Consider the following 288,358-nt stretch of genomic DNA (forward strand, 5'->3'; position numbering starts at 1 on the left):
TAAATGTGCTTTAAATGTAAAAGAGATAAGAATATACTATTTAGCCACATTGCTATTAGGGAGTTCTCAGAATGTATTGTGGGTAAATTTGTATGAATGGCAACATGGTTTAAAGTTTTTTGTTCTAAATCTGTGTTTAATGCTAATGAAAGGCACACATGAATTAATCATAAAAATTAGGGCATTTGCATGGGGAAAAGTGAAATACATTTATGAGCCTGATTCTTTTCTTGAAGGCTATCTGCATTACTTTGTTGTAGATCTGAGCTCATACAGAAATGCATGAATAGCTTTTACTTTGATAAGTTTTTACCACTTCTTGGCCTGAAATGTATTTAGCTGTGTCTCAACATTCATTTACAATATGTAGAAATGTCGTAATAGCGTTTTAAATGAATTACTTAGGAACATAAGTAATTTCACAGCTAGAAATATTTTCTAACTGTGAAATACCCTTTTGAGGCATCTGAATGTTCCAGCACTAGGAGAAGCAGAGAGGTCCTACAGAAGCGTATACAGCACAGTCTAGTGCACAGCATAGCAAGTGGAAGAGTTCCTCTTCATACTCCTTAGGAACTATAGATGTCAAATAACATAACAGGGAAATGCTGAATTTAAGGTAGATGGGAAGTTTACAGCTATTTTTTTTTTTCATATCATAAGGCCAGAGTCCTCATAGGAAATGTCAAAACATAAAGTAATTGGTTTCTGTCTAACACCTATAATCTTTAATGAGAAAATAATCAAGTAGGAAGGATGGTATTTGTGAATAATGTAAACATTCCCAGTTGTCATCCTTGGGCACTGTACAATATTGCTGCTCTGCTTTCTTTTATTATTAATGCAACTACAAGTCTTTTGTCTTTGGAATACAGTATGCTGAAAACTACATAGTTTATGTAGTTAGCTAAGCATAAGCCACCAAATGCAGCATCTTTATCTCCAAATTCCAGAATTGGGTTATTTGAAAATTTACCTTTCTTTGGTTCTACTCTTCATTCTTCTTGCCAAATGTGAAGGCTGAAATTAGAGATGGAAATGAAAACAGCGATCCTGGGTTCAAGAAGAGCCAAGACTCAGTGAAGCACATAAAGCTGTTCATTCTGGACATTAAAATAAGTAAATAAATGAGACCTAACTTTGACATGATCTGGTTGTCCCCTGGGGCAGAGCTGACAGGGTGCTGCTTTCTCTTTACGTTTGGGAGTACGGTTTTCAGGTCAATGGTGTCTTTGTTCACAGAAAACTTGCTTAATCCAAATCAAGTTAGACTTAAGGCGTTGAAGGTATAGGTGAATACTCTCCTAGTATATGTAACTAATTTGATTCACTTTTAACATTTTAAAACACATATTTATATTCCAGTAACTGTTTCTGAAACACAGAGGAGTCCTTTTATCTACTTCTAACTTTCAGTAAGATTGCCAGTAGCTGCTTTATCTTCCTTTTGCATAGGCTTTTCTGCTGTTGTACCAGACACACTCTAACCCTTATCAAATTAGTCATTCATCTCTGTATTTTCTACAACTGAGGGCTTAGGGTTTTTTGGTGTGGTTTTTGTTTTTTTTTTTTCTGTTTGTTTTGTTGTGTTTGTTTGTTTTTTCTTTTTTTGGTTTTTGTTGGTTTTTTTTTTTTTTTTTTTTTTTTCTCCCCATTATTGCTCATTTAAAGATTGAAACACGTTATGTTTAGGTCAGATGGTTTAGATTTGGCCTAAAATAAAATACTGTTAAATAAAACCCTATGCTAAATCCATGAGATTGTTAAAGTATACATTAGGGACATTAGTATATATTAGGGACAACAGAATCACAGAAGGAGGATGACCTCTGATGCTGGAATTTTTCATTGCCAGCCACCTCATAATGAATATTTTCTTTTACTTTTAAATACTTTTATTGTTTTCTTTCTAATTTTAATAAATGCAAGCAATTCATGCAGTACTTGTGAGTCTGCCTGTCTGCATACCTTGTATGTTGTAGGAGGACGGGGTAGCAGAGTGAGAAGGTGGAGTAAAAAATCAAGATTTTAGTGATAGATATATTTTCTTCACAGAAGTTTGAGGAAAAAGTATACTCTGCAAGTGCAGAAGTTTTCCAAAGTCCAGCAGTTCTCACCTGCTAGAAGGTATTATGAAATCACTGTGAGGAGAGCATGAACAAGCAGCTGTAAAATCCATGCACATTCTATGTACTTGTTTTTAAAAAACATCCTTCTTTTTTGGTAATTTAATTTGTGAAGTGCATGAAAAGAGCTAGACCAGCATGACTGCAGTCTTCCTTTGTAAATACATAAAAGTCAAGAAGGAATTTGAACGTCATACACTTCCCACTGCACTTTGCATTAATTTCATATGAGAAGGATCTTTATTAGTAATAAGAAGTAAATTCATTATGCACGCTGAGTCCAATCTCTCCTGCTAGAGCAGGTGCCCTACAATAGTAGGGTATCAGGGTCCACCTGGATCTTGATTATTTCCATATAAGGAGGCTCCACAACCACTTTATCAACCTGTCCCAGTGCTCGGCCACCCTTGTAAAACAGTGCTTCTGCATGTTTGTATGGAACTTCCTATGTCTAAGTTTTAGGCCATTACTCCTTGTCCTGTCACTACATACCAATAAGAGTTCCTCCAAAGCATTCAAAAATGCCAGGCAGATAACAGTAGGAATGACATTTGTGTGGAAGAGATCCTTTCATGGGCAAAATTGTTCAGAAACCAATTTTTAAATATTTATTGAAATTTATTATGAACAGGTCCAAATGTAGGCTAAGATTAGATCAGACAGAGAAGACAAGCCAGCAAATGATCATCTGATTGATCATCTGATTAACTGTCTGATTAATAAGTATCTTAAGCGTGGGAGTCAAGGAGGCATGATCGACCTCTTCTCACAAGTCTGTGGGGAGAGGACAAGAGGAAATGGCCATATGGAAATGGAGCATACATTCCCCAACAATATGCAAGGGAACTTCTTGTGAGGGTGACGGGGTGATGCAGCACTGGAGCAGGCTACCAGGGAGGTTGTGGATTCTCCTTCTTTGGAGATATTCAAGACCCACCTGGACACCAACCTGAGCAGCCTTCTGCAGGGGGCATGCTCTGCGTGATCTCTGGAGGTCCCTTCCAAACCTACAATTCTGTGAAATGAGGTGCAGGCTGACCTTTAGATTTCTGCAATAGATTCCCACTGTCTCAGAAATATATGTACACTACTCATAGCAAATGACTAACAGGAATTTGTACTGGGCTTTGTACATGTTTCCAAGATTTTTGAGCTGTGGAACAGACATGTTTGCAAACATGACTTGCTGTTGGCTCTCTGAAAGGGAAATAATTATATTTAACTTTGTTTTTTGGGACTCCAGTAACTACAAGCTACCTGCATTTCAGCACAAGTGTTCCTTTACACTAAGACTTGTGTCTGGCATCCAGAACCATATGAAAGGGCAAGACCTTACTGCCTTACTGTCCTAGCACTCAACTCACATGCTAGAAAAACTAGGAAGTAAAAGTATGTTAAATACCATTTTATTAGAGGAGTAATAAATTGTCCCCCAAAGAAAGATGAATTACCTTGCTGTGTTAAAGTAACATTGTTTTTGTCTCCACAGTGTGAAAAGAGTGCATTCGCTAACATGCAGTGACAGTAAACAAAGGGTTAAGTACAGGAAAATATTCTGCTGCTGCTCCAGTGACTCTGCAGAATAACTCATTATGTGATATATCTTACATGTTTCTACTCCAGTACATATGTAATTATAAAATTATTGATTATTGAAGACATTTGCTCTTTACCACTCTTCAGAAATTGCATAAATAGAATGTGAGGACTCTGTTCACCCACACACCATTTGAAGATTTACCTTAATGAAGATATAATGAAGTAGAACCCTTTTTTGATAGAAGGTAATGATAGCAAATGACAAAATTATTTTAATGCTTAGGTCTCTTGACACATTGAAATGGCTGAGTGGGCGCAGACTAATTTGGAGAATGTTGAGCAAGTGTGGAGAAATAGGTTAATTTACAGATCAAAAGATCTGGAAGGTGAAGTGAAGAAAGGCATTCAGAATTATTGGCTATGCAGCTCTCCAAAATGAGTTACAGACACATGATCTGACCTTCTGATTTTTTCAAGAAATTGGAAATGCTCAGTGCCCTTGAAATCTGTTCTGGAGAGAGCTAAATAATAATTGCATTGCCAGGTTGTCTCCAGGACTCAGTATGTTAGTGATCTGTGTCTAAACCTCATTTTTTTAGTTGCCTGAACATAAGAATCACAGAAGCACATAAGTGTAGGGGCCTCCAGAGATCATCTAGTCCAAGCCACCTGCCAAATTAGGTTTTCTAGACTAGGTTACACAGGAAAGTATTCAGGCAGGTTTGGAATATCTCCAAAGGAGGACTCTCCACAACTTCTCTGAGCAGACTTTTCCAGTGCTACATCACCCTCAAAGTAATGAATATTTTTCTCCATGTTCATGCAGAACCTCCTGTGTCCCTGTTTGTGCCCATCACCCCTTGTTCTGTCACAGGACACCACCAAAAAGAGCCTGGTTCCATCCATTTGACACTTACCCAGTAGATATTAATAAGCATTAAGGAGGTTCCCTCTCACCTTTCTCTTCTCCAGGACAACAAACCCAGGTCTCCCAGGCTTTTGTCACAGAATAATAATAGAATCATCATGGAATGGCTTCAGTTGGAAGAGACTATTAAGATTACCTAGTTCCAATTCCCTCTTGACCAGGATTCTCAAAGATCCATCCATTCTGGCCTTGAATACTTCCAGGGAGGGGGCATCCACAACCTCACTGGGCAACCTGTCCCAGTGCCTCATCATCCTCACAGTGAAGAATTACTTCCTGATTTCTAGCCTAAATCAACCCTCTTCCAGTTAAAACCATTTTGCCTTGTCCTGTCACTACCTGCCCTTATAAAAAGTCCCTTCATCCCCAACTTTCCTGTAGGCCCCCTTCCAGTACTGTAAGGAACCTAGAAGGTCTCCTCACAGCATCCTCTCCTTCATGCTAAAAAGCCCCATCTCTCTCAGCCTGTCCTGGTAGGGCAGGTGATCCAGACTTCTCATCATCTTTGTGACTCTCCTCTGGAACTGCTCCAACGGCTCCATGGCCTTCTTGTGCTGGGGGCTCCATAACTGGATGCAGTATTCCAGGTGGGGTCTCTCAAGAGCAGAGCAGAGGGGCAGAATCACCTCCATTGACCTGCTTGTCACACTTCTCCGGATGCAACCCAGGATACACTTGGCTTTCTGGGATGTAAGCACACATTGCCAGCTGATGTTGAATGTTTCATCAATCAACACTCCCCAACCTTTCTCCTTAGGGCTACTCTCAACCCATTATCCACCCAACTTGTATCGGTGCTTTTGACTGCACCGACCCAGGTGAAAAGGTGTTAAATAGCACAGGTCACAGCATCAATCCTTGAAGAATGCCACTGTCCAAGGGGAAACCATTATGTCTCCACATGGGCACTGAGCCGTAGGCCTCAACACTCTTGAGTGCAACCATCCAGACAATTCCTTACCTAGCAAGTGGTCCATCCATCAAATTCATTTTGCTCCAATTTGGCAACCACAGTGTCATGTGGAACAGTGTCAGACACTTTGCACAAGCTCAGGTAGATGATGTCAGTTGCTCTTCCTTTATCCACGGATGCTGGAACTCCATCCTGGAAGGCCACCATGTTTGTCAGACATGACTTGCCCTTCACCAATGTATTATTGCCAAACCAATTATCTCATCTTCATTTTGTAGTGAGGTCTTCAGGAGGATCTGCTCCATGATCTTGCCAGGCACAGAGGTGAGACTGGCTGACCTGCAGTTCCCTGGATCTTTTTACCCTTCTTGAAAACAGGGGTATATTTCTCCTTTTCCAGCCAGTGGGAACTTCACCTGCCATGACCTTTCTAATATGATGGATAGCAGCTTGGCAACTTCATCTGCCAGTTCCCTCAGAACTTGTGGGTGGATCTTGTTGGATCCCATGGACTTGCGCACCTTCAGGTTCTTAAGGTGGTCTCAAACCTGATCTTCATTTGCAGCAGGCAGATTTACCTTCTCCAAGTTCTTACCATTGCTTTCTGCAGCTTGAGAGATGCAGCTAGAGCCCTTGCCAATGAAGACTGAGGCAAAGTCATTGAGCACCTCAGCTTTTTCTGTATCTTGTGTATCCTGGTCTTTCCCTAATCATCTCTGTGGCCCTCTGCAGGACTCATCCTCAAATCTCTCTGTCTTTCTTGAACCAAGGAACCCAGAAAATGATACAGTTTTCCTGATGTGGCCTCACCTTAGCAGAGCAGAAAAGAAGAATCACCTCCTTTAGTCTGTAGGATAGACACTTTTTTAATGCACTCCAGGATAACCACTGACCTTCTTGGCTACAAGGGCACACTCTTGACTCATGCCAGTCTGCTGTCCACTGGACACACTGGTCCTTATCCACAGAGCTCCTTTCCATGAGGTCAGCCCATAACTTGTATTGATGTATGCATTTACTCCTTCCCAGCTGTAGAACCCTCCACTTGCCCTTGCAGAACTTCATAAAGTTCCTCTGTACCCAAAATGTTAGCCTGTCCAGACTGATGACAGGGCTGGGGGTATCAGAATCTGAAGGTGGATCCACAGTATAAGAAGGTTGCTGAGGTTCTTGAAAGCATTGAGTGGAGGGCAACAGAGATAGCAAAAGGGCCAGTGAACATCTCTTCTGTGAGAGAGGTTGAGGACTGTACAACTCGGGTTGTCCACTCTGAAAAAAAAAAGGAGGCTGGAGAGGTGATCTCATTTGTCTCTGCAGTTTCTGAGGAGAGTTAATGCAGAGGGAGGTTCCAGGCTTTGCTCCTGGTCTCTGATGACAGAATGAATGGGAACAGCAAAAAGCTGTGCCAGAGAAGGTTCAGACTAAGCATCAGGAAAAATTTCTTCACTGTGAGGGTGGTCAAACACTGGAACAGGCAAACACCTCCAGAGAGGTGGCTGATGCCCCATTCCTGTCAGTGCTCAGGAGCCCTCATTACACACATAAATATAGCATACACACACACACATACACACACACACAATATTAATGCCATCATTAATATGTTCTTTTTGGCTAGTCCTTAAGAGGACAATCACAGAATCCTACCAGCTGAATGATATTATTCTATTCTATTCTATTCTATTCTATTCTATTCTATTCTATTCTATTCTATTCTATTCTATTCTATTCTATTCCATTCCATTCCATTCCCTTCCCTTCCCTTCCCTTCCCTTCCCTTCTCTTCTCTTCTCTTCTCTTCTCTTCTCTTCTCTTCTCTTCTCTTCTCTTCTCTTCTCTTCTCTTCTCTTCTCTTCTCTTCTCTTCTCTTCTCTTCTCTTCTCTTCTCTTCTCTTCTCTTCTCTTCTCTTCTCTTCCGTTCCATTCTACTCCATTCCATTCCGTTCCATTCAACTCCATTCCACTCCAGTCCATTTTGGAAAAAAACAGGAAGTGGCAGAAGAGGAATGATATTCATTTCCTCCAGGAGTACTGGCATTCTAACTTGCACTACAATATCATATTTCAGTTCAATGTATAGATTCACTTTTGTTGTCTTGTAGTATATATATTTTTTCAATGGCTCAAGTGTAACTAACAAAAAAGTTGGAGATTTGGGGAAAATTATGTAATTATGTTCTGACAGCTTTTGCTAATTCAATATACTGGATACTATTCTTGATTCTGGCATTGGTATGGATCTTCAAAATTAAAGGTAAACATAGGTGATGAGTCATCTACCTTTCTCAGGTATACTGGGAAGCAAAGTATATCTACAAGGATTAGTAAAATAGTGCAAAAGATTAAAGAACTATCTGGCAGTTCAGGTCAAACAGGAATTAATAATAACATCCTTATGTAATAGGTCTGTGTGATTGTGAAACACAGAAGTTGGTTACAGTGGGAAATCTGAGGTAGATTTATCTTTGATTTATCTTTGGCATTTCCTCTTTCTTTCTTTTTTTTTTTTTTTGACCACATGTTATCTGATGACTGATATAGTTGTATCAGAGACCATGTTTGGCCAAAAAAAACAAACAGAAAACTGATGAGAAGAAGCATCAGATTAGCTTTTATGTCTTAGGAAAAGCTAAGAGGGCTTAAGATAAGAGTAGAAGAACCTCTTAGGTCATCTGAAGTATAAAAGCAGTATTTTTATCCATGATCCCAAAATTTGGAAGCATTTCTGATGGATGATAAACCTGACCCTTACAGTTTTCATTCTGTATATCTTTTCTCCATGCTTTAAAATGCCTTCTGAGAAAGGCAGAATTTCTTCAAGAGGTGGGAGACAAAAACAGGAGAAATAGGGTGAGCACTGTGTGCCATCATGTCTATCCGTAAGGAATTAGATATTTAATATTCTTCTGTTGTTTGAAGGCAGTATTACTTTGAGACTTGAAGTTTAGTCATTAGGACTTCATTCAGTTGCAACTGAAGCACGGGGCCAAATTTCTGTGGGAACAGCTAAGCCTGAGATGGCCAATCATCTGCCTCATTGTCTCAGCTGCAGGAAAAAAAAAAAACCTGAAAGAAACAAGGAGAAATGAATACAGTGCAGTGCAGAAGAGCCAGTCAATTTGATAAGTAAATCTGTACACACCTTCAAGTAAGTAGGAGGCTGTATTTAAGTGCAAATTTTGCAAGCAGTTTGTGCAGTCATATGTGCACTGTTTCAGTGTAACATAAATATTATTGCTGATGGTGGGTCACAAGATATGTAAGATTTACCATCATTCTTATGATCTTCTTTTCTACCATTTAAATATTTCAGACCTGTTTATTTCTGGTTCTGTTTTCAGACCTGTGAAACGAGGATGATGATGCCTGTTCCTCACTAGAGGTAACTCAGATAATGGGATAGTACTGCACAGGAGTTGAGTATTTCTAGTTTATTTATTAGTTACACTGGCCAAAAGAGAAGCCTTGAGACTTTGTCTTGGTCCTTAAGTCTACCTGGCAATTAGCATGTTAGAAATTCTTTAGCAAGAGATAACTAAAATATAAATTAGGAAATAGAAAGAAGAACATAACAAATTACCTTTTTATTTGTTAGAGAGTTAAAATACAACTTTTATAACACATTGTTGTCATGGAAAAGCTGCTGGATTTGAAGCAACAGACTCTTCCAAACAAATGGAAACTTGTAGTTTGACAGGAAGTAGGACTTCAACCTATGCTTTATAATCAAGTGTATTCTCTGCAGGCTAAGCACATTTTCACAGTTCTGACAGAAATGTCCAGTGAGAAAAGACAGATCTTTCTGAAAATGCCTTTATAGAGGCAAAGCAGTGGAAGTCTTTGTCATCCAAGACTACAAAGTTCCTCCATGTATCAGGACTTATGACAGTACAGCAAATTTGCATGGTCAGGTTTTCAACTGACTGAATTACATTTTAACAAGGGAGGAGTTGATTTTTTCCTGCGCTAGCAAAGAAACGGCATGAAAGTGACTCCACGCTACTGCTTGAGGTCAGAGCATTCAGTTCAAAAGCTGGCAGGAGGCTGCCCAATCCCATGGCAGCAGAAATGAAATGTTCAAGAGGGCCTTTGCTGCTGGGCTTTCAGCTTTCTCCTTGTTTTCCTTTTCATTTACATAAATACATACATATATATAGGCCCCAGTGAACACCTGGATCTGCACTCCAACCCAGTTTGTGAGAAAACCTCTATGCCAGCACTTTCCTACTTTGTCCTCTTTTCTCTTGCTAAGGAGCAGAAAGGAACCTGTGACCAAGTGTCTAGCAGAATACTGTATTTCAAGGTTAGAGAGTAAACTGTAGGTTCATTTCAGAATTTTTACAGGGATATCTCCAGCTCTCAGACCTTGACTCCCTGAATCCTGTGACTACATGAAGATATAACCATGGCAGTAGTCTCTGATATTCCCACACAATCCAGCATGAAGGGTTAAAACATGCTCTTTGTCAAATCAGGTGTCACATCACAATAAACACAGTGCTGTATATTCTTCACAAATAAGCTAATGTGGGGAAAGTCTTTTCATCTATGTCTGCAAGATAGTTCAGCTGCATCAATCTAAATAAATTGTGATTAACTTTGAAGATTGTTATTTCCACACTAGGACCATGTGGTTTACTGAAAATAAAATACAGTTTGTGTTGTAAATGAAAATCTAGTACTGGGGAAGTGACAGTTGTATAGTCACGGGACTGTCTAGTCTGAGATTTTGTGAATGTGAAGGTCAGCAGTAGGACACTGAAATAGAGCTCTACTGTCAGATTATACAAAGCAGAAGCCAACTGAGTTTGTTTTGAAGAAGTTCCGTGTTGAAGATAGTCATCAAACAATTCCTTATTTTGTTATGAATGAGTATGTGTATAACTTGGGGTTCATAAACCCTTTTATTGGCTTATAATGTCATCTTTTACAGTAAAGTTAGAGAGGAAATTCTGATACGCAGTGGAAGATGTTTCTTTTATTGATGCATTGGTCAATTAGTTTTTAGAAGCAGTCATACTGTGAGTGATCACAAACTGCAACAAACAGCAAAGAATTCAACCTCGACAAAACAAAGCAGAAAACGTCAGAACATGGAATTTCTGAATGTATTTTGTGGGAGAAAAATTAGAAATGGTGGGCTAAAAGAATATATTAAGTTCTGAAGATCTGTATGCCAACTTTGTTTTGTACCGTTTTGTTTCTCATTGCATCTTCTTTTCTTGCTTTGGGGGGGAAAAGAAAGAAAGAAAGAAAGAAAGAAAGAAAGAAAGAAAGAAAGAAAGAAAGAAAGAAAGAAAGAAAGAAAGAAAGAAAGAAAGAAAGAAAGAAAGAAAGAAAGAAAGAAAGAAAGAAAGAAAGAAAGAAAGAAAGAAAGAAAGAAAGAAAGAAAGAAAGAAAGAAAGAAAGAAAGAAAGAAAGAAAGAAAGAAAGAAAGAAAGAAAGAAAGAAAGAAAGAAAGAAAGAAAGAAAGAAAGAAAGAAAGAAAGAAAGAAAAAGAAAAAACAAAAAAGTAAATATTCAGAAGATGCCACTTGTTTGGCAAGAAGGCTTGTAATTTAAAGTATTCTTCTGATTATTACTATGGGCCACTTTAGCTGTAATTATGATGCTTAAAGTTTATTATTGCACTTTTTCTGATTTCTGGAAGAGAAAGGGCCTGGATATACACAGAGAGTTGGGGCAAACCAGTGCATTCCTGTGAATCAAATAACCGTTCAAGAGTCCTGGTCTTGAGAGCACACAGCATGCATGTAGCATTCTAGACACAAGATGACTACTGCATAGCAGCCTTCCAACTATGTAGGACCTTCTTCTCAGCTACAGTGTTCATTCAGTACATCTAGAAAGTAAGATAAAAATTTTGTCTGAGAATAAGTCAACAGAAAAAGACAAGCAATTGGATCTTCTCTGGTATTAGATAATAAACTCTGTCTACAGCCAAAGACACGCTGCAGGTTTCTACAAATGCTTGCCAAACCTTTCACCTAGAAGTTGGTGAAACAGTCAATTTCAGTTCTAGTGAACTCAGTTTGGAATTAGTCTTGGTCCTGATTTCCTCAAAATCACATGAGAATGACTGCGGAATCATTTTGGCATACACTTAACACTTCCAGAAGGCTTACAGTGAAGATATCTTCAGTAGACTGGCTTGTTACAATCCCACAGGACATCCTCCTGTAAATTATTTACTAAAACTAGAGCCTTCTTCAGCCTGACCCGTTCATCAGTTACATATTGGAAAACATTCACAAATGACATAGATTTTTCATGGCATCTACATGTAAAGAATGATTTTTCTCTTCCTTGAAATTAAGTATTATCTACTAGTAGAATTAGGGAATGCTTTGAATCACCCATTGTAGCAAATCTGAAAATGAAAAATATGCCAGTGTCATTCTTTTCCTTGTGAAACTGTTGTGTGTAATAAAATAAAAAATGTTTGCTTTAAAGATGCCTTCCAGGAAATATTCCAGACTATTGTACTGTCATTATGAAGATTCCTTAGCTTGCCTGACTGCATGATATCAGCAAGTGCCTTATAAGCTTTGCAGGTCTGCTGCAGACTGACAAGTCAGTTTCAGAATGAAGATATCAGTACGGTGCCCATGAGATGTAAGCCTTTCTATTCCTCTAGACTTTTGGTTCAGCTGGCTTTCTGTTACTGCATATGTCAAGACCTCCATGCCTTTTCCACATTTGCCCCTTTTCACACAACCAAGAGGTTTCAGAAGAGCAATGCCACAGTCCCTAACAAAGTAGCATTAAAAGCTTACAAAGAGTAAATTTAAGGAACATAAAGCCTAAATAAGATTAAAAGATAGTAAAATAAGACCCCTTAGTTCCTTCACTGCAGGATATGAAGGAACTGCAACTTGTATTACTTCTTTCTTTGTTGTTAAAGACTTACATATGCATATGCACTCTTACTAAGATCAACTACCTTTGCATTGTTATAATGTGTTATTACAATATGCATACTGATATATAATAATGTGTATTTTGTTATAGTTTAATTTTATTTTCCTAGATTTTATCTCTTGGTACTGAAGGACCAATCCTATTCATTTGATTTTCGCTGTTTAATCTCATTGCTCTCAGTACGATTACTGGAATTGTGCTAGAAGAACTTTTACATGTTGTATATTAGTCTCAGTACATTTTTATTCAGGTCTAAATCTGAACAGCAGAAGACTCCAATAACAACAGGGAAAAATCTCAAACAGTAGCTTTTTATTTGCTAATTCCTTTTGCATTATTGATAGAGCATTGTTTCAGCATTGCTGAAATAATAGTATAACTGTAACCATCATCATAATAATAACTAGTAAAATTATTCAAATGCTTTTCTGCAGGAATGATATTTGTATTAACATTTTACTTAAAATCTTTTATACTAAAATAAGGTGACTGCTTCTGGTTCTTAAAGCTACTCCATAGAATTTAACATTTCTTATTCTTGAATACGGCTTCAATTCCTTCAATATCTAAATAGATGGAAAATAGAGATTCAACATGAAATAGTAAAAAGTTGCTTCAGCTGGTTTTCTTCTCAGCTGCAAATAATTTGGTTCTTTATGTTTGTTTGTTTTTTGTTTTTTTGGTCATGCTGTGCCTGCCTTAGACTTGATTACCTTAAATGCTTAGAAATCTGGACTTCAGATATCTTCAGATGGATGTTCAGTATCACATCTTCATTTCAAAGAGCTAGTCTGATCATTATGTCTTAATTTCTTCCTAAGAACAATAAGGATAATCTTTAACACTGTGTGTAATTCTCCTGTTTTATCCCACCATCTATGTCAATGTTCATTCTATTTGTTGCTTCTATTTGTAGGTAGCAAGGGGAGATGGTTACTTGGTTGGTTTGTTTTGCATGAATTTTCAAAATCCTTTGCTTTGTGCACTTGGATCTGCAAGCTAAGCATGACGGATTTTTCTGTCGCACTCTATCTTTGTGCCAAGTGAAGGTGTCCTTGTACTGTTAAGCACTTGTTTCATCTCACTACATCACAATAGAGCTCACATAAGCAATAAAAATATGAATGACCTAAGAAATAATTGCAGAAGCATTTTCCTCCCAAACAAAATAATAAGAACCAAAGAGTAAGAAAGAGATAATTTCTTCCGAGTGTCTCTGTGGCAAGGTTGTTCTGCTCTTTGTTATTCACCCTTCAAAGACTCTAGCTTCAGCAAGCTGGATTATGCTTGAATATTATTATTGTTCTGATACCCTTATATATCTCACTAAGAGATTTATTTTCCTAAAAAGTCTTCAGTGCTTAAATTGTTATTATGATATGTGCTCTTCCCACTCCAACATCCTCCTTTGACCTGGCTTTTGCACATAAGGCCTTGCTTAGCACAGTAGTGATTATATTCAAGGCAGTAAGAAATGAAGTCTACCTTGCTATCTCAAATCTTGTTGTCTTATTTACAACTAAGCTTTGTTAAAACACCATATTAGATCAGTAAATATATTGATGTTTTTCTTTTATAAATAGTTTCAATCCACAACAAGTATAAAATTCTTCCGCTTTTTGAGGAGACTCAAGAAGGACCTCCTCTGTATTATAAGCCATGTCTAATCTTCGTTAAAGTGATATGGGGCAATTTGCATTTGGCAAGGTAGAAACCTTATAGCGAGAAAGAGTTATGTAGGAATTTATTTTCACAGAGGGAGGCTTTCTTGCCTCTTTTTGTTCATTTTAGTTTCCCAGTTGTTTTGGAAGGAGAGAGGAGAATCTGGTTGTGAATTATGTGTCAATTCAGCTATAAAGCAATTGAAAATGGCCACTGAATTTGGTAGAAGTATACTTTAAACTTACTAAAGACTTGAAGAAGGAGGAACAATGGGAAGAAATAATACTGTCACTAGTGAATAAGCCATGCTGCTGTTGTCAGATACACAAACTGCTATTCTTCTTAAAAGATGTTGGCAATCAGACTGATTTTAACTGTGAAGTCATTACTTTATCTGTAATCTGTATATAATACAGTTATGCTCGCTGCATAACCTTCCATACCCCATCGATAAGAAACATATTTAATATTTTCCACATATAGGAATGTTGAAAGATTTCAGAAATTGGTCTGTGTAGAAATACACAGTGCAAAAAAAAAAAAACAAAAAAAAAACCAACAAAAAAAAAAGCTGTTCTTTGCCTCATCTCCATTTTCCACATTACCTTTGTCCACTGAGTAAGGAAGCATCAGATTCAGTCCAAGATTTCCAATAAGTCCCAGTTACCCTGCTCTGTCTCCAAAGTCCTCTTCAGCTTTTTACTTCCAAAGGTCTGCTTAGAGAGATTGGTGTACGCTCAGAGTTAGGCAGAGATGCAGAGATTGTGAGCTGGTAGACAATCACTGTCAGCTTCCCATGAAGTCCTAGGCAGTTTCTTTTTTTCAAAAAAGAAGAGTAATTGTTTTGTTCACGTGTGAACACCACGTACAACAGCAGTGCAAAAGTAGTGCGAAGGCTTTTTTGTTCGGATTACTCACCAGCCCCCTCTTGTGGAATAGCTTAATCACTCCACTAGCCGTACTTTCCTACCGCCCTTTCTTTGTTGAGATCCAGGTAGACAGGAAAAAAAAAAAAAGAGAGAGAGAGAGAGAAAAGTGTTTTTTTGTTTGTTTCTTTATTTTTCACTAGCTGGTTACATTTATTTATATAAATACCGAATACTTGCTAACTAATGCTTACTAAAATCAACAGATGCTCTCAAAACTAAATAAATGAGGTATAATTATGATTGAGAGAGTTGTCTTTGTTCAGTGTGTATTGTTTTCTCCTAGTCACTGTACAGCGAACCACACTGACATATGTTAAAGTAACTGGATAGGGATAGTGGGAGAGGAAAGAGAGCAGGACAGTCATTAAAGAAGCTTTTGGCAGTTTTCTTCATACTCTCTGACATAAACAAATTGTAATCTAAATCAGTTTCTGACAACATGAAATGCCTATTGGGGAGAACAAGGAACTGTTTGCTTGAAAACATTAATATAAGTGCTTTAAAGACTTCTTTGTGCTGAAAGCAAGTACTAATGATTTTTTATTTTATTTTTTTTTCTATCATCATAGCAAAGTGATGTTTCAAAAAGGAAAAAAATGAAGGTTTTAATTTGCAAAGAATACTGTAAATTGTTAATTAAATAACATCAAAATCTACTGTTAGGCAGATGTAACTGGAGGATCTGTTCCTTCTACTTTTCAAGTGTTGAGTGAGCTAATAAAAAAGTAAGTTTGTATTTGTCACTAACAGGAAAAAAACATTGTTACTACAGAGTTAATTAGTAAAACAGAGTGGTGTATATTTTTCTGTGTATGCGCACATAGTATATGTATTATATACACATAAAAATGTATCTTCAAATGTAGTGAAAATTGTCACTTGTCAACTATAGCTATGTAATCACACAAAACCTGCAAAACTTTTATAAGGGTTGTATAATGAATCTTCAGGAGCCAGCAGCTTCCCAGATTAGTTTCCAGTGGACTTTGATTCGTTTCTTTTTTTCATACACAGTGTTCAGTGGTTTCTAATTAAAGTGTTACACAGTATTTCTTATACAGAATATTGATTTCACAGAAATAAACAGTCCCAAAAAGGCACAGGTGACAAAGTGGTGCTTTCTCAGCACAGCATGAGCAGTAAAGCATTGAGGCTTGCATTACAAGAACTGCTCTGCTCCAAACCAACCTTTTGCTTTTTTTCACAATTTGCATTTATGATTCATAAAAACCATGGAAGCACTGATCTAAGAATGGCCTGAAGTGTATTAGTTGTCATTAAGATCAAGGGGAATTATCAGTCTCGGAAGACACCTGGTATATAGAAAGGGATAGATACATACAGATAGATACATATACGTATACAAATAGATATGAGTTTCAGCTCAGATGGTGTTTTGCCAGTGGACAGTGTTACTGCAAAGGTCACAGACATCAAGTTAAATAATTGTGTTTATCTTTATTTAAGTTTAAAACAATGAGATAATGATAAAGCAAGAATAATATAAAACGAGGCAATACACCTAGCCATTACTACAAGAGGATAGTGACAGTGGTTACAGAATCACAAAATCACAGAACGGCCCAAGTTGGAAGGGACCAGGCCAGGCCACCAACCCACCCATTTGATACTAGACCAGGCTGCCCATGGCCCCATCCAACCTGGACTAGAACACCTCCAGGGACGGGGCATCCACAGCCTCTCTGGGCAAAGATTAAGGGTGCATCACCAATTGACCTCAGCCTTTATCATCATTCAGATCTGCAATTGCTGGGGAGCCTTGTTTGCAGTGAGGATTTAGAATGCCTTTCTCAGCAATTGGGAGGCCCTACACAGTACGTCCACTTGTAGGTGAAGTCTCAGCTACAAGAGGGTCCAGCTTTTATACTGTTGAATAAATAAGGGAAGCTGATATATCAAGTGTCTCCATCATATAGTTTGGGGTAGGGAGTTTCTCTTAATGCCTCTACAGTGTATTTAAGCTATTTTATGGAATAAGCTCATAGTAAGAATGAGCTTACTAGCTTAGCTGTGAAGTGCTATTAAGTGCAAGGAGTAGCACATGAGACCTGTTTAAGCTAGCTGGTGATTTGAGGCAGAAAGTAAAACTAGGTAAAAGCTTCTGCAGAGGTGTCTTGGAGACAGATGTGTTGGACTTTAGGTCATTTTTTGAAGGTTGCAGAATGCCCATCCATTTTTTTTCCCTTGCATGGCAGTTACTTGTGCTCACATCGGTATTCAAATTACTCTTAATCTAGTAAGAAAACATTGTACCAGAGACTGGTGTGCTTGACTGACCTTGGCTCAAGCTCAGATATAAATTAATACTGCTTTTGCAGCCACAGAGGCAGTTATTTCAGGTAAATTTTCTTCGTATTTATAGACACCAATAAAAATTCCATGGATGAAAAAGCAGAAGATAATGTACAGCTTTTCAGAGACAGACCAGTGCAAAAAAGAAGTAATTACTGGTAAATTTCTGTCGAAGCATTTCTAATCAGTTTGCTTAGGTAGGCACGTAGTGTGGGAGTAAAAGAGGGTCCACAGAATCCTTTTTGCAACTCCAGCCATCTTTGCGTGATTCTCGAAAGGTTAAGGCAGAACTGCAATTCACTTACTTGTAGGATAATAGTGGACAATATTGCAAGGATATTCAGGTGTCACCTGCTGTTTGTACTGGCTTAGAATGGACAGACAGGCTTGCAGTGTGTGCTGGAGCTTTTAGAATTTTATGAAACCTTGCAACATGCTGTTTTGTCTGAGGGCTATCACTTAATTTTTGTGAGGAAAGAGGTAATAATGCTGTCTGTGTTTCTGATTTGCTGAATGATAACTTATGGAGAAGGAAGGATTTTCTGTCTCTTATTTGTACATAGAATCTCTTCAAGATGATGTAGAAGAGGAAAGAGCAAGAGGTTGGAATGGTTTTATATTTTTTGTGTTGTTTTAGTTAATGCTCATTTTCTATGGACTGCCAATTTTCTGGCTATGTGGTTCTTAGAACCAAAAAACTACATACCCCCAGAGGACTTTTTTTTTTTTTTTTCCTGTTCAGAGGGAACAATAAAATGGTTTGCAGGTCACAAGATGTTCCCTGTTCCTTTTCTGCTTGTTTACAGGTCACAAGATGTCCCCTGTTCCTTTTCTGCTTATCTCTGCAGTGTGTGCTCCTTAGACATCTTACCTTCAACATTAGAGTAAGGCCTTTGATTTTTGGACACTCTCATTTTATTTGATTTATTAGCTTCAATTCTATTATAGAATCATAGAATCACCAAGGTTGGAAAAGACCTAAAAGATCATCTAGTCCAACCATTCACCTATTACTAATAGCTCCCACTAAACCATGTCCCTCAACACAACATCCAGTCTGTCCTTGAACACCCCCAGGGTCAGTGACTCCACCACCTCCCTGGGCAGTCCATTCCAGTGCCTGACCACCCTTTCTGAGAAGTAATACCTCCTGATGTCCAGCCTGAATCTCCTCTGCCATAGCTTGAAACCATTCCCTCTGGTTCTTTCACTAATGACACAAGAGAAGAGGCCGACCCCCAGCTCACTACAACCTCCCTTCAGGAAGTTAGAGAGCAATGAGGTCTCCCTTGAGCCTTCTCTTCTCCAGGCTGAACATTCCCAGCTCCTTCAACCTCTCCTCATAAGGCCTGTGCTCCAGACCCCTCACCTGCTTTGTTGCCCTCCTCTGAACACGTTCCAGGGCCTCAATGTTTTTCTTGCAGTGAGGGGCCCAAAGCTGGACACAGTACTCAAGGTGCGGCCTCACCAGTGCTGAGTACAGGGGAACAATTATATTTTGTTATATTTTGCTATCTTGCATTCTGATATCTTGTTTAGTAAATTTGTTGCCACTGTTTTGTTTTTAGGCCCATCTCCCCACCCTTCCCCACTTTTCCCCTTTTCCTGGGGTGTGGGTCTGTGGGTCCTCCTGCCCCATTAGTCACAGAACCAGGGCAAAACAGCCCATAAACTGTTGGCGTTATAGTACATAAATCATGTGACTTCTGCTAAATGCTTGAATGTCCTGCCATTCATTGCTTTCAGCCAATTTACAATTGTAAATTCACCCTTAAAGTGATGATCTCCCTAGGTTTAGAAATTATTCTTACCATGTTCTTTCTTTCTTTGGGTAGAAATAAATACTAAATAATAGAAATACTTATCCATGTTTCCACAGCCTATGCATCTTCTTTCTCAGACCAGCAGGTCCAAGTTCAGCCACATTGGTCTATTGCCTTCCTTTCTAGACATTCTACACCTGGAAACAGAAAAGCACTTCTGCTCTAAGGAAAGTTTCCTTAAAGATCTGCCAGCTCTGCTCCACTTCCATTCTTGATGACAGCTTTCCAGGGGGTTTTGCTGACTAACTCCCTTGAGGGATGGAATTTGACTTTCTTAAAATTTAGCATCATGATTTTACCCTTTGCCTGTCCCATTTCCCTCATGAGTGTGAACTCCATCTCTGCACGATCACTACAGCTCAGGTAATTTCCATTAATGTCATCAAGCAGTTCCCTTGTATTGGTGAGCAGCAGACTTCTTATTGTATCTCATTCATGGATGTCTAAGTTATCCTCAGTGTATTCCAGGATCCTCTGGGACTGCCTACAGCTCCCTTCTGGGGTGTGCAGGGCTTGAAAGAGGTCTGTTGCCAGGGAATAAAGGCTTGGTATGTTTATGCTTTTAATCACATTGAACATGTGCTGCTGTTCCTTATTCTGTGGACGCTCCCAGCAAATGGAATCAGGCCACTCATGTAACTGCAATTAGGGCATTTCCTGACAAGGGAGTGCTTGAATTGTACATCTTACAATCCTTTTTATGCATGTTTTTTTGTGTTTCAGTGGCAGAACTAGTCTGTTTTGCCATATGGGTTGAACAAAGAGACACACTGACACTGTCTTTAGAAAAGAAAAAAAAGAACAGAACAGTGACATACTTTGCTATGTCACAACTAACATTGTTTTTAGGCATTTGTATCAGTACCTTTGAAGTTTAATCTTTGTAATGAGACTGTCTCTCTGTTTGCTGCTGGAAAAACTGAGATACTTCCCAACTGCTTGTTTGCAGAGAATAAGAGACTAGACAAACATGGTACTGGATCATCAGGCAATGGTCTCAGGCTGTGGCCTACCATGCCATTCAGCCTATGTTTGTATTCAGACAGATGCAATTCCATATTACTTGTCATGGCAGGTGACAATGTTATTCAAGGTTTTCTGTAAACTCATTTTCCTTATATTTGCTTTTTACAACATGGCTCTATACTTCTTTTTGTCCTATGCTGAATAACCTGATGCACTCTGAATGATCATAATTGGAGCATCTGAAACAATGTGATATAAAGGTATAAAAGGCTTTTTTACATCCTTTGTTCTGATATAACATTTGGGAAGACAGGATTCAGTTTCAGACTGAGCAGTTACATTTTGCGGAAAATCTCTGGGCGCTGTACAATCTGGTTTAGCTGTTTGAGGCAGAGGTTCGCTGCTCTAAATGAGAGCTTTTAAATGCAGTTGCCATAAACGTCAGAAAGCAGTGTTGTTAAACCACTACCTGAATACAAAAACAGAAGAAATGGAGAAAATAACACATTTATTTTCTGGGGAAAAGTCAGGATAATGCACAGTTTTAAAAACTACAGGAAGACAACTCTGATAAATATACATTTTTAAAAGAACAGTGAATTGTGAAGGAGGAAGAGCCCTGTTATGCTGTGGGCCTACCAGAGAACGGTAGGGCTAGGGAGGCTCTGTGCAAGTAGGCCACTCTCTCAAACTCACTTTACCCACAGCAGAGGTTGACTTGTGATCTCTTCATCATATTCTTTTTCATTTTTGAGTGAGAAGAAATACTCAGTGATCATTTATGGTAATGACCATCTTTCATTCTGCTGCCTACATCTGCCCCTACAGGCTGTGTTTCTTGGTGCTTTCTGAGAAAAATGTTGGAACTAGGAATTAATAGACTGCTGTGAGCAGCTGCTTCTGGAAAGGGTGACAGCAGGCAGCTGATGGGGGTGACCTCCCATTTCTGCCATATTTATTTATCTGAATGGAACATTAGCTTCAGCCATTCCTTCACTAGTGGGAGGAAGCAGCAGCATCTAACTTAGAAAGGCTACGTGCCATGTTTTGCAAACCCTTTGTACTTCAAATACACAATATTCCTTTTGCTACCCCTCATTTCAGATGTCATACAGTGCTGTTGAATCAAATCCCTGAAAAGCCCCAGTGAGTCTATTATGAATTATCTGATATTCCAGCTCTGTGAAGCAATGCTATAGAAATCAGTGAAGTGGTAATGTTTGAGTTTGTGCAGGCTGCAAGTCTAAAAGGATGTGGTCAGATCTTTGCATTAGTAGTTTCAAAAAAGTGGTGAGTACTGATGAAAGCATTGTGCCTTAGATGAAATAGTGAGTTCTTGTCTGGACTGGACTGTCCTGTAACTGCTGACTTATGCTGGTGGTACTGGATCTTGAGCAGGCAGTGTGGAGGTCCTCAAGTGACAGGCCTAGAAGTGGCTGCAGCCCATAGACCCAATGAAACATCCTGGGGTACTGAGTCACCTGTTCCAGTCCCCTGGCTACTTTCAGGTGCTGTGAAACACAGATGCCCTCCTGATTCCCAGCCATGACAGCTGCCCCCAACCCATCATCACACTGCACCTTGAGCAAAAGCTTTCTGAGTGTGTGCCTTTGTATTAATTCCCTGTGGCCTGCACCATAACATCTGGGTTTATGAGGAAAGAGTTAACCACTCTTCCATGCACTCTGTTGCCTGCTCTGCATCAAAAGAAGTAACTGTTGTCCTGGAAGTGAGGATCTGATGGCTTAGTCCCTGGCTGAGGTGTAAACACTGCACTGAGCACTTCTGCAGGATGTGAGGGGAGCAACAGTCTGCCTAAGTCACAAAAGCACCAAAAATTGTTGTGAGGGACAAGGGGAGTCCATCTGTTGGAGCACAAGGTGCAAGGAAACTACTGGGCAGATTGTCTGCTGGCACAGTGGATAATGTGTTTGCTGAGCACTCAGAAAGTTTGCAAATGACACCGTGCGGGAAGGAAGTGCCAATCTGCCTAGCTGTGGGAAGGCTTTACTGAGGGATCTGGACAGGCTGAATTAGTGGGCTGAAGTCAATAGTATGAAATTCAACTAGACCAAGTGCTGGGTCTTGCACTTTGGTCACAGCCCCAGGCAATGCTACAGATATAAGGTGGAGTGGTGAGAAGACTGTGTGGAAGAAACAGATCTAGGGCTGTGGGCTGATACCCAGCTAAACATAAGCCAGTTGTAAGCCTAGATAGTCAAGAATGCCAGTGGCATCCTGGCTTGCATCAGAAATAATGTTGCCAGAAGAAGCAAGAAAGTGATCGGCCCTTTGTACTCATTTCTGGTGAGCCTGCACCTTGAGTATTGCGTTCAGTCTCATGCTCCTCACTGCAAGAAAGACAACAAGGCCCTGGAACATTTCCAGCAAAGGGAAATGAAGCTGGTGAGGGGTCTGGAGCACAAGCCTTATGAGAAGCACCTGAGGGAACTGAATTGCATAGCTGGAAGAAGTGGAGTCTCAGGGGAGACCTTATGGCTCTCCACAACTATCTGAAAGGAGGTTATGGCGAGGTGAAGATATGCCTCTTCTCCCGTATAACTGGAAATAGGACTAGAGGGAATGGCCTGAAGTTGTGCCAGGGGAGGTTCAGGTTGGATATTAGGTTGGATATTTCAGGATCAGGTTGGATATTTCTGATGTGAAAGAGTGGTCAGATGCTGGAATGCGCTGCCCAGGGAGGTGGGGATGTCAGCATTTCTGGAAGTGTAAAAGGAACATTCACATGTTGTACTAAGGGACATGGTTTAGTGGTGTTATATTGGTGGTAGGTGGACAGTTGCACTAGATGATCTTGGAGGTTGTTCCCACATTACTTATTTTACGATCATATAATTATATTACTGCTCAAGCCCATAGAACTGTATAGGCATCCAACACTCAAGAGGCTTCTGCACATGCATCTCGTCTTAAGCAGAAACTTCTATTTGTACTGTGGTGCCCAAAACTGCACACAGTACTTAAAATGTACAGTAGGACAATCACTTCCCTTAAGCAACTGGCAACCCCATGCTTGATGCACTACCGGAAATGGTTGGCCTCCCTGGCTGCATGGGCACACTGCTGCCTCATGTTCAACTTGCTTTTGAACAAGATCCACAGCTCCCTTTCAGCAGAGCTTCACTCTAGTGTCTCATCCTCCAGTTTACATGTATAGGCAGTGTCACTCCTCTCCAGATGCAGAATCCAGCACTCACCATTAGAATTCATGCAGTTGGTGATTGCCTAGTTCTCTGCTTTGTCGAGATCTTTCTTCAAGGCCTCTCCACATTCAATGGAATCAGCAGCTCCTCCCAGTTTAGTATTGTCTGCAAACTTACTCAAAATACCTTCTAGTCCTACACCCAAGTCATTTATGAAAACACTAAAAAGAACTGGCCCTATAATGGCATGGGAATACAAGAAAGACTATTCAGATCAGAAGCTGTGGAGCACAATAAACAGCATGAGAAAGCAAAGCTCAGAACCAAGGACACCTGCAGAAGAAGAGAAAAACAAAATCAAGTAAGCTGTATGATGGCCCTGATAATGACCTGACTGGAGGAATAACATGTGGCAAGGTACAACTCATGACTCAGAATAAGCACCTACAGTTATGGTTAAGGAGTGCTTGTGGAATGTTTTGTTGGCCTGTAAAGGTGGGTGGGAAAGTTAAAGGAGAAAACTTGTGAATGTGTATAAGGGATGTTAGAAGCAACTTGGATCATTCCCATCTGAGTCCATGCCTCAGATGCTACACAATAGAGCCCTGTTACCATTTACTGTAATACTTTGTGCCTGACCCATGTGTCAACTGCTCACCAACCACATTATATTTTTACCTAGCTGCTTGCTAAACATTTTGTCCAGAAGGGCATTGTGAGAAAAAGGATCAAAATTTTACTGGAATCCAAAAAGGTAACATCAACTTTAGTCAACTACATGGGTAACCTTGTCATAAAAGGAAACTAACTTAGTTAAACAGAACCCTTTTTCTCATGAAACCATGTTGGCTGTGGCTAACAACTGCACTATCTTTCAGTTGTTTTTCAGTATCTCCTGGCACAATTTGTTCCATAATTTTATCAGGCACTGAAGCGAGACTCACCGGCCTGCAATTACATGGGTCTTCATTCTTGTCCTTCTTGAAAACTGAAATGATGTTAGCCAGCTTCCAGACAACTGGGACCTTTACAAATTTCCAAGATCACTGGACAATAACTGAGGGATGTCTCACAGCGACATTAGGGAGTACTCAGAAAAGTGATCAGTATTCAGGCTGTACTGCAACACAGATTAATAAGTATTTACTGCAGTTTTTCCAGATCAATTAGGATCACAAATTCTGAACTTGCCAACATTTTCCTAATAATATACATATATTCTTTAATTATTTTCTCTTCTGTTTAGAAACTGGGCCTGTAAGTTGGTGGAGATCTAACAAAATACTTCCATCTTTGCATTCATACCATTGACTTTAATGTGAAAGAATAGGTATCATTGTCACTCCAATAACACCTCTCAAGAGTACAGAGTTCAAAATGTTCTTCATCCTGCACAAAATGATTTGCAGCACAGCTGCTAATGATGTACTCCCAATAGACATACTGAATTGAATGTTGTGTGGTACCCGTATCACTCAGTAACAACTGTTCCCTTGGGACCAATCCTTTTTCCATTCTCTCCAAACTGCTAGCTCTTCCAGAACCTGGTTACCAGGGCATCTCTGCATCCTGTGAAACTTGAAACCTAGCAAAAATAGAAACAAAACAAACATTTCATAGAAAATATTCTTCAGAATATTGAGTGAAGACAAGGCTGGCACTTAACATTTCCAAAGGCTTCAGGAGTCAGGGGGAGGTCTGCCGCAATGCTACTGTGCATTGTACTCCAATGCACTTGGAGCATCAGAGACTGAAGGTCAGAAGTTTCTTACCCTGGTGTGGGTAGGTGGAGGATCTGCACCATGATTAAGCGGGAGAATCTACATTTGAGTTCAGTATAATTATGAATTCCCGAAAAAGTCTGGAATGTGAATAGACCCTGTCTCAAGTCCGTCCTCCAGAGGTCACTGCAAACCCGTTTCTGAGACAACCACAAAGCTGTTAAGGAACAGCACCACACGAATGCTGAACACAGGCTGAAGGTTCTTTGTAAGTAGAATATACTGCATTCCTTCTTGCTCATTGATAAATAATGTTATTTTTCATAGACAGACTCTATGTAACTGTTAGGGCATGACATTAGCAAAGATTGTTTTTTGACTTAGTTTCTCCGAGTTAGGAAACAAAAACAAGAAACTAACAACAACCAGGTCATTCTTTTTAAAAAAATAGATCCTGCTCTGTAAGTTAGAATAAAACTCACAGAATCCTGAATATTTGATTCTCTCCTACTCTCCTTCTCTACTACTCTCCTTAAACTGTTCAGCAGTTTCAAAGATGTCTGACAGTTTCTATGAACCTAGCAATAGGGTTATTTTGTTTTGGTTTTGGAGTTTTCTTTTTTTTGAAAAAAATATTTTTTGTTGTTCAGTAGTAAAGAGGTTGGAAAACTGTAAATACTACCTTTGAATAAACAGTTCCAACATCTAGATTGAACATAAGCCTGAATTTTCACAAATGGTTCTATGAAGAACTAGCCTTCACTTAACAGGAATGTGATAATATCTAATATCTTATTTTTCAGGTGGTTGTTGAAGTCTTTATCTGCAGTGTTGGAGTGCGAGAGATGAAGGGAATTCTGGTGCTTCTTTTCATGTGCCAATATTTTTTGAATAGTGTTTCTAAACTACTGAAATAAGATTCAGGAAAACGGTGCTGTTCTGGCTTCTTTCTGCATTCTGTATAAAGTTCTTTTTAAAATTTGTGCTAAATGATGAAAAACAAGGTCAAAGCATGGCTAAGGACTCATGGTATTTCATTTAGCACCTTCTCAGTTGATGAACTGATGATGCCTGTGCTCTGGCTCCTGGGTTTGGTGAGGCTCTGCACCCAGTGCTCAGAGAGAGGCTGTGGGCACTCAGTTTTCTCTTTTGTGGGTCCTGAGATTGCAGCTTCGCCACTTCTCAAACTGAACTTAGTATCCTAAACATGGCCAGACTCCAGAAAGTGGTAACTTGTATGCCTGCCTTAGAGAGACCCTGGTTTAGATTCCTGTGTGCACATAAATTTCAGAAGTCTGCTCAAAAATAGTTAGAAAGTGTATGGCTGACCTCAAGGGCAAGATGGACTTCTGAGGGTTCTGAGGATTCTGCCACTCTAAAACTGCCACGTACCTTAATGGAGATTCTAGGATAAGGTAAAATAGTGCTAAGTAACTAATAAACACCCCATGACTGCTGATTTTTTTTTTAGAGTAAATATATATATATATAAAACTGTAAAAAAAAAAAAAACACAAAAAACCAACAACAAAAAAACCCAACAAACAAAAAACCCCTACTTTATAATAGCGGAAAGTCACTTTCATACTATTTGAGCTATCACAGCCAGCACTGGCCTTTTTTTTGTGTGTGTGGGCCGCATTCTGTAGGGGCCGCATTCCAAGCTGAAGCAGGGAATTCTCTCGGCTGGTTGAGGAGTAGCACTGTCAGACAGCTGTGCTGGATGCTATTGTCCTCCACATGGAAGCGCCGCTCTGATGTTGCATGGATGGAGCCAGGAGCAGTGGCAGAATTACCTCCTGTGTGTTTAAATCCTGCTGCTAGAGAGTTGGATGACCCAGAACTGGATGGGCAAATGGTGCAGTGTGTCAGAAGGAGTGGTGTGGCAAGATAACACACTGGTGTTGTGTTTCCCTCACCTTGTGGATGAGGGAAAGGCTGCTGAAGTAGTCTATCTAGACTTCAGCAACCCATTACTCTGCTAGGTAAACAATTTAATATCTTTATTAATGACCTGGATGAGGGCATTGAGTGCACCCTCAGTAAGTTTGCAGATGACACCAAGTTGGGAGGAAGAATCAGTCTGCCTGGGGATAGGAAGGTCCTACAGAGAGATCTAGGCAGGCTGGATAGCTGTGCTGAAGGCAGTGTGATGAAGTTCAACAAGACCAACTGTCAGGTCCTGTGCTTTGGCCAAAACCACCTCCTGGAAATGCTACAGCCTTGATGCAGAGTGTGCAAGAAATGTGTGGAAGAAATGGACCTGAGGCGATTGGCACTCACCTGAACATAACCCATCAATGTGCCCTGGTGGCCAAGAAGGCCAGTGGTGTCCTGGTTTATATCAGAAAGTGTGTCCAGCATGAGCAGGGAAGTGCTGATCCCTTTGTAGTCAGCACTGGTGAGGTCACACTTTGAGTACTGTGTTCAGTTTTGGGCTCCTAACTACAAGAAAGACAGTGAGGCTCTGAAACATGTCTACAGGAGGGCAACAAAGCTGATGAGGGGTCTGAAGCACAAGCCTTATGAGGAGCAGCTGAGAAAGCTGGGATTGTTTAGTCTGGAGAAGAGGAGGCTGAGGGGTGACAACTTGGAGGTTTTTTCCAACCTTGGTGATTCTGATTCCACTGTCCACAAAGGGTGTATAGAAGCAGGTTAATCTCAGAGTCAATCTATGTTACAAGACCTGTTCTGTCCCAGGCTGGCTAATCATAGAAACCTAAGAAGACACCTAGTGTTATGTCAGGTGACTAAAATGGTTTTTTGGATATGTGATTTCAATACAAAAACTGAAGATGGAGATGGCTGTTTCTTTCCACATTAATTTATTAGTTTAATCTGTAATTTTATGAGATTTCCCACTGAACTTTAATAGTTGATCAACTTCCAAAATATCTCATCTAAATCTGAGTAAAATTTCATTCTGTTAAGCCCTGAGGTGGTGTGGCCTTTGAAGGCTTTCAGAAGCTCCAGTAAGACGCATCACCATACCTACAGTGAGTTGGACCTGTGTAGGCAAATATCAATGCTGCCTGCAAGGTGGAGGAGGCTTAGGCTCCTCCTCTCTATCCTGGCCACTTTTTATCTCTTTGTAATCTATTCCCCAGATACTCAGTTTTAGGAAGTGATTCACAGTTGTTCCATGAGAGGATGCACCTCAAATTCTCTCTCTTTTTTTTTTTTTTTTTAAACTTCCCTTCCTTCTCAACAATACCCGTGCCTGTAGGACAGTAATAAATCGGCAAACATATGCTCTGGAGCCAGAACTAGTATATCTCAAATCTAATAAACCTGACAAAACTGGGAGTTAACTGAGGAGAGACATTGCAGCTTTCCCTCTCCAAGCTGCTATAACTTTGACAAACACCTATGAATGTAATCATGGAAAAGAAACCAAAGTTAATGAGGTCAGATTTCAACTTGTGCACATGCACACATGCATGTTCTCTGAAAAAAAAATGTAAATTTAAGGAAGGCCCTTCAATTCACCATGTTTTCCAGCTAGGTTGCCTCTCTCTTTGTATTTGCATTATTTCCTAACATCTCTACTTTGTGAGACACAGATAATCATAGGTCCAATTCAGCTAAGCATTTAACATTTCCTTAGTTTTAAATATTTTAAAATATTTCTACTGAAATCCAACCTACTTCACTTACTTCTGCAAGCCTCAGAAATGTTTTCTTGTAACAGCAACTGTTACAAGACGCTGTACAATGAATATTCTTGGGGGGAAAAAAAAAAAAGAAAGCCTAAGAGCAATGCAACAGAGATGTTTGTAAGTATTGGCAGTTGTTGCTGACATGCAGTATTGTTTTACTTTAATGGATTTAGGCCCATGTTACATTGGTGTGATTACTTTTGATTAGATTCTTGTGTGTATGTATGGGTATATATGAGAAGAAATATGGCAGCTCTCTTTGAAATTAAAATAGTTTGTTCCAATCTCTTGAATGCTAATGGGTGAGAAGCAGATGATACTTACTGATTGTTAAAAAGTATTAGCATTTAATTTCACTGTTTCCCCATGAATAAGTTTTTTCACAAAATAAATAAATAAATAAATAAATAAATGCATCTCTATGCTGTGTAACATAATGTATTATCAGAGCTGTCTGAAAAAAAAACAACTGTTCTTGCACATATTGCACTTTGCGCCTAATCTTATCTAGATTCAGCTATACAAGAAAGAACTTTGAATGAGTTTGTGAAATGTAGGAAATCCCCCTAAATATCACAGCACTTTCCTGGAAACCATTGGAAGGTTTCTTTTTTTCCTAAAGCTCAAGTTTGCAGAACTTGTTTTTCTAATGCTTATATCATACAGTGTTTCTGACAGTGTCATTTTTCCATGTTAAGTTTCACCTTAAACTGTGAATGCCAGGTTTATGTAGAAATGCAGACTCCTTCAGTTAAGAGAACACTGCAAATTAGTAACTTGTGCTTTTAATGAAAGCATTTTTAAAGGGAGCTCTAAGAGCCCTTGAGAGAATAAACTAAGGACAGAAAAAAATCAGTGTAGTGCAAAAATGATCATTTATGCTTAGCCAACTTAGAGAAAATGCACAGAAATTTGTCTAAACCAATAATGCTTCTTGGTTGGTATTACCAGTATTACAGAAGTATGTGAAGTGCTTATCAGAGAGCAGGATTTGGTGCAGTATAAGAAATAACAAGTAAAACGAAGCAGGGAACATTCAAAAGCTGAAGTGACAGATACATTTTCATATACACTGCATGAACTTTTGGTTTGTTGCTGTTACCTGCAGTTCTATGAATTACTTCCAACCATTGCCTTTTAAGCCTATAGTCAAAACAGATGTAGAAATCTAAAATTAATGCAGTATGATTATATCTGCATTAACTGATGTATTGCAAGTGTGCTGGACCATGGTCAAACCACAGGTGTCCGAGACTGGAAAAAAATCAGAATTCTTGAGATAATGGGTTGTGATCAATGGTTGTCTCAAAGTGGAAGTCAGTCACAAGTGGTGTCCCTCGGGGGTCAGTCTTGGGACTGATGATCTTGAACATCTTCATCAATGACATAAATGATGGAATCAAGTGCGCCATCAGCAAGTCTGCAGATGACACCAAGCTGAACAGTGCAGTCAATACACTGTAGGCAAGGGAAACCATCCAGAGGGACCTGGACAGGCTGGAGAAGTAGGTCAATGAGAACCTGATGAGGTTCAAAAAGGCCAAGTGCAGGGTGCTGCACCTGGGCCAGGCAATCCCAGGTATTCATACGAACTGTGAGAAGAACTCCTTGAGAGCAGCCCTATGGAGAAGCACTTGGGGGTTCTGGTGGATAAAAAGCTGGACATGAGACAGCAGTGTGTGCTTGTAGCCCAGAAGGCCAACTGTGCTCTGGGCTGCATTTAAAGAGGAGTGGTCAGCAGGGAAAGGGAGGTGATTGTCCTCCTCCACTTGGCTCTTGTGAGGCCCCATCTGCAGTACTGTGTCCAGGCCTGGGGCCCCACAAGAAGGATGTAGAGCTCTTGGAATGGCCACAAAGATGATCAGAGGGCTGGAGCACCTCTGCTATGAAGAAAGGTTGAGGGAACTGGACTTGTTTAGTTCAGAAAATAGAAGGCTCCAGGGAGACCTCATTGTGACCTTCCAGTATTTGAAAGGAGCATATAAACAGGAGAGGGTGCTTCTATTTACAGGGGTGGATAGTGACAGGACAAGGGGGAGTGGTTTTAAACTAAGGGGAGGTTTAGGTTAGATATTAGGAGGAGATTTTTCACACAGAGGGTGGTGATGCACTGGAACAGATTGCACAAATAGGTTGTGGATGCCCCATCCCTGGAGGCATTCAAGGCCAGGCTGGATGTGGTTCTAGGCAGCCTGGTCTAGTGGCTGGCAACCCTGCACATAGCGGGGGGGTTGAAACTAGATAATCATAATGGCTCTTCTTTTCAACCCAGGCTATTCTATAATTCTAAATCTCCCACCAGCTTTGTTACTCTTATCTGGACATGCACTAGGTCCTTGATGCCTTTCTTGTAGTAAGGGGTCTGAGACTGAATGCAGTACTCAAGGTGCCGGCTCATCAGTGGTGAGTGCAGAGGATTGATCACAGTATTTTCTCAACTACATCAGTTCTTGGGTGGAAATCCTAAGGCTGTATGATGATGAAAGCTAACTACTATGTTGTAAAATAACTGTAGCAATGTAGGTTTCTGTTCTGATCTAGGAAATACAATTTAACATTAAAAATCAGTGCTGAAGTGAGTAAGCACAGAAACAAGTAGAATAAACACTGCACAGCCATGTATGTGCCACAGAAGTGGTTAATAAAATGCTTACTTTCACAAACAAGAAAAGCGAGTTTCAATGTTGCATTTATCATCTCTTCAATCTGAAATTGCTGAGGCCTACGGAAGAAATCATAATTAATATCAGAAGATCTTACTGTAGGACAAACAGTAGTTCCATTTTATCACAGGATTTTCTTCTAAGGTTTCTGGGTGAACTGTGGGAAATTTCCACCATTGCATCTTACTTCAACCCCAATTAATGTCCTACCTGTAATGCTATTTATACCTGTGTCAGTCATCAACAGACAGTAGGGAAAGGAATGGACATCATGCCAACTCCTAATACTCAGATATCTTATAGTCTATGAATGGAAATTAAGAATGCTTGGTTTCCTATAATTGCCTGCATATTTCATTGTTCTACATCAAATTCACTTTGATTTCAGATTCTATTTTGGCAGAGACTGAGTTTCCCAGGCAAAAGTGTTCTCTTCAGCTTTGTCTAATGAAAAGCATCAGTTAACAGCTGATAGCAAACTGTATTAGCTGAACTGCAGTGCTCATGCCACGTCTTCTCCTTGACCAAATTTTTATGTGTTTGGAAATGTATTCCAATCACAGTCTCATTTCCAGCTTCCTGAGGTGCACTGTAGAATGGAGTTCCCCTGCAATTAATTTTTATTTCTGACCTTAAACAGTTATACTGTACCACCACATGCTATTATACAAAGTGGCTGCATTCTTCTGAAATGATTCTGTGTAGGTTCATATCAAATATTATTGATCTATATTTTACTTAAATGGATTCTATTTACCAACTCAAGTTTAGTTTGTATCAGAGTCCTGCAGAATTTGCCAAACTCTGATTCGCCAAGGATGTAAACAGAATGCAATTATTTTCCAATACCTATTCTTTTTTACTCCATTTACACATTCTACATGAAGGAATTTTTAAATGCCAGTCTGATGATGGACTTTGTACATCAATTCACATTGCAGGGTAGTGTCAGTTGCTGGAGTTGCAATGGAGGAAGTGAATGTAAGAATCTCTAGATGCTGCAAGTGACTTTTTAAATGTTAGCAACGTGCTCTGCACAGTGTTAAATGTACTGCCAAGAGAAGGAGAAATAAGTTGCCTTGTCTCCTCTATAACAGATAGAGCCCATCACAGAAGTATAAATGAAATCAGGATATAGAAACTGGAATCAGAATTACAAAGGTAAAAAAAGCTTAGTGGCTCTCTTTTGTCATGGTAGCATTAAACAGCCCTCCTCTCTGAAGGGTTGGGTAAATGTTACCTGTCTTGCTAATTCATGATTAGCAAGGTGAAGAAAAAGGACCCAGGGCTCACTCCCACAAACCCTGATCCATTCCTCCTGAACTCAGATCTCTAGGTCTACTAAGCATCTCCACACGACACAGCCCCAAAGATGCTGAAGCAGAAAAGGTGGGAGATAGACCTCTCTGGAAGAGTTCATTCTCTCCAGGGAGCCACTGTAAGCTGAGGTGGAGAACATACAATACTTGCTTTTACAGATAAACCAGGAAAACACAATTGCGTGATACTGGAATATATTTAATGTCCATCCCAGATGTATGTGACACACATATAATTCAAGAAACAATTAGATGTATGTGACACACATATAATTCAAGAAACAATTAGATGATGACTTGTCAGTTGCTGCAAAATATCTTGAAAAAGCTTCTCCATATTTGCTTGTGTCTGAGAAGTTGTATGCTCAACCTTGTGTCCACTCTAGTCAGTACATCTGAGGCATGAAGAGGAAGCAAGCCCTTCTCATTCTTCATTCTTCTAAATCTCTTACCACCTGTAAACATATTCTACCTATTCTCTCAAATTCTTTTGCTTTATTTTCAAAGGTGATCTCATCCTCCACTTAAACTGACTACCACTCTGTATTGGTATTGGGTTTTAAAACAGTTTTTCAGTCTCGCTACAGCAATGCAAAAAAAATAGATCTAGTTTTCTCTTTTAAGGACTCAGCTCCTCTGGTGCTCATATACAGAAGACTGTGATGTGTAAAATGAAAATCAGATTGTTATATTCTCTGCTTTCCACTTCCTTTGAGAAAATGGCTTTCCTTTAGCCCCCCAAAGGAATAACTGAACTTCCCATAAATTCTTCATTGCCCTGAGTCACTCCTTTTTAAAGAAGCACTCCAAAACACCAGTAAACTTTGTGCAGTTTCTTTCCTGCATCGAATGAGATCTTTTCAAATATCTTTAGCCGCTCACCATCGTCTCAGGGCTCACCCAGAAGGATGGTCTTTTCTGAGGACAAAGGAGAGAAGAATTTATATGAGCAGTTGTCCTTTCCATTATGTCTGATGGTAACACCCATTTTGGACAACAAACCCAATGGCATTATGCAACCAGAATCAGGATCTAAAGCAACTGTATTGGAGCAGCTGGTGACTGTGTCCGCCAGCCTATGGGACCGGAGCAGGAAGCAGACAAAAACTAGAAGAGAGCACATCCTTTTCTCAAAGAAGTCTTTTTAAAAATGCTTCTGCATTTGGCAGTTTGTAAACTGGAGGCTTAAGTTATAGGTTCAGTACAATTTTATATAGATGTAACTATACATTTCCGCAAGGAGTAACTCAAAGATTTTTCTGAACTAAGAAAATTTCACTTGGGACTAAAGTGGCAAAAGAACAGTTTTCATTACCTCAGGAAATACCAGTTTGGTCTTGGCTGGGTGATAGCACGAGTTTGCAGGGAATTCCAATGTGAACTTTCACGTATCTGAATTCACTTTTTCAATTCATTATCTCCATTGGATACAGGGATTAAGCTAGAGTGGAGAAAAACTGCAATGGAAACAAGTTAGTTTGATGTAATAAAATGCACAAGTTTTCTGACAGAGTAATGAATTAACCTTTTAATCTTCAAGAAAGACATTTCCTGTATGGAATGAGTATGGGTGCATATGAAAACATCTTCAACTCTGTAAAAACTAAGGAAGATTTGAACTGCAGTGCCTAATGTTAGTTTTGGTATTGTGAGATCTACACTGCCACTTTTCTTCCCTGCTCAACATAATTCTCAGTGGTCTTCAATGACAACAGTAAAAACTCCCTCTTCCTGCATGTAATGGATGCAGACCCCTTTTGTTTTAGAACATGTGCTTCACAAAGTAGTATGCAGCTAGGATCCATCAATTTATTTCACTGAAGAATTGACAATTTACCTCCTACAGATAGAAATAACTCAATAATGGATAAAGATTTTTTTATGGATGTTGGATTTGTTTTCCGACAACACCCTCCGTGGTTACTTAAGGAAATTTAAAAAAAAAACAAACAATTTAGCTGTCTGGGTACTTCTGAACTAGAGTACACATTTTGCAGATGTCTTTCAATTTATTTATTTATTTATTGGGTTGGATAAACCCATACTGCTCATTTGCAATGTGAGTATCATTACAGTATCATTACAAGTATCATTACAGTTAGTTCAATACCATTTCAGGGCTAACCCCTGAGATATTCAGTGATGAGATCCTGCTAAAATGTAATTGCATGAGAAGTTCTGGGCTACACAGTACTGAGAGACAGTAAACAAAATGGGATGTTTTAATTTACTTAGCTCACAAATAAATCATCCATTTCATTTGATAAAGACCCCTTCTTCATTTGTTAATGCTTTTAATATGCTCTTTAAAGTCAGGCACTACTTACAAATACTTGCATTTTATTATAGTCTGTATATGCTACATGTATTTATGTCATGGTTTTGTAATTTTTGCTATTGGTATTCCACAGCTTAACATCATGTGGAGCACAGAGAAGAACCACACATCCTGGAAGACCTCATGGTCAAGAAGGAAAATACGTCACAGAAGAGATGCTGGCTCTCTCTCTCACTGCCTGGCAGCAGGTGTGGGTGTGCTCCCAAGCTGTGGCACCTTCAGTTTCAAAGTAGGATTCTCAGTCTTTGGAAACCTCTCTCTCTCTCTTATTTTACTTGATTTATTAGCCTCAATTTTCAATTAGATTGTATTATATTGTGTTATCTTGCATTCCAATACCAAAGTTAATAAAATAAGTTTTCCTCCTTAAATTGTTGCCGCTGCTCCATTTGTTTCCTTGAATCCAGCTCCCATCTCCCTACCCCTTTTATCTTCCCATTTTTGGGGTCAGGGGTCCCATGGGGCTACTGCCCCCTATCACAGGCATAGATTGATCTAGGTAACTTTGTGACAATTTATTTTATCTAAACATAACTCAATCACTGCCTAAGCATCCATGCACTTAGAAGTAAAGAGACTGCAAAACAGTATCACTGTATGAAATGAGTAAATGGCAAGATCTTTATCTCAGAAGATCTCAAGGCTGGACTTGGGCAGCTTGATGACATGGGTACACCCTGACAAACCTGCCCCATGCCTGCAGCCTACAGCTCTTGCAGACAAGGTGGCAGGAGCACTGACTCCCCTTCTCCTTGCAAGATGCGATCAGGGCAGCCACAGTGCCACTTGCCAGGACTTGGAGAAGTTGGGTTAACATCTAACCTAGGTTCTGAACTGATTCTGCTTTGCTTGGAAGGCCTAGGGCTGCTGCACTCTCCTGGTGCCATGCACACAGGTAGGTATCCTGCTCTGGGACACCTCTGCTGTCAGGCATCCCACCACAAGGCCTGGTCATCAGGTAACCTCTGAGCTCTCCAGCTGCTTATCTCCACCCCAGTTATGCTTCCAAGTACCCAGTTACAGCAGTTAAGAAAACTGATCCATGACAACACCAAAAGTTCTGACTCGTGGCCACCTCTCTCCATCTGCGAAAGATGCTTCCTGGGGCCAGCACAAGGGTCTGTGTAACCCTGGGAGCCTTCCTGAGTGAGCAGACCAAGGCAGCAGAACTGCCTCAGTATCCTCCTATTAGTTTTTCTTTATCCCACTGCTAGTCTGACCTCTGGTAAACCTGTGGTTCACAAGAAGAACCCCACTTATGGGAGAGAACAACCTCTGCCTTCACACCACACTTCTAAAAATCGCCCAGGAAAGCATCACCAAGCATCTAACCCCCTGACCATCTTCCCCACCCCAGAGGCACTGTCCCCTTTCCTCACCTCCTTCACATCGCTACACTGGCCACTTCTGCACCTCGCAGCAGGTTCCCAGCACTCTCCCCCCCTCCCCTTACAGGTCCATACAGTTCCGCGTAGTCCCTTTAAATCCCCACGCAGCCCCACGGACCCGCCCGTGCCACCCCCAAATGCTCTCATCCTCCGCAGTGCCCCTCCAGCCCTAGAAGAGCCACCCCCGCGCAGCCACGGCAAGGGTTAACATCGGGACCGGCGGGCACATGACGGCACGGCCCGGCCGGGTTCCGCGCTGCCTGCGGGGAGGCGGGAGGTGAGCGCGGCGAGGCGTGCGCGACCGCTCCGCTCCCCGTTCCGTCCGGTCCCGCCTGCCTTCAGCCCCCGGGGAAGGGGAAAGGGAGTTCGGCCCCTCTGCCGACGGGAGAGGGTGAGTCGGCAGCTCCCGTCCCCCGCGTCACACCAAGGGAGGGGGGTGGAGGCGGAAGGGTTGGGAGGGGAGAGCGGAGAGTTGCGGGGGAGAAAAAGCCAAACAAACGCGGCTGCGGTGAGGTTAGCTGGCCGTTACTCACCGCGCTGGCCAGCTCGCTGCCTCGAGAGGAGGGCGCAGCGCCGTCTGGCAGAACGGGACACACACACCCTCCCAGCAGACGGGTCGCGCCGCGAGTGAATAAGCGGAGATAAGTAACCGCCGGAGCACGGCGCGACTGACACCGGCGGCAGCAGCGTGAGCGGCTCGGCGGGGCGGGGCGGGGCGGGGGGCGAGGCGTGGCCCCGGTGCCCGGTCCCTGCTGGGGCTGCCCCTGGGCTGTCCTTCAGCCGGGCACGGTGCTACGAGGGGCAGCGCTGCGGCCGGGCAGCTCGGCGTGCCTGGCATCACAGCCGCGACGTTCACGGCTTTCAGCTGCGCCTTTCTCCCCCGAGACCGCGGGCAGCTTTTGGCCCGGGCTGAAGCTGCTGAAGTTTCAGCTGCGAGGTGTGTGGGCGATGTGCGGGTGGTGGTGGCCATCTCCTAGGACATCTGCCTGCAGAAGAGCGTGGTGGTGGCAGCAGGACACCGGGGCAGGTGCCTCTGGCCCCGTGTCTGTGCCTCCCACGGGGACGCCGCCGGTGCCGTGCCGGGTCCTGCTTGCACTCGTACCCTCTCCGCTGCTGATGCTGCAGTGTCAGCAATTGCGGCCGCGCTCCTGGAGGGTCCAAAGTCATGATGGGCAGCGCGAGCGGGGCAGCGGCGTGAGTACAAGGCGCAAGAGTCGGGTTTCGCAGAAGCCGCAACGTGTGAGGGTGCTGCAGCTGTCAGCAGCACATCGCAAAGCATGCCTTGCGTGGGAGCGCACTGCCGCCAGGTTGTGCTGAGTTTCTCCAACAGCTTCCCGAAGTTTGTAGCGCAGCCTAATGAGAGTAACGCCGCTCCTGGAAAGCTCGTGCTGTTGTGCTGCAGCAGCCACTTGCAATAGTTCTGCCTTGCTGCCCTCAGCCCTAGAGGAGAAAAGGTTGAGGAGATTCTAATTACTATCGTAAAGACCTGAGAAAGTTTTCGTAGTGGAGTGGTGATAGTGCTGGGTCCCAATTGCACGGGGACATACATCATCCTGTCCCCCTGATAACGGCTGCCCTTCTGGTGATAGTCGCAGCACTAGCAGTGGCTGTGTTCTGTGTTGTGTTTGTACAGCTCCTTGCACAAAGGCATTCCTTACTGTGACTAATCTTCCCAGGAATTACAGTGATGCAAGCAATAAGTAATTAGTATATTTTATTATGCTAGCTCTGAAAAACTCAGTTATGTTTGGAGGGTGGTCATCTTACAGTGCTGCAGAGAACTTCCCTGGCTTTTTTATTCCTGGCTTATTGATGCTTTATCCAGAAGGCTTTCTGCTACTCTTGGAGAACCAGAAAACCCTCAGGCTGCACATCCATCCCCTTGCTTTCCTTGGATGACCGTCTGCATTTAACAGAAGTGAGGTATCATCAGGGTGCTGCGGTTTGGAAATCAGCCCCCGGTGGTAGTCCAAAAGTACAGGTGTTGTGAAAAGGACATGAGCTGCCAAAACAATGGATGCTCTGTGGGATACCTGCTATTCTCAGCAGTGTGTGGCTTCTGAGATGGCAGATAGCATGGAAGGTCAGAAAGATTCTGTCTAATTTCTGTGAATGGGAGGCTTAAGTTTTGAAGCCATATTTTCATCTTTTACTGCCGCTGTCATTCCTAATCTGCATGCTGCCCCAACCTTAATTTCCAGCACTCTGTTCATTTTATTTTTTTTTTTTTAAGTTGAAGCTCCTTCCCTTGGGAAGGATCAGGAAAACTGCAGTTATTTTGATTGTGAGCCATAGCCAGGTGCCTGTGCAGCACCTGTACAGCTATCATCATACCAGTGCTTCATTTGGTGTGCATGTGCTTTTCAGAAAATGAGTTATTAAGTCAGGGGCTGGCACATCTGCCTGGGCACATGCTTGTCGCACACAGCTGCAGGGCACAGCAACAACAGGAGCTTCCAGGGTCCTGTTTCTGTAGGCACAGGACTATAGTGAGGCTGAGATGAGACAGCCTGTCATTGATGCTTTCCCCTGGAGTGGTTCTGAGATGGGGCAGGTGTCTGCAGGGAGGCTGATCCTGTTCATGTTACAGTCCTGCAGCACACAGTCCAGGAGCACTAAGGGAGGTGACCATATCAGTTCCCCACGGTGCATGGCAGCTGCTATGGAACTGAAGTAAGGATTCTTCAGCCTTCTTTGTTTTGGGATGGTGCTTGCTACCTGATGCACAAAGTGCCCGTGTCTGATAAATGTCACGTGACTGCATGTCTCCTGAGCTAGATTCATTGCCATCTCCTTAAACTACCCTGTGGAGCAGTCTGACTCAGGTCTTACTGGAGTTGAAGAGTTTTTACATCTTACTTCAGTGGGTGAAGTGGTAAGCCAGCTCTTTCTAAACTGCACTGAACAGCAGACAGAGTGACATACTGTGCAGCTAGCATGGGTTTGTAAATTCTTTGCTTTTCTTTTTGAAGGGTTACTAATCACATTTTCCAGGGATTCAGCCTGACTTAAAGTTTTACTACATGGTTTTCTGAAAGTGGATTTATAAATCATTGTTGTGGATTTTGAGCAACTTTGCTGTCATGTTGTTATTGATATAGGTACAGTCATGAAGCTTTGAGTAATGTCAGCTTAAAAAAAGGAGATTCAGAAGCAATCAATCTAATTATGTATGTTTCCTTTGACATCAGCATGAGTAAGACAGAGCACTGCAGTGTCTCATTGATGGAGAGAAATATGTCACTGAAAGGTGGCAAGTGGTTGTGTTTCTTCGGTACAGCAAAAGAATTCGTCTAGCACAACTGTAATATTCTTTTCTTTGGTATTCTTGTATCATTAATTTATATATGTTTCAGTCTTATTCAGCATTTCAAAGTGTCATGTAAGTCACTATAATTAGGAGCTATTTATAAGGTGAAGGTCAGATAGACTGTTAGAATCTAATTAGCATCCTACTGGTTTTTAGTTTGTTGCTTTTGCTTTAATGCACCTCTAGGTATATCCGATATTTTGGTTTGAATCAGTTTGGCCCTGCCGGCTTTGATATGAAAATGGCATTTTAATGGAAGCGAATACTGAACAAATGAAATCAATGAAAGGGCATTTGTGACCAAATAAATAATACTAAGATTACTGCAAAGCAATCATTTTAAAAGATGGGGAAAGTAACTCTCTCCAAGATGTCTTAATATTTTGTTTGCACATTAAAGGAATGTTATACTTATTCATTACAGAATCAGGAAAATGAAAGTTAATTCTAGAGAAATAACTTGTTTCTGCTTTCATCAAAATGAACAGGAGTTGTATTGAGGGCACTTGCTGACCATTTAGTTCAAAATATATCTTACTGGCTTGAGGGAAGAAATTACAGGCCCAGAGGCCTTTTCTCCAAAGGCGGAAAAACAGCAGTTGACAATGACAGAAGTGAGTCAAAGACAGAACAGAACTGTCTGCATCATTGTGAAATAAAGTCCAGAGGAGAACAGCAGGGAGACCAACCAGCTTTGACCTGGATTTTACCTGAGCTGGCAGGTCTGTGTAAACTGTGCGTAGTTTTGTTGATAAAACTAAAGGCACTTCTACTAAGTAAAGCTGATGCATTTGCCATGTATTTCTTTGATTATATTAGTACTTTTTGCAGACAAGGATTATTGACAAGAATGCTCTTTGTTTGTAGCCAATATATAGGGCCATGCTATATTGCCTTGCCAGTGAAACAGCTGCCTTTATGTGTCCTTTTCTAGGGAGCTAATCACCTGTGTTATGGCAAGGTACATTCTGCTTTTAAAACAAACTGAGAATTTCAGAACATTCAGATCTGCCTGTCCTTAGTTGAATTGAAAAGAGTGATTTGCGCTTCAGCTAGGCATGACAGTTAATAATACTGCATTTAATTTGTGTATGTGAGTTTTATTGCTGTGATACACAAATATAACAAGGAAAGATAATATCTAGAATACATATTTTGTAACCATTTCAGTGTCAATAGGGTATCTCTTCTTGAAAATGTCAGTCAGAGTGTTGCTTTTGCCTTTGAATGTAATATGCATACATCTTTCATTGTCAATGAGTTTAACCTGTAGTGTATTTTGTGTGAGTATCTGTGCGTGTTTATCTACCTCTACAATCATTTAGATGACTTTTACTCTATTCTGGAGATGTGCTATGAATGGCGTTTTGGAAAAGGCATGTTTGGCGTTACGGGTTTTTTTTTTTTTTGGTTGGTTGGTTGGTTTTTTTGGTTGTGTTTTTTGTTTGTTTGTTTTGTTTTGACAGTTCATAGAGAAAACTGGAACATTGTAGAAAGTCAAGAGTTTAACATAAATACACTGATCATAACTTTACTGGCTTCATTGCTGGTAACCGTGAGCTGAAGAGAAAAATTACAGTTCAGTGATTTGCTGAAAAGAAGTTGTAATGTTTGGTTCAAACCATAATATATACATGAATGAAAAGCATTATTGAAGCTGAACCTCAGTTTTATTCCTTTCAACTTAATTTGTGTATCTAAACAAGTTAACCAGGTACTGAATCAATGATTCAATGGACTACTTAAACATGTACTTAATGTTAAACATAGGAACCTAGTGGATAAATTTGGGCATGTACTATTCAGTTGAGTTAGGGCTGATATTACCCAATCTGTGCGACATCTTAGCCTAGTGATTTGCACTGAGGGCAACTTTTTTCTACAAATCTTTTTAGGCCAGGAAACTTTTAGATCTAGTTGAGGTGTTCCGGAAATGTTCAGATGTTTTACAAAGGGACACGAATCATAGGGAAATGTTGATGGTAGGTGGATGGTTGGACTAGATCTTGGAGATCTTTTCCAACCTTGCTGATTATATGATTCCACAATTCTATGATTCTTTGATGATGTCATTTGTTAAGTCATGGCTGAGGAGATCACTCAAACCCTTTACTGGTTTTCTCTTCTAAGAATGAAGCAACAGGAAAACTAAATAAAAGTGTCTTAGTAGAAAGAGTTGCAAAATTATTGGCATAAATTGGAAGATCATCTTGAAAATCTGCAACTGAATGATGATGTCTAAGTTAGAGCACATCCGCAGATTTATGATAGCAGTCTGGTTTTGCAGGGACTACAGTTATGTTTTTGAATACTGCCATGCTGTGCTTTCTGGTTAATCCCCACCAGAGTTGGGAGGGCCAGGGGCGTTTCTATGGTTTTGCTTTTCCCTCTCCATTTTCTTGTGTGTACGTTCTTTAGAATGTGAATTGGCATCTCTTTCCTTTTTTTGTCAACATCTGCATAGTGCTGCCCTGCTGTGTTTGCTTTGCAACGCCATTTTAATTAACAGACCAAAGAGGTGACAGGAAAAGGAAAGATAGCCAGTTCATCAGAGTGACCACAGTCTATAAGGGAGTCTTTTCAGTTCTGGCTGCATTCTTTCACTTGCTTAGCATTCACTTCATTTCATGGCTGGTTTAGCTAATGTGAAGGTATCTGACCTTATTGCAGACTTCAGCTTTTGAAGGGGCAGGTTCTCTTTGTGTTAAAGCTGTGAAGCTGCAAGTCTTTGCTTAGCTTTGTTCTTTTTCCCTGACCATCCCTGAAACACTTGTACTTTGTTGCTTGGTGCCAGAGTTGTCATAGAGCTTTGAGCTCTGGGCAGACCTCACTTTTATTTGGTGATATTTACTACAACATCTGTTTGTTTGTTTGTTTGTTTTGCATTCTTTTTTAAACAGACATATTTACTTACTGCATTACTTACTGACTTTGGATTGATGTCAGTCATAGCTTTTGTTCTGTACAAATACTCTTGGATTACATCAACAGCTCATAAATGAACAGGAGGTCATTTGGTATGAGCCACCAGACTATGGGTACTCCTCATGTACCTGTGGTGTTCAGTGGACTGGAGATTACACTTAATCAGAGTTCATATAGAAATGCCCTACCCATCTTCAGGTAGCAGCAGCCCAAGCCCAGGTATTGGAAACATGTTCACCAGTGTACACTCAAAGATAGCTCTTGCAGGAGATGTAGGTCCTCAGAGCTGCATCATTAACAGCACAATTCACCCTCTTGCTCTAAGTCCCAGGATACAAGCAGTTACAAATGGGAAGCCTTTATTACAAGGTCCAGGCCCACAGTCTTTGATGACAAAACATCAGGAATTTGGAAACATATTTTCTCTATGCGCAGGTAATCACAATCCTTCTCCAGTATTTTATACCTAGATGATAATGGTTTTAGTTGATGAAATCCTGTCTCTCTTCTAGCATTCTTTTACTGCAACTGAAGAGATATGGAAACAGAATATTTTACTATTTTTCACTAAAGTAATTCATTTCTTATTATGGTTAGGAACATTGTAATTTACAGCAGTTGCTCATATACCCTAAGCTGCCCTATGTTTCCTTATAAACAGCATAGTCTTACTTTGCTTTTCTAACATAACTCAACTGATCCAAATAGTCACTTTGTGCTCTGTAGAGACAGAATTTTGTGAGTCCTGTCAGAAATATTCTGTCTTGGATACATGAACACAGCTTTCCATCCATGACTAACAACTGCTTATTCATGAAAGCAGCAGTGTAGTCATAGTTTGTTAGTGTACTTAGATGAGGCAAGCTGTAGAGCACCTTGGAGCAGGTCTTAACCATAGGTTTGCAGTCCAGTTTATGGAACCACTGTGTATACTGTAGAAGATAATGAAATGTAGCTCTCACAAGATTTGTAGGCTGGTCCTCAGTGGGTAAGTTCTTTTACATCAGAGTTTTACATGTTTATCTGGAATTACTTTCTTGTCTGCTCTTGGGTTTATAAAGATTAAAGAGAACTTTAAGATTTCAGGGACTACTGATTCTGACCATGCTGGAAATTGAGATGCTGCTTTTGAGGCATTAGGATACCTTACTTTGAGCACTTAATGTAGACAATGTGTGGATTTCATTGATGGAAAAGAATTAAATATTTTAAAATATCAATAAAAGTTATTTTTTTTCTACAAGTGCAGAAGACAGGTTTCTTTTTTTATTCCAAGTGTATTGCATTAAAAATCATTAAGTCTATCCATTTAGCATGGCACACAAAATTGAAACCAGCAGTGTTTCAGAATGAGTTGAAAGTTAACTGCCTGCTTGAGTGTTCATCTGAGTCAGACCTATAGTAATGCATATACATACTCATTAGGGGACCTCTGACTGGTGCTTGCTGTGGTGTTGGTGGTGGGTACTCCTCAGAGTATCTGGCTTCAAGTTTCTGCTGTTGGCAGAGAGAAGAAGTGGACTTTTCACACTGTGAGCTCTGGAGGGACTTCTCTCACTTTGTCTGCAGGTAGAGCTTAGTTCAGGCTTGGTTCCAAGTGATTTGTTTAAACTTATCACAGCATGGATCTCTGTTTTACATTTCTGAAACAGCCTGAATTAACAGTTGCTCTACCAGCTGTATACCTTGCAGAGATCATCACATGGCAAGGAAAGTATCACCTAGTGTATTGTCTTTGGTATTTGGGAGTTTGGATCTACTCTGTGTAACCACGGTGTTTCTGACTGTTGTCACTTCCATCCTTCTTCCTTGGCCCACTCTCCTGACACACGTTTAAAGCAGTCCACTGTTTTGTGGGGTAGAGAATAGAGATTCCAGCAGAAGGGCTGACACTGGGGAAGTCTGTAATTAACACTGCCATATGAACATTGTTTGCTTGTAATAAATACATGATTGAAAAGACAAGAGGCAGTGACAATTGTAAAACAAATGAGGAAAACTGGGAAAGAGATAAGGAGACAGAGGATGAGTGATGACAACGGATACACATACTTGTCTTCTGAAAGCGTATTTTGTATTTTTCTTCTGTAGTCATATAATACAGGAGATCTTTATAGATCTTAACTGTACCCTGTTCCCCTTCATCAAGTGGGTGTTAAAGTATTACAATTGTATATGAGCGAATATGTTGTGATTTTGTTTTTGAGAATTTATAGAATAGCATAAATTCTACAGAATGCATAGAAGATACTATGAGCTTCAGATACCATGGGCTTCAGGTTCTGTGTTTCCATTGATTGGCATTAATCATAATTATTAACAATACTGCTTACAAAGTTAAAAAAGTATATCCACTATGGAAGAACTGAGATTCCACCTAGCCACTTCTAGTTAATTTACTAAGACTTTGATCCCTGATATGCTGTATAAACCTTGTAAATAAGACTATAAACCTTGTAAAACTGTTTGTATAACAAGTGCCTGCACAGTTTTTTTGTATTTTCTCCTTTTCTAGTGGCTGTTACATGGAAGGAATGTCTTCTGATAGGCATTTAATCTAAATAAAAAGTAAAGCTTTTTCTCAAGAAGTCAATAGCTTTACAGTTATCTCAAGATGATTTATAGAAGTTTGCACAATTCAGAAGTGTGGGTTCTTTTTTAGTTGTTTTTATTTCTTCTTTTTTTTCTTTTTTTCTTTTTTTTTTTTAAACTTTAAAACATACAGGATAGTAAAAGCAGCAATATACACAACAGTCTGACTTATTAGTGGAAAATAGCTCCCTATTCTCTTTCAGTAATGAATAAACAGCACCACAGTAGGGAAGAAGGAAATAACAGAATATTTTAGGAAGGATGTCACCTCAAGTCACATTAAGAGAAACTGTTACACTTTTGTGCATGGTGAGAATCTAAAGCCTACTCTTCATTTATACTATACAGAGACAAAAAGCAAGTCTTAGCAGATACTGATGTATGTTTCCAAAGAAAGTATCTTCACAAAGAAATTTGGTGCAAAATGCAGGCATAACAGTAAACATAATTGACTCAGAATCTACAGTCTCTAATTTCATTTGATATGTGTATTTGACCACTTTCTGTCAATATTCAGTTTCACACTTAACAGATTTGCTCAGACTTTGAAAGCAGATCTTTATTGACAGTAGTTGCTCAGGTGGCAGAGTTGGAAAGACATCAGGGAAAAATAAGCAGAAGGAAGCAAGAACAGCAGAGGAAGATTGAAGTCCATAATGTGGTATCACTGGTCATCAGCTTCTTCTTCTTCTCTTTTCAGTGCAGATGTTTTGACAGATGTCTTATACTGAAAAATAATGTAATTTTAAAAATTCAACTTTCCACTGAATGTTCTATTACTATGGTACATTTTGAAGGGAGTTCTAGTCTTTGAATGGTTCAGATTACAACTGTAGTGATATCCAGACTATGTTATGTACTTGAAGATGTATTACTTATCTTCTCTAAATAAACATATCTGAGCAGCATTTCACCTTAAAAACCTAGTAGCTGTTCTTACTGCTTGCTTTATTCACTCTTCTGTACAGACAGTATTTTTTTGAATTTGAGCTGGATGATGTCCAGGCACATCCTGAGGGCTACTGTGACTAACATGGTAATAAAAATCCCTAATATTTCAGAAGACACCATGTTTTTTCCAGACAGCCAACATATTCCACACCTGTACCTGTTCTCTTACTCTATGAATGAGAACATATTTTTCTGAAGTCCGTCAAGAGGTATTAAAAACAAACAATCTGACAGTTTAGGTAGTGGAGGACACTGGGGCTGTTTCCCTCATCACTGTCTAGTTGGGGACAGTGGAGGGTTCTGTCTTCTGGGGGAGCTGGATCCTTGGTTTGAATCACTGCAATCATACTTATGTTTTTATGGAAATTCATTTGAAGCTTAAAGCAGATTTTCCTGTAACGTTAGATAATAAACTGTAGTCTTCAAGCAGTTCAAATTTCTCTAGTGGAGAATTTCTGCAGTGATTGCTGTTATCCCATGAGGTGCTATTTGAGGAGGTGGCGTAGCTGCTGCACTTCCAGCTTATAACACAGCAGAGAGGCACCAGGTGGGCATGAGAAGGCTTTTGGTTTTCTTTACTTATGTGTTTGAAGTTTGAGCTAGTATGTTTTGCAGGACTTTCTCAAAATTGTGAGCAGCTATCAGTCAAGAGAGCTGTAGCCATCTTCTTACTTCCCCTGTTGCCTCTAGCAGCAGATCACACTGCATATGTAGGGAGTCCAAGCCTTGGAAACTGAGCTCACCTTTTGTTCCCTCCTGGTTGCCCTACTAAAACTGCTCTACTCAACATGTGAGTATGTGTCTGAGGCTGTATTATAACTAGAAAGATTTTTTGAGGGGAGGAGGGTGGTGAGTGAGAGGGTCTTTTTGCTTTTTTAATAGGCTTTGGAAGGAACAGCACCTCCAATACTGTTAAGCTGTGTGAGAATTGTTAAACCTGACTAGGAGGGATCGTTTGTCTCTATTGTCCAAGAGAGCCTTGTTTCACTTCTGGACAGTAACTATGCAGGTCTGTGAAGTCTGTTATGTGAGAAAGTGTTAATCAGTAAGCAGCTTGAGCCTCATTTGAAATCTTTTTACACACTTATTTTGCTCTGTAGTACTGTTGTTTTTATGTGTCATTTGGCACAGCCTGAAAACAAGTTGTTCATCAGTATTCTGTGCAGTTCCTCACAAAGAAAGCTTGACTAAGGTCTTACTTTCTTTTTAAGCTGTTTTTGTTGTTGTTGTTGTTTTTAAATCAATTTTCTGCAGTTTTTAAGCTGGCTTATTGACAATGTCTAGGTACAGCAAAGTGATTAAGTGATAATGATCTTAATTGTGTCAAGTGTGACAGATGTTTCCAGCCTTGTATATGCTTCAGTGGACTTGACATGTTTGAAAAGGAGTGTATGACCCATCAAGGCAAGGAAGTAATTAATTATAGCTCTGACAATTGTTGGTAACATCCATTCTTGATCAAACAGGGAAGGGTCTTGATGGATGGGAATGTGGGACTTCCTGAACTTAATTCTACTATTAGTTCTAGGCATTGGATGAAGAGGTTGTAGTCTAGGACTGCAATCCTAGTTATTTGACGAAGTTCTCTTTGGGTTTTGTCATACCTTTTATAGCATATACAAAAGGTCTACTTAACGTAAAATTGGTGGATTCCTGTTGCAAGTTATTCCTCTGGTGTAGTTGTTTCAGGTTAATTTATTTTATTTTTCCATCTGCCATGTTTCAGTCATGTGTCAACACCTGGAAATAAATGATGTTCAGGAAACTCCTGAAGATTAGCAGTAGAAGTCAGTAATTTACAGTGACCTTTACTGTGTTTTTAGTATGGAGTTTTTAGTATAAGTAAGTGTTCAAAACTTTGTTTAAAAACAAAATATGCAAAAAAATGTAAATAACTAGTGATACCAACATGTATATTGGACGATGTGTTATAAAAGCCCAAGGCAACTTACAAAAATTCCCTGGAGAGTATTAGGCTTGATGCCAGAAAGGATCTAATATACACAAAACTGTAAAATCCTTCAAGAGTATTAGGCATTTTGCCAATACTTAACAATTTTGCATTAAGAAGTTACTTTAACTTCTCTTATACTCAGCCATTTATTTTTATTCTGTGCCTTGTGGGCTTGGACATTATGTTTTCAAATTGATACTAGATATCTAAAATACACTCAAGTGTATCTCATGCATTATAATTTCCATAGACAAAATATTACTCTTGCAGACTGGGGAAAGCCAGCTGAAGGTGATAACATGTATTTATTAACAACTATATGACACCTGTTTTCGCCATGACGTCTTACTCATGTCAGCAGTGTCCAAAAGTTTTGCCAGATGAAAAGCAGCAAGGAAAGCATGGGCAAGTTTTATAAATGATTTAATATATGATTTTTTCATTTTTTTTCTTATAACCAGGAGATGGCACTAAAAATATCTGTCTAGAGAGTTAAGTATTTCAGCCATGTTTTATAGGGAAAATTTTTAATCAAAATCCATTTGAAATACAGATGTCCTAGAAGTTTTATAACTGAAAATTCTTGAAAGCTTCATTAAGCCCACTTCTCCCTTGGTATGAAGTCAGGTCTGAAATTTTCACGTGGTTGTAAGTATAGCTATGCCTCTGTTTTTTCCAGTAGCAAATATTTTATAAGTTGCTCTTAAATCTACCCAGTGCTTTGAGATTTGCATCTGAGGTGTCAAATGCAAAATTCATTTCAGAGCTGCATGTGTAACTACAGAGAGGGAAAACAGGATGTTTGTGTCTTTATGTGGAAAAGCAGGGGTTCAGATGGTAGTTCACTGTATAGTTAACCATAAATGTGTGCAAATACTGACTTTTTCAGATGGATTTGGTGGGGCTTTTGTGTGTTTGTCTTTTTTTTTTTTTTTTTTTTTTCCCCACATTACCATAATATTCTTGATCAAGATGCTTTTTTTAGCAGTGATATTGTGATCTTCACCATGATAATATGTTCCTTCATTTGGTTCCTATTGCTGCAGGCCTGTTTGATGCTGGTAAACAGGAAGCATATATACAAGCTACTTCTCTCCTACCCCCTGCTCCCAGAAAACAATTAGAAGAGAGGATGCTCTTCTGATCTATTCTGTACATGATAGACAAGGATTCTCACACAGATGTAAAAATTGTAATGATGTAATTTTTCTAAGAGTGTCTGTGAGATGTGGGGTTTCTACAACTGACTTTGATAATTACTTTTGCTTTCAGGTTCAGTGGGGAAAGTAGTATGATTTTTTTTAAAGGTGCATGCTTAAATGTTTGAACTTAGCTTGCATAATAGACTAGCATAAGATGTATCTGATTTGTTTCTACCCGGATTATAAATGACATTTGCATGTTATTTCTTTGTCTGCATTTCTGTGCCACTTACGTTTCCAGGGCAAATTTCATTTTTGGCCTCTGAGATACCTACAAGCATTGTGTATAACCTTGTACTTGAATTAATGCAGCATGCCCTGCATTGTAAATGGTAAGAGAGTAGATCATCTTTTCACAAAATCACAAAACCATTAAGGTTAGACTACTAAATCATGTAGTCCAACTATTGACCCATCACAACTATACTACTAAACCATATCCCTCAGAGCTACATCGGCCCTCTTCTTGAAAACTGCCAGGGATGGTTACTCCACCATAGAATTATAGAATCATAGAATACCTCAGGTTGGAAAAGACCTTAAAGATCATCAAGTCCAACCAGAACCTAACCATACTACTGCAACTAACAACCCTCTGCTAAATCATGTCCCTGAACACCACAACCAAATGTTTTTTTAAACACATTCAGGGATGGTGACTCAGCCACCTCCCTGGGAAGCCTATTCCAGTGCTTGGCAATTCTTTCTGTAAAGAACTTTTTTGTGATATCCAACCTAAACCTCCCCTGGTACAACTTGAGGCCATTTCCCATCTCTCTGGGTAGTCCATTCATAAATATCAACATCCTTTCTGAGAATAATTTTTTTCCTAATAGCCAACCTGAACTTGCCTGGTGCAAAGTAAGGCCATTGCCTCTCATCACTAGTTACTTGGGAGAAGCCAGTGCCCACATTGCTATGACCTCCTTTCAGATAGATCCTTCCTTCAGGTAGTTGTAAAGAGCTGAAAGATTTGACATGAGCCTCCTCTTCTCCAGACTAAATAATTCCGGTTCTCTCAGGTACTCCTTGTAAGACTTTTAAGTGTTCCCCAGGTATCACTACAAAGGCCAGCCCTATTTAATTCCTTCATTGAAGAACTAAGCAAATCTAAATGTAACTTCACCAAGCCAGGAGGAAGTGTTGATCTGCCTCAGGATAGGAAGGCCCATTACAGGGATCTGGACAGGCTGGATAGCTAAGCTATCCAATCAGTAGGATGAAGTTCAACAGGACGAAGTGCCAGGTCCTGCTCTTTGGCCACAACAACTCCAGGCAGCACTACAGCCTTGGAGCAGAGTGTGATTTTTTAGTCTGGAGAAGATGAAGCTTGTGGGAGACCTTATCTGAAAGGAGGCTGTAATGAGGTGAGTATTGGCCTCTTCTCTCGTACCTAGCAATAGGGCTAGAGGGAGTGGCCTCAAGTTGCACCAGGGAACATTCAAGTTGGATATTAGGAAAGAATTTCTTCTCTGAAAGAGTGGTTGTGTGCTGAAATAGGCTACCAAGAGAGCTGGTAGAGTCACTGTGGAGGAGTTCAAGAAACATGTAGCTATGATAATAATGGAAATAATTTAGTGGGGAAATATTGGCAGTAGGTGGACAGTTGGACTGGATGATCTTTGAAGTCTTTTCCAACTTTTACAATTCTGTGATCCTGTGATTGAGAACTTCACATTCTCTTCAGAATGCCAAAATTTTATTCTGGTCTCTGCTGCTGAACCTTCTTCGTCTATTATATGTCATTTTAGCTCCACATCCCACCTGTTTTCTGTTTTCCCCCTTGTCATTCTCTTCTGGATTCATCGTGGATGGTGTAGGTGGTCAGTGACAGACAGGATCCAACTGAGACATGTATTCAAACAGCATTCTCCATTTGCAGCCCTAAGCGGTTGAAATAGAACTTGCTCTAGTGATAAAAATCTCAGTTTGATGGTGTTGTTTATGGTCAGTTCTTCAGATCCAGCGCAGTTGATAAAGTCAGTGTTTTAAGCTGCTTTTCCCAGAAACTGGAATAAAAGTGATTACGTTGGTCCATAATGTCAGAGGCACGTATTGGTGCTATGGCAGTAGAAGCTGAACCTTCCCACCAACATTTGGTTACATTTTGCTGCCTTGTGACAAATGGCAACAGAGGTAGAACCAGTAATTGAACAGTTAAAGCGTTAGTGACTGCTTTTCTTATTTCACAAATAATCACACAGAATTGCAGGGGTTGGAATGGACCTAAAGAGATAGAGCTAGCACCCCTCCTAAAGCATGTTTCCCCACAAGAGGTCACTCAGGTAGGCGTCCTGACAGGTCTTGATTATCTCCATAGAATGAGACTGAATATCTCCATAGAAAGAGACTCCAGAGCCTCTTCCAGTGCTTTGTCACCCTTACCATAAGGAAGTTCTTCCACATCTTAGTTATGGAACTTCCTTTGTACAAGTTTTAGGACATTCTTCCTTGTCCTATTGCTACACACTGCCACGAAGAGCCAGAACTCATCCATTTGCTTCTCACCTCCCATTAGATATTTGTAAGCATTAATTAGATACCTCCTCAGTCTTATCCAAACTGAACAACCCTCTGAGCTCTGCCAGTCAACCAGCTCTCAGTCTATTTATCTATGCCACACTTTCTAAGTTTCATGGCAAGGATGCTGTGGGAGATTGTATCAAATGCTTCTCTGAAGTTAAGGTAGACAACATCCCCTGCTCCCCTCCCCCCTCGTCTACACAGCTGGTGGTGACATCATAGAAGGCTACCATGATGGTCAAGCATGATTTCCCCTTGATGAATCCATGCTGACTGTTCCAGATAGATTTTTTCTCTTTCAATTGCTTGGAGAGAGTACTCAGAACAAGTCATTCCGTCACCTTTCCATGGACTGTAGTTTTTTGGATCCTCCTTCTTGCTCTCTTTGAAGACTATATTGTCATTGGCTATTCTCCAGCCTTCAGGCACCTCTCCTGTTCTCCAAGACCTTTTGAAGATGACAGAGCGTGGTTCACCAGTCACCTCTGCCAGTTCTCTCAGCACACGTGGGTGTATTCCACTGGGGCCCATGGAATTGTGTGCATTGATTTTGGCCAGGTCTTCCTTGATGAATGGGAAGACCTCCTTTCTCCATACTCTCTTTCTTGCCTGCAGGGTCTGTGATTCCTGAGGGCTAATGTTAGCATTAAAGAACAAAGAAGGCATTTAGAATCTCCACTTTCTCAGAATCCCCTGTTAACAAGGCACTCATGTCATTTAGTAGGGGACCCATATTTTCCCCATTTTTCCTTTTACTGTTGACATACTTAAAAAAGACTTTTTTTGTTATCCTTTACCTCCTTGGCCCAAGAGGGCCTTAATCTTCCTTGTTGCATCCATACAGACCCTGACAATATTCCTGTATTCTTCCCAGATGGACAGGCCCCTTTTTCACATTTTGTAGACCTCCTTCTTTCCTTTTAGTTTATCCACAGGTTTCTTGCTCATCCATACAAGGCCTCTAATCCGGTCTAATTTCGTAACTATTTTTACATTGTGGATGTGCATCGTTCAGATTTAAAGGAATGAATGACAACACTGCTATAGGTTCCTTCCAACAGGATATTTTAAGTGTCATATTGTTGCAGTTGATTATCTTACTTGCAGTTTAACAAGGCTGCACACCCTGGATGTCCAGCCTTTTGACTTGTCTGGTCTGCATCAAGTGAAGAGGAATTGTGTCAGGCTGTGTATGAAATATATGATACTGTTAATATATATAAGTAACAAATCTAATTTTTTAAAATATATTTTTAGTAGAATATAAGAAAAGAGCAACAACAAAAAAAATAAAACGTGATATTTCACCTTGTTTTTGTGCAACATGTGTATCAGTCTTGTTCAATAGAAGGAATTGCATTTCTTAGTGAGTTCTCAAGGTTTTCCTCAGAAATTTTTGATGAAATTTTACTCTTCCTGTACTTCATACTTGTTCATGTACATCACGTATTGCCAAAAAAGCAGTGACACGAATAAGGCATGATGGTGAAGTGAGGGATATTTTTCTCTGTGAGATAGGCTTTATAAAAGTCTAGTAAAGAGACATGATATGATTGCAGTTCTGTACATTCTGTTTGAAAATTTGCAGGTTATGTATTTATGTTAACTAAAATTAGAGTTGCAAATATGCCCCCAAAATGATGATTTTTTTTTAATCTTGAAGGCTGTTGTCAGATTTATCAAATTGGAAAGAGGGGCTGCATATCTTTGCTGTTCTCAGGACTGTATTTGAACAGTGTATCAAGATGAATAAAATTATTTGTCATAACTTGAGCTTGTCATGGATTAAGTTTGATTTTGAACACTGTTATGGTTTGAAACATAGCACACATGAGTTGATTTTCATCTTGAAGACACTTGTTTAACTCTTAAATGAGCAGTCAAAGTGCTAAATATGTGAGAAGTTTTTCGTCTTTATGTTCTGACACAGATTTTCCTCTTGATTCCATAAATGACTTTATTTCATTTATGAAATTGTTTTAGGATTTTACCCTAACTTAGCCACCTTACTTCAGAAATGTAAATTATGTGCCCATAATCAACATCTATACTTTTAAGGAATTGGTAAAGGTTCTGTTCATTTTACCTTATGAAATTCACAGCTTTGGTGGCAATTTGCATGACATTATCTATTTTTTAAAGCTTTTGCACATAAATTTCATGATGTGCAATGTGGTGGTATTTCATGAAATGTGAGCTGCTGAGTCCTTTTGAATCACAAAGTTAAAAAAATAAAAAATAAAAAAAATGAGGTGACAGACTTTTTCTGGTTCCATCATTTTGTCTTTACAAAACATTTCCTGAAATGCATCAAGTTTGGCAGCATGTTTTGGCATATGATGGCTTTTCAAGTTATGGTCTTTGAAAACTGACACCGTTTCCTTACAAATTAAGCATAGAGCCATATTATTTAACACAACAAGAAAGTGCTCATCTGTTCATCTTTTACTGAACACTCATCCTTCATCCAAGATTTTTCTTGAGTTCTCTTTTCTTGTGAGACAGCACAGACTGGCTGAAATAGTATTATCACCAATCATTGCACTTTACTCTTGGCATAATTGCACATAATGTATGGTACTTCGTACTAGCAGGTTCTGATGCAATTGAGCATGTGTGGCAGTTGCAAGGGTTGGGGTTAGCAGTGCACTGCACACTCCCCATCTCCTGTTTTCAGCTGAAGCAATCTTAATAGCCCAGCGATGCTGCATTGTTGCAGTGTCGAGTATGTGCCTGGGTTGGGCTGAGCCACTCAGTGGTACGGAGCAGCCACCATGATGATTCAGGGCAGAGGGCAGCCACAGGATGGTCTCTGCTGTGCTGCAGGTTGGACACACCTGCTGTGCATTGTTATACATGACATTTCTAGAGGTTGGCCTTCAGGAGAAATTAGACTGATTAATCAGTTACCGAAACACTTCTGAAATAATCTAATTGGTTTACTTCTTCAATTGGTCACTTGGACTTGCCATGGGGTTCATTGATATAGTCCTGTAATTTTGATCATTTTGTCTTCCTCTCTGTCCAGAAGTATCCCTAAACCACTGCAAAGAGATTTTCTGAAGTGAGGTAGGTTTCAGATAAAAAACATTGCTGTGCAAATGTACTGCTGTTTGCATGCAAATGACATTCAAACTGTGTCTGTACCAGCACGACTGCTAAAAATTTCTCACACTGGCAAAATTTGAGCAATGGCATGTGTGTTCTTTTATAATATAGTTTCCCAACACAACACACTGCTTATGTACATGAGTCATTTTTGTTCTTCAATTTTAGAATCATGGAATCGGAGTTGGAAATAGATGGTCTTTGAGATCCCTTCCATCCCAAGTTATTCGATAGTTCTGTGATTCCATTGACTTAGATGCATAAAGAGAAACCAAATCTTACTCTAGGCAGATGAAACTGTCTTAGAGTCTAGTTGGAGGAGTTCCATCTGCAGAAAAATTTAGTCTTTTCTGCTTTTAGGAAAAAAAAAATAAAAATAGTGTGATTCCTGTGTTGTGTTTGTAACAATCCTATGCAGAATCTAGTTGAACAGAATTAATTGGCAGTATTAAAACTTCCTCACTGACATATTTAACAGTAGGTTAAAACCTGCAGTGTGACAGAACAACACTGACAAGCTACAAACTGTAAATGTCAGGCTTTAAATTCACTTCTCTTCCCAAATGTTCTTCAGTATTTTTTAACTAGTCCAAGATAATTGTAACAAGGTAAATGATTAAATTTGACTGATAGAATTTTCTGAGTCTGTTGTACCTTTGTTATTTTTGTTTTGTTTTGTTTTACTGAGTTGTTCTGAGTAGTCCCAACAAGGTTTCAGGACTTCATCTCCACGTGATGTCTGATTCACTTCCCTGGTTGTTAACAACTGTTAATATCAATTGACAGACAACATTGGCTGGCCATTATAACATAGATTATGAATGACTTAAAAAAAAATTTATCATGAATGGAAATGTTAAAAACCAAGTGGTTTGAACATAGAAAGTTTAAAAAATAATAAAAATTAAAAAGGAGATATCTGTGTATCATTTAGTAATTTTTACTTAAACACAGGAAGAAAATATTCTTACTATCAGGCACTTGAGGAAACCCAGAATAATTTTTAATATTTGCCTGGCTTAATGACTAATGCTTTATTCAAACACCAGTATAGCATGACAGATGGTCATCAACGTTGCAGACATTATCAATGTTAAGTTTACTTTGGCAACTAAGTATAGCTTAATCATATAAAACGCATTGTAATATTCTCATTCAATCCTACTCAAGTGTTTTCAATGGTTTGTTTCAAAGGATAAGTCCAGAGTTCAGCAGCAGCATATTTGATTTAGATTGAACTTACATTTATTACATGCTACTGTTTGAACGTCTGTTTATAAATCTGCATTTGGCTTTCAAAATCCAGCTAACTGTATTATGTAGTTGGTCTGTCATTAATCAGTACTTTCAAATTAAATGTTTGGGTTTGTTTTTTCTTTTAATCTACTAACCCAGCATTGCTGTCATTTATTCAGTGAATTGTATCTTCTAAGCAGTCCATACTGCTTATTTCTGACTGTTGTGATGCTTTTGACGATAAAAGAGGACTGCTTATACAGCTGTTTAGGCATTTAACTGTAAGTTGAGTTGGCTTTTGAAGAAAGAGAGATGTTTAAAATATCTTATGTAATTTAAAAGAATTGTTTTAATGTTGGGACCTCAAGGCCTGCTGGAAGATTACTTTTGTTATCCTGTGCATACCTACACTCTGACTCTTGAGTAGGGGAAAGATTAGTGCTGCAGCCTACTTCTTCTTCACCTATCCTGGCGCTGTGAGGTGTTCTTTGTCTAACAATCTATACCAAGACTTGCTAGCTGTCCTTCATCATCTAAAATACATTTCAGTTTTGGCTTCTTAATGTCAATGGGAGCCTTTGCATCTTGCAGATATTTTCTCATCTGATTTCGTCACTGCTGCCAAATCTGGTTACTCTTCCAATTTCCATATGAAAACCATTTGCTTTTGAACATACCATTTGTGCTTATAAGGGAATATGAGAATTTCCACCCTGAGCCATGAGTGTATCTCATAGAAAATAATGGGATTCATGTGATAGGAATATTGTTTCTTGCATCTTGATTGGTTCCAGTGAAATTAGTTGCTATTTAACCACATTTGTTTGGATCTGAATGTGAGATAAGGAGCAAACCAGCTGATATTAAAGACTTTTATATGGCAGAATATATTTTAGAAATGCAGGAGAGGTAATGAGTGTAAAGAAACCACTTTTACACAAATGTGCCCACTCATATCTTTTCTTTCATCTGTGATCAGTATTCTCAGCTCTGTGAAATGCTCAATTTTTGAACTGTTTGTCTGTTATCTTGAATGGTGATGAGCACCATTTGGTTCATAAAATTGTTCTGTGTAGCTAATAGTCAAACTGCTAACTTTGCCTGGAATTCTGTGTAGGACCAATACCATTAATTCTTTACATTATTTTATTTTTTTTCCTATGGTTGTTTTTAATTCTTTACTCACAAAAATAATTTTCTATCTAAATATAGAAGTGGGCGAGGGCATTGAAACTTTAAGTGATCACATGGCATGTTCTGTGCAGAAATTAAGTAGGGTATCTTACTGGAATGCTAAGCTTACCAGTAGTTCGAAAGGTGGAACAGTTTTTCATCTGCTCCAGTAAATACATAAAAAACAAATTAGATAAAACAGGTGATGGGTTTCATTAGCGAATGGAAAACATTTTACACATCCCCATATCACACAGCTCTCTCACTAATGATGAACAAGGTCTACCTTTCCCCACCAGTTAGGAGGGTGGAGAAGTCCTGTTGTCCCTAGCATGACAGTTCTGCCTACTTTCTATTCATGTCTACTCTGCCGCAAAGCCATTCTAGCAACCAGCACACTTGTGCCCACCATGCTTTGGATCTTCATCCTGTGCCTCAGATAACCTTGTCCTCTCCTCTTAAATCTCTGCAATTGTCATGCCTTCCTGCCACTCAGCAGGAAATTGCATTTTATTTCATAGTGTTGATTTATAAATAGAAATGAGAGATCTGTGGTAGTACAAGAAAAAGAACATTCGAATACTTGATTAGAAATACTCTCTGAATTACCCTGCTTTTGTAACGTTGTACATGAAATGTTGGATGTGGATTCGCTGAAAATGGACAAAAAATCACTTGAAAAATTTCCTTATACAGTTCTTTTTTTATCTGTTTCGGGTGGTTCTATTCTGAGAAAAACATGAATTTTTGATTTCTGGGGAGATAAGAAAATGTGTAACTGTTAAACCAGCAAGAATCAATAGGCTTTTGGATTTAGAAAAAAACAAGAAAAAATAATCATGAGCAGATTCTTTTCACATGATTGCTTTTGTCATGAATTCCTTCATCTTATACTAATCTACAAGTTCATTAGTTGTCAATATGAACAATTTGAATAGTTCTTTGCCCTCAGATCATTAAAACAAGTCTTTTAAATTGGATGTCTGAGTCCTATGTGAGGAGTTCATTAAAATCTGAGAATAATGATAATAATCGCCTTTTTTCCATTGCAACTACCCAACAAGTTATAGCTAAACTAAGGTTTCTTTCTTTTAAAATATTGACAGAGAAATAATTTCATAAGAATTGCAAGGGAAAAAAAAAAAAAAAAAAAAAAAAGGGATGCTAAGTTACAAACCTCACATCAGTACCTCTGGTAAAGCTTGTCATTCAGTAAGAAAAGTAGAAAACATAGAGAAGTTCAAAAGACAGTAATGACAACTTCAGACTTTATCACTGCTTGATTATCAATTGTTAATTTAAGAACTGACAGAGTTAAAGATATATGGGTTGCTGGGTATTTTGCTCTGTATGCATGGAACATAGTTACCAGTCATAAAAAGCAGTATGGTTTAGTTTCCCATACATTCTTAGGTATGGATGTCTAGTATATTCTATTCTTAGTTGGTACTCATGTAAAATCACAGACTGGTTTGACCTCAAAGAGATTTTTAAGATCATTGAGTTCCAACCCCCTTGCTGTAGGCAGAAATACCTCCCACTGGACCAGGTTACTCATAGCCCCATCCAAGCTGGCCTTGAATGCTTCCACGGGGAGGGCATCCTCAGCCTCGCTGGACAACCTGCTGTTGGTTTATCTAAAATTAAACAAATTGTGAGCGTAGCAGATATTTGTTCTGCTATGCTAGGATCCTGTTGTACTTATTTTTGTGTAATGAAAATAAAACAAAGACCTGATAACTTTTTTCCCAGAAATCTTGATAAAAGATTTTTTCTTGTTAACATAAGGCAAAGAATAGGCTAAAACTGTCTGGTACTTATTTTGGATCAAATGCCATAGGGACTGTGGAACAACTAACTGGCTACACGCAGAAACAAAAACTTACAGCCTGACAGTTTCTTTAAAAAGATATTGTTATTTGGCAGTGCAGAAAGTGCTGAGGATTTCTATATTTCAGCATCTAACTTTTGTAAGGAGAATTTACAAAAGGATCTAACAACGTTGTGTTTGTTGACCAATTTGGAATATCCCTAACTGTTGTTAAGCCATTTGAAGCTACTACATACAGCCTCAGGAGAGATGCTTCCTGCCTGTTCACTTGGGAGACTAAGAAGGAATTACCTTGGACGCTGGATAGGTCAGTCTCAATGTTTAGGTTTCTTCTCTAATCCCAAGGACAGTCACGAGGAGCTACCAAAAGGAAGAATATCTAGTTGGCTTACATATCTGGCAAAATTCTGCTGCATCGTGAATGGAGTAACCATTTTTATGCATGCTTACTTTGGGAAAGCATAAAGGAACAACACCAAAAGGACTTAAACTTGCATATAGTTTTAGGAGACTTGTGATGCCCTTAGATGAATAATAGTAAGCCTAAGATATTGCTGCATCATTTTGGCCAGCATAAAAAGACTAAAAGCAAGGACTACAATACTGATATTTAGGCACTCTCCACAGGAAAGATAGAGGTCCTCGAGCATGTACAGAGAAGGGCAGTGAAGGTGAATAGGATCTGAAACACAAGTCTTATGGGGAACAGCTGAGGAAACAGGGATTGTTTAGTCTGATGAAGAGAAGGCTCAGGGGACACCTCACTGCTCTCAACAATGACCTGAGAAAGGAGGTTGTGACAAGGTGGGGTTTGGCCTGTTCTGCCAGATAACATTGACAGGACATTAGGTAATGGCCTTGAGTTGCGCCATGGGAGATTTAAGTTGGATGTTAGGATAAACTTCCACTCAGAGTGATGAGGCTCTGGAACAGGCTGCTCAAGAGAGGTGAGAGAGTCACCATTCCTGGAGGTTTTCAAAAACAGTAAAGGTGTGGCACTGAGAGACATGGTTAGTGGGTATGGTGGTGATGGGCTGATGGTTGAATTTAGTGACCTCAGAGGTTTTTTCCAACCTTAATGATTCCTTGATTCATTGCAGGGTCTTTGAGCAGTTATTCTAAGTTTTTTACTTGCTGGCTTACACTTCTCTTGGAACATCCATGGACCTGTGAGATGGTTATTGTCCTAGCTTTTGGCTCTCTGGAAATTGTATGGGACAGGTTGTCACCTAACAGCCTATCTCCATATCCTTGGTGTGGAGGTAAAGTGCTCCTGGAATTGCCCAGAGAACAGGTTGTGGTTGAGATCCTCCTTAGTCCTGGGGAATGAGCTATTTATTTCACACATTTTCATCCCACTCTATGTTTGGCTTTCTGAAGAGAGACACTACTGTCACTCTGTCTGTTTCAGAGCATATTGGGCAAGAAACTCTTCCTTACACACCCACCTGATGAAGGAATGGGAAGAAGTAGTGATTTACTCCAGATAATTTCTAGAAAGGAAGTGCATCAAGAAATAGCATTTCTCATATGCTGCCTGCAACCCTTAGCTCAGTTTGTAGTGTGGATTGAGTCTAAGAATTCCAACTTGCTGGGATTTATCAGGATGAAATATCCTTTTGAAAGCATCTGCTGGTTAAAAATAAATAAATAAATAAATAAAATTAAAAAAAAAACAAGCATTGAGAAATGATGCTTTAAAAGACATTGACTTTTTAAGTATTATTCAGAGAAAAAGAAAAATATAGAATCATGGAACCAGAGAATGTCTTGGATTGGATGGGATATTGTAGACCGTTTAGTTCCAACCCCTGCCATGGGAAGGGTTGCCATCCAACATGGCCTTTAGTGCCTTCAGGAACAGGGCATCTAAAGCTTATTTGGGCAACTTGTTCCGGTTCCTCACCACCCTTTGAGTAAGGAATTCATTCCCAACATCAAATCTAACTCTTCCCTCTTTCAGTTTAAAACCACTACACTTGTCCTATCACTGTTCTCAAGTATTTCCATTTGTAGTTCTTGCTATTTCAGAAAGCAGTTCAGTATCCCTAGTGACTAAACTAATGACTTGCACTTCTAAAAATGAAATGTGAAAAACTCTAAGAAATGTTGTGACTGTATTATTTGATTAGATAATAGTTTTAATACCTGTCCAATGTTTAATATTCCTTTTTTTTTTTTTTTTTTTTTTCTCTCTTCTTTTCCCCTCACACATTTTAAAATAAAACCACAATGGGAAAGAATTCCTTTTTTGAACATTGACTCAAATATTTTATTCACAAGTAAATTTGAAGTCTGGAGTGATATCTGAGCTCCAGACACTCTCTTGGCGGTGCTTTGTCTCCTCACCCTGTTCCTCTGATACCCCATGTTTGCCCCTCCCACAGCAGTCTTCTGACATCTCTTTGATTTATTCAAGTGTACAGAACCTGGCTAGGATAGAGTTAATTTTCCTCATATCATTCCCATATAATGCTGAGTTTTATATGTGTGGCTAGACAGTGTTGATAACACACCGATGTTTTGACTCTTACTGATCAGTGCTTGCAGTTTCAAGGCTGCCTTTCCAATTTGTTGCCCCCCTGAAATGCCAGTAGCCTGATATGGGTGTGGACAAGAAATTGGGAGGAGACATAGCCAGGACAAGCAGCCCAAACTGACTAGATGGGTATTCCATGCCATTTGGTGATATTCTCAACTATAAAAGCTGAGAAAATGAGGGAGGATGCAGGCATGTTCATGGTGATGGCATTTGTCTTCCTGAGTGACTGCTATGGGTACTGAGGTGTTCTTTCCCAGGAATTGGCTGGACATCTGTCTTCTGATGGTGATGGAAAGTATTGGATAAATCTCCTTTTTTTTTTTTTTCTTTTTTCTTTCTTTCTTTCTTTCTTTCTTTCTTTCTTTCTTTCTTTCTTTCTTTCTTTCTTTCTTTCTTTCTTTCTTTCTTTCTTTCTTTCTTTCTTTCTTTCTTTCTTTCTTTCTTTCTTTCTTTCTTTCTTTCTTTCTTTCTTTCTTTCTTTCTTTTTTTTCCTTTGTTTCTGTGCTCAGCTTTTTGCTCAGCTTTTTCTTTCTTTTTCTTTTTCTTTTTCTTTTTCTTTTTCTTTTTCTTTTTCTTTTTCTTTTTCTTTTTCTTTTTCTTTTTCTTTTTCTTTTTCTTTTTCTTTTACTTTTTCTTTTTCTTTTTCTTTTTCTTTTTTAAACTGTTGTTATCTCTTCTCCATGCTGCTTTCTGGCCCTGTGCTGTTAAGGGAGGGGAATAAGAGAATAGCTGGGGTGGACATCTGGCCATCCACATTTAGGGACTGAAAACTGTGCCAATCACTGACTGCCAATATTCATTCATATCTGCTTGCAGGCTTGGTTATTTAATGTTGCTTGAGGAGCATTTGCATATTTTTCTACCCTTTAACAAAGGTGCTTCAGCTCAGAGTGAAAAGCACATACATTTTTTCTTTTTATATCTCTTTGTCCATGAACAATTCTTTCCAACACTTATAGGCACATGTACTCTCCAGTGTGTTGGCACGACACTATGGTTTCTGATGTCTTCACATCAGACCTTATTTAGTGTCCAACTTGGGATGCCTAACCGTCCTAACACAGGAGCATCCTCTTAACAAATTCTCTGGAAATCAGTTTTGACAAAAATGGCAGCTCAAGGCATGGAGTGGAGTTTTCTTTGTGGAACCTGAGCCATTAAAGTGACCTTAATCCTCCCTTTTACTACCCTGGCTTTGCAAAAGATAGATGGACTCACTTTGACTAAAAAGAATTAGGTTTTTTTTTTTTTTTTTTTTTTTTTTTTTTTTTTTTGTTTTAAATCTTTTATTTTTGGTCACAACAACTAAGGACCTGGGAAATTTCAATTAACAACCACTCCTTGGGTTAATTAAATAATAAATTTAGAAGAAGAATATTGAAGGCTTTGAGAAGAGTGGAAGCATGTAGTGACAACACGAGTTTTAAATATTTGTGGCTGTTGGTATAATTTTCCCAGGACTTGCCTCTCATTGACTTGCAGTGTGGAAGGACAAGTGGAAGGCTTTAATTGAGTCATAATGTAATAACATTTCAGCTTTTAAGAAATCTAAAATGTCATGACTTTTCACTTTGTTATTACTGTATGCCTATATTGACCATACATTTCATAGAACAAGTCTAACTGAGAACACAGTAGAAGAAGTTTCTAGAGAATTCATGGAATTTACACAATTGGACTCTGAATAAGTAATTTAGTATAATTTCATATATTCTAAATTGATAAAATGCATATTTTACATATGTGGGTACACCTTCATAATAGAGAATAATCTCTTTATGCTTTATTGACATACCTTTCTGAATTTTTAACTTACAGTCTTTAAAAAATAAAGAAATCAAAACAACCATGTTAATTTTGAATTGATTGTCATGAAGGTGGAACAAACAGAGATCAGTGTAGCAAGTTTTAAAATGATTAAAATAGTATACATCAAAAACAATGTATTTTTTCTTTCAAAGTGCTTTTTTTTCAGCCAGAAGTTTCCTGCTGTGTATGAAAAGAGATTTGCATACTGCTTTGCAATTGCAGAAGTTCAGATTTTGATGATGTCTGATAGACATGCTTGAAATGTATATATCAGTTAACAAGATTACTGCTTAAAAAGACAATTGTATTTTTACTGACAAGTTTTTCTGAGGTGGTGAAATGCATTGGTATTTAATGAAGCATGAAACTTTTAAATGAACCGTGAAAGCAATGGTTAAACTAATTAGCTGAGTACAAAGCTTCTTAGAATACATACGTTATGTTGGCTCGTTATTTCTGCCTAGTTAAACTGACAACTAGGATAAAGTTGTCACATTATCAGTTAAAAGAAACAACATTAAACGGTATCTTGTTTTTAATACAAGAAAAGATAGAAAATTGCTTCTTTGTACTGCTCAGAAACTCAGGGACAAGGCAATTTTTAAAAGTATGGTTTAGTTATCCTTGAACAATTGACTTAATCTAGGAAGGAAAAGCAAACTGAATACTATTGCAAGTCACTTGCACTCCTACTTGAGTACTCCAAGAACTTGTTTCTGCAGTTCTTTCTACGTGAACATTTGCCTCCTGTTCTTATTTATTATCACTATTCAGCTAGTTGGCATTTATTCTTTTTTCCTCCTGCTTGTGTGTTTCATTCTCTTGAAGAGAATTCTCTCCTGGCTTTCCTGAGAAGTAGTGGTTAAATAACTCAGGCCATCTGTAAAGAGTTCTTTACATGGGATTGCACTTTAATGTTTGACAGAGCCTTTACTACATGGTTTTTGTCGGTGGAAGTTGGTTGGGGTTTGTTTTTGTTGGTTTTTTTTTTGTTGTTTGTTTGTTTGTTTTTTGTTTTGTTTTGTTCTATTTTGTTGTTGTTGTTTTATTTTTTTCTTAAATTGTGCTTTGTATTGGATCATGGGATGAAATGGCACTTATGTTCCAAGAGTGAGACCTGGCCTGTGAGAGAGTTAGAGCCATCCTCTGCTAAGGACATCTGTGCATCTGGTAGCAGGCTTTCCTTACAGCTAACCTGTGATAATTCATTGGTGTTAAGGAAGTCTAAACCAGCTGAGTATATCCACTTGCCATTTTCTAAAACACTAAGCATGTGGAGACAACAGAAAATATCTCATTTGATCATCATTTAATTAAAATTAGGGGAAGAATTTCAGGAATGTAATGAAAAAAAAATGGTAAGGATGTATTTCTGATAGAAAGAAATAATGCATATTTTACTAAAGGTTGAAGAAGTATAAGAAGGAAGTTTCTGTGGGAAATGAACTGTTACAGGATCTGAATAATTGTTTTTCTAAGGTGTTTTCTTAGCTGGCTGGTCTTCAGTAAGGTGACATATTTCTCTTCTAATTTAGTGCAGATTTTACAGAAGTTGAAAGTAAATTAATTCTTTCCAAAAGTGTTTCATCCAGGTAATGATTGCCTAATCCTGCTTTGTAGTGTCTTTGTGGTGATTCATTAGTACGTGATAATTCTTCATTGTAGTCAGGTGATATCAGTGAAGAAGTATTCCAAAACCACTGCTGAAATCAGCCAGCTTTATTTTTTCAGTTAAGTGCAACACTGCCTAATGGGCAAAGTATTTCTCTATAGATTTTATCTGGAGTTGTATCATACATAATGTATCAGGAAGTTTTAACAATACTGTATTTTTTGTTGTTGTTTGCCACTTCAATAGTGCCACTCACAATTCATCTGAAAAAGAAGCCAACAGTCTGTGCTCTCATGCATATACAGACACAGACATATGATCTGTGTTCTTTTAGGTTAGATGCAAGGACTATTTTCCCAGTGGGACTGAAAATAGGTGGTGCTATCTCTGATTCCATTGCAGTTCTCTTGTATGTATTTGTTTTTTCAGAAAGGCAGACTAAATTATCAGACTAAGTTTAGCAGGTAGAAACTTACTAAAGCTATATGAGTAATGCACATGACACAGAAGTAGTATCATAGACCAAAGACATAGAGCAGTGTGTTTTCTTTTGTAGAAGAGCACATACAGTATGTAAAACCTAGTCTTAAAACTGACAAAAGCAGAAGCGTATAAATACAGTTAATCCTTTAAGGAAAAGAGATAGAACAGAATAATCTACTTATAACAAGTAAGGAGTTACCCATTACAACTAGAACATTTATATTTTAATCCAGTTAAACATTTACTCGTTTGTGCAGTAGTTAAATGATAACTTCCTACATTTTATGCAAAAGAGGAAAACAAAACAGCTTTCAAGATAACTTTTTAATAAATGGGAGGCTTTCCTCTTTTAAACAAAACTGATTCTACTTATCATGCGATATTATAGAAGTCGTTAATTGAAAAATCTTTGTTTTACAGTATGTGTTTTCAGATGGAACTTTCCTGAACCTAACTGTTTCATAATATATTCTTAGTTTAGCCATTAAGAGACCACTGTTTTCATTCGATTAAATTCCATGGTTAAATTGTTCCATAGGTGATCTCATTGCTGTCTGCTTTAAACCAGCTGAGTTAATTACCTGCAAGGTATTGTTTTCACTGGTCAGTTCTGGATAATTTTTTACCCTGGTTCCACTTGAAGGGAGACATTGTTTTTAATTGTGCTTTGTCAGTCTCTTTTGTCTCACAATAGTCTGAAAGTACACGCTTGATTACTTCATACAATGAATGACAAATAACATTGGAAATTGGTACAAGTCAATTTACAAAGCGTACCCTGATAATAAAGAAACTACAAGTTTCAAGGCATGGAGAGCTTCCACAGTGCACACATAATATTTTCTCATAAGACAATGTGGCATACATGTAATTCTGTTGAGTGTATTTCCTCCAGATTATTTTTCTTGATTGTGAAGATTAAGCATCTGCAAACAGTTGCACACCTGGGAATTGCCAATACCAGTCAAAGTAATGGTCTTTCTACCTCACTGTTCAGCGTGTCCACTGCCTGAGGTTTTAGAGGAAATTTCTTATTAACAAAGCATTACTAGTCCTAAGTGAGTTGTGAGCTAAGATCAAATCCAGGAGATTGGGTTAAAACCATAGAGGTGTTTTTCTTGTTTATTTGTTTGTTTTAAGAAGGGTAATGGTTTAGTAATTTCATTGTACTGTGATGATTTGCAGATTGTTTTCTGCATAAAAGTTGTTCAAGCTTAGCATAGCTCTGACAGAATTTTATGTGGCTCACCTACAGGGCTCAAGGGGCCTTTAAAGATCATCCTGTTCCAGCTTCCCAGCAATGGACAGGGACATCTTTCACTAGATCAGGCTGTTCAAAGCCTCCTCCAACCCAAGTTTGAACACATCCAGGTATGGGATGTCTGCAACATCTCCAGGCAGTTCCTTCATTTCTTATATTCAGTCTAAATGTACTCTCTCTCAAATAAAAACTATTGCTCCTTGTCCTGTCACTACAGGTCCTGGAAAAAATCTTTTCCATCTTTCCTGTAAGATTTGTTTATGAAAGGAGTATATAAAAGGCTACAATAGCGTCTCCCTAGATCATTCTCTTCTCCATGTGCTCCCCAACTCTCTCAGCATCTCCTGGCAGGAGAGGTACCTCAGCCCTATAATGATCCTTGTGGCCTCCTCTGGACTCACTCTATCAGATTCTTCTTTTTTTTGTGCTGGGAATGCAAAACAGTATGCTGTACTCCATATCGACTCTGATGAGAGCATAGGAGAGAAGGACAGTTTTTGACTGCTGGCTGTGCTTCTTTTTCTACTGGTGAATGTTTTTATTGTATTGTCATTTATACACAGGAAGCATAGTTTAAAATTACAAAGTATAGATGAAGCAGTTTCATTGTATAACATGAATTACTTGACACAATTAGTGAGTTACTACTGTTGGTTTGGTGAATTAGGTAAAGAAAACGTTTATCAATCAGTATTATCATGTGTTTACATAGAAACTTCATCTTGGTCTCTGTCTCCAAAAAGTATGACAGCGATATGAATTAGGATGAAAATCAGTATGCCCAAAATTAAACTAATCATATTTTTATGTGTTCTTTGAACATTCTTCAGAAGTTTTGTGGTGAAATATTTTTGCATGTCAAGGATGAGTGAAGCTTACCTATTAACCAACTATAGAGAATAAATAAGGAAAACAGGCAAACCAAGGAATGAGGAAGTGAAATATTTCCATAAAATATTTTTACTGTTTATACTTGTTATCTTTTACTGTTAGTCATTGATAAATATTGTGTGTGGTTGTTTTTTTTTTTGTATTTTATTTTATTTTATTTTATTTTATTTTATTTTATTTTATTTTATTTTATTTTATTTTATTTTATTTTATTTTATTTTATTTTATTTTTTAGTTTATGTGTAATATGTTTCTTTGGAATAAATGATGTTCTAATTATTTGCAGCTCTTCCTGTCATGCCACTTGGGCTCGATTCCTTCTCCTATTCTGTTTTACAATACTGTTGCAGTTATTAAGCTATCTCCTGATATAAATCTTAGTGTATAAGAAAAGTTATTTCGCTCATCATAAATACACCTTCCATGTATTTTTCTCAGAATCCCTAGTGTCAGTCAAAACCTTCTGATGTCCTCCAGAGAGCTTCCCATTCATCTCCACTTATGTGCATTCAAGACTTTAGGGAGTTCCTAATTGTTCTTCCACTGAACCAGACTTTTCAGGCTTCAGGACTGAGGGCATTGTGTGTATGAAATGCCAAATGTTTGTCCAGGACCTAGTTATTCTGCCTGTTTAAGTTTATTCAAAGTTTTTGAGCACATTTTATGACAGCTTACCTTATTCCAGCCATCTCAAGTGTCCACACTGCTCCCGTTAAACTTTGTGCTGATTCAGATGTGGTCTGTACTCCTGCAGCTGGATCAAAGCCAGCATAAGCTTCATATCTTCTAAGCTCTGGCTTAGCTCAACACACCTATGGTTGTCTGCTTGTGTCTCATCAAATTAATACTGCTTGGTGACCCACAGGGCACAGATGAAATACTGATGGTGCTCTTGTAGCACATATTCACCTCTGTGAAACTTGATAAAATGTTATGACTTTGTTAGCATTAGTCATTTACATTACAGTCTCTGAATGGTGGGAGTTGATTATAGGATCTTTCTTGATTCTCTCTCTCTTTTCCTTTTAACTGAAGAATGCTCATTTTTTACTTATAAAAACAAATGCTTATTGATGACATAAAGAATAAAAAAAAAATCATTGTGTTTCTGAATCAGAGAAATGCTTTGACAAATGTTTATTAGGGTCAGAGTTCTATTCTAGGTTTTGTCTGTCGTCCCAGAAATAAAATCTTTCTAAAATACTGTTTCTCATTTTTCTGTTTCAATGACAGGTATACAAAGTATCTTTGGCTTTCATCCTGAGCGTCACTGAGTGGGCAGTTTATACACTGATAATAAGAGCAAAAATGCAAGGGAAACTGGGATGTATTGGGAATAGAATTACAACAGAACTGCATTGTCATTACTGCCTTTTCTGATTTTTTTTGTTGTTTGTGGTGGTTTTTTTGTTTGTTTGTTTTGTTTTGTTTTGTTTTCCCGCTGATATCGACATTCCAAGAAGCTCATGTTTAATCATGGATAGTTAGTGATCTAGTTTTGTGGTTGCAGACTGTCATTTGAATGGACTATGCTAGCCTGCCCCCAAATGAGGATCAGACAAGTACATAGATTTTTAATTTCCTAAATATAATAAACCAGGTATGGTAGTTATTATAAAAACTTGTAGAAAGTGACTTGTGTGAAGGGCATTAGGTTATTATCTAGGAAAGAATCAGAACATCTTTACTCAAGTTAAATAGCATTTTGCTGTCTTATCTAAGCAATAAACCCTACAAGCTTCCCAGCTGTATTTTAGTGTCAAAAACAGTTAGATGTTCATACAGTCTTAGAATCATAGAACAGTTTGCATTGGAAGAGACCTTTAAGATCATCTAATTCTGATCCCTCTGCTACAGGCAGGGATTCCTTTCACTAGACCAGGTTGCTCAAAGCCTTGTCTAGCCTGGCCTTGAATGCTTCCAGGGAGGGGGCATCCACAACCTCACTGGGTAACGTGTCCCAGTGTTTCAACACATTCATAGTAATTTCTTCCTAGCATCTGGTCTAAATCTACTTTCTTTCAGTTTAAAGTCATTTCCCCTCATCCTAGTGCTACATGCTCTTATGAAAAGTCCCCCCCATCTTTCCTGAAGTCCCCATTTCAAGTACTGGAAGGTTGCAATAAAGTTCCCCCTGGATCCTTCTCTCTTCTAGTCTGAAGAGCCCCAGCTCTCTCAGCCTGTCCTTGTAGGGGAGATGCTCCAGCCCTCCATTCATCTTTGCAGCCCTCCTCTGGACCTTCTCCAACAGCTCCATGTCTTTCTTGTGTTGGAGGCCCCAGAAGTGGACACAGTACTCCAGCTGGGGTCTCATGAGACCAGAGGAGCAGAATCACCTCTCCCAACCTGTAGGTCATGCTTCTTTTGATGCAACTCAGGATACAGTTGGCCTTTTGAGCTGCAGGTGCAGTTTCCTATATTTTTCTTGCATTTTCACTGCCTTACATATGCTATATCATAGAATGTTTTTGTTTCCAGATAATGACAATACCTTCCTTAAAAAAGCTGACATACATAATATGCACACATATAGCATTGTATATTTTATGTGATGTGAATGTGTCATGCTAAAATAATATGAGGAAGCATTCATATTATTACTTAGGTCAGCTTATCCTTTTTTCTTAATAATTTTGCTGTCTGGTTTCCTTCTAGCACCCTCTACTACTGATTCAGCTGTAAGAAGTTCAAAATGCAAAATTACTGCACAAGAAAGAAAATAAATTGCCTTTTCTTATTCTTTTGATTTAATTTAACATCTTTGTCAAAAACACAGAGTAATCCCACAAAGATTAAAAGCTGCTTTTCTGGTACCCTAAATGAAGTTAAACGCAGCACAAGCAATTCTGCATACACATTTTCCCTTGGAAGTGTCCAGTCCTTCGAGTTAAATTTCTGTTTAGGTTCCAAAATGTTGCTGTCGTTCCTTATGCTTAATTTTTCAACTAGTTGAAACATTCTTAACATTTCTGAATAGTAGCAATGAGAAAGTTGTGTTTGTTAAAAAGAGCTGACATACTTCATCCCAAGAAGTACATTTTGGCAGTATATAATGCCATCAAATTCTAACATCTTTGAAGGACAGACTGGTTTGAGGATCATATATGTACTCCTTATATACATGTGAGAAATCAGTGGTTTGTCAAAGAGAAGAAGAAAATGAGAAAGTACAGACCTCTGAAACAGGTCTTGTTTTCTTTTTTAAAAATAGAAACTATCATCTGAAATTGCTATGGTGAATAATGGAATTTTAAGATAAACCCAGCTCCTTCTTGTGACTATGAGGGTTGTGAGTGCCTTTATGTACTTCTTTATGGAGTTCTCAAGCCATTTGAAAACACTTGTGAAATATGAGTGAATTGTACAACAAAGAAAAAAAAAACTGCTTAAATTCTTTAAGTACTTTTCAGTGTTTGTCCTGATACTGCTATCCTGCTCTGGGTAGTAGTCTGAACACAGAGAAGCTTCTAGAAATGAGAATTACCTAATTATAACTTCCCCATTTTTATGTGTTTTAACTAAGGGGAATAAAACTGCCTAAGTCAGATCACAAAGTACATGGAGTGTTCTGCAGTTGTATTCCACTTGCCAGCTACTCCTATGTAATCGTCCCATGCTACTGTATAGCAGCCATCAATTTTGAGTCATGGCAGCAGTGACTGACAGCAGATTGTGGCCTTCTAATGGAAGCCCAGGATGCTTTTCTGATCCAGCTCCAAGTCCTCTCTCTAGGCCTGTGAGGAATGTGGGGTTGCAGCTGTAGCTCTCTACTGCCAGGAAAACTATGCAGTATCTATGCAGACCTATCACAGTGGTCTCAATTTGCATGCATGCCTGTAGTCCTCTTCCTTTTGATAAGACAGTGGTAGGAGTGATGGAATGACTTTCGGCTTCTTAGAGCTGTGAGATTCTGCACAATACAAAGTGGTTTTCCTGCAACCTCCTTTTCTTCTCTCTCTTATTCCACGGGGCAAGGTCTGTTATAATTTGCCAGTCCTTCACTTGAGAGCCGACTGTGCTCCCAGAGTGTTTCAGTGGTGTTTTTTTTCTAGTGTTTATCAATGATATCTGGTTTTTAGTTCATGTGCTTCAACATGGTTTAAATGTGCATCATTCATCAAATGGAGCATTGCTTTTTGTGTTAGGAGAAGTTTGCAGAATCCTTGTGTTGAACCTCTGTTTCATTCTCCTCTGAAGAAACTCACTTCCAGTCACTATTCCTGTTGTACAAACGCTGTGAATTCTGTGATCTCATTATGTGCTCATGGGAGATGAATACTAACCTGCCTTTTTTTTTGCTTTTAGGGGGTCTTGGTTATGGATCCCAGTGCAAGTCCATTGGAAAAAGCAGCCGCAGCAATCTAGTAATCACCAGCAGTCCCATGACAGTTCAGCAGCTGGGACCTGTTTTGTCTCCTGCTAGTCAAGTTTCAAGAGCATGCAACCAGATCAGCCCTCACTTGCAGAGGTCTATGGATGTTTCCAGCATAAGTATTCCTCCATCAAATACAAGGTCCTGAGTTAACATTTTTTCTTTTCAGTATTTAAAGAAGAGCTGTTTTTGTTTTTATTATTATTATTAATAATAATTTTCCTATCATTTAAATGTAGCCTTTCTGATATAATGACCTAAATGTTGCTCTGTTATGCCATGACAAATTTAATTCAAACTAATTTATATATGTAATCAAAGTATTTTGGATAATTCATATCAAGGAGGAAATGTGGCTAGAACTTTTCTGTGTTTGATAGGGTTTTTTTTCTTAGATGAAGACCTTATAATCACTGAAGCATATTTTGGGGGAAAAAAAAAAAAAGCCAGAGACTGAAAATATTGAGGGAAAAGTAGAAATATTTTAAATGTTACATCTTCTTGGGAAGTTATGTATTTTAAGCTTGCCATAATATTAAGACTGTTATGCTGATGCTGACCAAGTGACAATGATGTCTGATAAAATAACTGTTACCCCACTAATATTTTTCTCCTCACCAGCTATGTTTGCTTTCAAATCGTTTGAATCATTAAGTTAATTGTATCAGTTGTTCCCTATATGCACTGAATGAGCAGTTAACAGAATATGTTCCATATGCTCCATTAAATTTTGAGGTCATCGCTATGAGTAGAACAAACATGAGTGAAGGGAAAACAGTTGTTTAGATAGCCTCCATACAGGTACAGTAAGCACATCCCTGTGCTTTAGTTAAAAATACAGTGAAAAAAATAATTTTAAGAGTTATATCAGAAACCACATGGTGAATTCTGTAGATGTGACTTGAGCAGTAGTTGCCTTTTGAGCCTAAAATATAAGTAATCTTGTTCACAAATGATACCTTATTCTCTAAACTATTAACATTTTACTATATCACTTTATTGAAAGCTAAGGAATGGTCTTGAAATAATCAAAGCTGTTATTATGTAACTGGAAGAAAACCTTGCTACAATCTGTAATATTCTGGGATGTGTTGGATTGGATGATCCTTGTGGGTCTCTTCTAGATTGAGATATTCTGATCTGTTCTATTTCTGTCTCTTCAGTAGTGAAATCTGAGTCCTCTGGGACAACTTGGAAAATGAATTTTGCCTTCTTTATAAACATGCCAGGGAAAACCATCCACTGCTAAGCTAGTAAAAAATGACAGCTCCAGAAACATGCCTTTATGGCAGAATAGAAATGATAGAATGTAAATATCATTAGGGTATTATTACCTACTTAGTACTCAGAAGTTTTAAGTGTGCCTGTAGTGTTTCTTCTATTTATGTGAATGTATGGCTATGTCAACACTGAGTTATACGTTTTTATTTTAAAGAAACATTTACTAAGGGTGACCTGAAGTTGAAACTCTGGCAGATTTCAGGTTCTAGTGTTTCTAGAGTGTCTTTTAATGATTTATCAATGAAGACTATAAAATCAGTTTGTCATACAAAGAATGTCTATTTCAGCAATTTTCCTCTCAATTTAGGGCAAAACAAGTTTCAAGTTAGATTTTAATTCAAAGATTGTGTAAACACTTTTAAAAATTGTTTTAGCATTAAACTGTGTTTGCCTAAGCTGGCTGCTTAAACTAACTTCATAATCTGTTACAGGCTAAGAACCTTCTCTACATTGTGCTTTTCAGGATGCATCATGACCTGTGCTGTAGTAGTTCAGTCTAAAACAGACTGTGGGTTGAATTGACTCAAAACAAAATTACTTGTCTTTATTTTTACTGACAGGCATGAGAAGGCAAAGTTTACTAAACTGTAGTTTACTACAATTAATATCATACTTTTGTATATACACCAAAAGAGAAAAAATCTTCATCTTTTTTTGACTTTCCCACACCCCTTTTCAGAGGAGTCAGTTATGTTGGATGTCATCAGATCGCTATGGATGTGATCTGTAAGACAGCAGATTTGTTTCTCCCAGCTAGAAAAATAAAATGAAGCACAACCTTTCTTAGGCATTATGGATTTTTGGAGAATTCATATTCCAGATTACATTCTGACTATAAGCTCTTTCTATTAAGTGGCCTGGAAGAAGAATAATTTCACATGAATGCCTGAGCAACAACAAGCTTTTAAACAAATTAAACAACAGAAGATAGTTCATTCAGTACCCTGTGCGTCAGTCTGGGCAGCCGAGATGTTAAAAAAAAATAAATTGTGATCTACCCTGCAGGTGGACAGGATGCCGCACTTGTACCCTCTTGTAAAAAGCAGAAGTGGAGGCTCAGGGTCATCCTCTAGTGTTTTGGGGTCAGGTATATATAGCTCGTTCTTCTACATTATTAATGCATTTTGTTTGCTTCCTAAAGTTAGATATAATCTATATAATCATTATTTATTTCTGTATATATTAATATTTATATAAATTACAATTGGCAAAGTCATAAAGGTTAGGCAGTTATTCTTTATTAAGTTTTCTTCCCCTTCCTTGCTAGCAAAAAATAATAGACATCTCAAATCAGCAAGCTTCATACAAGGCAAGAGCATAGTGCTTTGTCTTCAGAAGCTAAAACCCATTTACACTTACATGAACTTTTCAAAAAAATTTAAGTTTTAAAGTTAAGTTTTACATGTACACTAACTGTGTATACCTCCTTTTACATTAATGGAGAATGCAAAAATGCAAGCACTTGAAGTTAGGAAGAACTTATACGTTACTTTTTTTTTAGTTTTAAGTGTGTATGAAGATGGAAGAACTACTCTACAGCAGTACACACACATTAAATTTGTACTATTCAAGAGTATAATTGCTTACTTTTTTTTATTATGCCTTTGTTTCAGGTCACTGTTTTCACACAAGACTCTGGACTCTACAACATCAGGCTTGTCAGAAAGTCAGTTCACTTTGACTGTTAAGCAAGAGTGGTCACATGAGTATGGGATACTTCACTCTCCTCCACCTGATCAAGGTTTACGAAATGGCAGTGTGCTGGGGGACTTATTAAATTTTCCACCTGCAACATCTGTGTCCAGTAACTGTGTATCTAGCCCATTACCATCCTACATACTTGGCATGGAAAATAGCCACTCCCCTAATCCTAGTGCTTGTAATTCATCTTCCCAGTCTCAATCTACCCGCTCCAAAAAGAAAGCACTCTCTCTGTCTCCTCTGTCCGATGGCATTGGGATTGACTTCAATACAATCATTCGTACGTCCCCTACTTCTTTAGTGGCTTACATCAACAGCTCCAGGACTTCACCATGTAATGTTTCCCCACAGCCTGAGGTCTATGGGCATTTTCTGGGAGTGAGAGGCAGCTGTATACCCCAAAACTGCCCTGTCCCAGCTTACCAGAAAGGCCTTCTCATGGCTAATTGCAACATTACCATCCCAGAGTTTATTGAGAATGGGGCTGGTGAGTACCAGCGAATGCAGCAGCTGGAGCAAATCAGCCTGCAGACAGATATGATGACTAACATGGTGATCCAGCAGGGCATGTTTCCCATGGACAGCCAAGCAGTGGGTGTCCTGAAAAATGAACAACTGGATGACTTCTCAGGTCACACTATTGATATGCCTCCTCCAACCCCACTGCTGCCACCTACTCCACAAGGGCCACCACCACCATACCATGCTCACCAGCACCAGCTTCCTCACAGCCTCCCTCATATGCACTCTCTGCCCGTGCCTCCTTCTGCTCCAGACCCACAGCCTGAAGAAGATGGAGACCTGGATGACTTTAATGGCAAGCACGGCTGTCGTTGGATTGATTGTAACATGCTATATGACCAGCAAGAGGAACTTGTGCGACACATTGAGAAGATTCATATAGACCAGAGGAAGGGAGAAGACTTCACGTGCTTCTGGGCGGGCTGTCCAAGAAGGCTCAAGCCATTCAATGCAAGGTATAAACTGCTGATTCACATGAGAGTTCACTCAGGAGAGAAGCCGAACAAATGCACAGTAAGTCTGAATTCTTCCTCTCTTACCCTTAAAAGACAATTACTTACAAGAATGCTCAGAAGGTTTAATTCTGCTTCTTCTAGGTAATGCTGTGGGGATTTTTAGGTAATCTGTATGAATAAGGGTCTGTTCCATATTTCCATTTAGGTAGAAAAGGAAAGTATTCTTTAAATTGATGTGTGCTGACAGATAATGTTTGACAATTATTATTATTTTTTTTTCCTAAGGAAAAAATGAATTTATATATTTTTTGAGGAATAACTACTGATTGTTACTTACTTGAGAAAAAATAAAAAAAGAAAAAAATTGCTATGAAATGTAAAGTTCTGAAATGTAAATTTCTGTTTGTCTCTTTGACTGTTTCATTTTTGTGATTTCTGACTTATTCTAGAGGTTTGCTTATAAATTAAGTAGAGGATTTTTTAAATATAATTTTTCTAATTTTAAAGTGCCTGTCTTTAGAGAGGAGCTATCATCTCAGTCTTCACTCTTAAATTTAAAGGATGAGGCAGTGTTGTAGACCAGAGCTTGAATTCGGGTTCTCTACTCTCAAATCTCTTTTTAAAAATATCTAAAATATGGTTTTTTTCTTTTCTTGGGACATATTTGATCAGAATTTACCACTAATTTCAATTCTTCCTCAGGTGTTCTTTGTCAGATTTATGAGAAGAGAGAAAGGGAGAAAAAGTACTTATTAGGAGTTGATAAAATAGTTTTTCAAGGCAGTAGCACATAAAAAAAAAACATCAGAGAAAGACATTTACAGATGAGTGAGAAGAGACAGCAGTATGAAAAATGAGGGCAGGAATGGTGAAAGAACACTGAAGAAAGGGAAAATTATCTGAAATCAAAACTGAGTGACAGCACCAAGGATGTGGTTTTAGAGAAAGTTTGTGTGAAGTACTGAAGAAATTGGGTTACTTGCAAAGCTGTAACATTCCTTTGTGTAACTTCTGTTCTGCATTTTCAGACATCTCTGGTTGGTTAGTAGCTGAATTTATCAGGAACAGTAAATAAATTATGAAGTTTTCAATTTGCTGATACAAAAGCCTGATGGTATCTGATGGGAAAACAGGAAACACAGGTTGAGATATAGTCACAGCAGTAACAAACAGAAGCCATTCATGGAAAACATGATTCTGTTAGAAAATTTATATAGAGGAATGAAAGTGAGAAGGACAGACAGACAGTTATAATGACTATATTGTGCATTGCTATGTTTCTTCTTTAGAAAGAAAGTGTGGTTTTAAAGCAGTGGTAGACACACTGACAGTTTTTATTCAGGTGCTTGACACTGATTTCCCGAGGATTAGAGGTTTAATTAATGCTTCTAACACGCTATGGAGAACTTTGCAGACACCCAAGTCTGATGGGTTATGTGACAGTATGGGCTTTAGAATGCTGAGAAATGTTTGTTATAGAATAGTCATTGGGTTACTTATAGTGAATAAATAAGAGATGGAAAAATGCCGCAAACTTGTTTGTGCATCTGTTTGCAATTATTAAAAGCCTAGAGAGAGAAAAAGCAGATATATTCTGAAGTGTTTAGAGATATTAAGGTATTCTATGATTTATGTTTTTCAACACTCAAGTTTTGTTTAGTGTTTTTACTCCTACATAGGAGGATGTCAGTAGCAATATGTAAAGGGATCAAGCAGAGGGTTTGGTCCTGTGAGTTTTTACAGAGCGAACCGCACAGAATTACAGAATCACAGAATTGTAGGGTTTGGAAGGGACTTCCAGAGACCACTGAGTCCAGCCCCCCTGCAAAGCAGGTCCCCCTAAGGCAGGCTGCACAGGTAGGCATCCAGGTGGGTCTTGAATATCTCCAGAGAAGGAGAATCCATAACCTCCCTGGGCATCCTGTTCCAGTGCTCCATCACCTTCACTGTGAAATAGTTCCTTCACATATTGCTGTGGAACTTCCTGTCCTCTGGTTTATGGCCATTTCCCCTTGTCCTGTCCCCACAGACCACTGAAAAGAGGTTGGCCATGTCCCCTTCACTCCTATGCTTAAGATATTTATAAACATTAATCAGATCCCCTCTGAGTCTTCTCTTCTCTTGGCTGAACAGTCCCAGGTCATCCAGCCTTTCAGTTGCATAGCAATTGTGTCCCAGATTTCAGGGAGGGTTTTTCAAGCAGAATCCTGCAGCCAGGAATGATTCCTCAGCAATTCCACTGATTTCACTGACACATCTTGAATGCATTTTTTATACATAAATCTAAATCTTCAGCCACAATAGTCTGAAGAATACAAGGAATACAAGAATCGTCTTGAATTGCTTTGATCTCTGAAGCAGTTCTGTTTCATTGCATTTGTCTTGATTACCTGAGGTGGCTTTGTGGAGATATTTGAAGCTTGTGCATTTTTAAAGGTACAGATAAATTGCATGGTAGGTTTCCAAAGGACTTGGATTAAGCACTGTCCAGAACGTAGTCATAGTAGTCTCTCCATACAGAGAGGCTTCTTGGTCCAGGGTGTTACCAGTTCAGCCAGTGCAGTGGAGTCCTTTTTTACAGTTCTGGAATTGCTGTTGATCTTGTGTTAACAGTGCTTAAATAGCTGCTGAAGATACTATTCTGAGCATGCCTGCTTTGAAACAGAGAAGTCTTTCTGCAGGTGGTTATTGTAGGAGAACTATCTTAGTTTGCAGGTTAATGAGCTAAATGAGAGGGAAGTTTGGGAAGAGGAGCTGTTGAAGATCCATGACTATTTTGTCTAGAGCTGCCGAGGGACTCAGTCAGCACTGCTAAGTACCTCTGAGCTTGTTAAACACTGGAACAGCCATATGGCAGTTGCTTTTTGATATCGTCTTTATATTCTCTGAATTATTGTTTCTCTTGTCTCTTGAAGACAGTTTTGAGTTTCATTTGGTGCTTTCCAACCACTTTTTAAGGATATATAGCAACCTTATTCCATGAGCATTCATCTGTGGAGACCTAACATGCATCATTACAAAGTTCAACATCACAAGTAAATCATTTCAAGAGACGTAACTGTAATAAAAATTCCTTTTCAAGTGCTGTTTCTGCAAGAAATGATAAAATGTTATGTGTGCCTGATACAAGGAGATGTTATAAATAATTACTTTCCCTCTTTTTCCTCTCTTTGAATGCTTTCTATTGGTCATGAACTGACACGAGCTCAAGGAAGAGATGACAGTGTGCCTTAATGGCTGCTCTTTGATTCTTTCTATAAATATGTTAAAACTAAATTTCCTTCACTCTTTTATATATTGTTTACTATTTAATATTTGCAGAGTTGCCTCCAAGAATGATCAGAGGTAAGCATCATGCAATGCCAGTATTTTTCTTCAAGGTCTATGGTACCAGTGGATGTATTTTCCTACTAACATTCAGATTTCTGTTTTAAGAAGTTACAGTTATGTAAACAAGCATATCTGGGCCAACAGTAAAAAATCATTGATTCTAATTAGGATTCATCACATAATGGAAAAAGACAAGGCTCCTTTTGTTCTGTGAAAAGCCTGCTTTGCCTGCTTGCAAAAATGCATGGATTTCTTTTCAATGGCTTTACATAATTGGTATGACAGAGTTTCACTTCTGTGATCTTACAGTTTTCAAGTGATCAGACACACTTGTCAAACCTTGTTTTAAGTATTTGATGGTAATCTGTTAGATAAGTTGGTAGGAGAAGTCTGCTTTGTTTAGAGGAGTGGGATGTATGTAAACTGAATTAAGAAATATATTTGTTGAAACTGCTGAGATTACTGAGAGTACTTCTTTTGAAACAAGCTGCTGCTGTGAAACAAGGCTGCTGAGCTCTGACTGACTGGCTAGGACTCCTGTTTTTTGACTGTCTGGGCAAACATGATCTGAATCCATGGTGCTTGTTAAGGATATAAGCTGCTAAGCTGTGGTGCTGGTTTTCCTTTTTCACCAGTGGAACACATCCATTTTGGAATAATTTATCAAGGAAAGAGACATGTAGATTAAGCATGAGATAGCTGTCTAAGCAATGATTGAAAATGTACAAGCATGTTACCATTTAAACTCAGAATGTTAAACTCAGTTATATCAATATCTGTGGAGCATGTGCTGGGGACATGGCATTTCAGTGAGTTAGTAGAGAGTTTTGTTCCAATCAAGAGTGCAATCTGCAAGATTGTCAGTGTATTATAATTGCAGTTAGGTTCTCAAAATTTCATCTGTTGTGCTTTTTTTGTGAGAGGTGATGTTTCCTCTGATGACAGAATTCTGCTGTCTGCAGAAGGGCCAATGAATGCAACAGTGATCTCAAGTCCTGAACCTACATAATCTCACATCTTGAAAAATTGATTCTTGATTAAGACCTCTTTGGAAATACATCTTCATACCTGAACAAGTGGAAAGCTTCAGAGTTCATTTTTTCATTTGTTTGATGTTCATGCATGCCATATGCATAGTGGTCATATACTGAAGGTAGTTTCTGCAAGATTTAGAGGCTAGCAGAAAGGGACAGCTTGACAGATTCTTAGACTTCTTTCATCTGGGTAGGTCTTGGGGGATTCTTTTTATGCATGAAGTAAGGTGAAATGGGTACCTGAATCTGTCACCATAGGTTCTTGCAGACAAGATAATGCTCAGTGTTACTGTAGTTATTGTTTACATTGTATTGTGCTGGTGACAGATCCTTCACTACTTCTGGCTGAAATGGCATCTGGTCAATAAGGAAACGATATACCTCATTAGTTTGTGAAGCAGAGGGAGATATAGGCTGAAGTGAATTGAATAAAGAGAATCCTTCATTGTTTCTAGGAAGGAGAACAGTGTTCTTCCAACCCTTGGAGATGTCCATGTTTGTAAAGTTCTGACACAGTTTCAGCTCAAGATGTGGGGATCTTTTGAAGAGGAACTAAAGATGAAAGCAAACTGCCTTGAAAAGGATGAATGGCTATGAGAGGTTGCTGCAGGAAAAAACGTCTTTATGAGGGAAGGAGTGTGAGCCTAAACTGTACTCTATTTATACTTCCAGAAAATGAGAAGACCTAGTAGGTGATGTTTCTCTCCATCCTGATCTTGATCTTGATCTATATCAATACTGCTTCTTCATTCAAGATACTGCAATATAACAGAGAAGGTGCAACTTATAATGGCTTACAGCATACAGAGAAGGGTTGCAGTAGGGTGAAGCAGATGCATGTTCTCTTTTTTTTTAGATGTAGTGGGGGAATTAAGGCTTAGATGTGACTATAGAGAAGGTGTCTGGCAGAGTACAGTCAGAGAATATTTCTATTACAGACAGTGCTGGTCGCAGAGACTGGAAACAGATGCTGTGATGTATCTTAGCCAACCACCTGCATGAGGAGTTTCTTGCTGCTGCTGTGTTTTGCTGGGGAAGGGGAGAAAGGAAATGGGTATAGAAGAAAATCAAGCTGGCAGGCATTACATCATTCTTGATAATCACAAAATCATAGAATCACAGAATTGTAGGGGTTGGAAGAAACCTCCAGAGATCATTGAGTCCAACCCCCCTGCCAAAGCAGTTTCCCTACACCAGGTCGCACAGGTAGGTGTCCAATTGGGTCTTGAATATCTCCAGAGAAGGAGACTCCACAACCCACCTGGGCAGCCTGTTCCAGTGCTCTGTCACCCTCACCACAAAGGAATTCTTGTTCACATTTGCATGGAACTTCCTATGCTCCAGTTTCTGTCTGATTCCCCTTTCAGCAGTGTGTGTTCTCCACACACTGCTGAAAAGAGTCTGGCCTTGTCACTTTGCCCCCAACAGCTTAGATATTTATAGAGCTGGATCAGCTTTGGCAATTTTGCTGTATGCTTACCTTCAAATTTGGAATTGCTTTCCAATTACTTCTCAATTTTCAATCTTTATAACTAGGATTAAGTCAGTTAGCATTATTTGCATGCACTGAAGGTTTCTCATCATGATCCTTGCAAAATTCTGTGAGGTGGAAGCAGTCCATAGCACCAACTATGGATCTGTGGCACTTGGATCTATCCTAGATTGCATCAGCAATGTCAAATTTAAGGCAGATTAAGCTTACCTGTGTGAGACTATACAGATAAATAAGTGATCCTGAGAGCTTAAGTGAACTAGTGAAGTAAGCCATATCAACAGCAAGGGCCATCTATACTAAGTTCTCAAAAATAAAAACAAACAAACAAACAAAAACAACCCATACATTTAATTATTCTGTTTCATATGTAGAGTAACTACTGGGAAAGGCACAATAAATGTTTACAGTCTGACTAATGTGGGTATATATTTAAGATACGATATTATGTATTCCAGGAGTTTTCATTATTATTGAAAAACTTTTTTTCTAAAAAGAAAGAGAAATTTCTTTCTAAAAAACTCCCTGGATGGTAAGAGTGCATTGAAGTAAACAGCTTGATCTCTTCCAGCTTTTAGCGAGATGCTTATGTTAATCCTTGTATCAATTCACTCAGGATTTTGGCTTGCCTCTTGAATGGGCTTTCCAGAAACTGAATGTTTTCCTTTTAAAGTTAAAAGCTGAAACCAAATGTAATTTCTTTTAATGAATTGTTGGTCTAATTTATTAACAGAAAGGCCTTTCTTTTTAAGTTGATTAAAATCTTTACAAAGAACAGTGTTTTGAGTCGACTCCCAGAAAATTTGTTGTCTATTTTATAAATGTGTAGTAAATTAAGTTTTTCAAGGCCATAGCCTGACAAAACATTGAGTCACTGCCATGACACCCTCATCCCCAGTCTTGACTTAAAAAGCAAATGTTTATGAAGAGCATTATTTAAAAGTGTTACTTAAAGTTGCACATAAAGTTTTCAACCTTTGTAGAAAAGATGTACAAGTTTTGGGAAAGCTATAACACATCTGTCCCTGGTAAGGACTGGACACAGTGTGTAGTATTTATTGTATTTATTTATATATTTGCTTTGAATATTTTGAGTTCACAAGGAAATACTTGACCATCCTTGTAATATGACTTCCTGAGGTCAAAGGACATTAGCATTGGAACAACTTAACAACAGTATTCAAGTGGTCAGGTGTATTTTATTCCAAAAAAAAGTTAATGAGATGCATGCATACACCTATATCACGGTGGATCCCTCCCAGGAAATGTGAAGCTTGTCTTCCTTGTCTTTCCATACAAATGTATATATCAGAGTCATAAGAAAATTTCAAATCACATTCTTAGTTAAAAAGCTGCTTAAAATCTGTTCTGTTTTTATTTGCTTCACAAGGTGTATATAAATGGGCATGCTGAAATTTGAGAACTAACTTTTAGGAAAGCTCAAATTTCTTTGCTATGAAATATCTACTGTGTAAAACATGCTCGTTACATCTTCCTAAGACTCAGCTGCTGGACAAATATATGGCCTTCTTTGTTTGTGGTAATAAAAATACACCAACCTTAGTGTGGATGCCCTTTGGTTTATATGGTGATATTTCAGAGTACCAGTATTTAAAGAAAAGCACAGACTCTTCTGTGTTTGAATAATTGCATCATCTTGCATATGGATGACAGAACATTAATTAGATTGCTAGAGGTGTATTGAAAAGTAATACAGTTTTCAGGCACTAGAAATAGACAAGATTCAAGACACAAATTGTTCCACAGAAATAACAGATTTCTTTTGGGAAACTTGGATAATTAATAAATATTAGAACAGAAACCAAATCTCAAGTATTTCCATATCCTGTAAGAATAACCAAAGCTGACTGTACAAGAACTTTAAACAAGAATCTCACCTCACTAAGCTTGCATTGAAATTCCAGTTGACAACTGGAGCTGTACATTTTAAATAATGCCAAAATGACAGAAGAGAAAATGCTTTCCTCTAGTTTGGCTTTTCTAATAGAAATGATTGTTATTGCTTGACCAAATATTGATTTTTTCATAATAAATACTTCTTAATAGTTTATTAAGATTTTCTCTCTCTCTCTTTTTTTTTTTAATTTTAGTTTTTCTTAAACATGCTATCAGCGATACAAAAACATTATTTCTTAACTGTGAAAGCTTTCAAAGTGTTGCTGTACAAATCCATTATATGTTAATCTTTTAAAATGCACTTATAAATAGAAAAGATACCTCTGTGTTTCAAAGACCAATGACCTCTCAAACAGAAAACAAAACTGATTTCTTACACTGGGCAGGAGACCATTACTATGAATGACAGCAGAACAAGTTCAGTGGCTTTTCCTCACTAATAGTAACTGTGAAACACAGGTGATGCTGAGGCAGTAGTGATTTCTGACATTATCCAAAGGTATGCCTGAATTGTATTATGTCTGTTGAAAGAAATGTAAAGGCAGGTATTTGCAATCAGTTTACTGACTTAATTGCTCTCTCTGAAAGCAATTTGTTTGCCTGATTCTTTTGCCAGATGTTCTGTCCAGGTACAAACTACTTTTTGTTGTGATTAAAGAGACATAGCTGATAAAACAATTTATTACATTACTCTGCTTTAAAGTGCACTTATCTTGCTCATGGAAAACATTCATACTTCTTCATTTGTTTGAATCATATTTCTGTTTTCCAGTAATTGTTATCTGTGAATAAGATCACTGAATGGCATGTCAGCTTAATTATGGTGGCTCTCAAGCTGAACTGTTCTGACTCACAAACAGGAATCTAGTTAGGTAAGTCAGCAATCTGAAGTCTTTGAGATGCACATTGTGAACTGCTCAGCTCTTTGCAGCAAGATGATTTGGGAAGATGGTACTCAGCTCCAGACAGTTGCTGCCTGTGACCTGCAACAGGATGGAGCAGCCTGAAAGATGGGCCATAAGGAATAATAAGGGTTTTTAGCTGGGGCAGGACATAGCAATTTAAGCATTTGGAGTTTTTAAGCTGTTTCAAACAGCTTAGAAATGAAAATGAATATTTAATTGTGTCTAATAGGACAAAAGGAAATGGCTTCAAGTTGCTCCAGGGGAAGTTCGGATATTTAGAAAACATTCTGCACAGAGAGAATGGTCAAGCATTGGACATGGCTGCCCGGGGAAGTGGTGAAGTTCTCATATGTTCAGATGTTTAAGCAATGTGTGGATGTGGCACTAAGGGTCATCATTTAGTGATGGGTCTTGGTATGTCAAGTTGATGACTGGGCTTAGCTCGAAGGCTGTTTTCCAGTCTCAATGACTCTGTGTTTCTGTCCCTCCTGAAAAGCTGTGTAAGATGTGTGATCTGTCTGGTACCCTAAAGGAAAGGCACTTGTTAGCAACAGTCACTTGCCCATTAAAAACACTGAAGTATCAGAAATAGTTCCAAGCACTATACAGAATGGTAAGAATGTCTATCCATCAGGTTAAAGTCTGGTTCTTATTGAAAGAACCAAGGAACATCAGCAGCTGATGTTCTTCCCCTTAAGTATACCATTAGTTGAAAACAACCTTACAACTATGTCAGGACACATATCATTCAATGCATCATTTCTTCAAAGTCAAAGATCTTTTGCAGCTGGATGATGTGCTCCACATACGAATTCTGTTTCCAGTGAGAGGCAGTTCCCAGTTCTAGTGATCTCTGTTTCTTTTTAAACTCTGTGTTTTACCAAACTGACATCCACATATCTCATAGATCAGACTGCCATGTGCTTCTATAATATAATTGACTTTATTTTGCACTTCAAAGACTTTTTGCAGTAGTATTTATCTACACAAACATCAGGTGGCTCTAATAAAAAATGTCAGAATACAGAGGAAAGTAGAATTCAGCAAGAAACAATATTTTTTCATGCACTGCTGTGTAGATACATCAACAAACTTTATTGTTTATTCTTGTTGTCTTACAGATTTAGATTTATGCAGAATTAACTCAGGTGCTTTTGAGTTCAGGGGAGCTGATAGAAAACTGCAGGTTTTTTTTCCAGTAAAAAATAAGGTTCGATTACAATATTGTCACTAAAATTAAAATACTTTAAATATCTGGAAAGACCCCAGAGGCAGTAGGCAGTCAGTTTAGTGGCAAAAGTCTTTTTAGGCAAAAGTCAGACAGATGGTCAGGATGAATCACTGCCAAGATCAAAAGGGCCAAGAAGAGCAGTGTTTCAAAATTTGTATCAAGAACATCCAGTGCCTTGTGGCTGAGACCACCAATCAGAGATACCTGTGCTATACATTTGGATCTGAGCTGGAGTGAGTACCTCTACAGACCCTAAGCAAACATTCAAAAAGCAATAACTTGAGCAGAACATTCTGGGCTAGTGATTGCTGTCCAAGGGAGGATAAATACTGATGCTAGCAGGAAAGGACTGAGTGGTGAACAAGAAGCTGTATTCTAGGTGCTGTATTCTAGGGTCTGTATCCTGTTGTTCCAGGCTACTCTTTTGGCTACATAGTCTTACTTTTCTTCTCCTGGAAAATTAATTCATCACAGCACAGCTGTGGCTAGTTACATCTTGATCATGTCATTGCGACTGATCTGTTCTTAATTTAAAAAGGGACATTGCCATATAGCATTTTGTAATTGATTCTCTCTCTGGGATAGATAAAAGATCTTCTTAATACATTCTAAGTTTTCAATCTAACTTTCGTATTGGCCTCAAATTGTTCGGATGTTTGAAAATCATGCTTTACTACAGTGTTCTGCAATCTCCTAAGTGCCTAGTCAAAGGGGAGAGATGGAACTTCAATGAACATCTGCCTCATCCATTCTCTCAGACTGTTTGCATAGGTTTGTGCATTCGCAGTGTGCTATATACATAAACGTGTTGCGGGTAGAAGACCAAATACAATAAAAATACTTAACTGTTTAATGGAGGAAGAAGAGGAAGGGTGAATTCAGGTTCCTTCAAAGAATGGCAACAAAAATTTGTAAAATAGATCTACTGCATCATTTAATTCATAATTTGTGTAGCTGTAGACTTAGGTTTTTAAATGAAAAAAATAAAATAAAATCACAGCTACTTTCAGATAGTATTTCTGAGCTTATGATGAGAAACACTAGTAACAAAGTAAACAACTAGTTTGAGACTTATTCTAGTCTCTTTTTAAGGTATTATAACTGTAATCTCTGTTGTTCCATCCTGACTTGATTTCATCTTCTGTGGAATTAGAATGATAGATGAAAAGTCTCACAGTTACTTCAATTCTAATTAAGTAGCTAAATTTCTAATTATTGCATCAGATACAAATGGGTTTTACTGAGTGTGTTTTGCTACAGCTGACTCCTCAATTGACAACAGCACTACTTAAATGTAGATCACTGGTGATCAATGTTAATCAGCTAAGCATTGTGACCTGATGTATCCTAGGGGCACTTATCGCTGTCCTGTGAGTATTTCTAATGCGAAGAGTTATTCCTTATACTCCAGGGCACAGTCTTTAAGAGGACTGTCAGAAGATTTAGAATTTTTGTAATAAATCTGAAGCATGTAGAATAACCTTCCATCAGAGGGAATAAGATAGTGCTTTTATGTGATGTTTTTCAGGAGACTAGTGGTTGAAGGCTTGTCTTTATAGAGGCCATATTTATCAGAAGTTTCAATTTTCTATTTGTTAGGTATCTCATTTTTTAATCTTCTTGTTCTTTTTATTTCAAGAACAAACTTAGTGGCATCTTAATTTAATTTATTACATAATGTGTTGTGGAAAATACTGGAAAATCTGTGTAGTAGGTTAATCAGTTGGTGCTGGCAACCAATTCCATTTTTAAATTGCAGTTTGATCCTGGCAACCAACTACGCAAGAAAATAATTACTTTGCTGCATCTTCGCAAGGTGTCTATTGTGATACTTGCTGACCAAACAAGAGCATATCATCTTTGCAGGACTAGCCAAGCCCAGCCAATCTTATTACTAGTTCAGGCGTTTTTCTCTTTTCTTCTGCATGCAGGGAAATCATTTTCATTACTGCATATATTTGCTTGGATTTAAAAAAACAGTTTTCCAAATGTGATCTGCTAGGAGTCTCTGAGCAGTCCACTATGCAAAGATGTTGAAATGCAAGGTGCAAGTAGCTGACTGTACTTGGGTAGGATTTCACTGATATTTTTCTCTCCAGTGCTTCTGATTCACGGTTATGAGATGTTAAAACAGGAATGAACGTTGCTTAACAAAAATTCTGAATTTTCTGAAATATTGTCATTGTACCATCTGATTGAACATATTTAGCGTGGAATTTTCTGTCTGTATAAACAGAATAATTTAGGACATAGTCTGCAAATGATGCAAGGAACTGGATACAGTATTTTCAGAATCCATTTTATAAAGTACATTATTGCTTGTGCATTGAATGGCAGCACAACTTTGAGACTACAGTAAGTTTTATTGTATACCTTCATACATTTAATAAAATTAAATGAATTTCCAGCACATAACTTCCCTGTCACTTAGCATTTTGTATTCATAATGAAAGGAATACTGTTGTTTCTCTTGAGAGACAGCTGGAAGGATAGGCTGTGTGTACTTATTTTGAAGTTTCATTCATATAGATAAGATGCATTGATATTAAAGTTGCATTGGTATGTTATCTCAACTTGTTGTCAAGATTGTGTCCCTGGAAAACAGCAGTATTCCCTCTGGAAAGACTCAGGAATAGGTTTATGGTCCTCAGTAAGCTCAGAGAATTCTCATAACCACAGCTACATTGAATAATCTGTAAGCAGAAGAAAGTTTGCGCTCCAGAGTCATGCAGTCTCTCTCTGCTGTTGCTTAATTCTCTGATTCTAATTCTCTTAATTCTCTGAGAGAGACTTTGTTCCCCAGACAGTAACAAGGCTACTGTCTGCAATACCTTCCTCTGTGCACCGTCTCATAATTAAAAGAACAATAAAAATTGGTTATGCATTCTTTAAGGCTAAAACATTATCAATAAACATAAAAGAAAAAAATTGAAGACTAGGTTACAGTGCCATCTGGTGACACTTCATGTAACCTATTTCCCATGTTATACTGTATTTCAAAATTATTTTTTCAGTTAGGTTTGTGAAAACATTTACTGTCATGATAATAAAAAAACTAACTGACTAACTAACTTCACAAGCACCTCTTTAATTTCATGGAGTACATGAAAAGGTTGACCTGTTGCCCTAGCCGAAAATTCCCCACTCTAAGAGGGATCTTGAACAGTGTCAAACTGACAACTGTTATAAAACAAACAAATAAACAAAAAAACCGTGTAGTGTTTGGCTACAGTATTCTTCGCTGCTATCAAGGCCTGGTTAAATAAGTGACAAGGAAGCCCAGGTGTTGTTGACTAATGGGAGATTTCCATAGAGGTGCCTATGCAGTCATACATGCACAAGAGTAGACAGCACATGAAAATTTGCAATGCAAATTAGCCTACTAGGTCAAATTAGAAACATACACTAAAAACATAATAAAAATTTGGGTGTTCTTAGCAAATGCGTCTTCACAGAATGATAGGATCACCAATGCTGGTAATCACCTCCAAGATCCAACTGTCAACCTAACATCAGTATTTCTCCACTAAACCACACACCTACATACAGCATCTAAACATTTATTGAACACCTCCAGGGACAGTGCCTCTACCAGTTCCCTGGACAACCTGTTCTAGCACCCGATAACTCTTTTGGAGGAGAAGTTTTTCCTGGCATCCAACCTGAAGCTCCCTTGTGACAACTTGAGTCTGTTCCCTCTAGTCCTATAGCTAGTTACATGGGAGAAGAGACCAACTCCCACCTCACTTCCTTTCAGGCAGTTGTGAAGAGCTTTAAGATCTCCCCTGAGCTTTGTCCTCTCCAGACTAAATAATCTCAGTTTCCTCAGCTGCTTGTGATAAAGTTTGTGCTCCAGACCCTTCACCAGCTTTACTGCTCTTCTCTCAACATGCTCCAGGGCCTCGTTGTTTTTCTTATATTGAGGGGCCCAAAACAAAACACAGTGCTCAAGGTGTGACCTCAACAGGACTAAGTACAGAGGGGTGACTACTTCCCTGCTTTTGCTGGACACACTATTTCTGATATGAGCCAGGATGCCATTGGCACTCTTGGCTACCTGGGCATGCTGCTGGCTTATGTTATCTGAGTATAAATCAACGCCCCACAGTTCCACACAGTCTTCCAGCCACTCTGCCCCAAGTCTGTAGTGTTGTTTGGGGTTGTTGTGGCCAGAGTGTAGGACCCAGCACTTGGGTCTTTCTTGAACTTCATCCCACTCGCCTCAGCCCAGTGATTCAGCCTGACCAGATCCCTCAGTAGGGCCTTCCTGTCCACAGGCAGATCGACACATCCTCCCAGCTTGGCATCATGTGCAAACTTAATGAGGACACTCAATGCCCTGAAACAGGTCATCAGTAAAGATACTGAACAAGACAGACGACGGTATCAACACTTGGGAAACACCACTTGTGAATGGTCAGCCTTGTGCCTTTATGTACTAGCTTATAAAGATCTCAGTGTGTGGTATGCTCCAATGGTCTAGAAAAATATATTTTTAGCATCTGAAAGTGCTGGAATTAAGCTTTGTATTTTTACATCCACAATATTTAAAAATCTCACTCTTCTTAAGTAGTACAAATCTTTAATACAATATGAATTGATCCATTCCTGTTAGCATTTGGGTAAACATGGAAATGCTCCATCAACAAAGATTTTTAGTAAAATTGAGAGTTGAGCTGTTGAGCAGAAACTGTTGTAGTTTTGTGTCAGTGCTTTCTGTATAATGTTGTGATTCATAGCAATACAGCAGCCTCTCAAGTGAATAAATATTACGTCAAGATAAGAAGACAAAGCCTTTTTGATGATAGGAATTTTTTAAGGAGAAATTATTAGAGTAATGGCAGTCTGTTGCATAATCTGGTTCAGCCAGAGGCTCATTGGAATTCAAAACATTGAATAAATAACTTATTGATAATTGAAAATATCCTTTCCAGAATGACATAAAATCCTGAAAACCGCTGGAAGGAGGAGTCACTGTTGATTTGTATGTGTAGTTCACTAAACTCACTGGTAAAAAGTAACCTTTTTCTAATTCTGATTTGTATGGTTTCAGATCTTGAATGTAAGTTTAATGCTTTTCTAAGTGAAGTGAAAAATGTGCCTTAATCAGATGTACTTCAAAGAACTTAACCATAACCATAACGTTGTGCTACTAGTTCTACATAATGCAACTGAAAGGAAAATATTTTTCAGTCTTACTCAAACGCAGATATAAAATAAATTTTCCTGAAAAAAATAAAATCTCAAGCAGTTAAGAAGCTTAAATCACATACATACGTGTATTTGTTACTTAAAGGTGCTTTAACTGCTCAGTTGCCTATAGTCTGTCAGTACAGGTATTCATGTCTGATTCTCCTTTATTCTTCCAAAAATATTGTAATGTTTGCATAAATACATTCTTTTTAAACAGACTTTAATATACTTTAGTATTACTAAAGGGGTGAAACTGCACTCTGGTAATTCAAAAGTGACTTTGACCTGTAAAATAGTGTTTAAAAATTGCTCAATGAGAAAGTGATCGTGAGGTATACTCGTTAAATTGTGTTGAAGATACCATGGAGCTTGTTGCTAAGGGCTACTCAGGGCTTTTTCTTTAGGTCATGTAATTGACTGTTTAGATTTTTGATGCTGTGAAAGTCTAAATGCTTCCAAAAACCCACTGACTTCTCTTATGGTTAGACAATCTTGGACTGATACATAGCTCTGATATGATGTTGTTGGGTTCAGTAGTTAAATTTACATTAAGGGTACCATGCTATTTAAACCATTTAATGTAAACAGCATTTCCAAATGGAATAAAATTGGCTCAGTGCCTACTATGCAAATTAATTCAAGTTATGAGCAGCGTAACATCAGGTATTTTTTCCATGTGTTTTCTTGCTTCCTTTGTAATAGATAACACTCAGTTCATTTAATCACATGATTTGGGTTTAGTATGTATGATGGCAATGCAGAGAGGTATACTCATCTTTAAATCATGTATACTGTGTTGTCACCTGATAGAACTCCATGTATACACAGTGGCCTTCTTCATTTACCCATGTACTGTACAAAATACTTGCATGTCAAGCCTTTTTTTAGGTGTAATCATTCTTTCTATTTCCAACTAAAACTGCAATACATAATTATGTATTATCCTTCTCTGCATTTTAACTGCCTGCGTTGCAAAGTCACATATATTGAGTAAATATAATTCACTGATGGATGTATTGCCTATTTATTCTGCTTGTTGGTATTAAATGGAAAATCACATATTGTTTTTGTATTTGCTGGAAAAGATTCCTCTCAAAACAGTTACATGGGACATACGGCTTAGTAAGACTTGCCGCTAAGAGAATTCTGTTAATTCAGAAGTAAGCAACTACCCTGTCCCAGGAGGCATTTAAGGCCAGGTTGGATGGGCACGGGACAGCCTGATCTAGTGAGCTGAAACCTGCACGTGTTGGGGGTTGGAACTCGTGAGCTTTAAGGTCCCTTCCAACCAAAGCCATTCTATGATGCTATGATTACAAATTCCTGAAATTAAGGGCTAAAAATGTTGATTCTCATAGTCATAACTCCACTTTGATGTTAATTTGAGGTCTTGCCAATGTGAGCTTTCTATAGGATTGTTGAATCAGTGCAGTTGTTAATTTTCCTTACCTAGCTTTATGGTTTCTCAGCACTGTTCACTGTTTCAGTCCACTTCTGTTCCCAGAGATGTATATAATTTGTATTAAGCACCTTCCCTGAAATGTGTTTAAGTATTCAGCCTGTATTCTCCCTCACTACTGTTTCTTGCCAAGTAATTTATACAGAGCTTCTATAATGTTTACATCTGCAATTGCCAGGAACACATTCGTCCCAGTAAGTTGATTTGTACTGGTGCATTTCAGACTTACTCTGTACAGTGGGTATCACTGAGCAGAGTGTAGGCATACAGATCTCTTCCTTTTTATGTTCTCCTTGATTCTAAAAGCAGAACCCCAAACCACTTTCTCTGTGTACCGTATGCAAGGTCAGCTATGTTTTTCAGTGCCAACCTTTAGTAATGGCAGAAGTAATATTAATAAGCCCTGCTGTGAGAAAGTGAGCTTTGACACTTTCACATCTTTGTTGTGGCACATATCCAGTGCTGTAAGTCAATATTAGATAGCAAATACATTACAGAAAATATGTCATGAGAAATTCTACTTTTCATTTTGTTTTAAGTCAAATTTATCATTTCTTTTCTAAAACAAATTAATTTGGAAATGTTTTAGATAAATGATTAATTATATTAACTTTCTTCTTTTATTCCCAATATCAACAATTAAGTATGATGCCTTTTTAAAACTACCTTATTAGTTAAATCATAAGCTAATGGATTACATTAAATTTATATGGAAAGCATAGAAATCTTAATTTCCTGCACCCAAGAAATTACTGGATGTAGACTGAGTTTTTCAGGATGTCAGACAAGAGGCAGGTGATGATCACATTACTCTTTAAAATCTAGGAATTGCCTTTTATTCTGTGTAAATCTTACAGTAGTCTTCATTTCTGTCTATTCAGACATGCCTAGAAGAAGTTAATGTTCAGATACCTAATATTTGCAAGTCTATTTATATATGCATTCTTAAAGCATTTGTATGTAATATATAAGTCTTAGCAATATTTTGGATACTTGAAAGTACTTACACTGAATGCCAAAGTGTTTTGTAATTGCTTATCTTCAGTTTCTTTGTATGAATGTGATAGCAAGTACTTGCAGTGTAAGAAAGGAGAGTATTAACATTATTACATCCTAAAGTATTCATTAAATACAAAAAAATTGTAAGAATACAACCATCTGACAAAATATCAGCAGAAGTACAGAAGTTAGCTGACAATTTTGCAGAGGAGCTCAGCCACTGTAAATCAGTATTTAACCACTCATTCCGTGGAGGTGAGATTCTGGCTTGGGCTGCTGCTACAGATTTCTGCCCAGTAAAGTGAGGAGCAGCAAACTGCCACTCACCTGGCCAGTTCTGCCACATCAATCCAGCAAAAAGATAATACCAACATATATTCCAGAGACAGTGATTTTTCATCCTTGTGACACTAACCCTGCACTGATGATGAACTTGCTTTGCAGTCTTTGGACTTGGCTGAAACTTCCAGTCTTCCCAGACTTTTCTCAACTGAAATCACTATTTTGTTTGTGTGAAAGTACCTTGCTGCTAAAAGCATTACATCATTGAATGAGAAAGTCACGTTAATAACTAATCAATATATGTCAAAGGCCTGCTTGCAGTTGGACAAATATGCATATATATACTTTTTAATTAAATATTATTAATACTGTCATCCTGAGAAAGGCATCCAGGCTAGTTTGCCCCTGACCTCTGTGTACTGTGTGCTTTTGTATGGGAAGAGCATAACCTTCCTCTCTTAGTGTGAGCCTTGTTTAAAGGGCCAGCACAACTGCAATCTCAGAAGAAAGGAAAAAAAAGAAATAGGCATAGTGAATGCAGAACAAATTTTTAAAGATAAGAGCAATAGTTCTATCTCCGTTCTACTTTAGAACTTGGTAAGAAGACAAGATGCTCTGAAAGCTGGGTCTCCCCTTAAAGTCTTACAAGCTACATCTCCCATCCAGAGCTGTTTATAGCCTGCACAACAGTTCCCAGTTCCTTCTGGCTGGTACAGGTTAGCTAATCCACACACAGGAAGAGAGCAGGATTCAGATAGTGTTATTTGTAGATCTGAGGACATTTAGACTAAATATTATAATTTCTGAACTACAAATAGATATTCAAAACCACTTCTGTTCATTTATTTATCTGGAATATCTTCCAAGAACAAGAAAGTAGTAAAGGCTGATGCTTAAAATTAACTTTTCATTTATAGAATTCTAGAATCAAAGAATCAGAATCATGAAATAATAGAATCCTTAGAGTTGGAAGGGACCTCTGAAGGCCATCTAGTTCAGTTCCCCCGCAATGAACAGGGCCATCCACAGCTCGATCAGATTGCTCGGGGCCTTATCCAGCCTCTCCTTGAAAATCTCCAGGGATGGGGCGGGACTGGTCTCTTCTCACAGGTGACAGGACGAGGGGAAATGGCATCAAATTGCACTAGGGGAGGTTTAGGTTGAATATCAGGAAAAAATTCTTTACAGAAAGGGCTCCCCAGGGAGGTGTGAGTCGCCATCACTGAATGTGTTTAAAAATTGTTTGGATGTGGTGTTCAGGGACATAATTTAGATGTTTGGGTATTATTAGAGTTAGGGTAGTGTGGTTAGGTCACGGTTAGACTCAATGGTCTTTACAGTCTTTTCCAACCTGAGAAATTCTATGATTCTATCTATACAAAAATGATTTGCAGTGTATCTTGCAAATCATATATTTGCTGTGCACAACCACAGAATTAGAAAACTGTTTCTCTATTGGATAATTCCCAAATTTATCTGATAACACATTAGACACTAGTAATAAAAATACTTCTACTTCTTTTGTGCAACTCATACATTTTGCCAAGTTAATAGTATTGCACAAATCATTGATACTCTACTTAGGTGTAGGCTTAAATTATAACCTTCACTGTTATTTGCTCAAGGAACATTTTGATTAAAAAAAAGAAAATATTCATAATATTCACATTGCTGCACATGTGCATTTCAGCTATTGGTAAGTACTGAAACATAGCCGTTGATGTCAGTTGCTGAGCAAGTAGATTATCTCCTGACTCCGTCACCCCAGGCCCCCTGTTAGAACTTTGTCTTACCAAATTTACTATTTAAAAAATATTGTGCAGCACAAAAAAATAGATGCTTGTATATATTTTTTAATTTTGCAAAGAAGAAATTAAAGTAACTCTCAGGGCAACAAAGGCTTTTCTCTTTAAAGTATGCATCCCAATCTCTTACTATCATTTAACATTTAAGACTTTTTCCAAGCTTATTTTAGCGGAGAACTGAATGCTTTCTTGTGAACTGTTGGGTCTTGACCGATGTTTGAGAGGGTAAAACAAAACAATGTTCGTTGCTCGAGATGTTAAAAACTGTGAGAAGACAGAGATTAAAAATACTTTTATACTTGAACCCAAAAGAATAATTAAAAAATTAAATAAAATAAATAGCAGGGTGATCTCTGTAATTAATCTATTTAATATTCTACACTGCAGAGTAGGCTCTTGCTTGATACTTCCTCTCCATCCCCCCATTAAAAAGATGATAAATTAATGCGAGTTTGGAGAAGGGGTAGACTGGAGACTAAACTAGAAAGAAACACTGCCACTAATGGTTTACATTTCTCAGAACTGATTTGTCTATAAGGACATTCTAATTACTGATAGTGTATCTTACTTAATGCAGTGTCACATTTTTATCCAGAAACCTAGTTTTTCTGTTTAACAAGCTAGTGAATTGGTCCTTATTATTCTTTTTTCACTTTTCTATATAATTATGCATATTCAAACACCCGAATTTACCTTATATCTTCTCTTCCCTAAAGAAATGGAAACTTCTCTGCTGTATTTCATAAATATATCTTAGGAAATATCTGTCCTGTGTATAGCATAGAGACTAAGCATAACCACTGCATATCAGGAGATTCCATAAAGGAATTAAGGTGTTTCCATTGCACCGTTGGCTTTTTGCTGGACTTCTACTGAAATTCAGAAAGAAACCCACATAAATAATTATGTGCTTGCTCCTGTGCGAGTTAAGCATAAACATAGTTAAGAATGTTCCAGTGCTTCGGATTCAGGGAGACAGCCCTGAATGAGGCACATGAGTTAAGCACCTGCTGAAGTGTTTGTTGAGTCAGTGTCAACAAGTTGTGAAGGAAAAGCAATTGTATTCAAGTTATTTGTACATCTGCCGCCCTATGGCATTGAATAATTTGTTCAGGCTCGAGAAAAGCAGTCTGTTCTAGCCTAATGTCTTCTTTTCTACTTGGTCTGTGTTGTTTTCTCTGCTTTGTTTTCCATTCTGCTGTGGAGATAGAATGACATTAGTCCTGTTCTTCTGGGAGCCAGAAGTACAGCTATATCCCTGCATCTTGGTGCGTTCATCCTTAACACCCAGCATAGTTACATTTGTCTTCCAGAAGTTTTACTTTAGATAACAGCTATTGGAGCAGACACCAGTACTACTGATAACTGTTTAGCCATACAACCACATTTTATCTTACCTTTCTACTGCTGTACTACTGCCCTCGCTTGGTACTGGCCCTGAATGCTCACAGACTTGGAAACCACTGTAGGAAATGCTGATGCAAATGACCCTGTCTTCAGCTGTGCTTGGGTGCAGGAGTACAGACACAGCGTGGTGTCCATCTTTGTTAGATTGATTTCTCAGTTATTCCAGTGGCTATTATGCTATTATGCTTAGCTACTATGGAAATGAAGAATAACCTAAAAGGTTGTTATTGCTGTGCTGTTTTAAAACTGTTTTTGCCTTATTCTTACTTTGGAACAATTTTGTTCCAAGACATAAGATGGATTCTGGGCAGATGTCATTCCCAGACTCCGATTCTTCACTTACAGGAGTAAGTCTGGACTTTTTAGGTAAGAAGACAGAAAACTCTAACAGTATAAAAGAGTCTTCCATGCTGCCTTCTTAAAAAGTTGAATATTATTCTGTCATTGCTGCCAGTTCATAGTGAGAGAGAAGGAAGATAATTAATTGAGAAATTGAAACTTTCAGCTAAAGCTTAAAATCGCATTACCATTACCAAAAGTCACCGTAAACCTGGAGTCACTTCATCCGAGAAGATGGGGTGTACACAGTGACATCAGGAAGGGAAATCCTTAAAATTTAAAGTGGTTACAAGTGGTAAATTCAGTCTTATCTCCTTGGCAGTGCCCAGGAAGGAAGAAAGGAGGACCAACATAAAGCCCTGGGGGAAATCAATGTAGTCTTACACTTGATCAGATGGAGTTTCACAAACTGATAGAAACGTCAGGGAAGTGATGGCCCTCTTGGCATTTAACGAAGGTTAATTCAAGCATGAGTAGTAAGTATAAGAAAAATAATAAAAGTAACCAGTGATCAAAATATGCACAGTCTTCTAAAAAAGATAGTATTTTAGACTCTCAGTTTCTGCCTTTTTGTGTATAATGGGATTTCTGCTTTCCATAAGGATTTTTTTTTTTCCATAAAATAAATGGTTAATTTTTTCACTTAGTGAGGAAAAAGATCCTAATACTTCACAACATAACATGAGATGCATAGTAGTAGTATTCAGTGTTTCAGTAGTATTATTCAGTATTTCAGTGTAGACTGAAAGATGGATTTGTTACCCACTGTGCAGTAAGACAAGCTGGCACGTCTTGATGAGATATTAATTTATGTGAAATTGCACAATTTGGGGTGCTAGGTGGTCTTTCACAATGCTAGCACACCCTTGGATTTTCATGACATCTTACACATACTTTTTTATCACTTGGCCATTGCCCTGATGCAGTCTCCAGCCTGCAATCGATCAGGCTCATCTCTCTACCTGCAGGCTCACTAGGCATGCTTACTGATGACATGTTTTTTCCAGATGCTCCTATCTTCAAAGACAACTTTAATTGTCACATTGTGATTAAGATTTCCTCTTGTTAAACACTTCAGCAGTTTCAAGAATGGTCATTCTAACCTAGATAAAAGTACACATTTGCTGCATCTAAGGATACACATACAAAAGTTAATTCTTACTGTCAACAATAGTTGTCAGGAAATTTCTCTGAGTTATACCTACCATTAAAATGAATCTTTTTTTTTTTTTTTTTTTTTTTTTTTTTTTTCCCCTGAAGCTAAATGTGGTATCTAGTCTTCAAGGCCAAGACTGAAGATACGGAAAAATAGTGTTTCATCATAACTGTGCAAGTATTAGCCTACAGAGTAGCAAAATGCACTATTTCAAACAAAAGAAGGCTTGCTTTCAATTAAGAACATGCCCTCTAATTTTGTGCAAAGGATGGATTTATATATATATATATTTTATTTTTTTTAAGATGTATATGTATATATATATACACACACACATATATATACACACACACATAAAGGGCATGTTCTTAATATATATATAAAATAATATAAATATTATAAATATATATATATATAATAATGTAAATAATATATATATACATACTTCTTTTTTTAATGACTATTCAGTACCAAGCTCTCTTAACTGATGGAAGTCCCCAAAAGTGCATTCTAATATGGTCTCATTGATATTACATTCTGTCATTTCCTCTGTAAATACATGGTTCATACGAGACATGAATGACTGGACATTGCATTTTTCATCAGAGGTTATCTCTTCTGCAACACTTTTTTTTTTCTTCCAGTTTTATTAACTGTTTACTCAGTTACAAACTTCCACTGACTCATTACGTTAAGGGTTTCTGTGGCTGTCAATGAAAGTAGTTGTTACTACTTGGTAATGAGCTGTGCAATTCCCTTTTGAACTTCAAGAGACCCAGTCAGTCAGGGAATAATATTTTTGGAATGTCAAAACTGGAAGATGACTGTCTGTTAATCACCTCTAAAGAAAATACTCTCAGCCATAATTACATTAAGATATATGGTTTTATTTCCTGGACTTAATAAGCCTCACTTTTGAATTTAGAAAGCCTAGAGCACTTCTTGAAATTCTTGAGTACCACAGCCCCTCCAGTTGATGTGCTGCTGCAGCCAGGGCACTGAACATCACCAATGAAGACTTAAATGCCATCAGGCTCAGCACAGCATGGTCAGCATCACTGGAATGCGGACCAGGATTCACAGACAACCAGTAAGCTGTGAGGCTCAGTGGTTTGGTGCTATTCTCTCAAAGATCCTGATCAGATAACCTTGAAAGAAAGACAAGTATATCACTGTAAGGTGGGGGAAAACTTACTTTCTTCCCAAGCACATGTAGAAATGCACCAGCCTGTCAGTAACTGAAACGATGATGTTTGTGAACAATGGGTGGGGTTGTAAAATCCTGGAAGCCTGATTTCTATTCCATTTTCTTGGAAGTGAGCTGTATCTGTACTAGCTTCATGTTCTCAAAGGGGCCACACAGTTGTTATAAAAGGAATATTTATCTGTGTATCTTCATCTGCTTACAATGCATTTGAACCAACTGAAAAAGTAAAAGTGAACATGGTCATGTTTCTCTCTCTTTTTTTTTAGATTAGCAAAATCATGTTACTCAGCAGGTGCTAAACATCAGTGCACTGTAATATTCTTTTCTCATTGTGATTTGAAATTAATATGCAGGTTCTTCTACAACATTAGACTTTTCTATTACTTTATTTAATATCATAGACAGTTTCAAATTGGAATGTATTTGTATTATATCAGGCAAACTTCAAATACACTTCCAGTAATGCTCCTCAGAAGCTGTTCTAAATAGGAACTGCATAACTTGAAGTCTGTAGCTCTTAGCACCCAGGGCTCTTGTTTTATAGGAAAGCTGAAGAAAGATACAGTGAAGGTATAAACTGTGTCATAAAGGTCTTTGCATTTGTTCTTGCACTGTTGTAATTCTGGCACCACAAGGTAATATTTATCTGTCTTGAGTGAGTTGTCCAGGCTCTCCAAATTTGCTGGAGAGAGACAGAGACAGACTTTTCCAAGGGGACGATTCATCTGATCCTAAAACAGTCATTGGTCAAGACACTCTGAGCTTTCTGCAATGCCTTGCTAACATTTTCCAGCAAATATGTGGGTTGAGGGGGATGCTGGCAGCCACAAACTTGCAGCTTTTCAAGGTCACTTATTGATGTATCTTTCTGTGAGCCCAGTACAAAAATAACAGTCTGTGAGATGCTACTTTTACATTGCCCATAGAGGTATTCAGACTTTTGTGACTGTTTAATCTTACTACTGAATTTTCAGTATTTGCAAAAAGAACCCGAACAACTAAGACGAAAGGAGCCCTTTACGTGTACTTTTGAATTCTAGACCCTTCTTCCAACAAAGTTCCAATCCAAACTGGAATAAAAATACACAGGCACAGATTTTCTCTGTATCTTTTCTTGTTTCTTGTTTACAACCAGTGTGATGTAACCATGGCTAATTTGCTGCTGCTGCCAACATATAAAAGTTGTTTCATACTAATTAGAACAAAAGATTTAAAGCACTGGGAGGCTTGGGCTGGCATTTGTGTTTTTCTGAGGGCTACAAGAAGGGCCAATGTGGGGAATTCAGTAATATTATGTTAGTCTTTACAGCTTGTCACAAAGCTCGGTTCTTTAATTCAGAATCACAGTGTGGAGTGGAACACAATGGGAACATGCAACCCATACTGACCAGTTGTTTTTTACATCCTAGTGACAACTGAATGGGGACTTGCCTCATTAAAAGGCACGAGCTCCTACAGAACTAGGTAAACAACTACCTCCTCAAAGGACAGGCTTGACAGTCCCATATCCTTTCAAGTACACAAAAGGGATCAATAACTGCAGTGAGTCACAAAGGACGTATTTTGGCATGTTGTACAAGAACGTTTCCAACTTAAATTGTCTTTCCTGTCTGAGATGTAGGGGAAAAGAAAATCTGTCTTTAAGTACTCATTAACTTAATGTAGATATAAATTTGGAAGTGAGATTAGGTGAAACATTTGTTTGAAAAGGGAAATAAGCCTACAGTATTAAAGCTGAAATGTGAAAGCTTGGGCTAAAAATTTTGAAGTGAAGAATACTGTTTTTCCACCCTACACTGTTGTTTTTTTGTTTGTTTGTTTTTTGTTTTTTTCTTTGATTGATTGTTTCTTGTTTTGGGGAAATTATTTTTATTTTATTTTATTTTTTTAGCTAAATAGGTGCTACAACCAACTACTGCTTCCTTTCTGCATTGAGAGTGATGATTACAGTTTTGAACAGCTTTAGAAGACTTTCATCTTCATGTAGTTTTTAGTGTCAGCTGACATTTTTGATAGCTGTGTTTCAATCATAATGCACTGATAATACTGCCCTCACCTAATTGGATTTATCTTCAACTTGTTACAATGGTATTAAATACTTGGGGAGTTAACTCCTAAAGTCAACTTTAGGCACTAAAATTGGAGGAAAAGGAGGAAAACTGCTTCACCTTGTGGGTCGGAAATAACATGTCACTCATCAATGCAGTCATGAAGCATTTATTTAGTGACACAGATCATTATTAGAAAGCAAATAATTGACTTTTACAGAGCAAAGTTCAGATGCAAGTGGCCTAGGCCTATTAAAAGAAAGCCTATCGCCACCCAGAATCAAAATCTTGAAAACCTTTGGTAAACCACTATTTTGCTTTGAACCAGTTCATACGCATATGACTGTTACCTTGAAACTGCATTTCTGTTTACATACTTGTCAACTTACAACTACCTGAGAAGAGACTGCAGCAGTGATGATGTAAGGCTCTCTATGCAGGTGACAAGTGATAGGATGTGAGGAAACAGCCTCAAGGTGCACCAAGGGAGATTTAAATTGGACACAAGGAAGAATTTTTTCACAGAAAGGGTAGTTAGACATTGGAAGGGCTGGAACTAAGTAGTGGGAGTCACTGTCCATAGCAGTATTTAAGAGATGTCATACAGGGACATAGTCTGGTGCTGGACTTGGTAGAGCTGGGTTGTTGTTTGGACATGACTGTAAGCAACTTTTCCAACCTAAACGATTCTATGATTCTGTGAGGAATCTGACAGAAATGTAGTGGCAGCTGCTGCTGCTTTGACTCTCTTCTCACTGCTCATTGTACTTAGCATGAAAGATCCAAAACTAACTGCTGAAACTCTTTTTATTGAGGTGTTTATTTCCTTGGTTGGAATTAGTTCTAAGTGATTTGCTCAGTATCAAATAATATTTAATTTAGAATTAAAGAGATCTTGACTTTGTTGCCTTTAACAAACTGTTCAGATTCAACTAATGGCTATTTCTTCTAAGGAAAAGAACTGCTACAAATCTGAAACTGTTTTTTTGATGGATTAAATACAATTATATATCATACAATCTTTATGGCACATACTCATTGCAAGTAAAACAATTTAAAGATAAAAATTATTCTAAGAATGCATAATTCTTTATTGCCAAGACTAATTCATTTTTTTCAGGTGTTCATATTCTTAGTAATTGTATGTGACTTTGAAACACTTGAAGAAATAGTCTTTTAATGGCATAGTATTTCATGGAGAGAAAGCTCTGATCTATATCCCCAGTTGCACACAAGAATAGCTAACATGACCATAAGAGCAATTTCTTCAACAATGGAAGTATTGCTTGCTGCAAATCTTAGCTGCAGATGATGTATCAGAAATTTTCATGAGCTTTGTCGTCTACCAACAAGACCTCAATCAATTCATCCAGTGTTTTCTTGTCTCCGTGTGGTGGTGTTAATATGCGACCATCTGCCATCTGGTGATGGGATTGTAATTACTTTGAACAATAGGGTAGTCATCAAAAACCTCAAGAGACATGATAAATTATGAATGACAGTATTCTCAGAGTTTTGAAGTATGGACAGAACCTCTTAATTGTAAGTAAAGAGAGTCAGTGCTTAAAATGAGGGCTGCACCATAATGCTGCAAGCCCACACTGTAATTTTCTGACCGTATTTTTCTGTTTATTTGAAGAACACTGAAGTGCTGATTTCTTTCAGAAAGCTTAACTTGGTCATCTCTTTGCTTTGAGCCTGGAAAATGTCATCTCATCCAGCAGCTACTCTCCTGGTTTTAACCCCCTAATCATAGAAAACAAAGTACTAATAAAGATCTTATTCCATGTATTTTTTATTAAAAAAGGCAAATAACAAGCTAATCAGACAGATCCACAGAGTAGTTACCATGTGAGAATGTAACCTACAGACAAGAGCAAAGAAGCACAGACATGCTTACTGACTCTTCTTAGTTGTATTTTGGCTGCATCAAAGTAAATGTAAACAGCAATGAAATTTGCAGGTTCGAGCTTATTTGACAGATTGAAAAGAGCTCTGATACAGTGGTGACATTCTGCAGTGCATTCCTTTGTTATGTGGAATTAGTTTCCTCATCAGGATGGCACTTCTGAAAGTATATTTCTAAGTATACTTTCAGGTAGAATACAGAAGTGTCTTGAAAACATTCTGCACACTTGCATTTTCAGTTTGTTATTTTGATTTGTATAGCATCTGTTATTTATTATGTTTTGCAGTCCATTGAGTCTTTACAATATAGCCAAGCTAGCAGAATCTTGCATTTGCTTTTCCTTAGCAAAATTTTTACAAGCAGAAAAAGTACTTCAAGTCTGGGCAGCATAAGAGCAGCAGAGCCAGGAAACTGGACATGAGGATAGAGATCTGGCTGAAGTGTGTTTCTGACATCTGTGTCTTCGCCAAATATAGTCTGTGGTTAAGTTGGTGTTTTGGTCCACACCTATATTGGTGCAAGGGCCTGTACTTAAGGATGGAGGCTGGCTGTCTACTGTTTGATCCCTCCTATTGACATTCCAGGTCAGAGCTGGCTTCTTAGTCATGTCTGACAGCCACGGCCTACAGCAGCACAGCAGCTATGATTAGTCTGCTCACTTTGTGGCTCAAATGGCAGAGTTTGCACGGTTTAATCATTATGATGTATTATTCAGGAATGTTGCTTAGAAGTCAAAAGTATATAAACACAAGCAATTCAGATAAAAAACCATAATGATCCGTTAACTTCATAATATTTTTGAGGTTCTACTGCTTAATATATGAGTCTCTCAATCATTGTGTATGTAAAAGTAACCATTTATTTGAAGCACACAGACAGATACTCTCATGCTAACATAGAAGGTGAGTTGTCTTCAGAATTATATGTGTGTGGATGCAGAAAATGCTGTTTCGGTTTGCTGAGTACATGGACCTTTATCTCAATGAACTGTGATATGCTCTTTTCAACGGTAATCTGTTTGCCATAAATGATAGGTGCAGCACATCAGCAGTCAACCACAAGTTCAGTGTTACTTTGCTTCTCATGGCTTGAATCACAAAATATATGAAATGTGCCAGGATTGACTTTGTAATACCAGAATTTTAGTTGTACTTATAAAGTAGTTAGTGACAAGAGTTTACTTTACACAAGGATTGCAGTCTACAGTCTGGGGATTAAGACCTTGCAGTCAATTCTCAGTGTCAGAACTGGACAGAGGTGCAGACAGTCTTTGTGCAAGGCAGAGATTGCTTGTGGCACCTGTACTTGACCAGCAAGAACCAAAACTGGGAAAGATGAAAAACTATTTTAATATTTACAGTCAATGTGCTTTTGAAGCTTTAGCTTAAATTAAAACACAAACAAAAGAAAAACAAACAAAGAAACAAACAAAACCCCACACAAACCCATACATCCATAAAGCAGGTTTAAAACTGTACTTCATCATATTCACTTATGCTTAAGACATGGCTAGGAATATCCATTCCAGTTTTGCATACCACTACCACTGTAAGGCACTGTCAGAGGAAATAAATATGGACAGATTTAACATGCAAATCCTAATTGGCCAATCAAGTTACCTTTCACTGTCTTCTAGTGATGTCAGTACATAGTGTTGATATTTCCAGTGGATATTAAGCTTTCTTAAACTGAAAAGACATTCCCAGAAAGTTTCTCCAGTTCAAAAATAGGTTAGTAATCTGGCACTGGATAAGTATACTTTGACACCAAGTGGAAATAGGTTTAGAGAACTTGACTCAGATACTTGGTTACACTTTATTTACTCAGGTGTTAGATGTTAAGGTAGGAAAAATTCCTTTTGGCATGAATAATGTGTGCAGACTAGACAGACAAGGGGGCAGTAGAGGTTATCACTACAAACATGTAAATACAACTGAGCTGAGACTTCAGGAAAATACAGTGAGTAGTAGCTGTTTGTATGGTGCCGAGTTAAGCTGCATGATTCAAATGATTCCTCCCTCTGAACATTCCTTAATCTGTGAGTCAGTGTGTGTAAATATGGATTGCAGTCAGACAACTGAAGAAATTGTTTTTTCTCAGATGAGCAAAGACATACACATGACATCATCCTTGTTCCAATATGCCTGTTCTATTATTAAAGGCACAGTTTCGTGGTAAAGAGCAATTGTTTTTTTTTCCAAGCTCATTGCCACTTTTGAGAGAGCATGTATGAGGTCATAGATGCTATGACTGTTCTTTATGAAAGCTTTTGATGCTTGCATGTGATGCATACTACAAGCATCGGAGAAATGTAATCATAGAACTAATGAAGTCTGACTGGCAAACAAGATGAGTAATCCTGCCAGTTACCATGTCAGCAAACCGAAGTGATTCATGTCAGACACAGGGATCTATCTTGAGTAGAGTTTCACAGACAGATCATGTCTATTCAGGCAGATAGCTAGCTGTCTGACACATATTATTAAGTTTGCTGATGAAACTGTGAATCTGTGTATCAGAATACAAAGTTACCTTGCAAATCTGTTAAACTGTAAGACAGAATATGTGGGGCTGTATTTGGGCCTCTTGTAAGGGGCTGCTATCATTTGGCCATGTAACGTTTTCAGGAAAAAAATTAAAAGAGTACAATAATGATCTTCAATCTGAATATCGTTAAAGAGTGTTGATCTGATGCACAAGAGACTTACAGGGGTGAACAAATAGAAGTACTGTCTGTAAGAAAGAAGTTGCCATACTTGTTCTTGGACTAGAGATTATGTTTCCAGTTTGGCACTGCTATTCAATTAAATATGGACTAATTGAAAAAGCTCACGTCCGGCGTCCAGGAAGACCAGCATAAATGATCAGAAGTTTAGAAAATTTGACCCAGACCGTGTTAAAAGCTGTGCTAGTTTTAGCTAAGGAACAAATACACTGGAGAAGAGAAGTGAGAAACATGGTCTTTGAATACATCAAATATTGTTGAAAAGGGTCAATAATGTTCTTCTTCTCTCTCTCATGAATACTGAGCCTTGTTTTCAGGAAGGGAGATTATTAGAAAAACCTGGTGTCAGTAAGAACTGTATTGCAGTGAATTCCTGGATTAGATTGCCAGCATTTACTACAGCAACAGAGGCCTTTGAGAAAATATTCCTTGTAGGTAAGAGCATGATAGTTCTTCATAGTGAGGATTTTAATTCTAGGTAAGTAAATGGTAGATGATATTTAACACAAAGATGGACTATGTAAATTTGTTGTATTGCTCTGTTCCTTTATATTGAATCTTTTAATTAAAATACTTCTTTTCAGCAAAATCTGACTTATTTATAAATCTTAAAATTTCAAAACAACTTAATATTTTTAACCAAGAGACTAGGCCTTCCAGTGTCCTTTTAGAATTTTTCTCTTACTTTTTCTCTTGTCTTTTTTTATTATGAGCAAAATACTGTTTTATGAATTTGTAGAATGAACAAAATTAAGCTGAATTATGCTTTTTTTTTTTTTTTAATTTTATGTACAACAAAAACACAAAACAAAGGAAAAAAGGGCATCCTCAGCATAGGAGCAAGAATGAAAAGCCGTTTGTTTCAACTAATGTCACTGAGGCACACTAGTACTCAGATTTTGGCTTTCCTAACTTTGCTTTAGATGGCAAAATTCTTGGTTTCTTAAAGGTATTATAAATCCAAACCTCATGCATACAGTACTTCAAACTTAGCATGTAGTATCTACCAGAGTCTTTCCAGAAATGCAGTGATTGCTGATTATTATTTTCTGAACCAGTTTTATGTCATCAATAGAAGGTCCACAGAGACATAAGAGAAGAATGCATCTGACCCAGTGGTGTTGAAGAACATGTGAACTTACAAGAGTATGAACATGTCACTGCAAGAACAAATAGCAAATCAAGGAACTCCTGAATGTGGACTGTAAATCATATGGTAGTCCTTCCTTTTTTAAATTTTTTAAATTTTTTAAATTTTTTATTTTTTTAAATCCATTCAGATACTATAGTAGACATTTCTATTACTTACACAACTGTGTTAAAATGCAGGGTAGTCTTACCACATGCTGTTAGAGTCAGAATAAATCATGGGAAAGAGTGCAATTTGGAATGTTATGGTCTTTTTATTCTCTGCATTAACAACTAAATACAATAGCTCTGCAACAACAAAATATAATAATAATAGTGTGCTATTCTTTAAAGTAGTATGAACTTGCAGAGGACAGTTCAGAATAACTTTTTTTTACTTTTTTTTACTTTTTTTTTTTTTTTTTAGTAAGTCAGTTGTATTGCAGTTAAAATAAAGATTCACATTTTTATTTTTTTTTTCCCTAATGAGGCCACTATCACTGATTTAGAACAGCAGGACACTGGAACAAACTTCCTGAAATGTTTTAAAAGCTGAACCTTGGTGGATACCAAATGGAAAGCTGTTCTCACAGATGGTATTGTGAGAATGATTAAATACAGAGTCTGTTCTTGTAAGTATTCCAGGGCTGATTCTGCTAAATCACAAAGCCCAAACGTAGGATGTTTGTACAAAACCTGGACCTGCATTGCTGATTTTTTTTTCCATCCATTCAGCTGGACTGTATGCACCCTAAGTTGGGTTTATATTGATCCTCTCTTTTTCTGCTAGTGTTCCATAAATATGCCAAAGGTAAAAATACTGACTTTCATTTTCTCTTGGTTTTACTCTGACAATTGTTAAATGAAGTAGCATCCATGATGGATGAGCACCTTGTACTATTATACTGATGACACTGGAAATACACTGCAAGTTTCTCCCTTGTTGTTGTTGTTGAGAATGCTGCAGAAGCTGGATATATTTAGCCTTTCAAGGAGTCTATGTATCCCAACTAAAATGAAGCAGAACTCATCTCTTTTTCATCAAGGAACTCAGAACTGACATGTGACAATAACACTCGCCTTTATATCAGGTTTATCCCTGATATATACATCTTAAAAAACAATTTTGGAGGAAACATTACTGTGAATTATGAAAGCATGTGTGATTTCTCCTACTTTAGCACTTGTATACTTTGGACAACACACTATTAATAAACTTTCCACTTTCATATGCAAAATTATAGAGGAAAAAAACCTGCAACTTAGCAAGCTGGCTTTAAAATGAGGAGTATTACAATAAAGAAGAATGTATGTTTCATGTAAGGAATGTTATTAAGAACACTAATTTGGTCTGTTCTCGAACATGGGAACTCTCTTTAAATGGTAATTGCAGCTGTGAAATAAAATCTGAATGACAAAATGCCCATAAACATGTAACAAAATTCATCCGGTAATTCCTGTTTAGAGAAACTGTTCAAAGTTCAATTTCCATTCCAAGAAAAAAAAATAATCAAGGTTTAGTTGTGTTGCAAATAAAGAAATTTAATCATTAAGATATCGTTTGTTCAGCTCCAAATTACCTGTACGTAGTTCTTAGGCAGAAATGTTAAAATTTGACCTCATGAAAGGTCTATGCATACTTTTTGACCAAAAGAGGATTCTTGTTCATAAATTTTATAGTCATGGTTATTGCTTAGTCATACATATTCCAATGCTAATGCTATATAGAATCTATAGGTAGCGTGCTTTTATATTGTAACATAAACAGAAATTTAGCACTGATTCTTTGGAAAACTATCCATTTTTAGAAACTTGATTTTCCTTAGTTGTTAGCTTTTGTTTTGGGCTTTGTTTTTCTTTTGTTTTTCTTTGTTTTTCTTCTAGCTTCATGAATATGCACAGGAGTGATGGTTCTTGGGGCATAAAATATTTGGACTAGAATGTTTTTCTTCTTCTACCCCCTTTCTGTCTTAAGAAACTACTAAAAAGAGAAACCTTTCACAGGGAATTTTTTTGTGCCCCTGTACAAATCAAGTGTTTGTGTTTTTTGTGTATGTGTTTTTGTTTTTGTTTTTTTAATTTTCCATTCCCTACCTCCTTTGTTGCTCCCATACAGTTTTCACCCGATTCCTTCATTTTTATTTCTCATCAGCTTCTTGCCTCACCGAAGCTTTTTCATTAAATGAAAATCATGAGATTTTACAATGGTGGCATTTTTTGTTTAATAAATCATACTCTTGCTTTTTTTATTTGTTTGCTTTTTGCAAGTACTTGCAGGGGCAGTTAGCTACCCTGTTTGTACAGCACCAAGTATGATACTTACTCATTTTTTGCTGGGTCATAAGCAACTTATGCAAAAACACCATGAACTTGCTTCAGCTAAACATTACAGAACTTGTCTGTTGGCTGAGCTGGGAAACTGGCAAGACTCCATAGAATAGTCACTTAGAACTCATTGAAATTCACTGTCACCACTGTGGTATTTAATTAGCTGATTTGCTGGAAGGTGGTTACAGAGAAGTGAGAATAAAATTCTGAAGGAAAGTAAGCAAGAAACAGAAGAACAACAGAGCTAGACAGTCTGTGCTGATTCAGAGAGAAGATAGGGTCAATGGTACTTTCCATGGGGCTATTTTCAATAGATTCGATTAAACAATATGAATTAAGTGAGATTTTTTTCTTTAGCTGAGAAGTACAAACAGAAGTCTTTTACAGAGCCCTTCTACCTTTTTTATATCAAATACAAGTCCTGTTATGATCACAGATCAAAATAACGCATATGTGCACGCTGTTAAAATAATTTATCCTAATTTTAACTAATGGCTGAGATGAGAATTAAACCATTATTTGAATGAGATTTTTGTATATGTATCCCAATGTATATCTGCATAATGTATGGTAGAGGTCAAAAATGTATTGTGTTGTAAGCTGCAAAGTTATGACTTTTGCATCCTCTGCACGTTTGTGTATGACATCAAGTTGTGTGGTGCAGTTGACACACTCAAGGGATAGAATAGTATTCAGAGGGAACTAGACAGGCTTGAGCCATGGGCCCAGGTGAACCTCATAAAGTTCAAAAAATTCAAATACAAGATCTTGCACTTGGGTCGAGGCAACCCAATAAAAGTTGGGGGATGGAAGGATTAAGTGCAGTCCCGCCGAAAAAGATCTGGGGGTACTGGTGGATGGGAAGTTGGACATGAGCCAGCAGTATGTCCTCACAGCCTTTTTGGCTGCACCAAGAGAAGCATGACCAGCAGGTTGAGGGAGGTGATCCTGCATCTCTGTTCTGCACTGGTGAAGCCTCACCTGGAGTACTGCATCCAGATGTCAAGTTCTCCGTACAGGAAAGAAATAAGCCTGTTGAAGTGCACCCAGAGAAGGCTGACAAAGATGATCAGAGGGACAGAACACCTATTCTATGAGAACAGGCTGTAAGAGCTGTTCAGCCTGGAGGAGAGAAGTCTCCAAGTTGACCTGATGGCAGCCTTTCAGTAAAGGGGAACCTACAAGAAAGATGAGGATAGACTCGTTAGCAGGTTCTGTTTTGATGGAACAAGGGGAAATAGTACCAAGCATAAAGAGGGGATACTGAGGTTGGATATAATATTTTTTGTGTGTGTTAGGGGTCGTGAAATATTGGATCAGATTGCCCAGAGAAGTGGTAGGTGTCAAGATAAGGCTGGATGCAGCTCTGAGCACTGTGGTTGAGCTGTGGATGTCCTTTTTCATTGCAGAGGAGCTAGATTGGTTGACTTTCAGCAGTCCCTTAAGGATTCTATGATTCTGTGTTCTTGAGGAGTAGGATAACCTCACTTCATACCAGCTCCATGCACTGAAAAATCATGGAGTTTTATTTTGCATGCCGTTAGATTTACTAAGTTCCTAGGAGATGCCAGAAAAGAAAAAATGATCTGGAGAAGTCTGAGACATCCTACAGATTTCCTAAAAATTTATTTTCCATTTGATTGGAATGTATGCCTCTCACTCAGCATGCTCTAGTACTAATTTCTTCACAGATTCTGGTTTTGGAAAACATTTTGCCCATCCCATACTTTGTGAGAAAGGAAATACCGCCAAGCAGTAAAACAGCTAAATAACTGAATATAGGGCTTACAGCAAAGAGCAGGAGTATTAGTACTTCCATTCTGTTTGTGTTAGGGTCTTCAGAAGTGGAACTAGTAACAAGGGTGTCTTCAGCTGCCAGTGTATATTTAGCAGCATCACCACATAGGCAAACAAATAGGGGTTAATCATGGGCATCTTGATGTTGTGCCTCATTTTTCTCTGTTAAACTTTGTGATGATGTTGGTGAAACTGTTTCAGATCTCCATTTCCCTAATGCAAAAAAAGGAGGCCTAAAACGTATGGAGTGATGGATGGATGGATGGATGGATGGATGGATGGATGGATGGATGGATGGATTTGTTTCCCATGGTGGCTTAGCTTTTATGGATCCTGTAAACAGTCATGTGAGAGACTCGCTGCATAATGTTTTCAGCAATGTGAAGATTGTACACACTGATGTGGAAAATGCAAAGCATCGGGATCATAAAACTTTTTTTTTTTCCTTTTTTTTTTTTTTTTCCCCTCCACTTCAAATATTGTTAATATGGCTGCAAGCACCATATGTTGCCTAGGAAGAGATTTCCTTCCTTAACGATGGTCTCTGTCTGTCCGTGAATGTAAGAAGATTCTCATGTTATCAGCCAGCTGCTGTTCCAGATTATAGTCATGGTCTTCCTCTTTATCAGCTTATGAGTACTTGTCCTCTCTTATTTCTGGGCATCTGCTCTTCTCTCTTTGAAGGCTCACAGCATTCATCCCAATTGTTTCTATCATGAGAAAGTATATGATATGCTTATAGCAAAGTAAGAAATAATAAGTCAAACATTCCTCCATTTTCTTTTAAAAGAAGTTTAAACAATATTTTAAATAGGTTTTAGTATCAGAAATAAACTTTTGATTGTTCCTTTTATTATATCCAATCTTAGGATTAACAATTGTTGTATTTTACCAGAATATGAAGCATATGTTCATACATCTAATATGCCAAGAGAGTTTTTAAAATCAAGACTGGTTTGAACCAGTGGGTGATGGCCTTGGAACTAACTGTATCTTGTTCTTTGACAAGGTATTTTCCTTAGCATTAATTGGAGAAGCAGTTTCTTTAGCGTTTGCTTTACCTTTCTCAAAAATACAGCAACTCTCTTAAGAATTGGTAGTAGTAGCAGAAGTCCAGCTCTGCTTAGAAAAAACAGCAACTCAGTTTAATAAATCAAGTGAAATCCTAATGTAAGCTATGCCAGCAGGGGAGTTTGGGGAGATGAGGAGGGGTGGAGAATAAAAAACAAAAAGAACAAGTTGCTTCTAAGCAAATTTAGGAGGGTAACTAAATCTTGTTTTAATATAAAGTATATCAGTAAACATCACTGTTCATATTGAAATGGGCTTCTGAATGGGCTCAGAAGAGGATAATTTTTTCTGTGCCCTCGTCTGCAAGTAGTAGTGTTACATTTAGTCAAACAGGTTAGCAGGACATCACAGCATCTTTCCTACTACCTGATTGGTTATATTTTTCAGGTGAAGTATAAACCATACATTGTTGTTAGCATTTATTTTTTTATATGTATCTTTATTCAAAAGAGATATTTTGCAGCAACCAACAGAAAACCTGTTTGTTCTGTTCCTCCCAGAAGTGCCATATCAATTGAGAAAAATGCCAATTCACTTTTAAAGAAAAGTGTTATTTTCTTGGGAATTTGTCCAGCCAAATCAGGCTCAAAAAAGAGGCAGATTAAAACAAAAACAAACAAACAAAAAAGAAACAGCAATATATTTATAACCTGAGTACTAATGGAAATAAAACTTGGAAACAGCATTCTTTGTTAGCAGACTCTTATGGATGATCAGCGAGATAGTAGTGAGCAAAATAAACCCAGAATGTTACTCAGAGAGAAAGACTACATAGACTGCTCTGAAAGTAATGCCTTCTATTTGTTTTCATGGAAACTACAACAGATATGAAGAGCAAAATAGCACTGTTTAATAGAGCAAATCATCAGCTATGAAACACTGTTTTTCATCATTGTCACCATCATTAGCTATGCATTTTCACCAATGATGAATAAGAGTCTGCATGGGGCACTCATAAAAATATGCATGGATGTCCAGAATGTGACTTCTTTGTCACACTGCCGTTTTTACTGCTGAAACACTCCACCCATTTCCCTGGTCCCACATCCACTGTTTGGCCTCCATAAACAGACAGCAAGCATCGATGAATGTCAATGGGTGCCATTTTTTCTGTGTGGAAGAATTCAGTGATACACCTTTCCTTCATCTACATTTCCATGTCAGATGCCATTGTATCAGACTGCCCCTCTGCTGCCATCTGTCACACAGCAACAACGTGCAGAGGAATATTGGTGAGAAGGCTTGACCACTGTTGCCATACTCCCAACATCCACCTTGATGTTGTAGGACAACATAAGAAAAGAGAAGGCTCTACTTTCAGAGCAGCCTTTGTAAATGTCTTCTAGCATCAAGTACAGCCCAGTTCTGTATACTTGTGATAAACTTCTAACGTATGGATTCATCATTAGGGTAATGATTTTACTAGCTAAAATATATTTGTCAACAGGACACAACACTTACCTGTTAGTGAGAGCCTGACTTCAAGGAGATGTGTTATTGCCCTCTCACTAGAGAGAAAATGGTGATTAGCAAGCTACCTTTTTGGTCTGATTATCCATAATAAGGAAATTATTCAGAGTCTCTATTCTCTCACTAATGAGAGCAAAGAGTTCTGCAGATAATTTATCCCAGGAAAGGTGAAATTTTCCACAGATTATATTCTTTTACTGTTCTCTATTCTTTTACTTCAGATGTACTGGAATCTTGCAAACTGAATTTACAACATTGAAAACATAGTTTGCAAATCTTGTAAACTGTGTTTACAAGAGTTCTAGATCATCTGTACTCGAGCTTTGCATAGCAAAAAAAAAAAATCTGACTTATTCTTTTGAACCTCATAACAATTCTGTTCTAAATTCTCTGTGAACTCTCTGACCTTCCCACTGCTGGGGGGGGGGAGGGGGAAAGAAAAGTTTTCTTTTATTACCAAAAGAAATTTGGGTAATGCTCATTGACTTTGAGAGAGTAGTATAAATCCAAACAGTGGGATTATTAATGTAAGAAATACCATTTTCCACTAAGAGCATCAGCTACATTAACACTAGCTAGTAAATAGAAGTTTTCAGTACAATGACATTCATTTGAAATTCACTGTGTCAAAGGAAGACCTTGTTAATGGTAAAAGATGAATGAAAGACAACCTTGAAAGACAACAATGTCTTTAGAGTATTCTAGTGGCTTTTGTAATGTTTTATAATGAGAAGAACTGAATTTCCAAAATAAATAATGACTAATAAGCAAACAAGAAGAAAGAAGAGCTAGTATGATTTTAGGCTATGTAAGCACTAGTTATCTATTTCATTTTTTCCAGATCTGTTTTTGACTTCTAATTAAACTCAATATTTTTATGCTTTCTGACTAGGGCATTTATTTTCAAATGAGATGACAATCGCAGTTATGAATAAGTCCTTCAATATTTTTTTTTTTTTTTTTTAATTTTGTGATCTTGGTAGAAGGCATGGCATTCTTTTACTGAAAAATATTTTAAAATTTCATGTGGAAAACAACCTTTACAGAGAATGAATTGATCAAGCTGACTAAAATCACGATTTCAATTCAAGTTGCTTGTTGAAGAACAACTTGGTGATATCAAAAATATGAAAATATAATTTTTCATTATAAACTTGCAGCATATCCCACTTGTAAAGAAAATGAAATGACAAAAATGGGGTTTAGAGTGGCATGTACCTTATTTGCATTGTATGAAATCATATGATTTAGTCTATCATCCAAGTCTTAGGCTATGAATGACAGCAAAAACACAAAATTGTGCTTCAGTCTACAGATTTGATATTTAAAGCATGATTATCAGTTAATATTTAATGTCACCTCTTTAAGTCACTACAGGATATTTTAAATTTTTAAAAATTGAGTAAGAAAATAAAATGGTGTTTTTCTGATATATGTCCCAAGAGCTTTTTCATTAAAAGCTCTCATTTGGTCTTCAGTAACTGATAGGTAAAACAGATGCCAGGAAGCCCTAACTCTGATTCAAACTGCTGTTGCAGATCTGCTTCTTTGTCATCCCTTATTCCAATGAACCACCTGGGGATAATATTTTCTTGTTTATTTCTACTATGAACTTAAGTGCCAGAGCAGTGGTTGTGTGTAACCTCTTTTTGGAAGCCAAAATTAGAAAGGTTCTCAAGTTACCTTAATGGCCTTTTCTTTGAGTTTAAAATTATAGAAAACCACATTTGAAGTAAGTCACTCACTGATATACAGCGAGAGAAGGAATGGCTAAAACTATCCAAAATAAAGCATGTGGTAAAAATTACATAGTTTCCATGGGCAATAGTGGCCTGATAAATCTTAATCACTATCAAGAGAATTTTTAAATGTCCTGCAATCGAAGTGGAAAAGAATAATGAGATATGGATACTCTTAGGCACAACTGGAAAGACAGCAGAAGTATTGGTACAACAGTGTTGAAACAGCAAAGGTCAGTGGGTGCTGTGGTTATTGGGCCTCAGATTGAACTTGAACACTACAGACAGTGCTGTTTTGTTATGGTCTGGTTATCAAATATGTCACTTCTTCCACTGCCATGTAGATCTATGACTGTGAAACTAGTATCTCCTGTCAGCAGACCGATCTGCTAAACTGTAGTACATCACTCTTGTTGGTGTTCAACTTAATTGCTTAACACCTGCTTTCCAAAACTCCAGGATGCTTGTGTCTAAGGGGAAACTGGCACTAAGTATCTCCGAGAAACTAACTGGGAGTTTTCAAGTCGTTTATATATAGCAACTGATATATATGTTTATATATAGCAACTGATAAATATGCTATGCAATACCTCATTTTGTTATGTACTAAATTGGCATTTAAACATTTGCTGTCAAGTCTTCAAAATTTACAGCTGTAAAGCACAATCCATTGGCTTTACTTTGACCAGAGAGAGGTTAGAACTAGATGGACTTTTAGATTGCTTCCAACCCAAACCATTCAATGAACATCTGAATATCTCTGCTGACTAAGTTGTTTGCTTGAGACAACTCCACTGAGATTGTTCTCAACTGACAAATTATACAAAGATATTGCTACAGAATACTGGAGAAGGAATTTGTATTCCTTGGTGCATGGTATAAGGACTAACAAATTAGGAAAGACCAGTGAGATAATCCACACTCTGCAACATACCATGTTGGAGGAGCAATTAGACAACCATTAGATACTGCTGAACAGTTAAAGTTGGAGATACCATTGGCTGGCAGCTGTACACATCAGCATCAGCAGCCTTGTGCTGCTGAATTCATCTACATATCAAACCAGAATATTTGAATACTGAAATCACAAGACTAATTTAGCTGTAAGAGTAAATGTTTGATTCAAGTTATAAATGAATTGTTTGTGCTTGTACTTTTGAAAGTGCAAGCTGTCTTTTTAATGGCACACCTTTAACCCTTATTCAGTGCAGGTCACTATTAAATCATTTTAGAAAATATAGATCTGGATGCATTATTTTTAATATACCTAGGCTAGGTATGGTATAGTTTCTTAGTGTATCTGTTTTGTTCTACTCATAGAACAGCACCATGCAATAGCCCATTTAACATCTCAGAGGTATTATGTAAAACAGAATACTACATAGTGTTTCTTACATGTTTTTAAGGTTTTATTCTCAGTGTTTCTACAGTTGTGTAGATATTTACACTTTGATGCAATGATTATGAAATGCTGTTTCCTTTAAAAATCATTTTTAATATCTTAATTATCCACTGGGAAGATTATCTGCATGAAAGAGAGCAGCAGTAACTCAAAACTCAGCTGATATGAACACACTGATTCTAAGCTTTTTATTTGAGTCTTTTTCTCTATTTTTTAAAATATGGTTCTCACTGGGAACACAAACTGTACTTTACCACATAGCGATATTTATACTCTCATATGTACAACATGAATATTCAGGACTATCAAGATAAAAGTTTGCTTTTGCTGAGTACTCATGCATTGCTGAGAACCCGTGTCCCTTTGAAATAAGTGTTTTTATAAATAAGTGTTTTATAAATAAGTTTTGATTTTAAAATATGTTGAACACCATGTACAAAAGTGATGTCAAGTTGACCAGAAATAATACTTTAACACCAAACTACTATTCATTATGCTTAACTGTATTTCACTGCTTCTCATAACTCCTGAGTGTTAGTCAACTTCTGTCCATTTTGGCACTTAGAGAGCATGTATTTCCTGTGGTAGCCAGATGAATATACCAATTAATGACAGTGATTTGTAAGAGTCTGTACGTTTAAAACTATGAAATGATCTCTATGCTCACACCAACAGAAAACAGGAGTGTTTCCACATTATAGGATGTTAGATAATGACAGCTTGACCTTGAGTCTTTGTCTAGTTATTAAGAAAAATAACTGCTTTAAAAAGCAAGTATCAACATACAGTATTTTCCTTCCTGTTATCCTTCTCTGTGTCCAGGCGTTCTTGGTCCTTCACTTCTATGTAAAATTGCTACAGTAATCTGAAGGACTCTATTTCCTTCCTGTTGGATCCCAGAGCAATTAAATGTACAGAACACATTAGGGAAGTTAAGATGTTAAGATTTCCAAGAATTATTGGCATAAGCATGGTCTATTGTGTGCATGTAATCAGTGCTTAATTGAAACTAAGTGCATTTTTTATCTGTTTGTTTTGTTGTTGGTTTTTTGTTTTGTTGGTTGGTTTTTTTTGTTTGTTTGTTTTTTTCATGATTTCATTTAAAACCTTAACATCGGTTGTTGAAGTAAAGTAAGCCAAGATTAGTATGGTAAGAATATGGGAATTGTTCTTTATTTTACAAAAAATAAGAACAATACATATTACTCTCTTTTTGTTTTTGTTGTACTTTGCAAGAGCAACAGTTTTTCTGTCTGCTTACAGTTGCTAACCATCAAACAGAACAAAGGAAAAAAATATATATATTTCTCCCCCTTCTCTGTATATAACATCTCTCATTGTCAGTTCTGCTCCCTGAAAAAACTGGATGAATAACAACAAATAGTTGAGTCTGTTCTAAATGATGAGTGGCTGTCTACATCTGAAGTCAATAATATTAGGGAATATGAAGACTGTCTCACCAATTTCTTTCTTTCCTCTAACTATCCATCTACCTGATCAATGTTGACCATGTTCATCATGCCTATTTTTAATAGCAAAAGGTGCTACTCAGAGAATGTAAATAGTTTTAAAATCTTTGATTTTAAAAGTGATTTTAAAGTTTGAGATGCTTGGCAAATTACAGTATTTGGCCATTCCCCATTTATTCACACCACAATGAACAATGTAATTATTTATTTTTTTTTACTGCAAGTGAATGGAATAGTCATTTTGTAAGTCCCTTTCCCAAATGTAAATTACAAGCAAGCTCAAAGTAATGATGTGGCTTTCTAGGCATTTTTTTTCCCTTAATTCTGGATGCTTCCTCATGTACCAAGAGAAGGAACGATGAAGGCTAGAAAACAAGATTCACATGCAACTCTTAGCTTAAAATAAAGGATTTCATTAATTTTGAATTTACCAAGATTTTAGCAGTACATCTTGCTGAAAGGAGGCAAAAGAATGTCATTGTCACCAGACACTGGATACTGAGTGACATCATTAGAACTCCACAAAATCCTGAGATTCTCTGCATCACTACCTTCCATTTCTTTCTTCTTCACTTCTTTTCCTCTTCATTCTTTAGTTTAAATTCCTTAAATTTAACTCCAGTGCTCAAAGTCATTGTATTGATGATGAAACATAAGTCTTGCTTAAACAAATGTAATTCACGTAGACAATAAATAAATAAATAAATAAATAAATAAATAAATAAATGATGCTTTAGTGCAGCTTTCCATGAAATGCAGTCTAGATCTGCTGATATATATGTTTGTTGGTGTTTGGTTTTTTTGTTTTGTTTTTTTTTGTTTGTTTTTTGTAGAATTTAATTTCATAAAAAGTGACTTTCATTATTTCTTTTTAATTGAAAACAAAACAAAACAAAACAATTCTAAATTTTATTTCCATCACTGCAGGTCACATACATTCTTTAAGTCTTCATTCACTTTACTTATTTAAAGTTTTTTTAATTTATTTTACGAAATGATTAGTAGTATCATTTTGTGACCCCATGTCATTTAGTTAGTATTGCTTTCACCTTTCTTGGGGCCAGAAGGCCTAGCTGAGGCATACTGTTAGGATGCTTGGTGGGCTCTGATCAGTCATTTGCTTTCTTGTAATGCAAGGGCCTGTTTAGTTTGACACTTGTGCTGCTGTCAGATGCAATGAGGGTCAGCAGTTGTGGTGACAAATGGGTTTTGACAAGCTTAATGACCCTGATGAAGAGAAGTCTGCGGCCTTGATAGCAACTGCAGAATAATTGGTTAGCTCAGCCAAACAGGGAATGTGTTAAAATCCTAAATCCTCTCTGGAAGGCCAATTATACCATTCAGCAAAATGGGTGGAACATTGCCATCAGCTTCTGTAGTGATACAAAAGCATCAATGGGCTGTATTTCAGTCAATTCAGTTTGGTTTGGTGGGACACTAGGACACCGAAGAAAACAATTGAGCCTTTCATGCAATGTTCATGCTATAAATTGAAGCAGAAATTAAAGAGGAATCTTCGTAAGAGCCCTTTAGTCCTCTCTGGACAATAGTGGCTTGTAATGTTTCAGGTAACTCTGTGTATGGATGTATACTAAATTAGCTAAATGCAGTAGACTTATTCAGGTTTTCCACAGATTTTCAGACCACAGAAAAAAGAAGTAAAAGTCATGTAATAAAGATCATGTGAGTAACAGAGTAACAGTTGTCATACACCTAATGGAGAGTGGTTAATCTGTGGTAGTGTTCATAAAAGAGTATAATCACTATACAAGCACCCTCATCCTCAGTTCCTCATAATACATGATGGTTTTGGAAGCACAGTATGTGCTACTAAGAAGCAACAAAAGGTCACTACAAGCAGAGATAGCAAGGGTGATTAGTTGTGGGCTTTCTTCTGAGCAAATACTGACAAAACAAAATCCATAGCACAGTCTTCTCAACAAGCAATATTATCATTAATGTCATACTTACTCTTTCTGGGTTCTCGTTGTTCCTGTTATGTTCCTCCGCCTAAGGAGGTGGTGGAGTCCCTGGCAGTGTTCAGGAGGCATCCGGATGAGGAGCTACGAGATATGGTTTAGTGGCTTGCGGTAGTGGTGATGGGAGGATGGTTGGACTAGATGATCTTGTAGGTCCTTTCCAACTTTGTGATTCTATGACTCAATGAAAACAATGTAAACAAAAGTTATTTTGAAGCAGAAACTCCAGATAGATACAGTATGGCAGACTGCCATTCTTCTATATTTTCAACTATTTGTGTGGTGCACATCAACATTAACTTTAAGCGTTGCACTTGATTAGAAGGTGGACATAAATCCAGGCTCAGATTTAGTCTTCTGTTTCTATTAGCTCACTTAAGCTTCACCTAATGTTCAGCTGTGTTATATGATTTTTTCTATATTATAATGTCTTTGTTTCAATGGCACAGACCATTACAATAGAAAATAAAGCATGATGTTTTTAGCGAGCTGTGCAAAAATAGCTCTAATATTTGTTGTACCTTCTTCAAGAAATTATTTCACTGTGGGAAAGAGTTCATTTCAAGGGCTACTGAATGTTTTAACAATTTTAAATGGATTACTGGATATACTTCTTTAATTTTAGTCATATGCCATACCTAGTAATCTTCTGTTCTGACTTTATGCATCGCTTTCTTCCACCCTGCCTCATGCTCTGTACTGGCTTCTCTCATCTCAGTCTTATATTTCATTTCCAAAGTGTACTGCTTCTGTAAATTCTGTAGACCCTTCCAAGGCTTTCCTCCAAAATTGCAGTCTAATTCTTGACAAGTTAAAAATTTGTATATGCACCAAGTCTTGTGACAACTCCACTAACAGTCAGTGTCTATTACTTTATTTCACTATTTAGTCTTTCTTGCCCTTGATCATTTGATTTAACCTAGTTTAAACTCTGCTTGCATAGTGAGAACTGCTCATGTAAGATGTGTAAGAGATTTCTCTACTTACATATTCAAAGGAAGAAATGCATTGCTAGACACACTGATGAATGTTTATACCCAAATGACTTAATAATTCTATTTCTGCATCACTGCCATGCCTCTTCTCTAGAGCCTAAGGGGAAGAACAGCGTTCAGCACACCTCTAAACCATTTGTGTTACCACAGTCATCAACTTTTCCTCTATTAATTTTTTGCAGAGATTTTTTGCCTCACCACAAGGGAGCTTTTCAGCGCTCATCTCTCAGGGTCCTACCATAGGCCTTTTGTAACAAAGATTACTTGCTTAAATGGGATTAAATGTTCCTATCTGTGACTTAAAGGAGTGCAGCTTTTCAGGAAGATCCACTTGGATTCTACATTGTATTATCTTTTTTGGTTGGGGGAAATGTGAATCTTTTAGCACAGTCCTTGTGGCAGGAAGAATAACAATCCTGGTGGTGAGTCAGAGCATATGTCGGTGGCCATTGTCTTTTGCTGCTGAGCTCTGTAGTAAAAAAAGGGTGTGATCCAAACATAGGTTTACAGCCAGTTGTGCCAGCAGCTCTGCTGGGTGTTGTCCTGCTGTATGCTATCCATAGTCCTTCAGTTTCAGAACTGCATTGTCACCCTTTTCTATCAACTCCTTTTCCTGATATCCAGACACATTTGTAGATTTGAACAGTCCTGTTTCTGTCTGATCTAATGTTCAGCTGTAATATTTATACTACCAGATTTTTGATGGCATTATTAACCCAGGCACTGGTCCCAAATGACTGGTGACACTCTGAATGCAGCTACTACCATTTGGCCTGGCTGCAGCCCTAGCCTACCCTAGCCTCACAGCCCTTTTCTGAGCAGTCCTAGCCTAAAATAGAGCCCTGTATGTCTTTGCAGTGTGATTTCTGGTGACACCAAATTTTTTTGTCAGCTGCAAGGAATGACTTAAGAGATGAGTCTTGAGCACATAAGCTGAGTTGCTTAAGATGTAGTAGTAACAAACTGAATTCTTAAGTTGGGAGGTGAGTTTTGTCACCATTGAATGGAAGGCCATCATGCTTCCCTCATATGTCTTTTTTGATGTTAGAGGGAAGGATAGGAGGAACTGCACCCCTCCTTTTCTTTCCATTTGTACTTGCTTGTGCTTTGCACTTACATGAATAGAGGATAGTAGCTCCTATAATTTTCCTTTTCACACATGTGGGTTCACTACAAAATTTGTCACAAACTGATTTGGCACTTAGAAGCAAGGTGATTTTTTTAATCCTAAAAGGAATGTGCTTAGTTCTGCTTTTAGTATTCTCCTTTTACTTCTTTCTATCACAAAGATTTTGTAACTTTTAATTCAAGGCACAATCATTAGACCTCATCTCATTCTACTGCATTTGTTTCCTCATTGATTGCTAACTCATACCCATTAATCAGATTTATTGGTCATTTTAAAAGTTGTTTTCCTTCTGAGGCCACAGTACTGAACTGCACTGCCACCACCTCAATTACTGTCACCATCTTCTTGTAGTCTTGGCTGACTTACTGACATCTGTATAGCCCTGTATCTTGCCCTCATGGATCTGGAGAGCTTGCTCACCAGGTGGGTTTCTCTAAGCTTTCCCAGCTCTGTTTTTAACTCTCAGGCTTATAACATGTGAGAGTATTGTCTGAGTTGTCATGAATTTTGGGATTTAGTTCCAGATAGTCAAAAGCATGTTTTCAACTGAACAAATCAAATGAAGCAAAAAAGCTTCTTTCTGTCCTTATTCTTATTACACTTCCCAGCAGGGTAGAAGATTAAAGAACGCACACTCCAGATCCAGAAAGAATTTCTAATTTATGTTCTTTCTCTTTTATAAGATACAGCGCTTAATCCTTTCTTTAGAACTTCTTTCTTTTTTTTTTTTCTTTTTCTTTTTTTAACTAAACAAACAGGGCCTAATTGGAAAAAGCTGAGGGTGCTAAGCAGCCAAGAATAGAAAACATTTACTGAGCTGGGAGTGCATTTTTAATGTTGTTGGAAATTTGCATATGGATTACTTGTTGAGTAGAAAAGAAACATCCTCTGCCTGTTTGTAATTGTGATGGACTCCCACTGATTACAATGCAGGCAGTTTTGCCTTGTTTTCCATCAGTCTTTTCTTGCATCACTCTCTCTCAAAACACGAGGTGAATATTCTCCATTGCTTTGCCATGAAGAGGGAGCTGAATAGGTGCTCTTTTTCACCTCTTCTCAGGAAAGGGGAAAGCTATGATTTTACATGATACTTAGAATAAATCTGCACAATCCTGCTGTTAATGCCCTGCAAGGTGCTGCAAAGCTGTTCAGCTAGCAATACTTTGTTGAAGCACTATAATTATCATGGATTGTGGCCTAAGGATTAGAAAACTAATTCTTCATTCTTTTCATATCCCAAATACCCACTGGCTTGAGTGGAAACGATGCATATTCAAAGAATGCAGATTTGGGGCCTGGTTATTATGACTGTACTCTGGGCTGACAGTAACGTGCTCGTATTTAAGGTTAAGACCTTGCATTTACTTTATTATCAGTTGCTTGCATTTTTGCTGAATAGCAACTTTCACTGAGTTTTCTGTTTTGTTATTTTCAGTAGCTACACATATATTAATCTAAACACTTTTCAATTGAACATCAATCTGCTTTAAAAATTTGACAAAAGATATCTCATTTCATTGTCAGTGAGAAATACTGATACTGTTTCTGAACTAGTATTTTTGGAGAATACTTTATTTATTTATTAGGAAATGCCATTAAGAGTCTCTGGCAGCAATAAGAAGATTCCTATTACGGGTAGCAAATTATCTCATCTGAATTCAGAAGAAAACAATGGGAAAAATAAAATAACTTTTTTGGAGGGCTTTGTTGATAGCATAACATTTCAAATGTTATTATGAGGAAAATGCTAAGCAATTTCTTAAAAAAAAAGCAAACTGTACCTTTCACTTGATTAAACCTAAATCTGAGGTTACTCTGCTGTATTTTGGATGTATTCTCAATCTAAAGGGAGCAGTTTTGAGAATACAGGTATAATGTCTTCTGCTTTGTTCAGCCATCTGATTCTGATATCTGAAAAGAAGTTCAAAAAATATTGCCTCCCTAGAAAAGTGTTGAATGGATTTCAACATATGAAAATTGTGAAAAGCTGTTCTTTGTTTGTTTGTTTGTTTCATAATAATTTCTCTTAGTTCTTGAAATGAAAAATTAAGTTGCCATACATCTCTGTAAGACAGAGTTTTGTCCTTTTCAAGGTGTTGTTTGGTGTATTTTTCAAGATAACCTTGAACTTCTAAATTCAAGTCAAGGCTTGGCCAAGTATATTTCTTTCTCTTTGTGGTATCTCATTATGCACACATTATGCTTCTCTATCTCAGGCATTTTAAGTGGAACAGCACTTTACATAAACAAGCAACCAATTAAATTATGCCTTCTGCTTTTGCTTTAATAAAAGCTATCTGACCAGGACCTTGAATTAACACGAGTGTCAGTTTGTCAAAACCAGAGTCATTCAAGCATTTTTCTTTCCAGGTCAACTTCTCTTAAGTAAATAATTTCTTAGTGTTTATAGGCATGTTCTACTATATTTCTGTTATGTTTTCTTTAGGCAAATGCTGTGCCTGTGAAAGGTCAAATGGACCTCTCGGTGCTTATTTTGCTTCTGGCACTGATCGACATGGCTTTTTCAAATTAAAAAAAAAAAAAAAAAAAAGGAAAATAAATTTATAAATAATAAATAGAATTTACTAATAGATTATATGCCAACCAGCATCTGGCCTTTTACTCATGTGGTTTGGGCTAGAAAGAGCCCTTCACACAGGTATGTAAACAGCTGTTCTAAGAGCTTTTACACTGTTGGCTTTTTTTAAAGCATTTACTTGTTTACCAATAGTCTCATGTGTCTCAGAGATATTCTTACTGCTTTCTTGTCTTTTACATTTTCCTGTCTGTGAAAAATAGCAATTGAGCTTTATAATTTTGAACAACTGTAAAAATAATATTTGATGGTATTTGGGGATCAGTTTGTACGAATGTTTGTTTGAGGTCTTAATTCCCAATTTGTGCATTTATGGATGCAGTGGAATGGGATACAGTGGGATAGGATAGAGCTGAAAGGAGTTCCTATGCATAGCTGTTTTTGTTATTATTATTATATATATATTTTTAATTTTAATTTTTAATTAAAATTGAATGAGTCTGATTTTAATTTGGACAAAGAACTAGATGAAACATATCACCCAGACTCTTGTTTCTTTTCCACTTGAGGTAGGGCTTCAAAGGATCCCTGATCTTTTGCTCCTTTCTTCTTTTACTTCTAGTGATAAAGAAACCAAAATTTTGTTCTTTGCGAGATTCACAACAGCAAAATGCTCCTATATGTGTCTTCTCAGAGAGAATGTGATTTGTCGTCACTCAGCTCTGTGTCTGAAAATCTACTATTTAGGCATGTATTTTTAAAATACCTGCAATGCTATTTATTTGGTTTTTTGTTTGTGGCTTGATGAAGGGATATTTGGTTTTTCGAGTTAATCAGCAGAAAGAAGCATTTAGCTCTAGATGAATTCTAGGTTTAGCAAGAGGAACAACTACAGCTTAGTTGCCACTTTAATAGTGAAAAGTTTTCACATAAGGTCAACCTTGCATTGAGAAAGCCTTGAGTATATATGGTGTCCTCAGTTCTTAGAAGATCAAAGAAAATATTTTAGAAAAAATAGAGAAGAAGAGAAAGTAAGTTTAAAGACCAGAAAAGATCAGGATCACTGTCTTCCAAAAGGAAGCAGTGGAGAATTTTCCAAATTTTTTGTTCTTCCTCTAATGGTTTCTGTTCCATATGGATTTTGAATCTGTACCAACTGACGTGTTTAGTAATAGTTTATTTTAAAGGGACATATCAAAATATTTACCTACGCCGCAGTAACAGACATGGGTTCTAAGGCTGGAATGTCCATGCTCACTAAAACTATTGAAAATATTAGAGTCACATTTCCCTGGTGAATGAGTCTCTGATACCTTTATTTCAGATGATAAATAATATTCAATGTTCTGTGTTTCATTTAAGTTGAAGTGTGAAGATCTCTGGAATATTTGGCATGCTACATTGATCAAGAACACAAAAAGAGCAATCTGTAATGAGAGTACTCATGGGAAGAAAGCATTGTCAGTGGGCTACGTTTACCTCTTCCACCTTTACTGAAGTTTGGTGACATCATTAATTCGTTAGTTCTGTACCATCAGAACTAACATACTAGTGTTCTCTGTGAATAGTGACCTCCCTGAGAAGCATGTTTAAATTTTTTTTTTATTGTTACTCCTTTTTGTTTACTCATTTTTTTTGTATTTATTTACTTTCTTTTTTCATTTATAACAGCAGTATGCAGCTCTTCTTAAAGTATATCCAAGTCAAAAAAATATATACCCAAGTATGATATAACAGAAATCAGATGAAGATACGGTTTATTTCTTGCCTATTCACACACACTCAAAAAATATCTGTTCTTTAGACACAATCTCTTTAAATATGAGCAATATACAGAATACACACCTTCTTGTAAATCTGTTAAATATAGTAAGCCTCTTAGCTTAAGGCAAGCTCAAAGAAGATAAAAAACAATACACTTCAGGCTTATTTGTGGTCTGTAATTATTTTTTTGTTTACAAAAAAGGCTTACAGTACACAAGACTTGAAAATGTAGTGGAATTTACCTGAAATACCTAAAGAGAAGATACTGCAGTGGAGGGAACCAACTGACTTCAGCAAGCCTTGGACTGAATACTAATTGACTAGCTGGGCAAACAAACATCAACTAACAATGCAATAAGCGATAATAATGTTAATAATCTGAGCAATACATATAAGCATAGTCTGTTGTTATTTTCTGAAACAAAAGTTTCCAAGACACTGTATCATTTCCTAATGGTCCCTGAGGATGTTCAAGGCCAGGTTGGATGGGGCCCTGGGCAACCTGATCTAGTAAACGTGGAAGTTTGGTGGCCCTGCCAGTTAGGGGGTTGGAGCTTCATGATCCTTGAGGTCCCTTTCATTAATGTGATTTCTGTGGCCATTTCTGGCCATTCTGTGATTTGGTGATTCTGTGTGTAAAGTAGAAAGTAATCCCAGCCTTCGCATGTCTTAGGGAAAATACAGACTTAGAAATCCAGCTAAGCATTTAATCACCATGTCACAAAATGCACTCCATTCGTATAGAAATGGCCGCATTATAATGTAGCACTTCTCTGGATGCTGTGTTCTTCCCCATTTAACAACTGTAAGGGTTAAAAGCATAGCACTCATTTCAAATGAAATGAACCTGAGCTTTTAAATCTCAGCTGCAGCCTGCAGTGTCCTTGTTGGTGAGCACCTGATGTCATCATTTTGAATGAAGTCTGACACTAATTATGTGTCATTCACAAGATTGCCAGTCAGGAGAGTCTTGGTGAATAAAAAGCTATTTAAAAGGTTTTTATATGAGGTCTTACTCTCAATTTTTTAAAAACCCTCACATCTCTTGCAGAGTAGCACCCTGTTAATGCTGCTGAGGAAGGGAAATGCTTTTCAAAAGACTGTTATTAATGTTTGAAATGCATCACTCTTGTTTGGAAGCTGTATAAAGAACAGCTTCTACATTTTGTCTTGTAATAAACGCAAAACTGGGGAAAGATACTTTGTCCTTGTCAGACCATCTGCCTTGGTGCTGACACAGAACCTACTTCATCACCATATCAAAATATTCAAAATTAATTGAAAAATATACATAAAACATTAGTTATTCATTTTGTCATTTTACTGCTAAGAAATCATTTAAAAAATCTGCAAGATTATGGAGCAATTCAAAGATTTGTTTTCTGGTCTTGTGTTCTTGTAGATTACTTTTCCTGTAGTTTTCGGGGATGTGATTCTCTCCATTTGCATGTATGCATTCTCATATGATAGCATTCAGAAATTAATTATATTTTCATTCAGATCACTTTCTCCAAGGATCGGGATTTAAAATTTTATTTCCCACTAGGATTTTCAGTTAATTAATATTACTCTAGAGAGTAAGTCAAACACTTGCTGTTGCAAATGGGATCCAAAGTGCAACAAGCATACCCTCGTAAGGCCAAGGCAACATTCTGTCCTGTCTTCAAGCAAGTACTCTCATGCCATTTGCATCTTTCAGAACTTGATATCAGATTTTCTCAGTCTGTTCCCAAAGACTCAGTGAACCACAAGAAGCAGACTGTAGTTCTTCACATTTACAGGGTCGCATTTGTGTTACGAGGTTGCTTTCTATTTTTTCTCCATCACTTGGAGGGAGCAAGCATTATCAAGCTGCTGCTTCTACAGTCAGGAATGGAAGAAGAACAATGCAGAAGACTAGTGTGATGACCTGGTGGAGTCTGCTGAATGATTGCATTGTGAAAAGCTGCACTGTAAAGCAGACAAATGAAAAGCAATACAAGCAGGAACAAAACACGCAGCTTATATTTACACAGTATAAAATTCAGCCTAGCTAAGATTGTGTCTGATTGAGAATTTAATATTACCAACTGGAATATTACCAACTATAATGAAATCCTTCTCCACAATCTAAAGACTTGAAAATGGGTGAAAATTAGGGTTAGGCATAGAAAAATGATCTTACCTGAATATCTAGCACTGGAAAAAGTACCATTACTGAAATACTGATCTCTACTTCATATCCAGCATTAATGCAGAGGTAGTTGAAAGGGGACCAGAGAAATTATCAATGCAAAAAGGGAAAACCCCAAAACTGCTGTTTTGAAAGAAAATACATTTATATGGCTATGTGCAATTAGTCATGGTTGTCTTTACTCATCTCATTAGTCATCTCATGTAGGTTAGCCGTGGATTAGCTGGCAGTTATAAGATATAGCTAAGTAATTTCTTTTGTGTTCATTTTGCAATATTTTCTAATAGTATTTTTCCTAAAATAGAAGTATTAATTTACTATCTTGTTTTTTAGGTGTTTTTTTTTAGGGTCTTACAAACTAGTAACAGTAATTAACAGTAATGGCAATTGTGATCAGAATTATGGCAGTATTTTTCTACCTGTGCTTTAAAAACATATGTGCACTGAAAAAAAGTATAATGAAACGTATATTTATATTATTCTAAGAAAAGTGAAAAATCACCTGTTTCTTTTCAAATGAGGAAAGGGAATAGGAGAAATTTTGCATTAGAACTTTGATAGTGTTTGATATATCTGTTAATGTGTTCCTATAAGCTTTCAAGAACTGCAAACTAGCTTTAGATGTTGCTCAGTAGAATGTGCACCAGTTGAAACTCATGAAATTAATCAATCTTATCTAGTAGAATTATAAAAGCTCACATTTTTAACAATCATAACTATCTAAGTCTAATTGAAATGAAGTCTACATGAAACTAGTGATTTCAAACAGAACAGATGGTTTTTAATTTTTTTGAGGATGAAGTTTACTATGTGAGCATGGCAGATGAAGAACTGTGTGTTTTTTGTTTTTTTTTTTGTTGTTGTTCACATAAGCTTAGGTTTCTCTGCAGATGCAGAACTTGATTAAGTGTAGAAATACTGCCACATGATTATTGGTGGGTTAGGTTCTATTTTGATGGGCTCTAGTGATGAACTCATTATTTTTAGTACCTCATGCAAACACTCACAGCAGAAAGATAAAGAAATGTTCCAGAAGTCATTGAAATACCACTGAGGTTGATGATCTGTGTTCAAGCAAATAGGTAGGTGTAAGTTGATTACACAGATATTTGTGAGTTCTTTCTTCACTTATCTCAGTGGCATCAACAAGGCAGAACAGGCTGACATTTTCCTTTCTGGGTTTTGTTGTTGATGCATATGTTGGGTTGATACTGAGAGATGCCTCTGTTCTGCCAAAGCCAGAGCTGAGATAATGGTGGCTAGCTCAGGGCCTGGTGATGATCCTCCCCAGAGAGAATGGGGGTGCTGAGCTCTGAGCTGACTGGTGACTTTGGGCCTCATTGTGCCCTTTGTAAATTAGCAATAGTATTTTGTTTCCCAACTCAGCCACGTGCTGGGGAGACAAATGCACTCCTATGTTCTAAGCAGATCCAACCCTGCTGCAGTGCCAGGCTTTCCTCACTTCCACAGAAGTGTCCAGCCATAGCAGGCTAGAGATCCCTGAAAAGGTGATCCTTTCTGTTCAGTGTTTGCTGTTGCAGTTTGCTGTATTTGGCTTTCCTTCCAACAATTTCTTTCTCTTTTCCAGTTTGAAGGCTGCAAGAAGGCCTTTTCCAGGCTAGAAAATCTCAAGATTCACTTAAGGAGCCATACGGGTGAAAAGCCATATATTTGTCAGCACCCCGGCTGCCAGAAAGCCTTCAGCAACTCCAGTGACCGTGCCAAGCACCAGAGGACACACCTGGACACTGTAAGGGATCAAAAATAGCATTGTATTTGCCTGTGCATTAAACTGTGTGCTCTTTTCTGATAGCTTGGTGGCAACAGGTAGCCCATAACAGTAGAAATAGGAGGGAGAAGGTTATACTAGGGCTTTTCAAATTGATAAAAAAGCCATAGCTCCATGGGCTTTACTAAAGGCAGAGAGAATGGCTTCCTCCATCGTGAGATGTAGGAAACCTGAAGTTGATATTGAAAGACACAAATGTGATAACAGCTGATATTCTCTGACACTCAGTTGAACATTAAGTCTGGAGCATGTACCAGAAAGTCAACAGAGGAAGAATTTTCTGTATCTAAAACTTTTCATACTATAAATTGTTGCTTGTGAATCTGACGCACAGCCAAGATTTGTTTAATAAATCTTTCACAACAAAAAAAAAGATCAGGTTTCATCAATGACAAGCAGTTTCCAGTGTGCAGAAGTCCAGAAGAATGAGAACACTGCCATTTCAAATAAAAAGGCTTTCACAAAACTTAAATGATGATTTTTGGATAGTTGAAAGCGTTGCTGATGTGTTGACCAGTTGCACAAGTGTGCTCTTAGAAATGCTTTGCAGAATGGCTAAATTATGAAATAGCTAGTTTTAGCAAACAATTGGACCTTCTGATCATTCAGTACTCTTTATTGTGGTTCTGCAGTTCATTGGAGGAGACAGGCTAGAACAGTCGGTTAAAATTTTCATTTATTTACTGATTTAGATAATTTAGGTTTTATATCTTTTTAGAAAACTGAAAAGATGTTACAGGACCAGACTCTCTCTGAACTGGTGTTATTAGGAAAAAAAAAAACAAAACAAGAGAGAGCCTAAGGTGCTTGTCTTATACTTCACAATAAAACATGTATTTTTGATACTTTATTATTCAGTGTTTGCGCTGGTTTTTGCTTGCTCTCTTTGTAATACAGTAAACTAACACTTTTTCTTGTTCTTTTTTTCTGAAGCGGATTCTTCTATAATCCTAAACAGTCTATCTGGGCCTTTACTGAAATTTCTTTACCTGATACACTAAAGAATGCTTATTACTGATTAAGTCAAAGATTACTCTGAGGGTGGAAGAATTGTGAGTATACCTAACAATATTCACTGCACTGATGTTAAATTTAAAAACAAAAACAAAAACAACAAAAAAAAAACCAACAGTGAAAGATACCATAGTGAAACATTTTCCTTTGCTTTTTCTTCTGAACAAACTTACTTTCCTCCTTTCGCTTTCTAATAAATTTCTGAGCCTTAAGCTTCTAATGATGTGCAACATTTTGATTTGTATTAATGTGATTTTCAGACTCAAAAGGGGTTCTCATGAGTTAAAATAATCCACAATTTAACGCCTGCTTGTTTATCCCTTTTTTGTTTGTTTGTTTGTTTTTTGTTTTGGCTTAGAAACCTTATGCATGTCAGGTTCCAGGATGTACAAAACGATACACAGATCCAAGCTCACTCAGAAAACACGTGAAAGCACATTCTTCCAAAGACCAGCAAGTTAGGAAAAAGGTAAATTTTCTACTGTGTTAGCAGGTACAAGTAGTGTATGGAGAAGTCAGTGTTCTAATATTAGATTTGTGATTCATACTAAGTGCCTGCATTGATTTCAGACTGCTGATGAGAAAAACCATTAATGGAAGGTAATAAAATTACCATTCTTACACAGATCATAATTTTATCTTTGACTTTATGAGGCTGTCTGCTTTAATACTTTTTATTTGCTGATGTGATGATTTATTAGTAAACATACATAATGAGCAAAAACAAAACTGCTTTTTGAAATTTTTTTTTGTTGTTTTGACATCTGATTGATATATAATTTTATAAAATGCAAGTTTACACTGCCTGTCTCAAATGGAAGGATGGGCTTTAAGGATAGATGGGCAGTGTGTGATTCAAGCTGTAAATTATGTTTTTATTTGCCAAACACCTCCAAATATCAAGATATTTCACAGTACAAGGTCCCTTTGTATATCAGCTCTGAGTCGACAGTTATTTGTATGCAGAAGTGTATCTTTGAAGAGCTGAGCTCTGACCTAAGGGAATGATGTGGATTTTTTCTGAGCTTTTTTTTAAGTTATTATTATTATTATTATTATTAACTTACAGTAATCACTGTCACTATTTCATTACTTTAGATCACTGCAGAAAAGAAACATAAGCTTTCATTTTAAAGGGAAGTGATTGGATACAGGGAATAATTTCTTCTCAGAACGAGAGGTTAGAAGCCACTGTCCCTGGAAGTGTTCAGGGAAAGGGTAAATGTAGTATTTAGAGATATGGCTTAGTGAACAATATTGGTGATAGGTGAACAGTTGGGTTGGACTAGATGATCACAGAATAACAAAATTGCAGGGGTTGGAAGGAATCTCAAGAGGTCATAGAGTCCAACCACGCTGTTAAAACATTTAATCTATAATAGGTTGCACAGGTAGGTGTCCAGACACGACTTGAATATCTTCATAGAAGGAGACTCCATAACCAATCTATGCAACCGGTTTCAGTACTATGTCACCCTTACTATAAGGTGAGTGGCAGTGACCCTCATCTTAGGGATATTTTCAAACCTTAACAATTCTGTAATTCTATGATCCTATAACTCTGTCACCTGATAACAGGGTGACTTGTGTGAATTGGTATAGGAACAGATAAACCTTTGAGACAGTACCCCATATTAAATGAGTTTTCGTTTAAAATTTTTAAACTTAATGTACAGCTTATTCATGGTGAGTAGTAAAATGTGTTATGTTGTACAGCATAGTAAAAGTTAAACAGATCTAAGTACTAATTTTTTATTCAATTGTTTGTTTTGCCTAAGAAGCAAGACCTGACAGCAGAGAACTGAATTTCAGCTTGTGGGAAACTGTCCTGTAGTATTAAAAAGGAGAGGCCTCTGAATTTAGGAGTGCCCACTCTTGAATTAGAGAATTATTAGAGAATTTTGAAGGCTGCAGTGAGGTCTCTCTGATGCCTTCTTTTCTTCAGACTGGACAAGTCTGTCTCCCTCATCCTTCCTTTCTAGGAGAGCAGTTCCAGCCCTCTATCTCTGTGGACCTTTGCAGGCCCTTTCCAACAAGTCCACATCTTTCTTGGGCTGAGGGCGCCAGACCTGGACATAGTACTCCAGATGGGGTCTCACAAGGGCAGAATAAAGAGAGATAATCTCTTCCCTCACCTTGCTGGCCACTCCTCTTGTGAGGCATCCCAGGATATATTTGGCTGCTTTGGGCTGCAGACACACACTGCTGGTTCACATCAACATTTTCATCCACCAGAATCCCCACGTCCTCATTATGCTGTTTCTTTAACTGAAAGTGAAGTAATATGTTATCTCCTGTCTTTAAAGATGTCAGTTTTTAACAGTTTGTGGAATTTTGTCTTTAATGTTTTATTCACTAGGTGTTTTTGTTTATTTACCTTTCTCTATTTGTGCTGAACAGCTTAAATCTGGACTTTTCTACTACTTGATTTGATCTCTGTGGTCACATTTTAGCCTTAAAATTGCTTATTTTTACAGCCCTCTTTAATAAGGATTTATCTCTGCAAATGGTTGCCTGAGATACATTAATATATGGAAAGGCAAATAAGTCAAACCTACAAAAAATAAAAACTGCCCCAAAGAATAAACTGTGTGGCATCAATCAAGCCAGATACTTGAATTGTGGGTAAAGTTTGCCACATACAATGTTTACAAGACACGGTATATTTACTGGACTGTTGAGAACTTATAATTGCTAACTCATATCATACTTCAGTATTTAAAATATTTTCTGGCAGTAATAATAATAAAAAAGTAAGAAACAATACACTTTTTTAGGCAGAATTAAGATTATTTATGACTTTAATTAAAAGTGAAAATTGGCTTAGCGTCAGAAAAGTCTCTAAAACATGTGAATTCATCAAAAATAACCATAAAAATTCCAACATGATAAAGGCACTGTGAAATAATAGTTCCAACCCTGGGATCTACTCTGTTGAAAAGAAGGAAACCCTTTGCTGTCACACCTCGTTAGTCATGGACTCATTTAATATATTGTTCCTCACTGCTTTTTAATCCTCCTTATAACCTCCCCCTACACGCTAGGTGACATTATTTTGGTGTTCTAAGTTGCTGGCTCTCCAAGACTCTGTGCAAATGTGTCTTTGATGTTGTATAATCTTAAAATAGCAGGATAAAATATGTTCACAACAGAAGAGACAGCTGCTTGCTGTATTAAGCTCTAGTTACATAGTTTTTAGCCCAGATTTTTGAAGTCTGTCTTCAAAGCTCCAAACGTTTCCTTGGCCTTTTAAGACCTGACCAAAAGATGCATGTGATACAGACATATATATATATTTGCACTATTTTAAGCAGTACATGTTTATGACTTACCATGTAAGGCAAAAGTGCCTTTTCTGCAACTCTTGTAAGGCAGCTGCTGTTTCCCTTCTTTTCCCAAACTGTGATTTCTAGCCATCCACCAAGTTTATTCATCAGTGAGTTTCTCCAGCTAATGGTATAGAATTGTATACTCTGAGGACATTCTGGCACAAATACATTTAACTTGTGTGTTTTAGTAGACAGTACAATAAAATTCCATTTACTAAAGGACATCAGTTAAGTGAAAGGAGATGTCATCTCTACTTTAAAAAAAAAAAAAAAAAAAAAGTATAATTTGTAAAATTATTTATAAACCTGAGGATAAGCATATTTATAAATACTGGGAACAGATGCTTAAAATGTCTGGTAAAGCACATTAGGTATGATCACAGAATCACAGAACAGTAGTCAAGATCAAGTCGAAACCTGCTGCTAAAGCAGATTCCAAGAGAAGGTTGAACAGGTAGGCAATCCAGCAGGCTTTGAATACCTCTGGAGAAGGTGACTTTACAACCTCTCTGGACAGCTAATCCCAGTACTCTGTCACCCTCAAAGGAATGACATCTTCATCTTTTCCATTTTGGGTTTGTTACCCTTTGTCCTCTCAGCATCACTGAAAAGACTACAGCCCCATCTACTTCATTCTCATCCTTTAGATACTTACAATCACTGATGAGATCTCCTTTAAGTTTTCCCTGGACTAAACAGATTGTTCTCTCAGCCTTTCCCCGTAAGGGAGGTGCTCAAGGCCCCTAATCATCTTTGTATCCCTTCACTGAACTCCTTCTACGTGATCGCTGTCTTTCTTGAACTGAGGTGCCCAGAACCAAATGCAGTACTCTAGATGTGGCCTCACCAGGGCAGAGTAGAGTGAGAGGATCACCTCCCTCAACCAACATCATCTCCTAACCTGTACTGATGCATATGATTATTCCTCCCCAGGTGTTGGACCCTACACTTGCTCTTGTAGAACCTGATCAGATTCCTCTCCACCTGACTCTACAGCCATCCAGGTCTTGTTGAAGGGCAGAACAGCCTTTCAGTGTGTCAGCCACTCCTCCCGGCTTTGTGTCATCAGCATCATTCAGGTCACTGATCAAGATGTTGAAAAAGAATGTTCTCAGCACCAACCCTCAGAGAACATCACTAGTTAAAGAGGTTCAGCTAGACTATGTGCTACTGATCACAACTTTCTGAACTCTGCTTGTCAGCCATTTCTCAGTCCACCCCAGTAACCTCTATGTACAATAATACTCAGTCCCTACTCTTAAAATATTTTGTTGATTTAAAAAGCAGCACTTATTATTTTTAAAATTAAAAATTGCTGACATTATCTGGAGTTCATATTCTCTTGTAGAAGACTGAGGAAAAATTTTCAACAGGGAGCAGTCAGTGACAGAAAACTAGACAGCACTCAAAGTGAGAGCTAAAGGGATACCGATCAGAACATGAATGTACAGCACGAACCTGGGCTACAATCAATTTAAAAAACTGTTCTCTTAGTCATTTTCTGCTTTCAACTCTGGAAGAACAGCAAACTTAAAAGATTTTAGTTTTTTAATTGGACAGTTACCATGTAGGTCCATATATTGGAAGCCAAAGGCCATGTGAGTTTCAAAAGGATTAAGGTATTTCTGTGAATAATGAGAATACCCGTGGTTCTAAAGATAGAGTTAAAAAAATGAAAACAAGGTTTGCAAGGGATCTTTGCTCTGCTATCACAACAAGTTTTGAATAATTTTGTTTCTAGAGTCACCCAGTGACATCTTTAAGTAATTAGAAAAATATGTCACAAGTAAACCTACTTTCAGTTGATTTCACTTTGTGTTTTCAGCTAACAGCAAGTAATCTGTCAGCGACTATGCTGAATTTGAACAAAATGAATCCACTGATTTTTTAGTTGGTATGAATTTTTACTGAAATTAGTGAAATTATAAAGCATGACCATTAACAAGATTCAGAGCCTGTACTACTAGTTATGCAGTGATTTAAAACCAATATGAAAGGCTGGATTGTGCTGGATGTGGTATAGCTACCACATCACTAAGGAACAAAGAGGACTCAGGAAACAGAGATCTATGCAGAGAAGACTTGCACTTCAAGCTTGATTCATTTCTATCAAATAAAGTCCTTTTTTGGTACAGATTGATCAGTTATGTAATGCTTGTGGAGAGCTGTCACAACATTCTCCCAGCAAAGAAGGTTTTCTACAAGATTATCTCCCGGGACATCTGATTGGAAGAAAATCTTTTCAGCTGTTACTGCACTGGGGAAGGGAAAAGGCAATCAGGATTTCTTTAATCCTGCTGTTTTTCATGCATGATTTCTTGCATTTTTCATTTGTTACTCTTTGAAAAACAGATCAGCAAGCAATGGCTGGAAAATTTCAGAATACTTTTCCTAATTACAATAAAGAAAAAAAATTACATGGTGTACTGCTTGGATGAGGATGCAGACTATTACACCTCAGCTGTGTGTGCTCCAGCTTTGGTCTATGTTAGAGGCTAATGGAGTAGAGCAGTCTACATTTCTTGTGGAACATATTAGAAGTAAGGAAATAAGTGCCTAGATCATCTGGCCAAAGCATTTGCCAGAATTGCCTTGCAAAATGGCCTGACCAGTGGTGCCATCCAAATAGGGCATGCTTTACAGATGGGATCTTGCACAGCTAGTAATGGTCTTGCAGATTTTGCTCTTCTGCCACCGTGTAATATCCTTATTTCTAAAAGAGAATGTTAAGTCAGTGGGCTCAGGTGAACCTCATGAAATAGCACCATATGGTCAGATAGTATGTTAGCAAATAAATACATTAATCTCCAAGCACAATAATACAGAGTTGTTGATTCTTACAGTTCTGTATACTTCATGATTGTTCATTATTTGCATTGTTTTAGAGTAGAATCCATCTTTTTTCACTGTGCGTATGTGTTGGTTTTATGGTACTTTACTACACTTCATTGAAGCTACTAGTTTGTTGTAAGTTATTGGAATAAACAACATTTTATGACAGAATTTAAATGTAATGGTAAACAAAAATAGAAAACAAAACTGATGTTTTGTGGTTCTCTTTTGCTAATATTTTTTATTTAATTTTGCAATATATTTCCTTTCATTCAATTTCCTTCATTTTTCAGTGTTTAAGCTTGTTTTATTTCTAAACCAAGTAAGTCCTTTTCTCTTTCTAAATAATTGATGAGGAAAGGAGACTTAGAACATTATATGACTGGAATGTCAGCAGGGTGTTAGAGCATTAAGGTAGTTACTTGCAACATTGCTCATTCTGTGACTGTATTAATGTGGAGAAACTTCTCTGTCTATGAACACCTGCCTTCTGGAGAGCAAAAAGCATCTGGTCCTACAGCTTGAGTCAAGTAACCTTCTTCATCTTTCAGATTTCAGTTGCTCTTTTTGAATCTTTTTGAATTTCACTGCTAAAAGTGCACAAGGGAGAGAATGGAGAGAAGGGGAGGTAAATCTATTTTCTTGCTTTTAATAAGAATAAGAATAGTTTCCCTTATTTGCTCTCTATGAAGGCAATTTAAAAGATGTCATTAATTCAAAAAGAAGAGCATTCAAGGCTAAGGTTGAGTGAGCAGCACCTGTGGCAACTAGGAGACCATTCTACAGAAAAATAAATAAATAAATAAATATCAGAAAAGAGTGTTTTAATCCTCATCTTTAATCCCTTTACTTCCTGCTTTCAAAATGGAATTTAAATCAGGTGCCGCAGAGTGCAGCAGTTTCTTCTGAACGGGATGCTGGCAAAAAAAAAAAAAAAAAGGATTAGGAATGAGCAGTGGTGTTTAAGGAATTTATCCACACAGTTGATTGAAAAACTTTGGAAACCAAAAGTGACCAATTCTTTTTAGCACAGTCACTGCAAAACACAGACCTTGAAAGCAGTGGAGAACTTTCTGTGGCTGTGGCTGTTTCCCTAGGTGCTGTAGCTGGTTAAGCAAGTTATACTTTGCAAGTAGGTTCTGTCCTACTAGCCAGTAGTTACCTTTGTCCTCCTAGTACTTCTTGAAAATTGGAGTCACAGTTGTTTTCCTGCAGTCCTCAAGTACTTCTCCCAGTTACCACAATCAAGTAAAACTACAGAATCACCTGGCAATCATATCTGTTGGCTCTTCCAGAACTCCTGGGGGTATTCTATCAGGGCCTGTCAACTTGTGTATGTCAAGAGTTGGTTCAGCCTGATGTTAACATATGTTATTTAACATCACAGTGCTTCCCCGCAACTGATTTCTACCATGAATTTATAGTCCCATGAGCTCTGGTAGTACATACTGGAAACTGTACCGGAAAGAAGTACTCAATACATTTATGACATACCAAACACTTGCAATGGCTATCAGTGCATACCAAGAGCATTTGTTGTTCTTTAGGTTGTAGTTATTTGCCCCAGTGGTGACCCAAATCCCCATCAAGTCTTTAAGAGAATCCTTATTGTCTTTCTTCCAGGCTGAATGTCTATCCTTGCAATGCAGATTTTACATTAATGAAAGTGGGTCCTGGATTGCTGTCCTGTATTAGGATCCATCTGGGGATCCATACTACTACTCCTGAAGCAATAGTTGAGTTATATACTAGCTTCATTGGCATTCCCTACATGAAGAGAGCCTGCATCTGCACATTTGTTTCCTCCTTATGGTTCAGAGTTCTGCCCCATCTGCTGACAGTTATTTGTGAGGCTGCACAGTTAAAAACAAACAAACAAACAGACAAAACAGTCAAATAAAAAACACAGCAGTCCCCAACAATAAATGGGAAACTATAAAGATTTTGTAATTTAAGATTGCCAATCCAGCCAGTGCAATATGTTAACATCTAGCAAAAAAAAAAAAACAAACAGAAGACTGCGTGTGTACTCAGAAGCTCATTGGAAGGGGATGAAACTGTACAGAGAAGTTTGTAAGGATTCTTTGAAGAGTGAAAATCATATGCTTTAAGGTCTAAAAACTTGGACCTCAAAAGAGTAAAGCTACTAATATCTATTCAGTTTTAGTCTTGTGCTGTAATCAAGGTATTATTTCATACAGATAAGTGTTTCCTTGTAGGAACTGGTACATGTGTTAAGTTTTAGTGTAGATCTCAACAAAATGCAATGTTTAAAACCAAGACCTATGTTATAATTAAGGCTGCTGTAGGGTTTGAAAGTAACGTGTCCATTCATACACACATCCCTGTGAATGCTTTCCAGTTCTGTGATTAGGGTGAGAAAGAAAAGAAGCAGTATTTGTGTAAATGTGAACTTCTCTGAGATAGACAGTAGTGTATGTCACAAAAAGAAGTATACCTAGCAGCTTTCTGTGTGAAAAGACAGTACATGAAAATATGTAGGGCAAATGAATAACCAGTTTTCAGCAGAACTATGCCAAACCCAGCTTTTTTGCTCATGTCATAAAATGACCACTTATAAAACATCTCACTCAAACTGTGCCTCCCTTCCTTCAAGTAAGATTATGAGTTTCTTTTTTTTTTTTCTTCTTTGAAGTTTCCTCTATTTCAGCTGCAGTTTTCTTTCCCTTTGAATGGTGATTTTTGTGTTCCATATCATGTTAATGAAGAGATAAATAATTATTTCACAGATTAGAATTATACCAGTCCAAAAAAGCTTACTGTTTCAAGTCTAGCAGTGGTAGAATTAATTTCAGTGACACCCATCTTAACATAACAGTGTTTTCCTCTTGTAATACCATTTCAAAATCAGAATTTCTTACTGACTTAAATCTTTCCAAAGTTTGACTGTGTGGATCCCAGGTGCTTTTGATTTTCAGTATCCCATACTGAAGAATGAAGAAGGCATCTGTGGCATGTTTTCTCAGATTAACATGGATTACAAAGATGGAAGCTATAGTTGTATTCAAACCCAGTGGTTGTAGTAAAACTTTTAGGGGAATAGAAGCAATGTTTTCTCGAACAGGACTTAACATCTGCATTTTATATATATAGGGCTGTTTAATTTCAGTTTTATTTTGTTTTCCTGGCCTAGCACTTAATTGAAACAGAATGCAGTAGCAGATAAGGATATTGTGCATGCATATCAGAGGGCTGTGGTAAAAAATCAGAATAGTGCTATAACTCTCAAGAAATCCTGACAACGTGGTTCACTGTAAACACAAGTTATTGAGGAATCCCTTTTTTCTTCAGTGCCTCTTTGCTCACAGGTATCTGTAGCCTCCAGGTACAAGAACCATGACACTTAGCAAGTGTGAACTTGTACTGTCTGTCATCAACAAGGATTAATTCTGTGCAGGAAAGTACTGGACCTTGATGCTTATCTTCATGAGTAAGCAGATGACTTAGCAAGGAGACCTCTAATACATGTAGACACTCTCATGCAGCCTAGTTTCATCTTGAACATTTATTTTTTCAGTGGTCACTTCTGTATGCTGTCAGTGTCACAGTGCTAAAAAGACTTATTTGACTCTGCACATGAAAATGTAATCTTCTGTCTGCTGTTTTAAAAACTTTGATAAAATGGGTCTCTCAGTGTTGACATATCACGCTTCTCTTTCCCACTGCCAGCTCAACTTATAGACAAGAAAAACACACGTAAAATGCTACTTGCTTATTCTCTGACAAACAGTGCTTAGCAAACTTAGAGACAGTTACTAGGATTCTTTTTTTAGCTGTACGATGAAATAAAAACCACATTTGCAAAGCTTTGGTGCTTAGTGTATGCAGTTCATCTCAGTGAAACATAGCAGAATTCAGGTGGGTTTTTTGTTTGTTTGTTTGTTTGTTTGTTTTGGGGGGGCAGTTGTTGTTTTGTTTTGTCTTTTAAAAAGTAGACACAGATCAAACCTGCATTGAATGAGTAGCATGTAACCATTGTCTCCTTTACATGTGGAAATACTGTACTTTGTGGACAGAATTCTTAGAGTTTATTTAGCGAAATTTCTCCATTTAAGTGGGATTTAAAATATTGTGATTTGACGACAGAATTGTCCTGGCAAATTCGAATGACTGGAGGACCCTAATCTTTACTGAAGAATTACCACAGTTAGTGAGTGTACACCAGGACAGGATATGATGTTACTGAGGTCCTGTCTCATGCTGTTGAAATAAACTAATCATGTTTGAAAAATCCAAAACTAATGTCTCTTCTAACCAAGTGTGTTCATAAACGTGTTTTCCTTAATGGCATTAGGTTCCCACTGAAGAGGAATAACGCTGAAGAAATAAGTCAGGTTATACAAAAGCATTCATATCTCAGATAATACACAAACTGTTTAGAGAAATATAAAAGAAATGATGCTTTCTTTTAAGTAGTCATTTTCTTTTGAATTATATCACGCATCAAACTGACATTTTGTCTCTGATCTTGGATTCAAATACTACAGGGAAAAATTGATGTAGAATCTTACTCTCTTCTAATTACTTCTGCTTGTGTCACTTAATATTTGTTAATTATTTAGTCATAGCTAAAATGCTAGTATAAAGTAGAACATCTCTGCAGTGTTCTGAAGGATGATAAACATTATTAGTTGATTATCACAGGAGTAAAAAAATCATAAATTATGACTGACAGTGATGTGTATATTAGAAAAAAACTTGTCACATTTTATATTAGGAAGTCAACCCATCCCACATATAATGGGAGTGGCTCCAATTTCTACAAAACTCATCAAATCTTGCACACAGCTGACCTACTAGAGATGAAAATTAATTGTTTTGAAGAAGTATTTCATACAGGGAAGTTACTGGTGAGATCAGTTGTTTATAGTTGCACTTTGGCCAGGCACAAATCTGTACTACATTGTAGTACACTGAAAATCTTTGTGTGCAGCATGGCAATTTTTTTCATTTACTAATTTCATCATTCATCAAGATAACTTTTTAATGTTATCGTTCTCACAAATAGATTGTCAACATTTTAGTCACAGTATGATTGTACATGTGCTTATTTGAGTGGTCAAAAGGGAAGTGCATTATTACTGCCAAGATTTTTGTGTTGGGATATAATTTGTATAGAAGTCAGGGAGTGTAAACTGTCTTTTACAGCTGATGAGTCTAGAGTCCACTCTGCAAACAAAGATATTGTCTTTGGAACGAGGAATAAAACAGAATGCAGAAGTCAGGTTTGGTTAGTTAGTTATTATCTCTCCTTTATATATTTTTTAAAGTAAAGACAAGATTTTATGGATGTGGTGTGTGGCTGATTGATTTACATATTTTTGAACTGATACATCGTCTTGATTATTCTGTGTTATCTTCACATGCAAAATAAGAATTAAAGGTCAGATTATGCTGCCAGTAACAAAATGTGAAGCAGTAATTCCAGTTAAGGTTTTTACGAAAATAATAATAATAATAATAATAACAACAACAACAACAATGATCTTTTACTAGGTAGAGGATTTTTCTACCTTGTTTGTGTTTGTAAAGCAAAAAGATCATCTTGATCAACAATAGATGAATTAGAATTTGTTTTCTACAGTTTATCTTGCTCCAAGGAGGCCATAGGTGCTGCCAGCCCTATTAATGTTACAATTTGATTCCTACAAAAGAAATATCTTCAAAAACAGAGGCCAAGGTTTAGGTGGCAGAAGAAACAGGACTCTGCAATCACAGTGTGTATCTGTCTAGAGAAAACAGTCATGGTGTGGAATGGAGTTTTCCAGAAGCTGTGTGTGGTTTGGGAAGCAGTTGTGATTTCCAGACTGCTTCTGCTACAGCAAAACTTACTCCTGTCTGATACCAGTCTGCTAAGCAGGAGAGTAGAGAACATTTCTGATGGTCTGCCATTTCTGGTGGTGCGACAGTAGTTACTCCTAAATAGCAATTCACATAGATACTGAGCAGTTAAAAAGTAAAGTTATTCCCAGCAACTATTACTTTCCAGCATGGGTACTTGGTAGAACATTTAGTACTGCACTTATACAAATCAGCATAACACTCCTCTCTTGCTCCGTAAATTTCAATAGATGTATGTTAAGCATATGCATTATTCATTCAAAAACTGTGTATGTGTATATACACACATATGCATGCGTGTATGTGTTTGTACGTGTAAGTTTATAAAATTTGTATTTCCAGGTCTTGTGGTTATAAACGTGAAATGACAATAATCTCTGCTTTTTAGACAATTAGAAATATCTTCAAAAAACAAATCACAGTTGTCTTCCAGTGTTTGTTTCACTATTTTTGTTTGCTTTTGTTGTTGATCCTTTTTCTTTTGTTGAATTACATAAGCATTAATATTGGCTACTGGCAAGCCAGAAAATTTATGTCTGTATAGCCACTCATGATAAATTTATTCCCAGTGTTAAAGAGCTTGTAAGTCCAACAAAATTTCTCAATAATGCAAAATAGGCGTGCAGTCACTGGTTGTTGGTGTTATATGATGCTAGTAATTTCTGTATAAGTATTTTGTTCACACTCCCTTACTTTGCTCACTGCTCTGTCCATAGTGAATGCCATCTAATTATACAAAATTGATTACTTCCTCACTCACCAAAAAGTAAAAAAAAAATTTAAAAAATCACAAACAAGCAACTTATAAAGGCAACATCCATAAACGTGTCTTTTTTATGAAAGAATCCTGATTTTTAACAGATCAGGTTTTTTTTTCTTATTTATTTTTATCATAGATTCCATATAAATTTGAAGTCATATTTTGCAAAAAATATAATGGATTTTGAAGAGAAGAAATAAACTTCAGCATACACAGTCTGCATATATAACCTTCCTATCATAGTCACCATACCTGTGGTGCTTACCATGTGTAACACCAACTCTTTGCTCTCTTGAAACAGTTTTGTATTAGAGCATGCCATCAGGAATCATTTGAATGATTATCAACACCCCATGGCATAGTAATGAGTCTTTTTCAGTTGCATTTAGAATCCTTCCTTTCTACTGTTGTTTCTTCATGTCTGAATATAGGATGGACAGAAGTTCCTGTCATTTCTCTTTTGTCACTTAGGAGCTTGCTGGAGATGCTGGATTATATTCTAGACCTGCTCACCTTTCATGGTGAGCAAGTCCATCATCACTGTAGTGAGTAATATAGTGCCTGACTGTTCACTCTCAGATCATTTCTTGATTTCCTCCACCACTGACATGCTTTTCTGGCCCTACAGTGAGCTGGTGCAGGATGTAAAACATGCAAGAACATGTCAGTATTTCCAATAGTGTCAATCTACTGATATGAGAGATCACAGACATTTGATAATTTTTCATTATGCATGAACCCGGACATTCTTCTGTCTTTCACAGTGTATTGCAAAAAAATAATCATAAGTTCATCTGTCCAAGGTCCAATCTGTACAAGTTGCCCTTATCCTCAGTACAGTCTTGTTAAGCATGAGGCAGAGTTCCCTTCCTCACATTTGAGAAATGTGTTCTCTAATGGAAGGATATTTATTAGAATTCAAAAGAAAAGAATTCCCCTTGTTCTCAATTCCTTTATTTAACATCAACATTTTCTCATTCCTCATTACTATTTATCTGTATGATGTTTGTTTCTTATCTCTTGTGTTGCAGTTGCGATCGAGTTCAGAGCTTGGACAGGACATCCTGAATGACTGCCTCACAATTCAGCCCCTCCAGACAGCACCATCACCACACAATGCTGTGGATAATGCATTGGGACAGTCCCCAGGGCCAGCTCATGACATTTACCCAGGTACAGAAAAGACAAGAAAAAGCTATATTACTGCTTGCTTGGGATTAGGAATTATTTTACCAAGTACTCTAAAATTCATGTCTATCTTGTGAGAGGAACAGAATCCGCAAAGTAATATGAAGCAATGTAAACAGATTTTTTTGTCTTTCTTTTTGATGGGAAGGGAGAAACTTCTAGTTTTGTTCCTCAAAAGACCCACTACAGTATCTTTCCTCTTTAGGCATTCTGCTAGCAATTCACTTCACTGCAGAATCATAGAATGTTTTGGAAGGGGTCTTGAAGGTAATCTACTTCCAACCACTTTGCTGTGGGTAGAGATTCCACCCACTAGATCAGATTGCCCACTTCTACAAGTGTCTTCTTGTAGGCAGCTTGAACTGTTGAAGTCATCTGGATTTAAGGAAGGTGTTTTACCTTTTCATTATTAATGAAAAGTTTCTAGTAGATCTACATCTGCCCCATGAGCTCTAATATTATGTAAGCATAAGAATAAGCATATTTGTGCTGTAAATGTGATAATGCTGTTTTTATTGTGTGGATTACATATCTGAGATTTTCATATTAGTACATCAAATTGACATACCTGGCTAAATGTACAATAGATGTTCAGGCTTTGGATGTATTTGAAACATTTTGGAAGTAAGGAGGGAAAATATATCTCAGACCTCAAGAAAACAGTGGGTAGGATGTTAACATTTTTATGCGATATTCTAGTAGTTGTGAAGGCATCTGGTTTTAATTTTAAGACAAAATGCATTACATCTTCTAGCAGTCCAACTACTAATTGAGGACCAGATGTAGGAAGTGAAAGAATTGGCTGAATGATATATGAAGTGTTGAAAATAACATTAAATGAAGTGGTTACCTCAGTAGGTGGCTAATTTTACTGACAGCGTTGGAATCACAACAGTTTTATCATATGTTTCTGTCAAGGTTGCCATGAACTACATACTAGTTGGTATTTATGTAGTCTTATATGACAAAAATCAGGAATTTAAAGCTGTGATTTAAAGCTATGGAATCCAAATTTATAAAGTAGTTGATAGTATCTGTTAATCTGTTAATCTTGTCTGATTATAATCTGTGTGGCACTTGTGACCCCAGAGCCTAAGGAAAGTTCAGAATTTAAAGACCTGCTGCCCAGGGATCCTCTAGTGACATAGTATAAGTTGCATCTGTTTTCTTTATATTGTACTTTGAGATGGAACTGGATGATGAGGAATATTTAGATGTATAAGAATTATTTACTGACATTACCCAGTGCATGGCAAAACTTACATTTAGGGAAGAAAAAACTCAGCTTTTCCTTTTCCTTTCAAGTGCATAAATAACATGGAGGTTAGATGGGGGACAGAATGTCATAGGAATTCAGTACCTACAGCTGAGACCAGGTTTTCAGAAATTTAAGACATTCTCACAGATTTCCAGTGTATTCTGTGTAGCACTGAGCTCTTTCACAAGCCTGACTTCCACACTATGATTCAGAGTTTAAACTCAGGCCTCTGGGTGAATCTGGACTAAGTGTGACTTGAACAAACTGCTGTCCATGACTTGTTGGATTCCTAAGCAAAGTGAAACAAGTGTCTCCAGCCAGCTCTTAGCAATCTGCGATCATCATCATACCCCATAGACAACTTCAGAGGCTGTGACACACTTTCTGTGACCTTGCTGATGTATTGTCTTTCAATAGATAGGGTTTACAGAAATACTGATTTTTGAGACTATTTGATGTAATCAATCATGTGTTGAGTTTTTTGGCATTGTTTCCATTGTTTAGCAATTGTTATGCACTTAATCAACATATAAATATATATATATTTAGCATTAATTTAGAATCATAGAATCATTTCAGTTGAAAAGAACCCCTAAAGGTTATCCAAACTCTTTTGCAGGTGTCATGGTGATATGACAAGGGGAAATGGTTTCAGACTTAAAGAAGCATAGATTTAGGTTGGATGTAAGGAAAAAGTATTTTACAGTGAGGGTAGTGAGGCACTGAAATGGGTTGCCCAGAGATGTGGCAGATGACCCTTCCTATGCGACATTCAAACCCAGGTTGGACAGGACTCTGAGCAACCTGTTCTAGCTGTAGAAGTCCCTGTTCACTGAAGGGGAGCGGGACTGCATGGTCTTTAAAGGTCCCTTCTAACTCTAAGGATTCTATGATTCTGTGGTTCTGTGATTCTTTGACTTTAGTCCAACTCCCCTTCAATGAACGGGGGCTCCTACAGCTAGATCAGATTGATCAGAGCACTGTCCAGCCTGACTTTGAAAGTCTTCAGTCACGGGGCATTTACTACCTTCTTGGGTCTTCTGTAAGTAGCAAACTAATTTCCCTTACACAAGTTCTCAGCTACCCATAACTTGGCAAATATCTTGTAGCTTAATATTCCTACTACAGAGGTGATACTATTGTTGTTTCACTTAAGTTGGCTTAGGGCTTTGTATCAGATGTAAATTAATCTATGTCACTTTGTTGTGACACCTGCGCAATCTAATTGAAATTAATTGTTTCACTCAATAGAGTTGCTACATAATAATATACTATATAGCAAAGTCAGTGAAGTCCAAAAGGAAGGGATTTGTAGGAAATTACAACATTATTAATGCCCCAAACATGAAATGCAAAACACCTGAAAGCTTAAGTGTACTTGCAGTGAAGTTACTCTTTCAGCTTCTTTTAAAACAATGTTGTATTTTGTTGGGATAAAATAAAAACACTGAGACTTTTTTGAAAAATAAAGCATATGATTTCTGCAAGGAACTGATAGTGTGCATATTAGCTGAAATGTGTTTGTTCCACTTTTCAAGTAGAAACAGGATAAATTTCCATTCTTCCAGTGCCTTCAAGCTTCTCTCACCTTGAGCTGCTTTTCTCATACTTTATGCACATTTAAAGCAAATGAAGGCTTTCTCCTTTCCTATGAGGTTTACATAATAGACATTTGGAAGCAAACTATTGGAAATATGTGATTACAAAAAGCAGGCATTTGTATAACAGTCCATTTCCACTTACTGAAGTGTAACAATGCCTAGAATGACCCCTGCTTCTCTGTGCAGATTCAGAATCCAGAGACACAAATATATTTAGATAAAAATATGAAACAATCTTATTGATTATGTATGTATCATTTAAACTTTAGATTGCAAAAATGCTTGCCTGGTCTTGTGGCTTTTGTGACTTCACTGAAGAAATATAAACTGAGCATAGTCCTGTTAAAACAGTAAGATAACGTGAAAGATCTGCTTAAAACAAACACAAAGTTACTGAAAGTATGGCTAACAAGTAAAACAGATTGTCTTTACAGAATACTATATAGAAATGTTCTCTAAACTCATGGTAGCAGTGGTAAGAGGAGAGGTATTTTGGGGGTAGAAGTGAACAACATAAGGAAGTATAAAATTGCTGATAATTTGCAAAGTGGAAGGATTATTTTTATTCTTTTTTTAAAATGTTGCCTGAAATTATAGTTTTCTGGCTTCATTTAATAAAAAGATTTGGGTTCTGTATCTATTTCGATGCTTCATTTCTGTCAGGTTTTTAAAGGAACCTTATTAAGCATTAGCTTTTTCTCTCCTATCCACACAAATTGTTCCTGTGCATGAACACATGTGAATTTAGCTTCTCACTGAGATAATGTCATTGCAGAGGTATTCTCATGGAAAATTCTTATATTCTAAAAAAAATTAAAAAAAAAAAATTGTAATTGTTTGCTTTGAGACTTTAACTTTCTTTTTTTCTTTTTTTTTCTTTTTTTTTTTTTAAATCTGATTTTTTTGCTCTTTCTGAATTATTTTATCTTGTGTTGCTCAGGAGAGAAAACATTTTTGCTAAGTAGTTGCACTTAATTTTACATCTTTCTATGTCAATCTAGCTCCTGGTATACTGGAGTCAGTGAGAATCGTGGTGGCCATTAATGTTTCTTCAGTTTCATACCATTCAAATCAAATGGGAACCTGTGTGTTCAAGCAAGGAATGCACGTTAACATTTGAAACGCTAGAAAGGCATGTGATACATACAGCTCCCAACAAAAAAGTGATCAAGCTATGTAACATTTTCTTAAATGGTATCCAGAATTTTCTGTCTGTCTATTAAGACCTACTCTACTTTCTGACCTGTCACTGACAGTAGTTGTTGACTGCCATTAGTCTGTGAACTGCCAGTGGCTGACAGTGTTTCACTTTTTGCTGGTGTTTACCAGATTCAGGTAGTACCTTGGACCACTGCCATGTCTTCACTAGAAAGTCTTACGGTAGCATTTCCCCTAGGAAGCAGCTGCCAGCATTGCAATTTCATTTCACTGCGTGCCCACAGAGATGTTACTGGTATGCTACCTGCCAGAATCTGTGGCCATCATGTAGTCTTCCGCCACATCATTCATGCCGCTGCTCTTGGGGGCTTCATTACAAGGCTCTGTGGGGGCCCAGGAATGCTGCTCTGTCATGCTGTGATCATTTAACATAGCATGTGCACAAGCATGTCTTTGCAGATAATATCACCTGTGCTTTTTCTTCCATAAACATTGTGTCTTCTCCTCTGTCCCCTGCTATAGTTAGCTCTTATTTTATGCCACTTACTGTCCATCTGTCAGAAAAAGAAACAAATAAAGGGAGAAAAGGGTTTTGGGGGTACATGAGGAAAGTGGAAACACATCTATAGCTACTTTGCTCTTATATTAGAGAGGTCCCTTTCTTACTGAATTATTCCTTGTTGAATTAAATGATCTCTCACTTTACCATGTGATCTACATCCTCTGTGACTTTCCAAGGTTTGGGAGGCATTCAGCAGTCAGGTGTCAGCTGTGACCTGCACTGGTATTAGGAGGCTGTGATCCCTGTAAGAATGAGCAAACAGTAGGACATAGAGCAGAGGGCAGCTACAGGTGGTTTTGTTTGCCGTATTTGCCACACCGTAGGGCAACCTCCATTCCTCCAGCTTTGCCCACCAATGTGACTCATGCCTACCTGATCTACACTTTAAATTACCTCCATGGTGTCTGTGTCAGGTATTTTTATTCAGGGTGGTTTCCTGTCTGGGCTTTCATTGACTGCCATCTCCACCAGCTGAAACATACTCAGGACATGTTAAGTGTCCAACATGTAACCTCTTGGTGGAGGCTGCAGCATAATTATAGTATTTTAGAGTTGCTCAGGTTGGAAAAGACCTTAAAGATCACCAAGTCCAACTGCAACCTAACCATACTACACTAACTGCATCAGCTCTCTGCTAAATCATGTCCCTGAGCACCATAACCGATTAGGTTTTAATACATTCAGGAACTGTTACTCATCCACCTCCCTGGAAAGCCTATTTCAGTGTTTCCACCTGTCACCAGTAAGAAGAGACCAACCCCACTCTCACTGCAAGCACCTTTCAGATATTTGAAGAGAGCAGTAAGGTCTCCACTCAGCCTCCTTTTTCCCAGACTAAACAGCCCCAGTTCCCTCAGTTGCCTTGTAGGGCATATTCTCCAAACCCTTCACAAGCCTTGCCCTTCTTTGGACCTGCTTCAGCACCTCAGTGTCTTTTCTGTATTGAGGTGCCCAAAACTGAACACTGTACTCGAGGCCTCACCAGTGCTGAGTACAGGGGCAGAATGACTTTCTCAGTCCTGCTCACCACACCATTCCTGATAAAAGCCAGGATGCTACTGGGCTTCTTGTCCACCTAGTCACGCTGCTGGCTTATGTTAAACTGACTGTCTATTAGTACACCAATGTCTCTTTCCATCAGGCAGCTTTCCAGCCACTCCTCCCCAAGCCTGTAGGGTTGCTTAAGGTTGTTGTGGCCAAAATACAGGATAATTATGCTCCTGAACCTTTCCTTGACTCTGCTTTAGTGTGGTGAGCATCCAGTATATCACGTTGGCTCACAATGAGAAAGAGAGGAATTACAGAAATAAGCTGAAGACTTGGGATGGGAGGTGGGCTTCCACTCGTTTGATCTGGGGCAGCAACATTCAGAATTGTGACCTCAGAAATAGTTTGTGTGAAGGCGAGATTGTGTCCTAAAAAGAATGTTCTACTAAGACAGCAGCATCCATAGAAGTGCTTTTGCTAAAGAAAGACATTATAGCAGTGATAGCACCCTTTGGGGAACTGGTTTAAATTCTAGAATTTTATCAATAAATGTGAATCTTTATCTCCAGCATGCTCACTAGCATAATATAAGTTTTATAGATATAATTTAATACTGTAAATGAGTTGTTTTTTTGTTTTTGGGGTTTTTTTTTTTGTTTTTTTTTGTTAGTTTTTCGTTTTTTTGGTTTTTTTTTTAATAAAAAGACTGGAAGATATGACCACCATTGATGACTCATTTTCCTGTTGTGAAGAGCCTAAAAAATTTTAAAATCTGATTCCTTTCTCAGACTTAATAAAATATTTAAGAGCATGTTTTTGGCTGCTGCTTAACATCAGCATTAACTGCCTGACACACAATAAATAAATCAATAAATCAAAATAATTGTGTAACTGGATTGTCAGAATGATTTGGAAATCAGAGTCTTAATTCCAAATTTAAAGAACTTTTGAAAATGAGATTACAGGATTGTCGTGGTAAACTCATTAGGGAATTTGGAGGGAGTCCTGTAATGCTTTTAGTTTAATCATTTAGAGTCTTTCCTTATTCAAAACACATGCAAAAGCAACCTCATAGAAAATTATGAAACTGTTAATGTAAATTCCATATTTTTGCATATTTTATTTCACAGTCTATAAGCTATAACAGCAGTAGCTGTGTTTGGGTTGATGTCTTCTAGAAATTTGAAATTTTTACCAATGAAAAAATATAGAAAGTTATTTCACTACTTAAAAAACTGTGCTTTCAATTTGCTTGCTAGCTTTGAAAACTATTTTAGTATATATTTGTCCCTTCTTCTACACTATTAAACTACAGAAGAATTGCAGCTCATTCAGACAAAATTCCCAAGACAAGGTGCACAACTATGTTGTTCCTGGTTTCATGAGGGCATCGTTTGGTAGCAACAGAGGTTATCTAGGTATTTTTTGTGTCACTGCCTGATGAAGGTTATTTCTTTCCTTTTGGTTTCAGTGGCCGTGTTCCCCAGCATGCAGACAAGTGGAAGTGGAACAGCGGCTGGGGCAGTGTCTTTGTCCCAGCCCAGCAGCCACCCCTCCCCAGGATGTAACGTACAAAGTAGTTCTCTCCATCCTCCTTCCCAGTTATCTCTTCTCTCAGTTGCAGACTCTGAGAGGTAAGACCACCTCCTGCTTGTCCCACACCATGGCTGAGTCAGGACCACATTCAGAGCTACCAGGATGGGCAAAAATTGTATTGTTGCTGTTCGGAAAGTTGCTGATGGTATCCCCTGGGAAACAGTTACAATGGGTGTGAATTGACCCAGGGAAGGAGAAAGAGACTTTACTATACCAGCCTGGTGTTGACTCAGGGCAATTCCTGTCCATTTCCAATTCAGGGACTTTCTCCAAATCCCTTCTGATTTCCACCAGTGCCCTAAGCAAGGAACGTCAAACTGGCTGGAATACTTCAAATATCAGAGGAGCCCAGTAACACCTACCAGAATAGGGATCCTGAGATTCATGTTTCAGTTTGCTTGCAGTAGGAGAGTCATAAATTTCTCTCTTTTCTCTCTGTATTCTTGTAATACAGACTATTTCAGCAGGAATTACTAATCTTTTCTGTTATTAAGACTAACAGATAATGAATAGATCTTATTTTTTATTCACTGTTTTCTGAATTATTGCCATCACTTAGTTTATGCTGGCTAGATACAAACCCTTGGCTGTCTCAATGATTTTAGATATACCAGCGATGTGAAAATTGCTTAAAACGTTTTAGACATTTTCTAAATTGTTTTCATCAGTATCTCCAATTAATTGTATAGCATGTGGCATTGTTACACTTCAATGCAAATGGAATAATGACTTCTTACTATACATATATGGTTACTTAAATCCAATTATTTTTTATCTAACTATTTTTCACTGCTCTAAATGATTAATTACCGTATGTTACAAATATATTTCAAAGTGTTTAATTTCCTTGTGTGATAAAGATTGCAGTAATTTGGAGAACACAAAAGAGTCTAATTATAAACCCAAGAGCATTCACTAGATTTTGATTACTGATACTTCTTTTCAGGAAAGCATTAGTAACTTCACTTTATATCAGGAAGATGAAAGAGCACAATGGTTCAGGGAACTGATAACAGGCAGAAGTGTTTCTCATTTTCAGATGACATGAGTGAATTCAGTTATTTTTGGAGCCACTGAAAGTTGTTGATGCATCAGTCAGAGATTGCCTTTTCACTATCATCTAGCGCCTCAGTCCTTCCTCCTCTCTCCTGGCCACATAGTACTGACCCTTGTCCCTTTATCCAGCCTTGTGTGCAAACTCTGGAATTGCTCGTGCTCTCTTGCCCCACCTGCTTTTATTTTTTAATATAGTTTTCTGTCTGATATCCTCATCCAACAAATACCAGACCACAAGGTGACATGCAGGGTCTGATCAATAACTAGTGTTATATTGTGATAAAAGACACTGATCTTCTAATTAGCCTAGGCATGTCTTAACCCATGGGCCACAGGCTTATTGTGGCCTGGCGCAGCTTGCGGTGTGGTCACTGCCTGCCCTGCACTATTAAAGCTGTTCCCTACAGAGTGGCCCCAGGCATTGCTCAGCAATAACCAGACCATCAGTGTGCTGCTATTAATGCTGTGCCGACTGAATGCCAGACACAGGGAGGACTGTGTTGTGCAGTGCTGACTCAAGCAATAGCAAATAATGGTATGCATTTTAATACATAGGCTAAACAGCAGAGAATGCACAGTTGTGCTCTCTGTTTTGATACAGGAATTAAGAGAATAGGTAGAATAGATTTCAAAATCGCAAAAACAAACAAAAAAAATCTCACGTTTATATTTCTGGCACCATTTTCAGTTGATATAAATACATTTACACTATGATGTAACTCATAAAAGTCTTGAATGGGTTACAGATCTCAGAATATTACTGCTCTCTATGGAATAACAACAACTAAAAGCTTGCATTGTATACTCCTTTATCATGGGTTAGCTGTGTATGCTCTCTTCTAAAGGGCTTTAGTTTTTTATTTCTCATCTGTGGAGGTACTTTGAATTAGTTAAACAATTCCAGTATCTCAATTTGTGAAATAGGAAATATGGCCATTTAAATTCATTCAGGAAAATGCATTAAAGCAGTTTTCATTTCATTACAGAACATTTAGTACAAATTAAGATCGGTGTTTAAAATAAAAACTAATACAGAATCTGTATTTTGAATCAAGTACAATTCACATGTATCAAGATTCACAAGATCCTGCAGTTATCTGTCACCTCCACTGCACTGTGGATGTAATGCTAGCTGTGAAAATATAAGCTGAATGAACAAACACTTCAATGTACAATGCATGACATAAATGGCTTTGAAACATGTGAATCCCCAGGGAATCATAGAATGTTTTGAGTCAAAAGGGATCTCTAAAGGTCCATCTTATCACTGATAGTGCTGCAGGGTTTAGGTATCCAAACAGGGGATTTAACCCCTTCATAGTTTGCAGTTCCCTGACATGCTGCATGTGTTAGTGGTCATTCCAGTTAGGATGAACTGACGTGCACACACTCTTGCAATTGCTTGCATTTAGTAGTCTGAACCCAATCTAAGCTGGTTTGGTAACCTCTGTGGCTATTCGTGTGTCCCCTTCCATTGTGGACAGCATGCTCAGGCCTGTGAGTGACAGTCAAAAAGAAATAAGAACTTTATCTACCTTTCCATGGGCTGTAGGATAGAGAAATAATGGGTAGGCTTCTTTTCTTTCTCCACCACAGTGATGGGAGTGTGAATGTGAACTGAATTAAGCCTTGCTAATGTGAGAAACTGAACAAAACATGAGGTGCATGTCCAGCTGTTTTCATTCTGTGTACCAAGTGCAACTTAGAGAGCATGGATTCAAAAAGCTGCTTCATTCACCAAAGGAGACAGCATGCATATTAAAAGTGAAAGTTTACATTTGATGCAGCTTGCTAGTTCTGATTTTCAGTACTTCTGTAGTTTGAAATATTGCAGCTGTTCAATGAAGATAGCAAAACATTACAGTACCCGAAGTCATATCTATGAAAAAATATATACTGGTTTTTACTGATTTTTGTAATAACAAAAAACTTGGGCATTCAGGGAAACTGAAGAAGAAAACAATCTATTGAAAAACTAGAAAACTGGTTCTGTTTTCACGTAGAATATTTAATTTGCAAAATAGTGCAACAATACTGAAAGTGCCAAATGCTTGAAATTATTTCTAATAATTTCAAATAGTAACTTTCATGGTCACAGAAAAACAAACAAACAACAAACACAAAAGCTGCATGCATATTTTGTATTAACCAGTGTGAGAGCTTGTCACAGAATCAAACAGAATTCACAGAATCACAGTTGTTGGATGTTCTTTCACCATTCTGGAAACCAGAACTAGTGGTATTTCCCTGAAGCATGACACAACCTGGCTTGACTGGAATGCCTGGAGATGACATGAAGCTGGGAAAAAGAACTTGACCTTAACTGTTCAGTGATGACTTACTGATGCTATTTTAAGTTTATTATAATGCTATTATAAGTTCTGTGGCAGCACTTCTTTTTATTATTTGAATTTGTGGTTATATTCCTTTTATGATTTCACTGTAATATAGTAAGTAGCTCCATGCCAGAAGCAAAAGTCTCCAAGTGCTTCTAACCAAGGAGCTGGGACATTGTGTTACAAAGCCCTTTGTGTGTGGCATACAAGGGTCTGACTTGAAGATAGGCTTTAGTTAGACATGCAAACAGGGTGGTTTTGAAATCAGCACAGTAATTTTTTTCAGGATTGCTACACTTGGGAGGTTTAGGTGCTGAGACATTAGCACTTTTTTTTGTTAGTAAGCAAATGACACTTAGAAATCGCAGATAATAAAGAGTGGAGGTGGCAATAGGTCTAATCCCTAACCTGTGCCAGAGCAGACCTAGCAAAGCTTGGAATCATTCTGTCCATGCTTTCTCTGTTTTCTGAAGGCACTGTTTTCCATTTTGAAACACTGTTTTCTAATACAGTTCAGTTACAAAAAATGATGAGAGTGATGTTAAAGTTTTTATTTATCTCCGTCTTCTTCCACTCTCCTCACCAAAACACTTCTGACACTTTTTGAGGGACTATTCTTTCTTCCTCCTGCCCCTCCTTTGACTATATGGACTACTGGTTTGATCTGATAGAGCAGTTCCCGTGTTCCTAAAGCTAGAGGACTTGCAGCATGAAAAGGATTTTTAGACACTTGTTAATGACTAGTAAGAAAGATGTAGCACTAGCAAATGCTGTCAACAACTCTGAGAAACCATGGAGACAGAAACTTCCTCTGGAGGTGTTGCCATGCAGGATGCTGAACAAAAGTATGGAAAACAATTTTGCTTTGCTTTGACCAAAATGCATGCATTTCTGTTGTGGGAACAGAACAGTTGCAACTTAAGGTCAATGGAGATAAATATATTTTAGCATAGGAAGGTAAAATGAACCAGGATTAAAAAAATAATAATAATTAAAAAATAAAAATAAAAAAATTATTTCCCCAAAGTAATGAGAATCTACTCATACCTTTGGGGAAATTATTTATTTTTTAAAAGTGTGCTTTAAATCTTTCATAAGAGTCATAGAATCATAGAATCATAGAATGGCCCAGGTTGGAAGGGACCTCAAGGATCATGAAACTCCAACACCAGGGCTGCCAACCTCCACATTTAATACTAGACTAGGCTGCCCAGGGCCCCATCCAACCCAGCCTTGAACACCTCCAGGGATGGGGTGTTTCCATACAAGTATTCCTGTGTTATGTTTATTTTACTGTCACTGACAGTTAGTTGGTTTACAGAGAATTACAATAGAAAGTATCCCTTATTGGCAGTGTATTGAATTAAGGAATCATAGAATTGTTATGGTTGGAAAAGACCTGTACGATCATCTGCTCCAACCACCATTCTCATGATGACCACTAAACCATGTCTCTTAGTGTTACATCCACACATTTCTTGAACACCTCCAGGGACAGTGACACCACCACCTCCCTGGGCAGCCCATTCCAGAGTCTGATCAATCTTTATGTCTATATCCAATCTGAATCTCCCTGACACTGAGGATCTGTGAAGTCCCTACCATGCAGCATAAAGACAGCAACATCCAGCATAGTTTCTACCTCAAATAATACCACTAGTAGGACCCTGTTGAATAGTCAAATATAGTTTAATGATAAACTGTCTTCTCCTCTTTCCTTATTCATATATGAATGCAGTTAACTTTCCTCTAGTTTTAATTTTTAAACAATTATTTGTTGTTTAAGCAAAGAAAATATTCACTTGCCTTTCTTAATGTAGTTTCATATGCTGTTATAATTCCTGCAGAATTTATTCAAAACTGCAGAATAATTGGAATTAACCATTTTCCCTGCAAACTACTAAGTGGGAAAATAGAAATACGGAATATAAAGTAATTCAGAATAACAATGTTTTCTCAATTTAGACAAATTCACTTTTCTTTTGTAACTCTAAAACAGCACACATAGGAAAAACAGGAATGTACAAAAAGTAGGGATATGAAACTGACAATGCTGAGATCCTGTTGCCCAAAGAATGGTTTGGTATTTGGTTTCTTATAGTTTGCTCTGAAAGTAATGCCTCCTACTTATTTCCATGGAAATCATGGCAGGTGTAAAGAGCACAATAATACTGTTTGACAGAGAAAAAATGAGCTGCAAAATACTCTTTTTCAACAGTTGCCACCATTAGCTGTGCATTTTCACTAGAAATGAAAAAGTGCCTGCACTACCACACTCATAAAAATCTTCACCAGTGGAGGTGACCTGCTCTTACTGTCACTACAGGTGAAACGTACCACCCACCACCTCACTGTGCTCTCGTTCACTGTTTGGTCTTCAGAAACATTCAGCAAGTGCCAGTCAGTGTTAGTAGGTGTAGTTTTCACCGTGTGGAGGAAATCAGTGACACAACTTTTCTCCATCCACACTTCCATGTCAGGCAGCATTCTGTCAGAGTGCCCCTCTGCTGCCATCTGTCACACAGCAGCAAAATGGAATAGGACACTGGTGGGAATGTTCAACATCTACTGCCATACAGTCAACAGCAACATAATAAAATAGGATGTGTTACTTTTGGAACAGCAATTGTATACACAGATTTTGTTATTTAGCAGCATTCATCAAGGATAAACAGAAAAAATATTTTACTCTAGCACTTACTGACTAGGGCTGGCATAAATGTAAATCACATCTGAGGAAGCTATGGAAAGGTAAGGGAAGTGGAAAGTTTATTTTCAGTGTTTAATGTGGTGGGGAGATACCTTTTGTATTTTACTAAGTATATGTATAAAGTATTCTTCACCCAGAGCAATGAGCACCTTGACAGTTATTGAATAAAGAACTAGCATTGCTGAACTGGGCAGCAGAGGGCTGAAGGGGTGATTTCTATATGAGTAGGAAACACAGAGTGTGTGAGGGAAAACCTTTTGTGTGGGCCACCTCCTCTGGTGCAGATTTGTACAAGTGTGGCATGCAAGCTTTTGTTCATCACTGACAAAAATGCATAACTAATGGTGGTAACTACATTGGAAATTGTTTTGTAGCTGAAAGTTTTCTTTATCAAATAGTGTTATTGTGCTCTTGTATCTCTTGCAGTTTCTAAGGAAACAAATAGGATGCATAGCTTATGGAGTGACCTACAGAAACAACATTTTAACTAGTCTTAAGTAGATACAATTTAGAAACCTTTTCATTTATCTTGCTTACTGTCTGATCTAGTCATTGCCGGGCAGGACAAATTTTTCCTAGCAAGCACTGGGAAGGAAGAAGTTACTTGATAGCTCCCAGAACAGTTCTCTACTGATTTTACATACAGCAAGCAGTAGTGAGGGCATCCTTCTGCAAATCTGGCTCTTTCCTGACCGTATGTACTGCAGCACTTGGCAGCAATTACTGATGTCAATTTCCTAGTGGTTACAAACCAGTCCTTATTGTTCCAGAAGCAAAATTAAATTTGCAGTTCCCCCAGTAACACACTGTGGTTTGTTTGGGAACAAATCTAGACTGAGACAAGTCCAAGTTTCTCTTTTGTTGGGCAGAGGGGAAGTATAAGAAGTAGATAACTATAGTCACCCATACGGGTAAACCAGGAATTCATGAGGTGATTCATAAATCATTATAAAGTCTACTGAAAAAGATTCCTGTCTTGCTGTACGAAGTAACACAGTGCCATTGGAAGGTTCTTTTGGTTGTTTAATCAAATGAGAAAATTTTAAAACTGTGCTTTTCCTGTTGAGTTTTGAAAAGGACTTTTTGCATGTTATTGGCAGCTGTTTAAACCATTTTTAAGAAATCAGTTTTCACAAATTGCAAAAATACCAAGGATCATATCCAATGACTTTTCAAAAAGTCATAGCAATAAAAACTTACTGTACATTGTTCTTCTATGGCAGCATTTAACACTCATTCTGTGGGGTTGCTGTACTCACTCCAGTCCTTTCTTTTGGAAACCAGTTAGACCTGGCACTGTTTTAGAACCTTCCTGATATTTTCAGCCCAATACAACAATTTGGTTATCTTTTCCTGAAAATTATTTTCTAGTGTGGTTGTGAAACACATCGTTCTTTGTTTTCTTCCTCCCTGGTATGTCACTAAGTGTGTACTGCATCAGTAATGTGGGTTAAGGAAATATTTGGTGCATTAAAGACTCAGCAACTCAGTGCTGCCACATTTCTTCCACCTACATAGTAGCTTATATGTTTTTTGAAGCTAATAGCAAATCAGCACAAAGTCCATCCAAGGTACAGCTAATGTATCCAACAGAAAAATGAATAGACAGTAAATTGTACAAAAAAATTGATATTTGCTATACTACAAATGTAACTTATGCATCTACCAGGAATGTAATAAATATAATAAATAGGTTTCAGGTAAGGTCAAAATCACAAAAATGATGTGTGGCAGAAATTGATTCTGAGCTGTAACTTAAAATATTTCAATTGTCTTGGATTTACTTGTGATTATCTGTACAAAGACCCTTTCCTAAGGTGTTCTGTAGTGCTCCTACTGGACTTACACCACCTGCTGTACTCAGGGTGAATGTACAGCTTCCTTAGACCTCTACAGGAGAAATATTCTTTATTACAAAAGGAAAGAGAATGTTATGTAGTGTACTGAAGTCTAGTCTTAGGAGAACAGCAGTCAGACTGACACTTACGATCCTTTCAGGCTGTGTTACTTGCAAGCAACAGGCTCTCTTATCAGCAGCCACTAAGCATACATGCCACAGAGAAGAGCAAGTGAATTCTTTTGCTCAGCACAGCTGTCAACCTACTTCAGAGAGCGGAGTGGTTGTTCTGCAGTAGGAATACGATGTCAGTATTCATTCATCCTCCTGCAGAAATATTTTATTAGCCTTCCCAGCTTTCATCTCATGATTCAGAAAGTGACACCGAGCCATTCCTGAGCGCAGGCTGAGCTTTTGTTTACTGATTTGATTCCATTGGTCTAGTGGGTAGTTTGGTCATATGGGATAGCGATGCCAGTTCTTGTAGCCGCAGCTTTCCTCTTCAAAAATGACTGTCACCTATTTGTAATGTGCTTTTGAATAAGCAGTTTAGAGGATATGTAGATTTAAAAAACAAACAACAACAACAACAACAAAAAACACATATACAATCTCCATAAAATCCTCTTGCTTAGTAGTGTGTATCCTTGTAGTACCAGTAGTGACAGAGCTGTGTCTAATAAGCAGTTGAAATGATGAACATCTGTGATGGCTGCACCGTAAGTCTCATTCTGAACCTTCCTCTTACTCTGCTTGTAAGTTTACACTTTGGTTCCAGAGCAACATTTTGATATCCACTCAACCAGAAGCAGTTTAACACTTGCCTTCATATACATTATACTGCCTCCAGAATATTTTCAGATTGTTTCACTCAACATACACAGAACAGGGATTTCTGGGACTCAAAACCTGAACCTGTTGTTCATCTCCTCACAGTCTCCATTCACCAGAATAGTCCACTTCCTTCCTGGGAGGAAGAACAACTATTTATTGATGTATATAGCTGGTACAGAGTCATGTTATGACACAGAAGGCAGTGCCTCAAAAATAAGGTCTCCCGTGAGGTTTTTTCAACTGTTATTATTTAAAACCTGCCTACAGCAGTTAAAACAGGTTTTCCATCACAAGACAAGAATTCAGTGTTTTCATTTTGGAATCATCAAAGCTAACAACATGTCACCAGAAAGCTTGGCAGAAAAGGACCTGAGAGACTTGGTAGGCATCAAGTTGAACATGAACTAACAATATATCCATGCAACAAGGAAAGCAATTGATATCCTGAGCTTCTTTAGGCAAATTATTGCCTTGAAAGAGGTGCTTGTTTCCCTCTGCTTGACACTAGAGAGGCCACATGAGTTCTGCATCCATTTATGGGCTCATCAGTACAAAATAGACATAGACATACTGGTGTAAGTCAAACAACAGGAATAAAGATGATGAAGGAATAGAGCATCTCTCCTGTGAGGCAAATCTGAGAGAGCTTGGACTGTTCAGCCCGGAGATGAAGGGGCTCTAAGGAAGGATGCTGAGAGGATGGAGCTAGGCTCACTTCAGTGGTACCTAGAACTGGGACAAGTAGAAATGGGCACCTAATTTAATACAAGAGATTCTGTCTAAATATCAGGAACATTTCTTCACTGTGCTGAAGACCAGCCACTGGCACAGGCATGGCCATGGGCATCCTGTTCTAGGTATCCCAGCTTGAGCAGGGGGGTTAACCAGAGGACCTCCAGAGGTCCCTTCCAACCTCAACAATTCTGTGATTCTGTGATTTGAAAATATATCTTCTCCATATTTAGGGCTGTACATGGTTTTTATGAAGATTTTATATCTGCAAACTGCTATGCATTATTGTGATCTAAGTAAAGGAGAAAATATCTTCAATGCTTACCTTAAAGTTTCAGCATTCTATAGGTTCGTCTGTTTCTGAACTCCTAGGTTTGTTGCTCAGACTTCTTCTCCCCAACACATCAGCCCCCAAAGAATTTCAGTTCCTCCTCCTGTGATGCAGAGACAGACTCCACAGCTTCCTCATCTTCAGCAGCCTGCTGGAGTGCACCTGAAGACATATGAGTCAGCATCAAATCCTTTTCAACCAAATAGTCTCCACTTCCAAGGTAAGGACAAAGCTTCATCATTGATGTTAGTTGTTTGTCACTGTTGCTTGGCTTCAAATAAAATGTTTCAAGTGCTGACATTGCTATTTCAAGGGCCCCTTCCTCCTGAAAGCTATAGTCATCTGGGACCTTGCCTTCTGTATTTCTTGAAATTCATAGTTTAGCTAATGTTTATGCATCTTACTGTGGAGTGACGAGTTTTGCTTCAGATTGATTTTCAAAACTGTTATTGAAATAGAACTAAAAGTAATTAATTATGTGTTGGGCTCCAATTTTAATTTGATATTGTTATGCTTTTCATCACCCCTAACTTCTCACAAAGTGTTGCCAAGTTTATAAGCAGTGGAATATTTTTATCCATTGCAACTGTGTTAACTTCATTCATTAGCATACATGTCTCTCAGAGTTGTGTTCCCACTTGCACTATGTAAACAGTTTCTGCAAAACTTCTTTCTATTTGATCAGTCAACTGCAGACTTATATAGTCATGAAGAAAATTAACAGCAGCTGAAATCAATATAAAGTTGTTTTTCTATTTTATTTTATTTTAAATCTGGTACGAAGCCTGAATAGTAATTAACCTTAGCATTTCAGAAATGAGTTGACAGAACTAAGACTGTTACCTTTCAGCTGATTAAATATATGTTTGTCATATTAACATACACAAGGTGCAGCTCATATTTCATTTTTATAGTCTTTGGGATTCTGCCTCTTGATCAAGCTTCCTGGGAATTATTACAGTAGATATCACAAGAAACATATTTTGAAAAAGAAAAAAATAAAAATAAATTAAAAGAAGCTTATTTCATTTATATGCTTTCCATGATGTATGCAGTCTCTCCATGAGACAGGATCCAGGGTACCTTGCAGAATTCCTGAGTGAGAGTGATGGGAAAAAGGAATGTGCCAGTCTTGTTACTGTGGGAGACCATATACATGTGTTTGTGAATTAAGATGATGATCGGTCCTGGCAAAATAATGAAAGAAAGAAAAGAAACTCTTGCAAAATATTCAGTGCAATATAGGCTCCATTTCTTTAAGAAATTTTTAGCTGATATGAGTTAGCTATACTGGAGTATATATATGGGCAGCTGTACTACAAAGTTATTTTTTCATTAATAATAATCAGATTTAAATAAATAGAAACATTTCTAGCTTTCCAAATTTGCAAGTCCATCTGGCAGTACAATGTCTGATACGTCTGTATTGCTCTTCCCTGTCATTCTTTTTCCTTTTGCTCTTCACATTCTGATACTACCAAATGATTACTTGATGTTAGTGTAATTAATCTAGTGAATACTTTAGAATTGAGCTGCGAAGAAATACCATTTTGAAGCGATTCAGGCAAAGACAACTGGAAGGAACACTCACTCGCAGTGTATATTTATTAATGGCAATTGTTATTATTATCTTAAGAAAATATTATCTGAGAGAGGTTTGTGATGCCAAGCAGAAAGCTGACAGAAAAAGATGTCAATCAGAAACTTCCTGCCTTATGGAAATGATAATCATGGCAGTCAAAGCCTGTGACACATCTGTAATTAAATCTGTCCCTCTTAGTCCAGTGAGATCAGGACTCTGCCACAAACTTATACGGACCAGTATTTTTTCAGATGCTCAGCATCATTCAGGGCAAGACCATGCATGTGATAAACAGCAAGAGCTTCTTGCTTTTAGAAGAGTTTCTTGCAATATGCAGCAATTTCATTAAATTTAGACGTATTTAATTTCCCCCAGGAAATAATGTTATCATGCCGGAAAAATTATTGTTTATTCTGTGTCACAACTTCTTTGATCTTGGAGATAGTGTATGTATTCAGGGAAACAAAACTGATACAACCTTGTGTGTATGTTGTTCATGTGCGTGTTTTAATTAGTTTAGTCATGAATAATTGATCCAATTCAGAGTTGCAATCCTGAGAAGATTTGTTCAGTTTCTGGAAGTTTGTCACCCAGTCCATTTCCCTTTTCTGTTTTTCCACAAGTGTGTGAAAATGTAGGAAAATGTTGCTACAGGTAGTTCTCTAACAGGTAATCTCAAGGGTCAGGTATGATCAGGGTCTAGGGTCTGAATTGTTTATGGCTTCATGTTATCCTGCATCATGTATCTGGTGCAGTTAATTTGGACATAGCACCATGTGAACCAAGACAATAGGTCCCAAGATCATTAGGAGATCTGTGTCATGGTGTGGATTGTAGTTCAGAGCTCTGCACTGTGTCCTGATGCACTGCAGAAATGGAGAAAGACGTGGAAAAGTGCTAAGTAACTGACTGGGAGAAAATAATGTCCCCTCTTCTGGTTCTTTTTGTTTATAACAGTATATTCTATAGGATGGATATCTGTGACACTGAATTCCAAAAAGAAAATGTTTTGGGTTTTTTTTTCTGTGCTCTTCCATTCTAGAGAAAAATAGATGGGGACTTGGTATATCAGTTAATGAAAGAGCTTTATGCACTTCCCTAGTTCCCTCTGCACCGTAATGGTTACATGCTAATAGGTCAAAGCTTCTCAGTCTTTTCTAGACAATATTCTTTTGCTGGAGTAGAGAATGAGCAAATGTAGAGGATGTGATTCACAATAGCTCAACCCCAAGGTAAGTAGTTTTTTTGCCAGGCTTCAGCTTGCAATAGGCAAAGTTATTGCCAGATTGTTCTGCATGGGGAACAGGATGCTGTGAGAAAAGCACAAATAGAGAATGAGTATAGAGCAGAATGAAAGGACATTTCAGCATGTGTCTTGAGGGGTCTTGCCAGCTGGCTCAGACCATCAGACTGAAATAAGTGTTACTGGTAACTTGTCTGACTCAACAGTAAACTTCCAGAGTGTGTTCTCTTGCTGCTTGAGAAAAAAAAAGTTGATTTAAAAAGCTTTCTTTTTTTTTTATTTTATTATTTTTTAAGGATGCAAAAGCTGTCAATAGCTATGTAATTTCTAAGTCAGTTTTTAGGTGGCAATTGTTTTTTGTTTTTTTTTTTTTCCTTTCATTTTATTTTATCTTGCCTCAAATGCTTCTTAAATGTCAGAACTGAACATTTAAGAATTGAAAAGGTTGCAGATTCCTAACATGCTTTACAGTATGACTCAGTTTTGTTCCAGTTAAACTTTAAAAGAAAAGAAAAATTGAAACTGTCATCTCGAGGCTATCTCTGCCAAGTGCCTCCAGCACCTGCAAAATAGAGTGAAAGCTACAAGTGTTCAGCCTGTCTAGAGTGAGCAGAACCTGTGACCTCATGCCTACTGTACACATACACAGGTTGCTTTTGAAGACAAACCCCTCTTCTTATCATTTCTTTCTTTTGTTTTCTTCTTTAGTTTTTTTGTAATGAAGGCAAAATATTATTATTTCTGTTTTTCTATGAAAATGATCTGCCTAAATCCTTGCTATGTGTGTGTAAATTAAATGTTTTTCTCACATTGTGCACCCAGAACTGTCTTTCAAGACTGCAGCTTAAAGCACAAGGACTGTATTTCACTCAACGTTGTTACCTAGACCTCTGTGTAAGTTTTGAGTTCCAGTGCATAGGTTCAGGATGTCTTTTCCTGGCCATGATCCTGCCCTATCCTGATGCTCTGAAATAGTGAGGTTTTTGCCTCAGTTCATGCATATGTTATACATGCCAACATTTTTGTGCTTCCTTGTAGGAGACCACAAATATATAGTCTCAAAGGAAAACTAGTTTGAGTAACAAAACTCCTAAACCATGCATCCTTCCTCCCATTTGGCAGAAAATCAGTAATGCTATATAAAGCTGATATAGGTTGGTTTGCTTAGCAATAGTACATTAGCAATAGTTTAAGACCCAAAATATTTGTTTAGCAAAAGGAATCCCTAAGTGATAGATCTAAAACTTTCCATTTCAGCTTTAGTGGATAAACAGTCTTGTTTTTCCTCAGTAATTTTGCACTGGGGACATAATAGAGTACTTTTATCTTCTGCCTCAATGATTTTGCCTCACAAGAAGTACCAGAGTCACAATAGAATACTTTTGCCTTTTGCCTCAAAACAGGCAAGAACATTTTCCTCAGGTTTCACATACATTGTTTTTAAGAAGTGGCTCACTACAGCCTAATAAGCAGTGGAAATCTTCCAAACTGAGGAAAAGTGAATGAAAATTAGTCAAATGTTTCAGTGATAAAGCTGTTGGTGAAAAAAGGGGAAGAAGTAGGTGGGCACTCAACCACCCTACTACTGAGCACACCCAAAGGGACATAAGCACTTATCTGTGAGACCTTGAAAAAGAGTGAATGTGTGCACTAAGTACTGCATATGTATGTCTTAACTGTATAAATGTAGAACCTGTACTCTGAGAGTGTGTGCTTGCTCATCTAGTTGTCTGGTGTGCGTTGTGAAGAATAAAGGAATGCCTCTTTCTAACACCACATTGGATCTAGACAGTTTTCTTCCCAGATTTTGGATGACAAAGTGCTATATCATGTTTCAGACAGCAAACTTTTTACTTTCTCGTGCATATTATCTATGATTTGCCTTATTTGTACATAGATGCAGCACAGCTTTAGCAAACAGTAGTCATGGCCCCTAATCCAGCAGAAGTTTGTGAGCTGCTTTGTGATCACTGTGAGTTTCTAAGCACAATATACCTCTGTAAAGGAATATGAGATTGGAAGCTTTGTTTGGGTCAGGGTGTGGAAATGCACAGACATAAAATTTTGATTTTTAAAGTATACTTTATTCTAAAGTCTTTATTCTTAAGAAGTTGATGCTCCATTTCTCATCAGTAGTAATGAACTATCCTTCTTAAATATCATTAGTAGATTCTGATTCTGTGATTCAAGCTTCCATAAAAGCATCTTCTCTGCTTTCTAGTTACAGTCATCTATTTTCTGGGATAGCTCCCTGATGTTTTCTCTACTCTTACATAGTACCCAAAAGCCTTCTGTCATATTCCACTGAAGAGCAAGGGAGACTCTAATCCTGTGCATACAAGCAGCAGACCGCATGGATCATCAGCTGGCAGCCTTTCAGAGTGTCTTAGGCATCCCTACTATCAGCCAGCTGTCTGAATATCAGTGGCAGATCCTCAAGATTTAATTTATTTTTTCAATTTCTCAGCAAGAGTGAGTCTGCTTTTTTTTTTTTTTTTTTTTTTTTTTATTCACACCTTACTTGAGTAATCTTCCATTAATTTAAATTAACTCTTTTCTTAAATCCTTCAGGCAGTAGCCAAGACAACTGAACTGCAGAGTTAAAGGAATCTTGCAAAATATCTCATCTAGTCAGTCAGTGCTCTCAGAAATCATGTCAAGACCAGAAAGTCCATGAAACAAAATGCACTAGGAATTAATAGCAACTGGAGGAAGTCTTGGGGAGCCTCATATGAAAGTTGCTTTACCACTGGAAAATAACTGAAATCCTGGTGCTACTGCAGTGAGGATTTCTTCTTTCCTTTCTAATGGTCAACATTACATGTACTATCATTTATTATCTCTATCCAGGTATTTTATTGTCTGCTTTCTTTTCATTCTTATAGGTTTCTATGGACAGCTTCAGACTTTCTGCCCTCCACATTATCCTGATACTCAGAAGGACATACAACACAATGTTTCTTGCAGTATGGTTCCTCCCTTTGAAGACTGTTTATTTCCTGCATCAGTGGGTCAGGCAGGACTTGGTGTCTTTCATCGAACTTTTTCAGCTCACTCTGGTATTACAGGTAAATGTCATCTGGGGACTTTTTGAAAGGTTGTGTATAGTTTCTATACTTAGATTTACTTCAGCTCTTAGTGTGACTGGCAGCAGTCATGACAGAGTTGACCCTTCTCAAAGAGGAGGTGGTTTTCAGACCCTTGTGGAATGGTGGGCACTGGGACATACACCACGGGCCACTGCAACATATAGCTTGCATACAAACAGTGTGATTTTGAGGGTTTCTCAAGGGTATAATCTTCTCTGGTGGTCAGAGAGTCACTTACTCATGTATTCATTTTGAAATACTGTCAATTGAGCCTTTATGTGATATTTGTGCAGCCACTCTGGTCTGGTAGAAGAATTGCAGCAGGGACCTGAGATGACTTAAACCCTCAATTTTGCTTTCTGTTTTGAAATTCATTTAGTCACATTTCCAGGACACTAAGTGACTGAGTGCACATTTTTCTTTTCACACTTAATTTAATTTCTTCCTAACTGAAAATGCCTAAGGGGCTTGCATGAGGCTTGGGAGAGGAGAAAGTTACCTCTGTGCAGAGAATCAGCATAATACAGTGAATCTGCTTATAGGGCCTAATTGTAAATGATGCTGTAGTTTCTTGTCTTTCCATAAGGCATGATTTCACTTAATAGCTAGTGTGCTTTGAAATCTCTTTTACATCTTATCCTTAAGTAATGTAGTGAAGAGCCAATGCAGCCATGTCACTTCAGAGCACAGTCTCACAGTGTAATAAAACCAAAATTTTTAAGCAGTTATTCCATTGCTTACATCTGTCATATGCTGATGTTTGTTACTCCTTTGCTAGGGGGCTGCTATATAGCAGTTGAGTTATACAATACTTTATTGTCTCGTATCATACATCACATATGGTGAAACTCAATAGCTAAAGTTTATATATATATATATATAAACTATATATGCATAAACTATATTTTATATATATATATACATAGATAGATAGATAGATAGATAGATAGATAGATAGATAGATATAGATAGATATAGTTTGTTTTTAGATAGATAGATAGATATAGATAGATATAGATATATATAGTTTGTTTTTAGAAGTATAGTAATTGATGCATCCATTAAGTGGGCAAGTGTTAGTTGTGATAAAGTCTGCTGTAATTCAGATTTGATAGAACTGAAAATCTTCCCTTGGTAAGCAGTAGGTTACGTAAGTATTGATTTTTTACCTACATTGGCTAGCTTGTTTTGTTTGTCCATTTGGTTAAAAGCACTATCCAGTTCTCTGCACAAGTATTAGGGTATTCTTTGAGATATAGTTGTCCTAGTTAATGAATTATTTCTGTATTTTTTCCAGTTTATGATTTTCCAGCAGGGCCCACAGGTGTCTTTGGTGATTCGACCCACAGCGTGCCAGAGGGTAGCAGTTTCCTACAAATAAATACAGTGGATCGTTGTCCTACTCAGCTTTCTTCTGTCTACACTGAAGGCTAAAATCATCCAACTCTACTGAGAAGCTGATTCCATTTCATATTGCCCTTTTGATATTTCTCTACAAAATTTTTCTCTCCAAAAGCATGCTGTGTATGAATATGGGTGGATAAACATACACACTGAAGAGGAAAAATCACTAAACATTCATCCTGTAATCAGGCAGCCAACTGAGGAGAACACTTGGAGAAAGAAAATTTTGCCAAAAGCTTAGCAGTTGTTTATTTTTTTCTGTGGCACAGAAATTCTACTTTTTTGTTCTTTTTAACTTCTCAAAGGGAATTCAAAGACTGAATAAGAAAACTGTTTGTTGGCAATCATCCTCTCAATCTGAATGGCTGTAACCTTTGAGAAGAACACTTTAGAAAATTCCTTAAAAACATAAAAATAAAGTAAATAATGAAAAGAAGTAAAACCAGAGTATACTACAGACGTTTCAAGGATGCAAAACTTTTGGAAGTGTTTTTGCATACAGTGCTTCTGGAGTTAAAAATACACCAACAAAAGATAAAAAAGGGAAAGAAATTAGACATACATCCTCGTATTACCCACTGGAGGCACGTGTGTATCTTCTTTCTGAGGCCAAAGAGCATTGGTTCTAGATTCCTTACAGGCCTTGGTTTACGTGACTTTCCCATCCCTCTGTATTTAAACTGTGCAGTGCAGCCATTGTTATTTTTCCAACATTTCTTCTGACCTAGTTCTTTTTTGCAGTTTATAAGAATATTTAAATGCACTACATGAGAAGCTACATGGACATCATCTTTATTTAGCACAACAGCTAGAAAAGAAGATTATGTTCTAACTTTATGTTGATGTTAGCTATGTTGTAGAGCTTTATTGCTGTATGTGCTATAGTACTCTGTAAGAAAATTTAAAATACTTTTCCTTACATTTCATAGATTTAAAGGCAACCCATAACATTTCCAGGAAAAAAAAAATAAAGAAAAATAAGAAAAAAAAAAAGAAGGAGAAGAAGAAAATGAACTACTTTTAAGTCTGCTATGTTCCCTGTGATTATTTAGAGATGTAAAACTGGACTTGTTGGTTCTGCATCTTCTACTCAGTGGCTGGCTCTGTTCCATGTATTTTGACGTATTTCGTACAGTGTAAAATAAAATAAGATTACCTGTGTAAGCCACAAGAGATGTGTTAAAACCAGTATTTTGCAGTATAGATATGTCATTGCTGTGGTGATACATAGTTTGAGAGTAACTGTAATATCATGTAAGACTGAGCTCTTAATCCACATTCATCTATTTTGTGGACTTACTGCACAGTGTGCATCGTAATATTCTTACAGCCTGTTTTAATAGGATGGAAAAAAAAATTCTGAGATTGTTACACACTGGCTAGATGGTAACTATGCTTCTGAAATCACTCATCAGTTTAAAAAAAAAATGTTTATGCACAGATCTGAGAAGCTCTTCAGAGTTGTTGAATGCAGTTTGGGTCAAATTCCTTATTTAATTTGACATTCTATTCAATTTACAAATTTATGTGCAGACATTTACAAACACTGGTAATCCTCTGCAGGTTGTATTCCTGAATTATATTCTTACGTACAAGTATATATACTTCTATATTTTACTAAGAGATTTTCATTCAACATATGCAAAGTAAATATGAATAAACCATATATATATATTATTTAAACCAAGAAGTGGCTTGAATACAGATAATTCTCTACTAAATTCTTCCCTTTTTTTCCTTTCCCTTTTATTCTATTTCTCATATCGCAAGTAAATGTGCCTCTCTGATGTCAGCTTGCATTAATAGGTCTTGTTGTTTCCAGACGTGGTTTTCTTTGGGTTAAATGACATTGGGCTTCTATACACAGGTACAGAATTATGGGGAACAACAGGCCTCCCAGTCCAACTTCAGTACTGGGGAAAGTAATGGAACAGACTATCCTGAGTGCATCACACAACATGTGTGGGACAACCAGGGGATGAGGTCCAGCCAGCATGGGTTCATGAGAGGCAGATCCTGCTTGACCAGCCTGATCACCTTATATGACCAAGTGACCTGCCTCCTGGATGAGGGAAAAGCTGAGGATGTAATCTACCTACACTTTAGTAAAAACCTTTGACTCTATCTCACACAGTATTCTCTTGGGGAAGATGGCAGCCCGGGACCCCAAGAGTACAGCTGTCAACGGCTTAGTCAGGTATACTCTTTGCTGAGTAAAGAACTGGGCCAGGCCTAAAGAGTGATGGTGAATGAAGTTAAATCCAGCTGGTGACATGGCATGAGTGCTGTTCACTAGGGTTTGTTATTGTGGCCAACACTGTCATGTCTTTATTGATGATCTGGACAAATTTGAATGTACCCTCACTAATTTTGCAGATGACGCCAAGTTGAGAGGAAACATTGATCTGCCAATGTCCCTAGAGAGTAATCTGGACAGGCTGGATTGCTGCAGTAACCCCAATTAACACTACAGGTTTAGGTTGTAGTGGATGGAGAACTGTGCAGAGGAGAAGGATCTGGGGGTATTAGTAGACTTGTGAGGCCACAGCTCAAGTACTATGTTAAGTTTTGGTCTATTCACTACAAGAAAGGCATTGAAGTCCTGGACCATTTACAGAGATGGGCAACAGAGATGGTGAAGGGCCTGGAGCACTAGTCTTGCAGGGAGCAGCTGAGGGAACTGGAATTCTTCAATCTGGAGAAAAGGGGGCTCAGGGGGACCTTGTTCCTCTCTACAGTTCTCTAAAAGGAGGTTGTAGTGAGGTGGGAGTTGATCTCTTTTTTTCTGGTAACAGTGATAAGGCTAGAGGCAATGGCCTGAATTTTCATCAGGAGACGTTCAAGTTGGATAATATGAAAAATTTCTTCTCTGAAAGAGTGGCTAAGCATTGCAGCAGGCTGCCCAGGGAAATGTTGGAGTCACCATCTCTGGAGGTGCTCAAGAAAAGTGAGGATGGGATGTTAGAGATTTAGTGGGCATAGTAGTGTTGACAGCTAGAACAGATGATCTTTGAAGTCCTTTCCAACCTTAATGATTCCATGACTCTAAGATGCATGGGAAAAAAAAAAAAAACAACAACATCTTCATTAGTGTATCATCAGACCGTTTTGGTGAAGCTTTAATTTTGTGCTGTCTTAAAGCCTACTCTGATCTCTGCACACACACAATTTGATTCAGCAGGAGTAACCAGACTTGCTGAACACTTCAAGTTTGTAGGACTACACTTGTTTCTTCCAAAGTCAGTAGGAGCATAATTGGGCCCAGTGTATACAGATGCACATATATGTAAATTTGTTCTTTTGTATATAGAAATGCTTCAAAATTATCCTAACCACAAGGTTATACAGAATATGTCAGTTGCTGTGTTCAGTACTGAAGTATTGCTACCGACCACCTTGATTATTAACACTTCTGAAATATTTCCTCTGTTATGTGATTGCACACAGTGTACACAGAAGTATCCAGTAGAGAGGGCTTTCATGTTATGGGTGATCCTGATCAGAAGGAAGGCAGAAAGACAGAATTCAAAAAATGTGTGATTTTCACATTCATCAGTTCCATCTGAAAAAGGAAACTTCCATTTCATTTTCATTCATTCATTCTTTCATATGCACAGATATATCTTATATAACATTTACAATACACAGCTTTCTGTGATCCTTAGTCTTAAAAAGGAGCTATACATAACTGTGGGCTATTGGTCTATAAAATGGCTTGCCTTTGTTTACTTATGTGCTATAAACAAGGGGGATTCTGAAGGATTATTTCATTATTCTTTTTCCAGTCAGACTCAGTTTGGAAGATTAATATATTACTGAGCACAATTATATTAGAAAAGAAAAATGAAAAAAAAAAAAGCAACAAAACAACAAAACCATATTTTATGTCCTGTGTTTTGAATATTGAAGTAGGACATTGTGTTTATCATGACATAAAAAAGAGATTAAAAAATGGTGCTCATGAAAATATATAATGTAATGCCAGTTACTGACTTTGCTGCAAATACTTGTGCCTCAGTGTTTTTTGTGTTATTTTTCTAGTTGCTGGATAATGTTAATTTTCAAAAGGGATTCATATCTAAAGGATGAAGTTATTTTAGACTGTGGACACTAAATAATATTCTAATATAATTCTTTACAATCATTCTTCCATATGCTTCTTTGTTTTCAGACTCATTGCATTAGAAATGGGTCTACACTGGATTTGAAAATTCAGATAGCACACTGGGTATTTGTGTGAGTGTTTGGACGCATGGAAGTGCGTGTATTTGAATCTCCTTCTCTGTGTGCATATATACATATATTTATATATGCGTACACATAGGTGGTGTTTACTAGTACTGGATGTTGAAGTCTTTCATTCCAGACATAATCTGTCAAATTATATTGTATTTTCAACTTTATCTGAAGATATGTGAATATAAATTTACATTTAAACTGTTTATTCTCTTTTCCTTGTGTAATTTTATAGCAAAATTTTTCAAATAGCACTTTCTGTTGTGTGAAGTTTTTATATGTTTTTCATTTTTTATTAATAGGTAAAGCTAAGGTCAACAACTTAAGATTAGCTGAGTGGGGTTTTATTTAAGAAAAAAAAGTCCTTCTGTTCTGTAAAGAAAGAAGCATCCTGTGTAATGTTTTTACACAAAGCACTTTGGTGAGAAGAGAAAGTGGAAATAAATTTTTCTATATATTTATACATATTTACGTACACAGCTAAGAAGTCCATTTTCTGTACTATATATCTGGCTGATATTTGTTCTAAAGTCATATCTGTCATATACCATGAAAAATAAATTTTTGAAAGAATTAATTACGCTTCTTTCTCTATTAGTATGTGTAAATTTTGCAATTTGTTACAGTTATTTTTCATATAATCGTAAGTTATTTTTATCCTGTTTCGTATTTTTTTTTAATGTAAGAGATGAAAAGAAGGGTGTATGGACACAATACAAAATAAAACTGAAAATGTATCTCAATGGCATGATTATTAGAATGACTTATTTTGAGATGCCCTGAAGAAGACTGCTTTCGTCATTGTCCTTCACTGCTAGTATTTCTGTGCATTGCAATAATTAGGAACAGATGGAAAAATACATATTCCTCAGAGATTTCTTCTAAATAATACTTGGGCAAGAGTTTTAAGACTGGATTTAGTTGTGGTTACAGGGAGGCTGGAGATTTAGAAACAGGTGTATGCCTCTGCACATTTACAACACTTATGGAGGCACAACTAATATAGGAACATTTAATTCCATTTTTGTGCAGTGATCATTTTTGTTTTCTTTTTTGAAGTAGTTTTCCAATCAAACTTTTTCAAGCACAGTTTTTTCTGTTTGGCTACAGAGGTGTTTTTTACGTGCTCTAGGAATTGAGAAGTTATTTCAGAGCATTTCTTTTTTTTTTTCATTTTCTTTTTTTTTTTTTTTTTTGTTAGGCAGTAGGAAAAATGCTGACAAAAGATAGAGACTGAAGCTGATGTATGCTAATGTCTACACTGTCCAAAATGCATTCTGAAAATCCAGCATGCTTATGAAGACAAATATTATCTCTTACCACATCCATAAATTAGACTAGAAATCTAAGAAGAAAATGAAAACTCATAAATTATTCTGAATTAAATTCATAAATTATTCTTAAATTTTTAAAGAGGATTGAAGTGATAGCAACAGTAAAAGATGGGGCGAGGAACAGTCAAATACTTTTCTAAAAATGGGGAGAAAAGCATTTTTTTGAAGCCCTTTAAGATTAATGATGAAAGTTGATTTTATTTTAAAATTAGTAGCAAGGTTGGCTCTGCATCAGCCATGAGCAGAACCAAAACTTGTAAGCCCACATTCACTGACTGGTATGTGTGTAACTTTAGGAGTGGTTTACCACAAATTATCTCTGCCCAGGGAATTCTCGCACTGCATCTTGGTTTAATATCGGAAACTTGTCACAAGGCTTAGAAAATACTGTGAGCTACCCTGAAGAACTCTGATTTGCTGAATTTTATGTTTTACCATTCTTTTTTTTTTCTCCTTGGTAGAAACAGACCCTAAAATGAGAAGTATACTAGTTCTGTATACAGTGTATTGTCACATCAAATACCTCAAAGCCATGTACCTTTCTTGGATTGATTGCCTGTGCTGGATCATTTTTTCTTGATGCCCTGCAGCCTCTCCTATTGCAAAATAGTAGAGCATAATAGAGAAACTAGATGACAACTAACTTCCTGCAGAGCACATCATTTCTGAATGCAAGTACGTTGAATTTTTTGTTCTAAGAAGTATTGGTGTTTCTTTTCTCAGTCCTATCTTTTTATTGAAAGCCCTGTTTGAAACGTGAGAATTTGTCATGAGAGATAAATTGTTTCTACTTAGTTACAGGATTTCTCCCATGTGCGTGTGGCAGAGCTGCAGTCTATTCCTGTATTCCTAACCAATGTGTCCTGATGAAAAGTAGTTTAATAAAGCCTCATTTGCTATACAGCTAGGTCCCGAGAATAAAACAAGCAAACAAACCCAACATTCTAAACTTATTCATATTTAGTATGCCTAATTAAAGTACATCTTTTATTTGAAGTTAGAGTGATTACTTCTATGTGAAAACACAATATGCATTTTCCTAGACTATCATCCTCAAGCAAATCAGGAAACTGCTGGGATATGTCTACATATTCTGACTTTGTAAGGATCTTGTTGTTTCCTACCCTGATCACTTTATCACTCAAAATATCATCAAATGCATTTCAAAGTACCTGCTGTGTAAAAGCATTTTAAAGCCCTATCTGTTAACCATTGTAAGTAAGCCTGCTCAAGAAGCAGCATAAAGAAGTTTCTCACATAATCAGCAGTCTTAAAGTGGGCAGTTTATACTTGACTTTGTATACTCACTCTCTGAAATTTAAATCTACAGGAAATAGAATGATGATAGCCCTATAGAATGAAAAATGCTAGATTTTTAACACTGCTGTGTCTTCTTTCAAAAGGTTTATTTATATTTTGTGTCTGTCTTCCCTCAAGTATAATGCTTTCAATTAGAAGGAAGGTATGAAAAATCATTCTACCACATCTTCCCATGCCATTAATAGATTTACAGCCAAAGTAAATTTACCCGGCAGTCAGTATCATTAATGATTCACAAATGAGATGGGCCAGTTCAGTGAACTGTAACAAAGAATGCCTTTCTGTGTCTAGTTAAAAGTTCCTACATACCTTTGTTATAACTAGAAAATACAAACCTCATGCATGGTTGCAAGTAGATACACAGGATAAAGCATTACCTCTAGGTAGACAGATGGAAATGGAACTATTTCCTCAATATTATACATTTTTTCTTTCCACCAAGAATGTACTTGGACCTGCCCATCATTGGGCCCCTGCAGGGTTGACTACACATGTAAATCATCCAACTTCAGCTATTCCAGCTATGGGACCAGTGAGATTGATTAAACTGGGGAAAATAGAGGTGACCTGGCCTTCTCATTTCCCTTAACATTCTCTGAAAATATCAGCATAAAACTGTTGGGGGAACAATAATAATAATAATAGAAAAGAATAGAATAGAAATGAGAAAGAGGAAGAATGGAGAAGAATAAACAAACAAACAAAAACAACACACCAAAACCCTCAAAAATACATTTAAAAAATACCTGATAGAATGCGACTGACGTATCTATGATCATGACAAGACTGAAAGCACTGTTATTTCTCTTGCTAGCCATCCACTCTGTGTCATGCACAGGTGTAGTTCTGCCATAGCTACCTGCAGTGGGAGGGAGGGGATACTGTACTCTAGTGCAAATTAAATTAATCTTACCTGAGTGATGATCCTTGGCAAAAGTTAGTTAAAGTAACAAAAATGGAATGGCTTATTCTTCAGGGAATACTGTTAGACGGTGCTATGATAGCACTAAACCTTTACTCATGGTTGGTTTGATTTTTACCCAGTGAGGAATCAAAAAAGTCCTTTCAAGTGGGGATTTTAACCCCAGCAATTTCAAATCTTTTGAAACTGCGTTCTGCCAGACACACATTTTTCAGTCCTTCTCAGAGGCCAAGGTAAGAATGCCAAGCCTCAGCTGCAATTTTCTGTTGCTATAGTGAGACAGTCAAGAAAAGCATTACATATAATGATGATCCTTTGATCTTGGTACATATTTAATAGAAAACATATTAAAATTATTAAATTTATTTTAGAGAATCTGCTGAAATAGAATCTGAACAATATCAGTAATTTCTACTGTAATTACTCTGACCAAACCTGAACCAACATTTGCAATAAAGTCAGATTACCTCAGAAAGGGAAATGCTGTTTGAAGTTGCTACCAGAAAGGAAAGTGTAAGTAGCACTGTAATCCAGTGCTACTCTTAATTGTTTTTACACTTTTTTTGGTGCTATCTACAGTTGGTTTTAGATATTCTGCAGAAACTGTTAGATGCAGAATTTGCACTGGAAGTTGGACTTTACAGCTTGGTAGGACTTCCTCATAGAAACCAAATGTTATACATATCCCTGACTAAACACAGCTTGGATGAAGGGGGGGAGATCAGATAATTTTAGATAAATTCCACAATTCCTCATTTTATTTTCAAATCCTTGTTAAACAAAGGGACATACATGAGTAAGTTTTGGCAAGACTAATTGACCTAATTCCTTACCCATGCTTTACTGATAAAGCTTTCAAGTTTTTCACTAAATGAAGTATAGCCATATGCAAGCCTATTGTTCTGTTGCTCAAGTCAGTATGTATGTTGAAGTCCATTACCTGAGAAAAAAAAAGATCCTTGGTCAAAATTATGACTAAATGTGATTTTTATGTTCCTTTGGACCAAGGACTTGCCAATGGTAGGCTTGCTGGTTATTGTAAATGAGGATAAACTTACCTCACTCTGAGGGAAGGGAAGGGAAGGGAAGGGAAGGGAAGGGAAGGGAAGGGAAGGGAAGGGAAGGGAAGGGAAGGGAAGGGAAGGGAAGGGAAGGGAAGGGAAGGGAAGGGAAGGGAAGGGAAGGGAAGGGAAGGGAAGGGAAGGGAAGGGATAAATAGGATATCTGAAGATGTCCTAGGATGTATGCCCTGACTGAAAATAATACATATGAATTTGCTTTGAGGTTTGTGTTTAACCCAAAAGAAATTAAAATCACTCACATTTCATGTACTTTATACTGCTTTGCTCAAAAGATGCCATAATCTAATCACCTGAAGGCAGGCAGGGAATCTGTTTCCAGATTAATCTATTTGTGGCATCAAGATAGGAGTGTTGTTTGAAATCCAGAGCATAAGGGTTAGTCTGCTTTTCCTTAAATCCATGGAGAGATTGCAACACTGTGAGTGGAAAGTAAAAACTGTGGCTTGCTATGCTATGTAGGAGGTGTCACTGTTCTTGTAAACACAATTGCATTGTAATCACATACTCCTTTAAAAAATCAAAGGGCAAACAAAGGAAGCAACAGATCTAGAGCTTAGTTCACCACTTGAAAAGAGTCGTGAACATTCAGCCTGGAATTAAAAGGTTCTAATAACTAGTTGGAAGCAGAAGCAGAATTGTAATTATTTCAAGCTAGCAGAAAAAGGGAATTGTTTATAAACAACTTAAATTAGCTTTAAATGCTATTTTGAAAGGCTCAGGAGCATGACTTCTTCAGGACAAATGACTAAGAATAAAAACATTCTTAGTACAATATACCTGCAATACCTATGTAGTATGTATGTAAAGACACACATGAAGGAGACACAGCAGCTGAAAAAAGCTTTTTCTTTTCAAAACTCTCACAGTTCTTTCCTAAAACGAATGGAGAATGAAAAGTTAAACTTAATTTGGAGTTGCATCTCTCAGCAATATCTGTAAGAAAATTATAGTTTCTGCAACAATAAATCCATTGCAAACATCGTCAAAGACGCAGAAGATCCTCCAGCAGTTGTTTGTTGCCTTCTCAGTTTGTTTTAGTCACAGTGATTAGCTCACAATGCCTGGGAGCCTTGTTCCAACTTGATCTAAGCCCTTAATAGATTCTCAATGGCACTGTACCGTGTGTACCCATTCATAGCAAGTTACCATGGACACTATTATTTTGACAAGGCAGAATTGTATATCTTCTCTTCTCTGACTTAACTGACTTAACAAATTATATTACAAAGGACAGCTTTGCATTCACTGGTCCCAGTTCCTTCATTCCTCCCTGTTATTTGTCTCATATTTCTGGAGACCCAATGCCTGGTACACAGCCTTCCTTGGCATACTGTGACAGTTATTTAATACACTAAGATTCACTGTGAAACTTACTTTCCATGAGAAACAAGGAAAACTCCACGCCAAAGTCAGGAAGAACGTCATTCTATCTTGCATTTTTTTTCTGGAGAGCAGGATAATGGAAGTATATAAAAACATGGTGTAAAACTTAATTTGGGCCCATCTGTACTGAAATGACCCGGGAATGATTATGCTAAGATCTGTATGGAAAGAGCCTGGCACAAGCATGAATATCATGTCCTAATAAGTGTCACAGTAAAAGCTTATCTAAATTTAATATACTTCTACTTGGGTGAAAAGAAGATAAAATGTGAGTAAACTAGTCTTTTCCCTCTCAGTTCTGCTCCCTTCTACACTACATGTGAGACTACAAAACTGGACTTAATCCTATAGCCTTACCTCATGCTGCAGTAATTTAACAAAGCAGTATTACTGAGTGCTGTGTTTCAACTAATTATCAGAAGTGAGTGAGAGAAAAAGAGCACTTGATATGATGCCATGTTAATAATCCACCCAGACATCTGTGATAACGTAAGATTTCTGTCCAACAGCATTTCATGGTCTCCCATAGTAAGTCGTTTTTCTTCAAGAAAAGAGGCAAAGCACTTGATGAAAAGTGACAGCTAACTGTGTTAGAAACGTATCACCTGTTTGTACATCATTTAACCTGTGTAAGTATGTGATGCCCTATTACTGTGGGGTTGTATTTTACAATGCAAGAGTCAAGAGGTTATTTGCTTCACTGAATCTCCTTAAAGTCTCCAGTAATTAATTCTGAAAAGTGTACCCAGGAATTTCAAACATGCATCTTTTCATGATGACAAAATGTAACAGAGTGCAAGGGCATTCCAGAAACAGCAGGGTGAAAAATGATGCCAGACCACACCTCTCCAATAAGACACATTCTAAGTGAATTCTTTGCATAACTTTGAAATTATGTCCTCCCAAAAATATATGCATACCATAGCTTGAAAAATGCTTGAGAAGCAGAATCAAGTTACGCACAACGTCTGAGTAAAAGCAAAGTTGATTTCCATTTATGATGGGAGGTTATTTGTTCCAATTCTCATGCTCAAACAAGGACTTCTACAGAAGTAGTGTCCAGGAACCGGGCACCTCAGAACAGAAAGGACAAAGATGTTCTGGAGCAGGTCCAAAGAAGGGCAACAAGGCTTGTGAAGGGCTTGGAGAATATGACCTATGAGGAGCAATTGAAGGAAGTTGGGCTGTTTAGTTGAGGGAAGAGGAGGCTGAGGGGAGACATTATTGCCCTCTTCCAATATCAGAATGGTGCTTACAGCAAGAGCAGGTCTCTTCTCACTGGTGGCAAATGTCAGATGAAATGGCCTCAAGTTGCATCAGGTTATGCTTAGGCTGGATATCAGGAAAAACTTATTTACAGAAAGGTTTTTTAAGCACTGGAACAGGCTCCTCAGGGGGGTGTTTGAGTCACCATCCCTGGATGTGTTTAAAAACTGTTTGGATATGGTGCTCAGGGACATGATTTATTGGAGGGTTGTTGAGTTAGGGTAGTATGGTTAGGTTGTGATTGGACTCAATAATCTTGAAGGTCTTTTCCAATCTGAGCAATTCTAAGATTCTCTGATTCTAAGACCATGTCCAGAAGGCTTTTGAACAGAGAACTATAGAAGGGTTTGAGTTGCGTGGGACCTTAAAGATAATTTAATTCCAACCTCCCAACTGTGGGAGGAAGAGAGAAACACTGCCATTACCTCCCTTTAGAAGTAATAGAAGTAACCAGAAGAAAAAGAGATGACATCCAAAGATGGTGTTAGATGGTACTGAACCACTCTAGAGGCCTTATGTTGCAGCCTAAAGAGAATGGCAGCAACTTCTATACATGCTGCAGTAATAAAAGCAAGGGATGTAGCAAGAATGTACTGAATACTTTGTCACCTCTTTTGATTTGCACATACGGTATTTCATCTTCTATAAAGAAATATCAACACAATTTATATCTGTGTAAGCAACTATCATTGACACCTATGGGACAGAAAACTTTGGGAATCATGGAGTCACACAATGACAGGGATCATCAAGTCCAACCACCTGCTAAAGCTGTTTCCATACAGCAGGTCACACAGGTAGGCATCCAGGCAGGTCTTGAATATGTGCAGAGAAGGAGACTCTACAGTCTTTCTGTGCAATTATGCAGGATTGGGTACCAAGACTAAAAAAATAAAAATAAAAAAAATCACATCTACACTACAACAGGATAGCAACTGCTCATTACCGTGGAGGTGTTAAAATGTACTTTGGAAAGTCAGCAAAGGCCTCTTCATCCCATTTTGAACTCCAGTGTTAATCTTTGTTTCACAAAACAACTTTAGAAACCCACAAAAATGAGATCAGAATGTCCCTCTGAACCAGTAGTGGCCACTGAGTTACTTCAGTAGCATCCTGAAAGTGAAATTAGCAACCAGCTTGTTTCCAGTAGCATTTCAAGCATTTACTTGTTCTGCCATTCAAGGAATTTTTTTTTTCTTTAAACAAAACCAAACAGTGGATGACAGCCTTAACTCATCGTTTCAGAGCAACAGTCTTAGTAACATGTGGCAGCTGCACATGCAAGATGTGACAACATACAAATTCTTCAAAAATTCGACATTATGCCAGCCCAAATAACATTGCTGACTCATACGAGTGCAAGAAACTGTGCCGCAATTCCTGAAACTGTTAATGTGTCTCATCTAATTGGTATGTAATCTTTTCTGTTTGCTGACCCTCTCAGTCTTGCATGCTGCTCAACAATACTAAAGTTGTTTGCTGGCTTCCTCTTTTAGTATCCAATAGCCCTGGTTTTGAACTAGCACACCCTTTTATTTATTTACTTATTTATTTGTTTAGGTATGCCATTATGTTTCCTTGGAATTTTTCCTCTGCTTACATGGGAGAAACATAGACCTACTGCATTTAGCATAGCTGTGTTATGTTCGTTATTTATGTTCAAAAGGTTGTAGTACCTCTGTGAACTGGTTGATTGAAATATCAGTTGTCTTCTTTGGAAATAACTTGAAGCAATGCAAGAAAAAGCATAGTTCAAGTTAAGAGGACTATTGAAGTAGCCTTATTTATTTATTTATTTATTTTCTTGTCAAACAGTTTTAGCAAGTCAGAATCAGGCACACAAACTCAAAGGAGGATTGCTGTAAAGAGTGTCCAGATATCGTCATTTGGAGAACTAATTTCAAGAACTTAAATACTCTTTCTAGTGTAAAAATATTTGGATGAAATTCTTTAAGATGTAGATAATTTCCTTTGAGAATCTTCTCAGTGACACTATGGAAAGCAACAATGAGGAAATGAAGCAACTACAAATTGTCTTCAAGCAGATGCTTAGAAATCTGACACCAGTGCCATGTTATTAACTTTCCAAACCAAACCTGCTGCAAGTACACGTGGTAAGGGGACCTCAAATATGAATGAACTGAGGAATTCATTGCATGACCATATTAAAGGTTGATTACATGAGGATAAAAAGGATTTCATAGTTTCATGTTTCCACAGTGAAACTACAGTAGAGCCTGGTCTGAGATTATAATGAGAGAGGGAGCCCACAGAAACAATGATAGAGAGCAATTTCTTCACAGATGCAGGCACCTTTTACTGGTCCTTTATATGGATGGATGCATAGATAGATAGATAGATAGATAGATAGATAGATAGATAGATAGACAGACAGATAGACAGACAGACACACAGATAGATATAAAAGCATATATACATGTAGGTATATATATATAAGAACATATAAATTTTAAAAAGAGGGAGATATAAATAAATTTAACAAATAGATTCTTATATTGATGATCTTAATCTTTTATTTCTTCTCTTGTGATGACCACCGGAAAAAGGCCTTTAAAGTAAATATCAGGAAAAATTTTGTGACTTACATAGCTCATCAGTCCCATTTTTAAGCTCATTGTATGGCAGTAATACTAAGTCTTTCAGCAATGCTGAGAAAAAATAGTTGCACTAGGCATCTTTCATCTTTATCTACAGTCTATCAACTGCATGCTAAAAAGGCTTCAAGATGCAGCTCTAAACATAAGGGTTTCTCACTATGCAAAATTCTCCATAAGATAGATTTAAAAACAGCCATACTTGCTAAAGAACATGTATATCTGAGGAAGAAAAGAAATAAATAAGAAAATAAAATGAATTTTAAAAGCAACAAAGTTCAAAATTAAATATTCAGAAAGGTCGCAAAAGTATCTGTTTAGAAGTATCAATTAGCCCATGCCAGAAGATTAGATTATGTCAGTGTTTACTCAAGAAATTACTCGCTAACCCATATTTTGTCATTTTTTGGTGACAGATGACTTTACAAAGAAAAAATGAAAATGCAAGAAAGCAATGAAGATATGCTTGTTTGTCTGTTTTCATGTAGGACCTATTGGTTGTTATATATGTTTCTAATGTATTTAAAGTCCCTTCCAACCTAAACCATTCTGTGATTCTGTGATTCCACATAAGTTCTCAACTCACAAACTATTCTGCATTGGCTGAACTAAGACACACCCATCTGGATTTATTACACCATGAATGAAAAGCTGAACTAATCTTTCTTATTCAGAAGGAAGGTGTGGAAGATTAATCATACATAGATGTAAGTTTATCACAAAAATGCACATAATATTAAAAGTGTTTACCTTAGACCTACCTATTAAAGCCAAAATTAAATCCATTTTATATCTAAGTTTAGAAATTTGTTAGATTGAAGCAACATAGTTGACTTCTGAAAAGTCCCGAACTCAATTGTCTGATGTACAACACAGGCTGGTCATAGAGATTTTCCAACCAAGTAGCTCATATGTTGAAGACACGTGATTTACTGCTGCCTTTAAGCTGATGTGAAGGATTATTTTTGCACCAGAATGAATGGGGGAGCACTGAATCACCAGAGTTTAGTCATAAAGATTCTATTCACCGGTCACATAATTAAACATTAAAATCAGTACAGGAACTGAGGCGCTTTTTAATGTCTCAGTGGTATCTTTCCAGACAATGCTGATTTTTGCATATAGTTTTAAATTCCTCCTCTGTATCTTCTTTCTTTTACACTCCAGTCAAAAATTTTGAATATTCAACTCATCAAAGCCAAATAAATGTAGTTCTGACTAGATCTACATCTTTCAGAAATCTTGGAGAGATCTAATGAACAGTCTGTGGCATTATTTAATCAGATGAGGAAGGCAGGGAATGGGAAAGGGGGGAGTTCACTGGTAACTCCAGATAACATTTTGAAACACATGGAAAATACTATTTCTTCCCAGGACTGCATCCACAAAACAGTAGTGCAAAAGTGTACTCCCTTCCAAACCTGCTGAACCATGAGGACTTTCAAGACTTGAGTTTCACACATCTGTAGAGAAATCTAGGCCTAACTTGGATCTGTCTGTTAGGTGAGCAGCAGTTCAAGGAGAACAACTCTAGGGACCACAGAAATATATTTCCCTCAAAACTTCACTCAAACACAATAGTTCTGTATTCATCCTCTTTGCAGAAGGCTTCAGACTCAGAAAACCATGACTTAAATCTAAGAATGAAGCCATCATGAAGCACACAAAGAAGTCTTCTTCCACCTTGTGAATCTGTCCAGTTTTGATAAACCATTGAATGTTCAGCTCTGACAGACAATTCAAAGACAATATGTGACAGCATGTATTCATAATTCAATACCAGCATTGGTATTCAGTGTCACAGGATGGTTTGCATTGCAAGGGACCTCAGAGATCATAGTTCTAATCCCTCTGCTATGGGCAGAAACACCTTCAATTAGATAATGTTAAGCAAATCCGCCATCCAACTTGGCTTTGAAGACTTCCATGCGTGGGGCAATCACAAACTGCTTCCTGTCTTTAGAACACCTTCTTGCATATAGAGATCTTGCATATAAGATCTGAGCTTAGTGGGAAGGAAATCGCTAATAGTTGTGACTCCTTTCCTACCCCCAATAATCACCACCCAAAATAAATGTGTGTCTACATGGCCTGTTGTGGTATATTTATTTTAATACAGAAAAGCACAGATGTCATGGCATGAAATGATCACATCACTCACAGAAAAGTCAAAATTGAAAAAAAAAAAAAAAAAGATTTGTATGTAGTGGCTTTTTAGCTGATCTGAGAAAGGTCTGCTTGCAGAATTGGGACTAGCAGAGTTTAAACTCAAGACTAAACAGCTTCAGAAGTGTAGAAAGAGTTATTAACACCACTGGGATATTTCTCCCTGCTGTTACCAAGTAAATATTCTCAGAGTTGTGAGTTTAAACCAAGTAAGAAACTCCTGATTTTTTTTTTTTTTCCTTGGTTTTGAAGTATACCAGCAGACTCTTTATGGAGGCATCTGCTTCAAGTAATGGCAACACTGTTTTACTTTGCTAACTTAGTTGTCTGTAAATGGGTTCGTAAGGTCTCCCCTGAGACATTTTTGAGCTCTGCTGGTCAATTTCAAATGAATATTGTATATATACAAATGTTTGCAGATGAGAATAGAGCAAGGAGGAGAATCAGTCAGTGCCCCCATGACCCAGTCACACAATGCACCATGAACTCAGTTTGTCTTAAAACACCAAAAGGTCTGTTGAGAAAAATTCTCCCTACAGGAAAAGTTCTGAAACAAGTGCACTTCTTTTTAGATAAGTAATAATGTAAGAAGCCGCAGAAAGTTATCACTTAATACTCAAGCAGCTGGATGCTCTAGAAATGGGAGAATTTTGAAGATAGCTGATGTCTTGTTATGAAGGTAAAAATTATAGATAGTTTAGAGATTATGTGGAAAGAGGCTAATCAATGTGACACAGGTGAAGAGTGGTGGTCACTAAATTTACTTGTAATATAATACAAAGAGTCTCAAGATTTAGGGCAGTTTATGTTGAGGTACTTGGCATCAAGAAGAAAATGATTTTCAGTTCACATCTGAAAGTCTTTGAAGAGGAGAGTGCCCTTTACTTGATATTTCAGTGCTGACAAATCTGTCAACACTATGTGTCAAACACTTCTAGTGACCTAAACAGCAAGATCTCATTCACATTTTATTGTGTATTTTATCCACAGCAGCACTGAAATATTGATACAGGAAGTGCATCATAAGGATGTATTCTTCATTATTCTGGACTTTGCAAGAGGCTGCATGGACAAGAATTCTGATTTCTACTTTAAACTGTCTAGATTGCATAGAAAATCCAGATTTGGAATGAATACAAGTTTTGCTATTTAGCTCTCTGTTTGCTTTTACAAATGTCTGCAGGGAACAAATAGCTCTGTCTGCCCCTGCATTTGCTGAGAGATTCTTTTAAATAGCACAGAAAGGATGTTTGAACTTGGGAAAAGAATAGTGCATTAAAAAAGTGATTCTCAGACTATGTTGTCTGCTGAAACAATTTCAGAATGGTGTTAAATGTTTGAAATAAGTCTTCAGAGTGCTTTGTACTCTGAAGCTGAGTAATAGGGTTGTAGGAGGCATACAGGAACACTTCCAAATGCCATCCTGAAGAAAACTGTGAAATTTCATCATTCAGTACATCTCACTGAGCAAAGAAAATCCAGACCTTTGATGACCCCTGGTGAATAAACTAAGCACTGCATTGAAATGGTAACCAAAGATGCGTTTGGAAGAACAACCCGGTCAATTCTCACCATAATAAAATATAAATAGGATTAAAAAAAAAAAAAAAAAAAAAAAAAAGTAGGAGAAAAGAAGACAAAGATCTTTTATGTAATGATAAGGAAAAAGCTTTATTGCAGCAGGAATATCACAAAGCCTAAAAGCAGCATAGGATTTTAGTCTGTTTTATGCAGATCTGATGAATGTAATGAACTTTTATATTTCTGTATCTGTGTAAAAAAAAAAATTAAAATAAAATAAAATAAAATAAAATAAAATAAAATAAAATAAAATAAAATAAATGGGGGTGGGGTCAACTTATCATATGGATTATGATCTTACATTGAAAATACTGTGTTTCAGTTATTGGCCACAGAATGGTAAGCTTTCAAACATATGGCAGCCACAAGGAGCATTGTGAATCTGGAGACTTCTTGTATCTCCCACTGTCCCTGCTCATCTACGTAAATATCTTTCTGCATAGATTTTGTCTTAAACTATTCCTTTTTGACTAGTGATGGTAAGACTCACATTAGACTCCATGTCTGTATGTAAAACTGTGTGACGCTCTACTGAAGAGTATCTTTGCATCTTAAGTGAAGTGTAATAATAGACCTGATTATTTACTGTCAAATTTTAAATAAACCAGTGACTAAAATAACAGAGATATAATCTTCTCTTTAAAAGAAATGCATCATGCAAAATGTTGCTGTGGATCTGGAAAACTGTGAAATGATTGTTGTTATGGAAAAACGGCTTATGATACTTGAGTACTGCAGTGGACAGCTATGAACTGTTCAGAAAGGATACATGAGGAAGGAGAAGTGGTGAATGTGCCTTGCATTGTGCTGTAACTGAAAAATAACAGAGAAGTTTGAGAGCCTATGTACGGTAGGTGTTTACTATAGGCTTCCTGGTCAAGATGAGAATGCTGATGATGAGTACCTCTTTCTCCAACTATAGCAAGCACAACACTTATGGGCCCTGGTTCTGCTGATGGACATCAGCAGCAAGAAAACAAAGTGACAGTTACAGGACAATTTCTTAACTCAACTGATTCCCAAAAGGGAAAAGCCAGTCAAGGAAGGCAGGTAACCATCAAGATTGTTTAAATATCTCTACGATCAACTGAAGAGAAAGAAGAAACTGCAGAGGCAGCGAAAGCAGATGATTATTCCCCCATCCTCCACTTTCATGGAGCCCCACATGAAATACTTAACACAGCTCTGGGGTCCCAGGTACAATAAAGACATCAACTTAGTAGCATCAACTTAGCTGCATCTAGGGTGGAGCCAGGAAAATAATCTGAGTTGTGGAGTACTGAAAAGAGGCAGAGAGATGGGCTTCTTTAGCCAAGAGAAGAGTTGGCTACAGTAAGATCTTGCTGCAGCCTTCCAGTTCTTAAAGGAAACTTATCCAAAACATGGTGTAAGGCTTTGTCAAAAGCAGGTAATGATAGAATAAGGGGAAATGGTTTCAGATTGAAATAAGTTAGATTAAATGTTAGAAATAAATGTTTTACAGCAAGCACAGTTAGGTACTGGAACTGGTTGCTCAAAGAGGGTGAAGATGCCGCATCCTCAGAAATGCTGCTCCACCCCTAGAAGTTTTCAAGACCAAATTGGTTGGGGACTTTAGGATACCTGGTCTAGTGGAAGGGTCCCTGCTTCTGGCAGGTAAGTTGCAACTAGCTGGTTTTTAAGGTCTCTTCCAGCCTAAACCATTCTGTGATTCTATAAATACATTAAGAACATAGGTTCTTAACTCACAAACTGTCCTACATTGGCTGTGGAAAACTAAGGCACACCCATCTGGATTTATTACACCATGAATGAAAAGCCGAACCAATCTTTCTTATTCAGAAGGAAGGTGTGAAGATTAATCATACATAGATGTAAGTTTATCACAAAAATGCACATAATATTAAAAGAGTTTAACTTAGACCTACCTATTAAAGCCAAAATTATTTCAGTTTTATATCTAAGTTTAGTAGTTTGTTAGACTGAAGCAACATAGTTGACTTCTGAAAAGTCCCGAACTCAATTGTCTGATATACAATACAGGCTGGTCGTAGAGATTTTCCAACCAAGTAGCTCATATGTTGAAGACACGTGATTTACTGCTGTCTTTAAGCTGATGTGAAGGATTATTTTTGCACCAGAATGAATGGGGGAGCACTGAATCACCAGAGTTTAGTCATAAAGATTCTATTCACCAGTCACATAATTAAACATTAAAATCAGTACAGGAACTGAGGCGCTTTTTAATGTCTCAGTGGTATCTTTCCAGACAATGCTGATTTTTGCATATAGTTTTAAATTCCTCCTCTGTATCTTCTTTCTTTTACACTCCAGTCAAAAATTCTGAATATTCAACTCATCAAAGCCAAATAAATGTAGTTCTGACTAGATCTACATCTTTCAGAAATCTTGGAGAGATCTAATGAACAGTCTGTGGCATTATTTAATCAGATGAGGAAGGTGGGGAATGGGAAAGGGTAGAGTTCACTGGCATCTCCAGGTAACATTTTGAAACACACTGAAAGTTCTGCTGCCAGGTATGTAAATAAGAGAAAATAGAGGGATCTGAAGCAGATCTCATTCTTGATCCCATGGCAGGAGGTTGGAACTAAATGATCTTTAACATCTTTCCCAGCCACAGCTATTCTACGGTTCTATGATATATTGTGATGGTGTCAAGAATCTGATTAGGTTCTTCTATTCTTAACATAGATGTCAAGGTCCCACTCTTCCTTCCCTGCCTAACCCGTAAATAAAAAATGTAAAGCCCTTTAGTGCACTTTTTTGGTTGTAAAATTTTTCCCACCATGTTTCCAAGATAGCAATTAAATCATCGTTTTCTAATTGTAGTGTGGTTTTGAGCTTCTGCTTATTTTCAGTGCTGCACGTGTTGTTGTAGAGGCACTTCAGCTGGGCTATCAATTGCACTACTTTATTGCTGTAACCCTATTTCTTTTGTAACACATCTGAGAATTTTCCCTGCTCCTTCCTGAAGTGACAGGGTTCCCTGTCTCTTCTCTGACACTCAGAAGTACATACCTTTCCCTCGCAGAATCTTATTTAAAGCTCTGCTATTCAGTCCAGTGTGCTTGCTACCCAGAACACTTGCTTCTTCTGGAAGACTGCATATTTGTATTACTTTCGTATGACTTTTGTAGATCAGTTTTTTCTATTTTTAGTCTTTATAGTTAGTTGTGAACAGATCAGTGGTGTTCATTCAATTTCTTTTATAGTAGGCTCTATTAGTGAAGAAAAGTAAAACATAATATTTCAATAATATAGACATTCTCTCTTTCAGAAGGTTCTACAGCATCAAAAGTAGAAAAAAAAAAACCCAAAACCAACCACAATTTTTTTTTTTTTCGCAATTGGGAATCTACTTATACTGCTTACCATCCTTCAAGACAGTGTAATTTGTGCTGATACTTACAAGGAAGTGTAGGTGTGAGAGTTTTTTGCCTGATTTCACAAAGTGAAAAGAACACTGTTGGACTCAAAAGTTGTTTGTTTGTTTGTTTGTCTGTTTGTTGTAAATACCTGAGTAATAAAAATTCCTTCTCTCCATGTCATTTTACAGGCTCTCTTTTTCTTCTTTAATTTTCACAAAAAAAAAAAAAAAAAAAAAAAGCTGAAAAAGCAGCTTCAGTTTTGTGTGTTTTCATTTAAACTTGAGGTCTCACATATGGTTCTACAATATTGTGGCACATGAGCTGAGATCTCCTGCAGGGATATGTTTGCTTTCAATACATTCCACTTTTACAAACAGGTTTCTTAAACAATATGTATAAATTAATCCCCCCTCTCCAACTTCTAACGTATTTCAGTTGAAAGTGTCATTGAATAGCCTTTTAACTAAAGAAGTGAGAGAGCATTTTCACTAACATGAGATATTTTATCCTACTTTTTCACCTTCTTTCCACTTTATTGATTTCAGCTTTACTCATTGATTGTATGGAAATAGCATAGAGAAGAAAAGTACTGAAAAAAAGATAAGAAATCATCATTGCAGAACTACAAGAATTAGAAGTGTGTCTCAGTAACTGCTTGTAGTTTCCAAAGTACTTCTTCATTTTCCTTTCCCTTTTTTTTCTCTTCTTAGGACTTTTTCCCATGCCTCTCCTAATGTGTTTAGAATACTTTTGTATACCATTCAAATGATGACAAGTCTTAACAAGACAGACAATTGAGGCAACTTAGTCAATTTTGAGATTCTATGATAAATCGATGATAACTTTTTATTTTCATCTGCAGCATTTTGCTTGCAGCTCCAGGACAAAATGAAAAGCCATCTGTAAGTCATTTGAAAGTGATGGACTGCATTTGCAAATTGCATATCTGCACAAATCTATTGCTTGTACAGAAAGTACTCTACTACTCACACAAAATATTCTTTGAATACAGTTAATACAGAGTCTTGCAACATTCTGGGACACCTCAGTATCATAGAATCCTTAGAGCTAGAAGAAACCTTAAAAAGTCATCTAGTCCAACTCCCCTGCAATGAACAGGACAGCCAGTGACTGGACACAACCTCATGCAACCTTTTGTAGCTCACCCTGATCAGGACTGGGACAGTGCTGGTTGATCACCAGAAGTAACAAGCAAAATCAGCAGATCTATGGTTCTGTGATTCCATCATATTTGCCTGCTACGCCCAGCTGTCCCTTCTTTTATTAGACTGTGAACAAGCTGAATAAACTGTTTATATATTCACTCACATTTTTGGCCTTCAGTGTGATTAAGAAATATAATCTTCTCCTACCATGTCTGTAAGTGCATAGACACAAAGATTTTGTTAAGAAAACACAAAAAGCTAGAAACAAATGAATGGGCCACGTACACTCTGAAAAGAACTTTCAGTGAAATTACTCTTGATTACAGATTGCTGATTATAAAATCTAACTGGAAAAATGGACTAAAACCCAGTGTGAAGTAAAATGACATTTCTTGGATGATGCACATCCTCTAAGACTATGTGCACCAAATTTTGTGGGATCCAGCACAACTTTATAAGTTCCCTCTCCAGATACACCTAGAAAGTCACTCCCAGAAGGGTACATTTCTGAGGCAGCGATAGACCTTGACAAAAAAAAAAAAAAAAAAAAAAAAAAAAAATTATATAGTTTTCACAGGAAAGTAATACAGTTGTTGTCATTTTGTTCTTTAGAGAAGCTGAAAAATATCTTAATTCATGAACTCTTATGTAATAGCATAACTAAAAACTACTTTCAAGCTTAGAATAACCAGTGACCTCTGGGCTATTCAAAATGAATGTCCTCCAAGTGAAGATTTAGAAGAGGAAAAAAGCCTTCAAAATCACACAGAATTTTATTGAAGAACTATGTTTTTAAACAAACAGCAACCTCCCTATATTGTTAAAAGTTCAAGAGAAAATGTTACAGATATAACAGCAGATGAGTTAGCAGACAAGATAATTAGAGAGCATTAAGGCCTCAGATTTATTTTTAAGATGTTCAAGTTCTATTTAGAAAAGCTCTTTGGTAACTTTTGTGAATCTAAAAAGAATTATCTTCATATTGATAATTTGACTAGTGACATTAAAGCTTCATTGGACCCATAATGTAAATCCCATAATGTTGGACCCATAAAATTGCTGGCCATGATATATTTCAGCAGCACAAACAAAAGATAACAAGACTAAAGGGGTGACAGTTCAACAAAATCTCAGTATGCAACAAAAAAAAAAGTAGATATTTTTATGCTCTGTGCTTTCAATGAGGAAAGTGACAATGGACTCCTAACTTTTCTTAATTAGTTAACATGCATGGGATTCCTTGCACAGTCTGCTCATAAACTACCATTTCACTGCTGTGGCACAAGAACAAAAATGCTAATTCAATTCAAGAGTTGAGAATGTGCAAGCAGAGCATAGAGTTCTGTGAAAGAGACACACAGTGTGATGGGAGATGAAGAAAAGCAAACATAGATTTGTGTTGATAGGTTTAGAGGCAAGCAAAGTGTCTGTAACTCAGTCAAAAAATAGACAACTGGGCAGTGGAGAGCCAAACAATAATTTCTTAGGGGCCAAAGAAGGAAAGGGCCTTAGAGTGATGGTGCAGGATCAGGGCAGGAAATATCTGAAGTGACTCTGCATACTTGCATTGGCTTAGTTTCGAGTTTGCAGAGCTGTCTGGAGATAATCCTGGATTTGTTTCACCTGTCTATGAAAATGAGTACAAAAACAATCCTGCCTCTTTTTTCAAAGTCATCTGCACTGCTTGAATAGCTTCTGGTACAATTACACTACTGCAATTCTACCTCCTTTTGAGAAACAAGTAGTCTTCTATTTCGGAATACTGCTCTATTTTATTTCTTGTATTTTTACTACCAAAAAATAAAAATAAAAAATAAAAAATAAAAAAAAAGGAAAAAACAAAAAAAAAAAAAAGAAAGAAAAAAGAAAAAAAGAAAAAACTTGTTATTTTCCTTCTACAGTTTTTCTTTCCTTAGATTTTTCTTTTTTAAATTTATATATTATTTAAAACTGAACATAATTAAGAATAAACGAAGGTACGTATTTTAGATATGTGTATTTATATACATATACACTAACAATACTAGATAGAAATATGTATGTACTTCATTAAGGTTAGATAAGACTGTTAAGATCAACAAGTCCAACCATCAGCCTCAGCAAGATCACCATTAAGCCTCATCCTGAAGTGCCACATCTGCACATTTCTTAAAAACTTCCAGGTAGGATAGCTTCACCTCTTCCTTGGGTAGCATATTCCAATGCTTAACTGTTCTACACGTTAAGAAATTCTTCCTAATATCCAGTCTAAACATCCACTGGTGCAAATTAAAGCCATCTTATCACCTATAATCTGAGAAAAGATGGACACCCTCCTCAGTACAATTTGCTTTCAAGTGGCTGTAGAGAGATATGAGATTTCCCTTCAGTCTCCTCTTCTTCAGACAAAACAACCCCAGGTCCCTCAGCCACTCCCCATATGTCTTGTTTTCTGGTTCCTTCACTTCCTTTGTTGCTGTCCTCTAGATATATCTGTATCCTTTTTGTAGTGATTGGCTCACAACACAATGCAGTATTTGAGATAAAGTCTCAAAAGTGGTGTGTACAAGGAGGCAATCACTTCAGACATTGGATGTGACCCATCACCCTACACTGTCCAGATCTCTCTGCAGAGCTTTCCTACTTGTAAGCGGATCAACACTCCACTGTGATTTTGTGTTATCCCCAAACTTACTGAAGGTCTACTAGATTCCCTCATCAAGATCATTGATAAACATAGAAAACCAAAACGGCCCCAGTGCTAATCCCTGGGGAACAACATTTGTGACTGGCCACTGAACAAATCTAATTCCATTCACAATGACCTTTTGAGTATGGCCATCCTGCCAATTACTTACTGTGCAAACAAAACAAAAATCAAACTTAGCAGTTTTGATGATTGCCTTCCTTGTTTCACTAAGGATCGAGAATCAGAATCACAGAATTGTGGTAGTTGGAAAAGACCTCTGAAGATTGCCTGGTCAACTCCTTCCTAGTGCAGAGTAGACTGCACAGGGAAGTGTCCTGCCAGGTTTTAAATATCTCCAGAGAAGACTCTACAACTGCTCTGAGTAGTGCTCTGTAAAAAAAAAAAAAAAAAGGTTTTCCTCATGTTCATATAGAACTTATGTTCCCATTAGCTCTTGTTGTCCTTTGTCTTGTCACTGGGTATCACTGAGAAGAGCCTGCCTCCATTCACTTGACACCCATTCATTATATATTTATAAGGGGGGATAAGATCACCTTCCAGTCTCCTCTTCTCCAGACTGAACATTCCCAATCTCTCTCAGTTTGGACATTAGGAAATACTTCTCTGAGAGAGTGATCAAGGGCTGGAATGGGATGCCCAGGGAGGTGGTGAAATCTCTGTCCCTGGAGATATTCATGAAACATTTAGATGTTGTACTGAGAAATATGGCTTAGTGCAAAATATTGGTGATAGGTGCACAATTTGACTGGATTATCTTAGAGGTCTTTTCCAACCTTAATGATTCTATAATTCTCAGTGTCAGCCTTTCCTCATACAGAAGGACCTTTGCAACCCTTCACTGGGCTCTCTCTAGAATTTTCCTTACTTTCTCGAACTGAGGAGCTCAGGCTTGGACACAGTACTCCAGATGTGAGTATTCCAGGGAAGAGTAAAGGCACAGGATTACCTTCTTTGACCTGCTGGACACTCCATTTTTAATGCATGACAGGATACCATTGATCTTCTTGGCCACAAGGGCACTCTATTAATGCATGGCCAATCTTTTGTCCCTCAGAACACCTAGGTTCTTCTCTGCAGAGTTCCTTTCTAGAATGTCATTCCCTGACATATATACTGATGTATGCAGTTATTGCTTCTGATGTGCAGGACTCTACACTTGCTCTTGTTGAAGTTTCCTCTCTACCCAACTCTCCTGCCTGCCCAGGTCTTGCTGAAAGGCAGCAGAGCCTTCTGCTGTGTAAGCCACTCCTTCCTGCTTTGTTTCATCAGCAAGTTACTGTTGGTGCATTCAGATATATCAGTCTGGAAATCACTATCCCAAGATAGCCTCCAACTAACAACACATCATCCATGATACCTTCCCTGGTCAACTGTGACATCTCTAGTCAGTTCCCTCACCACCTGTATTAGGAAGCTATTCTCCACATATTCCATAATCCTTCTCTCTGCACTGTATTTCCTGCAGGTGTCTGGGAAGTTTAAATCTCCCATGAGAATGAGCCCTAGCAATCATAAAATTTCTCCTCTATTATGCTTATAGAGTATTTCATCTGCTTCTTCATCTTGATTGGGTCGTATGTAACACTTCTACCACAATATCTCCATTACTGGCGTGTCCCTTCACATCCAGAGACACTTAATATTTTCATCACCATAGCTGATCTCCATACAAACAAGACCTCCCCTAAGAAGGCTACTCTGCCTCTCTCTCCCAAACAGCCTGTAACCATTTATAACAGTACTCCAGTCAGGTGATCTATCCTACTGCATCTCACTGAAGACTATGGTATCACAGTCCTGAGTCTGGACTGAAAGTTCCAGTTCCCCGTTTATTTCCTATGCTACATAGATATGTATATAAAACACAATATTACACAGAGATGGAATGCTTTTACTTGACAAACCACAGTAGGATTCAAAATACGGAGTGTAGCACAACCCATGAAATGATCTTTTTGCTTTCTGTTATTTGGCACCTGAAATGACAACAAAATTAAAATATTAATGTTTAATAGTATTTTTAAAATGATGAATGAAGAACAGTTCCACGCAGGTTCTTGAAGATACCCTTGTTTTTATGGTCACATTTGCAAAGGAGATGAGTCTTACGGTTATTTACTGAAAGTTCTGTCTGAGCATAACGAAGTAGTTGAAAGTATTTATTTGTAAACATGAAAAACATACAGCCAAGGTTACTACTATGGGCAAAGTAAAGGAGAGAGATGACTTTCAAAGGGTGAAAAATTAAAATATTGTGAAGTTAAAACTGAAAGGAGCCATGAATATTTTCTGGTTGGTCAAAGAGAGACAGAAGTTTCCAGAGGGCTGCACATCACAGGCAGGTGATTAACACCACAAGTTAGTAAAACTGTACTTGCATCAGCACACTGAAGAAAGATTAATAGAAACAACATTTGCTTTGTTCAAGGAGAAGAAACTGTTGACATATTTACAGACAAAAATGATGATATCTCAGATACCAAAAGATGCTCTTTACCTGTGTGAATAGCTAAGACAGGCCATACCTCACAAATGTTACTTGGGAAGAACATATAAGAATTAGTCCTAACAAAACTTCAGTCATTAAAAAAAACAGACACGCACTGCCTTGAAGATGATGCCACATTACAGCACTGAACAGCAGTTAGTATGATCATTTGTTCTACTGTAATGAAAATGGTATAAAGAAGGGTTTCCCTCTGAAAGGCTGAAAAAACTGTAGAAAAGAATCAATTAGAATTTCCATGGCAACCACCAACAATCTTCTGTGCAAAAAAAAATAAATAAAAATAATAATAATAATAAAATAAAACAAGGAAACAAAATTGAAAATCAAATGAGATTTAAAATAATGACTGAGTACACATTTTGGAAGGTTATTCTGTCACATATTTCAAAATATTTCCATGTTGTGTGTGGTTTAAAGATACTCAAGAAATAGAGACTGGTAAAGCGGGATTACAGAATAAATAATCAAACGTTTTTTTGTTGTTGTTGTTTTGTTTTTTGTTTTTGTTGTTTTTCATTGGGGGGGGAGGGGGGTGGAGGAGGGTGTGGAGGGGTAAGAGGGGAGTGGAAAGAGGATAGAACAGAATAAGATTTGTATAAGATGATGCAGAAATGATTTTTGCCCAGTCTTTTTTTGACACGTAAAAGATGAATGTACTCAGAGTTTAAGTTGTCATTATTTTTCTTCAGCAAATTTCCCCCAACTTCAAGAATTCTTCAACAGTTAGTGATATAATGCTGTGCTTTCTGAAACTTTCTGAAGCTCCTGAATTACATTTTTGTGGAGAATAAACTGCTGTCCGTTTTTACCACAGTCTGCACTGCAAAGGATCGGAACCTTTTGCAGTGATATCTTCTTTGAAGCACTATCTTCTGTGGGTCAGCGTACCTACAGTAACTTATTCCACGCTGTGATTTAATAATAGTAGAATATAAACCAATAACAAAATTCAAGTTGTAAATGGTCTCACTCAGATGGCAGAGGATATTGTAATATTCAACAACAGAGGAAGGGGCAAAAAACTATAATAAAAACTATAAAACTATATCAAAATATTTGAGTATCTGCAACACAGAAAACATGATGATAAGAAGTGAATAGACACAACACTTTAGAACTGAGAAAGGCCAGAATCAAATTAATAACTCTCTATAAGTGTAATTGAAGGTGCTTTTTTTTTAAATTGACATTCTGATTGTAGACTTTCTGATGGCAGACCTTCTGATAAAAGTCTTGTTTAAGGAATCAACTGAATGACTGAGAAATGCTTCTCAGCATTTCTGGTATTCACTTTTCCACTGGGGTATGGAACTAGATGTCTCTTTTGAGTAATTCCTTCAAAGGTCTTTGAAGAAAAGACAGACAGAAATGTCAGTAGGTGGAGCTGGCTTTTTCACAGCTGAGAGAGAAGTTTCTATGCAGGAAGAAGTTGTGTTTGTAGGCACTCAGCTCTCACCAGTCCCTGGCAGATGGTTCCTGAACAAAACATGAACATGCAAGAATGTGGCTTTTACATCATGTTACCGAAGTGCTCAAGGGAGAAGAAGAAAGAACACAGAACTGACAGTGTTTGTCAGTGCAAGCTGTTTGTTTCTTCTTCCCTGTATTTTATTTATTTATTTATTTATTTATTTTCTTGCAGCCGTGAGGAATGGTATCATTCTGAAGTGATACACTTAGCTACAAAGTGTATACAACAGTAAAGCATCCTACTATTCATGCTTGGACTGAAGGTGGTGCTAATGTAAATATGTCTATTTCCATCGTCTTTCGTGCTGAGATATCTGAAGTACATCTTTGCAGATGACAATCAGGCTGACAGGTTTTTTTCTTTCATCATTGTTCTGGTGAAATAAATATGCAGATTATCTATTTAAGTGATGTGCTAAAGAGTACTTAAGCTTTGTCTCTCAACTTGGAGTTATGGAGGATATATAAGAAGGCTGCGATCAATCTATTGTCTTCATTATTTTAGAAAAGAAATTCACGAATATGATTAAAAGGAAAGAGTGCACGTGCTATAGAAAATTGTGAGAACCACTCATATAAGTTGAAGAATTATCACAAGAATCATATCATTTCCGATGAGCTGTGTCATGACAACTGTGTTGTTTTGTTTTGTTTTGTTTTGCTTTGCTTTTCCTGATATTTTGGATAAGCATTTCAAGGAAACTTCTCTGAAGACTCTCTAACTTGCCACCTTAATGCTTGACTCTGTCTGAGTGACTGCAATTTTCCATCTTTTCTCCCACATTGCAGGCCACAGACCTTTAATATTCAAGTGAACAATTTCAGCACACTCTGCCCTGTGAGTGACAGACATCGTAAAGTCAGTGCTGCTGAGTGTTTAGTAGGCAACCAGAACATATGTCTTCTTCTGACTTTATACAAATCCTGATGTCTTTCCCAGCATCCCAATTTCTACATTTTTCTCCAGTGTATCAAAAAAGCCAAGAGAGGCTGATAATCACATATTCATTTCTCTTTCATAGGCTATATGCCATATGGCTGATGGAATTTCTCAGAGATCTAGGGACCCAAGTTCCTGAGACTTTTTTGTTGTGCCTTTTAGTTAAAGTAGGAATTATAACTTCCATCCTTTCACATAATCAAAGTTAAAAACATATCATTTCAATGACAGCCAAGCTTTTTAAGTCATTACTTGACTGAAAGTGCAGAAACCATTGGAAAGCACTGCTGGAAAACACAACACATTACAAATTTTAAAAGCCAGTCAGTCAAAGTCATTGAAGATTTCCTTATTGTTCCATGGAAAAATTTTTACCTTCGTGCAAAAGAGTGCTCAATCCGTGTATATGAAAAGCAGAAATATGCATAGAATGCTTCTTTATTTCATTGTGCTTGTTACATGTTCAGTTCCCTTGGTTTAAATCTTCTAATACTTTTTTTACTCTTCAGTTTCTAAAACAACCAAGAAAGACACTTTTATGAGGATCTGGCATGCAGAATCATGCGACAACAGATGGTGCTTGAAAGGAGCTCTGAGCAGTTAGACCAGCACTCAAAAGACTGCAAAGGTGCACAGCTGATCATACCACATTCCACACAGGACAGGGTTTATGAGGTACCTGTGTATGACTGTAAGACCTACAGGCAATACACCATCACTTACCTAAGGCTGGTCCAGCTGAAATCAGAAGCAATGAGAACTACATAGCTTTGCTATGAGAACTACATGGTTTTCCTATTATTTTTCTTATAGATATCCTCTTTAGAAGGAAAATTGACACTCCAGAGCAACAGTTCTGTCACAGCCAATGGACACTGTCTCTGATCATCTCTGCCATCTCTTTTAATCATAACAGACATTCCAAGTTTTGGCTCTTCTCATGAATCCTTCAGAACCAGGGGCATCAGGTTCATTCAGCAGAGTTTCCAGCAAAAACAGCTTTCACTAAACATCACAAAGATTAGTAGCAGTACCACAGATGGTTCCTTTCAGCCCAGGAGTCATACCTTTATTTTTGTTTTGGAATACACTCCAAGAGTTGCTCACTTTTGAGAAGAAACTTCTGTTCCACATTTAATTTCGATCCAACTAGCAGTTACTGAAAGTGTCGTAAGGACAAGACAGCAGCTCAAAGCCACTCTTTGAGGCCACTGATTTACCACATTCAGTTCGTTTAGCTCGTCATTTAGTCTGCACACCAGCATATGATTTCCCTTCTATTTCGGAAGCTGAGTAGCTCTTTGTTAAATGTATCTCTTTGAATCAAGAAACCCACGGTAACATCCTTTTAGTTATTAATCCAAACATGGGCAACAAGTCAGGACTAAACAGAGAAAATTTTGTGCATGTCTGTCAATTTCTTCTGCCAGGGAGATGCTGTGGCTGGCACCACAAGTTGCCAGTCAGTCATACCTGAAAAATATGGATAAATCTAACCATAGAATTACAAAGTATTCCAGCTTGGAAGAAACCCACAAGGATTACGAAGTACAACATCTGGCTCTGAATAAGGCCAACCTGATTTGTTGATAACATAGTTTTTAGCAGGTAGAATGGGCAAAATAAGCAGAGGTTGATGGCTCCCTAAGTTTCAGTTTTAATTGGCAAGGTTAACTGCATTCATATGGAAGCTAATTACCACATTGTTACCTGCTTATATCATGTTTCCCAACAAAAGCTCTTTTTCATATTTAGTCTCGTTTGTGAATGGTTGTGTAAGGTTGGATACCAGTTAGCTGTGTGTTATGAACACTTCTGATAAGTGTGATATTATACATTTAGAGCTGAAGATCGTTATAAATTATATATATCATTATAATATATGTATTATATCATTAGAAAAAAGCATACTTCTAGAATTAGTTACAGACAACTAGAAATGAAAGTAATCTTACTAGATGTATTTCCTGACTGCAATTAGAATACAATCTAATGTTATGTGTTTACATAGAAGGGAAGGCAAAAGTACTGTCAGGCCAAAAAGAGAGTGTTAGAAAAGGATTAAAGATAAATTCCTGTATTTAAATGTGGAAGAGAAGACAAATACGTTTTAGATCAGTCTTAACTAAGGATTTTTCCAATTTTCATTTAAAAACAAACAAACAAACAAACCATGAATAATTTGTACAATCAAAAAGATTTGAGTCAAATACTCTTATGGGTTATAAAATGTGAGGAATAGAAGAAACGCTGGAAAATGTACACTGGGAGTCTAATTCAAAAGCAGAAGTTCTGTAAAAGGGATAAAAAAACACAAAAAAGACTGGAGCAGTAAATGAGGCAAGACCATGAAAATGTTGCAAAAAGGCAATGGCATTTAATAGAATGCAAAAGCAGAGCCCTTATCTTGAAATGGCTGGGAATTAATACAACTGTCTTCGAGCAACAACAAGAAATACTTTATATGTATTTAAGGCTGAAATTTGGCCTTTAAAAGTTACATTATGTTTGGGATCATATAGCTCATATTTTTCTGTGGAAACAGACTATTTATTTTCACTTGGCTAGGCTGGTTGAAGTCAGCACCAGTGCTACAGTTGGACTTGGTTCTGAAAGTATTTTCCAACCTAAATGACACTCTAACTCTATAAAATCCATCCTATTAAAAACTAGCGTTCAAAAGATGTGCAAAAGCATTCCCTTATCATCTGTTTCTTTCACCTCACTTTTTCTCCACAGTTTGTGACATACTGCTACTCATATGAAAGAGGAGATATTACTACTAAATTAATATTTTCCTATATTACACACATTCTGTATGATTAATATATCAAGAAAAACATGACGATGCACCATCATGTTGCTAACTGTTTCTTCCTACATTAGCTTTTCAAAGGTAAAAATGCATAAAAAGTTTCTAGCAGCACCCAGATTAAATGAAGTGTCCCACCTCATGTTTCCAGAAGTCTCATAAGCCCTCTGCCATTAGTTATTTCTACTTCACTAAACTGGCACATATGTATATATATATATATACATACATATACATATATATACACACACTCACACAAACACATATAATATATATTATATATATATATATATTTTTTTTTTACATTGGCCCCCATGAATGCTGCTAGGAGGGTATAAAGAAACCAGGTCTGTTACACAAATACTACACAGCCACGTAGATGAAGCCTCATGGCCACTGGCCTTGCCAAACAGAAATGATCAGGAGTCAGTTTCCCCTACTTGGTGAGGAAAATCTGTATATCAGATTTCCAAGGCTGACAGTCAGTATCAGTCTACATCTTTTGATAGGTTCCCTACTCTGTCATTTGACAGACAGGTGCTTATCCTGGGTGCTGTGGCAATATTATTTTGTCCAGTATAAAATGGATAATGAATATTTTTCTGGTATGTGTCTGTTGACAGACAGTATTTGTCCTTAGGGATTGTTTTCCTTGGTTAAAGCTGCACATGCAATGGAAGCTTGATCCTGAAAGCTTGACAATTTCATGTTTATTTTGCTTTGGACTGATATAAGAACTCCAGTTTTCTCATATTTGAAGATCCACTCGTAAATGTCAGAACAGCTTTATTAGAAGTCCCATTGGGAGGCTTTGTGACACTTCTGAGCTGGCTCCCCTGTTCTCCTTTTATTGTTCCAACAACTAGAAATTAGAATATGACTGCTGGGTAGCAGTTACTGTCTGTACAGATTTATTCACAAAAACACACTTTATATAAAAAGAAAATTCAGGCTACCTGATGTGTTATGCATTCAAAACTTCTGTACATCTTGGATCTCAGGCACTGCAAGGCAGATTTAGTTGGGCCGTGGAAGATGGTAAAAGAACAGTGCCTTCCCTAAGCTAGTACACAGCTGCTCCCACACTGACCATGTAACTGACTACCCCTGGAATAGCTTAAGTGCTGCTCAGCCACTACCTTGCTAATACTCATGCTTTGGTTGCCCTTGTCATTGTGTTTTCAAAGGAAGTGTAAATGCGTGTCAATGAGGACAAAAGGCCAGGGAGCACTGGAGAAAGTCAGTGCCTGGCAGGCTACCTTCTGTAATGGGCAACTGCACTTGTTCTGGCCCCAAATCACTTGCTTCATCCTGAAGCAGAAAACGAAGGAAGTAAACGCTAGAACCTCAGGCTCTGCCTTTATCTCTTTTATCTTTAGGAGAAGTGATTTTTAGGCTCTAGTGTAGGACAGAAACTCCTGTAAACACTGCTTACACAAAACTGCTAAGGCTAGTTTTTCCTCATGTCTAATTAAATTCTTTCCCCATCTCCATACTGCTTATGAGATTTCTAGGGCTCACCCCATATCTTTATCTTGTCTGTACACACAGAGTCCTTGTCTAATAAAAAAGCAGTCACTTTTCAGGTAGGGTTGTACATTAATTATTAGTATAAACTGAAATTTTATTTGGTGTGCAGTGAAAAAATAGTACTTTGAAATTAACTATGGTGCTAAGTAAACTAATAACTTCATAGATTTCCTAACAATGAAGCCTGGAGACTTAATCAAAATGGCCAACACCAGTGATATTACTTTTTATATTTTTATTAAATCTATTTGAACATAGACAAGGAAAACGCAATATAAATTGAGTGAAGAATCCAATAGAATAACAGTGATTTTGCTTCATGTATTAAAACAGAAAATGTGGAAAAAATTATTTCCAGCTGAAAGTGGCTGAGATCTCTACGGAACTGACACACAGACCTCTCCAACAGAGAAAAGGGAAAAAAATGCAATCTAATTATACTGGAAACATTTTGTGAAAACTTGTAAAGTTCCTATTGCTGTAAACACAACATGTTTTTAAGAAAATACATACCAGCATCAATATATATTTTTTTACAGTACTTACATTCAAGAATCCCATTCCTAAATATTTCCATTAACTACTCCCTCAACTATTAAGAAAGTACATAAACCTTTACACTAAAGCTGTCTGAAAGCACTCTCCTGGCTCTGAGGGTTTGCACACAAACAGATAAATACACATAATCATGAGTATGTGTCCTAAAAGTCAAAGGGAGTTTGATGTTTTATGAATATAAATGACAATAGAATTAGCTTTGATGCTTATTCTTTTGAAATTCCCTACCCAAGAACAGATTGAAAGAATATTAAATTTATGAAGTTATGCTTAGAATTCCAGAAATGCCACGATTAAACTTTCATTTGAAACACAGAGCTGTCTCTGAACTTCACTTTATGTGCTGCAGTCTTTACATACAAAAAGTGTGGCTGAGGATACTGGGACAACCCATGCCTAATCTTTGCATGCTGCCACAAATCCTTTCTTTGCTGTACAACTCAATAGCAAGATGCAAGGAGAGGTAACACATAGCAAACCGGTATCACATAAGAAAAGAGGCAAGGTGTAACAAGATACAGTTTGTAAAAATGTGTTATGTCTAACAAATATTTTATGGTATTTTATTCTTTTATGATCCTTGCTTTAAGTTCTACTTACTACAATACTGTCTGCTAAGATGTTAAATATTAAAAAGCATCAGATGTGCAGCTGCTAAGACAACTTAGCTCTTAACAGTTTTTTGTGGGTCTTTTTTAGGCATTTATTTAGGAAATACTATCTCCTTCTTCTTACAGTGCTCTTCAATCTTATTTGCTGAAACATACCTTCATGATGCTCCTACTACCCTTTCCAACAGTTCTGCTCTCAGTGACCCAAAGAATGATCATTACTAAGGGGAATCAGTCAAATACCTCGTGACTCTGATGGTCTGCACTATGGATTTATCCGGAGAAAAAGTGTGAGTGCACAACACATGCACAGGCATGAGTTACGTGTGTTTCAGCCATCAAGTGGGACACTGAACCTATCCCACACCAAGTAAATCTTCCTGTATTGGACTGTATGGACACTCTCCAATGTATGAGCCAGCATCACAGTTCTAGTTAAGTTTTCAGTCAAATTCCTTCTCTTCCATCTATACTGAATCAATGCTATAGAGCTTTCAGAACACATGCTAAAATTGCTTATTTTATATCTCTCTGCCACTACTGAACATCAACCTGCAGATGGTTCTCTTTGAATGATAATAAAGTGCCTGATCTCTGATAGCACAAAGCTCAGGGTGCAATTCTGACATGAAATGCCTGCTTTAAAGAGAGGTTGTGATACAAGTTACAGAAGTCAAATATTCCAATCAGAGTTCAGAATACAAGGGTGCAAATTTCTTATTCTTCTAATGGCTCAGTGTGCAATTCTAGATAAAATCTTCACACTTGATGCTTCCTATTTTCAAACACAGTATTTATTCTCCTTTGGATGATAATGTTGTAATTGAAGATACATTGAAGCTGGCAATGAGTAATATGCACAATCTAGAATTTACAGTTCCCTCTATATCGTGCACAAAATAAAAGACAAAACATGCTGCAGTTTCTTAAAATAATTCCAATTCATGATACATGCATTTAATCATGATAATTTTAAAATGTGTTCATCTAAAACCTTGAATAAAATTCAGAAATTCAACTCATTTTTCTTAAAAGTGTTGAAAAGTAAGATTCAATTTATACATATATTGCTTTTAATACCTTCTGAAATATAGACCAAGTTCTGAAGTGCAACAGGATTTCTGTGATTCACAACAAATAAAGAAAATACCTCAGCTGGCACATAGCAATTAATGCTCAGCAAGAAGGAACAGGACCTGAAATTAATGTTTACATTTAGAAAACAACAGCTCAATGAATATAGTAATATAAAAGTTTTACAGGAATCATCTGCTAAATTATCACACTTATGGTTATAATTTATTTTTTCATTTCTGTGTGCTTAATATCACAAATTGATAAGTGCAGTTTCTTCAGAATGCAGAAACGTGGTTAACACGGTAAAAATCTCTTGCCAACAATACATAGTTTATTCATAATCATATGAACATGAGCATCAATCCCAAGTACATAATCTCCATCATTATTTCAACCATTTTCATCAGTCATTACTTCAAAAGAGGTTGGTTGTTTTTTTTTTGGTTTTTTTTTTGGTTTTTTTTTTCAGTTATTTCTTTTAAGCTACATTCTAATAGGAAGACTACAATTAATATTGTATATCTTTATTTAAAAAAAATTCCTGTATGAGTAACCAAATGTTTAAACTTAATCCTAAGCACACTATTCCCTTCTTTGAGTAATTTAGTTATTTCAAGCAATTCCTAAGCATGATGAATTGAAAGGCCTTTTTTAAAATAAACTTTCTTTTTCTTTACTCTTTCCATAAAATCTTCAAGACTCAAAAGTATAAAATTGAATTTTATATTCCAGAGGCACTTTTTCAATAACTCTCATTAGAAAGAAAAAGAAAGTGACTACCAGAAACTGGTAACATTTAAATTTTTCACATCCCTCAATTTTTAATATAAGCTCTTTTTTATTCTCTTCATAAAGTGTTGCATTGAAGTATAAGAAAACATGAGACTAAAATATTTGTTTTACAATGTACAAATACACAAAGGTGTTTAACAGATTTTAACACAGTAAAATTATATATAACTATATATATACATATAAACTATATTGCCTCTTAGTTCATAACAGAGAAATTTTAAAGCCTGATGTGAATCCAGACAGTTGGACACCTTCTTCGATGTCTGTACAAAACAGTGCTTAGACTCAGGAAGCTCTGGCACTGCCACATCTACAAGGTCACATGTTTGCAATCTCATCCTGATGCTGGAATTATAGAGCAAAATAATTTTAATAAAAATTGTTTAAATGACCAACTCCAGGATCAGGGCTGGATATTTTAGGCATTTTCATATAGAAAAGTGGATTCTTGGTGGTAATGTAATCTCAAATTTCACCTTGCAACAACAAAAAAATTAAGAAAAAAAATTAAAATCTGTATTTGTTTCTTTACAATATAATGTAGTTTAACATGCACCTACTCAGTGCTTTCACATGTGTTAGATAGTGAAGAATGGTGAATGCCTTGTGATTACTGTTATTACTCAAGTGATGGAAAGAACTGCAGTGGGGATTTATCTTAATGTCATTATAAAAATCATTATTGGCACTTCTGTGTTCTATACTGGTCCATAAGGAACTTAATGTAACCTAACTGTAACAGACATTAAAAACTGATTAATGTGTCAGGTTTCCAAACTAAGGATGTGACTTCTGTACCATTTTCTCTCATATCAGCAGTGCATGGCCAAGGCAAATCTCTTATTATCCCCACTTGTGCTTTTATTCTCTTCACAGCACACTTTCGGTGCATGAAAATTTCACTTCCCTTTTTAATGCAACTTTCCAATTCAAGAAAACTGGAAGTTGCATTCCTTGAGTGCGCATATTATGTTGTTAATACAGACCCAAGGGCCTAAGCACATCTGTTAAATCCTCCCTTTAGTGTGTTGCAAGTACAAAGGTACCAGCAAAAAGATTTAAAAATGTAGAGTATACGACACTTTTTGGAGTACTTCACATGCACATAAAGCCAGCTGTCATCAGTTTTATATTTGCTTTTCACTGTGAGCCTCCAGTTCTTGCCACCTGGTTCTTTCCTCATCCCTGCAAATGATAGTACTGTCAACGTCTTCTGTCTTAGAATTGTCAACAGAGTGCCTTATGCGAAAACAAACAAACAAACAAACGATGGGGATCCCAGGAAAGCACAATTCTTATAAAACCATGTGGAGAGAATATTAGCAAGATATCAAACTGACAGTCAGCTACTGATGGTCTCAGCAATTGCTGATGAGAGGACAAGAAGCTAGGGCACAGTGAAAAGATACAAACTCATCTTCGTCAGAACGTAGGACTTCCAGAGGAGTATAGCAATAGAGTCAAAATTACAGAGGGCCTGAGAAACCACAGGGTGAATATACCCACTGGTTCTTCTGGCCAGAGGCAGTATGGCCAACAGCTTTCATCCTCAGGGCCAAATGTGCAATCTGTGCTAGCAGTTGATCTCCAAGTGACAAAGAAGTCCCCATTCCTCAGCAACCTGTTGCAGACTGACACAGATATTAGTCCGAGACAAATGGTGAGGACTCTGTAGAAAAATTAGCATTAAAAAGGAAATACTGTTCACAAGAACAATGAACTGAGATTATGGACCAAGCTAATCCCATCTAAACCTATAAAAACCCAATATATTAACAGGCATTCAGAGAACTTCTATTACACATAGCTGGACTACAGGCATCCAGAGCACCAAGCCAAGAGGGCATCATGAGGGAGACAAAATGCTCAAGGGTGAGCTTGTTATGGCTATAAGAAAGCATAATATAGGTGTTTAATAATATTTACTTATCAGGTAATAATAACTAATTTACCTAAGCTGAACTACGTCATTGTCTGCATACTTACATGCATAATCAAACAAACATGACAAGCAGCCAGACAGCATAGCCTATGCTTCTGTACTAAGCTGCTTCATTATTTATTACATTTAGACATATCTTCTTCACCTTCTCCCCATGCTATTCACTAGAACCAAGACGACAGAAGACTATGTCAAGACTTCAGAGAATGCAAAATGTGTTGTTTTTTTTTCATGCACCTTTTACTGTACAGCATTTATTCTTACAGCATAGCTCTTCTTGATAAAACATGGCGTGAATGCACGTTTTATGGAAGACTTGACAAATTCCGAAGATTACAATAAAGACAGATCACGAAGGTTTCAGAAAATCCCTAACACAGAGTGGCAAAGATACCTAATGAAATACATGTATGTGCTTGTTCTTGCTCTTCTTTAGGCATGACCTTCTATGAACTGGGAAGGAGCATCCTTGGTCTGAAACAGTTTGAATGCTCTTACCTACATAAGTATTCTGCAATGCCTTTATACTACTTCATAAGAGACATAGGTAATTGTTCTGTACAATATGTCTGAGAGGAATGTGTTGTGGTACTTCATAGATATGCCACAAATGACAAAATATATCTGAAAGCCATTTGGAAATGTTAAATAAATAAATAAATAAATAAATAAATAAATAAAAGGAATGGATTTAAGAAAAAAAAATTGACTTTTTCAAAGTACAGGGGAAGTCTGTCTAATCTTGTTTTAATTCACTGTTGAAATGATGTTAATTATTTTGATTATCACTTGCCCCTGTGCAAAGTCACAAATATTGTTTTGAGAAATATAGTGTATTTTGCATAAATAAATATTACAAAGTTTTTAGCAGTACTTTTAATGAAAATATTTTTTCATATTTTATTTTGAAAGGTTGTTTAATATTATCATTAGTTACAGTATCCATATGAAGTGATTCAATGTTTCTACTGATTATCTAGAAATACATAACTGAAAAAATGACACTTGTTCAAATATTAAGATGAGATCTGCGCACTTTGATAAAGACCAAAAATTCAAATTCTGAAGTTTAAGAAAAATCTATATATATACACATATTTCCAATGTTTTGATGCAGATCTTCAATTTCTGTTAGGGCCTGACTGAGTAATGCAGACAGTTCTGCAAACAAATTTCATAGATGAAAGGGTCAAAACATTGAAGTGATTCAGCAATTTCCGAGCAACAAAAGAAGCTATGGCCCTCCTTCTGACAAAGCAACTGATTATGTATTTAGAGACTGAGATGTTAATAGAGACTTAAATATTCTGGAAACACATTAATTCAAGGGTAGTTACAAATGTATATATATAAATATTGCATTTAAGCCAAGGCCTGACTAGGTTTGATATCATTTTTCAACAAGGATAGAAACATAAAGTTCCACGATTTAAGAATGCAAATCAACAGCCAAGAGATTTTATCCTTCAACTTTATGACAGGTCACTCTGTTCATCCTGCAAAGCAAATACACATGCAACAACCTGGCATAAGAGAAAGGACTGAACAATATCAAATACTAAAATCCTTGAAATAAAAACTTTCTTTACCAGCATGGATAGGATGAAAGTTGCTAAAGCATTACCATGGAATTAGTCATATCCTTCTGGCAACATTCTTTTTTCTGAAATTACTCAGTGTCCCCTCAGCCCTTCATATTGTTCACAAAAAACTGATTAGTCAATGAAAGCACAAATCCTGCAAGCTTTCAGTGCATTGCCACCTAAATAAAACAACTTTTATTTGCTGGATAGATGGATATATAGGGTGTGAGATGCCTAATGAAATACAGTTTGCCTTCAAATGGATATATATATATAAGACAACACTAATTTTATTAGACATTTTATGGTTGTATCTCAGTGTTTCTGACTGACAATGCTGCTGTCATAGATAAGTGAAGGTATGCTTTTCAATCACCCAGAGATTCAAAGCTTAAACATCCAAATGGAGTAGTTACTGCTACAGCGTTTCAGATTAGCTTCTCCAGTAGAGGTAGAAAGATCTAGTTTCATCTGTAAAACTGCACCATTCTACTACTCAAGATTGTTCTGTTGCAGACATAATGCTCTGTTGATTCAAGTTTGATTTTTACATACTTTCAGATTTCCCAGTAATTTTTTGTAGGCAGTTGTTAGAACTACAATGGTTACTCCAGGCCTTAAAAATCACAGTACAGGTATCCATGGGTTGAAAATACTTCTGTTCAGTATTTAAGGGCAATTTCAATCTTTAGAAACAGCTGTAACAGAGTAGTTACAGGGTTTGTGAGGCAAATAGGAGGTAGTTACAGGGACTGGTATGAAAAAATGTCAATTGTCAAGCTGTGCAAAGATAAGAAGATGATGAAGGGACATGAAGGGGTGCACAGAATGTGCAGTTCAGTTACATGCCTTCCATGGCTAACAGGCAAGCACTGATGGCCACAGACTGCAGGCGCTTAGCAAAGACACTTCACAGGCTAGCAAACAGCTGCAGGTGGGGATTCAACAGGGCTACAAAGAAACACTGCTCTTCCCACTGGATGTGCTGGAACTGTATACGGCCAAAAAACGGCTACAATCTCCATATCTCGCCAGTTCCCTAAACATACATCCCAACGCACCAGAGGCGCGGGTTGTTGGCAGGCTGGATTCTGTACCGCTGTTCTGCACTCACGGCCGCCCCGGCCCCACCGGCTGTGCACAGCTTGAGGCCGGGAAAGAGATAAAGTTGCTGGAGGGAGACCGAGGGTGCCCCAGGGAATCGGCCCCACCGCGGCCCGACGTCCTGACAGAGCCGCCCGGCTGGGGCCGTGCCGGACGGCCGCAACCCGCCGGGTTCGGCCCGCGCCATCCTCCGCGCCTCAAGATGGCGGCAGCCGGGCAGCTCCGTCGGCGTTGGCTTTTTTTTCCTTTCTTTTATTATTTTTTTCCTCAGGCGGTGCGGGGTGCCGCCACATGCAGCCGCAGGGGGCGGCGAGCAGCCGCCACCGGGTGCAACGTCCCGCCGGTTCCTCGGGCAGCGGCCGCCCCTCGGCCGGCAGCGGGCGCGGCACGACCCCCGCGGCGGGCAGCGCGCCGGGGCCGCGCTCCAAGCCCCGCCCGCCGGATGTGGCGTCAGGCAGCTCCCGCGCGGCCACGCCCCGGGCCCAGGTCCGGTACCGCCGCAGCCTTACCGGCCCGCGCGCTGCGCCGCCGGCACCGCGTGCCCCGCACGGGCTGTCGTGGCTCGTTGGATGAGCGGGTGGCAGCGGACGGCGCCCGGCCCGGCGGACGGAGCAGGCAGCGCTCGGCCCCGCGCCGTCAGTCAGGGCAGGCCCCGCCTCTTCCGGGCCGCTCCGACTGGGCCGCCGCCTCCTCCTCCCTCGCTCGCTCTCCCTTTTGTGAGTTATAGCAACCGTTGCCTTGTGAATCAAGCGCCATAGTCACCGTAGTCCTGGCGACTGTTACCCATCAACAACAACCGCTCCTCTCCTGCTCCTCCTCCTCCTCCTGCTGCTCCTCACCCCCATCCTCACCCCCTTCCTCATCGTCACCCACAACAACAACAACAACAACAACAGCCGCCTCCAGCAGCAACGACAGCCGGAGCAGCACCGCAGCCCGCCTCAGCCCAGGTGAGTGCTCTCGCCGGGCGCACGCCGGCCCTCCCTCCGCGCTCCTTCCCACAGCTTCTGCCTCCCCCCCTCCTCGCAGCATCCGGGCCGGGGACGCTCCGCTGCGCTGCGCCGAGTGACGGCGGAGCGGCGGGGGAACGCGGGTCGCTCGGCCGGCCCCGCCGCCTTCTCCGTCGCCGTCCCTGTCGCCCGGCCCCGCCGCCTCGGCGTGGGAGTGCGCGGCGGGGGGCGGCGGGATGGGGGTGTCCGCGGGGCCGAGGGGAGCGCTCGGCGGGGCCGGCTGAGCCGGGAGCGGGGCTCGGCCGTGCGGGGACGGAGGCGCTGCTGGGACCTCCGGGACAATCGCGTGGATGCGGTGGGTACGCGTCTTCCATCGTCTCCCGTTCGAGCGGATGAGGGGAGAGGGTGGGGGAGGGCGAGGGAATTTTGGGGACCGAGACTTAGGACATAAGCTAAGATTGCGTTCAAAATAACAACAACAAAATGCAACACCTTGGGGGTGAAGGTGGGAGGAAAGAAGCAGCGGAGATGGATCCCGTGGCACAGCGCAGAGCGAGGGGCCTTGTTCTGGTCCGTGTGGCTGCCGGAGGTGCAGGTGTTTGCCAACTTCCATAGCCTCCAGTGAGACTCTTGTGTATGCGATCGGACACTCTCTGTGCTTTTTTAGCCAAAGCTTTCTTTTTCTTTCTTTCTTTCTTTTTCTTTTTTCCTTTTCCTTCTCTTTTTTTCTTCTTCTTTATTTATTCATAATTAATGTCCTTTCTTATTCTAGGGCAAACTGCATTTTCTGTGTACTGTGTTTTCCTGTTTATTTGGTACCCGCACCTGTACACATAGTTGCAGGCTTTTTTTCTTGCAGTTCTTCTAGGGATTATTTTTATTACAATATTTTTATATTGCCAGCATAGTATGGTGTAGTGTGCTTGTAGATGTAGCTCATGCACACTGAGTTATGTACATGTGGAGAGGATCCTTTTGGTGAGTTTCCTTAAACTCTCCACGATCAAAGAAATCTGAGACATTTCACTGTCACTGTGAGTTTGTGTGCTAAGCAGAAGGAAGAAATTAAAAATGTCTTTGTGATTTGTGATTTTTTGTTACTGCAGCTGCATTTCAAGAGGATGCTTGGGAAAGAAAGGAAGAGGCACCTTTATACCTCGCAAGAGGTTGAAGTAAAAATTATGTTATTAATGATGGTTTTTTTTTTCTTTTTTTTAATCCAAAATACCTGTTTGGTTTTTGTTCTTGTTTTTTTTTGCTTTTGTTTTTTGTAGTTGTTTATTAAGATCTAAAGACTTGCACTGCTGGAGGTAGGAAATCATAATTTACCTTTATAGGTGTTTTTTTTTTAGTTCCTTGGGGTAAAGTATGCCTCTGGTATCTATCTTGGCAAGTAAAATTATCATTTAACATCTTTATATCCAGTTGCACTCTCTTCCTTGACATGCCATATCACCTTTTGGTGTGGCAGGCTTTTTTTCTTTTTTTAAATGATGACTTACTTATTTCAATTATTTAATTAAATTGTTCAGGGAAAGCATAATCAAAAGATGTTCTTTTTTATTATTGGAAGTCCTACAACTGAATTGTGTTTTCACCTTTTCTATTTGTGTACCTTTAGAGGAAATCTGTTCAAAATATCAGCTTTTCTTTACCATTTCAACAAGGATACGTTGTTTTATCTCATGTTGGACTTGCCAATGAGGGTGATAGGGTCAATTTTTCCAAGTGGCCATCAACTATGAGCTATCTTCCATTTATATTAATATTCCTTAAGGCAAGGCAGATTGTTTTTGGTTTTTTTTTTGGTCATTTTTTGTTTGTTTGTTTTTATGTTTCAGAAGCCAAGTATGCGAACTAGAATGATTTTATCTTTGGTAGTTACCAAAGATCTCTAAGTTGTCATCATTTTATTCAAGATGAAACCATCAAGCGCTAATTTTATATGTACTGCTACAAAATAGCTTTGAAAGATATTAAGAATATTTAGAGTGACTATCAAGTCAGTTATATCTGTATGGGGTCAGGAGGTTATTTTACTTCATCAGTTATATGGTAGATGTACATCTTAATTTCATTGTTATTACATTATGTATGTGATTCATCAGTCACTAACCCATTCCATGCATTTTTCGATGTTGAAAAGTTGTCAGCTCTGCGCCATGCCTCACCTGAGTAGCCCTCTTTCAACAGGACAGAGCCCTGTCCGAGATGCCTTCCTTCCTGGATGTTGAGGTCTGTTCTTGAAGGACAAGCATCCAGACTTGTGGTCTCAAAGGAAAGTGCACAGGCTGTGAAACAAGTTTTATAATTTTTTTATTTTTTATTTTTCTGTACAAAGAGTATTAGGAAGTGTTTTAAAAGTCACATTAAAGTCACATCTAAAATGAAGACTTCTCTTAATTTTACTTAGCTACATTTTTTAAGCCCATGGTTGAAGGCAACCATAATCAACTCAGTTAATATTAGGGACCTGAAGGGGAAAACTGTTGAGTCTTTATTCTTTCTGAAATATTTTAGTGGTCGCAGATGATATCTGCTTTACGCATTTGATTCCCTAATGCCCTCAGCTGTCAAAATAGTTGGTGTTTGTGATGCTAACCAGTGTTTGAAAATGGATTGTGATTTATTTTATTTTACTCATTCATGTTCATGACTTACACTGTGTAACTGTCTGTGTAACATTGTTTTAAATTGTTTCAGCATACTCTATTGAGTCTTTGTGGATCATAGGCTTTGTTGTGCTGCTAGCTAACTTACAATGTACTGTGGAGGAACCCTTCAATGATGCAGTGAAAGTAAATGAAATGGGAATTAAAGGTACAATGCTGTTACAAAGTTAGAACTCAGGGTGCTTTATTTCATAATTAAGTTCAGCTTTGTTAGCTCTATCCAATTTCTTGTTTCCACCTGATGCAGTAGTTGTGTGGTAGCTTGTTAATCGCAAAGCTATCTACAAAAATAAATGTTAGTTTAATTTAGCTTATTAAACTTTCCATTGAGAAGGAAGACTTTTTTTTTTTTTTTTTTTTTTTTGGTCTCATTTCTTTTTACTTGAAACATAACTAAGTATCTAAAAAGTAGTAATCTGTTCTAGCTAGCATTTCTGGACTGGTCTTCATGCTTTACTTTGTCTGCTTATGAAAAGTTTCCTTCTTAAAATATTCCCTACTTATTATGTCCAGTCTTCAAAAACTTACCAGCTGTAGTTTCTGTTATGTAGAATATTCTCCCTTTTAGCAGTTCATTTTTTAACTTTTTCAATTATTAATGATGTGTTGTGAATGCATCACAAATATAGACAGTGGTGCTGTACTGTGCCTGTAGGTGAAGTTTTATTTTTAAAACAGGCTTGTTACCACATAAATATGTTAGAGCAAACAAAGTATTTTTATTTTTTTAATTATGAATGAAAGGTTTTTTTTATGTTAAGGGTGAGAAACGACAAATTAGTGAAGCTTATGATATATATAAAATAATAATGAAGCTGATGCTTTTCTGTTTGCCACAAGTTTGACATTTTTGTTTTCGTATTTCTAGTAAAGGTGTTTTTACTCCTCTGTGCTCACAGGTTAGCACCTGTATGCTTATATTTTGTAAATTTAAGGAGCAATACATGCACAGATTTTAGCTAAATCTAGTTTGCTAGGGACAGATGGCTAGTTTAAACAGGTGTCACTTTCATTCCTTTTGCATTGTGCTGAGACTTCCAGAGGTTCACAAAAGAGCTGACTAAAGCAGGTGGTGTTTTCTGCTTTTGTGATTAGCAAGATTTACTTTGGTAGGAAATTATTTTCCCAGTCACTGGATGTATTTTAATAGTTAACATATTGTATCAGTGTTCAACATATAGCACAGTTATATGATACTTCTAAAAATTATTTTATCATCAAACTGCTTGCAAGATGAAGAGCAGAAATATAGCTCAGTGTAACATTTTGTTCACTAGAGAATTTATTTTTACCTTTATATCACTTAAGATTTTATTCCTATTTTTCTTTTTTTCCCCAATAAAAATGACATATTAAAAATACAGAATTAGTTTCAAACTTTTTGGTCTTAGTACTTTTGTCACAAAAGTAATTTTGCCAGACTTTTTCTTATTCTGTACCATTTGTAACTCTGTTGAGAGTAGGTTTCAGTAAATCAGACGCTTTCCTTTCTAACACTTAGGCAGCTGATTTTGATTATTATTATTTATTTATTTATTTATTTATAACTTGGAGCTCCTTCTTTTTTCTTTCTTTGTATACTAATTGTGTGTTTTGTGTGACAATGACTGGCATTTATTCAGTTATTTTCCTTACGTTAGATGCACCAGAGGGTGCTATGCTATTTGAAATATAAAAAGAAAAAACAAAAAAAGTGTTTTGTTATTGAAATACAATGATACTTCATATAGATTTAAATAAAACATATTTTTTTCTACTTTTTTCCTAAGGATTATAATGTAGCAGGCTCTTAATACTATCTTTTTGCTTTGTAAGACAAACAATCTAAATCTGCTGCAGTGAATCATACAATGGCTTACGTTAGAAGGGACATTAAGATCATCTAGTTCTAACCACCTGCTATGGGCACGGCTGTTAAGTAGGCAGGGCTGCTGCTCAGGTTGCCCAAAGCCCTATCCAACCTGGCCTTGGATGCTTCTAGGCATCCACAGCTTCTCAGGGTGACTTGTGCTAGTGCCTTGCCACCTTCTGAGTAAACAATGCCTGCCTAACATCTAACCTCTTCTAGTTTAAAACCGTTCCACATTTTTCTATCAGTATCAGGCTATGTAAAAAGTCTGTCTTCCTCTTGCTCATAAATGCCCTTCAAGTACTAGAAGGGCACAGTGAGGTTTCCCTGGAGCCTTCTCTTCTCTAAGCTGAACAAGCCCAACTCCCTCAACACTTCTTCATAGGAGAGGTGCTTCAGCCCTCTGATAATCTTTGTAGCTTTCCTCAGAACCTGCTCCAGCATCTCCAAGTTTTGCATTGTGGACATCAGGCCTGTATGTAGTACTCCAGATGGTGCCTCACAAGGACAAAGAATGGTGCTCAGTCACCTCATTCTTACTGCTGGCCACCCTTCTTTTTATTCAGTGCAGGCATTCTGGGCTGCAAACACTTACACACATACAGTTGGGTCATGCTCATCTTTTCATCCTCCGGGAACCCAAAGGCCTTTTTCACAGGACTGCTCTCTTCTCCTAGCCTGTATACGTATCTGGGATTGCTCCAGTCCAAGTGCAGTGTCTTGCCTTTCTCAAGTCTGTCCAGGTCTCTCTGGATGGCATCCCTTCCTTTTGTTGTGTCAACTGCTCCACTCAGGTTAGTGTCGTCTGCAAACCTGCTGAGAATATGCTCAATCAATGGTTTTGCAATGTACTTTTAGTTGTTTTTTTTATTTTGTTTTGTTTTCCTGTTCTACTGTGATAAGTTGTTTGTATTTGATCCCTTACCTTTAGATTTAGCTCCCCAAAACTGAGAGATGGTGGGTGGAATATGTTGTAAGTTGAAATTAATGAAGGAATTTTCTGTGCTGTAATACAAATTCTAGTGAGAATTGAGGGTTTAAATTCTAGCAATTAAGAATTCCTCTTTAAATCCCAATATATTTTTAATGTTTCTTTGTTTCAGTTCTTACATTTTCTTCCATAACAATGCTATGCATATATCAAAATTTGCATATTATCCACTAAATACTATGTAGTGTACTTCTAGCATTTTGTGACTTGTATTCATTGGTTAGCTAAAAGAAGGAAGAACCTGATGGTATGTTTAGAGGTCATTTCAGCCCCACATGAACCCAGTACACTGAGTATAGCTTAGCTTTGTTTGATCTCTGAGAAAACTTGTAACACAACCACTGTGTAATGCACATAGACTTTATGATAATGTAGCACTATTTCTTCAGTTTATGTTTGTTCTTCTTATTGAAGTATCTTACTTCAAATTAAATTTGTAAGCTCTTTAAGGTAAAACCACGTGTTCAGATTTCAGTGTTGTTCAGGTTTTAGATGCTGCCACAAATAATAAATAACCAGAAGCTATCTTTATTGTTCATCTGCCAAGTTTCTATCTTCTGCTTTTTTACTTCATTATAATTTTCTCTTACCACCTCAGGGACATTTTCTAAGCTTGAACAGTAGATATTTAAGTTAGTGATATAACATTGCTAAACAGAAACAGAGATGAGCAAATCCATGAGAGGTGAAAGATGTCATTTTGCAGGTGTTCTGCATCAGTTAAGACCTGCTATTTTCATCTTCTTTCTCTGTTAACCATACTTCCCTTAGAAAGGATTGAAAAAATGAAATACGATTCTGAGCCATAACTATTTACGTTACAGCTATTGAGGTTACAGGTAGTTGTTTACTATGATTCTGTAGAGCTAAAACTGTAAAATATATTTGTAGCTCATATGAGCTAACTCACATCTGCTGAATTTTCAGATGTGTAGAGTTTTCTATATAGTTTTGGTCTGATTTTGTTTTCTTAATGTGTCTGTATTTTCATGGAGAAGGGAGAGGAGTTATGCATATATTGCTCTGTTACTCTGAAAATGACACGGTACGTTTATGGACTATATGAAGGCTTTTCTTTCTAGTGGGCTAGATGATCAGGACAGTGGATTTGAGCTAATGCTTCTTGGTATGGCCTGCTGTACATTATCTGTGAAGCATTTAGAAGAACTGGCATTGTTCTTTCTCTCCCTCCACCTTCTTCTTCTTTTTCTGATAAGATCTGTGCTGTACTGATACAACTTCATTGTTCTGCTGCTTGAACAAGCAGAAGAAGCAATCTCAGTGAAGGAAGGTTATTTCCTTCTCTGTGTTCTTGTTGATGAGATTTACAGTGTAGAAGAACCATAAGGAAATGTGTGTGTGTGTGGCTGTACAAGAATAGGATCACAAATTCATATTCTTAGTGAAGTCTTTACAAGCTAGTATTGGCACTTAGTGTTATTTTCATTGGGTAAAATATAAGAAAAAGAGTTAATTGCTTAAGTTAAAAAACAATGCTTGCTTTTCAAATTGTATTCTTAGGAAAGAAGTTGTTCAGTAATCATCACTTTGAAACTAAATGTGCTCAAATTTTCTGAATAAGATTCTAAAATAGTTTAGTGATTGAAACATATATATTTTTGTGTAAAGTTGTAAAAAGTTAATATTTGACTAAGTATATGTTGCTCTACAGGGTCTGTTAAACCTATTAATATAATGAATAAATGGTATACAAGAAGTATTTAAATTTCATCTGTTGAAAGATCTGAATGTATATAAAGTTCCTCTAGCCTTTGTTGATGAGGAGCAGTTGAACTACAAGTGTAGTCACTATTAGCTATGAGGTGAATTTAGCATGCTTATTAATTAAATGGAATTTAAGGTTATATCAACATACAAGTGTCTGTTTAACATTTAGTTTATTATTTTATGTGGTCCACTCTGTATTAAACCACTTCATCTGAGTTGCAAGTTGTAAAAGAGTTGATAAATAGTTCTTCCATATTTGTTTCATTGTTTCCTATCAGATTTAATAAATGGAAGAATTTAGAACACAGTATGTTTTTAGCTTCTTAGAGTTGATTCTGTTTAATAGCAACTCCCTTAACTTCTAGGAAATTTGTTATTTGGACTGTCTGAAATAATATTGTCCAAAGGAACTACTGTGAAATTACTTAAAACAATGTTTGAATTCAAAAGGAACAATAATGCGCAGGCAGAATTGTGGTGCACCAGATCTGTGGTGACAGGAGATGAGAGAAGTTTAGCATCTCCCAAATATTTGGCTATTTTGTAAAAGGAATCCAAAAGTTTTTATGACTAAAGTATGCTTTGTGATCAAAGTTAAGTCAAAACAAGTGAAGGTGTGTGCTTGCAGCCCAGAAGGCCAACTGTATACTGGGCAGCATCAGATGATAGGTGATCAGTGGGGTGAAGAACATGATTGTTCTCCTCTGTTCTGCCCTCATGAGGCCCCATCTGGAATATTGCATCCAGTCCTGGGGCTCTCAGTGCAAGAAACATGTGGAGCTGTTGGATCACGTCCAGAGGAGGACTCTGACGATAATCAAAGGGCTTGAGCACGTCTGTTGTGAAGAGAGATTGATAGAGCTGGGCTTGTTTAGCTTGAAGAAGAGAAAGCTCTGGGGAGAACTCACTGCAGCTTTCCAGTAATTAAAGGGAGCTTATGAGCAGGATGGGGACCTACTTTTTACGTGATCTAATAGTGATTGGAGAAGGGGTAGCAGCTTTAAACTAAAAGAGAGGAAATATAGGCTAGATTTTATGAAGAATTTCTTATTCAGAGGATGGCGAGGCTCTGGAACACACTACCCTGAGAAGTCATGGATGCTGTATCTCTAAAGGCATTCAAGGACAGATTCAGTAACTTCTGGTCTATTGAGTGGCAACACATTCCACAGCATAGTGGTTGAAGCTTGATGATCTTAATGTCCCTTCTCACTTAAGCAATTCTATGACTTACTGCAGTAGATTTAAATTTAGTGTTAGTCCTGCAAATCAAAAATGTAGTTTATCATACAAGTGGTGATTTTGATTTGAATCACTACTAATATGGAATAAGGCTTCTAGTTTTTTAAAAATTGGGTTTGGTTTTGTTTTGTTTTTGCTGGCGCAGCTGCGGCTGGTATGAATGTTTTAGAATTTTGCTGTTTCAAATCATCCAAATGGTTAGTAGTCAAATAATATAACCTTATAAACTTGTGTCGTCTGAAGTACTTTAGTTACTAAATTGTATCGATAGTTTTTGGGGGATCTGGGTATTATTAGGATTCAAATTTCTGAAATTGCCTTCCATAAATCTGGTCCAAATCACTGAGTGAAGTTACCTGCCCTTTACAGGCATGAAGGTGCATGGTATCTTTACCACTTGACTTCCCCGTAGCATCTATTTCTGTACTCTCCTGATAAATTTCTGAAGGAACTGACGTTTCTTGACTTAGAGGAAGAGCTGTCCTCAGGATCATGACTTCAGTACAGCAACCAACTTTCGTGACCTTTTGAAGTTCACTGTTTGTATGGTCATGAGTCACACAATGTGTATCACAAACATAATTCAGGTAACTGAGATGAGAGGGAGATGCAGAATTAGTTTGCACCCAGGAGTCTCTCTTCTAAAGACTCCTGCTGCTTGATTTCATGACGGCTGTGTTGTAGGTCTTAGCATCACTTACTGGCATGTGTTCTCAGCATTGTAAGTACAAGCTGCATGTACTCTTTTGTCAGCATAGTAATACTGTTAGATAGATGCTATAATCCAAGGATGGTAGTTTCACTCCACGTTGAATGGCATAAGAGCCTAAAGAAGGTCAATATCAACATGCTAGCCATGTGTGGTCTACTGGAACAAGGTAAAGCTGGAGCCAGCACTTTTTTTTTTTGTGTTCTTGTTTTTTCCTAGTGTCATATAATTGCCAATATTTTGTATTAAGTATAAGACACTGTTCCCACATTTTTTAACGAGAAAAGCTATAACATTCAAGGCAGATATATCTAGCAGATAGGAAATTATAAGCTATCTTTTGATTGTCTGTGGTAAAGGAAGGTGTGCATGAAAAAGAGCCCCATGGCCTTCATCAACATAAACAACCAACAACAACAAAACACAAAACTTTTGTCCAGGACTGCTGAAATAGAATCATATGATTGTTAGAGTTGGAAGGGACCTTTAAAGATCACCACATTCTACTCCCCTGCAGTGGTCAGGAACATCAAGCTATAAGCTAGATGAAGTTGCTTAGAGCCCAGTCACAAAGTTTATTTTGTTTGAAGGGCAGTGTAGTTGGGTTCAGCCATTTAAAATTGGCTTGAAAGTGTAATTGGATGTTGTTAGTGGAGATTGAGAGGTTGACCGATAATATGTTAAGTCCTCTAATGTAATTAGCTTTGTCATCTCTGTAAACCAAGCTGCTTGGTCACAAGTAGAACTTTATTTTCCCAACAATCTGTTCTTATTGGCTAATGTTTATGTTTTGTGGTTTTTTGTTGGCTTTTTTTTTTTTTTTTTTTTTAATCCAACTACTTCATATAGAATAAGCTTGTCTTTCAAGTACTTATTGAAAAGCTTTTTATGTACTTCAGTTACAGCATCTAACCTACAAGGATGACAACTATTAAGTTTTCTGTAAAACCAAAAGAAATGAAGATACTTAGAGCACTTGATGCTGTGCAGTGTCCTTGTGTTTGGAAAATATGAGTATTTTTTGAAAAGTAAAAGAAATGTGTAGCAGATAAAAATTATAACACATCGTTGTTTAATCAGAGTGGTTCAGCTGCTCCAATTGGATTTAAGTGCATTACTGCAAGGAGTAATACTGATGGTTTTCATACCACTGGTTGTTATCATTTAATTTCTATATGAAATGCATTTTCTCATAAGGCTTCCTCAATCAGTCTGTTAACCATACTTCATGAAGCCTTAGGAAGTGCATCTTTTCTTAAAACAAATACACAGATTGTCTGTTAGGAACATGGTGTTTTTGTGTGGTTTTTTTTTTGTGACATCTAGTGTAAGAGCAGAAGTGGAAAACAGGCCTTCTTTTGACCTACTTCTACATTACAATAATGGCCAAAAGGAAGAGGAATATCAGTCCTGTGCAGCTGTCTAAGGTCTTCACTGATCCCTAGCCAATAATCCGTAGTTTACATAGGATCTTCCTAGAGAAGTTATTTATGTATGGGTTGGATAGGCAGACAGTAAGGACAGACTGGAGGGAGTCCAGTGAAGGATTGCAAATATGATGGAGGGACTCGTACAGCAATTATTAGATGATATCTACATCCTTAAGTTTTACTCTTGCCTTCACAGCACTACAGGAAAGACATTGATAATCTGGAGTAAGTTCAGAGGAGTGTCACTGAGACAGTCAGGATTGCATGTGTTTGTCTGAGAAGGCGCATAAGGATTTGGACAGTTCTGAGACAGTAAAGATTCAGTGGTCCTATATTGAAGATATCCCAGATATTGAAACAAGAGCAGTTTACACAGGAGATAATAAAAATCTTTTTTTCCTGTCACAACATCCCATCAATGTAGCTGTGGCCAAAGGAGGCTTTGCATTCTCTGTCCTTGGAAATTTTTAGTCTCTGACAGGATGAAGCCCTGCAGATTTGTTCTGGCTGCAGAGGTGAGATGTTGAGCTTAGGTCCTTCTGAGATCACTGGCAGCCTGAACTGCACAATGTTCAGATGGATCTTCTTGTGTTCAGTTTGTGCCTGTTGCTCCTTGTCCTGTCACTGTGCACCACTAGGAAAAAAAAAAAAAAAAAGAAAAAAAAGAAAAAAAGCCCTAAATGACCTAACATTGATTATTTCAATATTTGTGTTGTGTTTGTCATAGTTTTGATTTTGATGTTCTCATGTTACAAAGCAGATAGCTAGTGGTAGTTATTAAATAACATTAATTTCCAGTTACTTGGTGATTCTGAAAAATAAATGAAACAATTATGTATTCATACATACTAGTTGCATAGCCTTATGTCCTTCTAAGACTTGCCAATCAAATTCAATTTCTACTTTTCATGGCATAGACTTTTAGTGCATATTATCAGTGAATGTTCTTTATGTGTTAGTTGTTTTCTGACGTACTTCCTACATGTGCACCATTATGAAGTCTAATGCAGCAGAAATTTTATTAGACAATTATAAAAATCAATTGCTATTAGCTTTCATTAATCTCTCTTTTAAAAGGAACAGCATTTTTATTACCTAAGCATGAGGCTCAAGGTTGTTTTTGGTTGTTGTTGTTGTTGTTTTGTTTCTTTGTTTTTTTGTTTTGTTTTTGTCAGATGATATAAAAATTTCTGTCAGGGATGTTCTGTAACAAACCAGCCAACAAACCACGCTTTGGATCTAACTGCTCTGCAGTTCTGAATATTCTATTTGTATTTATAGAACTCTTGTAAATATAGGGGTTTGTTACCTACCTATTCACTATTTTATTGTGCTAGCTGAATTCATAGCATTCTTTTCTTTTTTTATAACTAATGGATTTCTCATAATTTTTTTTCCAGCTCTGTTTCCTGGTATGTTGATCAGTATTCATTACTTCACTTGGGCTTAGGGATGTACTTTCTGTTTGTTCTACCCTCAGTGATTTTGGTTGTATAGATTAAAAAAACTATGCCAGATAATTTCCAGTGTAAAGTGTATTATCCAGAGGTGCCTATTTGAAGCAAGATTTTTAATTTTTTAGTTAAAAGTGATTTATTTATTTTTTTAACTTTGAATATTTCTGCTAAAAGAATCATGAGTTTTTTTGTTTGTTTTTGCAGTGTTGTATTTTGACCTGATTCATTGAGTCATCCATAGATAAGAGGCTGGAGAATTGTTTCTGTAAGAAATGCAGTGATAAGCATTTAAGAATTCTAGAATATTGTCTGTGTGTTATATTCTAAAATGAAACACATTGTAATGTGATAGAACAAAAATAAAATATTGATATATATCCAAGAAATACTATCTGAGACTGCCTTCTGAGGTGCTGAGTATTGTCGGGCTGGAAAAGCAATTTAGAACACATTTAGGAACTGAATGTCTTTCACTGCAAGGTGAGAAAAAACCATGTGGGTATTGCTATTGGGTTTTGTGTGATGTTTTCTGGATTATTTGGCTTTTGGAGCTTTTTGTCTTTTTTGTTTATCAGTTTCTGTATGCTTTTACATTAAACATATGAGAGCTGCTCTGAAAATGATACCTCCTGTTTTCATAGAATCATACAATCATAGAATCATTGAGGTTGCAAAAGAGCTCTAAGGTCATATCAAGTCCAACAGTCCGCCTACCATCAATATTTCTCACTAAACCATATCCCTCAGTACAACATCTAAACTTTTGTTGAACACTTTCAGGGAAGGTGACTCTACCACCTCCCTGGACGGCCCATTCTAGCTCCTGACTGCTCTGTTAGAAAAATATTTTGTAACGTCCATTCTGAATCTCTTCTGGCACAACTTAAGGCCATTCCCTCTAGTCCTATTGCTAGTTACACGGGAGAACAAGCCAATCCCCACCTCACCACAACTTCCCTTCAAATAGTTGTAGGCACTGATAATGTCACCCCTAGGTCTTCTCTTCTCCAGTCCAAATAATGCCAGCTCCTTCAGCTGCTCCTGCAGTAGAAGTTTAACCTTCCCATCAATATTATGTTCCATTTTGTTGCTGTGTGACAGATGGTGGTAGAGAGGCTTACTGAGAGAATGGTGTCTGTCATGGGAAGTGTGGATGGAGTAAAGGTGTGGAAGTAAATTCATAAGTGAGGAAAAAATGGCACTGGTGCTCACTGATTATTTCTGGAGACCAAACAGTGGATATGAGAACAGTGAGGTAGTGGTGATACATTTTGACAGTAACAACTGTGGGTCTTCTCTGCTGGTGTAGACTTTCATGTGTACAGCATGCAGGCTCTTGTTCATTCATGGTGAAAATGCACAGCTAGTGGTGGTGATTATGTTTTAAAATGGGAAAATTCTCAAATTAAAACACTCTATCAAATAGTGTTATTGTGCTCTTTGTTCCAGTGTCCACAGAAATAAATAGGAGGCATTGCTTTTGGAGCCACCTATGTGTCTCATGAAGTATTGAGACACCAGAAATGATCTTTATTTCTTCATTCTTTTTTGGTAATGATGGGGTATTGTAAATAAATGTGTGCTTGTTAAAGATTATGTATTAGTGAAGAAATCAGATGAGAAAGCCAGCAAGGTTAAAACAAATGTTGTCTAGCATGATTCTGAATGTCAGGAGTGTGTCGTAAAAGTGTCATCACATCCGACATAATACATTGCTTAAATGTATAATTGCTAGCATTGATCTCTGATAATATATATTTTTTGATGTTATAATTTCCTTTTCAGGATATTTTGTACTAGTTTTAAGTGATTAAGCTTCTCAGTTCAGCATTTAGTTGTTTGTTCTTTTTCTTCTGTTCTTTGCTGTATGCTTAGCTTGGATGTGGTTTAATAATTAACACTTTACCTGAGATACTGGGCTGTGACAAGGATGCTAAGCATCACACATGAAGTATTGCTGACATACATCCAACTTCCTGGGCTGTGGGGATAGCCTGCAGCTATTAATCTTGACTTCCGGATTTTGTACAATGCCTTCTTTGGCAACAGCCGCTTGTTTTCTTCTTTGACAATCTCCGTCTTTCTATCATAGAATCACTGAGGTTGGGAAAGACCTCTAAAATTTTGAATACACATTCTAGGAAGACTCTTTTGGCAAAATTTGTATAACTGCAAAGAATATGTGTTGTGAAGTTAAGGCTCTTTTTCTTACTAACAGTCTGAGAGTGGTTTAATCTCTCCAAACTGGGGAAAAAATGATATTGAGGAGTGGGAGGGTCTGAGGACCCTCTCATCATTTTTCATTGTTGTTAATGATTACTTTGAACTTAAAAAAGTGTGCTCATTTGACACCTGCTAAGATTTCTGCAGAACGCTTTGGTAATTGCCATTTCCATGGCTTCACAGTGTCAGTCTTATGATACTTGTTGGGGATGGCAAGTTCATTCAAAGTGATTTTTAAATATTTAAGTTGGTCTAAACAAGTTGATCAGCTTTAATATTTAGTGGCCCAGGTTTCTTTAACAGTTTTTCTGGATTCTCACAATCCTTTATTTTCGTATGAATATCAATAATCTGTTATAAGCGATAAATTCAGATCTGATTTTTCATGTTTGATTTACAACAATAATTTTGTTTCCTGTTAGTTTATTGCTTTGATAATATTATTATTAACATAGGTAGTTCAGACTATGATTTTCATGCTAAAATGAAAATTTAAGTTTTCAGTGCAGTTTTAGTGAATGAAATTGAACTTTTTTTTGGCGTTTGTCCTTTACAGAATTTTCAGGTCTTATTTCAGACCAGCCTTTTGTGCCTGGAGATTTGAAAAGGATAACATCTCCTTTCGTATAACTCAAAAGTATTCCTGAAAAACCTTTTTTAACTTTAATTTTGCTGTAATTTTTAGCAGTTAGCTACCAATGCATTAGTCTTACATCCCATCATATGTTTACCTAAATAAATATGAAGTAGAAATTACATTCTTTTTATTTCCCTGTTGTCACTGTTCTTGTATCACTTAGTTCTTATCTACTCTTGCTATTTTTGAATAATTTTTTTAATCTCTCATGATCTTAAACATTAAATGTATTCAGGAAATAAGTGATGTGATTGAACACAATAATGTGATTTTTAAAAACAAAGATACTAAAAATGTTTATAAATTTCATTAAGGATTATAAACAATTTACTGAAACATATCCAATCTTGTTTAAAATGAAGTGAAATATACTTTCTTGCTGAACATTTTTATACTTCTGATCTTTACATATGATCATTTAATTCTTTGTATTAGGGTTGATCACATTTTTTTCCACAGTTTATGTGCTTTCTTCTATACAGTGCACCAATTTTTGTTATCATTCACAGAATTTATGGATGGTGTTTTTAAAAGTGTTTTTGCTTCTCTCTACTTTAAAGCAGGATAAGTACAATTTTCAGAAAGCCTAGAACCATTAGTTTGTATGCATTATTTCCAGCTATCTTCCCTGCTTTTCACTACTAGCTTTCGATCTTCTTTTCTCAGCCTAATAGCAGGTCCTTTACATATCATTTCCATTTTGTCTCCTGATTATTCTCTTATGTGCTTGGCCTTTTCCAATTACTCATCCATCTTCCCTTTGTTCCTTTCCTTGTCTAACACTTCTACTTCATGCTTTTTCAGAATTGTCTGTGGGAGTGCTGGAGATACAAGTGGAGCAATTTCTCAGTTGTTGACTTAAGGCTAAACACCTTAATAAATTTGTAGGGGAGCAGTTTTCAAGAAAATTATAGTCACCTTCATCTTCTAACATGTTTACAGATCTGAGGGTGTAGTGTCAGTAATCTGTATACAGAAGATGATGATGTGAGCAATTCATGCATTGTTAACTACTGTCTCCTGAGAAATTTAGCACAGTCACAGATAAAAAGCTTGATATTGCCAATTTCTGTTAATGAAGTTTCATGGCTATGCCGCATTTAAGATATCGTTCGAGTTTGTCCGTTTACTAAAACTTGGTTTTGTTATAATCATGCTTTTGGCATCATAAAATATTTGTATTTCAATATGCTCAGGCAAAACCTTTTTTTCTGTGCCTTATTCTCAGAATTGCTGAAGTCCTTAATCTTTTGACGCTGTGTATGGGTGAGAGGGTAAAAGCTACAATGAAATAAAAACAAATTTGTAATGGAAAATGTTTAGTAGTGTGAAGTACGGATAAAAATATGTATGCTGCTTAGTTTGAGTAGATGAGTAGCTGTTTCTGAGTTTATATATATGTCTGTTGGAATATGTTCTCACATGCATGCATGTGCAGAAAAACAGTATGTATGTAATATGTTTGTGTATATAGAGAATATGTAAAACTGAATCAATTCCACTAGCATTCAATGATTTGACATCTAGAAAGCATGACAGAGAAACAGAAAACACGAAGGAGCAGTTCTGTGTGCATTTGCTCTGCTGTAACTGTGATAGTGAATTATATCCTAAGAATAGGAATTACAGAGTTCCGGAAGATAATATTAACTTCTTAAATCAACCTGGTGATTTGGCACTGTCTCTTAGAGCCAACTTGCTACTTACAAAGGGAACATTCGGTTTCTTGAAAAGCCAGACCTACAGGTGTAAGATCTTCCATAGCAGAGGATAGAAGTTGAGGCCTTAGGCTCATTGGAGCTGGATTCTAGATAAAATTATTTTATTGAGCTGTTAATGAGGACAGCTAGCATGTTTCACTGGCCTTAGTAAATAGAGGCCCTGTCCTGTTCTATGTAAACAAACTTTGGCATCTGCAAGGTTCATCTGCTTCAGTGACATTGAGAGGAATATCATACAGTGCCTATGAAGGATTTTTTATTGAAAAATGAGAACTGGACATAGGTTTGGATCTCTGTTCTTTCTGTCAGTGCTTCCTGTCTCTAATGCATCCTTCTGCAACACAAAAGCACTTAACAAGCTCGGAATGGTGATTATGAAACTTAGTTCAGATAATGAATACTTAGATTTTAATTACAAACCAGTAGGTATTTCTATAGCAGAACATACTTAGTTTCTTTGTTGTTGTTGCTGCTAAATTCTATGCTTGTTGATGTTTAACAAGCTGTCTGCTGTCTTTGAGATTGCAGCCACTCATGTAACTTAACACTGCATGACCTTTTCTTCATAAAATTATTAAAAATGAAGTAGCAGTGGTCATATTCAAGAGATCTTTAAAGTTTCAGCTGTAAAAGGTGATAAAACATATTTGACTTGTGGTCTCCCTCAGAGTATTGACCATCTCCTTTACTAAAGCTAAATCTTCTCGGTAATACAAACATAATATAAATTTTTTCTCATGGAGATAAGATAACTTTCTTATGGTTTAGGTCTGTGGTTTCACATTGATGGCTAGTTAAACGCCACCACATTGCCTCATCACTTCCACTCCTCAGAAGAACCGGGGGAGAAAATATGATGAAAAGGGACTTCAGGTTGAGAACTTGACAAGGAAATTGCTCACTAATTACCATCATGGGCAAAACAGACTTGGTGTTTAATGTAATTTATTGCCTATTACTAAGAGACTAAAAGTGAGAAAGTATAAATAAATGAAAAACACATTCCTTGCATCCACCACGCTTTTCTATCTCCTTCCCCCATGTGGTGCAGAGGAATGAGGTATGGGGGCTGTGGTCTGTCTGCTTCCCTGCTGCTACTTTGTGGTTACTCTCTGCCCCTGGCCCATGTGGGTCCCTCTCATGGGATGCCATCTCAAATTGTTCCTGCATGGGCTTCCCACAGGCTACAGTTCTTGATTCACTGCTCCAATGTGGCTCATACCATGGGGCCCATCCTTCATGAGTGAAGTACTCCAGCATGAGTCCCCACTATTTGCAGCTCCCCCAGCCCTCCTGCCCCACTCTGGGCTCCTGTCAACGGGATGCAGTTCCAGCCTTGGGGCTCTCCACAGGCTGTGGCCTCCTTCAGCCACTTTAGCTTTTTCACCGTGGGCTCCTCTATGGGTGCGTGTGGAGATCTGCTCCTTGTGGTGCGTCTGGGCCACAGGAGGACAGGCTGCTCCACCATGGGCCTCTCCTGGACTACTGAGAACTTCTGCTCTGCTTTTTGCATGGTCCTTAGTACCTGCAGGCTATTTCTCCCATTCTCACTCCTCTTTCCTACCTGCTGCTGTGCAGCAGATTTTCCCTTTCTTAAATCTGCTCTCCCAAAGGCACAAGCAGAGATGTTCATGTCTCAGTTTGGCACTGCAGGTCCCTTTTATAGTAGCTGTATCTGGCTCAGATTTGCCATGGAGCAGCTGCAGGACTCAGCTTACAGATGCCACCCCTGCCCCCTGCAGCCCTTTTCTGTCAAAACCTTGACATGTGTGCCCAGTTCAAGATCTTATCCCAATGTAGATAAGGAGTTTGCTTTTTTATTTAGAAGAAGATACTGAAAGCATATGAATTCTCGAGAACTCCTAAGTACACATTCCTGAGAAGAGTTCTTTATTTACCTATCCATGTGTGATATTTCTCTTCAGAACAGGCTTTATATTTGTCGCTATTTTCAAGTTTTATTTTTCAAGAACGTTTCAACCACTAAGTAATGCACAGCATTTTGGGAAGAAAAAATTCCTTTTCTGTCTTCTGGGATCTGTTTTATTGCTGACTCTGGCTGCTATGGCTATTGTGTAGACCATTAGCATTTCCAGGAACTCTGTGTTGCTTTCTTAGCTTTGAACCCTTAAAGAAATGTTGGTGGTGCTGTGTTTCTTGTTGATGTTATTTGGTTTTGTTTTCATTTTCACCTGATTTGGCAATATCAGGGATAGACATTCCAGAAAAACATATATCAACAACACAGCTTATTTGCAGTGATAAGTCAAAATGTGCCCTAGTATTGAAGGAAAGGCAGTTACTATTCAGTTTGTACTCTCAGAAGCCTTCTGAGTCAGTCAGCAAACATTCTCACCCTGTAATAGAGCGCTGTAGTATGGGTCCACTAAAGTACCAATCTGGAGGAAACATGTCTTTCTTAGTTCTGTTACTGAAGAACAACTTGTTCTGCAGTGCAGGCTGGAACAGCTTCAAGTCAGTAGAAACAGTGGAGAAAAGACACACAATATTGAGTTCTTCTTGATATTATTCTCTAGATGTTCTGCAGATTTTGAAAAATTTTGTTGAAGGAACTGAATCTGCAGAGATGTATGTAGACATCTAATTTGGCTTGCAGGATCTATGTAAGTGAATATGATACAGAAGGGAAAAAGAGAGCCCAGTTTGATAGTGACATTTTGGATACGACTTACAGTCCTCCTGGACATACTCCTAGAGAATTAATATTAAGCATTATTTCATTGTCTTAAAGTATGAAACATAATGTATTGTTCTGCTGGAGTTCATTATAAAATATCTGTGAGAGCACACTGTGCAACTCCATGATATTGACAACTGAAATTTAAACTTGAAAGGTTTTGGTAGAAGTTGTAGCCTTCTGCTTAAATTGATGAGTGAAAGAAATTATTGTTTACTTTTCATTAGCATGCAGTGGAGAACAGATATATTGCTTTTGTGTAATTTTTCTGGTTTTGTGTTTGTTTATATTGTTGCAGCATGCTATTGTAACTTTTTTTTAAGGATATGCCTGGAGTTGGGGGTTGACTGAGAAGAGTGTTAATCTATTTAAACAAACTGTGTAGAACCATAGGAGGAGGCCTGCGGGGTTTTTAACGCTTCTTAGCCTGAAAGCACTGCATAACCCTTTTAGGTTGCATAGCAACAGACTCCTAGCAACAATAATAGACTGAATTTCCAATAGTGACCAGGCCGGATGTAATAATAAAGCAAGAGTACAAACAGTTGTCATGGTTTTCTTTTCATAATAAACCATTCTGAATTTAGGGAGATTCTGTTTCTCAAAGTGGTGAACCTTTTTGCGAAGTCAATGTATTTCTGAAAAGTTCTGGTACCAAAGCCCTAACAAAGCTGCTTAGAGGGACTGACTTTGAAGTAGTAGTTTGAAACCTAAGAGGAAACAAAGGAACACTGAATGGATTATCAGGTGAAGAGGATATTTAATGCCTGCTTTAAATGGCTTTTAAATCTGAACATTTTCGTAGAAATTGATCTGTACAGGAACTTCACAGGAGCCCCTAGCTACTTGGGCAATTGTGTTTTGTGGAAGAAATAGCATGAGTCAGGATTGAATTAATGAAGTTGGAAGGAGGCTTTCCTATCAGAGGTTACACTATAACTGCCTACTGTTTGGAGTCTCCATCTGTATTTGGAGCATGTGGTGTCAGCTACCACTAGAGAGTGGTTGCTAGTCATAGTCAGGCTTTTCTGAAGTTAGTATTTGCTCTGTTATCTTTTGATTCAGGTAACAGGTAGTATGCAGTGGTTCACATATTTTATTATTATTTTTAGTAGAGGTCTATGTAGTTTAAAAAAAAAAAAAAAGGCCTTCTTTCATAAGATGAACAATAAAATATGTTCCTTTGAATCATTAGAAAACCTAACATTGTTTCTAAACATTTGGAGATGTTTCGTGAAGATGATATAAAAATGAATGATGAATAAAACTGTGAGAAGCTGGCAGTCAAGTTTATTTTGTGTCTGTAAGACTATCATGTTTGCAAGACCTGCGTTGTGTGAGAGGTGGAAATGTGAGGGCAAGCAAGAGATTTGGAATGAGAGACAGAAATTTTCTCACAAAATAATTATAATGTATGTTTGTGGATGATCACATCTAAGTGGAGTTCGCTGAGTTGATTGCTGAGGTAAGATACAGATCTACACCGTACACTAGATTAAAAAAACTTTGTTTTCTGTCTCTATTTTAGGGAATGGCTGAACTGCCTTTATGATAAAGTCCAGTTACTGTAACTGAAAGCCCATGTTAGTTGTTAATAGTTGCAGTTACATTCCATTAAAATTGAACTTTTTTGATTTTTTTTTCCGGAATCACTGAAAGCTGTTCTAAAGATCTACAGCATCTTTAGCCACTGAAATAAGTGGCAACAGTCTAGTGACTATGCATTGCAGAATGAGAAAAAATTAAAACTTACACATTGTAATGTTACTGAGTTGTCATGGGATACTGTACTGGATTCTTCTATTTCAGTGGATTCCAGTGCTGATCAAAAGTATTCTTGCTTTTGTCACAGGTATTTCATATATTGAATTCTGAATGAAAAAGCTGCTGTTGTGGTGGTGTTGTTTGGTTGGTACTTCTTAGATATTACTACTTAGAGTAGCCTTCAGCATAACTGTTCATCTCAGAATGTTTTTCTTTGACATTTCTTTTGACATTTAATACTGGAGTTGTCACCGCAAAGGGTATTAATATAGTGGCAGAGAGGTATTTTGAGATATATTCAATGAAAAATGATTCCTTGTGTGATTGTATTTGAAAGTGATATTCAAATACTTAAGTCGCAGATCTAGAAAAATATCTATATTAAAAAAAAAAAAAAGATTGAGTCATTTATCTTTGAACAACTATCATCTGGTGCTGAATTTAAGTTTTGGGAGTTCTGTAAATATTAATGTGTTAACTGCAAGTCTCAAAAACATTCTGAGTTAATGCCACATTCCTAATTTAGAAAATCAATTAATTTAAAGCCTGACAGGGAAATTATAGCTAATGTGTGTAGAGGGAAGAAAAATAAATAAATAAATAAAAAGAAGCAGAAAACTACCAATACAAACAAAACAAAATAGGAAAGACCTTTTGCAGTGTTCATAGTCAGAGATGGAGTATTATCTTTGGTGTTTTTACTTAAAAAAAAAAAAGAAAAAAAAAGTCTTATTTATTTAGTAAAGTGTAGATATCTTTAGACGAGACTGCACCATCGTCATCTTCCATAATATGAAGCAGCATCCACTTTGCATTATGGTAAATGTGAATTCCCTTAATCATGTGAATTCCCTTATGATACTTTCAGAATGTATGGATGTAAGGATGTAAGTTGCGTTCTAGAACTGCGGTCATTTTCTTTGATCAGCTACTCCCATGCATTTTCTCAAGTAGCTAGATTCCTGTATTTTATTTATTTATTTATTGGTACTTATTGTTATTTCTAGACCAGAAGGTGCTTCATAGAATCAGTTAATGTGTTATGGCATTACATTATATTCTTACTCCTGTTTCTTTTAATCACTGTTGTTGATATGCAAATTTATTTCCAGAGTTTTCTGTTATGTAGACATGTTTTATTCTCATATTGTTTCAGTGTAAAAGCACATGAGTTGAAGTTGAAAGTGTTATGTCTTTGTTTAATGTCCGTTTATTGAAAAGCATAGGATAAAATAATCAGCTGGACACCAATTCTGACGAAAAACTTAGTCTCCATGAAGTTTAATTTATGTATTGAAATTGTCCTTTTTTCAATATAGTAACCAGAACAGAAAAAACAAATACAAACAATAAAGTTACTTTATTTGGTGCTACTGAAGTACTTTTTAGAATTACAAGGTATTTAAGAGTTAAATTTATTTTATGAGTAAAGAGTTTCCAGTAGTGAATGTTTTCAAGTGAAAACCAATATTGGTGTTAAATTTACATGTTTTGTGAATGACTGCAGGATGTAATTAATTTTCTGGTAACCAGCTGCTATTTGTGTGCTACTAGAGCATGTATAGCAGCATTCCTGAATGAATTTACCCATATACAATTTTCGCAGTGGGATCATATACTGTATTTATGGCACAATTATCTGCCAAGAAGAGTGAAGAACATAAATGAGCTGTTTTTCTGCTTAATTAAATACTTAAGACCCAACTTAATGAGCCTAAATCACATAAACATAGTGTTTAATGGGATATAAGTACAGAATGTTCCGTGAACATTGATGCTATATTTGTGTATATTAGTGTGTCTCTTCCACATGTGCCCATGAACATTTTAAAGCTAAAGTGACCTGTGTGGAAAATGTAGGTATAAAATGCTACAACGCAGTTTCTGTGAATCAGTCTTACTTTTATATGAACAGGATGAAAGTGTACAAAATAATCTTTCCTGTTGGCTCATTGAAGAGATGGAAGAAACTGTGAAGTTGATAGATTAATATCAGATATTTCAAAAATGATAAGTAATGATATATACTATTACAAAAAATTGAGTAGATTAAAATGAATTTCCTCGTTCTTTATATTCCTCACATAATTTTCAAAATGCCATTGGAGATTTATGCAACTAAAAAAATTTGAAAATTATTAGTGAAATTATTTTAAATTTCTTAGGTTATAAACAAGAAAATGCATATAAAATGTGTTTTCAGTTTTCTGGAAGATAGCAATTGAGAAGCTGGAAATACTAAGAAATGACCACATATTTCAAAGACTAATGGAGACTAGAAGTTTTGTTGTAATATGATTCCCATAAAAACCCTAATTTAAAGTATAATGTGGATTACGTGTTTACTGTGCTGACTTTAGAAGGGGAAATGGTAGATTTGTGTGTCACTTCTGTGTTATCTGAAAAAGGAGCACCATTTATAGCAGTTGATGTCATATTTCGTTTTGTGCCCCATTTTGTGAACACCTTGAAGGCTCATATCCCAAAGTTATGAGCTTTCCTTTGACTTTTCTATATGCTTGGTAATCTATGTTCAACCATCATAAGTTGTCTCAAAGTTCAGTTGTGAATACTATTTATTCAGACATTAGTACACATTTTGAAAATAGTGTTGGAGGTATATATTCTACTGGAAACAAACAAACAAACAAAAGCCCCTATTAATTAAATTAATAGCTGTGTTTTCCCTGGTCCCCAAAAATTGTATCATCCGCACTGCAACATCTTATTAGGTGTACTAAGATACTTGGTGTATATTGCAGTAAAAGGGAGAAGTTGTACTGATTTTTGTCATTTAAAGTCCTTGTTTTGGTCTTTAGCAACATAAAGCTAAAACAGACAAGAACAGCTGCTATAAACTAGTAATTGCTATCTTACTCCATTTCCTTGGTTTTTATGTTGAGGAGGGGTATCTGTATTTATGTGCATGCTTGCTTGTGATTCCTTTTCTTCTTGCTCTCCCTTCACTCTTCCTTCAGGTACTTCTGACAGTGCTGCCCTCTGAGCTACTGTATGATCTACTTCTTTCTTGTTGTCAGCTTTTCTTTCCTCTTCCTTTCTTTACATTCTTTGAAAGGCATAATGTGCTTGTTTTATTTTTGTTACTGAGGTTTTCAATGCTGAAAAAACCTAAAATACCCAAACTATATAGATTTTCTTTGGTACTTAGAGATTCCTTTATTTCTGGCAGTTGATAAGCTCAGGTTTCTTTAGATATTAGAAAGGAAAATGCTAAGTAAGATTGAAAACCAAATTGCAGAAGAATACTAGCAATTTTTGTAGTTACCTATTTTGTATCAGCTTATTATTGATCGGTGAGGAAGTTGTCGATAGGGAGTTCTTTTTAAAGAATTCTCCAGATATTTTGTGTTAACTGCCATCTTTCAGAATTTGATTGTGATGAATACTAGAACTAGAGGATCTGTGTTTAGAACTTGGGCTGTTTATAGATCTTTTTAGAATTACTAGGATTTCCTTTGGTAATGATTAAAGGTGCTTACCTCTATGGCAAATTTTATTCTCATTTTCCCTTAGTTTAAATCATGAAATATAAGTACCAAGCCAAAATCAGAATCAGTAACTAAGGATTATTCATGTCTTCAGAAAGTATGGTATGTCTGTGTGTTTGTGAATAGCAGCGACACCATCTTACTGTCACTTACTTGGTTGAAATAGAATGAATTTAACTTGCAGATATTAAAAATATTGTAATTACTATTGTATTTGCAATAGAAAGACAGGTAACAAGGGCCATTCTTTTCAATAAAACACACGTGCTTTGAACTTGAAGATAGTGTAGACACAGAAAATGAAACACTACAGTCAGTGCAGTTCCTTTCAATAAGTAAATGGGTATTTCGGTTCTCAAATAAGAAGGAATGAACACAGAAAGTATGTGATGCTATTTCAAAATAGTGTTAGCGCCGAAACGCACATAAACTAAATGTGGTGATGTCCAGTGAAATAGGCTGACATTTGTCAGTTCTACACTACTTCTTCTCTAAACTATCCAGCTGAGTTATTAAGTCAAAATTTATTAACATGCAAATTGTGATGTCTTTCTGTGGTGTTTGGGGAAAAAAACAACGACAAATAGGTTCAAATATTGATTCAGATTTCTTTGCTTCTGCTGCCTTTAATGCCTTGAAATGAAACAACTGTAGTGTTGAAAACATATACTAGGTAATAATGCTCTAAATGGTAAGCATTTGATTCCCAAATTGTTCTTAGTCACTTTTGTCTTCATGCTGCAGTTCTTTTGTATGCTTGTCAGTTTAGCTCTGTTTCTTTACTTAAATTGAATTGTTTAGGTTTGAGCTATATAAGCAAAGTATCACTTGTAGTGTAACTGCATGACTAAAACATTCATGGTTTTCACAAATCTATGCACTCCACTATGACTTTGATCATAAGCGAATAACAGATTCTTATGTGGAGTAAGTTACCTTGAGCATACTCTTGAAGAACTATTTTAGGATTTGAAATCTGTGGAAAAGAAAAGAGGGAATAAAATGTTCAGACAGTAATTGAATGTAAGTTCTATGAGTACATTCTGAGACAGTAGGTCTGGTGATAAAGAACATGAAAAAGGCCAAGGTACTCAATACATTCTTCACCTTGTTGGTTGTTGTTGTGTTGTTTTGTTTTGTTTTTAAGTGCTGGCCTCAGGAATCACAGTTCCCTGAATCTAGTAAGAGAGCCTGGAATGAGTAAGAGTTGTCCTTGCTGGATAAGGGTCAGGTTATAACCGCTCACTGATGGACCATATGAAGGTTGTGATTATACTGTGATGCAATTTAGAACCATCAAATAGACCACATGTCCCTCAGAGCAGTATTGAAAGAATTAGGTTTGCAGATAGTGGTCTCTTGTACTTTCCCAGTCATAAGGGATTCAAAGAGGAGGAGAGGGAGTAAATGCATAGCTGGTGCCACTGTTGAGGTTTTATGATCATAGATCTACCTTTGAAAAGCTAGAATTTTTAGGAGCTGATGAGATTCACATAATCAAGGTGGTCAAGAGCATCCTTGACAAGTGGTTGGCCAGTCATAAAAGAGATTTTTAATAGATTTAGCAGCTAAGTGGAATGGAGTTTCAAGCATCAGAGAAAAGCCAAGAACTGCTCATGGTACCAACAGGACAATACCTGTGAAATACAACAGTGGGCTTGTTCCTCTGAAAAGGTGACATATTTAATAGTTCTACTGAAGTGCCTCTATATCAAGGCACATATCATTTGTAACATGCAGGAGGAGTTGGAGTTAGCAGCACAGCCAGAAAGCTACTATCTAATCACTGCTACTGAAACTTGGTGGGATGAATCACATGATTAGAGCAAATGTAATTAAAGGAAATGCTACATTTTGGCACCTCTGGAGAAATAACTACATGCATCAACATTTGCTGCAGGGCGACATGTTGGAAAGATGCTTTGCTAAAAAAGACAAGAAATAACTGAATTGCAGAATCATGGGTATTGTAAGGAATCTTTGGATATGGTCTTGTTCAACCCCCTGCTAAAGTGGTTTCCCTACAGTAGACAGTGCAGAAAACAGTCCAGGTGAGTTTTGAATATCTCCATAGAAGGTGACTTAGCAACCTCTCTGGGCTGCCTGTTCCACTGCTCTGTCACCCTCAAAGTAAAAAAGCTTTTCCTCATGCTTGTATGGAACTTCCTGTGTTCCAGTTTGGGCTCATTACCCATTGTCCTGTCGCTGGACACATGAGCCTGGGCTCATTTACTTAACACCTACCCTTTACAAGGGTGGATAAGGTAACCTCCAAATCTCATCTTCTCCAGACTGAACTCCAGATCTCCTGGACCATAACTTTTCCTCATAAGAGAGATGCTTCAATCTCCTGGCCACCTTCTTGGCCTTTTGCTGGACCATCTCTGGAAGTTCTCTTTCTTTCTTGAACTGAGGAGGCTGGAAACACAATATTCTATATATGGCCTCACCAGGACAGTGTAGAGGGGGAGGAGAACTTCCCTCTGCCTGCTAGTCATGCTTTTTCAAATCCATCTGGGATAACCTTGACCTTGTGGAGTATTGCCCAAGCATAGCCTTCTGAAGAAGGGGTGAGGTCATGCAAGACCAGAGAACTGGATGTGGAGTAGGTCCAGTAGCCAACTTCTGGTCAATAATGAGAACTGCCCATAGCCTTGAAGGTAAGATAAAAGACTGTAGCTATTTCTGAGTCACTCCACTTGCTTTTATCTGCCTCCACTCACCTTATCTATGCCTAACAACATGCAGTCTGGTACTCATTTCAAGGGCCTGAGCTACAACCGGAAATTGTCAGGGAAGAATGTGCTGAGTTTGCAGAAAACTCCGAGACCATAAAGCCATGTCATAATTAGCCATGGAACAATCCTTCATATTTTTGGAAACTGAAAACCAGGTCTTAAGGAACCAATGGAAGTTTATCTGCTTTTCTACTAAGTCATGTTTTTTCATACCCCTGCTTATATCTTAGTTTGCATACATTGTAATAGTTTGCTTCCCTCTTGTTTATTGTGGCAAACCTCATGTAAAAAGAGTATAAAATCAGGACACTGGAGGACAGCTTTTGGAGCTCGCATCAGCCAGCCTGAGACCTCATCACATGTAACCCTCCCCCCAGCTCTCTAACTTCATACCTCAACTCATGACAGAAATGTTGACAGACTGTATAACCTTTTCTATTCTAATTTACTCCCCCCAGAATTTGTATAACCTACTCAACCTAATTTACCCTAACTTACCCTAATTTACCTTCCCCTCCCTCTGGTATACTGATTAATCACAGGCTAATACAATGTTGTGATTATGTTTTGTATGTGCAACAGCTTGCTTGGAATATATTTAATAAATTGCTTTGGTGCACCATAGTTACTGTCTTCTTGCTGAGCAAAATAAACCAGGGAACAAGGTGGAACAGGTATCTTGGTTACAGAAGTACACTGCTGGCTCGTGCTCAACCATGTCCACCAGGACACCTAGGCCTTTTTCTGCAGGGCACCTTTTTGACAGTCTGCCCTTAACCTGTTTTGATGTGTGTATTCCTCCCCAGGTGTAGGATTCTGTGCTTGCACTTGTAGAACCTCATTAGGTTCTCCTCTGCAGAACTCTTCAGCCTGTTCAGGTTTTGCTGAGTGGCAGCCTGGCCTTCTGGTGTAAGCTGTTCCTCTCAACTTTTGTATCATCAGGTCCTGATGGACAGTGAGTTGACCGTAAGGCATGAATATACAGTTGTTTCCACTTCTTGCTTTTTTCTTTTTCTATCTTTTTATTGTTACTATCTCTAGAGCTGAAATGTTTAACAGTCATTTTCTTATTGGCTTGTTATCTGTATAGTAGTTATTTTTCTTATACTGTGTCTCAATGAAATGGATATAGAGAAAGAAGAGTGAAAGAATGAATTATTTAGAATAGAACAGTCAGCTGCCCCTGCTCTTTTTGAACTACCTAAGGCAGAAGTATAGGAACATACACAACCTTGAGCAAGGTATGTTTGTGTTCTTTTGAAAACAGATCATTCCTGCAGCTAGTTCTTTGCCATATAATGGGAAAATAATGTTGTTGTTTTTTGTTTGTTTGTTTGTTTTGTTTTCCTACTTTAGAATCAGAAACTTTGAAAGAATTTTGAGCCTTAATGTGTAGAAAGCTATTGTATGTGCGCATAAGTAATACATATGTATGCATGTATATACATCTGAAATCACTTGTCTAAAAAATATTTTCATTTATTCAGTTTCTTTCCTTTGAAAGTCTACTGGAATCTCTAGGTCCTCTGTCTTTTGGCAGACAGTACTGATCTGTGGTCCTGCAAAATGGTTGGGACTTCTTGTTGCTTCACTGGATAGAAGGCAGAGTGGAATGTTTTATCAGTTTTCTCTTTCTTGATAAGTAGAGAAAAGAAATACTTTTGTTTTTTCCTAGATCCCTCAGGTTTTCTAGTAAGGTTTCCTGAAAATAATAGGAATATTAATAGTTTCATGAACAAACAATTTGTAATAGCAATACAAAATTTGTTTTGACAGCTTTATTGTACAGTGCAGAGCCTGTTAGCATCAGCAAATTCAGTGTTGAGTTGCGTGGCCCAGAGAGACTTCATGCTACCAATCCAGATTGTTTTTCAACTGTAAAACCTTGTATTAGCTTTTTAGCATTTCCGTGCTGACCTGGATCTTTTAGAGATATTAAATGTTTTTACTACTGTTTTTAGTGGTTTTCTTTGCAGGATGTCAGAAATCGCTGTATTATACTTATTGTTTGTAGCTGTAATTTCTTCAAACTACTTTTTGGAGGTGTGTTTATGTACTAATGTGAAGCTAATACATTCTTTCAGTGGTAAGCCTCTTTCTGACACTTTTGAAGATACATTGTTGTGGTTCAGCCCTGGTAGGCATCTAATTACCATGCAGCTGCTTGCTTACCCCAAACACCCCAGACCCCCTCCCTCAAATAGAAACGAGGGTGGGATCCTGAAGGTAAAAGTGAGAGAACTCATGGGCTGAGATAAAGGACTGTTTAACAGGTAAAGTAAAAGCTGCACCTGCAAGCAAAGCAAAATAAAGAATTCATTCACTACTTTCCCTTGTCAGACAGATACACATGCTTTTCCAGAAAAGCAGGGCTCATAGTGAATAAAAATCTCTTGGGAATATGTCATCATTCCCAGTGTGCCCCCCCATTCCTTCTTCTTTAGCCCAGCAGAGCATGAAATATGATATGGAATATCACCTTGATCACTTTGCGCCAGATATCCTGTCTGTGTCTCTTTCCAGCTTCTTGTAAAATCCCAGCTGGCAAGGCAGCATGAGAAGCAGAAAAGTCCTCACCTTTGTACAAGCACTGATCTGCAATAATTACAGATATTGTAATTATAATCAGTGTGTTATCATGACTGTTTTCTTCAGAAATGCAAAACGCAGCATCATACAGGACTCTGAAGAAAATGAGCACTGTCTCAACCAGGACCATGACTTATACGTAGTACAAAAGAGAAGAATCAAAAGGAAAACAAATTCCCCTCGAACATTTTATTTTAGACTTGGTGGAATGTTATAATACTGTGGTTTCAGAAGCTTCATGGGCCTCTTATAAATTTAATAGTCTGTGAGTTGTGAAGAGCCATCACATACATTTCAGGCTGTTGATAATGTTCATAAATATTACTCTGTAGACTAGATTCTAAAACAGATTCCATGGATTCCACTTTTGAATTTGCATTGATTCTGCTGAAAACAGAAACAGAAATATTGAGTCTTTTCAGTAGGGACACTTTTGAGTTTTCCAAATGAGTAAATAAAATACAGTTATTTGAAGTAAAAAACTATTCGTTTTACATTAGAAATGTTTTGTCTACATCAATTCTGGTGTATCATTCTGCTGTCTAGCCTTAAAGAACTAAATTTTATTTGACAGAAAGACTGAAGGGACACCTCTGCATGAAGCTGTTCATGAGGGCATTTATATCAATCAAAAAACAAAATCATCTTTTGTGTACAACACATTTTGAACGATCAGGTCTTTGAAATGAAGTTGTAATGTAGCTCTTCCATTTCTGTGATTTCCATGCAGTTGCATGCATGCCTGGCTTACAGATGAAAACAGTAACAAAACAGTATTCTGCGGCCCTGTTTGTATACTGTTTCTGCTCCAAGTGCTTTCTGCTTGGCTTCCACAGTATATATGATGCTGCAGCTAGCTCATTGTATTCTTCCATATTTAATGAGAATTTCTAGTCTACTTCAATGCCTGTTCTGGATGATACTTGAATCAGTCAAGATAAAAGAAGTCTGCACTTTTCACCTGCTTCCGTGTTATCAAATCTGAACATATTTCTTTTATGGCATTCAGACCTCCTTTATGGCTGGACAACTGAGGAATGCACCACATCCTATTACCAGCTGGAAAGTTAGAAGTAATTAGAAGAAATCTTGGTATGGCATGACCACAAGGGACATGAGGGGTAGGTTGACTATGCACTTGCTGCAAAGTGATAAATTCTTCTGTGAAACTGTTAATCTGGCTGCTGATATTTCATAGTTAGGGGGTGGGGCAAGTTGGAGAGAGTGGAAGGAATCCTTAAATGTTGGAGATACTTGTATCTCTGAGATAGAAGGTAATTTCATATCTTCAGACTACCACCTCTGGCATTTAAGTGTCAGACACCAGGTGCATCTCCTTATGATCATGGAAGAGTCTTAGAGGCAAGATCTGCTTGGACCTGATAGAGTCCACCTGTCTTGACTATGGCCTTGTTTCTTGGTTCTTAACCTGGAAAGACTGCCTAAGAGGGCTTTAAGCTAAGATCTTTGTGGGAAGGGAATATCATTAGGAACACTGACTGTCAGCCAAGGAATGAAATAGCATCATCTGAGAGTGGTAAGACATCTGTGATGCTTCAGGGAGCACTGAGGGTTCGCAGATACACATGAAACGCTTGTATACCAGTGCACTGAGTATGAAGAACAGTCAGGATGAACTGGAAGCTTTGGTCCTTTCCTCAAGTTACTATATCATTGATGTTAGTGAGACTCAGTAGAATGGCAGCCTGGAATGCTGGCATGGAGGGCTGTTGGTTATTCATAAGGCGTAAGCAGAAGAGTTTAGTGATCAATGAGAGATGACTACTTATTAAGAACCTTTAAAAGCTTAGCAGCAGGCAATCTCATTGTGTTGCAAGCCAAGCAAGTGGCATAAAGGACTAGTTAGGCTGAGCAGGGAATTCCTCTTAGTACTAGGACAGAAAAAGAAAATATATGAGCTCTGGAACAACGCCTGACTTCACAGAGAAATTGAAGATCTGCCTTTGAAGATTAAAGGCAGATCTCTTGAATTTACATTAGCCAGTGAGGTGTATAAACAAGGCATTTTTAAATATGTCAGCAGCAAGAGAAATTCTAAGGAAAACACTGGACTGATAGTTGATGCAGACAGTCAGCTAGCAAGTATGGGTGAGGAAATTCAGACTGTTTTTTGCATGTTTTTTTTTTTTCTTTTTCTTTTTTTTTCTTTTTTCTAGTTTTTAATAATAATGACAGACTTTGGGATGCTTGGTGATCTCAAGTGGAGGACCATGATTTGGAGAGCACTGACCTTCCATTTTCAGCCAAATGTAAGGGACCATCTGTATCAGTAGAATGTTCATAAGTCATTGTGCCTTGACAGGATTCACCCAAGACTGATGAAGAATTTAGTGTGTGTTGCAGATGGATCCCTCTCAACAGTTTACCAGAGGAATATGAGGAGGTCCTTGCAGAAAGCTAGCTAATCTTATGCTGATCTAAAGGCACGAGGATAGACAAAGGAAACCAGAGACCTGTTAGTCTAACCTCAGGCCCTGGAAAAGTTATGGAGAAGACTACCCTGAGTACTAATGAAAGACATTTAAAGAACAAAGCTGTTGTCAGTATCAGTAGTTCATGGAGCCTAAGTCTTGCCTTAGTAATTTGACCTACTTTTATGGTAAGGCCACCCACTTAGTGGTGGTAGATGTAATTATTTTGGATTTTGGTATGGCATTTGATATCATCCTTCATAGTTTCTTCTCAACAAATTGTCCAACTATGAGATGAACGGGTTGACACTATGCTGAGTGATGAAATGGCTGAATGCTGGAGCTCAAAGGATCATATTGAATGGGGCTACACCTGGCTGGTGGCCAGTCACTAGTGGTATTCCCTACAGCTCAATTCTAGGGCAAGTACTGTTCAGCATTTTTATCAGTGATCTGGATTCAGGAGTGGAAGTTGTTGATGTTACTGAACTGGGAGATGTTGTTGACGCCCTGGGAGGGTAAGAGGTCTTGAAGAGGAATCTAGCTGGATTGGAGCACTGCACATGAAATTCAACAAGGGTAAATGCCAGCTGCTGCATATAGAATAGAATTATGTTGGACATGGGTACAGACTGGGAGATCAATGGCTGGAGGGCAGCTCAGCAGAAAGGGGTCTGGGAATGTTGATCAGCGGGAAGCTTAATGTGAGCCCGCAGTGCCGTGGCACCCAGTTAGGCAAACTGTGTTTTGAGAACATTAAACACGGCATAGTCAGCCTCCCTAAAGAGGCAGTTCTCCTACTGCATTTACTGTTGGTGTGACCTCAGCAAGAATATTGTGTGCAGTTATGTTCTCCATCATCATCCTTAAAAGTGTTCAGAAGATGGCAGCAAAGTAGATAAGAGGGCAGGAAGGCATATCCTGAGAGGAGATAATGGAGAACTCAGATTGCCCAGTCTGGAGGAGAGGAGGCCAAGAGAATGACCTCAGTGTTCCCTGGAACTCCCTGAGGAGAGGAAGCAGAGGGAAGTGCCTGGCCTGTTCCTGGGAACTGGTGACAAAACTGGAATGGCACAGAACTGCCATGGGAGGGTCAGGCTGGGCATTAAGAAGCATTTGTTTATCGTAAGAGTGGTCAAATGCTGGAACAGGTTTCCTGGAGCAATGACTGATGCCCCATGACCATCAGTGCTCAAGAGGCATTTAAATAATGCCCTTATTATGCTGTAAATTTTGATGAGCCCTGAAGTGGTCAGGCAGCTGGACTTGATCTTTGTTGGTCCCTTCCAGTTAAGCTGCTCTCTTGTTTTTCTGCACCTTTTTCCATTCATTTGTAGTTCTCCATAATCTTGAGAACTTAAATGTATTTTTATAAATGAAAGTTGCTGTTATGGAGAATGTTATCTAATGTGTATAAGAGTCCTGCCTAAGTAAATGATTTAAGCATAAGAAGCTCAAGAAGTGCATTTCTAAGAAACTTATAGTTTCATCTATACCTTCATGTGGATCAGTTTGTTAAATAGGTAGTGTGAAAATGGATGTGTGTATGCTAGCTTCATTTTTTATGAATGCCATTTTCATATATACTTATTAGAGGAGCATAACTGGTTTTCTTATATTCTCACTAAAAAGAACTATACACTTCTTTCACCTACATTTATATTTTACGAACTTTTCTCCAATTAATTAAGTATGTATCTAGCATTCACTTTTGCCTAGAATGGTATTTACTGTCTAAAGAGAGAGAGCAGTATCTTGACTGTGATTTGTTTTATTTTCTTGCTTGCTGTTATAACATTGTAGTATTGAGTTATTCAATTATAACATTTTGATAATATTGAGGTTTGTTCTGAGTGTAATAAGATATGATTTTGTGTTTTCAGAGCTGTTATACTTTGTTTATCCATTGCTAGTAGAGGGTTAATTTAAATAAACCAAGCTGTAGCATTGTCCATAGTATGCTGATTTTTAAGAATTTGGTAGGTTTTAAAATCTGTTGAGCTATTCTGGTTAAATGACTGAGTTTTAAAGCAGAGCAAAGAGGCTGTCAGGATAGAATTTGTGTGGAATGCTTCCTTGCTTTTCATTTGTAGTATTTAGATGGGGGGGGAAGAAATACAACAAAAATACAAAAGCAAACATACAAAACAAACAAACAAACAAAACACCCCAAACAACAACAACTTTTCAACATGCTGAAGGCTCTATCATTAGATGCCTTACTAAGCAATCTGGTGTTCAGAAATAAGTTTATTCCTCTTGCTGATTAGATTTTAAAAAGGATATTCAGGTGTTACAGATTATATAATTGTGTTTTCTGTTTGTCTAGGACTATTTGAATTTAAATAACAAGGTACTTGAGAATGGATTTATCAATCCACAGCATTAACCAAAGCATATTTCAATAGAAATCTGAGAATTATCTACTTCATGTGCTTTATACTGTATTCTTATATTACTATTATTCCAGAGTCTCACTGTATTTCTTCAGACATGTCTCTGAGAGAATTATACTTGTCTTCATATCAGAGATGAGAAAGTAGAAACACAGGCAGGCTAAGTAATATGCCCAAAGTTGTGAAAGGAAGAACGTGGGAGATCAGGAGGCTGATTTTAAAGATCTCAAATCTTCTGCAAGAACCAGTGCTCACGGATTATCTAGCCCAGAGATAATTCAGGGAATGAAATACGTTATCTACTGGATATATTTATAATTCCCTTTCTGCCTTTAAACCAGTGAAATGTATAATGTTAAATATTCCATTAAGTGATTTATGTAAATAAATACTGGTTATTATTGTGTATATTATTAAGAATATAGAGCTGAAAAGTGGAGACTGCCTCCTGATACTAGTTCAGAGCTCAGCACCTGGAGATGATCATGGTCTCTTCTGTATCATCCACTAGAAAGCTGAATTCTAAACTTTCTGATACCTAACGTTCTAGAAAGTGATCAGATAAACAAGTTAGTCAATATATGAATTGTATTTTAGCTAAGTTGATTAAAGTAATATAAATCTTTGTTGGATATTTAGGTATTTACTTTTATTATGCTGTAGGTGCACCCCTTTTAAAATTATTTTACAGTTCTGTAAATTAGGGATTCTGTTGGAACAGGAAGTAAGCAACCACATCTTGTCATAAAATGAAGTCACTAACAGACAAAATACAATTTCCATGGACTAGAACTTCCAGGATTATCTACAGCATGCTAGGTTCTTAGTGAATTTATGTCTCTTTAATTCACATGCTGATTTCAAAAGCTAACATTATTAATGAAATGCCTGAAAATTATATTTGCCCATGATCCCAGTGTGTTTTAGGAAGAGCTAAATCAGTTCAGAGTCCTCAGTGATACTGTTGGAGTTGACCTGTTGACATCTTTGTTAGAGCTGTGAGAAGTAACTTTCATCTGCTTAGCCCTGTGGGTGAACATGCAGTGTAGTATTTTTTTCTTGATGGGTAGACAACCAAATTAGCAGTATTATCAAGTCTTGAGTAAATTACCTTCTCAAAAGCATTTGAAATAAGATTTGAATATGAAAGAGTGACAGGATTCTTTTGAAGACTAATGTTTAAGTACATTTTATTATGGAACACCTGTTCCATGTATTTTAAGCAACTTCTGCATGCTGCCAGAAAAGAACTCAACAAAACAATCCAAATTAAATAAGTATTTGTCATATGATTCCATGTCCTTTGGTAGGTACAAATGTGTCCTTATTGGTAATCATTAGAAGGTGAGAAAGTAGTGAAATGTTGAATAGATTTCATGCAGAATGCAGTTGAAACCATTAAAGTGCTAGGTGTGTTAAGTGCTTCTAGAAGATGGTAGTGTTAGAAACAAGGGGTTTCTAATCTAACCACTTGAGTGTAGAGGAGCCTGTGGGGAGCCTGTTTTCAAGTGAAATCTCTCCATTAGTCTATTATATTTTTCAGCACTTCATATTTATGGTTTGTGGGAGCATAAAGATTTCTATCCTTTCTCACCACAATTAGATTATAGATGCTTGTTTGAACAACTGTGCTTCTATACTTAGATCACCTAGATACTATGAGGATATTGAGTTAATGTTAAGTTTTATGTTAATTCTTGTTTTTTTCTATTTTGTCTGAAAACATTTAGACTCCAGTCCTGATGATTTTTTGAGGCTGAACTAACTGCACTACTATTGATATGTCAGTACTAGTACTAGAAGTAAAACTAAATTTCTCATTGTAGTGGAGATGTATCAGAAACCCTGGAGTTCAGAAGTGAGTGCCTTTATTGTAAGTGCATCACAAAACACACTTCTTCTAACAGCTGTACTTACTTAAACTACATGTCTGGCTTCGTACTCTGTGCAGAAACTGTACAGGAAGAATTCTTGCATTTTGTTAGTATGTTACAATATACTTCCTCATAGTTTTTCCTATGTGGATAATTTGGTACTTTCTCTCGTTTTTTCCCCCTCATTTTCCCTTTTTTCAACCTACTACATCGAATGTTACTGAAGCTAGTTTTTTTTCCTGCAAATATGATTCAGGAATATCTTGGACTTTTTTTTTCTGTCTCTTTTCTGCCACCCTGTGGACTGATTTTACTTTCAGAATGAATTATTTGTTTCTTGAAATAGAAAAAAAATTATGAGTTGGTTTTGGTGTTTTTTTTTGGGGGGTGGGGGGGGGTGGGAGGTGGGGGAGGTGGTTTGTTTCTTTTCTCTCACATGGATTGTTCTGCAGTTATTTTCTACACCTATTTTCAGATCTGAGATGTAACAAAACTGGCATTTTAAATCTTGGATAAGTTTTCATGGAAAACTGATCAATCCAACTTCATTGGACTTCATCTCTATCCTTTTGTTTTTAAATTTCTCTAAGCAGATCATCAGGAGGAACAGCTACATCTACATTTACTGCTCTTAAAATATACACATCAAGATAACATCATGATTCAGTTTAATTCATTTACAGTAATAACATTTAAAATGTTTCTTTACCCTCTTCTTTTACAGCAAACCAACCTGAAATCTTTAAATAACATGAAGAGATTTTAACAGAATGAAATCTAGATGTAACATATGAATGAGTTTGAACTTCATACTGAAAATATTCAGTAGTTATGAAATTGTTTCATAAAAAGGAAAACCTTTCATTTGCTGATGATATTTTACTCCCTTTCACCCACAGTGGAATGAAAAGTTTATGTTCCTCTTGGTTTCACTGAAGACTAAGTGTTCCAGCAAGAATTAATCTTATCATTTTAAAGTACGTATGTAAATTTAGAAAGTGAAAAAATATGAGATTCTAGATTGAACGTTCTGTTCTGGCAGCAATATATTGTCCTGCAAAAATATTGAAGTTTCATTTCAACATAAGATCTAGTCAATCTTCAGACTCTTACGTTTGCATTTGATGCAAGTTAATCTGTTCTTCACCTGCCAGTGTAGACTAATCTAAATTACAGTTAAAAATCACATGGTTGTTAGTTTTAGGTCTCCCTGATATTCTTTTTCCCCTAGACACATCAGGGTTTTAATTAACTTTTCTTTTAATGAAATTCAGCTTAAGAACATTTCACATACTTGATGTACAAAATAGCTCTGAATTTTGTGTGTAAATGTGCACACCATCAGAAGAGCAGCTGGGAGGTTTGGGAATCGCTTGCTGATGAGCTGTCTGAAAAAATACATAGAAATAAATGATTAACATTTTGGCAAATCTGTCAAACAAAAGACCTTTAAGCCAACATTGTTTGACATGAGAACTAGAGGAACACTCTATAAAAAGAGGAACTCTTCTGTTTTTTTAAATCTTCTACTCCATCAGAAATGAAAGTGTTAATGGAATTTCAAGTAATTCCTGTTGGATTTTTTTTTTTTTTTTTTTCATCTAACATTGTAGTAAATACTATTGAATTAAAAACAAAATTTTAAAAATAGCATTAACTGACTGGCCTATTCATTTATAGTACTGTATTTTGATAACATCATGTACTGATGAAAATGACAGGGTTTTGAAAAGGGAAGATTCTTGTTAAAAGTACAAGTTTTATGCAGAGGGATCAATAATGGTTTGTGGAAGCAGTGATCACAAGGGAAGGTGAAGCCAGCTGGGCAGACTTTAAATACAACAAAGAGAACTGAGGAAGAATATATGTTAAACTATGTATTATAGATGAAAATAGAAAAGGAAAGAGTAACAGAATCGAGACATTCTGGATAATAATATTTGAGTGAAAGTTTGAGCACTGACTTGTAGCTTAGATGGATTCTTACAAACTATGGTCATGCTTTGTTTTTGACAAAAAAAAGTAGGAAAAATTAATGAGGTTTCTCTGGAGCAGTAAACGTGACAGTTTCTGTTGCTTAACATGTTAGAAAAATGAGAAGGAATAAACATAAACTTTTGCCCTTCGCCTATTACTTTGTTGGTTTTTGTTTGTTTGTTTCCGTATCCTTTGCTGGGGAAGGGATTTTGATGAAAGAAGACAGTGAAGTACCCATTCTTAAAAGCTCATATGTTGTATGAGTGACCTCAGAACTTCGTAAAATAAATATTCTACATACGTTTCATAGTTAATGAGACTTCAGGATTTTCTTTGAGGTTTGAATTTAAGTAAAAATTCCAATATTCTCTATTTTGGTGAGATTCACAGCCTTTCTAATTGAACAGTTCCATGCAAAGTATAATTTTGAAAGAAGTGTTTATATGACTTCAGATTTTATTTTTACATAGAGGTTCTTTGACAGTTGTAAAATGCTAGGTAAGATAACTAAAAAAAATGAGTATTCCCTTTTAGTGTACCACATACATCTTCAAAATAATATAGGAAATTCTTTTTGAAAAAGGAAGTTGTTACAAGTTTTACCTTTGATGTGCCTTTATTCACTCCTCTATTTATAAATAAATAATACATATTAACATACATTTGTTACATAATAAAACATATTGTTTTATAATAAAATCTTACTTTCCAGGAAGGGGAAAAAAAGGAGTTTAAATTTGATAAATATTTTAGCTTGTCCAAGCCTAATGTTGATTTAAATGGGTCTAGGTCTTCATGGTTGACAGCTGCAGATAATTAGCTTTTTCTTCCTTAACAAAGAAAGCAAATGGAGCTGCAAGACATTCGTTGCCTTTTCTGTCATCATAATAATAACGTATATATTTAAATTCAGCAGTTTCTTAAATTGATTTAGTGCTAAGCTGCCTACATTACATGTAATGGGAGTGACAAGTAAAAGCTGCAAAGAATATTTGTATTGCAAGGGAAGGAATGATTGACATTAGCTGTTCTTCTTTACAAGAAAAAGCAGTGTTACAGAGCCTAAAAAATTGTCCTAAATATATAATCCTTAACATTTCAGACTGTGAAACTTAATTTTGAAAAACGATTACCACTTCAGTTGCTTTTAGTATGGGAACAACAATGGCTAAATTATTTTTGAAAAGTAGTTCTTTTTAGAAATTTGTTAGCGTTATCAGTAGTAGAAATTACAGAGAAAAGTATATGTATTTTAAATTCTAAGATAGTATTTTAACCCAAATTGAAAGAAATCGCATAACAGTGTCACAACTAATCCAAATATATACGCTGGAAAGAAAAAACTGGCATATTAAACTGGCATGTTAAAGACATACTATTTTGATAAGAAATAATTTAAGATTTGTGGTTTTATATTGTGAAAGATTATTAAAATTTAAAAGTATAAATTATAAATTGGATGCTTATCACTAGTGTGTGCCATTTCTAGCTGAAAAGATTCAGAAACAAATGTGTTAATCTAGAGTCTTAGTATGTTCTGTGCTGTTGATTCTTTGTGTTGTCCAGACCAAGCTATTTAGATTAATCCGTAATTAGATTTCTCAAGTGTTAGTTTAATTATTTTTCTCAAGAGTATGTTTTTTGTTGTTGTTTTTGAAGTTTGTCAATGCACTTAAATGAATTCATATTCTGATTTAGCCTCCCAGGCATGTTCTTGCATTTGAATGAAAATAACTAGGAGTTAAGAGACATGAGTCTCACTGTCTCTTCTTCCATTAACTCTTATGCATGATATTATTTTTTTATTAATTTGGAGAAATGATGTACTGGTAAAAAATTGAGAACAGGTTAGTTAATGAAGAATACTGTTTAGAATATTCAGTTTAGAATACGGTACAAGAAATATTTTGGAACTCGGACATCTTTATCTAATCCATTTATTTCACAAACATTGATCCTTTCTGTTAGTCAGTGCAAGAAAGTGAAAATTTAAAACTCAAAAAGCAGATCAGTCTGATCATATGACTTTCAACTGCCATCTGTTGATGGCAGAACTGCCACTCCTAACAGTTTTGTATCAGCTTCAGGCTCGCTGAGGGTGCACTCTGTCCTGCTGTCTGGGTCATTAATGAAGACACTAAACAATAATGAACATAGTTTTCAATCCTTTCAAATATTCAACTGGTAACCAGCCTATGGTTGAACTTTGTGGCACTGATGACAACCCTTTGTTGTTAAAAGCTAGTCAGCTTTTCTTTTAAGGGATGTGTACCAACAGTTTTGTTGTCTTACAGATTATTCAGGTAGTAATGTGTAATGAATGTATCTGATGTACGACTCAAAATTTAGTTTCCTCTAACCACGGGCTTCTTCTGTAACCTATCTGTCTAAAATGATGGAGGGATTTGTATACCTTCTAGTTCTTAACCTGTCTTACTCTTGATCCAAACAATTTTTATTAATATTAATTTCAACAAATCTTGCTTTTAAAGAGTTTTTTGTTTTGTTTTTTTAATTAATGACAGACAGATTTGCTGCTGTATTCCTGATCATGCAGTAATACCAAATTTTGGATGTTGCACTGAAAAGTTCGTCTGTGGGTCAGGAAGTAAAAGAGAGACGTCCTAAATCTTTGTGGGTTTTTTTGTTGATGCACTAGACTGATATTATCCAAATCCATTTCCTAGCTAGATTAGATGCAATCCTTTCATTAACTTTCCCTTTCCTTACTTATTTTCTCATCTGTAGTAGTATTTGCTTTTTATTGTTTTATTGTTTTATTTATCTATTAGCTGATATTCGTCTTACATTATTATAAATCAGATGTGAGAACTACTTAAATCTTTCCAAGCATTCTTTCCTCTTTCCTTATTTTGAAGCTGTTAATGCCTCACGTTAGATCAAATCACAAACTCAGGTAGAGTCTAATTTTTAAGAGGAGTGCATAGACTCCATGAATTGTTCGTATTGATCACACATAATAGAAACTTGATAGAACCTTCTGTTGTATTTTATTGTACTACTTTTCTTCCTCTCCAAGCTGGAAGAATCTGAGTAAAACCTGCTCCCTATTGTTTAGAAAAGAAAACACACTTCATGTGATACAGTTGCGTTGCAAGACAGAGGCATTGCTATCTGCAGAAGTGGAAATCATGAACAAAATGCCAACTTTAGAAGAATGTGTTGAGGGGTTGAGGACAGTAAGGAAAAACCTCAGTGGAAATCCTAAAAAAAGATGATGCAAAGACAAAGAAACATCTGATGGACCTGCAAATCAGAAACTTTCAGTAAAGTTCCATAGCAAAAGATCAAGTCCAAATGGGAGCTCCCTTTGCCCGCTGCCTTGGGGGAATCTTACAACTTCTTCTAACACCATGAAGAGGCCTAGGCTTTTGTTGCATATGTTTCCTTATCCTTATGGCAGTGTCATTACTTAACCTTTTAAAAAGTTGCAGCCGACTTGGAGGAGACACAAGTCAGATTTGTTCCCATCCAGGCCTGCAACAGGAGAGGACACTGGCTTCTAAGGAGAAGTAACCAGGAGACCTCATCTCCATCATAAGTAATTAATAAAATTTATTTATTCAAGAATTAAACCATGGCCAAATGTTCAGTTTCTCATATATTTGTAATATCACGACAGTAGGTATTTCCATGCCTCCACATCTGTTCACTTTTCCTTTGCTTCTCAAGATGTGGGAGGCTTTAGGTGTAAAAGACCAATTTTATCCAACTGTTGATACAAAGTAAAGCCAAGGGACAGATCGGCTTTCTAACTACAACACCTGGAATTTATTTAAGCTGCCAAGGAAGCATTTTAAAGGGAGATGTGTAGTTGTTTTGGAGGAGATTCATGCTCAGTATCAACAGACACAGTGCATGTGCATGATAGCATTCCAACTATGACAGTGCTGTTAATTACACCTAAAATATAGTGATAGGTACATTTTCCAAGCAAGCTTCCACCATTAGTCTAAAAGGAAAATGGATTTTCAATAGCTGGGATTTTTAAAGGAATTGTTTAGCAGAGATTGCGCGTGCCAAAAATTACAGACTGATGGGGAAACAAATTTTTAAACCAACCTTTGAAAAAGCTGTTAGAGCAGCATAATGCACAGCATCTACTTACTATTAAAGAACTAAAAGCTTTTGCTTCAGAGTGTTTTAATGGGATGCTTACAATTGAGGAATGGAGATATTTTGGTGTGCAACTGTTCTCACTGAACTCATGTATTATCAGAGTTTATGAAAGGCTATAGCCATAGTTATAGCCGCAGAGCTATCAGTGCCATGCCTTTGAATATAATCTCTTTAAACTCTGTGAGGTCTTAGAAAATCAGATCCTAGGACTCATTTAGAGTTGAAGATTATGCACTTTTACTCAAAATGCATATCACAGTGTATATAACAAAAGTATTTTGAGAGAGGTTGTCAGCAGTTGTTCTTGGATGAAAGTTTCCTGCTAACTGGGGCTGTGGGAACAGGTACCCATGCACCTGTGAAGTTTAATGAGACCTGGTCATGAAACAAATGAGAAGACATTCTGCAGGACTTTAGAAAGTGAATTTCACTGAGGACAATCTACAGAATCATTGCCGTGGAAGTTAAAAGAAAAAAACAGCAGCCCAAGTCCAGGGTATGTAGTTATTAGAGTTCAAGTAAGGTGAAAATAAGGCTGGCAGATGCTACCTCATACTACCCAGCAAAGCCAGTGCCAGAATTTTCCCAGCAGCATCTGCTTGATCTTCACCATAGGCTTGGTGAGGATTCTGAAACTCTCTTTGTAATAGATGGTGAGACTGCCAAAAAAACAATACCTGTACAGCAGAAATAACATCAGTGAAGACAATACATTTGAAGTACCAAGGTAGAACATGGCAGAGTAACACAAAACAGTAGAGTAGTAGTTCTAAGATTGAAACTGATTCCGTATCTTTGTAAATCTGCTAGGGAACTAAGGATAGGACTCCACGCTGTATGGTCCTTTTGGTGTTGTAAGGTTAGTTACTTATTAATAAAATTTTTCAGCATAATTGTTCACATCTTTGAGTGAAAATACTGAATAAAATCTCATCTCTGTAGTTTATGTCTTTTCTTTCTTTTTTTTTTTTTTTTTTTTTCATGTTGACTGTAACACCTAGCTTTTTGTAGCTGTGTTTTTCCGTAAGATAGTGTTAGTTTCAAGACAGTTTATTCTGGAAGTACTTCTTAGTATTTCATCCCTGCTGAAAGCAGAGGGTTAAGAACTCATTGGTCTATAAGGTTTTTCCAGCATAAGCCATTCTGTGATACTGGATTCTGTTATGCATAGCATCTGCATGTCTGTAGTTTAGATGTGGGAGTGTTCCCCTAGGACACTAAGGGTCCAGGTTCTGTGGTGTTCTCTTGTATCAGTGTTTGGTTTAAGAATTCAATGTTGTACAGATGAAGAGGGTGCAGTTCAAAGTATCTGGATTATCTTATTGTTTGTTTAAACTTAGTAGAAGGCAGCTTACAAAGTTACTCCATAAATTTGTTTTGACTTACACTGTAGTACCTCAATACATGTATAGCTGTTTGTTTCACCTGTCCTACAGCTAAGAAACAAATTTTTACTATTTCTGCATAGAATTTTGTGTTACATTTTAGTATATTAGCATGCTTGTAACAGCTGATGTTACTAATGGTACATAAAATAAGTTGGTACAAAGAGTTTATATTTTAAAGCAAAATTTTTGTTCTACATTAAAGCCTATGAAAAAGATCTTAATTTTGTGATATATTCCTTGGATTGAAGACTTCAAGTATCTCCTTACACCGTAACATGCTGTGTCTGCTTCACCTTAACATGCTGTGTCTGCTTAAGTGAAAACTGTGCAGTAATTTCTTTGCATGAACTATCTCTAAATGGAAACCAGGCAAATAATGATTTTTTAGTTGATTTTAAATGTGACTCAGAATTGCAATGTTTCTGATACCAAGAGGGAAAATATGAAATATGTTGTGGGTTTTTTTGTTTGTTTTTCAAAGTGCAGAACTAATCTATTTTTAAAATTTGAGTTAGGTAGTGAGTAATGTACTGGTAGTGTTCCCTGGGATAGACAGCTTTTCTCCAGAAACTTGAAAATCCTGGGAAGGTGGGGAGTAAAAGAGGATGGAAAAGAAGAAAGAACTGACTGTAGTAGGAAATCACAGTTACAATGAGTATACTGCTGAGACTTCATCATTTTTAGGAAAAGCTTGGTGTTTCTCTTAGTAAATAATTTGAAAGTCGAGAAGAAAATGTCATTTATATTTTACAGTGTATTTTCTTGCAGTATGTGTTGAAGCATACAGCTCATTCTAGTGTTCTACAGTTGTATAATTTGCACTTCATAAAGAAATTTTGTTTTGCCTGATGTGCTTAAATACAGTAATTGAAGTAGCAAATATGACTGGCTGCACTGATTAATAAGCAGCTTTGACATTTCAGTTGTGAATAAGCCATTTAGACTTGGCTTATCTGTAAACGTTCATTATAGATATAAAATGGGTGCAACAGAAACCAGAGCATGAATATGTCCATTTTTAAAATGCCTGTAGGTATTATCATTGAGTTTATTTTATATGTCGTCTCAGTCATGCTACCTTTATTTTTCCTGCCTTTCCAAAGCAGTTGATATAATTGTGCCATTATCTTGATTCACTCAAAATGAAGAACCACTTGGGAACATACTAGACTTTGACATTTTAGCTGACTGTAAGTATTTTAATTATGATGACAGAGTTTGTATCCTTTTTCCTTCTTTTTTCTTTCTTGGTACAATGGGAATTCTGTTTCCATGTTGTTATTTTAACACAGGAAACTTTAATTTTTCACTTCCAAAGTTATAACTAAAAGAAAATATGGAGCAGAAGGCCATGAAGTATTTTGCACAGGAGGGAGTATTTTTATATTTTGGAAGAACTTTATGAAATTTATTAAATCAATGTTGAAAAAAAAATATATTTATGGAAAAAATAAATCTTGCAATAAGTTTGCACTTTATTGTACTCTGTAGCAGAAAGTCGAATTATAGAAATAAAGGAGAGCAAAATGCTGCATTACTCCGCGCCCAAGTCAGCATTTTTCTAGGCTTGATGTAGTCACTGCTCTACATATCAGTAGATCTCAGATACTAAGACATAAATACCATATCTGGATTGATATTTACACTGGGAGAAGTAAATCTTCAGTAGACTTTTTAAAAACATATAATTTTGCAGAGTCTGGCTATTGGGTCAGTTTTCTTTTGCAGTTAAGATATTCTCCATATAGTGGTTGAGTTATTGCATGTTTGTGTTGAAACTTGGCAGAACTACCTGTAGTATTTATCCATATATGCTAAATGAGTGAGTAGTTGAGAGCACTTGGCATTTTTAGCTATGTTCAAATGATTTGTCATGCTCCAGTTGCTGTCCTTAAATTATGATATAAACTCCATAGTGATTTGTGTTATGGGTAAAGTAAGAACTACTTGCTATTTCTAGAAAAGGTAGGTAGTAAGCTCTATGAAATAGTGGAATTACATGTTTGGTATATTGGTTCTGTAAGAATTAAACTGACTTCTGTACTGAAAGTTTGTATGTATTCCTTTATGTCAGTTAAGTCACTTCTAAATAGTGACAGCAGTGGGTTCTTTCTGTATGAAAAGAAAGTATAGTATAATTAGTGTCATTTCTACAGTGTAAGGAAGACTCAAAGTAGTTGTAAAATGTTCTATGGAACAAAAGCTACAAGACAAAAAGTCTATAGAAATCAAAAAGGACAGCAAGAACTGCAGCTGTGCCAGTGTAACTGTGCAAGGTTCTTAGCAATTAAAGAACAAGTAATTCCCTATTTCTGTTGCTGGAGTCAATAAGGTGTCATGATGTAATCCAGTCAAAGTGAATGAACAAGATGGTGGTGAAATTCATTATTAATAAGAGGAAGTTACATGAAGTGTAGTGAGTATTTTGTACTTCCTACCTTTTTTGAACTAGTTCACATTATTTCCACTTGTCAGGCGGTGGAGAAATTTCAGACATATTTTTGTTTTTCTTTAAGAGTATTCTTTTTATCTTTAATTTGTTAAGACAATGTACAGATCCAAACTGTCTTTTTTCCTCTGTCTTGTTTATTGAAAATATTCTTACTTTAAAAACTCAACATCTTTGCCTTCTAAAGTTTTGTTTCAAACTTAACCTTAAAGTCTACTCCCATTATTCTTTTGGGTTTATCACAGAGCACGGTGTATCAAATGCAGAGGAACAGTTTTCACACTCAACATCCCAGCAGTCAGTACCTTCTCTTAGTTTGATTTTGCATATGTACTCTCCTTACCCAAACTTGTCAGCTGCTGCAGTTCATTAATATGGTTCTTCACTTTGTCTGTACAGACTCCTGAAATGTAAGTAATGCTTAAGGAAGGAACTTGAACATTCCAGATTTTCTGATAAAATCTTCTCCCTTTTCATACTGAGAAAATAGCAATAACTAAGAGGCATAATGGCTAGCTAACCCAAGTGTAGATTAATATAACCATTGGTTTGGTATGTTTGTCTCCATTCAAGATGCTGAATGAGCTAAGAACAGGTAAATGAGATACGGAAAGGATAGGATTTTTTAGGTTGACATACCTTTCTAAATGAAAGTTTGTATTGTTTTAGACCCACTGTGCTAGATTACTGGTGATTTTTGAGAATCTGAGTAACTGTGCTACAGGATAAACATCATCTCTAGCATTTAGAAGACATGTCCCATTAAAACAAAATCAAAAACAATATATTGCAAGAGAAGGTCTTCTCATGGTTTTGAATTATGGCACACTGACTAGCTGTGAAATTTGTTAGCACACTATTTAATCTGTGTTTTAACAACACTACCCTACCATATCAAGAAATGAGTGAAAAAAAACAGGAAATATTTTAATGTAGTTAATTTTCTTTGGTGTGGACTGTGCATGTTGAAAATGCCCACTGGGATTTTTCTGCTCCTTGGAATCCTAATCTTTTAAGACTTCTGGAAGGAGGGGAAGCTGGCTGGAGTGCTATGTGACTTAGAAAAGTCTTGACTTTCTTAAATACTGAAGGGGGAGGAAACGTGGACAAGTGAGCGTTTCTCCATTACGTATTATTTGCTACAACTGTCATATAGAAAATGCTACTTCTGATTGCCGAGTTTGTGAGGAGTCTGTCCCACAGCAAGAAACTCCAGTAACTAGAAAATAATCTTGGTTATCACTAGAAGTACTTGGGTGCACTTTTTCTGAAGTTATCAAGGTATGTCATGGCATTGGAAGTAATTCACCTGTGCATCTTCTATTCAGGAGACTCTGTATTTAGTTCAGAGATGGACATGTTAACCAGAGAAATTGGAGGAAAATGTTTAACCCTAGAATTACAAATGAATGAGAGATTAGGAATGGCTAAGATGGCCTAAATGATTTTTAAGTAGTCTAATTTTGTTAGCTGGCATAACTCCAATCTGATACTGCTGGAGGCTCTGAAAACTTTTAGAGCTTTAAATAACATCAGTTTTGACATATTTTATATTGCTCAACATTGCTATTTATTTCAAAATTAAATGCAATAAAAATGTATTTTAACACTTCTGCTCTATTTCTACTACTGGACTATAGTCCTTAGAAATTGCATCACAAAATAATGTGGGCTGGATTGGATCTCTGGGGACCATCTGGTCTATCTCCTGTTCAAAGTAGGGTTATCTAGATCAGATTGCTCAAGACATGTCCAGTTCAGTTTTCAGTACTTCCAAGAGTAGGGATGCCAGTTATATCAGCTGTAGCATTCTTTCACTACTCTTCTGGCTTATTTGTTCTTTCCTTGCATAACAGTAAGATTATTCTGTAGACTTCTCAAGTCCAACCAAATCCATTTTGATTGATTCATTCCCTCTACCCTCCGCCCTTCCCCTACACCCCAAAAACATATTTCCTGAGTATCTACAAATACTATACATCTACTATACAAATTCTATTCTACTTTTAGCAAATGCTTGGATACCAGGAACAATCTTAAGTGGAAGGGACAGAGATGCTCTCTGTGGATCCATTAGAAATATCAGATTATGACATAAAAGCATACAAAATATGTAGGTAAGATTGATATCTATTTGTTTATAATAGATTTATTGAAAATATGGTTTAAAAAAAAATCCTTTTGGGTCTCATCCCTTTTATACCTTTTCTGTGATACTTGGTCAGCTGTTTCCATCAGAATATTTTAGGTTTTTTTTGAAGTAGTTAAAGTGTGTTTCAGCTATAGTGGTTCAGAGAATCCATCATTGTGATATGCTTCAGACAGTACCCTGTAATTGAATCACGGAATGGCTTGGGTTGGAAGGAACACCGAAGATCTAGTTTCACACTCTCTGCTGCTGGCAGGGTTGCTAACCACTAAACCAGGCACTAGATCGAGTTTGAAAAGTAGGCCCACAAGAAACTAATGAGGTTCTTCAAGGCCAAATGCGAAGTGTTGCACTTGGATCTGGACAATCCCAGGTGTATAAACAGACCACGCTGAAAGCAGTAATGCCAAGAAGGACTTAGAACTAAAAAATTTAAACTAAGCATTAGCCATTTGGAGTATGTTCTTATGTAGACTTTGAAGCAATCTTTTTATAGTTCAAAACAAAGGTAGAGGTGCCTCTGTTCCTTTTCCCACTGTACACAGAATTTCTTACTAGAACTGGTGTTCTCTAATTTGACATAGAGTAGCAGTAGCATGATGGTTTGTTTTGCTTTCAGCTGTTTAATCTTCAATTTTGTACATATTCCTAAATGTAAAGGAATTCTAATGAGCCACTTTTGTTCTCTTGAATGCTCTTAAAAATATCCTTAAAGATCTCTTACAGCTTTAATTGCTATTAATCTAAGCTCTCTTTACTATCCAGCCATAAGTCCTAGTTAGCCAAGTGCTATTTATGTGAACCCAGATCTGCTGTTACACTGGGGTAGTTGGTGGGTGAAACCTGTGTGTTTTTTGTCTACTTAAACCATACCAGTTTTCTTGATTTAACTCATCTATCATCTTTTGTCTTTCGCTGCTCCTGAGGTGGCAAGAAAAGCAAGAAAGTTAATAAAGCAGGGTAATAATCCAAGGATTAGAGATGTTTCTTCTATGCACTTACTGAAGAAATGGCTAAGTGGAGCATTTGGAAATTACCATAGATTATTACTATTTTAATAACTTTTAAGCCCAAAGAGTTAGGTGGCTGTTAGGGGTAATCACAAAATCAGTAATCAGTAATAATAATGCCAGTTTATTTAATAGCAGTCGCAGTGTATCACAGTTTTTTTATGTTACAGGCTGAAGCTTATCTGAATCTTTTCACTGGTGTCCAGTGACAGGACAAGAGGCAAAGACTTGAGTGGGAACAAACTGGAACACAGAAGGCTCAATGTGAACAATAGGAAGCACTTCTGTGCTGTGTGGGTGACTTAGCATTGGACAGACTGTGGGGTCTCCCTCTGTGGAAATATTCAGAAGTTGTCTGGGTGTGGTCCTATTCTACCTACTGTAGGTACCCCTTCCCAGGAGGCCTCCAGAAGTTCCATCCCACTGAAAATAATGCAGGATGCATCACAAACATGTACCAAAAAAAAAAAAAAAAAAAAAAAAAGCGTAGCATGAATGTAAATATTGCTTACTCTTTAAATCTAAGTAGCTGTCTCCAGTGACTATAACACTCTAACTTTTCATTTTATATTTTGATCTATTGAGTGATGAAATGAGCGGTGTTCTCCAGGAGTCAATATTGTGGTCAGTCTAGTTTAATATCATAATTGATGGTCTGGACGTGAGTACTGAATCCACCCACAGTAAGCTGGGAGATAAAACCAGGTTGGGAGGAAGTGTTGATATTCCTGAGGATAGGAAGGCTCTACAGAGAGATCTGGATAGGCTGTAGCAGTAGGTTGAGGTCAATTATATGAAGTTGTATCAGATGTAGATTTCTTTTCCGTAACTGTTGTACTTGCTAATATCATTTCAGTAAAACATCTCTTCAGGAGTTTAGTTTTGTCCTATTGTTTGTGAAGGTAATCTTGTTGCTGATGTGTATTGATACATTTTGAAGTGTTCACAGATAAAATTAGTGGGAAGGTGAAAATGAAAGAATTATGGCAGTCATTCAGCTTGAGTGTCAATGTGCTTCTCTGTGATCTTCTGGAAAAATGGACTTTCATTATGACAATTGTTGACTAGTATTTTTCTTAGATGCCTAATAATTTTCCTGACATAGTTTTTTATTTTTATTACTGTGTTTTTGATGGAGTTAGCAACAGTAACCACTTCTGTTGGTCCCTTCCAGTGTGTGTATGTCTGTGCTTCCTCTTGCTATTACTCTGCTATTGAAGCATTATGTTAATGTGAATCATATGTGAACACACAGTATCGCTTTATTTACTTTATTCTGTGCCATTCATAATCACTGCTCATCCTATAGATCCTTAAAAAGATTAAAAGATTAATGAAATCCATGTTATTAACTGAAATATTTAGCAACCTATCCTTAAAGCAGCAGCGTTCATCTCCTTCCTTTGGTGTAAGAATCTTAAGGCATGTAATCTAAGAGTGTTTAGGAAGAAATTGGTGTTAGAACATGGAAATATATTAACAGATTATACAAGTACTTATAATATTACCTTTTGCAACTATGAATAGCATGTAAAAACTCCCTACTTTACTACTAACAACTACAGTTGGCTTCTTGTATTCGTTTAGCATCTCTTGTTTGAAGGCTGCTATTCATAAAATATTTGTTTACACAAATATTAAAAAGGAATGCTTTTCTAAAACTCTAGGATATTATTAGTACTTGTTTCAGTTTATACTGTTGGTCAAGAAACAGGTGTTCTGGGTTACTTATTGAAAGTTGATGTTCTAAGAAGCTTTCCTTTGCTCTGAAAACACATTACATAGCAATTACATATACATTCTTTGTAAGTGAACTGATGATTCATCACTGTAAATGCTTAAGATCAGAAGATTAACTTTTATTCTGACCATTAAAAGCGTATCATTACTGCATGTTATTACAAGGTCTTGTTCACTTTACCTTCTGATTTGTTCAATTTAACCTTCAAGAGGAGAAAAAAGAAATTTCCTACCACACTTAAAAGTAAATAACACATTTTTATTTTCTGCCTTGCTGCATTATATTCTGTAGACAATACAGCAGATGTAGCTGAACAAAACTGTTGAAAACTCTTTTTGGAAAAAAAAAAAAAAAAGAAAAAAGAAAAAAAAAAAATTAGTTCAGCGTAAAGTAGTCCAGTAGCAAAATAAACAGTAATCATTAATATGACACATTTTACCAATCTTGTTTGATTAGTAATTGATAAGAGTTAGACTCTTCAACCATTTAGACTTGATGTTTCAAGTCTAGAAAACAGAAGGAAATCCCATTAAATCTGAGTGCATAAAAAAATTGCTAGGGAACTTAACAGACAACATAAAATTATACAGAATGTGCAGGAAAGGGGTAATTTTCCTCATAAGAGCTTTGCTTGTGTTCTGTCTGCTAGACTGAAGAATTACTAATCTCATCACATTCAGCAGCTGGGCTTGGGCAATATATTTTTCCCACTTGGAAGGGTTAATTAGCTTTCTTTCAAAATGTGCCCTGTGTAGTTTCCATTCACGTGATACAGCAGGCTCTGGCTATACAAAGCAAAATCATTAACAGGTGGGGGTGTCCAAGTCTTTAATTAGCCAAAATAAAAAGAATCTTTATCAAACAAGCATCTGTTACTTGTGATACACTTGACTGCCATTAGGCTAGGATAGTATCTTTTCTGATGAAATACTCAGTACTGTTGCTTATATGTAGCAGAGGTGAGAAATGCAGAGACCTGATCTAGATAATCAAAATGTGCTTAAGGAACACTGATGCAGTGTACAAGAAATATGTTGACTGACTCAGGAACATTATGTTAGATAAACTAAGAGTAAATAGGAAGACAGTAAAAGTTTACTTTCATACTTTCTGTGTGGTATCTGTAAGAATAAATCTGTAAGGTGTAATATGCCATAGTAAATAATTGCATTTACGATATGGACTTAGAGCAGAAAGATGATTCAATAAATGAATATTAAGTTGTTAGGTATATTTCTGCTTGAGAGAACTGTCAGCAAAGTTTAAATTCCCCAGACATGCAGTAGCCATCCTGACCTACTTTCTGATGAATCTGAATATAGAGCTACCAATTAGCCTATCAGATTATTAGTGATAGAATCATAGAATTATTTGAGTTGGAAGGGACCGTTAGAGGTCCCTCCAATGAACAGGACACCTGCAGCTAGAGCAGGTTGCTCATAGCCCTGTCCAGCCTGACCTTGAACATCTCTAAGGACAGGGATTCCATCACATCTCCAGGCAGTCTGTTGTGATGCCTCACCACCCTCACTGTAGAAGACTTTTTTCAGAAAATTCTACCCAAATTACATTTCCTCTTTTTAGGTTTGAAACCATTTCTCCTTGTCCTGTCACAACAGATCCCGTGAAAGTCTGTCCTCTTCTTTCCTGTATCTTCCCTTTAGATACTGAAAGGCCATTATCAGGTCTCCCCAGCTTTCAGCCTGTTCTCATAAGGAAGGTTTTCCATTCTTTGGATCATTTTTGTGGCCCTCCTCTGGGTGTGTTCAAATGGATCTTTGTCTCTCCTGGACCGATGACTCTGCACCTGAATGTAGATCTCCAGGTGTGATTTCAGCAGCACAGAGTAGAGGGATCACACCCTTGACCTGCTGGCCACACTTCTTTTGGTACATCTCAAGATAAGGTTAGCTTTCTGGGCCTTAGTTTAGTGAGGACATTTTTCCCAAAAGCTCTGGATTTACTCTCATGTGTCCCTATTATGTCTTATATATGATTACTGTGGACTCTGCCTTTTATAGGACTGGGTTCAAAGTCCTGGATTCTTGACTGCTGGCATTTGTGGTCTGCCTATCTCCACAGTAACTTATGACTGACTTACTGTCTGGGTTTCCTCTGTTCTTGTCACAAAGCTGCTCTCTTTTTCTACACTAACGTCAACCAGACAATTGCCCTGGCAAGTGTACGATATTCCACTCTTAGACTGAATAACCCCAGTCTGATATTTTGAGCATCTTTAATTGCAGTTGTAATGATCAAGTACTGTGTCTGCAGTGTGGCATGGTAATTAATGTAGATGTGGTAATGTGGAAGAGATTCTTACCAGTCATAATAATATCTGACTATAGTTAGCACTTTTCCTTCCTTCCAGTGATTGACATGTTTGTACACTGTAACTGGGAAAACAGCATGTAATTACAAATAATGTTAAAGGGTGTTAGGAAATTACGCATTTTAGTTCTTTTTGATTGCTCACTTTTTCTTCCTATTGGAGATGCAAAATAGTATAATTTTTTTTTTCCTAAATAATTTCAATACAGAAAAGAGTTTTTGCTTTCTAAGTAGTAAGAGTATTTCTTTACAAAAATATTTGGATTTAGTATTTGAAAGATGTCTGCAAGGAGATTAAATGCAAATTGAAGCTCATGGTTTCCTGTAACAGCCAGTTTCGTTGCTTTTCTTCTTTTAAGAATTTCAGATTTCTTACCTAGATTTTCTTATTTGCTGCGGCTAGGTGCTGAGGAAGAAATGAGTAAAACTCAAATTGTTCAATTTAGAAAATGGTTACATTGTCTAAGTAAAAGTTAAGTAAAATGTTAAAGCAAAAATACTCATTAGTATTCCATTGGGAATGCTGTTATTGTTATGGCAATTTTTATGTTTTAGTAACCCCCAGAAACACTCACTATCACATTGTGCTGTGCTCTAACTCTCTTCAAAAGGTGATCAGTGCTACATATAATATTTTCAGAGATAATTGTAGGCATATGTACATAAAACATAAATTCCCCATTTTGCCTTTGTTTGCAAAAAGTAGTTTTCTAACTCTTTAACTCCATTTATTCACAATGTGGAGAAGTCTGATTTTGTGCATTTACAACTCATGTTGAGTTGTATGATTGCATTGGAAAACAGAATTTTCTTCCAGGACTGTATTGCTGGAAGTTACCTGTTCTTGTTAATATCGTTCAGTTAAAATAGACTGATTTGTGAAATGTGATGTTGTTCTTCAAATTAAATAATTTTATTTTGGATTTTATGTTGTGTTTTCTATAAACACACAAAAAAGGAATGGAATTTGCTCTTTCGTAGTAAATGCATTTATCCTGAGGACACCCATTTTCAATTAGAATTTTAAGTCCTTATTTAATTAGGATTTTTAACATTTCAGTAGTCATCTGTGAAATCTGGTTTCTTTCTGTATTCTAATTTTTGCCAAGCATCCTATAAAGAAGTATAGAGGTCAGACATCATAATAACTTGATTTGCTTCAGACATGTTTGATAATCAGCTTTTCAGTTGGAATATTTCAAAAGCAGTTCAATCTTTCATGTACCATAGGCATGGATCCACAAAGTTTAAGTCAATGTTCTCAGCTGTCAAGGTCCTACCTCTGTCCCTTATCCCATGCCAAATTTATATGCCTATTTCCTGCAAACTAATATTTCTTTTCAAACTGATTTGCACGCAGAGTGAGAAGGGGGGGCGGGAGGGGAAGAGAATGCAGAAACGTAAGCCTTGTAAGGAAGGTCTGTTACTTCAGCTGGTTCAGTAGTCAAGCAAGGAGAATACTGAATTTTCTGATCAGTTTTCTAGGTTTAGTTATGCAATAACAAGTTCTTCCTTCAATGAATTATTATACCTCTGATTCATTACATTTTCAGTGATGGTTTTCTTTCAGAAAATACTGTAGATCTTTTTTTGGAGGGGGTTCTTTGGGGGAGATTAAATGATACTTCCTTCCCTGCTAGTCACCTGTATATATACAGTCGAGCTAAAACATCACATAATGGTCTTCTAAATATTTGTAGACTTTTCATAGGAACTTACTTTAGTGTGGATTGTAATACTACTAATTTTTAGTGATAATGGTCCACAGCTTGACAAAACATACTGGTACCAATATAGATGAATAGAGATTAAGGCAAGTCCGATTTTTGGATAGCATTTAAGTTAGAGACTACTACTATGTATTTGTTCACTGTAATCCTTCACAGATGTACACGAGCTTCCATTCTGAAGGTATTAGGCAATGAAGTAACTGCCTCATCTGGTTATTATTTATACTGGTTAATAACCCACTGCAGTTATTATTATGTTTTTAAACTACTTTCTGATTTTCATTTAATGTTGATTTGCCTTCCAGTCCATTGTATTGCTGTTTCTTCTACACAAAATCAAGGGATCCTGTAGTTCCCTGTATACTCCTTGTAGAGCAAAAATGTCAGTGTCACAATTTTTGCTGCTTTTCTACTACTTACATATCTCTGTGTGGCTTTGTTGGCAATGAGTTTCTTCACATTTACAACTACAGTGATTGATTTAATACTTTCTACTGAAGGTTATTTGATTTCTTTTTCACTGTGACTCATTACATGCTTTTCAGTATCTCTCCAGATTATATCCATCCACTCTATAGTCTGCTGGTTTAGCTTTGAATTTCATGCAGAATTTTAACGTAATTCAAGAAGACAGAAAAGGAAAATACTTAAATATTGACCAGTTATCTACAAGTCTAGAGAAGACTTTGCTTACTGCTGAGTTGTCCCCAAAGTGACAAAACTCAGATATCTGAGATATTTCTGTTCTATATTCAAAAGACATTTTGAATGTAAGATAATACTAAGATTAAAACAAACAAACAAACATTTGCAATACCTTGTATGCTACAAGGGGAAAAGCCTTCTAGCTAACATCAAGCTTGATACTAGCTGATTTTATGATCCAAATAGAGTAACAAAACCCACAAATTGGCGTGCTATAGTAAGTGCCAAAGTAATAAAAAAATTAGATGCACTAACCTTTTAATTTTGCTTCTTAATTTTCCTCAGAGACCACAATGCAGACATCAGAAGCTGGGTCGGATACAGGTTCAACTGTGACTTTACAGACATCTGTGGCTGGCCAGGCAGCAGTGCCCACACAGGTAGTACAGCAAGTTCCAGTTCAGCAACAGGTAGGTGGCTGTGAGCTTTGGGAAGATTAAAAAAAAATCAGGAGGGGAGTGAAGAGCATGATGTTGTAGCAGACTGCTAAATGAATTGTTTTGCTTCACTTTAATGATTTTATTTTGTTGGAATTAAAATAGCTACCTAAGGAGGCAAGCTGTTTTCAGTGTCTCTTCTTTAAGCTAAGGCATCTGACAATCACCAGTAATACTCCATGTGATTCAGGCAGTAGATTATTGTATTCTTTATGGAATAACTCATGGGAATTAAATTAATTTTACTGAATATTTACACTTACGGCTTTATATGTTTATATATGCTGCTTATATGATTTCTTCTTTAATTTGTGGTTCCAAGCAAGTGCAATATAAATGTGAAAAATGCATCTATATGCTTGATTCACTGCAGTCTTTACACATCATCATGGAAGTGTTTGCAATAAGACAATATGTAATTCATTATATGCATGTGTCAGAAAGGTAGGAAGACTTGTCTAACAGCCAGCACAGTTCATGTCTCTCTTATATGAGGTAGTCACTCACACAGTGCCCAGAAGCCTGATGAAAATGGGAGGGAAAAAGGAAAATTTGAAGTTTGAAAATAGGAACTAAATATGAAAACCATGACTGTCGTCCAAGATTTTTCCCGATTACACAGAAATTAGCTGTCCATGTGACTGGTAATCTGAGTGATATCTGACACTGGTTTTCATCAAAAGTTGACTTGATTATTTCAAAATCACAAATATGGAAACAGGAAGTAATTTATTAAGCATTGTAATCCATTCTCTAAATTGATTTTTCAGCATTTTATCAAGTATGGTTCTAAAATCCTACTCTCTTAATATAAATATAGATTCAAAAAGGACCTTTTGGTAGTATGTTAGTCTTTATTTGGTGCTCTCTGGATGTTTGAACTCAGTAACCTTTGCAGGAGATTTTGTCTGGTTACTTATTTTTTAAACTCTGTAAAGTATCAGGCATTTTTTCCTTATGAAACATGATCTATATAATCTGTCATATTTTTATGTTCTTGTATTATGACAGATCTTTACGCAGTTTATGTGATTTGCTGTTTGTTACTTCTGTACTTCAGCTTTTCAAATAAGAGATAGCTATACAGGGTCATACAGACTGGCCTATTTAATCAAATATGTTTATGGTGGTCTAATTCATATATTGAATTTGATCCATTTATACGTCTGATAAGTGTGATGGAAGATCAGTAACCAGCTAGTGGCATATAGGGAACTTCCTTAGTTCTAATCATTATATTGATCGAGCTGTAAAGATGGGATATTCTGTGCATTTCTCTATTATCAGATAAAGAATGAGCTTGGCTTTGTGCAAAATTACTACTTTTCTGAAAACCTATAGAGTATATTTGACTATATTTTTTCCCACAGTATTAATGCATTTAGCTATGTAATCTATCCTCTATTGGATGTTACTCCAATTTATCAATTTAATAGTCATATCAAAACTTTGAAGTCAAGGAGTGAATGAGGTTTTTTTCCTTGCTTGATTAGGCCTTAGATTTATTGTTATTGCAGTGTGCAAGTCTGTAAAACTGTCAGTTGCTACATCTTCTTAATTTAGTACTACTGCTTCAAAGTATTCCCTTTTAATTCCATATTCCATTGGTATTTTGCATTGTTTTTCTTTGTGTTTATGTTACATTATACTTTTTTTTATTATAGTTTATTGCAAAATATTGCAGGGATCAAAGAGTAAATGAATATGTGGACCAGTCAATGCAAACTGTATTGCAATAATTAAAACACGGCATGTAGGAGACATCTATTTAGAGAGAAAGGAAACAAAATTGCTGATTTTCTCAGTAAATCTGAAATCTAAAAGATACTTATGCACATAAATTAGTGTGAGGGTAAAAGAAAGAGTGAAGGTATGGATGTGGTGTGCCATTGGAAAATGTGAAGTTACAGGCTTAAAAGAAAAAAAAAAAAAAGAAAAAAGAAAAAAAAAAAGGAACATTGATCACTGAAACAATCACTTTCAAAATGTGGATGTGATCTATGCTGAAGAATTTTCTACGTGTGGGTTTCATTTGCCAAAACTTAGTCTTTGGCTTCATGTGTACTCATTAAGAGCAAGCCAATTTGCCTAAAGAAAATAAGGAGGAAAAATGCTGGTTTCAAAAATCATTTTTCTGATGGGAGATAGAGGCATCACTATTTCTACATGCTCAGTCACAAATGCTGAGAATGGAAGGTTTTGGGTGAATAACATAAGCGATATATTTTTTTTTCCTACTGCTTATTTAAGACATACTTGATAATAATGTTATCTGTATCCATAATATATGAGCATGAATATTCACATTCAGATTATATTCTTAAATTATTTACTAAAATAATAGATCATTTTTGGAATTTTACTCTATTCTAGATACTGTAATGTGAACTTGTTTACCTACAACAGCATGGCAGTTTCTGAAACTTCTTTATTTTCATTTGTATTTTTATTTATTAAGTTCTTAGTTAATAAAGCCATTTTAGATATACTTTTTTAAAGTTAATATTAAAGCATACCGAATACTTCGTTTTTTCCTGGTGAAGTCTTTCTTCTTAGTGTTTGCATTCCCACTAATATACCATGCTTAAATGTCATCGTAGAAATATGAATTTGAAGTTATTATCATGGTATTGATGTGTTTTTTTCAATGCTCAGAAGATATCACAAAACCATAGAATCATAGAATTATTTGAGTTGGATGGGATCATAAAAGGTCATCTAGTTCAACTCCTTCCGATGAAAAGGGCACCTACAGCTAGAGCACATTGCTCAAAGCATTGCACATCCTGTCCTTGAGTGTCACCAAGGACAGGATATCCACCACCTCTATGGACAACCTGATCCAACACGTCACAATTTGTATCATAAAAAACATTTTTTCTGTCCAACTAAAGCTGTCCCGCTTTCAGCTTGATACTATTTCCCCTTGTCTCATCACAACATACCCTACAAAAAAATCTGTTCTTTCTTGTTGCTCCAATTTAGATACTGAAAGGCTGTTATCACGTCTACTTGGAGTCTTCTCCAGGTATAAACCTGTCCTCATATGGAAGGTGTTTCATTCCTTGGATCATTTTTGTGGCCCTCCTCTGGGTGTGTTCTAATGGGTCTTTGTCTCTCCTGGACCGATGACTCCACACCTGAATGCAGATCTCCAGGTGTGATTTCAGCAGCACAGAGTAGATGGATCACACCCTTGACTTGCTAGTCACACTTCTTTTGATGCATCTCAGGATAAAGTTGGCTTTCTAGGCTGTGAGGACACATTGCTGTTTTGTGCCCAGCTTTCCATCCACCAGTACCCCCAAGCCCTTTTTGGCAGGGCTGTGATCCATCCTCACATCCTTCAGCTTGTACCAATAGTGCGAGTTGCTGTGATCTGGCTTCAAGACCTTGCACTTTGTTGAACCTTATGAACTTCACCTAGGCCCACTGCTCAAGCCTGTCTATGTCTGGATGGCATCCCATCCTTCAGGCATGTCAACCATACCACACAGTTTGGTGTCATTTGCAAACCTGGTGAGGGCACACCCAATCTCCCTGTTGATATCATTGATGAAGATATTAAAGAGCATTGGTACTTACTCCTGAGGATACCACTCTTCCAATTATGCTGTTTATATATCTGCTATATTATTTTGCAAATATAAAATATTGGCCCAGAATAAGAGTTAACTGCATAGGGTTGGAATAAGAGTATTTCTCCTCTTCAGCTGTATTGAAGCATTGTGTCTTTTGAGCAAAAGAGTGCCTCCTGATATTTTCAGCTAAAACAAATCCCTAATTTTCACATATATAGTATAAATATGTATCTCATAAAACCCTACTAAAACAGAAAAAATAAAAATAAAAATTCAAGTAGTGAAAATCTCAGATTACATTTTACTCAATACTGCAGTGGTGGTAGTTGGTTTTGTGCAGCACAGCTACAGTCACTGTTGAAATATGATGGAGGAGATTGGTGACAGGACAAATATATATACATGCAAGCAAAAAGCATCAAGATTAAGGCCAAAGTGCTGAGGGTAATTAAATTGTCTTAATAGTTTGAGGAATTTTTTCAGTTTACTTCCTCAAATATGAGGATTTTTCATTAACATATCATTGCTTTTTCAGCAAGCGCTTTAGCACAGAGCAGCAAACTTCTAAAGATTAAAAATTGACTGCCATGAAAAGTAGAAGGACTGGAGAAATAAAAATAATAAAAATAAAAATAAAATCATATAATCAGTTTTATAAGAATTTATCAATGCATCTAAAGTTGGACAAAGCAATTACTGTAGTCAACATTCACTGTGGCCATCACCTCATGAAGTAATTGTTTCATTAAAGTAGAGATGTAGACTTCTGCTAATCAAAATTAGTCTTAATGCAAATTCATGCTCAGCATAAGAGAAACATAATCACAGGCTGACATCAAGCATTATATACATATGAATGTGCTTAGAGTGTTACAGCATATGCTATTTATATTTTGTTTGCCAAAAGAATTCCAGACTAATGAGAGTACAAAAATAATTTTTATAGCTAAGGACAGAAAATAATGCATATGTAAGTATTTGCACAGGCACTGTGAATATGTTCTCTTTCAAATGAGGTTTACGATTCTTTACATATTTCACTCTGATTTTCTATTCTTTGTTTATTAATGGTTGAACATCAGCACTTTATCAAAATTCTCTCTTGAATTTCCTTTACTCTTAGAAGTATTTTCTGCATTTCAGTATGCTTTTATTCACTTTCTTTTGTTGACAAATTCTTGTAGATACAATATAAGTTAGTCACTCATTTGTTTCTTTCAGAATTCATAATTAAGAATATAATTTATTTTTCTTGAACTAGTGATTATAATTACACATATATATTGAACTAAGTTTTCATATTTCTCTTGTTCTCCTGGACCATTTCAGCTGCTTACTTCTAATCCTCTTCCAGTTATTTCAGGCTAGAATCACTGAAGCAAGAGGAAAGAAAGATCCTCTGTTTGACCTTATTTAACCCATTACTTCCTATGCCATACAGTTAATATTCTCTCCTCTAGCTGGTCAATAACAACAATTCCCATGACCAGTCCACCCCATGATCATGCAATTACTGAACTTAAGTATTCATACTTAGTAATAAATACTTCATAACTGCTTCATTGTGTTTTCAGTCTGGAGCAATTAACATTCTTGGAGGACTTTTGTTGGTATGTGTTGTCCTTTTTTTAGTACAATAAAAGCATTTTGGTTTAGGTAACAGTTAAATGTTTAAAAATAAGAAGTAGAAGAAAAATATATATATTTTTAGAGTTTATATAAATAATGTTTTTTCCTGTGATGTTTTCTTTCCCCCTAGCTAAATTCTTCTAAAATACTTTTAAACCGATGAAGAATATATGCATATATATATAAATATATATGTATGCACTTGATTTCTTCCCTTCCCAAAGATGGAAAAAAAAAAAAAATAGTAACAATCCAAAGACACTTAAATTAATTCAACTTCTATGGACACATTTTTCCCAAAATGAAGAAAATAGGGGAAAAAAAGTGGAATTTAAAGTATTGTATAACAAAGATTTTCAGCTCCTTAGAACTTCCATATGCAAAGCCATTTTAAGGATCAGTTACTTGTCAAGCCTTGACAAGAAAAATATTTAAAAACCTTAATGTAGAGAAAGTCATAGGTGTACTCTGCAAAACAGTGTGGTCACCAAAGCTTCCTTTGGCATCTGTGTCAATTTAACTTGAGCAGTACAAAAAAAAACCTATTTTATTGTTCTAAGCAGATAATATTCATAATGGTAGTATTTGTGTATTAGGTTAATAGTGTTTGTAAAAATAGGTGAAAGTTTGTAATTGCTCAATTATTATTTTTTTTAATGTATTTTCTTCTATAACTGTTTGAATAGTTGGGTTGTCTTTTTTCCTTCAAATCAGGAATAAGACAAATTTTGAAAATTTTCAGTTTCCTAATAGATACTGCTGATCTAACAGATGCTAAGCCTTGAAACCTTTCATATATTCTAAACACTTCCTCCTTACAGTGTCCTCTCTTTACTTTGGTAATTGTTTTGCACAGTGCTGTATCCAAAGTTTTTGAAATGGTAGCAGGTTGCATCCAGGAGTACTGTAGTCTTGCTACAAGAATGTAGTAGCTTGTTCAGAATGGGAACATGACCTGCATTTGCTGACAGGAAGTGTGCAGGTTGTGGGGAGGAAATCAGTTCATTTTATTAATAAAATACAGCAGTATTCTGTTGGTTTTTTTTTTCATGGGGAGTAAGCCACATTCAGTGCATATGAGCGGGGAGTGAAGTGCTTTTTGGTAGAGGCTGAATGGAAACATTTTAATAATGGCATAATTTCACATTTTCCGAGCTTTACTACTGGGACAGAAAATGGAACAAATCCATTACATAATAGGTTACAAATTACTGGTTCTAAGAACAAAGCCTGCTTTAAAGATATTTTCTCCACATATGGGTTAGGAAGATCAGTTCAGTGCTCTGATCACTCTTCCATCAATGACAGGTCATTGTAGAACTAGAATTACCCAAAAAGAAAAGATAGTTTTAGAGTTAGGCTTTGAAACCACTGTGATCTGTGGCATATGTTTCACAGTGAAGCAGGTGAACATTTTACCTTAATATTCAGAAATATTCATAAAGCCTTTTTGTAGTGGGGAACTTGTATTTCAGGTCTATATGCCAATTATGTAATGATTTATGTGACAAATCAGAAAGCTGTAACTTTTAACAGATAGTTTAACCATCATATAGTGCATCAGAATTTCTATCATGCTAGTGAAGCTGGATTCAAAACACTGTTAGTTTTCTGAATTTGGGTTTTAATACAGAACTAAGAAAAACTTCCTGTGAAAATCTAGATTTTCCTTTCACATTCTCAGTCAATACTGTAATAGGCTACGGAATTTATGACTATTTTAAAACTCTCCAGATTATTATGGAGTTAAGCTATTAAAATGAAGATATTCTTAATGAGCTCTGGGAGATGATCCATCAAGTGTTTGAGATTCAAATACATCTTATGTTTGCAATTCTCAGGAGCAACTGGATCATGATGAAGTTGCTTCGTAGCAAAACATCTGAGAAAAACAGCAGTCATTTACATATAGCTTACATTAAATCCATTGCATAAATGTGTGCACTGTCTCTTCCTTTATTCAGTTCGTACTGCAAGGTTTGCTAGTCTCTGAAGTCTTTCAGTCATTTTACTTCCTTTAGATTCTGGACTGCACTTGAGCTAAAATACAGCTTCTCTCAAAAACAGCTCATGTAAAATATGGATTTCTTAATCTCTGCTATAGCAAAAGTCAAAAAATTAAGACTGGACAGGAAATATGCATAACCTGAAGCTGCTTTACATATGAATCAAAGAAATTGTCCGATGATATGCTTTAACAGGGCAGATATGCTATCTTAGCAATGTAGATGAAAATAATAATTACTCAAAGTGGAGCTTTTGATTCAGTGGTGTACCTCTGAGTCAAAATATTGCTCAAAAAAAGCCTCTTACCACTGTAGTTTAACTCCAATTAACTAAAATTCTAAATTATTTTGATCTAAATCTTTGTTCCTGAATTTAGTGGAGCACACTGCAGCTATGTGTTTTTTTGCACATTAAGCTGTATATTAAGATTTGTATTATTCACATTTAAATGGAATAAGGAAAAGCAGTGTGTGGACAAAGGATATTTTTCTCTTTAGTAAATGTAATTCCTTCTTGCAAAGCATAATTATGCTTTACTTTATAGTTCTATGTTTTTTTAGTTAGTGCTGTCTTTAGTAGTGAAGCATGCATGCTGCATGTACACGCATTTTCAATGCTAAGATTCGTTTTAATAGACTTAAAATGTAAATATATTGTAAAAGCATTATTCTTCTGTACTATGTCACAGCTTTAGTAATTATGAGAACATTGACTTTTAGATGCCAGGAAATGCACTGAAGCTTTGGTCCTTCGTTTTATCCTAGTATCTCTATTTTATGATGTTCCTGTTTTTAGGTGCAGCAGGTGCAAACTGTACAACAAGTACAGCATGTCTACCCAACCCAGGTTCAGTACGTGGAAGGAAGCGACACAGTCTACACTAATGGAGCTATGTAAGTTGGCAAATGATTAACATTTGAATGTGTACTAAAATGTAAAGTTAAATATCTATCGTCAATGACATTATTTCAACAACTGTATTTTAATCTGGAAAGAAAAATGACTGAATCAAAACTATCATTATTTGAAAACTGAATTCAGTTTATTACAATACAATTGTTGTGTAAAAAGAATTCTTGTGATTGTTTTAGTTGGTCTTAAATGAAATTACACATCCAGCATAGTGCTGTTTGAAGAAGCACCTTTTAGGTCTATGAGTAAGTTTTGCTATTATAGCAATTACCATCTTAGTAGAAAAGGTCTCTTCCCATAGGCTTTCTTCTTTTTGTCTTCTTGGCTGCAGTTCTAGCAGTAAATACATAAAATCCTGCAATAGCTGGGTTTTTATTTGCAAAAGTAAATAATGTAAATAATAATAATAGTGTAGTAATAATGTAATTTAATTCCTTTATTTAATGAAACAATTTTTTTTTTTTTTTCTGGAGGAATAGGAGAGGCAGAGGAAGGAGGATAAAACTATTTTATTTTGCTGATTCTTTAGCCTCTTTTCTGGATATTACTGTATGTTTCCTGTCCACCTGCACATACTTTTCCACCATTAAGTTCTTTTCATTGACATGCTAGTTTAAATACATAGAATAAATAATCTGTGAGATGATTGAAAGTTATCTAGTTTCATTCCTGGCTTGAAGTGGGACAACATGAGAAAGGAGTGTGTGCTTGCAGCCCAGAAGGGAAACTTCATCCTGGGTTGCACTGAAAGAGGGCAGGCCAGCAGGAAGAGGGAGGTCATTGTCTCCCTCTGCTCATCCCCCATCCATGCCTGGAGCCTCCAACACAGAAAGGATATAGAGCTGTTTGAGAGGGTCCAGAGGAGGGCCATGAGGATGATCAGAGGGCTGGAGTACCCCTTCTTGGAAGAAAATTTGATTGAACTGGACTTGTTTAGCATGGAGGAAGCTCAGGGATGACCTCATTGCTACCTTCCAGTATTTAAGAGAGATGATAATCAGAATTGGGACTGACTTTTTACACATTGTGGTAGTGATAGAACAAGGAGGAATTAATATTAAGAAGAGAGGTGAAGATTAGATGTTAGAAGAAAATTTTTCACTCAGTAAATGGTGAGTCATTGGAACAGGTTACCCAGAGAAGCTATAGATGTCCCATCCCTTGTAGTGTTTAAGGCCAGGTTGGTTGAGGCCCTGGGCACCCTGATTTGGTGGGCGGCAAACCTGCAAATGGCAAGGGAGTTGGAACTGGATGATCTTTAAGGTCTCCTCCCACCTAAGCCATTCAAACACATGTCTAAGAAAAATACAAGATAAGTGGGTAGCTGGGAAAAATAAGTATTAAAAAGCTGTGAAGGGACAAACAGCCCTAAAATTCTGTTTGCATGTAGGAGTCTATACATTTATACTGATGCTGACGATATAGCTGCTAATAATTTCTTCAAAATGCTTCAAAAATAGGTAGAAATAGATACTTGCTTGTATAACATAGCTTGTACTTCTTTAATGAGTGAATCATTTGCAGGTAATGTTTCTGAACTTGTTACCATTTGTTTTCCATGAATTACAGATAAACAATTTTCAACATTAGCAAGCTTTCATTAAGTTAATATTTAATGTAGAAAAGTTTTTTAAAACATAAATGATGCCAACATTTCCTCTTTCCTAGATGACAAAGGGTAATTTGATAACTAATTATCAATCTTGTAAGGTGGGCCCTTTTGTTACATACTTCCCTCCACTGAATGTTGTTGCCTGTGAATGCATCTTCCCCTGAAAATAATAAACCTTCAGAGGACAAAGTAATTATGGCCCTTCATAAGAATTTTTAAAAAGAATGAATCCTCTACATTGTTGTTCCTGTTTAAATGGAAGAGTTCAGACATCCAGTCCTGGATTTGAAGTAGTCCATGGTCACCAGCTTGTCCCAGATATACATACCACATAAGGGTTGTCAGCATTTGTTGTTCTGTGCCTACAGTCTGTAGCTTTGCATTCGCAACTAGTACATGCAACCCTCTCTAGTTGTTTACCACTCGTAAGTTCTCACATGGGCTGCTAGCACACGCCTTTCTTGCAGCATATGAGTTGGGTACTGCATGACTGCTTACAGTCCTTAATAAAAAGAGAACCAAATATTACTGTTAGAATAAACCTACAGTTATCCATGAGTTTGGTTTTGTTGTGTGTGTGTGTGTGTATGTGTGTGTTTCTGTATCTGAAAATATTTGATAGTTTCTGTAGAATATAGCACTTAGCTAATGCTCATTTAGCAAGTGAGCCCAGTCCAAATTGTTATTCCCTCATAAAGAAAAAGAATTCAGCAGTGATAAAATTTCTTTTTCATAATTTTTAGGAACATTAACCTTTCTGGAGTTTTTTGGTTTTTTGTTTTTCCATTGAGAATAGAGCTGATCTTTGTTTTTACTCAGAATTTTTAAAGGCTGTCTTGTGAAATTCATTTTCCTTTAAAGTTTGATACTTCAGATTAAGAATGGCGAATGTTAGTTATGTAAATTGACATTATTGAACTTATGCACAACATGTTACAGTACCATTTATTTGATAGGAACGGGGTTCTAGGTTGCTGTTGGCTGGCTTCCTTAAGAGAATAGACAATTGTTTTTCTAATTACTATTTGTATCATTACCTAAGTTACATGGTTTAAAAAAAAAAAAAAAAAAAAAGTGTGTTTCTTCTTTGCTTGTTTTGCCACAGGATTTGCTTGTTTAGAGCTACCTCAGTGTGGCATTGACATTTTAAAACTTCTGTAAGTGAACCAAAAGCATACCACATCCCTAAACAAAGCTGACACAGGCTGTGTTGAGTTCTGCTGTGACAGAAAACACAGAGGCCAACCTCTCTTAGACTAAAAATATTTAGGCAAGTGTTTAGATTGCAGTTCATCTTTTTCTATGCATCATACTGAGATGTGTGAAAGACAAGCTTCTTGGATCCTGACAAATTCATAGAACTTTGCTAGCGCCAATTTGTCAACATACTCCTACTCTGGAATGTCTGTTATACTTTCAGCAAACAGAGTTAGGTTTGAAGATGATGTGATTGACAGGAGTGATCACTACTTTTTCTTTTAGGATGTTTTTCCATGATTATATATTTATGACTTTGCTAAATCAAAATCTGAATTGTAACTCAAATCAGATATAGGATATATTACATAATCTACCCTAGTAATGAAATTCATAATCTGCAGCTCATAGTTAACGTGAAGACATTAATTTAGTGTAGAGTTTTACTGGAACAAAATTTCCAGTCTGTCTAATGAGTTTCCCTTTTTGCAAAATAAATTACATGTAAACTAGTGTGAACCCAAATACAGTAGCAGCTAGTAGGAAAGGATGCACTTTAAATATTTGGGTGAAATACCTGAATTGATTACCTGTTATTTGGGAGAAATACCTGAATTAATTACCTGATTCTCTATTCTAATGGTAGGAAGTCGGGTTTCACTTAACATTAATTGGTTTTACTGTATTTGTGGGCATAATGATATTACTGGGCTTGTACTGTGAAGCTTATCACATACTTGAGAATATTTGATGATATCTACAGTTGTTTATGGTTAATAACACATTTGCTTGTCAAGCACATCACTTTAGCTTGAAGCTAAAATGAATTGTTGTTGCATTGACATGTGCAGGTTTGTCTGAATAGATAGAGATAAGGAATATAGTGGTTGCACGTGTATTAAGAAGCCAAGCAAGGCCCCTGACCAAGACATGAACTTTCTACTTACTTAAACTGTAGTGTTTAATAATGTATGTAATGTGATTATTCTCAAGATAGACATTTTTTCCACCAATTCTTGTATGACAAAGAGAGTTTAGTTGTTGAAATTGTGTAAGGATTGATAATGCTTTTGAATCCAAATTGTAGCCTATATTCCTCACATTATTCACTAATTTGTGGTACTACAATTTTTATAGTTTATGTGGGTAAACACACATTTTATGCAAAAAACAATTAACTTTTTCTCTAATTTAAGTATTTTATCTGTCTGATAAAAAGTTATTATGAATACAGTTTAAATTGTTATCTTCTTGGAATCTTTCTGGAACTTACTAGCATCTATCCCTTCTTCACTGATGGTAAATGGCTTCCATGTGAGAAAGAATTACAGCAAGTTATCACTGTTACAGTTTCTATGACTAGAGAAGTATGATCAGTGATGTAGTCCTTCTGCTTACACTGAATCCTCTTGCAGCAATTTTGTGTATGTTTTCTAACAGAATAGCATTCATTTTTCTGTGGTTTCCATTTCTGTTCTGCAGCTTAATTTACCAGATATGGCATGTTTTACATTTGCTGGATTCATATTGAATATGGTTGTCTCATACACACAGTGCTCTTTGCTACATTTTGATTCTAGGGTCATGGATTGTTTATTCTGCACAGAATAGCTATTTTACATTAATGCCTGTTATTTAGAGAAATGCATCAGCACTGGTATAACAATAGCTTCCATACTGCATGACGGTACCTAACTAAACTAAAACTGAAACAGGTTATGTAGCATTTACCTGATTGCAAATGGTACAGCGATGTCAGAACAAAGGTCTAGGCCAGTGTGAATATGTCCAGACAAAAGATGCCTGACAAGCTGAAGTTTTGAGGTCTAATAGATTTAGTACAAACCTTGTCCTTAACCTTGGCAATACCGTATTTCTTGGATTCTAGGACAGTTGTACTTCACCATCAGAATTTTTAGAGGATTGCAATTCACAACCCTTATCTTGCTAAACAACTGATCATGAGAATACCACTTGGAAGTATTCTCCAGTGTTTTCATTTTCTTAATTCTCTGGTATATAGATTTCCTACAGTTGTGCATTGTGTGCACTTTCATGATTTTATTTCATGTGGCAAAAGATCTTGGACTATGCAAGATAACTGGTAGTCACTGTCTGTCAGCAACATATTTACATTTTTATTGTAACTCTTCAAAACTATCACTGAGTAAGAACTGATATAAATTTCTTTATTTTGAATAATGCAGCTCTATTTTAGGTAAATTTTATGAATCTAGCTGATATATTTAAAATTTCCAAACACATACAAAATAAATGTGTAAAGAAGGTCAAGTTTTTATCATTATGGAGCAAATTGCATACTTTACATTTTTGTTCTTTGGTTATAGATGTGTCACTTAGGATTTCACAATGTAGGTTTTGATCTTTGTAGAAGGGGGATTGGTGGAAAGAAACACTATTTTATCAGTACTTCTGTCTATGGCTGTCATTAGTCCCAGTGAGGAGGCTTTTGTGGAAGAAATTTATTATTTCATTGTGTTTGATCTGTTGTGAAAAACCCCCGAATTAATAGTCTGGTTACAGGAGGGACCTTTTTTTTGAAATTGATGACTTAACACACGCCATTGTCATGATCGCTATGTTATGTTCCGTTGTATAAGGTGTTAGGGTGTACAGTACTTTCCCTTCTTCACATGCTATGTTGCACACAGCCTTCAGGGACTGCTGCATTCGTTGGCTTCATTGAGGCCTTCTCTCCACATTAGGGAAAAAAATTAAAAATAAATCTATTTTCTGTAGTTTTCACGGAACTCACTATCAGCTTTGGGACTACAGGAATATGCTAACATGTTAAAGAATACAATATATTTTCTGATTGGAAATTGACTTTCTTGTTGTTTTTTTGTTTGTTTGTTTTTGTGGGTTTTTTTATGTTTGTTTGTTTTGTGGGCAATCCATCCCAAAACTCAACTGAGTTTATTAATAGATTAATAAGATTATTATTACAGCATTCGTTTATTTGAAATAGAATTATGGAAAAATCAAACATTTGACACTGAGAGGTTGTAGAGCCTCTGTGGAGGCCTGCTAATATTTCAAGTTGTACAGTATAAAGGTACGTATCTTAAGCCAAAAAAATGTGCATTTTATGCAGTCCTTTTTTTTTCCTAGTTGGTGCCTATAATCGATAATGAATGCAATTCCTAATGACTTATCTTGCAAGACACAGAAGTTACTGGTATATATTTTCAAATTGAAACCTAATTCGGGTTGAATTAACTTACCTGATTTAACTACACTTGAATTAATTTACCTGATATCCTAACCAAATCCTGGTAAATGAAATAAATGTTTGTTTTTTGTTATTGTTGTTGTTTTTACTAAGAAGAAGAGTAATGAAAATAATGAAATAGCTACATTTATTCCTTCTTCACTGTTGTTTTTAATTCTTTTCTCAAAGTGAAAGAATTTTTGAAGGGACAGAATTGTCCTTAAAAGTTAAATTTAACTTTTAGTATGTCTGTGTCTGTAGAAAATGCAAGACACATATTTCTAAGGTCAGTGCAGAGACACAATGAATTTAGAAATCAATCTTCTTTTATATGTCAAAATGCTTTTTTAGTAACATCATTATTACATGGCTCCATGTGTTTTATTTCTAGCATTTCGTTTTGCAAGTCGTGATAAAGAGGGATGTGATTCTGGCCCTCTACTCTGTTCTTATGAAGCCCAAACTGGAGTACTGCATCCAGTTCTGGGGTCCTCAACATAAGAAGGACATTGAGCTGTTGGAGCGGGTCCAGAGGAGGGCCAGAAAGGGCCCTCTGGACCATTTCCAAAATCTCCATGTCTTTTTTGTACTGAGGGCTCCACACCTGGACACAGTACTCCAGATGGGGCCTCAGTTTAAAGACAGGCTTCAGAGAGCTCGGGCTGTTCAGCCTGGAGAAGACTCCAGGGAGACCTGGTAGTGGGCTTTCAGTGTCTAACAGGAAATTATAGGAAGGAGGGCGACAGACTCTTCATCAGGATCTGTTGTGAGAGGACAAGGGGAAATGATTTCAGACTAAAAGATGGGAGATTTAGAATGGATATAAGAAAATAGTTCTTTGTGTTAAAGGTAGTGAAGCAATGGAACAATCTGTGAGAGGTGGTGGATGCCCCATCCCCAGAAGCTCTGAACAAACTGATCTAGCTGTAGGTGTTTATTCCAGGGGAGATGGACTATATGAGCCTTAAGGGTCTCTTCCAACTCAACCAGTACCATAATTTCAGCCCAGAAGACCAATTTTATGCTGGGTTGCATCAAGAGAAGTGTTACCAGCAGGTTAAGGGAGGTGATTCTGCTCCTATACTCTGCACTTGTGAGACCCCACCTGGAGTACTGCGTCCAGTTCTGGAGCCTCCAACACAAGAAAGACATTGAGCTGTTGGAGCAGGTCCAGAGGAGGGGCCACAAAGAAGATCACAGAACTGAAGCACCTGCCCTGCAGGGGCAGGCTGAGAGACATGGAGCTGTTCTGCTTGGAGAAGAGAAAGCCTGGGGAAACATATAGCAGCCTTCCTGTACCAGAAAGGCGGAGAGGGACTTTTTATAAGGGCATATAGCAACACTATGAGGGGAAATGGCTTTAAACTGGAAGAGGGTAGATTTAAATTAGACAGTAGGAAGAAATTCTTTCTGTGAGGGTGGTGAGACACTGGGAAGTGTTTTCCAGTGAGGTTGTGGATGCTCCCTCCCTAAAGGTGCTAAAGGCCAGGCTGGATGGGGCTTTGAGCAACCTGGTCTAAGGGAGGTGTGCCTGCCTGTAGCAGGGGGTTGGGACTAGATGATCTTAAAGGTTCCTTCCAGCCCAAACCATTCTGTGATTCTATGATAAAATCTATGAAATAAGGTAGGACGGGTGAATTGTAATACCTTGCAATCCTAGTCCAGCTCATGGTAGTCTCATTAACTTCCTGTGTGGAATCTTGACTAAGAGTGACATGCTCTCTAGTTAAATACTGTCTGGTTTGCACAACCTTTTGGAAGCTAGGATGTTGTAGACTTATATATTTGGAACTCTGATAAACTTTCTAATGCCACATTTTAATACATTCAGAATTTCACAGTCTTCTTGTAGGAGTAACCGTTAGATTCTGTTTCCTAACTTGCATCTCAAGCCATGGGAAATCACCAAGGTAATCTTCATAAAGATCCAGAAGATTTTACTTCTGCTAAGTTTAAATATGCAACAGTACAAGAGAATAAGAGATGGTGCTGTGGCAACATTTGCAATGGGAAATAAATGACTTTATGCTAGATTATTTGAGGGTGTATTACATGTTTGTGCTGTGAGTGCTGTGGAGAAGTAGGATATAACTTCCTTATTTCAGTTTATCCTTTGTCTGTATCTAAGGAGTATAACATCATATTTTTCTCTTTGCACAGTTTTGTGTTGAAAGCTCATGTTGTATTCAATGACATTAAAACCTATGAGTTACTGGTTTCCATAGCATCATCTCATCCGGTTGGTATAGCCTGCCTTTTTGGTTTCCAGATTAATTCATTTTTATTATAGTTAGTTAAAAAGCTCTTTGCTAAGTTGCAATTATCATTGCATGTAATAATAACACTTTTATCTCACTTTTAATTACATCATTGATCTCTGTTGTTGAAGGTTTGCTTTATCATCTCCAATAATCAGGTGTACCTGAAGAACATGATGTAAACATGGTTGTTGGAACAAAGATGTTTATCTTGAAATCCAACCCATCTGTCTACCTCAAAGATTACTTTTGGTCCAGTCGTAAGAAATAGTTAGAAACTGATTTAGGTGTTGTAATACAACCAGTTCTTATTTAGAGACTGTACATGATTTGTAGATTGGAAGAAGGTAAAAGAAAACAGGCATTTTCTTTTCTCTAACCTTTCCACTCAGAGTGACATACTTTTTATCTGAAACATTAAGTACTTCCTAGACTTTGCATTTGTCCAAAGTACTTCTTTAATTTCATTTCTACAAGTGTGGTGTGTTTTGCTCATGTCCTTTGGAAAGTCTGTTTCTTTTAGCTATATCTGCTTTTGCCATCAACAATATCTTCTACTTCTAATGTACTTCTATTTATTGCCATACTGTACTGGTATCTCATAGAATATTTCTCTTTTGGGAGAAATAACAGTTCTCCCTTCCCTCAAAAATACTTGCTGAAGTGTTGATTCTGCGCTTCCACTACTGTCTTTTCCCAAATTGACCTCTACTGAATAGAGGTAAATTCTGTAAATTCAGTATGTTTCCAAGGCAGATACAACACCAGCTCTGTTAGCAGTTACCTTTCTCATAACAAGGTAAGCTATATTTCAGTGCTATCACAAGGTATCGCAGTGATACCTCGGCTTGATAAAATAGGTGAATCAGGACCTGCATGGTACCTAAATACTTGCAAAGGATTCTGCAATGCAAAGAAAACTGATTTTACTTTTCTAAATAAATATTAGTGGATTAGTTGTCTATGTTAGCATTGTTCCCAAATGAACTATTTTGCTTTGTTTTCAAGAGACTGCAAGCCATTTCTTGTAGATTAACTTCCAAGTTTGTTACTGCTGATTTTGAAGCTTTTGAAATACCGGAACTAAAGAAAAAAATTGATGAAGTAGATTAAAGAGGGGTGAGAAGAAATAATATATTATGAAGCTTATGAAACTTTCAGGATTTGAAACCTAAAGTTTTGAAATTTTTCAGAGTCTCTGAAGCCTGCAGCCATAGTAAAAATTCTGACTTTGGTTTTTGATAAGGTGCCATATGTTCTTCACTTGTTCTAAAAGTGATGATTAGCTGAAGCTAAAGAAGGAATCGTTATCTCTGTGTCTACTGTTTACTGATTGATCTTATGTAAGCTTTTATAATTTAAAAAAAAAAAAAATCAGACAAACAGGCAGTAATTTTCTATTCGCTTTTCTCTGTTTTGTTAAGAAACTAATCCTTGTCTAGGTAAATGGAAAAAAAAAACAACACTGTCTTCTAAGCCTTGGACAGATGCATTAATGACCTGCCAACTGCATAAATACTGAATGCTGCTTCCTTCTCCTGTAATCTTGGGTAGAAATGTCAGAATTTTTTTGTCATACTTACTTAGTTGC

General features: G+C 37.1%; 2 protein-coding genes and 1 long non-coding RNA gene across 12 annotated transcripts in view; 2 read left to right on the top strand and 1 right to left on the bottom strand.

Moving 5' to 3' along the window:
• Positions 1–16,456: 16,456 nt before the first annotated feature.
• Positions 16,457–37,039, bottom strand: LOC146753966 (uncharacterized). Its single transcript, XR_014940097.1, has 4 exons — positions 36,906–37,039; positions 33,962–34,103; positions 25,057–33,564; positions 16,457–24,869 (listed from the first exon to the last, which is right to left on the bottom strand). It is a non-coding gene; the product is annotated as an uncharacterized LOC146753966 (long non-coding RNA).
• Positions 36,525–175,427, top strand: GLIS3 (GLIS family zinc finger 3). Of its 7 annotated transcripts, XM_085530717.1 has the most exons (11): positions 36,958–37,060; positions 49,151–49,256; positions 72,081–72,288; positions 75,042–76,164; positions 131,113–131,274; positions 132,686–132,796; positions 146,142–146,283; positions 153,336–153,498; positions 163,338–163,516; positions 169,007–169,189; positions 170,508–175,427. In XM_085530717.1, exons 3-11 carry the CDS (start codon positions 72,158–72,160, stop codon positions 170,642–170,644), a joined length of 2,331 nt encoding a protein of 776 aa, XP_085386843.1. In that variant the 5' UTR covers positions 36,958–37,060; positions 49,151–49,256; positions 72,081–72,157; the 3' UTR covers positions 170,645–175,427. The 7 variants fall into 7 exon arrangements, 6 of the variants coding, with proteins under 6 accessions (XP_015704406.2, XP_085386842.1, XP_085386843.1 ...); XM_015848920.3 differs by lacking the exons at positions 36,958–37,060; positions 49,151–49,256 and adding an exon at positions 36,525–36,763; XM_085530716.1 differs by lacking the exon at positions 49,151–49,256 and having other exon boundaries at positions 36,926–37,060.
• A 29,802-nt stretch (positions 175,428–205,229) lies between these two features.
• Positions 205,230–288,358, top strand: part of RFX3 (regulatory factor X3) — a 125,308-nt gene continuing 42,179 nt past the window's right edge. For 2 of the 4 annotated variants that reach the window (XM_015848911.3, XM_015848912.2), the window contains exons 1-3: positions 205,230–213,623; positions 270,188–270,312; positions 278,352–278,449. In XM_015848911.3, coding sequence (XP_015704397.1) covers positions 270,196–270,312; positions 278,352–278,449 — 215 coding nt within the window. In that variant the 5' untranslated portion in view covers positions 205,230–213,623; positions 270,188–270,195. Of the gene's footprint in view, positions 213,624–213,702; positions 213,983–270,187; positions 270,313–278,351; positions 278,450–288,358 lie in introns of all 4 variants that reach the window. The other 2 variants (XM_085530722.1, XM_085530723.1) reach the window with 2 other exon arrangements.

This window comes from Coturnix japonica, chromosome Z, assembly GCF_054131305.1.
Source record: "Coturnix japonica strain WE chromosome Z, WE-NBRP24, whole genome shotgun sequence".
NCBI classification, from domain to species: Eukaryota; Metazoa; Chordata; class Aves; order Galliformes; family Phasianidae; genus Coturnix; species Coturnix japonica.

Coding starts and splice junctions, on each gene's coding strand:
- GLIS3 (XM_015848920.3), top strand. CDS start 72,158: ATGACAGTTCAGCAGCTGGGACCTGTTTTGTCTCCTGCTAGTCAAGTT. Junction 132,797..146,141: donor ACCAGCAAGTTAGGAAAAAG/GTAAATTTTCTA, acceptor CTTGTGTTGCAG/TTGCGATCGAGTTCAGAGCT. Junction 153,499..163,337: donor TCAGTTGCAGACTCTGAGAG/GTAAGACCACCT, acceptor CTGAACTCCTAG/GTTTGTTGCTCAGACTTCTT.